The sequence below is a fragment of the Podarcis vaucheri genome (assembly GCF_965113315.1).
Source record: "Podarcis vaucheri genome assembly, chromosome: 16".
In the NCBI taxonomy this organism is placed as follows: domain Eukaryota; kingdom Metazoa; phylum Chordata; class Lepidosauria; order Squamata; family Lacertidae; genus Podarcis; species Podarcis vaucheri.
In genome coordinates, this window is record NC_138754.1 from 14,876,670 (window position 1) to 15,143,537 (window position 266,868).

At 47.7% G+C, this 266,868-nt stretch overlaps 10 protein-coding genes across 17 annotated transcripts; 7 read left to right on the forward strand and 3 right to left on the reverse strand.

The window, feature by feature from the left end:
- Positions 1-21,819: 21,819 nt before the first annotated feature.
- LOC309521277 (serum amyloid P-component-like) lies at positions 21,820-76,347 on the forward strand. 2 transcript variants are annotated; one of them, XR_014214603.1, is made up of 3 exons: positions 21,820-22,007; positions 23,369-24,325; positions 76,248-76,347. XR_014214603.1 is itself a non-coding variant. In XM_082203607.1 (2 exons), the coding sequence occupies exons 1-2, from the start codon at positions 21,941-21,943 to the stop codon at positions 23,986-23,988; spliced, it is 687 nt and encodes a 228-aa protein (XP_082059733.1). In that variant the 5' UTR covers positions 21,820-21,940; the 3' UTR covers positions 23,989-24,666. The 2 variants fall into 2 exon arrangements, 1 of the variants encoding a protein (XP_082059733.1); XM_082203607.1 differs by lacking the exon at positions 76,248-76,347 and having other exon boundaries at positions 23,369-24,666.
- AP5B1 (adaptor related protein complex 5 subunit beta 1) lies at positions 29,849-56,420 on the reverse strand. Of its 2 annotated transcripts, none has more exons than XM_082203560.1 (3): positions 56,222-56,420; positions 33,760-33,922; positions 29,849-32,542 (listed from the first exon to the last, which is right to left on the reverse strand). In XM_082203560.1, exons 1-3 carry the CDS (start codon positions 56,323-56,325, stop codon positions 29,960-29,962), a joined length of 2,850 nt encoding a protein of 949 aa, XP_082059686.1. In that variant the 5' UTR covers positions 56,326-56,420; the 3' UTR covers positions 29,849-29,959. The 2 variants fall into 2 exon arrangements, with proteins under 2 accessions (XP_082059686.1, XP_082059687.1); XM_082203561.1 differs by lacking the exon at positions 56,222-56,420 and adding an exon at positions 35,588-37,435.
- On the forward strand, positions 61,481-74,148 carry OVOL1 (ovo like transcriptional repressor 1). Its single transcript, XM_082203877.1, has 4 exons — positions 61,481-62,147; positions 70,936-71,126; positions 71,479-71,665; positions 73,377-74,148. Exons 1-4 carry the CDS (start codon positions 62,048-62,050, stop codon positions 73,685-73,687), a joined length of 789 nt encoding a protein of 262 aa, XP_082060003.1. The 5' UTR covers positions 61,481-62,047; the 3' UTR covers positions 73,688-74,148.
- Positions 76,348-83,862: 7,515 nt separating the features above from the next.
- LOC309521262 (solute carrier family 22 member 6-A-like) lies at positions 83,863-103,163 on the forward strand. Its single transcript, XM_082203575.1, has 10 exons — positions 83,863-84,515; positions 87,909-88,012; positions 89,577-89,731; positions 92,148-92,316; positions 93,391-93,514; positions 94,620-94,735; positions 96,741-96,955; positions 97,725-97,833; positions 98,805-99,008; positions 102,910-103,163. The coding sequence occupies exons 1-10, from the start codon at positions 84,114-84,116 to the stop codon at positions 102,995-102,997; spliced, it is 1,686 nt and encodes a 561-aa protein (XP_082059701.1). The 5' UTR covers positions 83,863-84,113; the 3' UTR covers positions 102,998-103,163.
- A 6,423-nt stretch (positions 103,164-109,586) lies between these two features.
- On the forward strand, positions 109,587-125,376 carry LOC309521264 (solute carrier family 22 member 6-A-like). The gene is made up of 10 exons (XM_082203580.1): positions 109,587-110,023; positions 113,480-113,583; positions 116,348-116,502; positions 117,543-117,711; positions 118,429-118,552; positions 119,260-119,375; positions 120,274-120,488; positions 122,057-122,165; positions 123,320-123,523; positions 124,477-125,376. Exons 1-10 carry the CDS (start codon positions 109,640-109,642, stop codon positions 124,565-124,567), a joined length of 1,671 nt encoding a protein of 556 aa, XP_082059706.1. The 5' UTR covers positions 109,587-109,639; the 3' UTR covers positions 124,568-125,376.
- Positions 125,377-132,674: 7,298 nt separating this feature from the next.
- On the forward strand, positions 132,675-166,289 carry LOC309521678 (uncharacterized protein; the record flags this gene model as incomplete). The annotated part of the gene is made up of 20 exons (XM_082204388.1): positions 132,675-133,079; positions 135,266-135,369; positions 137,040-137,194; positions 138,435-138,603; positions 139,713-139,836; positions 140,696-140,814; positions 142,513-142,727; positions 143,078-143,186; positions 143,676-143,879; positions 144,819-144,895; positions 149,234-149,751; positions 151,415-151,518; positions 152,954-153,108; positions 156,571-156,739; positions 157,918-158,041; positions 158,665-158,780; positions 159,655-159,869; positions 161,578-161,686; positions 162,547-162,750; positions 166,035-166,289. 20 exons carry the CDS (start codon positions 132,675-132,677, stop codon positions 166,189-166,191), a joined length of 3,552 nt encoding a protein of 1,183 aa, XP_082060514.1. The 3' UTR covers positions 166,192-166,289.
- Positions 166,290-171,179: 4,890 nt separating this feature from the next.
- Positions 171,180-191,147, forward strand: LOC309521261 (solute carrier family 22 member 6-A-like). 2 transcript variants are annotated; one of them, XM_082203573.1, is made up of 10 exons: positions 171,182-171,922; positions 175,408-175,511; positions 175,970-176,124; positions 180,978-181,146; positions 182,645-182,768; positions 184,287-184,402; positions 185,925-186,139; positions 187,368-187,476; positions 188,799-189,002; positions 190,604-191,147. In XM_082203573.1, the coding sequence occupies exons 1-10, from the start codon at positions 171,506-171,508 to the stop codon at positions 190,698-190,700; spliced, it is 1,710 nt and encodes a 569-aa protein (XP_082059699.1). In that variant the 5' UTR covers positions 171,182-171,505; the 3' UTR covers positions 190,701-191,147. The 2 variants fall into 2 exon arrangements, with proteins under 2 accessions (XP_082059700.1, XP_082059699.1); XM_082203574.1 differs by lacking the exon at positions 190,604-191,147 and having other exon boundaries at positions 171,180-171,922; positions 188,779-188,948.
- A 5,673-nt stretch (positions 191,148-196,820) lies between these two features.
- Positions 196,821-212,637, forward strand: CHRM1 (cholinergic receptor muscarinic 1). 2 transcript variants are annotated; one of them, XM_082203586.1, is made up of 2 exons: positions 196,821-196,873; positions 209,300-212,637. In XM_082203586.1, exon 2 carries the CDS (start codon positions 209,396-209,398, stop codon positions 210,977-210,979), a length of 1,584 nt encoding a protein of 527 aa, XP_082059712.1. In that variant the 5' UTR covers positions 196,821-196,873; positions 209,300-209,395; the 3' UTR covers positions 210,980-212,637. The 2 variants fall into 2 exon arrangements, with proteins under 2 accessions (XP_082059712.1, XP_082059711.1); XM_082203585.1 differs by lacking the exon at positions 196,821-196,873 and adding an exon at positions 207,249-207,381.
- A 2,043-nt stretch (positions 212,638-214,680) lies between these two features.
- On the reverse strand, positions 214,681-242,205 carry DPF2 (double PHD fingers 2). Of its 3 annotated transcripts, none has more exons than XM_082203675.1 (12): positions 242,037-242,205; positions 237,724-237,884; positions 236,821-236,928; positions 234,511-234,674; positions 231,994-232,086; positions 229,776-229,854; positions 228,676-228,717; positions 223,004-223,141; positions 222,054-222,182; positions 220,615-220,727; positions 219,779-219,860; positions 214,681-217,961 (listed from the first exon to the last, which is right to left on the reverse strand). In XM_082203675.1, exons 1-12 carry the CDS (start codon positions 242,066-242,068, stop codon positions 217,885-217,887), a joined length of 1,218 nt encoding a protein of 405 aa, XP_082059801.1. In that variant the 5' UTR covers positions 242,069-242,205; the 3' UTR covers positions 214,681-217,884. The 3 variants fall into 3 exon arrangements, with proteins under 3 accessions (XP_082059801.1, XP_082059803.1, XP_082059802.1); XM_082203677.1 differs by lacking the exon at positions 242,037-242,205 and adding an exon at positions 239,685-239,848; XM_082203676.1 differs by lacking the exon at positions 228,676-228,717.
- A 9,017-nt stretch (positions 242,206-251,222) lies between these two features.
- Positions 251,223-264,622, reverse strand: CDC42EP2 (CDC42 effector protein 2). Of its 2 annotated transcripts, XM_082203682.1 has the most exons (3): positions 264,521-264,622; positions 252,490-252,692; positions 251,223-252,317 (listed from the first exon to the last, which is right to left on the reverse strand). In XM_082203682.1, the coding sequence occupies exon 3, from the start codon at positions 252,303-252,305 to the stop codon at positions 251,583-251,585; it is 723 nt and encodes a 240-aa protein (XP_082059808.1). In that variant the 5' UTR covers positions 252,306-252,317; positions 252,490-252,692; positions 264,521-264,622; the 3' UTR covers positions 251,223-251,582. The 2 variants fall into 2 exon arrangements, with proteins under 2 accessions (XP_082059808.1, XP_082059809.1); XM_082203683.1 differs by having other exon boundaries at positions 251,223-252,695; positions 264,521-264,578.
- Positions 264,623-266,868: the final 2,246 nt, after the last annotated feature.

Below are 266,868 nucleotides of genomic sequence, written 5' to 3' on the forward strand. Positions count from 1 at the left end.
AACCCAGAAATAGTACCTCGGGTTAAGAACTTTGCTTCAGGATGAGAACAGAAATCGTGCTCCAGCGGTGTGGCAGCGGCGGGAGGCCCCATTAGCTAAAGTGGTACCTCAGGTTAAGAACAGTTTCAGGTTAAGAACGGAACTCCGGAACGAATTAAGTTCTTAACCCGAGGTAGCACTGTACATCTTCTTCCAGTGAGCTATTATTCCTCCCCTGGGAGCACATATACCAGTAGCAAGTGCAACATAGCTATGCTTTCTGATGCACAGGGCTGCTGCCAGCACCCGCCTCCTTGGGGCAGGTGGCAGGGCCCAAACATCCTACCAGCACCCACCATCAGCTCCAGCATTTATCCTTCCCACCTGTACCTGTTCTCAGCAGCTGGATATCAGAAACCACACACCATTTTAGCGATGCTGCCCCAGGGCATTGTGGGTCATTGAAATGGCAGATGTCCCACAGTAAGCCAACTCTGGGACTTCTCTCGCCTGTTGCCCACAGCCAGAGATTTGTTGTCCCAGGGTATTGTCCACTTGGAAGGGTACTAGTTTAATTCTTTGGCTGAGGGCCTTGCCATGCCCACCTCTTATCATTCGCCAGCCAGCCTGTGTTTGGTGAGAGCCTGGGTACATCTGCTAATTTTACTGAAAGGTGTGTTTCCCAGGCCAGTTTAGCACCAGTTTAGTTGAGCCTTTAAAAAAACAACAACACCACAAGCTCTTGCTCCAGTGAGTCCCAGGTTTACCGAAATTTAACCAGCTCTGCTGTCCTCTTTTCAATACCAAGCCCTCAAATAGCAAGAAATTAATGAATGACTGGTTTTTGTGGAGGAAGCACGTGGAGAGAGCAAAGCACTGTCCTGCAAGTTTCTGAAAGAATGCGGATGGCTGGCTGTTTTCTACCTGACACTGGCGGTCTGGGGTTCAAATTCTGTCCATTCCCTTCCCCTTCCAAGTTATTGGTTGCCAAAAAGGCTAGAACAGTGTGAATAAATGAGAGGTTCATAAGGACATAAGGAGAGCCCGGTGGCTTGGGCCAGTGGCCCCACTCGTCCAGAATCCTGGTGGCCAGAGTAAAAGAGTGCCTCTGGGCATGTGCAGAGGTCTGCCAACCCCAGCGACCTCCCCTGAGAGGAAGACAAAGAAGGCTGCAGAGGCTCAATCCCACGTGTTTATTTATTCTGAAACTTCAGCTGAACCGTCCTTTGGTCTCCTCCAACCCCCTGCCCCAAATTTGGGGAGGGGAATCCATCGCTCAGGGAAACACAACACCCTCCCCCCCCCCCAATTTCCTGCAACGGGAGAGTGTGCGTTGAAGACCCTGGGCGGGCGTCCTTGTTAACGGGCTTTGCGCTCGAGCAGCGCTTGGGTGGGAAAATCAGCCATCCGGCCCACACACAGACACTTGCCGAGGGACGGAGCCAGGAAATGGGGTGGGTGGGCGAGGCCTGGGAACTAGGACGCCAGGGTTCCCTTTTAGGGTCTCCGAGCAGCAGCAGCGCCTTGTGGTTAGAGACGAAGGTAGGTCAAAAGAGGTGACGCTATACAAGATGCTGCACACGAGATGCGGGAAAGGGATAAGGAGGGCGCTAGCTGGTTTGTGGGATTGCCATATCCCTCCCTCCATCTTCCCATAGTTGGGGCATCTTTCGTGGCTTTAACATTGGCAGAAATTCAACAGGTGCAGCTCCCATCCCATATTGGAAGTGAAGTAGAATCAGCACACTTGATGAATTTCTAAATAAATATAGACGTTCCAAATATGACACCCCCTGTAATTATTGCATGGTAGGGATGTGCTGAAAGTCTGAGTCTGCCCCCCCCCCACTTTATTATATTTATAGTCCCAATTTTTTTGCAGGGAGCTGGAGGTGATGTATGCGATTTCCTCTCTCTCCCGCCTCCCTATTTTACTCTCCCAACAACCCTATGAGGAAGACTAGGCTGAGAGAGTGCCTGGCACACTGATCACCCAAGGAAGCTTTTTGGAGAAGTATGGATTTGACCCCATGCCTCCGACAGCCCCAGTCCAACACGGTAACCAATTACAGTGGTACCTTGGGATAAGTACTTAATTCGTTCCAGAGGTCCGTTCTTAACCTGAAACTGTTCTTAACCTGTAGCACCACTTTAGCTAATGGGGCCTCCTGCTGCCGCTGTGCCGCTGAAGCACGATTTCTGTTCTCATCCTGAACCCGAGGTAATATTTCTGGGTTAGCAGAGTCTGTAACCTGAAGCGTATGTAACCCATGGCCACCTGACCAGCTTTGGGCCCGCTCCTCTGCCTTTAGCCGAGGCTCTCGTTGGAGAAGTTAGCTGGGGACTTTCTACTGCTTGTTGTGCCCAATCAAAACAGCAGAGGAGCGGGGGCTAGATGGGCAGTTGGCAACCCTGTTTCTCAGCCACTGCTGCATGCACATGTGTGGGGGGGAGGTGCATAGTGGTTAGAGCGCTGTGTGGCAAAGCTATTCCTCCATCTCTAGGTAGGCAGCTCAGAGGCGGAGAATCTGCTTGGCAAGCAAGCAGAACGCCAGGGATCAGCGAGGGACTCCTGTCTGAAACAACGGAGAGTCACTGCTGCCGGTCAGTGCAGACAGTATTGAGCCAGATGGACCCAAGAGGCTGACTCAGTATAAGGCATCTTACTCCAGCCCTCCGTTTCCAGGCAGGGTGGAGGCCACCGGCCGCCCTTGCTGCTCGCTGGCTGTTCCTCCTGGCCAGGGTTGCTGTGAGGTCAGGAGGAACGCTCAGTCCTTTCTGCTGCAGACGGCCGTGTTGCTGTTAGTGACCGCGGTGGCCCCCACCCAAATGGTGAGCCGGGGCGGGGTGGGGGGTGCTGAATCCAGCCCACAAGATGGTCTGCTTTGTCTCACGTATTTCTCCGAAACCTCTCCCCCACAGTTCAGCTTCTTCTTCAAACTTTTTTTAAAAAATAAATCCCAGTTTTGTCATTCCAGCCTTCCTGAGAATAAATGGAGGCTGGAAGCACTGGGTTAGGAAGGAGCAACTCCCACCACTAGGCACCGCTCCCTCCTGCAATGCCCAAGTTCTGTCGAATGTCAACCAGAAGCTTAATCTCTCGCATTTATATATGCCCCATTTCTCCAAGTTGCTTGGGGGGGGGCACTTCTTATCCTCACAACTACCCTACATGACAGGTTAGGCTGAAGGATGGCAAACTTAAGGTTCGTAGAGCTGAAGGCAAGCCATGTTGGCTGTGTGTGGATTTGAACCCGATACCCCTTGGTCCTAATCTAAACGCTGTGGGGCTTGTAAGCCTGAACCCTTCAGACTTCAAGCATATGTGTGGAACTGGTTCTGGTGAGACTGTGATGGTGGGCACAGAAGGCACTCTGTACATTCTCAAAGACTCTACTTCCTATTTAACAGGGCTTCACTTTATATTGAACCTGTCATGAACAGCTGATTTGGAGCATGGAAAGCTTGCCTCAGTACCTCCATCATGCTTTACTTACCAGTAGGTGGAATCCCCGGTGCCCCTGTAGTCCCTGAGTACCAGAACCAAACTTTTCCAATGGAGACTACCAGAGGACAGTGAGATGCCAAAGGCAGGCTCTCACCAGACCAAGAGTAGGCTGGCAGCTCTTGCCTCGTTCAGTGTGGGGCTTGCATGGGAGTAGAGAGCTTTCCAGTGGCTCAGACCTATACGCTTTCCATTCTGCTGCTCTTAACAGCACCCCAAAACTGCCCCTGATGAGGACTCCTCACCTCACTCCAGAGCTGGCTCTATGGCTCTATGGCTATACCCCCCCACAAGCCTCCTTTTCCCTGGGAAACATGGCGCCAGGCCTGGGAAAGGTGGTTGTGTTTCGCCTGGAGGTTCCCCATCAGTGCGCTGAACAATAATTTAGGAAGGGGTCTGCCAATTCATACACGCCCCCCCCTAAGATATCTCAATGAGGAGGAAAATGGGAAGGACCACTGAAGTTAGTCTTATCCCTCCCCCACAAACTTCTATGCCTCTCACTGCTGCAGGACAGGTATAAATTCAACAGGTGAAGGTGGCACGCCCATCTCTGTGTGCGACAGCTCAGGGCTGGGGGCAGTTGCATGTCTGCCTGTCTTGACAGGAGCCAGGATGAGTCCCTTAGCTGCCCCCCCACCCCACATCCCAAAGGGAGTAGGGTACAGCAGTTAGAGTGAAAATGCTTCAAGCCAGGGCATTTCATGGTTAAAAGCGGGGGCTGTGGGCCTTTCTCCCTGAGAACTCCTGGGTCCCAACAGACGATGACTTGAGATATCAAACACATGGAAAGGGCTCATCATTCAGTTCCCCGTTTTCTGGCAGAGATGGTGGCACTTAATTGTTTTAGAGCAGAGGGAGGTGGAAGATGATCTTTTTCTTTTCTTTTGCTGCCCCCTATTTTAAAGAGTGAAGTGTGGGGCTTTGCGCGGGAGGGGGGGGGGCTGGCAGTCAGGACTCCTGGGTTCTTTCCAGCCTTTGTCCTGCAAAAGCCATTTCCCCACTTGGCTCTGCCCCAGGCTGAGAGGGTGGGAGAGACATCATCGTGCGCCACAGGGGTTGGGGTTGGGTGTGGGACACTGAGTTCCTTCTCTCTTTCCTTCTCTGGGGGTGGAAGCCCCCCCCCCAATCCAGACAGCTATCTCAGCCCCTGCTGCTGCATATGGAACCCTAGACCAGCCCCATAAGAATGGGGAGGGGGTGATTGCAGGGGGAAAGGAGGTGTCTGTGTGTGTGTGTGTGTGTGTGTGTGTGTATGTCTTGGACTGGAGGGTATTTTTTCAGAGGGGAGTGAATCTTTACTTTTCAAGGGTGGGGACTGTGTGCCAAGGAATCTCCCCCCCCCACCACCTCCTTTGCTTAGTTTGCAAGAGGTGTTGGGGCTCAAATTTCAGAAGCCCTCTGTCTGGCCTGGCTGTGATGATGACCCAGCTGCAAAGGAAGAACACCCTCTGTTCATGCTTGTCTTCCCCAAGCAATTTGCAAAGAAAATGCCCATGTCTTCCTGGTATTGCATGCAGGTTCAAGAGCTGAGCTCTGGGAACTCGGGGAAGGCTATCGGACCTCACTCACCCAACCTGGCAAGATGCTACCATATTTAATAGCGGCACAAAGCAGCAGAAAAGAAATATACAGTGCTACCTCTGGTTATGTACTTAATTCGTTCCGGAGGTCCGTTCTTAACCTGAAACTGTTCTTAACCTGAAGCAGCACTTTAGCTAATGGGGCCTCCAGCTGCCGCCGCACCGCCGGAGCACGATTTCTGTTCTCATCCTGAAACAAATTTCTTAACCCAAGGTAATATTTCCGAGTTAGCAAAGTCTGTAACCTGAAGCGTCTGTAACCCAAGGTACCACTGTAACAGGTTTTACTTTCCCCAAAGTGTGGAGCTGAATTGACTGGAGCTGGAGGGCAGCTTCTCCTCTTGAATTTCTGCCTGCTGTGACTCTTATTTCAGCCTGGCAGACTCTTATTTCAGGAATATCCTAACCCAGATGCAAAGTAAATAGAGCCAAAAGGGTTCGCTCCATGTTAGGGTTAAGCCCCCAAATGCATGGGTGCCTCTTTCTGCCTCCATCCCACCCTGGTTCTCATCACTGAATTTCTCCACCTCTTGCCTTTTGAGTCTTGGATTGATTCTCTGCCAGAGATGTCCACAGACCCAGATTGCATCCCTCCCAACATGACCACCAGCCCAGAGAAGCTCCAGCCCTTTCAAGCACCAGCAAGGCAGCCCCCACCCCATGTGAAAAGGGTGGGGTACCTGATGCCTCATCATTCCCAGCATCATAGACTCTACCGAGCCAAAAGCTGGGGTCAGGGCGACAGACTGGGAAGGGAGGGCTATCAGCAGAACAGGAGACTGGACTCAGCTACAATTGGCAAAGAAAGAGCGCTTTATACGCCTTGTTTATGCATTCTAACACTGCAACAAGAGATGGCGCTGTGGAGTTCTGTTTTTTGCTAACCTGATTTCCCATACAAAGTTTGCAACGCGTTAATCTGAAACGCTTCTAGATCCAGCCTGAGTGTCTTCCCCACCCCCACCCCCACCAAAACAACATCAACAACACAACCCAGTCAAAGAGCAAAACAGTGCTGCTCTAAAATGATTGACATGATGTTTCTCCAGTGGAAATGTCCTTCAGAAAGTACTTAGCCACAGATTGCACTGCAGAATTGACCTTTGGAACCTCTTGCTTCAGGATGTTGGGGTCACCGCTGGCAGGATTAGGAGAGGAGCTGTACCTTTGTGATCAAGCATGCTCCTCCTCTTGCAGAGTCCATCTCTAGCTCAGTATTGTCTACAAGGGCTGGAAGTTGCTCTCCAGGACTCCTCAGGGGCCCTTTAGCACCTCGAGTGTTTATGGCCGGCTGGGATTTGTCCCAGAACTCTGGTCATGCCTCTTGGGTCAGTCACAATCTCTTAACCTGACCCACCTCACAGGGAAGTTGTGGGGGTGAAATGGAGAGCGAGGAAGAAGCATGTGCAGCTCCTTGAGTTCCTTGGAAGGAGGGTGGGATAAAAATGAAATAAACAAATCAATAAATCATGGCAGCTTGACACAGTGAAGTTGCAATCACAGGGTTTGCAGCTGCGTCTCACTTAAACCACACACACACACACACACACACGGAGGCTGCATATGCACCATACATTGAAAGAACATTTAAAGCATATACACAACCAAGAATCTTGGGAATGATAGTTTGGTAAGGGTGCTGGGAACTGTAGCAATGTGAGTGGTAATTCTGCATATGCAGCATACATTTAAAGCACACACAAACTTGGTTTTGTGTGTGTGTGCATGCGTGTGTGTGCTTTAAATGTTTTTTAAATGTATGCTGTGCACACATGCACACACACACACACAAGGAAGGGTGGGAAACCTGGGCAAAATGTGCATTATTTTGTCAGCTCTAAAGGGGTGGAGATCCGCAGGCTTTTGCAATCAGGGCTGGACCTCAAATGGATGCAAAGTGGAATTGGATGGGGACTGTATGATCTCATCCCATACACTTAGCAGATACGAGCAAGGAACAAACAGGAAAATACACAAGGCCTAAAGATGTGAAATGTGAATGAGGAACCTCAGTTCTGTTCTCGCTGGCTCTCTGTGCAGAGAAAGAGGGGTGCATGTGGGGGGAGGCAGAGTGTCACGCAACCTGAGGTCCCAACAAGAGTGGGAAGGTACACTGCTAAGCCCCGATCCACGCAGCCAAAGATTTCGTGACTCTTCTGGAAGGGCCCTGCGGGTATTCTCTAAGGGCTGGTCCACAGTAGAAGAATTTCTTGAAACTCAGAGCTGAGTTGCAGCTAATTTAACCGGCAGATGACTGGAAAGAGCCTGAGTAACATCTGGGAAGCAGAGTAGGCATTGTCAAAAAATGTGCTGTCTGTGCACTCTGTTCAGGTTCTGCTGCTTCGAAGGAGAGGGAGCAATGTCACCAACTCCGGAAACTGGTTTCAAAGCTGGGAATCATATGGTGCAACCGTCAAGGGCGGCTCGATCTCTGAGCAAGCACAAATTCATAACAAAGAAGAGAGTGACTTCAAACATGTGCAGAGCTTTTATTCTTCACCATGGCGCAAACACAACTATGTTTCAGGAACTGAAGAGTAAAGGGGTGCTGGTCTGAGCCCCAAGCCCATCTCGTTAGCCGCTGAGCCAAATATCCATAATTAACCGCCAAATATCCATGCTGAAACTTTAGGTAGAAAACTGAGCTGGAAACAGACAGTGGCATTAAGTAGGCCTTGGTTTGTGAACCTGTCAGGCTAACAACATTAGGCTCTTACACAAGAGCAGAGGGTTTCCTGAGCGTGGGCAGAGTAGCTTTCCATCACTGACCCTTACACCTGTGGAATCAGAGGGAACAGTTTTCAGGATAGGGGAAATAGCATCTGGGTGTAATGATCTTTTCTTTCTTTCCTCACTTCCTTCAAACCCCTTTACAATCAAGGACCTTTCCTCCTATATCAAGGATAGGGAGCCAGTGACCCTTAAGATGTCGTCTTCATCCACTTTGACCAGCAGCACCAATGGTCAGGGATTATGGTCAGAGTAATTAATTCAGTAACACCTGGGGGGCCACAGATTCCCCTTTCCTGTTCTATAATCACCACGGCACTGTTTACCACGGGCACATTCATATGTGTGGAGCAGAGCTCAAGAGTGGCAATTCAACATCTCTGTACTGAATTGTCATGGGTCAAAGTGGCAGGTGGGGGCTCTTGCATAGAATCATAACATTGCAGAGTTGGAAGAGACCCCAAGGCTCAACCCCCCTGCAATGTGTTGACTGTGAGTCTTCGGCCTGGTACCTTCCTGGGACGAAGGATTCCAGCAACATCTGGAAGGCCACAGGTACACTGGCTGTCAGCAGGGCTCCTAGGTTCCACCAAACACGCTGGAGATGCCAGGGTTTGAGGCCAGGACTATTAGCATATAAATAGTTGGGCTTTAGCTACGGCCCTCCCACAGTTCTTGGACAGGAATCCCGGGATGGCTTTATAGCTTAGATAAATTCACAACAGCTAATTTTCTCAATGGCCACTAGCCGTTACTGCCTTCCAGGTGTTTTGGGGCTACAACTCCCATCATGCTGTTTGTGGCTGATGGGACCTGGAGTCCAATGATGGGCCACAATTTCTCCATCCCTTCGTGATGACAGGAGCAAGCCCAGCAGTAAATCAGACCATGCAAATTGGAGTTAACTCTTTATTAGCAAAACAGGGGAGTCATGCCTAACGAGCGCAGCAACCTGTTTCCACTAAGTCTTGCCCCCCAGGAAGCAGTTGCTGCGACTGAAGGTCGCTGCCTAAGTCCCCTCCTCTCTAGGGTTTTCCCCAAAGCAATCTGAGACTGTGCCTGCATGAAGCCAACTTCTCCTCCTCCATGCCTTTCCTGGTTCTGAGAGACCAGGGACAAGGGGAGCTTGTCATAGCAGGAGGGGAAGACACCCTCCTGACGTATCTCTGCCTCTTGGCCTCCCTCCTCTCCTGCTTCAGCTTCCGCCTCTGATTCTAGTCTTCTCTCTGCCACAGACTCTCCCTGCTCACTAAAACCGGGTGCCTCTTCAGCTTCCGACCCCTCCCCCCCTTCTCCCTCTGACCACTCATTGCCACCCCCCCGGGCTCTGAGCCTCCTTCCCTTGGAGGTTCCTCAGCTGATTCCTCCTGCCATTCCTCTGCATCCAACCGGTCCATGACAATACACAACATCCAGGACTGTTGCTTTGCTGTCCTGCTAGTTGGCTTTCCAAGGGCACCCGACTAGGGATGGTGGTCTATATTGGCCTTTGGCCTCTCCTTAGGTTCTTACAAGGGGAGACTGCTGGGAGGGCCTCTGCTTTTGCGGGTCACCTTGCGAGTGCAGCAGATCCCGGTCAAGGAGGTGCTGCCTGCGTGGGCCCATGCAGCCAGGGGCCCTGCATTCTGCACCGTGGGTGTGTGGGAAAGCCATTCGGTGCTTGTGATTAGAGCCAGGTGGATGTGGGTGAAGGGCAGGGCTTGCGCTTTCCCCCCACCGCCCCGCCCCCTGGGAGGTGAGTCAGCCCGGGAAGAATCTGATGAGTTCATCCCTTCTGTCCCCGCAGCAGGAGCCCCACCCTGGGCCAGCTCTTTGTTCCAGAGGCCATGAGCCAAGATGACCCAGAGGAACAGCTGGGCCTGCTCTCTTTCCGCGGTGCTCGGGTCCAGCCTGCCTGGAGAACTTTCGGCGTGGCCAGGGTTACGAGCTGTCATTGACCCGAGTCTCTGAGTGCGCTGAGGACTCCCATGCACCTTCCCACCTCTGGCTCAGGAGCGTTGCCCTGGCTGGCTCTAACCACTAGGGGCCCACTGCCTTTCCGGAACTGCACACAAGCTCACTTCCTGTGGAGCACTTGGAGAGGGCAGAAGCAGCAATGGGAAATGGAGTTAGAAGGCTCCGGGGAGAGGCAGTGGGTCCCCTCCTGAAGATGGGGCTTTGGCGACGAGGAATTAGACCACCAGTTCCTCTAGCTCCATATCATCCTGGCAAAGGGGCGTAGCTCAGTGACAGGGCCTCTGCTTTGCAAGCAGAACGTCTTGGGTTCAATCCTCAGCATCTCCAATAAGGATGAGAGAGACCAGTGCCTGAAACCCTGGAGATTCTCTGCCGGTCTGTGTTGGCAATACTAAGCTAACCAATGATCTGATTAAGTCAGGCAAACTAAGGCCCGGGGGCCAGATCCGGCCCAATCGCCTTCTAAATCTGACCTGCGAACGGTCCAGGAATCAGTGTGTTTTTACATGAGTAGAATGTCTCCTTTTATTTAAAATGCATTTCTGGGTTATTTGTGGGGCATAGGAATTTTTTCTTTCCCCCCCTTCAAAATATAGTTTGGCCCCCCCAGAAGGTTTGAGGGACAGTGGACCGGCTGACCTCTGGATTAAATATACGACATCGTTTCTCCGTTCCCAGGTCTACACTAACTGGCAGAAGCTCCCTATAGATTTGGGATGGGGACATTCCCAGGCATGCCATGGTTTGAACTGAAGTCCACTTGCATTGTAAAGCAGGTGCTCAGACATTGGGCTATGGCTCTTGTTTGAAACAGAGGGACCTGAAGACAGCAAAATGATGCTCGTTCTAGGAGAGTCTAGAAGGATAGAGTTGGAAGGGACCACAAACATCATCTCGTACAACCGCCTGCAATGCAGAAACCCTTGACCCTGAAATTCGAAGTCTCCTGCTCTGCTGACTGAGCAGCAACGGCTGGGATCGGAATGGGGCAGGCAGACTGATTCATCCTCTTCTCTCACTGCTACCCCAGAAAGTCAGACCTCCAGACCAGCCTGTCCCCACTCCTGGCCGTGCCACCTGAGGCCGATGGGAGATCCAGGGGGACACAGGTCCCTCTCCCTGTTCCTTGGCAAAGGCTGTCTCTTTCTCTCCCATGGCTGGTGCTGGAAGCCCAGCTGAGCTGCTCCCCAGTTCCCAGCCTCTTCCATCCCTGTCTCACTTCCTGTTCTCCCAGGGATAAGATGTGCGGAAGGCTAAGGGAGGGCAGGCCAGGCCGGATCCTGCCTCCCTTGGGACCTCGTCCCCACGGCAGCTGTGGGGCACGGGGGCAGGGTGGTCAAAGGATGCCGCGGAAGTGAGGGCAGGGGGCGCAGCTGGGCCTCTGTGGCTGGAGCAGGGCCAGGGAGAGAAGGAAGAGGTCCTCTCAGTTCTTGGTCTCCCACCCCCATGCTCAGCAGGGACCAAAGGAGACTTTTCTTTAAAGGGGGGGGGGGTGTCAAATGGAAAAACGATCCCTTGTCCTTTGTACTCACATGCTCTGCCTGCTTCCCTCCTCAGAGACCCAGCGTCTGAGCAGAATGTTCGTTCCGCAGCGCACCTCTGGGTCACAGGCAGCGCCATGAAAGGGGGCTGCTTTGGTGCAAATCTCTGGCAGCGCAAAACATTGGGAGAGAGCCTGGCCACAAGCTCCTGTGTTGCAAAGGAGCTGCTGTGCTCTTCCTAGACCAGATGTGGCTTCGCTGGGACCCAAAGACAGGCTGTGTACACACCCTTCATTTGAGGCACATGGCGACCTTCCCTTTAAAACCCCCCCCACGATTTTCCTGGGAACTGTAGTTTATCCCCATTCCCAGCACCCTTAAACTACGGTTCCCAGGATTCTTTGGCGACAGACATGTGCATTAAATGTACAGCATGCCTGCACCCAGTGGTGCACGGCAGAGGAAGGTGCGCTCTGCAGAAGTGTGGGGAGAGGGGGAGAAGTGTGGGTGGGCAGGTGCCCCCTCCCAATATTTTGTTCAAGTTGGTTGCTTAAGAAGGTCCCAACATCTTCCACACTGTGGCGAGATGTATTGCATTTCTACTTAAACTTACACAATTATTTCTAAATCTGCAGCTATAAACCGACACGTGCAAGTCATGCGCAAATTAACCCCTGTGCATTTTAGGCAAGTTTGCATCTTCTTTCGTCTTTTTCGGGGTCAGGAGTTCCTGGCAACGGCTCAGCAACTGAAATCCAGTACGTGTAGGCTCAAACTGGGCAGTCGTTATCTCCCATAAAACCTGGGATTTGACCACACAATCTGTTCTGGGCCTCCTGGCCTCGGATTTCTGTGTGTGTTAGATCCCTGTGCAATTGCGACACCCACACAGAGAGATGATTGAGGGGCCCAGAGGCAGGGCAGGCCCTTGCAGTGGGTGGGTGGGTGACCGGCCGTGTTTGGGTCACCTGCAACATGCAGCTGCTCTCTTAGTCCGAACGAACCGGCTTTGCAATGCTAGACTTCTCTGGGATACAGGACTGGGATGTGAGCATTTTCCTTCCCTTTCTTTGCATGGGCCCAGGGAAGTTTCCCGTGACCATGCTGGAGAGGACAGGGAAGAAAACCTGGAGGTGTTCCCAAATGATCTTGGCCAGGGATTCTTCCACTGTCTGTCCCTGGCCTGTCTGGCAGAGTCAGCATCTCCAAGGCCTCTTGGCTAATTCTCCCATATGCTCTTTCGATTTTCAGTTACCAGCCAAGAAAGGAAAGACCTGAGCAGGGAGCGAAAAAGTTCTGGTCGCCTCCCCTCAAAACAGATACTGTAGAGCTGGGAAAGCTTCAGAAAAGGGGATCCAAAATTAACCGGGGGGGGGGGGATGGGGATTGGAGGGATTCCCCTGTGAAGGAAGGCTGCAGCATTGGGGACATTCTAGTTTCGAGAGAAAGGCGAGTGAGAGGAGACATGATAGAGGTTTATAAAATTGTGCATGGCAGGGAGAAAGCAGATAAAGAAAATATTTACGTAGTCCCTCTCTAGTACCGTAACTCTAGAAACAGGGACGTGGGTGGCGCTGGGCTCTAAACCGCAGAGCCTAGGGCAGGGGTCAGCAGCCTTTTTAAGCTGTGGGCTGGTCCACTGTCCCTCAGACCTTGTGTGGGGGGGTGGACTATATTTTGAAAAAATAATAATGAACAAAATCTTATGCCCCACAAATAACCCAGAAATGCATTTTAAGTAAGGTAGAAGGACACATTCTACTCATGTGAAAACATGCTAATTCTCGGACTGTCTGCGGGCCAGATTTAGAAGGTGATTGGGCCACATCCGGCCCCGGGCCTTAGTTTGCCTACCCCTGAGCCTAGGACTTGCTGATCAGAAGGTTGGTGGTTCGAATCCTTGTGACAGGGTGAGCTCCCATTGCTCGGTCCCTGCTCCTGCCAACCTAGCAGTTCGAAAGCACGTCAAAGTGCAGGTAGATAAATAGGTACCACTTTGGCGGGAAGGTAAACGGCGTTTCCGTGCGCTGCTCTGGTTCGCCAGAAGCGGCTTAGTCATGCTGGCCACATGACCCGGAAGCTGTCTGTGGACAAACGCCGGCTCCTTTGGCCTGTAAAGCGAGATGAGTGCCGCAACCCCAGAGTCATCCACGACTGGACTTAACGGTCAGGGGTCCCTTTACCTTTTAGTAACTCTAGAACTGCAGGACGGCCATTGAAGCTGAATGTTGGAAGATTTGGGACAGACGGGGGGGTAGTCCTTATTCACTCAACGCATAATTAAGCTGCGGAACTCACTCCCACTGGAAGCAGTGACAGACCCTCCAAGTGCTCCTATTTCCCAGGGACAGTCCTGGATTTATAGAAACCATCAAGAGACAATTTCTGCGACGTTATTAATGCTGTAAGATCTGTGAAGGAAAGGAGGACGATACAGACTAGACCACCCGCAAGAAAGAAGGAAAAGGAAAAATCACGGCACCTGCCACCAATTATATTGGAACACATGAGCAGAGAACACATGGTTCATTTGGAAAAAGTAAGTTTTTACATTATTATTATTATTATTAAACTTATTAACATTGTTAAATTTGAATTAAATTTAATTTTTTATTATTATATTAGTAGTATTATAATTAAATTATTAATTAAATTTCTATGCCGCCCTTCATCCAAGAATCACAGGATGGTTTACAATATAAAAATGCAAAAATACATGCCATAGTAACAAACAGAAAGAATACCCCCACCCTCTGCCGCCCCAGTTTAAAAGGCCACAGATGACTGAATCAGGCAAAGGGCTGGGAGAAAAGGAATGTTTTTGCCCGGTATCTAAAGATATTTAACAAGGGCACCAGGCGAGCCTCCCAGGGGAGAACATTCTACAAATGGGGAGCCACCAGATAATAATCCCTTTCTCGTGTTGCCAGCCTCTGGACCTCTTGCAAAGGTGGCACATGAAGAAAGGCCTCAGGAGATGGTCACAGTATTTAAATACCGATTTCATTGATGCTTTGCAAAACATAAATGCACTTCACACTTCACATCTGGAATTCCCCGATTCTTAATTGGATTGCTTGACATTGGCATGCGCAGCTGATGAAGCTGACATGGAGCGCTGAAAAGCTCAGGGTTGACCACATGTGCTTCTCTAATTCTTTTTTACAGGTCAAGGTGGGATGAAGGGAGGTAGCCAACACTCTAGACCACTGAAGGAGAAGCATCATCTTCCCAGTCATTGTCTGTGGGTGAATGAGAATCGAAGTTTAACAGGTGTGCTCAAATTTAAAACCTGGCTACCTTTAATGGTTGCTTTGTGCATGGTGGCAATTGATTTGTCCAGGACATTTCATTCTCTCTCTCTCATATATTTGTTGTTGTTTTTAGTCATGTCCGACTCTTCGTGACCCCATGGACCAGAGCACGCCAGGCACTCCTGTCTTCCACTGCCTCCCGCAGTTTGGTCAAACTCATATTAGTAGCTTCGAGAGCACTGTCCGTCCAACCATCTCCTCCTCTGTCGTCCCCTTCTCCTTGTGCCCTCTATCTTTCCCATCTTTTCTCTTCTCTTCTCATGAGGTGGCCAATGTATTGGAGCCTCAGCTTCAGGATCTGTCCTTCCAGTGAGCACTCAGGGCTGATTTCCTTCAGAATGGAGAGGTTTGATCTTCTTGCAGGCCATGGGACTCTCAAGAGTCTCCTTCAGCACCAGAATTCGGCAGCACCTCTGCTTCAAGGGAAAAGCATTTGCTGGTGGCAGCAAGTTTTTTGCAGAGATTGGCCCCCTCCCATCTCTGGCACTCGTACCAAAGTTCACTGATGTCCTTGTATGTTTTATGGAGATTACTGTAGCCCTTTGGGAGCTTACGTTGTAATCCTTACATGCAGCGTTGCCCATATAAACAATTGGCAGAAATATCATTCAAAACGCCTGGCTCTGAGCCAGAGAGCATACTCAGTGATAGGATAGGGGAAGAAAACTATGTTACCAAGGGAATATTCTTAGAGGAAGGGTCTGGATTGCAGAATATACATTAGGCACAGCGTAACCCAAGTACGCTGCAGTTGATCCCCCAAATCCCTCCAAGTCTCACAAAGGAAGGAAAGTGCAGACATAGCTGCTTCTCTCAAGCACAACCCTGACTTTTCTTTGCCAATGGCTATAAAGGCTTTTTGTAAATCCTCAGACCCAGTACTGCACTCAGCTCTGTTGAGGAATCCCAAACAAACAGTGCCCAAATCTTTTTGGAAGTAAAATCCTCTCATTGTAAGGAAACCTGGAATGTGTCTGTGTCACACATACAGCCAGCCAAAGAATGGGGAGCAGTTGATGGATGATGTACAGTAGGTGTGTTGATGATTATCCATTCTGAAGATTTGCTCGTGCCTTCAGACCACCAGACCCCAGGCAGGTTGGCAGAGGCTCTTTTCTCCTCCCTCATACCTTCCTTTCTGGCTCATGGAATCGCACTTTGCGATCACGTACAAGTTTTTTTTTGAGTTGCAGGAGTTTCAGTCTAGATGAAACTCAGGGTCCCCTTCCAAACCTGCCATCCTGTAATTGCGAGAGTGGAATGTGCAAGGTAAGGGACGGCTTTGGCTGGCTGGCTTAAGTACCACAATTCAGCATACCCAAAGAACTTGCCCTGTGCCATAAAACAAAAATGGGTGGGCCTTTCCCCCCAGCCTCTCACTTGGCTTATAGGGAGAATAACAATAGACTGAATTGTGTGCGAGAGTTAGAAGGTGGGGCACACAGAGACATGTCACCCCTGGAAAACCTAAGGACAAAGCAAGGTCTGTCTGATTCTTAGGTTGTATATATGTGTAAATAAAATCGTATATTCTAAAGACACCACAGTCTCTGTTGACCTTCATTCCAAGGAAGCCAAACCTGGGTAAATACAGGAGTCCCCGAAGTCCCTCACCTATCAGGGATTGGGGTGGCAAGTAACATTATTTTCTGCAGATTCACGGTAAATGTGTGTGTGTGTGTGTGTGTTGCAGAAATCCCACCCCCACTAAACAAAAAGGCAAATGGAAACTCAGCACGTTGTAGACAGACTTCAGAATGTCTCCTGCTTTACAGGACCAAGAGTCCAGACACTTACCGTATTTTTCACTCTATAAGATGCCCTTTTCCCCTCCTAAAATTAAGGGGAAATGTGTGTGCATCTTATGGAGTGAATGCAGGCTGCGCAGCTATCGCTGGAGCCAGAACAGCAAGAGGGATCGCTGCGCAGCACTCCCTCTCGCTGTTCTGGCTTAGCCACGTGAAGCCTCTTCAACATTTGATTCAGAATATTTTTTTTCTTGTTTTCCTCCTCTAAAAACTAGGTGTGTCTTATGGCTGGGTGTGTCTTATAGAGTGAAAAATACGGTAAATAAGAATTTAATGTGCAATTAACATACGTGACAATAGTCCACATGTCTGTTCAGAGGTCTTTTGTGTTTAATTGAGCTTACTCCCATTAGCCTGTTATGTGCAGATGACATGCCATGTGATTTCAACATTGCCAAGTGATGCAAGACCCCCCCCCTTCATGGATAAATACCCCCCCTTGAGTTTCAGCAAAGCTTTTGAGGTTCCATGTATGACTGTGGCAGCATGGCACCAATCTAGAGATTAGATGGAGAAGTGCTGCCCCCTGCTGGTGGATATATAGAGGACTTTAACATGACAACCTGGGTTGCTATCTAACAGCAGGGATTTAAGAAGCAGGGATAGGGATTTGAACATCTCTAAATATATGCTTCGTTAGACACACTCTTTATTATCTCCCCCCACTCCATTGCTGCCAACAATCTTGGCTGAGCCTTTGCTGCATCACATAACGTACAGCAGGGGTCGGAAACCAGGGCTGTGGGCCAAATGCGACCAGGTCTCCTCCTCTCTCTCTCTCTCTCTCTCTCTCTCTCTGGCCCTTGGAATGCTCTCCAGCCCCCCCCCCTCACTGGTCCTCCTGGAGCATTTTTGCTGCTGAATCCTTGAACTCTTGATAATGATTCTTGCCTGACCTGCATGGAGGAGAGAGGCTTGCGCGTGTCTGCAGAAATGAGAGGTTTCCTAAGAGGGTTTTTTGGGGGGATTTCTCCAAATTTTGGGGCTCTGTAAGCCTGCTGATCAGTGCCGGATTTATGTATAAGCTAAACAAGCTATAGCTTAGGGTCCCACTCTTTTGGGCCCCCCAAAAAAATTTAAAGGAAAAAACAACCCTGTACATTTCCAAAATATAAGATAAAAAACAAATAAAATAAAACCTACATACAGCAACAGTGTTTTGTGTTGTGTAAGCTCCTATGATGTAAGTAATGAGCCCCACCTGCTAGCCTGCTCCCTAAGATATCACTGGTTTGCTCATCTCTATACATGGGGTGCCTACATTCTGCATGGACTGGTTGCATGGCAACATGTGCAAATGGCTTTAGATACCTATTAGGTCCATAAATTACCATATAGCATATATTCAACACAAAAGACAGTGACAATTTGTTGTTGACAAAGGACAGCTGGACACATTACCTTCAGTAGCTTAGGGCCTCATCAATCCTAAATCTGGCCCTGCTGCTGATATTTCCCCCTTGGGTGTAAATGGTACCATTTTGGTGATAGAAGGGACTAAGTGTATACAAAGACTGGGGAACCTTTGGGATTTGACTGCAGATCCCATCAGCTTGGACTACCAACCATGCTAGCTGGGGGGAGATGTAGCTCAGCAATATCTGGAGGGCCCTGATGTAAGATGGCGCCCATTCAGTTTTATTTTTTATTACAAGTACAGTAAGGTGAAGGTAAAGGGACCCCTGGCAGTTAGGTCCAGTTGTGGCCGACTCTGGGGTTGCGGCACTCATCTCGCTTTACTGGCCGAGGGAGCCGGCGTACAGCTTCTGGGTCATGTGGCCAGCATGACTAAGCCGCTTCTGGCAAACCAGCGCAGCGCACGGAAACGCCGTTTACCTTCCCGCCGCAGCGATACCTATTTATCTACTTGCACTTTGATGTGCTTTCAAACTGCTAGGTTGACAGGAGCAGGGAGCTCATCCTGTTGTGGGGATTCGAACTGTCGATCTTCTGATCGGCAAGCCCTAGGCTCTGTGGTTTAACCCACAGCGCCACCCGCATCCTGCATCCCAAGTAAGGAGTGGGTATTATTTCTTGGCATTCCATTCTGTACACATTTGTTACTCATTCCAGAGTACATTCCTTCCTCTGTTACAGGAGAGGTGATCACAGCCACCCTTCTATTCCCCCAGAATGAATAACTAAACTAAGTCAGGAACCTTTTTCAGCCTGAGCACCACATTCCCTTTTGGGCAAACTTCCTAGCTCAGGGGTGTCAAACTCAAATTCATTGGGGGGCCGCATCATCAGTTTGGTCACCCTCAAAGGGCCGGTTCGAGTTTGAGTGTCTTCAAAGCCCATGACACCTTTAACAGCTGGATTAAGTAATGCAGAGCTTCTGGCTGATGGAACACTACAACTTGATTTCATTTGAATACATATATGAATATAAAAATTGTTTCCAGTTTGGCTTGGTGTTTAAGTTACACAAAATGTGCAGGTTTTAATTTTTCTCATTCCCCAAATTTTAATCGAGCATTTGTTTGGATTTTCCCCCCTTTGCTACCTACCCTAAACCTTTGAGGAGGGTGGGAACTGATGGCCGGACCCTGTAATAACATTGAGGAAAAAATTGCATGATGTGTAAATAACCTAAAAAATAAACCAATTCCTTATCAGCTCTTTTTCCATATATAAATTTTTGCAATGCGCACCCTGCGGAAGCCGCGCCTGACGTTATTTACATAACATGCACTTGCGTATCGAATTTGCTTTTGAATCGCGAATCCCCAGAGGCAGAGGATGCTGTTCATTGGGCAGCGCGAAAACGCGCCTAAAGAATTAAATAAAGAAAAGCAAAGCAAAAGCACGCCGCCCCGAGTATTCACAGGGCGCGCTCCCGAAACACAAGCGCGTTCTCGGTCTCCCTCTCTCCAACGCGCGCGAAGCCGGCTCTGCCCTTCTCTGCGTTCCACCTCGCGCAGGCGCACTGGGCTCCCGCCGGGACTTATTTCACCCCGGCGAGCCCGAAAAGAAGTTGAGAGCAGCAGCAGTGGCCTCCCATATCCAACCCTGCCCTCGCCGTGTCAAATAAGTCTCGGCTAGGTAGCTGGAGGAGGGGGAGGCCTGCGCCTGCGCAGAAGGGATCCGAGGCACCCTGTGTGCGTGCCGTAGCCCAAGCTTCCCTCACAGATATATATAGACCAGACTACAAGGGCCACATGATGAGGTCTGGCGGGCCGGATTCGGCCCGCGGGCCTTGTGTTTGACACCCGTGTCCTAGCTGGTGGGCAGAACCAGAGGTTTTAAAAGTGGGCAGAGTGATAGATGGGCATTTTACATTTTCTACTGCAGTTTCCACACAGGGTCACAAAGCTTCCCCACCTCTGAACTAAACAAATGTGATATAAACAAAGAAAGGAAAGGAAAGGAAAGGAAAGAAGATTTTAATAACCGAAACAGATGGAACAGAGATGCAGAGGGAGAGGAGGGGATCATTCCAGTAAGAGGGAAAGAAAGCAAAGAAAGAGGGAAGGAAGAAGGAAAGAAACAGAGAGAGAGAGAGAGAGAGAGAGAGAGAGAGAGAGAGAGAGATCCTTCCACACTTCTAGCCAGACCTGGAATAGTGCAAAGCCAAGTTATCTGACTGAAAGGCCAGCAAAACCCAGACTGGAAGGCGAAGTTTCTTACAAACTCTTGTAGTGGATCCAGACTTGAAAGCTGACCAGGCAGCAGTAGGAAGAAAACACAAGCAAATGCTATTAAAAGCTTGCTGGGCCAGAAAGCTCCTGGGCAGGAGTTCATTGTTCCAGGTTGTTGTGAGGAGCTGGGGGTGGCTACTGCAGCTTCAGAGCATAGAAGACCCCCCAGCACTGGTCCCCATCCACACAGCGCTGAGGGACAAGTTATAGATATCTTTCCCAGTTCTTTCTGCCAAAGTTGCATTCCTTTATGTTCTCTTCATTTGGACAAGTCTTCTTGCCTCTAATAGCTTCTTTGACTCTGCTTCTTAACCATGCCACTGTCCTTTTGGCCCTCATGGTACCTTTCCTAATCTGCAGTATACAGTTGAACTTCTGACACCATGTTGTGTTTTGAAGCAACACCCAATCATTTTGGAGTGATACGACCCTTTGCCTTTCTAGTTCCTTTTCACCAATCATTTTGTTCAGGGGGGGCGTTCCTCTTTTGAAATCAAATGTGACCGTGATATATTTTATCGACAATTGCCCAATTGCTTCTTTGGAGAAGAATCAAGTTCACAGTGAGTTCATCTATCTCAGGGTAAGCACTTCATCCTTATGATATAGAGCAGGGCTGAGCAATATCTGGTTTTCAACATCGTGATATGTGAGGAGGTATAAAGGTAAAGGGACCCCTGACCATTAGGTCCAGTCGTGGACAACTCTGCAGTTGTGGCGCTCATCTCGCTTTACTGGCCGAGGGAGCTGGCGTATAGCTTCTGGGTCATGTGGCCAGCATGACAAAGCCACTTCTGGCGAACAAGAACAGCGCACGGAAACGCCGTTTACCTTCCCGCTGGAGCGGTACCTATTTATCTACTTGCACTTTTTAGCGAGCTTTCGAACTGCTAGGTTGGCAGGAGCAAGGACCGAGCATAGTAAAAATCAATAAAATATATATGCTTATTTTTTTTAAAATGCTGCCCATGCTTCTCCTTATTCACGACCCTTCCCCCCCCTTTCAGCTTTTGACTTCATATGTCACTGTATCGTTTCCATCTAATATCAAACTCATGCAGTGAGGTTTGACAGAAAATGGGGGCAAAATCGCCCAGCTGTGAGGCGTGAAGGTCGCTTCCTGCAAGGCCCTTTCCACCTGGCCTAGGGGGCAGGACCCAAACTCACCAGCCCTACAAAAAAGGCTCCTTAATTGTTTTAATATGCTGTAAACCGCTTTGAGATTTCTATTAAAAATATAAAGCAGTAAAGTAATTTTAAAAAAATAATAATCTGAGAAACAGGAGGAGAACCCCAGGGATTGCAGAAGATTCAACAACCTTCACATAGACTGTGTTTCAGCAATGTACCATATTTTTTGCTCTATAAGACACACTTTCCCCCTTTCTAAAAAGTAAGGGGAAATGTGTGTGCGTCTTATGGAACGAATGCAGGCTGCGCAGCTGTCCCAGAAGCCAGAACAGCAAGAGGGATCGCTGCGCAGCAAAAGCAGAGATCCCTCTTGCTGTTCTGGCTTCGGGGATTCAGAATATTTTTTTTTCTTGTTTTCCTCCTCCAAAAACTAGGTGCGTCTTATGGTCTGGTGCCTCTCATAGAGCGAAAAATACGCTAAGTGTGCAAGTGTGGCCATTTCTACTATCTCCAGAAAGGGCCCCACCTGCTACAGGCTCAGTTACTTTATATCTTATGTGCATTTCGCTTTATAACCTCTTTTTCTGAAGAATTTTAAAGGAGGAAGTATCAGATGCAACTATTAGGCAATCTTTCCTGGGAAAGGAGTTTCCTAAACATGCTTCCACACCCCTCGCAGCTCGAGGGTATATTTTGCGTGGAGCCTGAAGCTCTCAAGCAAGATTCTTCCTCTTCCAGAGCGAGAGACCATTCTAAGTCCATTTCTTGACACCTGTTCTGCCTTGCCTTGGTTCATTCTGCAGACGGCCAAGATGAAGATGCTTCTCTTCTTCTTCTTTCTCCTCCTCCTCAATGCCTGCCAGTCTTTTGGCCAGCAAGGTAGGTGACCAGGGAGGTGGGTGTCAAGCTTTGGGGAATTGACTTCCTCCCCCCCATGGCAGCAGATAAGAAGATCAAACGAAAGGAACGTCTTACCAGTTAGAATCTTTAATAATCACAGCGAGAGAACAAAGAACACGTCTCCTAGAAATGGCGGTGCTCCCAATTAAGGGTTACCCCCCTGGTCCCTATTAATCTATGTAATTCCTACATCTTGTAATCTGAGTTTGTACCCTCTGCCCTTTCTGTTCGGACACTTTCTGGGGGGTGGGGGATGAATGCTGTTCAGAGACTGAATCTGTTAACTGTCTCTCTTCCAGTGTTTATTCTGCTAGCTGTTTCCTATCCAGTATTTACCAGCTTCTGCCTTCTGAACTGTGCCCCTCTGCACACCGCTGTTCCAAACCTATACTGTCCTCCTGCTCCTGGGAAGATTCAGGATCAGGGGGAGGGGGTGGCTCCCACTTTCCTTCCTCAGTGCAGCCCTCCTCAGCACAGTCCCTGACACTGGGGTGGGAAGGAGCAGGGCACGGACCATTTTACTTGGAAAACACACATAAACCACATAAGCACTGGGTGGAGGGGGGTTTGACCTGAGGAGTGCTGGGGCACTGGCTCAGAACCTTTTTACATGTCATTGCCCTGGTGCATGCCAAGTCCCCTCCCATCTGGGTCTGCAAGAGCAAGGAGGGTCGCAGCGGCAACTACCGGAGAAGAAAACCCACTGGCAGCACTGCAGGGCTGTTGTGTTGCAGCTGAGCAACGAAGGAGAAGTGAGAGGCTCTCTTGAGCATCTCCCCTTTGTCGCACCTGCTCAGCTGAAAAGTTTTGAAGAAAGCTATAAAGAATTTATTTATGTATGCGACAACAGTGGCAAGAGTCTTGATTGCACAAGGATGGAAGAATGAGGAAACCCCGACAAAAGAACAGTGGCAAGAGAAACTGATGAACTATGCAGAACTGACAAAATTGACATGCAAACTGCGAGACAAAGACAACTGTGACTTTAAGGAAGAACGGGAGCCTTTTATAAATTATCTAAAAAGACAACAAAATGAACTGGACTCTTTGGCAGGTTTTGAATAAACATACACAAATTTACTGAGGGATAATATATTAGATATATAATATAAGGATGTATACAATTTTACAATATGCAGAGGTTAACATAGGTTGAGAAATCAGAGAGAGGAGCTGAGGGAAGGAGGTTTTGCTGGGGAGGTGGGAGGGGAAAAAGAGGGGAATAATGAAGATGATTTGTTTTGATAATTTGTTATGTTGAAATTGTTAATAAAAAACTTTTTAAAATAAGTTTTGAAGAAAGCTGCGACATTCTCTCTTCCTCCTTCCTCTTCCTTCAGGTTCAGGCCTCTCTGGGAAGCAAGTCGTTTTCGCGCAAGCATCGAATACTGCCCATGTGGTTTTGAAGGCCTCCCCGAAGCAGCCGTTGACCGCCTTCACTGTGTGCCTGAAACATTACACGGACCTGACCCGTGCTTACAGCATTTTCTCTTATGCCACCCGGAACAGCCACAACGATATCATCATCTACAAGAACAAACCCAACCAATACAGCTTCTACGTGGGAGGTGAAGCAGTGACCTTCTTGACCCCAGAAAAACAGTCGCTTGAAAGAGAGACTTTGTGTGCATCTTGGGATTCTGCCACAGGGCTGGCGAGGTTGTGGGTGAACGGAAAACGTCTACCGCCCAGGAGCCTGAAGAAAGGATACTCCATCAGCGCAGACTCATCGATTGTGCTCGGTCAAGATCAAGACAACATGGGGGGCGGCTTTGACATCAACGACTCCTATGTCGGAGAGCTGCTGGACGTGAGGATGTGGGAGAGGGTGCTGTCCCAGGAGGAAATGAAGCGCACCCTGCTTGACGACAATATTCCTGGAAACGCCATATTTGATTGGGAAACAGTCAATTATGAAGCAAAGGGTGGTGTTATTATTGAGCGCGCATGGTCACCTTAAACACAAGAGCATGTTCTAGAAAGTGGGCGTGCGATTATTCTTTAAAATGTCTTGGTTGTTCATGTTTGTACGCAACTCGTTGATGTGCAGTGAGTTTGTACGTATCTTCAATCCAATCGTTGAAGGGAGCTCCATTTTTATTCTTCCAGTTCATCAATAACCTGTCTTTTTGCCATAGTAAAGGCACGGAGATTCCACTCATATTGTCCCTTTGTTAGGTTCCATGTATAATCCAAAAGCATATTTCCCTCTGCAAATTTGAGATCATTCTGTACAGTCATTTTGATCGTCCCTACTACCGTCTGCCCAAAACTTATCAATATTGTAGAAAACGTATGTTTTAGAGAAGCGTTATCCTTGTTACATATCCAGCAGCTACATGGCTTAGGTCATCCTAAACATAGACTTGCCATAGACAAATTCAATGATATTTGGAATTCATTTTTATAAATACTGTATTAGGTTAAGGTCTGGTTAACCACAACTTTGTTTGTTTTCTAGATGGGTCCTATCTTTTCTTCTTCTTTTGTGTCTTATCTAACACTGTGCACTTGCAATTATGTACTTTTTAATCTTTCAGTAAAGAATATAAAAAGGGAAATGTCTTGGTTGTTCAGTAGATATGGCCTCTGGGCTGATTCCTGCCGTTTCCTCCAAATAAAATATTGCATTTTACAAGCCTCTACAAAAATGTGTTCTGTCCATGGCGAAGCAGCACAGAGTTACCAAGAGAGCACTTCTTCCTCATGGTTATATGCTAACAAATCCCGTGAGAGGGACAGGGGAACAAGAAAGTACTTGGTTATGACCTTTGGTTCATCTAGCTCAGTGTTACTCACACTGACTGGCAGTTGCTGTCCAGGGTTTCAGAAAGGGTACCAGGGAATGAACCAGACAGCTCTGCCTACAAAGCAGGCACTCCACCACTGAACTATGGCCTGTCTCCAAATATTAGTGTATGAAAGTTGCCATCATTTGTCTATCCAGCTCCGTTTCACTTACTGGTTGTTGTTTTTTTAAAAAAATCAATACTCTACAACATGCAAAGCAGCATAGAATTATAGAATTGTAGTTGGAAGGTTTCCCCCTTGGGTCATCTAGTTCATGGGTAGGCAAACTAAGGCCCGGGGGCTGGATCCGGCCCAATCACCTTCTAAATCCAGCCCATGGATGGTCCGGGAATCAGTGTGTTTTTCATGAGTAGAATGTGTCCTTTTATTTAAAATGCGTCTCTGGGTTATTTGTGGGGCACAGGAATTCGTTCATTGTTTTTTCCCCAAAATATAGTCCGGCCCCCCACAAGGTCTGAGGGACAGTGGACTGGCCCCCTGCTGAAAAAGTTTGCTGACCCCTGATCTAGTTCAACCCCCTGCAATACAAGAATCTCAACTACAGCAGCCATCCCAGACCCTCCAAGTATCCTTATTTTCCAGGGACGCCCGTGATTTAGAGAAGCCGTTTCGGTTTCTGATTTGAACCCAGAATGTCCTGCTTTTCCTTAGGACAGGGGTCTGCAACCCGCGGCTCCGGAGCCGCATGTGGCTCTTTTACACCTTTGCTGCGGCTCCAGGGCGGATACTAGCGAGGGGAGGAGTCGCAATGTGCGCCCCAACACTCCCCACTGTGGCGGGCGCTGTACTGGCTGTGATGTCGCACGGGGGCGGTGCGTGCATTAGTCACGCACCGTCCCAACGTCACCTTCCCGCCCGCCCACTACATTGTAAGGGGCATGTACGCTGGTCACTGTTTTGAAGGGGAGTGAAGAACATACACACACACAAAAAGGTAGCTTGTTAATTTAACGTTTATTTCTATGAGGAGGAGTAATTCTGAGGGGTCAAACAAAGAAATAATAAAAAAGTGACAAAAAGGTTATTTTTATAATGACAAGTTTTGCAGCTCCCAGTTTTTTTTCTTCAGAAACGGGTCCAAGTGGCTCTTTTTGTCTTAAAGGTTGCAGACCCCTGCCTTAGGATGTCCCTATCTTCATCGGAGAAATGATGGAGGCTACGGCATCCACAGACCCACCCACACCCCAGACCCTTTGAACAGTAAGGTCTAGGATAGAGAGCTCACCCTGTCCCAGCCCACAGTCCTCCGGGTTCAGCCCTCTCCCCAACACGGGGACCCATCAGCTCTCAGACAGTTCAGGCAGGTGGCATGAGCCATGAGTTTCAGAGATGTTCTGACGTTTCCAAAATACTGTATGACTGTGGCACTGATTTATTGATCAGATGGAGAGCTGCTGCCCCCTGCTGGTGGGTTTATAGGACTTCAATGTGACAACCTGGGTTGGTTCTCGTAACAGCATGGTTTTGCAGGGATGGGAGGAAAATGACTTGCTTGCCTGGATAGAGGAGACACAGAGGTTTGAGAGTGTCTGCAGAAATAAGACATTTCCTAAGAGATTTTTTTGGACTTCTCCAAACTTTGAGGCTCTGTAATCCTGCCAATACTTCCCTCTTGGGGGTGGTGACAGGAGAAGGAGTTTTGTCATTGGTGTCAAGGAAATAAACAACTATCTGACTTTTAGAAGACATCTGAAGGCAGCCCTGTTTAGAGAAGTTTTTAATGTTTGAAGTTTTATTCTGTTTTAGTCCTCTGTTGGGAGCCACCCAAAGTGGCTGGGGAAACCCAGCCAGATGGGCGGGGTATAAATAATTAAATTATTATTATTATTATTATTATTATTATTATTAGCTCACGTGGAGAAGCTGTTTTCAACAGAGCCCAGCGATGGAAGCGCTTAGCTGCATTGAGGGAGAACCAGGTGTTGAAATTTTGCGCCCCTAACAATTTTGTGCCCGGGCCAACCACCCCACGCTACGCCACTGCCAGCACTAGAGTCTTAAGTCAGCCCTACTCACTGCAGTAATCTGATGTCTAGGTTAGATGACTGCAAGGTGTTAGACGTGGGGCTGCCTCTGAAGACGGTTCAGCTGGTGCAGAATTCAGTGGCCAGGTTGCTCACTGGGGCAAGGCGGTTTGAGCATATTACACCGATCTCGGCCCAACTGCACTAGCTACCAGTCAGTTTCCAGGCCCAAGTCAAAGTGCTGGTTTTGACCTATAAAACCTTAAATAGACTTCATGGAAGATACAACTATCAGTATCTACTAGCTGGGATGGCTGTGTTCCAGCCTCTGAATACCAGTTGCTGGAAATTGCAGGTGAAGAGAGTTGCAGCGGCACTTCTCCTGTTTGGGGGCTTCCTACAGACATCTGGGGGTCACCGTGAGAACAGGATGCTGGACTAAATGGACTTTGGGCCTGATCCAGCAGACAGGCTTTTCTTATGCTCACAGTCAACCCATGTTTTCTGGGATAAGGGACATGGATGGCATGCATGTCAAAAAGGCCATACAGTCTGATAGAAGATGGAATGGTGGCTGATGATGCAATACTGTGACATCACAAGTTGCACTCTTGCATCATTCCTTCTTGTCCGCTGCTCTGTAAACCTGGGGTGGGGAATCTGTGGCCCTCCAGAAGCTGTGGGGAAGCTAACGTCCATCAGCTCCAGCCAGCCCCTTCCCCCTTGTGTTGGATTCTAGTTGTGTAAGCTCCTTGGGAGTAGAGACCCGTCCTCTTGTACTCTGTGGAAGCACCATGCGACGCTGCCAGGGCCAACCGCCGTCACCATTCTTATTCAAAGGTTTATTTGCACTTGTACCTTAGCCATGTAGAAGTCGCTCCCACCGAGTCCGCAGCCAACATCCAGCACTCGTTGGCCCTGTTTCAAATCCAGCATACGTACCAGCTCCTGTAGAGAGATGGGGAAGGGGTAGGCGGATCTCTGGCAGGAAGGCAAGGGCAGGAGCTGAGTGGGAAAGCACTGGCCTTGTGTGCAGCAGGAGCTCCCAGATTCAATCCCAAGTAGGGGTGGGATAGACCCCTGCCTCAAACCCTGGAGAGCCACCGCTTGCCAGTGTAGACAGTGCTGAGCTGCATTGACCAATGGTCTGACTCTGTATAAGACAGATTCCTATATAAGCCAGTCCTTTATTCAAGACCATGTGGACTAGAAACTTACTTTATTTTGAAGGGAATGTTCAGCATATTTTGAAGGGAATGTCTGATGGGCTGAAGTGAAGAAGTGATTGTATTCTGCTGGGGTTCGATAAAGAGTGGGGTTGAAGGCCCTTGGCTGGTCTCCTGCGGGGAAAAGATGCTAATAGGATTGGGAGCTTGATTCTTGGCAACCAACCAGGGCCGGATTTAGGTTTGATGAGGCCCTAAGCTACTAAAGGGACGCAGGTGGCGTTGTGGGTTAAACCACAGAGCCTAGGACTTGCCAATCAGAAGGTCTGCGGTTTGAATCCCCGTGACGGGGTGAGCTCCCATTGCTCGGTCCCAGCTCCTGCCAACCTAGCAGTTCGAAAGCACATCAAGTGCAAGTAGATAAATAGGTACTGCTCCGGTGGGAAGGTAAATGGCGTTTCCGTGCGCTGCTCTGGTTCGCCAGAAGCGGCTTAGTCATGCTGGCCACATGACCCGGAAGCTGTACGCCGGCTTCCTCAGCCAATAAAGCGAGATGAGCGCTGCAACCCCAGTCGGTCACGACTGGACCTAATGGTCAGGGGTCAATTTACCTTTACCTTTAAGCTACTAAAGGTAATGGGGCCCTTTATATGTCCAGCTGTTCTTGGTCAACAACAATAGAGTTGGAAGAGACCACAAGGGCCATTGAGTCCAACCCCCTGCCAAGCAGGAAACACCATCAGAGCACTCCTGACATATGGTTGTCAAGCCTCTGCTTAAAGACCTCCAAAGGAGGAGACTCCACCACACACCTTGGCAGCAAATTCCACTGTCGAACAGCTCTTACTGTCAGGAAGTTCTTCCTAATGTTTAGGTGGAATCTTCTTTCTTGTAGTTTGGATCCATTGCTCCGTGTCCGCTTCTCTGGAGCAGCAGAAAACAACCTTTCTCCCTCCTCTATGTGACATCCTTCTATATATTTGAACATGGCTATCATATCACCCCTTAACCTCCTCTTCTCCAGGCTAAACATGCCCAGCTCCCTTAGCCGTTCCTCATAAGGCATCGTTTCCAGGCATTTGACCATTTTGGTTGCCCTCCTCTGGACACGTTCCAGTTTGTCAGTGTACTTCTTGAACTGTGGTGCCCAGAACTGGACACAGTACTCCAGGTGAGGTCTGACCAGAGCAGAATACAGTGGCACTATTACTTCCCTTGATCTAGATGCTATACTCCTATTGATGCAGCCCAGAATTGCATTGGCTTTTTTAGCTGCCGCGTCACACTGCTGCGTCAACCAAGACTCCTAGAAGGTCTTTGCATCTCTCCTCTGTTCAGAACAGGCAGGAGGGAGACGGTCCTGTCCTGGCATCCAGTGAAATGTGGGCGTGCTTAAGCCGACACATTCCCTGTCCAGAGAGGCTGAGCCAGCGCAGAGAGGAACTGAGCAGGAAGAGGACACGGTCTCACCAGCACAGTCCATTATTTGAGGAGATATATACTGAGACTTTTTGCAGGAGGTAGCGCAGGCAGGCAGGAGCTGGGATGGCTATACATACACACATACACATAACGTCCCTTTTTTTTGATCATAGAACTGCAGAGTTGAAAGGAACCGTGAGGGCCATCTGCAATGCAGGAATCTTTCTGCCCAATGTGCAGTCTGAACCCACAACCCTCAGATCGCCTCATGCTCTACCGACTGAGCTATCAGAAATCAAGATACATTACGTCCATAGCATTCCCCTGATCCACCAAGCTTGTAACTCTATCAAAAAAAGAAAAGAAATGAGATTTGTCTGGCATGACTTGTTTTTGAGAAACCCAGGGTGGCTGGGTCTTGGTCATCGCAACACCCTTTCCTATCGGACTTGCAGAATATAGCCATACATATGCATTTATTTTGGGAATGCCAAAATGTTTAACAGATATACAAGCCCAGACCGCGTTACCTCGCGGGCTTCCTCCCCACCCTCCGGAATCCATTCTTTCAATTCGCTTCCACGAGACTTTGCAAGTAGCTGTTCAGCGAGGGCAGCAGTCTCCAGTTGTCTGTGCGAATGCCCACGCAGGCCGCCTCTCCCACACTCTGCACCCGGAGGAGAATGTGGTACTGGGGAGGGAGGGCCATGCCAATTTCGTAGGAGCCCGACTGCTCGGCCAAAACGTACCGGGAAAAGTGATCGCATACCAGGGACGGCAGGGACTGAGGTGCCACAGGCCAGGTGGTGAGGCTTTCGGCGCCTGCTTCATTGCTGTCGGGGTGAAGGCGTTGCCAGAGGGCGCCAAAGAGACGGCGGCGCTTTTCTAAACTCCAGGAAGGCACTGCCAGGGGCATGAAGAGATCGGGAAAGGCTACCTCCAACGGCTCCAGCTGGCTGGAGCGCGTAAGGCCTTCCTGGGTTGTGTAGAGAGCAAAAACATCAAGTTGCGTCGGGTAGGGGCAACGTGGCTGCAACGTGAGCGTCAGCGTCCGGGGAGGGCGCGCTGCTGCGAGACAGGGCACACACAGTTCCGGGACAGGCTCATAATGCCGGTCCAAGCACATGAAGCGAAGGACCACGCAGAGCAGGAGGTCGTAGGGGGGGCTTGAAGGACCCGTGTGGACCAGCTGGTACGTCAAGCTGAGCTGCGATGGGGCGCGGGGCTCCAGCAACCACTGGCAATAGCCCTCCACGTCTTGCTCAGGGCGAGGGGCCTGCTCAGGCCTGTTGCCGCTCGCCCCCACCCGCCGCAGCCTCAGTGGGGCTGGCTGCACCGGGTGCACGGTCAAAGAGGCCACGAAGCTCTGGCTGTCAGCCACGATGGAGGAGGAGAGCGTCCGGGCCTTGACGGCACCTCCCGGAGCCAGTACGGCCCCGAGCTTCTCGCCAGAGAGGTTGGCCAGCAAAGTGTAGTAGAAGCGAGCCCGGTCTCGCACGTCCACATCCAGGTGGCTGAGAGACACAGCTTGCAGGAGGTCGGCTAAGTGGGCTGGGGCAGGCAGCGGGCGCAGCCGCATCAAGTTGCGGCAGACACTCAGGAGGACCTGGCCTGAGCGCCAGCCCCCAAGGTGGCCCGAGGCTACCAGGCGCCTCAGGAACTGCATGGTGCTCCCCTGAGGGACGTCCTTTTCCTTTGCCAGCCGCGCCAAGACCTTGAGGTGCCAGGCCAGGTCCTCCTCTTGCAAGGGAATGCCCACGACGAGCCCTTGCAAGGCCTGGGCCAGCCCGCTAGCCCAGCCGCCCTCTTCTGGAAACTTCCACGCCTCATCCAGAAGATCTATCAGGTTCGGCGCCAGGGTGCAGTTCTGGCGGTACAGGCCCAAGAGGCACTGGGTGAGCTCTGCCATTGGCTGCTCTCGGGAGCCAAAGTAGCGGGCGAATAAGAAGGCTGCCCGGAAGAAAAGCCGGGTGGCCTCCGGTCCTCCTCCCCTGGCCACCAGCCCCGCAAGGGTCAACACGTGCTCCAGGAGGTATCCCACAGCGCGCTCGGCCGTTGGGCCTTCGCTCTCCACGCACACCAGGCACAGCAGGTTCAGCCGGGCCAAAACCGTGCCCTGGTCCTGGAAGAGTCCGGGGAACAGGCCGGACGTGGTGCGAGGGGTGAGCAGGACCGGCAGGCCCTCGTCCTCCGTGGCCGAGCCCAGTGGCCGGTTTTCAGGGAAGTGCAGGAGGCAGTCCAAGTGGAAGAGCTTCACCGGGGCGGGCAAGGCCGGGTGCTGGGCCAGACCCACGAGGCGGCGCAGCAGGAAGGCCTCGTCCTCAGCCGTGAAGAGGCTGTCGGTGAAGAGGCCCTTGAGCTGCAAGACGGCATGCTGGAGCGTCACCCCCGCCGTGCCAAAGAGGCGCACCAGCTGCGCCTTGAAGATGGCGGGAGACTGTGTACGCACGACGCTGACGGCCTGGGCCAGCTGCCACAGGAGGTGGCTCTGGGCCACAGAGGACAGGAGGTAGGAGCTGTCAAGGAGGGAGGACACCACAGCTTTCAGGTCCTTGACGTCGCCCGGCGAGGGGAGCAGGGCCAGCTGCTCGAGGGTCGCCACAGAAAGGTCCCCCAGTTCCCTCGTGGCCTCCCACACCAGTCCCTCTTTGCTCTCCAGGAGCTCTCCCAGAGTCCCGAGGCCTCCCCGTCTGGCCAAGCGCAAGATGGCGTTCCTCAAGGCCAGCCCGTAGAGCAGCGTGTAGCCCTGGTGGGCGGGCGATGTCTCCTGGTGTTGCAGGGAGCGCAGGACGGCCAGGCGCTGAGAGAGGAGCCCCGGGTAGCAGCTCTCAAGCTCCCGCAGGCACTCACAAGCCGCAACTCGCACGGGGCGCTCCGCGGCTCCCCCACGGCAGTCGTTGAGGTCGGACACCAGTTGCAGCAGCAGAGAGAAGTATTCATGGGCAGCCTGGCAGCTCTCGGCGAAGGAGTCTGTGGCCACCAGTACTGTTGCCATGGCATAGAGGAGTTGGCACCGCAGATACGCCTGCTGTTTGGACAAGGGGCCCAACTGGCTGAAGAGGGAGAGGAGGGACGCGGCCACCTCTTGCCCAGCCTTGGCATCTGGGCACAACAGGGTGGGGTACTCCAAAAGGAGGGTCAACATGGAGATCTGTCCAGAAGGGGGAAAAGAAGAAGCTGTCAGGGAAAGCCAGGTGGAAAAAACAAGTCTTTAGACTTAAGCTGACAGAATATGCACAGCTTGCAGACTTAACATATAGAATAAGACAACAAGAAGAAAATACGTTTAGAGAAGATTGGAAAACGTTTATTGAATATATGGGAAAACATTGTGTACACTTGAAAACTTCGGCAGCGCTAAGATAAATTCAACAGTGTAAATAAGTTTTGATGGATTTAATAATGGAATACTGAATGGTTTAGTTTTTGTAAAATATGCAAAATGACCCTAGAAAGAGAAGAAGGGAAGTCATTGATATTTTAAGGATGCTTAAATGAGCATTCTAAATTGTAAAACAGAAAATTTAATTAAAAAGTATATAAAAAGAAAAAAAGTCTTTAGAAGGCCCTACATGAGAGGGCATGTCCGACACTGAGCAGTGTTGAAATCCCCACTCAGTGAGCCTAGGCTAGTCACTGTTCTACCTTGGGGGGTTGTTGTGAGGATAAATGTGGAAAGTAGAGAACTATGTATGCCACCTTCAGCTCCATGGAAGAAAGGTGGGCCATCAATGAGACAAACAAACAAATATTTATAGCTTTTTGAAATGTTTTTTCTCCCCTCCCCCATCCTACTTCTTTAGGTCGTTTGAGTTTTTTATTTGCCTCTTTGTTTTGTTTTTTACCTTGTGTTATAAGTATCTGTTGGTGTTCACATTGCATTTACATGTGCAGATTGGTTTGATTCACAGTTTTGTACACCAGTGGGCACATTCCGAATTCTGAGGAAGCTGATCACAAAATGGCAGCCGTGTGAGGTGCGGCTAAGACAAAATGGCCGCCACAGGCAACGCAGCACCATCCCAAATGGCAGCCGTGTCTGAAAGAGCAGGGAAAGAAACAGGAACACAAAATGGTGTGTTGCTGCCCACCCCAATCTTGTGCATTGTGGATTTTTGAGGGGATGTTTACTTGAAGACCTTTTGTGGGTGCCATACTGGAGGGTTGGTGGACCTGCGAGCGAGACTCTTTGCAGACTTTTCCTCCTCTCCAGACTAGTGGTTTTAGTGGGCTCATTGACAGGGTGGTCTTCCCAAACGAGCGACAAGGCCAGTCTCACAACTTACCGTTTTGTGGGCGCTGGGGGAAAGTTAGAGGCATGTTCTCACCCCACCCACAAACACCCTCTAAGCCGTGGGTCTCACGTACCTTGATCTGCTCCCCCAGCCTCTCGCCTCGGAGCTCCTGCAACAGCTCGGCCACAAAGGTGTCGCCAGCCCCATGGGAGAGGAAGGCTGTGGGGCACGAGCGGAAAGAAGCAACTGCGCTGGCCCAGCCTTCCCCGCTCCTGGACCCCATGGCCGACAGAAGACTAGGGGGAAAGAAAGAGAATGTTAGTCATGCTCATGGATGATGGGCCTTCACACATCCCACTTAGCAGCAACCCTAGTCTTAAGGATGTGGAGGGCCACCTCCTCCTTGTCCTGCTTTGGTCACCCCAGAGGGCATCATTTAGGGCATTACAGAGGCCTTAAATTGGTAGCAATTCATCAATGCGGGATTCCACATAAATAGCAACCGTCCTGCTAGGGGTGGATAGGCCCATGTGGCTCAGTGGCAGAACGCTTGCTTTGAATGTAGAATGTCCTGGGTTCAATTCCTGGTGTCTCTAGGTGAGGCTGCGAGAGTCTCCCTGCCAGAAACCCTGGAGAGCCGCTGCCAGTCAGTGCAGACGATGCTGAGGTGGATGGACCGTTGGCCTGCCTTGCTATAAGGCAGCTTCCTGTGGCAGCAGTCCTGTTAAAGCAAATCTCTGCCCAGGAAGAACAAGTCTATGAGTGGAACTGCCAGCCTCAGGGGCAGTCAACCTCTAAAATACCAGCTGCTTGGAGAAACAGCAGAGGACTTTTGTGTCCCATGCAGAATGAAAGGGAAGAGGGAGGAGGGGTTGCATTTTTATGTTGTGAAGCAACCTGAGATCTGCAGATTAAGGGCAGTATACAAATTTAATTATCTTTATTAATAATACAAAGCCCTCCCCCCCTCTTCTTCCTAATTGTTTAAGCCAATTCATGAACCAAGAACGTATGCATTGACCACTAATAGTGAAACATAAGTTGTAGATATTTTTCCACATTTGTTATGCTATTTTTGTGATACGGTATACAAATGACATGAGAAAACTTGGTATACTTATTTGTATAACATTATTCTTGTTTATAACCCCCCCAAAAAAAAACCCTATAAAAGAAAGAAAGAAAGAAAGAAAGAAAGAAAGAAAGAAAGAAAGAAAGAAAGATGCTTGGCTATTGCAATGGCTGCCCCATAGAGTTCTGGGCCATAGGCAGACAGGGAGTGAGAGTAGTTCAGTTAGTAGAGCATGAGACTGTGAATCTCAGGGCCGTAGGTTCACGTCCGATGTTGGACAAAAGTTTCCTGCATTTCAGGGGGCTGGACTAGATGACCCACATGGTCCCAACTCTACAATTCTACGAAATGTAATAATAATATGTCAAGCAAACCTGTGGCCTCTTGATGTTGCTGGACTACAACTCCCATCATGCATTTCTACCCCACCTCCAAGCAGCTCCAGCTGGTTGTGCACGGTTCCCTTCTTCCCCATTTTAGCCTCACAACAACTACCGGTATGTGTGATAGACCAGGCCGAGGGAGCAGGATTCGCCCAAGATCCTCCAGGGAGCTAGGGGGTCACATACTCCCCCGCTACAGGAAATGGGGCCCGCATTGTGTGGGGCTGGGAGAAAACCCCTTTGCACAGGGGAGGAGAGAAAGTGACTTCCATAGGGTGCTGTAGGAAGGATGGTGCGCAGCCCCACCCCACGGAAGGGGGGTGGCCAGGTCTGGATCCACAGAAAGTTTGTGCGCCTGGAGGGAGACCTACAAACAACATGGACTCGTGGAGGTGCAGAGCGGTGGGGCTTCTGTGGGGCCAGGGAAAGTGTGGGACAACGCACCCCACCCCCACGAACCGTTTGCACGCATATGCAACACCTTCCCCGTCGCGACCCACACGTACCTGCGGGGCTCGCTCGCTCCTCTACCTCCGCTTTTGCAATTGCAGCCGCTCAGCTGATCTCCGGTCCCGGGCAAAGCGGCGCTTCCGACTTCCCTTCCCGACGATCCCGCCGGCCGCCGCTAGAGGGAAGCGGAGCAGCGGCGGAGCAGAGCAGGAGAGGAGCAATTGGAAGAAGCGGCGGTGGGTTCATTCTTTTAAAAGGCTCCTCCGAAAGCCATTGCTGCCTGTCCTGGGAGGTCTCTCCTCTAATCCCGCCCCTATGAAGCCCGCCGAGGACGAGTGCTGGCGAAAGACACTCTACACATGCTCTGAGACCAATTCCAAAATTATTATTATTATTAGTTATTTAATTATGTTTGAAGCAGGACCAGGAAAGAACACGCACAGAAGGGCGGTAGCTCAAAAGCACAGCCCCTTCCTTGCACACAGAAGGTCCCTGGTTCAATCCTCAGCATCTCCAGGTAGGACTAGGAAAACTCCAGAGAGCTGCTGCCAGCCAGTGTCTACAGCATAGAGCTAGATGGACCAGCTGTTCCCTATGTCCCTGGGAGAGCATGTTCCATCACTCCCGGAGCCACCAAAGAAAAGGACCTGCAAGGTAAGTCACAGCTGCAGCCCACAAGAGGCTAGAACTTGGCTCAGGACCTCAACAGGTGAGCTTAAAACCCGAGGCTGTACTGGAGAAGGCAGTCCCTGAGACATTCATTGTGGCCAGCGGTCAGGGAGGGTGGGAATTATAAATCATTTGGAGGGCCACAGGTCCCCTTATCCCTAGTGCAAGCCTTTAAAAGGGGGAAAGGGAACCCTTAGCAGCCCGAGGGCCACATTCCGTCATAGGAAAGCTCCCAGGGGCCACATACTTGGGGGGTGCAGTGCCAGAGGCAAATGTTGGCTGAGTAACAAGACTACAACAGACTACATCTCAGCCATGCAGATGCTATAGCTTTCCATACAGACACACGCTGAGATCTAGCAGGGCTTCATTTGGCCCCAGGTTCTCCATTCTTGCTTTAAAAACGCAGCCATCTTGAGCCGGGCCCAGGAAAAACATGGTCCTTTTCTTTTCCTAGGCCAGAGCACAGGTCTCTCCTGCAATCCGGAACTGCACAATCGAGAAAAAATAAAGGGGAGGAGGCCTTTCTTCAGCTTCTCAGCTGTCAGGGAAGGGAACAGTGCCAACAGCTCCAGGGAGCATCTCTCGGGCGCACGGCTCACGGTGCCCAAGCAGCCTGTTGGAAGAAAACAGTTTTTGCTGGAAACTGTTGGCTCACCTTTTGGGAGGGGGCAAAGTGAGCGGTTACATGAACTGTTACTCAGGCCTTACTCAACGAAACTCCTGCAAGCCTGCTCTTGCCTTCAGCCTCCCTTCGCACCCATGGCCGGGCGTAGCTGCCACGGCAGCGCCTCCGTTAGTTGCTCTGGAGATCTTATCAGGAGAAGGAGCCTGTCTCCCCAGGTTAGCTCCCCGGTCCAAAACTGGGGAGGGGAGGGGTTGCCCTTCTTGTATCTGAAACTAGCCTCCAGTTTAGGAAGTTTCTGTTTCTAAAAACCATGGCAAGTTTCTCACAGGAGAAAGGGGTTCGTAGGGTGTTTGCACTTCCTAAACTTAAGCAGGCATTGGACAAGGCTGGGGGGAAACAAGCGTCTAAGCTTGTTCTCTCCTCACCCCCCACGCCCCCCACGCCAAAGTTATTGCTTGAGAAAGCTGCTGGGGCTCATCCTCTCCCCACACAGTACACCCTGTGACCTGGCCCTCTTGCCACCAGGGGTCTCCTGAACTACAGTGGTACCTCAGGTTAAGTACTTAATTCGTTCCGGAGGTCTGTTCTTAACCTGAAACTGTTCTTAACCTGAAGCACCACTTTAGCTAATGGGGCCTCCTGGTGCTGTTCTCATCCTGAAGCAAAGTTCTTAACCCGAGGTACTATTTCTGGGTTAGCGGAGTCTGTAATCTGAAGCGTATGTAACCCGAGGTACCATTGTAAGGGCACAAAAAGGACTGCTTTTGACCAGATGCAGAGTGCTGAACATTTGAGAAAGTGCACCCTCAACCAAGGAATTGCACAGATTCTAGTTGATTTAATCAGCTACATCCTGTTGCCACCCCTAGACTGCGGCGTGGATTAGCTAACGAATTGCAGATACCCCAATAGTAAGTGGCACTCTGTAGCTGCTTAGAGGCTCACAGCAACCAAATCTGTGGCTCAAAATTAATCTGTGTGTGAGATTGGAGGGGGCAGTGGTTTCTACAAAGCAGTGCTCAACTGCAAGTCCCCAGCCAGTTTAGCCAATGGTCAGGGACGATGGAAGGTGCAATCCAACAGCTGGGGACCCAAGGTTGAAGTATGTTGGTTTAAAGGTATTTTTTTTTACTTCGCACCAAGTATTTGAAGCACAAAGCTTCCTCTTAGGAATCCTGGGAACTGCAGTTTGTTAAGGGTGGTGGGAATTGTAGTTTTGAGGGGTAAACTACAGTTCCCAGAGAAGCTATGTGGCTTTTAATGTATGATGTGGCTGCGATGTTAAGCCAGCCCTGCTGTGTTTGGAGGAGTCCCCCATATTCCGTCTGGTGAGGTGTTTGTGGGAGGAAGCTCTGGGCCCCTGCCTCCAAATTCTGCTCTGACAGCATCCACCGTGCAAAAATTAAAAAATGAGAGAGCTGTTGCTTTTGCAAAATGGGAAAGGCTGCCTGAAGTTGACGGCTGGGGATCAGAACTCCCTGGGTGTCCGCTCCACCTGCCCCCACTCGGCTTCCACATTCCTGTTTCAGCTAACACGCCTTCCAGCTTGCACCGGGACCTGTTCCCCAAGCGGTACCCGCCCATCCTGCCTCCAGGATTCAGCCCCAGGCAAGGGCAAGATCAACACCTCCAACAGCAGGCGACAGTTCTGAAGCATCAAAACAAATCCAGTCTTGGGATCAGCTAGGAAGGGCCATGGGTATAGCTTGCAGAGCATGTACTCCACTCCCGAAAGGTCCCAGGTTCAGTTCCCTGTACCGTCCTTACTTGAAACCTCAGAGAGCACCTCCCTGCCAGTGCAGACTTTTAAAGCTGAGATTAATTTGCCAAAGGTGCGCACAGAAAAGGTGAATTGAATCTGAACAACCTGTTTGCGATACTAGGTTTCCATCTGAAAGCACTAGGTAAAGGTAAAGGACCCCTGGATGGTTAAGTCCAGTCAAAGGCGACTATGGGGTTGCGGTGCTCATCTTGCTTTCAGGCCGAGGGAGCCAGCGTTTGTCCACAGACAGCTTTCCAGGTCATGAGGCCAGCATGACTAAACTGCTTCTGGAGCAATGGAACACCATGACGGAAACCAGAGCGCACAGAAACGCCGTTTACCTTCCCATCACAGCGGTCCCTATTTATCTACCTGCGCTGCTGTGCTTTCCAACTGCTAGGTTGGCAGGAGCTGAGAAAGAGCAATGGGAGCTCACCCCATCATGGGGATTCGAACCACCGACCTTCTGATTGGCAAGCCCAAGAGGCCCAGTGGTTTAGGCCACAGCACCACCTGTGTCCCATACTGAAAGCACTATCCCAGTCTTGTCTGCTGTGACGGACTCTACAATGTGGTGTCCTGTGGGTGTTGCCAAACTACAGCTTCCATCATCCCTGACCATCGGGCTATGCTGACTAGGGCTGGTGGGATTTGCAGTCCAACAGCAGCTGGACCCAATCGGCAGGCAGTTGGACACTTCCAGGCAGACACCCGGGAAGGGACTGCCAGGGACTGAAGCAATTTGCATGCGTAAATTGTATCCTCTACCCAGTGATTTAGCAGGAGGTTGCACCAGCTGCTAACTATCGGAATCGGAATGCCACACTTGACAGGCAGCACTTGCAAAAAGCCTGACCTACTTACCAGCTCCAGGTAGTTGGGCAAGAGGCCTTCTAAGTCCCTTCTCCCCCTAGGCAGGTGAAGAAGAAAGAGAAGAATGTACGTGGGTTTTGGCTCCATACTATAACTGTAAACACGGCCAGTCTCAAAACACCTGAGGTAAAAAGAAGGTGTTTAAAACTTAGTCCCGCATTCTGACAGCGGCCAAACCGATGCCTCTGGGAATCCCGCAAGCAGGAGTTGAGGGCAACAGCAAGCTTATAATTAACAGCAACTGATATTTGAAGGCACATTTCCTCTGACAGTGTAGGAAGAACATAGCTGTTGTGGCTAGTACCCATTCTCCATGAATTCGTTGGAGGATCCTGGTCATCAAGCCTCCAAAAAGTTCTCCAATGAAAAGAGGGTCGTCCTGTTCCATCATCACCTTTGTTCTTGTTATTTATACCCTGTTCATCTGACTGGGTTGCCCAAGCCACTCTGGGTGGCTTCCTACACATATAAAACATGAAACATTTTTTAAAAAAACTTTCCTATGTGGGGCAGCCTTCAGATGTCTTCTAAAGGTTGTCTAAATTACAGTGGTACCTCGGGTTACATACGCTTCAGGTTACATATGCTTCAGGTTACAGACTCCGCTAACCCAGAAATATTACCTCGGGTTAAGAACTTTGCTTCAGGATGAGAACAGAAATTGTGCAGCGGCGCAGCAGCAGCAGGAGGCCCCATTAGCTAAAGTGGTGCTTCAGGTTAAGAACAGTTTCAGGTTAAGAACAGACCTCCGGAACGAATTAAGTACTCAACCTGAGGTGCCACTGTAGTTATCTCCTGGGCTTGGTGGTCACAGCTCCATGCCCTCCAATGTTTCTCCAATGAAAATAGGGACATCTTTAAGGAAAAGCGGGACATTCCGGGATCAAATCATAAACTAGGACGGCTTCTGAAAATCAAGGACTGTTCCTGGGAATTAGGGACACTTGGAGGGTCTGTATCTTGTGGGTACAAATCCCCCAGTTTCGGGATGTGCTGGGTGGATTCCTTTTGTCTGTCCTTCATTGGCTCATCCAAAGTTCTGGCGACATGAGGGCAGGAGCAAACCTTCCTGCTATCCATTTACTCCACAGGGTGCCTATTTTTAGACACCTCTGTGGTTTCCAAGGCAAGAGAGATCATGATTGCCGGGCAGCACCTCCCTTTTTATATATTTATAGAACTTAGGCCTGGCAATTGCACCCAAGTTCTGGAGGGGAGATCATACCCCAGTTTCGGATGGGGATTACAGCAGCAGGGATCAACACGGTGCATGCGTAGACGTGCTCAACAACACCTGACAAAAGCTTGGCTCTGCCCACTGTAGATGCTGGCCAGGGGTGACAGAAAAGCAGCCAGCACATGCTCAGAGATGCTCTCTTCACAACAAACAGCAGAGAGCCTTACATGCCACACTTTGTCGTATTTTAAAGGATTTCATGGGACATGGGTGGCGCTGTGGGTTAAACCACAGAGCCTAGGACTTGCCGATCAGAAGGTCAGCAGTTCGAATCCCCGCGACAGGGTGAGCTCCTGTTGCTCGGTCCCTGCTCCTGCCAACCTAGCAGTTCGAAAGCATGTCAAAGTGCAAGTAGATAAATAGGTACTGCTCCGGCGAGAAGGTAAACGGTGTTTCCATGTGCTGCTCTGGTTCGCCAGAAGCAGCTTAGTCATGCTGGCCACATGACCCGGAAGCTGTACACCGGCTTCCTCGGCCAATAAATCAAGATGAGTGCTGCAACCCCAGAGTCTGTCACGACTGGACCTAATGGTCAGGGGTCCCTTTACCTTTACCTAAGGGATTTCATACCTGCACCGTAAAGGCCCATGAATCACCCCCAGCCCCTGGATTCCACTTCATGACAATCATGGCTTTCTCTCTTGAGTTTCTAGTCCTTAAGATGCATATTGCTAAGAGAGGATTTTAGGACTGTCACTTTGGGTGCCTTCCATAGCGTCCTGTTCCTCAGCATATCTGGCAAGGGCCAATTACATTTATTTGTGCAAAAACAATGCAAAATCCAGCAGATTTGCCTCACTAGCTATTTTAATAACAAGTCTGAGAATCTTTTTTTTTTTTGTTCTCTCTCTTATTCCCCCCCCCCCATATTTTGATTTTATTGTCTAAATTATGCAAAGAAAGAAAGCCTGACAATCGTGACATTCTTGACTCCTTCCCTCTGACCCCGTTTTGCAAACGGCAATCCTCCTCCTGCCTCAGTTTCCCTTCTGCGGGATGAAGCTAATGATACTCCTCCTGTCCCCAAGGAGGGGGCGGGTGGTTTCACTAGTGAATGCAGGTGAGGCAATGCCTGCACGGTGGAGATGAAAGCAGCAGCAGAGCCAACATTTTAAGAAGCACGGCGGGCTGTTATTAAATTAATATTAACTGGGACGTGATAACTGTGGGACACGTGCTCTTTGTGGCCTCTGCAGCTTAAGCCCCACAGCCCTTTGAGCGCTGGGCTGGAAGACAGTTCAAAGAAAGCACTCCCAGTTAGCTAATGGGCAGGTTGGCAAACACACACCCCATTCAGAAGTTGCGCTGGCTAGGCTGGGGCACCCAAAGCTTGCCTCCCTCTGGAGATCAGACTTGTGGGCAAGGCAGCGTCCCAGAAATCCTAGCTCCAACTCTCTCCCCCTGCCCCCACCAGCCCCACTGCCTTCAAACGGGGCCCTCTCTGAATACCTCAGATGACCATGAGATCTGGGGTTGTGTAGCGTTGCCACATTTGGTCGGGCAAAATACAGGGCAGGGCAGGGGAGGGTGGGAATTAGGGGGCTCACATATGAAACCGGATCCTCAAACCCACCTCTTTGTGGAGGGGGATTAACTGCCTACCCCACTCTTCAAAATAAGCTGCTGATTTTGAAGGCAGCTCCCCTAAGTTGGGATGTTTAGAAGTCCCATTTTCTCTCTCTCTCTCTCTCTCTCTCTCTCTCTCTCTCTCTCACACACACACACACACACACACACACACACACACCTGCTTCAACTTTAGCAGACTAAAGAGGTTACTCTGTCATTGGTGCCCATTTTAGATGGTAAGCGGATTCTGGAAAACACCATCAATACTGATGGCATGTATGAAAAGCCCTATTGAATCAGGCACATCTAGTCTGGCATCCTGTTCTCAGTGGCCAACCAGGTGTCCGTGGTGGGAAGCCGTGAAGCAGGACCTGAGCACAGCCGCAACGCTCTTCACTTGCGATTGCCCACAACTCACTAGAGCAGGGGTCCAGAAACTAAGGCCCGCGGGGTGGATAAGGCCCGAGGGACTCGTTTATCCGGCCCGCGGTGACAACCCGCCACCTGCTGCCACTGCCCGCTGTTACCAAGCGCTGTACTGTGCGGCTGCCCACTTCTGGGTCGGAGGAGCACCGGAAATAGATAGCGCGCATGCGCAAGCTTTTTTTCCAGTGCACATCCGGGTTGGAGGAGGCCCGTGCACATGCGCACAAGCTATTTCTGGAGCTCCTCCGACCCAGAATGACGCCGGAAATAGCGTGTGCGCACGCATATGGGCACATGCTCCCCCGCCCTCCGGCCTGCCGCACAATCGGCGCTGGAGACACCAGCCTGAGGCACGGTAAGTTTACTGACCCCTGATTTAGAGGCATACGGTGGAGGCGGAACAAAGCCATCATTGCTAGTAGCCATTGACAGCCTCCTCCTCCTCCATGAATTTGTCCAATCCTCTTTTAAAGCCATCCAAGTTGGTGGCCATCACTGTCCCCTGTGGCAGGGAGTTCCATAGCTTAACAGTGTGCTGTCTGAAAGCCTTTCTCTTGTCTGTCCTGAATCTTCATTGGATGTCCATAGGTTCTAGTGTTATGAGAGAGAAAAGCTTTCACTATCTGCTTTCTCTCTCTTTTTTCTATCATGTCCTCTTTCTATCATGTCTCTTGTTACTCACCTTTCCGCTAAACTGAAAAGTCCCAAATGCTGCACCCTTTCCTCATAGGGGAGTCACTCTGTGCCCTTGATCATTTGGGTTTGCCCTTTTACAAACTTTTCCCAACTCTACAATATCCGGGTGAAGCGACCAGAACCGCTCACAGTGTTACCAAAAGCAGTAACATCATATAGATTTGTATAACGGCAATATGATGTTGCCAGTTTTATTTTCAGTTCTTTTCCTAATGATCCCTAGTACGGAGTTTGCCTTTTTTCACAGCTTGCCTGTCCTCTGAAATAAAAAGCCCTGAATATTGTAACTTTTAAAATCGTAACATATAGAGTGGTACCTTGGGTTACAGACGCTTCAGGTTACAGACGCTTCAGGTTACAGACTCCGCCAACCCAGAAATAGTACCTCAGGTTAAGAACTTTGCTTCAGGATAAGAACAGAAATTGTGCAGTGGCAGCAGGAGGCCCCATTAGCTAAAGTGGTACCTCAGGTTAAGAACAGTTTCAGGTTAAGAACGGACCTCCGGAATGAATTAAGTTCTTAACCCGAAGTACCACTGTACTAGCAGGGTGCATTAAGAACTACCCTGGTTATGTTTACAATATGTTGAAAACCAACAAAACTTCCATGAAATGAAAGAATAAATCCCGTTCTTAGAGATTACAAATCTGAAACCCTGCCCATGCCGCCCCCTCAAAGGCATTATTTTCCTCTCTCTTCTAACCATTAGTCACTACTTCCTCTCCACAACAACAACAAAACTTGGAACAAAACTCTGGACTCAGGAGCCTTGCTTCAAAAGAAGAAGGAATACCCTCCTTCCCTCATGTTCTCTCAGCATTTAAGTGGATTCTCCCGCAAGGTGGACAAGGAAAGGAAAACTAGCTTTTGTTTTATCCGCTCCCTGCAAGCAAAACATTAGCAACCCAGGAATCTCTCTGCCTTCCAGGATGCCCACTATGTAACACTTTGCCTGATCGTCATTCCTGTTAGTTTCTCCTTCCCTCCCTCCTCCCGGTATTTGGAGGAACCTGTTACACTGGCGCCACAGCCGGTCCCTTTGGGCGTGATCAGCGTCTTTCGGAAGCCTCGCATCCTGCTGACAGGCTATGTTATTGGGGGGGTGGTGGTGCGGGGGCAGATGGGCAAACTGGAAATCTGAGCGTCCCTTTAGGCTGCAAGGCCAGTTTCCACAACCGGATCTAAGAGATGTGGCTCCCCAGGAATTTTATAGCTGCTCCTTCCTCAGTACCTCCCTACTTCTGTGAGCGTACTAACCTGTGCCAAGACAGTGTGCCTCCGTATAACAACAGTGCCAAATTTAGGATGGTGTGGGTCATTCCCTGCAACAGGGTGCCGAGCTGAGGGGACACAAAATAATAAGCATCATCATCATCCCAGTCATACCTCATCTTACGTTTGCTTCATGTTACATTCTTTCAGATTACGTCCTGAGGCAACCCAGAAGTACTGGAAAGGGTTACTTCCGGGTTTCGCCGCTCACACATGCGCAGAAGTGCTAAAACGTGCTTCGTGCATGCGCACAAATGCCAAATTGCACCACACACCTGCGCAGATACGGTGCTTCAGGTAGTGCTCTTTTCATGTTGCGAACGGGCCTCTGGAACGAATCCCATTCGCAACCAGAGGTACCACTGTATTTACGTACCCTCCAACATTTCTCCAGTGAAAATGGGAGCATCCTAAGGAAATGTGGGACATTCTGGGATCAGATCAGAAAACTGGACGGCTTCTGTAAATCTGGGACTGTCTGTGGAAAATAGGGACACCTGGAGGGTCTGTTTTTATATGTGTACCTTCTCAAAGGTAGGCCCTGGTGTGCTTCAGAGCATGCGCAGAACGGAATGTGAGTGGGAAGAGGGCATGAAAATAAGAATTTCGGGGGGGGGGGGGTTGCGCACCAAATTTTGTCCTGGCTCAGGGCGCCATATTACCAAAGTCCGCCTTAATACCAGTTTCTGGGAATCGCAGATGGAGAGAGTTTTAGCTAATGCAGCAATCGCATGCCCACCCCCCTCCAGCTCCAAACCTGGCTCTCCTACTTATTTTATCTGAATTTTCAAAAGGATGGCAATATAATGACTTCTAATTATAAATTATATTTTCAAGCTTGATAATAAAGATGAACCAAAATACTTAAAATGTGTTTTTTATCAAAAAATTTCAAAAAAAAATCCACAGGAAATTGGAAACTACACCGAATGACTGATGCCTCATGCTTGTTGCCTCATTTGGATTCTGGGCACCATGGAAGACAGAGCACATCTTAGGTCAATTTCAATGTACAGCCTGTTGCGCTGCTTTGTTTTAGAGGCCATCAGGGCAGAAGTACCAGCTTTGCAAAGCCATATGGGTGAAAACAGCATAATGATGCACAGGGACTGCTCTCCTGTTTTGCGGTATACAGGGAGCCATTTCAACCCAAACTTTCCCAAAGCGAACTGTTTGGAATCATCTTTGGCAGACGAATGACACTTGCCGTTCAAAAGCTCCTCCTGGGAGATACCCTGGCAAGGACTGGATGTCAGTGGCAAAAAACGTTCCTCACAGAGTGCTCCTAAACGGTCTGCTCCGTTTCCTGTGCCAGAGGATTGTGTGCCATCTGCAGAATCAAGTTTGCTAACTAATGAAACTTTTTCCCCCAAAGGGTCTCTAGATGGTCCACGTCAAGGCTTATCAACACTTCATCTTGTTCCGCTGATTTTCCCTGGGGGAAACCGCTCTTTAGCACTCAGTCGGAGCAAATGGCAATTCAAGTTTTCCCCAGATTGCCGTTGTTATTATTATTATTATTATTATTATTATTATTATTATTATTATTAAATTTGTATACCACCCTTCATCCGGAAATCTCAGGACTATTCACAGCATAAAAATACAAGACACATAATACAAACAAAATACACAATAAGAACAAGAACAAACCGAACCAATAACCTCTCCACTCCCTCCCACAAACACAATAGGATGTTAGTCAGCCCAAGGCCTGGTTGAAGAGGAACACTTTCACCTGGCACCTAAATCTGTATAATGAAGGCACCAGGTGACCCTCCCTGAGGATGTTGCCACCCTCTGGACCTCTTGTGGAGGAGGTGCACAAAGAAGGGTCTCAGAGGATGATCTCAGGGCCCATTTGTTCCAATCTATCACAAAACGGAAGGGTTTCCCTTGGAAAGGAGTGGGGCAAGGTGGAAACCGCTCAAACCCACGCTTTCTAGGCAAAGCAGAGACCCCCTGACTCAGTCCAGGCCTATGGTTGGTCTGGTCCAGGCATAGGCAAACTCGGCCCTCCAGATGTTTTGGGACTACAACTCCCATCGTCCCTGACCACTGGTCCTGTTAGCTTGTAGTCCTAAAACATCTGGAGGGCTGAGATTGCCTATGCCTGGTCTGGTCCATCTGAAAGGCCTGACTAGGAGATGGATGAGTTTAGTGAGCAAAGCCCAAGGGATAAATAAATTAGTAGTCATTTTCTGGATTGGTTCACTAACTTAGATCTCCTCTGCCTCTCACACCCAGTCGAAGATCTCCCTCCGTCTCTTGTTTTTGTCTTGGGGGGGGGGGATAAAAGGGAAATTGTGAGTGCAGCACACCTCCAAGGAAGCAAACATGGGTATTTGGTTTCACTGATGGGTCGTCATTGTGCTTGAAAAGAAACACATGGCCCCCCCATCTATGGAAACAGAAGACGTTTTACCTATTTTCATCCATTAAAATATGGCACCATGGACTGAGCAGGATCCCAGAGCAACTGTTTTGCATCGGCTTCAGAAGAAGACATGCAGAGCGTGAGACAAGCCTATGGAGTAAAAACAATGAGGAATTGGAGGTGACAAAGTGTTACCTACCCAAAGAGTAACCTGAAGCAGAGAAAGTTCTGGCCAAAAAGAAGGAGGTGTCTTAATATGGCTAGGTAAACGCTTAAGTATGGATATTGAGTTCTGTGTACTGTACATATGGTTCCTGACATTGCCTGTCATTTAAGCACTGATTAAACACCTACACTCTGCATATCCAGTCTTCTCCCCGCTTTCCCCAAACATTTTGGGTGGAGGTCTATGATGCAATATGACGACTGGGGTGTATGCGATGTTTGGGGAGGGGGACACACACCATGCTCCTTCTGAGGTAGCTTATCTACCGTTGGACCTGATCCTGCACTCAGCTCTCGTTCGTAGCTCCTAGAAACTGACAGTATGCAACAGTGGCAACACCCTGGGAACGGCTTCAACTGGCCTGCTAAACCGGGTGAGGATAGCCAGTGGTTCTCAAGCACCCAGCAAGTTAGGGGCTTCCTCTGCCTGCGAAGACAGGATCCGGCAGATTGAGCAGATGGAACCAAAAGTGGGTCCAAGGGTCAAGAAGGTGGTTTGCTAAAAAGTGGGGAAAAGAAACTGTGCCAACAAAAAAGGAATGGCAAGACAAACTGTTATGAGTATATTGAACTGTCTAGATTAACAGAGGCAATTAGAGATCACACTGACAAGAGAGAAGTACTGTTTTTGAGGGACAGGAGGCGGGCAGGTGTGGAGGATTCCCTGGTCCTGAATGGGGTAACTGTGCCCCTGAAGGACCAGGTGCGCAGCCTGGGAGTCATTTTGGACTCACAGCTGTCCATGGAGGCACAGGCCAAATCTGTATCCAGGGCAGCTGTTTACCAGCTCCATCTGGTACGCAGGCTGAGACCCTATCTACCTGCAGACTGCCTCGCCAGAGTGGTGCATGCTCTGGTTATCTCCCGCTTGGATTACTGCAATGCGCTCTACATGGGGCTACCTTTGAAGGTGACCCGGAAACTACAACTAATCCAGAACGCGGCAGCTAGACTGGTGACTGGGAGCGGCCGCAGAGACCACATAACACTGGTCTTGAAAGACCTACATTGGCTCCCAGTACATTTCCGAGCACAATTCAAAGTGTTGGTGCTGACCTTTAAAGCCCTAAACGGCCTTAGTCCAGTGTATCTGAAGGAGCGTCTCCACCCCCATCGTTCTACCCGGACACTGAGGTCCAGCACCGAGGGCCTTCTGGCAGTTCCCTCACTGCGAGAAGCCAAGTTACAGGGAACCAGGCAGAGGGCCTTCTCGGTAGTGGCGCCTTCCCTGTGGAACACCCTCCCACCAGATGTCAAAGAGAACAACAACTACCAGGCTTTTAGAAGACATCTGAAGGCAGCCCTGTTTCGGGAAGCTTTTAATGTTTGATGTATTATAGTATTTTAATATTCTTTTGGAAGCCGCCCAGAGTGGCTAGGGAAGCCCAGCCAGATGGGCGGGGTATTAATAATAATAATAATAATAATAATAATAATAATAATAATAATTACTAGACAAGAGTTTCAAAAAGCATGGGGGAAACGCAGAGAATACTTCACAAAACAGTGCCTAAAAATACATACCTGGACTTGTTTCGATTAATGTCTGTAGGAGACTTTGTGGATATTTAAGTTATAATTAGAAAAATCTTAATAATTATTCATAAAGGAAACAGCTTATAAGAAGTAAATAAGGAGGCCAGATACAGGATAAAGGAAGCCTTTTATTTGGTTGTTTGTATTGTTGTATGTTATGCTTGTTGTATGTTATGTTCACGTTTAATGAGGGTGGATTTCTGTATTGGGGTGGGGTTTATGTTATGTTGTAAATAAAATTTTCAATAAAAAATTATTTAAAAAGAAGAAGAAGAAGGTGGTTTGTGCATGTGCTGTAGAAGGAAGTGAGGGGCAGATGGGAAGGTAGCCCATCTAAGAGAAAGAAAACTCTAATCCTAAACTTCTGCTGCCTTGAAGGATATCTTCAGAAGAAAAGGCTAAAGAGTAAACACTACACAAATCCAGAGCGGAGTCCCTAAGACAGTTGGATGGCACCATGTATGCCTCCTTCCGGCAACTCCTGATGTCAAGCTGGCGCCAAACATCTTGCTCTGCTTTCCTTTGAACCACATCAGCAAGGCCAAGAGGGGGTCTTGTCGTCTGGGCAGCCCAGAACCTCCATACACCCTTGCCCAGGCTTGCACCCCGAAGAAGTCCCTTTAGTGTTGCTAATGCAGCAATCTGATTTCAGCCCAGTGGGGCCCTCTAGTCAACAACAAATGTGATGACCGTTCCATCTCCACAAGGACGGCAGCTTTGTAGATGGAATGAATCAATGAATCATAGAATCATAGAGTTGGAAGAGACCACAAGGGCCATCGAGTCCACCCCCCTGCCAAGCAGGAAACACCATCAGAGCACTCCTGACATATGGTTGTCAAGCCTCTGCTTAAAGACCTCCAAAGTAGGAGACTCCACCACACTCCTTGGCAGCAAAGTCCACTGTCGAAGAGCTCTTACTGTCAGGAAGTTCTTCCTAATGTTTAGGTGGAATCTTCTTTCTTGTAGTTTGGATCCATTGCTCCGTGTCCGCTTCTCTGGAGCAGCAGAAAACAGCCTTTCTCCCTCCTCTATGTGACATCCTTTTATATATTTTAACATGGCTATCATATCACCCCTTAACATCCTCTTCTCCAGGATGACCCCCCTCTCCTCCCTTGTGCTCTGTTCTGGGAATTATCGCTCCCCCCACCAAGCGTCAAATATGACTGAGGGCTGCCAAAAAAGGTCTTGAGGACCACATGTGGCCCTTGGGCTGCGTGTTGGACCACTCTGCGTTAAAAACATGAATAGAGAACTTGTGGCTCTTGTTTCTTCTTCTTTGACTACTGGCCATACTTCCTGGAATCTGGAGTCCAACAACTTCTGGAGGGACACGGGTCCCCCGTCCCCAGGCTAGGGACTGCGTACACACCACACAGCACCCCCCCCCAAAGAAAACCTGGGAACGGTAGCTTAGAGGGAGACCGTTCCAATGTTGAACGGCTTTTACCGTCAGAAAGTTCTTCCTGATCTTGAGTCAGAAGCTCCTTTCTTGTAACTTGAATACATTGGTTTGAGTCCTACCCTCCAGAGCAGGAGAAAACAAGCTTGCTCCATCCTCCTTGCAACAGCCCTTCAGATATTTGAAGATGGCTATCTTATCTCCTCTCTAGAGAACTGCACGCATTGATTGTGGAGATGGAACAGTCACCACAGTGGTTCTTGGCAACCAGCCAGATGGGCAGAGTAAAAATAAAACAACAACAACAACAATCCATTGGGTCCTAGAATGGGTGTAACCAGGATTTATGTTGGGGGAGCAAGGCACCCACCTGCCATTATCCTCTTGTCTCCTTTAGTTAAGTATTTTTATTTGTTTACTTGATGGGTGGGACAGCAGCCCCCCTCCTCCCCCTGCCTACACGCGGGTGGCGCTGTGGTCTAAACCACTGAGCCTCTTGGGCTTGCCGATCAGAAGGTTGGCAGTTTGAATCCCCGCGACAGGGTGAGCTCCCGTTGCTCTGTCCCAGCTCCTGCCAACCTAGCAGTTCAAAAGCACACCAGCACACGTAGATAAATAGGTACGCCGCGGCGGGAAGGTAAACAGCGTTTCCATGCACTCTGGTTTCCGTCACAGTGTTCCGTTGCGCTAGAAGTGGTTCAGTCATGCTGGCCACATGACCCAGAAAGTTGTCTGTGGACAAACACTGGCTCTCTCGGCCTGTAAAGCAGGATGAGCGCCACAACCCATAGTCACCTTTGACTGGACCTAACCGTCCAGGGGTCCTTCCCCCCTTTTTTTTAACCTAGTGTCTGGAGCAGGGGAAAAACAAGCTGGCTCCATCCTCAATGTGAAGATGCCCTTTATGCAGGTTCATATGGCTGCTGGGAATTATAGCTCTGTTGGAGGGCGGTAAGCTAGGTGCCATGAATTGGGGGGGGGAGGGAGAGAGGTAAATGTGCTTTACCATAGGGGATGTAAACAGCCACTGTCCAAAGATGGCTGCTCCCTGGTGTGCCCCCCCCCAGTCCCTGGCTGCTTCCCGTCACCCCAAAACACCCTTTCTTGTTTGCGAGAGCCTTGGCACTCCAAGTGCCGTTTGGAGTGCCAGAGGGCGGAACACAGCGAGCAGCTGCCTGCTGAGCCAGCCCCAATTAAGCACCCGGGACCTGGCTCGGGAGCTCCTGTGGCTTTGCCCGTGGGGCATCAGCAGGGCCCCAAGCAGGAGAGCCTGCCAAGGGACTTGACGACGCAGCAGCAGTAGCAGCAGCCACCCTGCGTGGCAGGTGAATCACGTACGGTCCAGTCCTCGCCCAAGCAGAGGAACCTGAGGAACCGCACGACGCCGACGCCACTGGGGAGGCTCCCAGCCGGCACCGCAATGAAGTCGCGAGCTGCTTCTGAGCACCCGCTCCCTTCCCCGAGGGGGAAAACGCAAGATTGGATTCCAGAGCGGATTCCAGGAGCGTTGCCGCATCCACACCTGTCGCAGGCAGCCACTACAAAGAGCTTTCTCCTGGCACCTGGAAGGATAACGCATTTGCTGAGGAAGGGCCTTCACAGAACCGTAGAGCCCAACCCCCTGAAATGCAGGAATCCTTTTGCCCAACGTGGGGCTCAAACCCACCACCCTGAGATTAAGAGTCTCATGTTCTGCCGACTAAGCTATTCTTCCGGAAGTGACAGGACAAAGCCAGCTTTTCAGGGATACAACCCCAAGCTTCGTACCTGATTACTACTACTACTACTGTTGTTGTTGTTTTGTTGTTTTTACCGTGCCCATCTGACTCTGGGCAGCTTCCAACAGCTATAAAAATATAATAAAACATCAGACATTAAAAACCACCCTAGACAAGGCTGCCTTCAGATGTCTTCTAAAAGTTGTGCATTTATTTATCTTCTTGACATCTGATGGGAGGGCGTTCCACAGGGTGGGTGCCACTACCGAAAAGGCAGAGGCTTGTAGCTTCACTTCTCGCAGTGAGAGAACCGAACAGAAGGCCCTCGGAGCTGGGAGCTCAGTGTCCAGGCTGAACGCTGATCGTTCGCCAAGATCCCAGCTCAAGCCTAAAACCGCTCAAGGGGGATGCAGTGTCCCCTTCCCTCCTCCATCAACAGCCACAAGACGCAGTGGCTCCCATTTGCCCTTGCTGATGGAGGCAGTGAGCACGTCCAGATGACCCGTTCACTGAGCATTCACCTGGATCCATTTGTGGGGAAGTCAAAAGATGCTGCGTCAAAGCAAGTCTTATCCCTTTACTGTTCATTTTTCCATTCCTTTCTTTTTTGCAAACAACAACAAAAAAGGTTGGCTCTTTTGGAGAAGTGGGTTTCTTGCCCAAGATCTCGTAATGGACTATAAATCTGCAACCTGAATTTTCTGGGGTGTGATTGAATCTGACCCCAAAACAATGACAAGTGGGAAAAGCGTGTTACCTGCAGGCACCTGTAGATTGGCACTAGGACCCTGGACTAGATGGGCCACTGGCCTGATCCAGCAAAGCTCCTCTCATGTTCCCCCACTCCTGTCCTTGTGCCACAAAGAGGTGCACTTGGCTCTAGCCATTAGGCCTCACAGCCTCTTGACATCCAGGGCCTCGTGGTACTAGGGCACCAGGTTGCCCTCCCCCACAGCTCATGGGAGAGTTGCTTCTAGGACCAAGGTGAAAGCTCCCTTGTTATTTTTGCTCTTCGTGTTTGGATGTTGCTAATGTAATCATATTCTATTTACAGTGCTGAAATGTTTTTTTGGTGCCTCGTTGTATTTGCTGTTGTGTTGTTTTTATTATGAAACTGTTTTTTGCATGGCTAAATTTTCCGATGCGTTCCTGAGATCTTTGTTGTAACACGCTTTGAGCATGACTGGTGTTTTTGTGTGTGGAAAAGTGGCGTACAGATAGCATTACGAATGAACGATTGGAGACCCTCCCCCAGCTTTGCTGTCCCCCCCCTCAAAGAACTGGGAACTTGAACCCTGGAAAACGCACTCCCCTCATTCAACCACCACTGTCACTGAGCACCACAACTACAAGCTCTCCACCTGCTCTGCCAGAAGTACAAACAGGACCCAGGAGTCCTGGTGCCTGGCTACCATCCTTTTGAGTGAAATGAAAGGGTTTGCTTTGAGAAGGGGCTCCTCTGGAAGAGGGTCACAGCTTGTCCCCCGATCACTCGCTGCTTCTTTAAACAGGTTACCTTTTGCTTCTGAGCTGGCAACTGGGGGCTGATGGTACGTTTGAAGACAGATGTGGCCCTCGAGCCACCTGCTGTTGAACCCTGCTGCTACCAGAAATATATGCAGCTGCGTTCTTTTTGTGGAGTGTATGGGGTCGTTTGTCCACCGTTGGTCCTCACCCTGCACTCAGCTCTCCCCTGTGGCTCCTAGAAGATGTCAGCAAGCGATGGCAGCCACACCCCGGGAAATTGCTTCGACTGGCTGGCTAAACCAGGTAGCCTATTGGTCTCAAAACACTTGGTGAGTTAGAAATTCTGCCAGTGAGCGAGGACGGGCTCTGGCGGATTGAGCAGACGAGACCAACGGCAGCGGGTCTAATGGTCAAAAAGGCGGTTTCTGCACATGCTGCGGAGGAAAGTGAAGGGCAGATGGGGCCCATCCACCTGGGAACGTAGCCCATCTCGGAGAAGGAAAACTCTGCTCCTAAACTTCTGCTGCCTTGAGGGATATATGCAGCCGAAGAGAAGGCCAATAATAATAATAATAATAATAATAATAATAATAATAATAATAATAATAATTTATTATTTATACCCCACCCATCTGGCTGGGCTTTCCCAGCCACTCTAGGCGGCTTCCAACCAAATATTAAAATACAATAATACATCAAACATTAAAAGCTTCCCTAAACTGGGCTGCCTTCAGATGTCTTCTGTTTGGTAGTTGTTCTCTTTGACATCTGGTGGGAGGGCGTTCCACAGGGTGGGTGCCACTACCGAGAAGGCCCTCTGCCTGGTTCCCTGTAGCTTGGCTTCTCGCAGCGAGGGAACCACCAGAAGGCCCTCGGTGCTGGACCTCAGTGTCCGGGCAGAACGATGGGGGCTAAGGAGTAAACCCTACACAAATCCAGAGTGGAGTCCCTGAGACGTTGGGGAGTGCATTGTATGCCTCCTTTCGGCAGCTCCTGCAGTCAAGCCAGAGCCAACTGTATTGCTCTGCTTTCCTTTGGACCATAGCAGTGAGGCAGGTGGAAGTGGTTTGTTCCCTGGGAGGGCACTTTGGCGCTGCTAATGTAGTAGTTTGACTTCACCCCCAGAGGCACACTCCATTGTCTCTCGAGACAGATGGATGCCAACAACTTAGGTATTTTCATCCACTCCAGGTCTGCAATGTCCACTTCTTCACTGCTCATACTATCCATGCCCAGATTTGCACTAACTGCCCCTTGCACCACTGCTGTTCAGCCGAGCATGGAGACAACACCTCACCCATCTCATTATTAAGCCTTCACCCTTTTCACAAATGAAAACCAAATTATCTGAAACTCAGGCCCCAGAAATGCCCAGTTCCACCCCCCCTTCATCCATACGATACTAACTGAATCCTTCCATTCCTTTTTCCGTTTGCAAAATGGTTCACAGCCTTCATTGTGTTTGCCACTTCAACAATCCCAGACCCGCCAAGTGTCCCTATTTTCCCAGATTTAGAAAAGCCATCCCTGTTTCTGATTTGATCCCAGAATGTCCAGCTTTTCCTTAGGACATTCCTCTTTTCATTGGAGAAATGTTGGAGGGTATGGAGTTTTGCGACCCCTCCCCCCAGCCAACGTGATAAGTAAATCTACCCAGTGGCGTAGCGTGGGGGTGCAGGGGGGCCCGGCCGCACTGGGCGCAACATCTGGGGGGGGCGCGCTCGCACTCGCAGCTCTCTGCCCCTACCTGGCTCACTCACTCTCACTGCAGTGCTGGCTGTGCGAATCCGAGCCGAGCCGCTGGGTCGCCGCCCACTGTGGAGGGGGTGGGTGCCAGGCGTGCGGTGCGGAGAGAGAGCGAGGGACTATCTGGGAGAGGGACAGTGCAGCGGCTGCCCAGTGCAGCGCTGAGCGTGGGAGAGAACCACACCAGACCAGGCAGAAGCAAGAAGCTGGCAGCGGCGGCAGGTTAGGGGTTAGGGGGCGCAAATTACTTGCCTTGCCCCGGGTGCTGACAACCCACGCTACGCCACTGAATCTACCACCTTTAGAAGACACCTGAAGGCAGGCCTGTATAGGGATATGGTTGTTTTTAATGGACAGTGTATAAATAATAAAATTATTATTATCGTTATGGAATTGTTGTTTTTTAGTCGTTAAGTCGTGTCTGACTCTTTGTGACCACATGGACCAGAGCACACCAGACACTCCTGTCTTCCATTATGGAATAGGACGTCCGTATTTTCATCGGAGAAATGTTGGAGGGCATGCAATTCTTGGAAACAAAACACATCCATACCCCCCCCCACTCTAATTCACAAAACACACAGAACTCATTATACACCTTTAGGCACCAGGCAAAAACATTCCTTTTTCAACCAGGCCTTTGGCTAATCCAATTTACATCTTATACCCTTTTAAAATGTGGGGTTTTTTTGGATGGGGGCTATTGGGCTGTTGTTTTATTTTTATTAGGTATATTGTGGTTTTATATCTTGATTGTATTCTGTGAACTGCCCTGAGACCCCTGGGTATAGCGCGGTATATAAATTCAACAACAACCACTGTAGAGGAAAGTGACAGTGATTTGACGAAGGTTGCACACCAAGGTCTGTAGCAGAGGTGGGGAATTAAAACCAGCTCGCTCTCCTTAAAAGCCACAACGATCTCCATAACCCTCGGGGAGATTCTCCTCTTCTGGGGCCCCGCAGTCCACACCCAGGGCTCTTCAGGAGACAGCAAACACGATTTGAAAAGGCACCAGGACTTGCAAACCCACGCAGGAAGGGCCTGATTTTCCACCTCACGCCACCCGCCCAGCTGACTTACCGCTGGAATATGCTCCGCCGCCCGCCTCCAGCAGGATCCTCCGTGCCGCAACCTGGAGAGGAACAACAGCGCAGCTTCTCCTCCGCCGCCGCACCCCGCCCCATTCCCCGGGGCGCTGCGAGGCAGTTGTTTGCAAAAGCGCCCTGTCATTTCTTCCGAGGCCAGCGAGGCACACCTGGACCTGACCTTGCCCAAACGCTCACCTCAAAGAATCCAGGCACGCACCCCGGGAGCAGGTGGGGACATGGGCGTGGCCAAGGGGGGCAGTTGCCTTCCCCCCCTCAAGTAAAACAATAGAAATACTTAAGTAACTGACCAGTCACGTCGGTTCTAACCCCCCTAGCAAAAGCCTTCCCCCCCCCACCTAAAATCCTGGCTACGCCCATGGGTGGGGAGGCTGGGAGTGAAGGGGGGGAGAGGGAGAGAGAAGGGAAAAAACCACACAGGTTGCCCAGTGCATCAGCTGGGGGGGGGGGAGGAAAGGGTCTAGCTGAGTTTTTTGCCATGGGTTTTTTGCCCATTGAGGCTCCCAGCCTGTGTATGTGTGTAGGAAAGTGTGCATTGGGTGTCTCTCTGTGTGTGTGTCCTTTGACCCGGGTGGAATAAAGCCTAGTTTTGACCCTGGGTCCCCCCACCCTTCCAGAAAAATCAGTGGCCTCCTCTCTCTCTCGCTCGCTCTCTTTCAGAGGGATGGATAACAAAAGACTTCAGCAAACAGCAACACAAGCAGTAGCGCTCAGAGCAGGCTGCAGGAACAGCCAGTCACCTTCTCTTGCGAAATCGCAACAGCTGGAAGGAACATCAAGAGTGGCTGGACGAGACTAAAACGGACGTGTAGTCCAATGTTTATCGTCCCTGGTGGGGCTCTGCCAGAAGCTTCTGGGAAGCTCACGTGTGAGCTGAACACCATCCAAAATCGCACCAAAAAACCACCCCTACCTGAAAGACAGAGCGAAGCAGCCACTGCGCTCCCCACCCCTTGCATGTTGCTGTCCTACGGAGGGAATAATGCACTTAGTAAGCAGAGGTGCTGTCGCAGAGAGGACTTTGGGGTGGGTATGGGCGGGAAGCAACCTGGAGAAGAACAGCCTCCCACACACTGAAGTGAAGTGTGTTGCAGTGGGTTGGACTAGATGACCCTTGGGCTCCCTTCCAGCTCTGCAATTCTGTGATTCTATGAATAAATGCACACAAATGTCTAAAGTTGCAGCGGGGTGGGGAGACATCATTTGAAGTATGACCATCTAAAGCAGTGTTTCCCAAACTTGGGTCTCCAACTGTTTTTTGGACTACAACTCCCATCGTCCCTAGCCAGCAGGACTAAATGGTCAGGGATGATGGGAACTGTAGTCCAAAAACAGCTGCATTAGGCACTGGAACCAGAGCATGGAACATCCAGGGAGCTGTCTCAAGGGATGTTTTAATTCCACCCACCATGGCTGGTGGAAGAGACTGGACAAGCAATTCTCCTCAGGCTGCACCCTGCATTTTAATCTGTTTTAGCATTTTAACTTTCATATGTCTTATAAAGCTAAGGCTGTCAATTTCCCTCGATTTTATTGTTTTATCTTTTTGCAAAAAGCTTTTGAGGTTTCCCCTCCCCCCCTTTACAATCAGGCAGTGTATAAATTTCATGAAAAATATAGATAAAGCTGCCTTGGAGGAAAGGTGGAGGACATAGATGCAATCTATAAATAAGGTCGTCTCGTGAAAGTTGCGGCTGTGGCAAGATTTGAACTCAGGACTTCCCAGCTCAGAGCTGGGTTTGCATCACTGGCACAACCTCCCAAACCCTGTCTTCTGGGCTTATGTGCTGAAGCATGCAGAATACTAATAAAGAATAACATGCCCCAGATCATGGGCAGAGTGCTTTCCTGTCACCATCACAAAGAGTCACAGAATCAGAGTTGGAAGGGACCCGAGGGTCATCTAGTCCAACCCCTTGCAATGCAGGAATAGGCAGCTGCCCCTTGTGGGGAATCGAATCTGAAAGTAAGGGGCTGGGAAATCAACACAGAACCACATCTGTAGGTGCCTGCATGCAGCTGGATCAAGGGGAGACAGTGTGGGGGATCTGTCAAGGTGTTACAACTGCAGGATCCCACTTAGGGCAGCCTCAACTGCTATCAAGCAACTCCCCTATGGGGAAAGGTTACAATCTTCAGCACGGGTAGGCAAACGAAGGCCGGATCCAGGCCAATCACCTTCTAAATCCGGCCCACGGACAGTCCGGGAATCAGCGTGTTTTTATATGAGTAGAATGTGCCCTTTTATTTAAAATGCACCTCTGGGTTATTTGTGGGGCATAGGAATTCATTTATTCCCCTCCCCTCCAATATAGTCTGGCCACCCACAAGGTCAGAGGGACAGTGGACCGGCCCCCTGCTGAAAAAGTCTGCTGACCCCTGATCTTCACCTAGGGATACAGAGGCAAACAGCCTCCAACAGTGGAAGGCAAACAGCCACTGTGGCTGGTAGCCACTGACAGTTTTATCGCCCACCAATTTGTCCAATCTTCTTTTAATGCCACCCAAGTCAGTGGCCATCACTGTGTGATCAAATGCCACCAGCAGATCCACACCGCACATTTAAAGCACATTCAATGCACATGACTCCCCCCCCCAAAAAAAAGAATTGTGGGAACTGTAGTTCCCACCTACCATACTATAATTCCCAGCACCCTTAACAAGTTCCCAGGATTCCTTGGGAGAAGTCATGTGCTTTGAATGAATATATGGGGTGGATCTGACTGCAATTCACCTGTCTCCCATGTGAAAAAGTCATTTTTCTCTGTCCCAAATCTCCCAACAGTCCACTCCATTGGATGCCCTGAGTTCTAGTTTTACGTAAGGAAGCAAAACAGCACTCTAGCCACTTTCCCTCAAACCATGATACATTCTGCACCCCACTTGCTTTGCCCACTCAAAACGTCATAACTTTTTCTCGCAGGGGGAGTTGCTCTCCACCGCCTCCTTGATGTTGCCCTTTTCCAAAGCTTTTCCAGGGCCTTTTGGAGGTGAGGCACCCAGAACTGTCCATGGCACAGTATTCCAAGTGTGAAGAGAAGCCTTGTTTCAATGTCACAGGACTTTTATTACTTCCAAGTAAGGCTGCAGCATATTTGGGGTCCAACAATTAACAACAGCAACGACAAAAGCCTCAAGGAATACAGAGTTACCTCCTACAATTGCATACAATGTAATCAGTTTCCTGTGAAAAAACACAAAAAACCCAACACCCTGGGGCAATGCACCCATTTTGGAAAGCCTTGCATCCTGATTCCATGGATGCTTAGAAGGAAGATTCCTAGGCATTTTGGTCACCTCCACCCTGCATATTTAGAGCAGTCTTATACCACTTTAATAGCCAGATTCCCCCCAAAATATATATATTCTAGGAAGTGTAGGGGGTCAGCTATTAGCAATGTTAACAGTTCCCAGGATTCGGGGGGGGGGGGGAGTTGTGACTGTTAACAAGGTATAGGAATACTTTGAATGTATGGTGTCAATGTGACTAAATAGGACCGACATCCAAGTAGACAGTGTGTTAGGCTCGCACCGTTACTTCCTAACGTGGCACAAACAGGACTGTGACGGAAGATTTTCTTTTTGAGATTGCCGAACTGGGCTTGGGAAAGTTTAGTCTCAGAGGAAGCAGTAGCCAAAACAAAAAACCCCAAGAATAAGAAACTCATCAAATGTACTGGACTTCAGTGATTTTTCAGGCCCTGTGTTTGCCACTGATGCTATTGTTTCAGCCTTCTCCAGTCTCACACCCTCCGGATTCTCTGAATTACGTCTCCCACAGCTGGGCTGGGCTGATTGGATTTGGTCCTGAATGCCTGGAGGGCACTAGATTGCCTAACTCAGAGGTTTTCAGCCTTTTTGAGTCCAGGGCTCCCCACCCCCTGCCCAGCCCCAGAGGCACCATTCACCTGGGGAACTCGCAACAAACAGCTGTACAAGCCTTTGGGAAGCAGAGACGTGAGAGGGCATCAGAGGAGGGAGGGAAGGAAAGAGGAGCAGAGGCCAGTGTTGCCCAAGGCACCCCTGAAAGGAACCCCAGGGGGCCCTGGCACACTGGTTGAAAATCACTGGCCTAACTATTTGGTGCCCAGCCAAGGAGGTGGGGGCACAAAGAGGATGGGGAGGGGGGTGATCCAGACACTGACAGTGCCACTTAATCCATGGGGGGGGCATAACATAATGGGAAAGCACTGACTCAACCCTTGATTATTTCAAAAGTCTCATTTGATTCCCCCTTGAAACAGACCCTACCGATCCCAAATTCCACCCCTCCCATGGCCTTTGCTTGGGATCAGTGCATCTGAACTCTCTCCCTCCCTCCCACCCACCCCCTTCAATTGTTTGACTGAGCTTTGTTCTCCGTGTTTACTGAAGTTTCCCATTCCAGGTAGGGAGGAAAGGGGGCTGGGGAGAATGCAGCCCTGCCCCACTCCCAGCCTTTTTCTCCATCAAGGCCCCTTATCCAAATCCCCTTGGTTGGTTCCTCTTTTCTTTGGGTGGGGCTGGAGGGGAGAATATTGATAAGACAGCACAGCCTGGTCATATGCATGATTTCCCGCTTCCGCACAAGCAAACCTCACCTTTTGTTTTCGTTTATTCATAAATGAACAGAGATTTTTTTCCTGGTGGTCGTTATTCCAACCCAACAGTGTAGCCTGGTTTTCCAGCAAATTAGGGGATTAGTGCTTGCACATTTTATCTCACATCTCAGGTTCCACAAATGCCGCCCCCCCCCAAAAGGCAGGCACATGGCTTCCCCCAAAGAACCCTGGGAACTGTAGTATACCCTCTCACAGAGCTACAGTTCCCAGCGCCCTTAAGAAACTACAATTAAAACAAGAACATTTATACTAATGTACAATACAAAATATCTGGATTATAGGATATGGGTTCATGGGAGGGGCAGGGGCAGGGGGGACAATTGCTCCCCCCAATTTAGGAAGAAAAGTCCGAGGGGGAGCATAAAAAACCGAATTGCCCCACCCTCCAAAAAAAGAAAAAGAAATGTGTGCGTGGGGGAACAACAGCCAAACCCAGGCGCCATCCTGGAAAATCGTGGGTGCTTTAAGCACCCGCCCCCTCCTTCCCCCTCTCAAACCGGTTTGGCAGCCAGGTAACAAAAGGTAAGGACACCGTTATTTCCAAACGCATGCGCCATCCCCACCACACCCCCAAACATCTGATCTAATTAGAGGCAAGGAGAGGGACGAGTTTTGCTGGAGTCTCTCATTCTCCTGGCGCAAACAGCCGAACTCGCGTCTCGTTGGGGTGGAGGAAAAAGCATCTCCCCCCCCACCACCACCACCACAACAGCGAATTCCACCGCGAGCGCGCAACTAGCCGCTGCCCAGACGAGGTGGAGGTGGAAAAGAGACGGCGAAGTGCGAGGGACTTAACCTGCCCGCCTCGCCGGCTCCCTCCCACCTTGCTCGCTGTACCTTGACCCTCCGAGTTCAGCCCGGCGCGCCAAAGACGAACCGGCTCGCGGGGACGGGCGAAACCGAGCGGCTTTGGAACGTTCGGCGCGCGGGCGTTCCATCCGTAGAACGCCGGGAAACTTTTTTTGTCTTTCTGAACGTTCTATCCGCAGAACGTCGGGAAACTTTTTTGTCTGAACGTTCCATGGGCGCCCGTTAATAACGAAAACTAATAGGGCTTTTTTTTTTTTGCTTTGTTTTGTCTTGAAGTAGCGGGGGAAGAGGAAGTGGGCCAGGAGTAAGGAAAAGAGGCCATTTTTGGGGGAGTAGCGGGGGTTTATTTATTTTTTTAATTTTTTAAGCGCTCACCAAAACAACTTAAGATGCCCAGAGCTTTCCTCGTGAAGAAAACTTGCGTTTCTACCGGCAAGAGGAATTGGAGCGAACTTCCCGATGAAGAAAGAGGCGAGATTTATGTCCCAGGTGAGTCTTGGAGGAGAGGGATCTGGAGTGCGGCGAAACAACGGCCGCCGCGGCTTTAGAATTAAAAAAACCTTTGCTTTCGAGCGAGTTTTAAATTTTATTTATTATTTGATTTTTTTTTAAAAAAAATGGTTTAGAGATGAAAATACCTCCGGGGTGGGGGAGGAAAGGAGAGGAAGCAACCAGGTGGCGCATAACGGCCACCATCGTTGGAGGGCAAACTTACGGGCTCCTTCGGGGCTCCGGCGCATTCCGGAGAGGCTCCGATCCCCACCCACTTCGTTTCCTGGAGGAAGGAGGGGGGTGTCTGAGGGGAAACTGGGAGGAAGGGGGAGCGCGGTGGGTGAGGGGGAGGAGGAGCAGGAGGAGATCATAACTCGGTTCCCCATGAATCACCTCCAGGCAAAACAAGGGAATCGCTGCCTTACTCATGGCAACTCCCACACAGACCTTTTCTCGGAGGCTCGGAGCGGATCGCACCTGCGCGGCGCGCCGGGCCATCCAGACCTGCCGCTCGCCTGAGAATGCTGGGAAAGGGCAGTTATGCGCGACAAGGCTCCGCTCGATCAGAGCGTGCGGCGTTTAAACACGCCGGCGAAGGGGCTGGTTGGTTGGCAGGGAAGATCGAGGCGCAAAGGGTGGTGGCGGCGGCGCCTTTTCTAAGATGGGATTGGGCGCTGCGGACGCCGCTCTTGCTGCTCCCACGCTAATTAAACAAATGCAAACAAGCAAATTTAGAAGTCTCGCTACGTGCTACGGACTGAGGTGTCAGTGTTTCTGCCGTCCGGCGGAGTTTGTGCTGATTTGGGGTTAAACGGTCTGAATTTTTTAAAAGGCATAAACATTTGAGTTTCTGCAATATTTTCACCAGTAATAATAATAGTAATAATAATAAAACATAGACGACTACTTTGGCAGCCTAGGGCTGTATCTAACTGAGTCAAGTGCCGGATTTACGTATAAGGTCAACAAGCTATAGATTAGGGACCCACTCAATTGGGGGGGGCAAAAAAAATTAAAGAAAAAAAACCCTGGATGTACATTTCCAAAATATAAGATAAAAAAGACAAATAAAATAAAACCTACATACAGCAACAGTGTTTTGTGTTGTGTAGGCTCCTATGTTGTAAGTAATGGGCCCCCAATCATTTTATGTTAGAGCTTAATAATTATTTCACTGTTAATATACTTCTTCTTGTTTTTCAGTTCAACAATTACTTTGATAAAATACATATTTTGTTATCTGCAAATGGCTTTAGATACGTAGTAGGTCCATAAATTACCATACTGTATAGCATATATTCAACACAAGAACAGCGACAATTTGTTGTTGACAAAGGACAGCTGAACATATAAAGGGCCCCATTACCTTCAGTAGCTTAGGGCCTCATCAAACCTAAATCCGGCCCTGAACTGAGTCCTGCTTGGAGTAAACCCACTGAAACCAATGGACTTTAAGGTAGTGTAGTCATGGCCATTGATTTCTATGGGCCTATTCCGAATAGAACTTATTTGAATACAGCCCTTGCTTTCAAGAGAGAGAGAGAGACTGCAGGAATTTGAAGTGGTATGCAACAGTCAGAAACTGAGCTGGTGCACAGCAGGATTCCCAATGAGTGTGTGTGATTGGCCTGATGAATTTCTGCCTGCCCTACAGCTGTGAAACACGCAGAAAAGCAAAGTATAACATATTTTAATAAATCAGTGTAGCTAGGATTTATGGCTTTATGTTGGGGGAAGGCAGAACCGAGCTGTTAAGTACATTTTTATTTGCTGGATTTGGGGGGTGGGCAGCTAACCCCCCCATCACCCATGATAATCCTCCCACTAACATACACCAGAAACCTTTGCCTAATTCTTGCTTCATAGCATCTCCACCGCTCACCATTCTGCAACAGAATAAAACCCTGCAAGTGAGATCTGGATTACAGACTCTTGCCCTAACTGCTAGGCCCTACTCCTTTCCTTAATACAGGGTCCAGAACGATAGTTAGTGCAGTAACTACTGGGTGTCACTTCCCTTCAGGGAGCAAGCAACAGAGAGGAAGAAACTGCATCTTGACTTTCCCCTCTAATTACTCTGCCCTTGCGCCCTAGTCCAGTGTTTTTCGGCCTTGGTCCCCCAGTTTCTGTTGGACTACAACTCCCATCAACCACAGCCAGCTTAGCCAACGGTTAGGGATGGTGGGAGTTGTAGTCCGGCAACATCCAGGTTGCACCCAAGGTTAAAGAACGCTGCTACATGTTTGTCACTTCATTTTACTTCCAATAATTATAGGCCGCTTTTCATCATAGTGTGTCACCACCAATAAAACAATTGATCAGGTAATGCTGTGTTGAAAACGAAAACTACAGACAAGATTGTGGGGGCGGGGGGAATCATAAAGAGGCGTAGTACAACTTGCTTGAAATGGTCTTTGAAGCAGAAAGGTCTTAGTCAAGCACATCTTGGGAGGAAGTTCTGCAGAACTGAATGCTCTGTTCCTGGTGGATACGATGAGCTTCTCATCTGAGACCACAAACAGAGATGCCACAAGAAGATCTCATTGATTGGGCAGGAGGCTAAGGGATCAGGTGGTCCTGAGGTTATCCTGGACCCAAGTTTGTAAGTTAATAGAAGAACCCTGAACTTGACGCAACCACATTACTGTATGAGATCATTTCCGTAAGGGTAGCTCTGCCAGACTGTGTACACACCATATATTTAAAGCATATCCTGGGAACGCTAGCTTGTTAAGGCTGCCGGGAACTGTAGTTTTGTGGGGGGTAAACTACAGTTCCCAGGAGTCTCTGCAGTACGTGTGCTTTAAACATATGGTGTGTGCACAGCTTTAGTCTGTGGTAACAGCAGTCTTGTGACACCTTCAAAAACAAGCACATTTATTACAGCAATACGGTGGTGTGGTTAAGTAATTTTACAGTCTGGTTACATGGGGGGGTGCCCCATCTTAAGACAGTAATGTGTGTTCCTTGACTGACTTTGGAATGTGGAAGCCAGCCCTTCTGTGTGGGGTTTTTTTTTGGGGGGGGCATTCCTGGTCATTCTACCGAGTGGGGACCTGGGCTTCTCTCCCTAATGGCACTACTTGTGGCGTAGGTTTTGCAACTCACACTTCGCTTTGATGAGATGCATGCTGCATAATCCTCTGTTGGCAGGTGCATATACAGTGGTACCTCGGGTTAAGTACATAATTCATTCTGGAGGTCTGTTCTTAACCTGAAACTGTTCTTAACCTGAAGCACCACTTTAGCTAATGGGGCCTTCTGCTGCCGCTGCGCCGCTGGAGCACGATTTCTGTTCTCATCCTGAACCAAAGTTCTTAACCTGAAGCACTATTTCTGGGAGTCTGTAACCTGAAGTGTATGTAATCTGAAACGTATGCAACCCGAGGTACCACTGTACACTGTATGGGGTAGTGGGAGAATCTTGAGGTGTGTAAGAGACAGAATCATAGCATTGGCAGGGATGACGAGGGTCATCTTGTCCAACCCCTGCAATGCAGGAATCTTTCGAACCCACAACCTTGAGATTAAGAATCTCGTGCTCTACCAACGGAACATAAGAAGAGCTTGACTGCTGCCAGATCAAGCCAAAAGCCCATCTGGTCTAGCCTCCAGTGGCCAGCTCCTGGTGACTGGTATTCAGTGGTAGACTGCCCCTGACTTTGGAGGTTCCATTTGGCGATCGGGGCTATGAGGCCACAGAGAGCAGCAAGGTGGCCATGAAGAGAGCGGGGTGGTGGTGGCACCTGGCTTGGTGATGGAGGGGGAGCCCAAAGGAATTAGGCGGACGCCTGGCGCTCTGCTCGTAAACCTCCCTGTCTGTCTTGGCAAGCATCACAAGGCCTGACTTGAGAGTCTGTAATTAGCTTTTAATTAATCACGCTGGAAGCCTGCTCCTGGTTTCCTCAATAGATTCCAATGTGCTGACACGGGGAAAAGAATTCCACTGGTTCCTGCTGGTCCTCTGCTGAGGACCAAAAGGAAAACAGCCTGCCTTTCATCTGTCTACGACCTGTATTAGTTCACTAGCAAAGTGTTTCCGCGGGGAGTCTGGGTTAAAGATAACAGGAGGGAAATTGAGGCTGTGTGTGTGAGACACACACACAATTACTTTGCTATATCCTGCATATCCTGCCTTCTCTACAAGGAGCTCAAACCAGTGCACATGATGTAGTATGGGGGTGATTAGAGTGTTGGCCTAGGACCTGAGAGACCAGGGTTCGAATCCCCACTCAGCCATGACGCTTGCTGAGGTGACCTTGGGCCAGTTGCTGTCTTTCAGCCTAACCTACATCACAGGGGTGTTGTGTGAATAAACTGGCGGACAGCCATGCACACCACCTTGAAACCTCCACCATGAAAATGAAATATCTGCCTCTCCCTGTGAGGTTGAGAGGAAGTTGTGTGCTTCATGGCTAAGTAGGCACTGGAACTCAATCTTTGGGGTCCTAGTCTGACACTCTAACCACTAGGCCATGCTGCCTCTCCCCCCACTACCTCTTTTGAGGTAGCTTGGGTGGGGTCACTCCCTCTCTTGAGGGTGGTCTGTAGCCTTCCTTCAGAGGTTGTTGGAGAACAACCGCCATCAGCCGTTGCGGAGTTCGAATCTCACCACAGCCGCAGGTTGTTCAGTTTCCTCCTTCCTGATCTTGATTGCAAGCTCTCTGGGGCAGAGGACTGTGTTTGTGCCTCTGCTTCTCTACAAACAGCCACACCGTGCCTTCTCTAAGTCCCACATTCTGACGCTCCATCCCACTCTCCTGTAATTGTGTCACATACTAGTGTGACCAAGAAAGTGAACCTGGGGCGGAGCTATGCAGATTAAGGTCTAGGGCTGGGGAAAGTTACTGGGACACCAGTGATGAGGATATTTGATCTAGCCCCCTCCCCAATTACAGCTAATAATAATAATTTAGTATTTATACCCCACCCATCTGACTGGGTTACCCCAACCACTCTGGGCGGCTTTCAACATATATAAAAACATAATCAAACCATACCCTCCAACATTTCTCCAATGAAAATAGGGGCATCCTGAGGAAAAGTGGAACATTTCTAGATCAAATAAGAAACCGGGACGTGTTCTTTAAATCAGGGAAATAGGGGCACTGGAAAATAGGGGCACTTGGTGGGTCTGTAAAACATTACACATTAAAAAGCTTTTCTATACAGGGCTGCCTTCAGATGTCTTCTTAAGGTTATATAGTTACTCATCTCCCTGACATCTGATGGGAGGGCATTCCACGGGGTGGGTGCCACTACCAAGAAGGCCCTGTGCCATTTTCCCCCCCTACAGTGCCAGGCTGGAGAGCCTCTGGCCTGCCAGATGTGGCTGGACTCCAACTCCCATCAGCCCCAGCTAGCATAGCCAGTGGTCAGGAATGATGGGAGTTGTAGTCCTGGCAGGATCTGGTGGGCCACTGAATAGAGCAGGCATTCTGCATGGGGGAGAGGGTGATGAGTGTAAGGAGCCCCAAACACCGGGAGGGGCACCAAGTTGGGGAAAGGGTGCTAAACTAATGAGCTGTCAGGGCGGATGCTGTGACGATGAGGTTAAAAACTACCTTCCACCGCTGGCATTGGGTGCCTTGGCCCTTCCTGCTGGTGTTCTCACAGGGGAGACCAACGTGTCCCAGTCACACAGTCCCCTTTTCATAACGCTGGGTACTCTGCTAGTCACAGCAGCGAGATGCTATAACTAATTGTTCTAGTTGTGCATATTGGGGGGTTCTGTGAAAAAAGCACTCTGTACCTGCTCAGAGACACTAAGGAATTACTTTTTTAAAAAAGGAAAGAAAGCGGAGGATCTGGAGAGGATGGTTATTTTATTTTACTATTCTTATTATACCCCACCTTTTCTCCAAAGAGCTCAATGTGGCGTTGAGCTGAGGTCCCTTTGCGCCCCCCCGAAAAATATTTGAGGAGGCTGCCCCCCCCAAGTTGATGGGCATTGTCATTCAAATGGTGTGTGTGCGCTGCATCTTCTGATCGGTGCAGGGTGGGGCTTACCTGCCCCCCCAAATATTTTATTCAAGTTGGCACCCCTGGATGATATACACAGTTCTCCCCCTGTTTGCTTTATCCTCACAACAAGGGAGGTTAGGCTGAGAGACAGTGGCTCAAGGTCGCCCAATGAGTTTTATGGCTGAGCAGGGATTTGAACCCTGGTCTCAGGTCCCAGTCTAACCCTCTGGCCTCTGTGCCTTGCTTCATTCCCCCCCCCCCCCAATTGATGACCACACTTCTCTCCTTTTTGTGGAACTTTGAAAAATAGCAGCTTTGATTGCGGCTCAGTTGGAACCTTGCTTCAGCTCTGGAACGTGCCAGGTGGTACAATGCCTCTGAGCACGTGCAGAGGTGCTGAGTACCTGCAGCCAGCCCTGACACATATATCTGCAATTAATATAGGGGGTGGGTGGGAAGGAAGGAAGGAAGAGATGTGACTTTCCAGGGAGATTTAAGTTCCAGACCCTCCTTTCAAATTGCAACTGCTTTGGAACAAAACAGTTTCATCAAACTCTTTTTAATTAAAGAAGGGGGGGGAGAGGAGGAACACCCTGACAAATTTGACAGGCTTCAAATAGCTTGCCAGTTCACTCCGGGCTCCTTGACGGATAAATCAAAATGAAACTTAATACTGTTTCCGTGCGAAGAAAGTGGCTCAAAGAAAATGTGCGGAGATTTTTCTTTTTTAAAAAGTTTGATACAAATGGGTTCTCCAGTCTGCAAGGTGTATCTGAAACTTTGCTTTTACTTAGGTTTCCCCCCCTTTTAATATAATTATTGATCAGCCCCATTTTGGCTACTAGTCAGTCTTTGGCTGGCCATTGATCAGCCCTTTTCTGCAGACCCGGTTAGGAGAGCTTGGGCATCCTTTGTCTCCACGTTGCCTTTTGAGCCTGGCTTGTTGTGTCCTGAGCCTTTTGTGACTCTCACTTGGCCGCTGCCTAGTGCTGAGGTGTTCTTTCTCTTTCCAACGGATCCGAGAAGAACGGGAAGGCCGGGAAGATGTGCTTCCAGTTGGTTGGAGGGCGATTGCGACATGTGCCCTCCCACCCCGCTTCCCTCCCAGGCAGGTGACAGGAGATGGAATTGTGGCGCCGGCCCGGAAACGCTTAATTAACTACTGGGCTGGGTTGGACTTTCCAATAACATCCCGGTTAACCGGTTCTGAGCTGTTTACTTGCTGTTACAGCTGACCCTGGGTGGTGAGGATGATAGTGGAAGGGAAGGGGGTCAGTTGCGGTGGTGGGATGGAGAAGGGAACCCCGTGACATTTTCAGTTGTGTTCCTGTAATGAGGACTAGCGCCTTGGGGGGGGATGGGTGTTACGTGTTATTCTACGCTTCCTGTCTCCGTGTGTTTTCAGTATTGCATCCACTTACTCCACTCCTTAATTAGCCACTTAATTAAAAGTTAGGCTATGTACACCTTTAAAGCACATTCAGAGCACATTCATTCCCCCTCAAAGAACACTGGCCACTGTAGTTTGTTAAGGAAGGCTGGGAATTGTAACTCTGTTTGTGTGTGTGGCAGGGGGAACTACAGTACCCAGAATTCTTTGAGGGAAAGGATGTACTTCAAATGTATTTTAAAGATATAGTGTGTACACGGCCTTAGTTTTAGGGCAGGGTTCAGGAAGCCTTTTGCATGTTCTCGGAGTCCAGCTCACAATGGCCCCAGCCAGCATGGCCAATGTCCATTATTTATTATTTTTATTTTTATTAGATTTATATATACCACCCTTCATCAAAAGATCTCAGGACGGTTCACAAGATAAAAACACAGGAAAAAAGCACAAATAAATAGTCAAAACAGAAGCAACAAAACAGTAACCCTCCTTCCCACAAACACATTTAAAATACTTTAGAATATTAATTGGGGATAATGGGAGTTGTTGCTGTGGTGGCATGGGCCACAGGTTCCCCATCTCTGATTTAAGGATTAAGTGAACACATATTGTAATCCTGTACCCCCTTACCGGGGAGTAATCCCCATTGAATTCAATGGAGCTAAGGAGTGGGGAACCTGCAGCCCTTTCAGGTGTTTGGATCCAGGTGTCTGTCTCCGACCAGTCCCAGCCAGCCTGGCCAATGGTCCAGCAACATGCCATGGATGCTCTAGTTGAGATCCCTGCATTGCAGGAGGTTGGACTTGATGCCCCTCGGGCCGTGATAGAAATTAGCCAGGCGCCAGGCGCATTTTGCTACTGGTGTGGGTCCAATTTTGCTACTGCTGTGGGTCCAACTGCGACTAGCTGGAGATTTCTGGGCACCAGGTTGGTGACCACAGTTTAAAAACCTTAATTCATGGAGACCCAAGTTTGGGAAACCTTGACCAGGGGGTACAACATGGCACTTCCCAGATCCTTGAAGGCCTATTGCAGCAGTGAGGAATGTCTTCCCTTCCAAAGATCTTGGACCACAACAACTTCCACCATCCCCACTCCTTAGCCCTACTTGCTGGGGTGAGTTGTGGTCCAGCAACACTTGGAGTGCAACAGGTTCCCCACTGCTGGTGTGTCACATCTGTGGAGTCAAAGACTTGCTCCCTGCTGTTGTCCCAGAGGGCAGGTGTGACTTAACAGGATCGAGTTGCAGGACAGGAGATTTCAGCTGAAGGCCAGCAGCTGGGAAGGGCAAGCAGAGAGAGGGGCTGTTGCCCCCAGGTCCTGCCCGCAGGCTTCCTATTGGGGCATCTGCTGTGAATGCTGGGCTGGATGCAGCGTGACTGTTTCTATGTTCTTGTACCAGCGGAAGTGACCACTCCCTTTCCCACCCCACAGTCTCCTTGGGCGGCTATGCCTTGTGGAAGGATCTGGAGCCTTCGGTGGCCGAGCCGCCGTCATACCCGATGCCTTTGGACATGACGATACGGAGCTCCACCTACACGGCCGCCCAGCCCCATTGCACAGCCCAGGTCCCCAGTGGGGTGCATCAGGATGAAGAGCCAGGGTTCTTGCACCCCAAGATCAAGGTATGACCTGATAAGAGGGGGAGATGTCCTACGTTTGAAGGGATTTCAGGTAGCTGCTAGTGGGAAGGGTCTGTTAGAAAGTAGCCAGGCGCCAGGCGCATTTTGCACCTGGCTTCCGGCCATTTGCGACCAAGTGAAGATTCCTGGGCTCCAGGAAGGCGCCTGACATCTCCACCATCTGGAGGAGTATGCGTGGGGATCCTTGGATCTTGACTGTTTTCACACACTAATACCCCATCCTGTAGAATTCTATTTTATCTGCACAATCTGCAGGCAGCTGCCCATGCCTCCCTCTGGCTCCATGTGTGCAAGTGAGTCTCACGAAGCCTCTTCCATCATCTTTTCTCTGCAGGTGACGCAAGGTGACGGCCCGGGGGAGCAGTTCTCCTGCCCCTACTGCAAGAAGGGCTTCTCCTACCAGCGCATGCTGAACCGCCACTTGAAATGCCACAGTCAGGTGAAGCGCCACCTCTGCCCCTACTGCAACAAGGGCTTCAACGACACCTTTGACCTCAAGCGCCATGTCCGGACGCACACAGGTGAGCTGCAGTCCTCTCTTACTTGAGAGCAGAGTTGAGGCAGGCCGGTGAAGAAGCACGGGTGTCTCCCCCTCCTGCTGCGACAAGCTCCTCTCCCCACTGGTCTCCCAGGACCAGGAGAGGCGTGAAACGGGAGGAGCAAAGTCTTTTTTTTTTAATACATTTTTATTAAAATTTCACAAATTTTAAACAAACACAAAAACACAAACAAACACAACACAAATAACAAGTATAGTTTCAGATCCTTATTTTCTTAACATCTTTCCCTGACTTCCCCACACCTCCCCTTCTTGTATTCCAATTCCAATAGTTAGCTCAGCAAGTTCTTATCCCCAGCTTTAACCTTATTATTATTATACTTAATTCATCTTAATTAACCAATTTTAACTTATAGACCTCAATTTAAACAACAATACTCATTCTTTACACTCTTTTCTAAGGTCGACCCAAATTCCCTTCCACGAATTTCCCAATTTTTATATTAATTACAAAACAAAATAACAGAAAGACAACATATAATTATACACCCTTTGGATTCCAAAACTCTCACCCCCCCTTTCCCGGTTTCGATCCCCAAAAAATGTCCATCAGTCCATCAACTATCAGCCTGGAGATCTCACGTCCGAGGCCCTCAAATCTCTCTCAGTCCCTCTCTGCCGGTTTTTTTGGTAGTCCTTTATATTAGACATCAAGCCTCGGAGAAGCTCTGTCCCAATAGGGTCTTTGTTTCTTCCAACCAGACCTCCATGTTCAAGAGTGGAGCCCAAATCTTGTTTCTTGTTGCTTTTAAGTCCAAATGTCCCAAATGTCCCAAAAGCTCCAACTTTCGCCTTGATCAGATTTGTAATCCATAGGTCTTCAGATCTCCCCATAGGGAGATCCCTCCATTCTTCATTCTCCAATTCAAACCAAACTCTCATCATCCAGGTCTTGTTTTTCGCATCTATCATAGCAGGGAGGAGCAAAGTCAAGCATGCTGGCGTAGTCTCAGATTGCTTGGGGAAAACTCTGGAGAGGCGTAGACTTAGGCAGCTGCAGGACGGAGGGGACCTTTAGTCTCAGCAACTGCCTCATAGGGGCAAGACCTACCTGGAGAGAGCTGCTCCGCTAGGTCTTGCCCCCATGGAGTCGCTTACTCTTCTCTGCTATGCAGCAGTGATTCATTTATGGATCTGCCCCAGTTCAGTAGCAGCTGCAAAAGTACCACACCCTTCTGAGTACACGTAAAAGTGCTCTGCTTTTTGCAGCAGTTACTGATCTGCCTGCCCAAAGACGAATGAGAGGGGGTGCCAGCCCAAGAAGAAGGTGCTTTAATACCATTTGGAAAGTTGAAATGGAGCACATTCTGCTGTTGTAAGAAACAGGTCTTTCAGTGTTCCAGCACCTGTACTTTGGAACTCCCCGCCTATTGATATCAGGCAGGTGCCTTCCCTGTGCCCTTTTCAGCACCTGCTAAAATTGTTTTTGTATATGCAAGCCTGTCCGGACATGTATGAGCTGTCATGTGCTTCCATCTGGTTTTTAGCTTGTCATTGATTTTAATTAACTTTTTTTTAATAAAAAAAGCATTTAACTCTTTTTCTGATAATCTCATTGTTTCAAACAACACATTCAAGCTTTCCGATTGCACTGTTTCTCCCGCCCAAATGCCTCTGTGTTTTGTGCCCACCGGTGCACTAAAAAAAAGACTTTTGTTTCCCACTCCTTGCAGGCGTCCGCCCTTACAAATGTGACCTCTGCGACAAGGCTTTCACCCAGCGCTGCTCGCTGGAGTCTCACCTGAAGAAGATCCACGGGGTGCAGCAGAGCTACGCCTATAAAGAGCGCCGCGCCAAGCTGTACGTCTGCGAGGAGTGCGGCTCCACGGCCGACAGCCAGGAAAGCCACTTGCGCCACCTCCAGGAACGTCACCCTGACAGCCCACTGCTGCGCAAGGCCACACGCAAGACGGCTGCTGCTGTTCACGCCGGCGCGGCACCCACTCTGCTGCAGGGGGGCCTTGCCTCTGAAATGTGTGCCTGAGTGTTCTCACGCGGGTGGGAAGGAAGTGCCTGTCCCTGTCCCGCAATCTTCTGGCACCCCTCTTCTGCCCTCCGTGCCCCCACCCCCTCTCGCAAGCACAACCCTCTTCCTAGCTCAGCGATTCTCAAAACTTCTTATGCTCCAAGTGGGAGACAGGGCTGACATTTTAATTTTGAATCACGGCACAGAGCAAGAGGGAAAAGGAGAAGAGACTATGTTGGAAGTATGAAGTCAAATGTCCTTTTTTTCCTCTGGGAGGAAGGAGCCGGAAAGCGAAACCTGGAGCATGAACTCAAAGTGGTTTTCAGGCCCAGGAACGAGACTTTTCCAGTTGCTGCCTTCAATTCCTCCAAGGACCTGCCCTCCAAGAACCCAGTTATTTGGAGGGAATGGAAGGGGGAGGTTGGCTGTGTGGACAGTGGTGTAGCGTGGGTTGCTAGCACCCGGGACCATGTGGAGGGAGTGGGTGGGTGGGAGGGAAATAGATGGAGTAGGCATGCACATTCAACTACCTAATGGTGTCCACGTCACCCAGGAAATTGCAGCTGCAGAGATTTTTTAAAAGAGTTGTTGTCCAGAGAGGTCACTTCCTGGTTTGCATGGAGAAGTTGTTTTCAACGGAGCCCAACAACGGAAGTGCAAAGCTGTATTGAGGCAGCACTGGGTGTTGAAATTTTGTGCCCCTAACAATTTTGCACCCGGGGCAACCGCCCCAGTGGTACACACACACACACACACACACACACACACACACACACACACTGCCAATGTGTATGTCTCAGCCCTAGGACTTTGCATTGTTCTTCAGAGTGATGCTAAGAGTGCCTTAAGAAAACCCCTCTTAAGACAGGGGTGGGGAAGCTGGGGGGGGGGGCGTCCTTGAGATGTTGTTGGACCCCAACTCCCATCAGCCCCAGGTCACCGAGTTCAGAAGTCAGGGAGTCCAGCAATTTTTTGGGTGCCACAGATTCCTCATCCCTGTGATCTCATGGGTTTTGTAAAAATGAAAAAGCATACCCTTAGTAGAGTAGTAGATAGTGCAGGAAAGGGCTTCTTTCTTTGCACAATGGTCATATAATCATGGAAGGGACCTCAGAGGCCTTCTAGCTCAGCCCCCCGCCCATGCAGAAAAAGTGCTGCTACAGCATTCCTGACAGGAGGTGGTCCAGCCTCTGTCCCTCCTACAGACATGTAGCTGTTGAATCCAGAGGTTTGGGTGGCTGCACATTTTCCTGATTCTGTGAACCAGATGCAGCCTCCAGGACATGGATTTCTCTCTTTGTGTACTGTAAGAAATAAATGTTAAACATGAGGCTGCCTCTGTACGAGTCCCCGTTCTGGCCTGCCAACCAGCCTCTACCGGAGCCGCAAATCCTGTTTTGCCTTTGTGCCATGGCTGTGATTGCATCCCATAGCTCCTTTCCTTTGGAAAGCAGCGGTGGAGTTAACTGTCCTGTCACATCTCTGTGCTAAGCTGCTATAGGGCCGGCCCTATCGTTGGGGAGGCTGGCTGATTTGGGGCGTCATGAAACGGCAGCAAATTGTGAAAGTTATTTAAGTTAATAATGTAAATTGTATTTTTTTTATATTGCGAGGGGGAGAGAAAGGCACTTGTGGGATATTCTGCCTTAGGTGCCAAAAGTAACTGGACTAGCCTGGTGCGTTGTTGCCACGCAGGTGTGATGGAACAGTGGGAACGTCAGCATCTTAATGGGACCGGGGCATAAAGTAAATTATATGAGGGTGTGAGTTTTGTTTACATATTGGTCTTCTTTCTCGGATCTGCTGGAAAAGGAGCCAGGCCTGTGAATTTTTAATGTTATTATTATTATTATATTATTATTATTATTCATAATCAAGGATTCTCCCTCTCATGAATGAAAATAAAGGAACTGAATATTTTGCGAGTCTGTAGGGTGTGTGGTGTTTTTGGATTCCAACAAAGCAGCCTTCAGCATCCTGGTACCTCCAATAGATGGGAGTTGTAGACCAACAACATCTGAAGGGCATCAGATTGATGCAGGCTGCAAAACTCTAGGGCTGAACGCTGCAACTACATTTGCTGGGCCCAAAGGGTCTTGCTCTGGATCCAAACTGAGGCCCACAAACTGGATTTGGCCTCCAAAGAATAAGAAGGTTTCTGCCCAGTTTGGTTTGTAGGGAAGAGGGGGAAAATGTTGCTGATGCAGGAAGTTTTCTGCAATCCCTTTCAGCTATAGGCATCTCACAAAAACCTCAACTGTCTACATAAGAAGAGGGACCCTGCTGGACCAAAGACCAGTGGCTCACCGAGTCCAGTGGCCAATCAGATGCCCAGTCTGGGAAGCTTGGATGCGAGGCCTGAGTAGTCCCTTGGGGTTACTGGAAGGAGGGCTCACATGGGATCATATTCAGAGGCAGAAAAGGCTTTTATGTGCGGGTGTGACTAAGTGTGTGTGTGTGTGTGTGTCATCTCAGCTCATCTCAGCTATCTGCAAGTCTCCCATTCCCACCACCCTTCTGAGTAATACCCCTCCCCACCTTCTCACTATATAGAAGGATCTGGCAACTTCTGTTTCAGTGTATCTGAAGAAGTGTGCATGCACACGAAAGCTCATACCAAGAACTAACTTAGTTGGTCTTTAAGGTGCTACTGGAAGGAATTTTTTTATTTTGACTATGGCAGACCAACACGGCTACCTATCTGTAACTGTGTGTGTGTGTGTGTGTGTGTGTGTGAGAGAGAGAGAGAGAGAGAGAGAGAGAGAGAGAGAGAGTTGGGGTTTGGTCTTTCCCCTTTGATTTACAGTTATTGAAAGAGGGTGAGCAGGAAAGCCCTCCTCAAGGCCATCCCAATACATTTTGGCACCCGAGGAAACCACAAAATGGCGCCCTCCCACCAGGGAAGAAGCTGGGAGTGAAGATCTACCTCAGAAACAAGGGGTGGGGGGAAGCGGCAGCAGGTGATGCGTTCCTTGGAGGCCGGATCCTGCCATCCCTGTGGATCCTAAGGTGGTTGCCTCACCTTGCCCCATGAGTGGGCCCGGCCTGGCCCTCCTTCACACATTTCTGCCTGTTTTGTTACTCTTATTTAGTTATTGGATGAATTGACACCTTTAAGGCATGGGTGGGTGGCAGCTTTCTTCACAAGAAAGTTTATCAATAGTGAAGCTTACAAATCAGTGTGAGCCCAATGAGATTTACTCTAAAACAAGCCCTGTGGAGTCTAGTCCTGGTGCTGCTTGTTTCTTGGCTGAATAAAAATTCTTGTTGAGGTGGTTTTTTTTAGCTAGGGGAGCAGTGAGAGGGAAGACCAGAACATAATTACAGTGGTACTTTGGGTTACAGACGCTTTAGGTTACAGACTCCGCTAACCCAGAAATAGTACCTCGGGTTAAGAACTTTGCTTCAGGATGAGAACAGAAATTGTGCTCTGGTGGCGCTGCAGCAGCAGGAGGCCCCATTAGCTAAAGTGGCGTTTCAGGTTAAGAACAGTTTCAGGTTAAGAACGGACCTCCGGAACGAATTAAGTTCTTAACCCGAGGTACCACTGTATGTTATGTTATGCAAAGTTAAGCAACCTCCTTTTGACAGGGTTAGGGTGCTGGGGAGACAGATGCCTTGTGAGGAGTGGGGGAGAATAAAAATAAATTGGAGGACAGAGAAACAATGAAGGAGAGCAGATTTTGGGGTTATCGGCGGTGAGAATGAGATTGGCTTTGCCAGGAAAATGGAGGAGGAGGAGACGGCTTGCCCACGAGGCACATGTTCTTTTCTTTAAAATGAGGACGCATTATACTGTAAACTGGGTTTGCATCCTCTTTTGTCTGGACAAATACCTGCAAAGAACAATCCAAGTTGTAAATGCACACACAGCCAGTCAGAAACTGTTCCTTACACTTAGCTAAACATCCCCTTCTGGTTAAACAGTTTAGGGAGCAGAGGAAAGAAGGACAGTGTGGATATATATATATATATATATATATATATATATATATATATATATATATATATATATATAATTTTGTCTGAGGATCTGAAATGATTGACATTGACAGGCGGAAACCTCTTCTAATCCTTGCTTTTTAAAAGCGGCCCGGAGAACATGATTTTGTTGGAGAGCTTCACCACAAAATTTGGAGAAGTGTGAATTTTTGAAGGCCATTTGAGTTTTGGTTGGCATGTTGCTTTTAACCCTTCCCAAGACCAATTCTATTTGCCAAGAAACAGACTGGTGATTTTTTTATTTTTTTTTAGTAGGTAGCTTTGTATTCCTCAACTATTTTGGCATTAAAACCTGCACGTGGAATACTTGCTGTGGCCAGCAGAGGGTGCACAGATATTACACATACGCAGTGGATTTTGAAGCTTATAAGACAAGCACCTAGAATAACTACAAATGCCACACACCAACTGCAAATTTTCTCTCTCACGCCAATTGCAATGGTATGTTCTAAGATGACACTTGCGGCAGCAGATATCTGGAGCATCTGAAAACAAAGAAAATAGCACTTCAGGCTTCAGAAATATTGCTTTTAGTTAAAGGGACCCCTGACCATTAGGTCCAGTCTTGACCGACTCTTGGGTTGCGGCGCTCATCTCGCTTTATTGGCCAAGGGAGCCGGCGTACAGCTTCCGGGTCATGTGGCCAGCATGACTAAGCTGCTTTTGGTGAACCAGAGCACAGCACAGAAACACCGTTTACCCTCCCGCTGGAGTGGTACCTATTTATCTACTTGCACTTTGACATGTTTTCGAACTGCTAGGTTGGCAGGAGCAGGGACCGAGCAATGGGAGCTCACCCCGTCACGGGGATTCGAACCACTGACCTTCTGATTGGCAAGTCCTAGGCTCTGTGGTTTAACCGACAGTGCCACCCGCGTCCCTACCCCAGTGCAAATTCAACCCATAGATCAGGCATGGGGAATGTCAGGGATGGGGAACCTCAGCTTCAGGGCTGAATGTGGCCCTCCAGACCTCTCTGCCTGGCCCCTGGAACTCTCCCGATGCCACTCCCCATAGCAGGCCACACCCCTCAGCAGCACTGCTCCCCAAGTGTGTTTGCCAGACAGGAATGTGTCCTCAAAGTGGATGGAGGCATGCGTGTAGAAAGCATTGACTGTTGGGTGGCTGGAAGACACCATTGAATCATAGAATCATAGAATCATAGAGTTGGAAGAGACCACAAGGGCCATCGAGTCCAACCCCCTGCCAAGCAGGAAACACCATCAGAGCACTCCTGACATATGGTTGTCAAGCCTCTGCTTAAAGACCTCCAAAGTAGGAGACTCCACCACACTCCTTGGCAGCAAATTCCACTGTCGAACAGCTCTTACTGTCAGGAAGTTCTTCCTAATGTTTAGGTGGAATCTTCTTTCTTGTAGTTTGGATCCATTGCTCCGTGTCCGCTTCTCTGGAGCAGCAGAAAACAACCTTTCTCCCTCCTCTATGTGACATCCTTTTATATATTTGAACATGGCTATCATATCACCCCTTAACCTCCTCTTCTCCAGGCTAAACATGCCCAGCTCCCTTAGCCGTTCCTCATAAGGCATCGTTTCCAGGCCTTTGACCATTTTGGTTGCCCTCCTCTGGACACGTTCCAGTTTGTCAGTGTCCTTCTTGAATTGTGGTGCCCAGAACTGGACACAGTACTCCAGGTGAGGTCTGACCAGAGTGGAATACAGTGGCACTATTACTTCCCTTGATCTAGATGCTATACTCCTATTGATGCAGCCCAGAATTGCATTGGCTTTTTTGGCTGCCGCGTCACACTGTTGGCTCATGTCAAGTTTGTGGTCAACCAAGACTCCTAGATCCTTTTCACATGTACTGCTCTCAAGCCAGGTGTCACCCATCTTGTATTTGTGCCTCTCATTTTTTTTTGCCCAAGTGCAATACTTTACATTTCTCCCTGTTAAAATTCATCTTGTTTGTTTTGGCCCAGTTCTCTAATCTGTCAAGGTCGTTTTGAAGTGTGATCCTGTCCTCTGGGGTGTTAGCCACCCCTCCCAGTTTGGTGTCATCTGCAAATTTGATCAGGATGCCCTTGAGTCCATCATCCAAGTCGTTGATAAAGATGTTGAATAAGACCGGGCCCAAGACATCTACTTGTTGTCTTTGGCCGCCTGTCCACCTCTGGCATGATGTCAGTGCAAAGAGGCAACACAGCCCTTGTGGGAGGGCAGTGGCTCATTGGCAGAGCAGGCAGAAGCCCTGGGTTCTGTCCCTAGTGGCATCGCCAAGTAGGGTTTGGAGAAATCCCACTGATATCTCACACCAGCTCCTGGGCGCCACTCAATATGAAGTCCAGGGTTGCCTTCCCTCTGGTTGGTTTCTGAACCAGCTGTTCAAAAGCACAGTCATTTGGGGAATCTAGAAATGTTGTCTCTTCATTGTGAGCGGAACACTCATGTAGCCTTGAGAGTTGCTGCCAGTCCGTGTAGACCAGTGTTTCCCAACCTTGGGCCTCCAGCTGTTTTTGGACTACAACTCCCATCATCCCTAGCTAGCAAGACCAGTGGTCAGGGATGATGGGAATTGTAGTTCAAAAACAGCTGGAGGCCCAAGGTTGGGAAACACTGGTGTAGACAATACAACAGTAGACAATACAACAGTTTCCAGTGCTCCTTTGGGCTGAAAGTGCTCCCCATCTTTCCTCTCAACTTTGACCCTGGGCATCGAGGAACTAGTGACCCGATTTAAAGTCCAGGATTTGGGTAAAGGTTTCCCCCCTGCCTGCGTGGTTTCCCCGAACTTGATGTCTGTCCCTTCATTGGGTACTTAAATTCTTATTCCACTGACGTTGAAGAGCAGAGTCCAAACGCTGGTCAGCGATGCAGACAACTAAGTCATATGTCCCTTGTAATGGGAGCATGCACAAGTAATGAGGATGTAGTTGCAACATTTGGGCACTTAATTGAAATCGGAACATTTTATGTCTGGCTCTGGAGATGCCTTTGGTGGAACCACTGAGTGCTGCTGCTGACCTGAGGATTTCTTGTTTGAGCTGTGCAGACACCAGAACTCTGGAGATGTTGCACACAAGCCAGCACAAGCACTCGGACTCTTGCTTTTAGATCACAAAAGTGTTGAATAATAATAAATAATAAATTATTATTATTATTATTATTATTATTATTATTATTATTATTATTAATTGAAACCCTTGAAAGAAGCTCAGAAGGGGATGCTTGTCTCTCATCAGGCATAGACTTAAAGCAGGGGTTGGGAAAACCTTGTAACCCAAGGGCCACATTCACTTCTACGCAACTTTCCAGGGGGCCACACACCAGTGGGGGCGTGGCCAGAGGCAAAAGAGGGTGGAGCTACTGATACAAATCTCTACACAATGATGTCTACACAATCGCCACACACCTGCCTATCATCCACCTGTACCAGGGTTCCCCAAACTTGGTTCTCCAGTTGCTGTTGTACTACAACTCCCATCATTCTTAGCTAGCAGGACCAGTGCTCAGGCATCATGGGAGTTGTAGTCCAAAAACAGCTGGAGACCCAAGTTTGGGAAACCCTGATCTAGACAAGTGAGAGACATGATCAGAGTTCAGCCAGGCAAGAACATTTGGGATGCATAGCAAAGCCAGCGAGGGGCGTGGCCTGCAGAGGGGGTGTGGCCTGAGGGATAATTGTGAAGGTCAGATAGAGAGCCCTAGGAGGCCACATTTGATCCCTGGGCTTAAGGTTTCCCACCTGGGTCAACGGCTCTCCAAGGTTTAAGACAAGAGCTTTTCCCAGCCAAATCGGGAGTCCTCATGGATCGGCCACGAGGCCTTCTGCATGCACTATGGGCCTTTCACAGCAGATGGAGCTGTTGGCTCTGCTTGTGCCTTTCTTGCCTTCTGCCAGGAGTCACCTGGCCAAATTTATGGCGGAGGGTCTTATATTTGAAAGGGGATCAGTTCCTCTGTTTGTTTGGGATGCCTGCTCCAAATCTGTTTTAAATAGCAAAAGAACCTTAAGGAAGGATAACAGGGATGGGGAGCAGGTATTGAGCAGGCAGACTCCAACATCCCACCGATCAAAATCGGGATGCTCGTTTTTGGTCCTGTGCTCTTGCGGGAACCTGACTCGTGAGAGAGGCCCAAAAAACGAGCGTCCTTTGGTCTGGTGCTCTAGTGGGAGTCTGCTAACTCGTGCCAAAATACCAGACCAAAAGATGGATCCGATCAGAAGCCAAGATGGCTTCTGTAATTCCAGGATGTCCCATTCAAATCAGGATGGTTGAGGGGTATGAGGTTACCTGGTCAATGTCTTGTTTCCGCTATGATGAAATCGGGGAGGGACCTTTCTCAGCTCCACTTCCAGGGGCCACATGCCCTTGGGGGGGTGCAAGTAGAAGCAACAAATGTCAGTGTACTCACACACCTTTCTCTACCTTCCATCCAGCAGTGGGCGGAGTCAAAGTGGGTGGAGCAACGGGGTTGGCTTCTACATGCACGGACCCCTTGTACATTTCTCCATCCTCCAATCGGGTAAGCAATTACAAAAAAGCAAGAAGAAGCAGGGCTTTTGAGAGGCCTAGTCTGAGGATGGAGACATGTCCTGGAAAGAACACAGAGGCATATGGAGAAGCCATAGAGCACAGCCTCCAATATTTCTCTGATGGGAAAAGGGACATCCTATTCCGCAATAATAATAATAATGTTATTGCTTTTATATCCCGCCCATCCGACTGGGTTGCCCCAGCCACTCTGGGCAGCTTCCAACATATGTAAAGCATTACAGTCATACCTCGGGTTGAATACGCTTCAGGTTGAGCCTTTTCGGGTTGCGCTCCGCGGCGACCCGGAAGTAACGGGACGCGTTACTTCCGGGTTTCGCCACTCGTGCATGTGCAGATGCTCAAAATGACGTCACGCACATGTGCAGAAGCAGCGAATCGCGACCCGCGCACGCGCAGAAGCAGGTTGCATTCACTTCAGGATGCGGACGGGGCTCTGGAACGGATCCCATTCGCATCCAGAGGTACCACTGTAAATGTTAAAAAACTTCCCTAGGCAGGGCTGCTTTCAGGTGTCTTCTAAAGGTTGCATAGTTACTTATCTCTGTGTTTGCGCAACTCCATGCCCTCCAATATTTCTCCAATGAAAATAGGGATGTCCTAAGGAAAAGCAGGACATTCCAGGATCAAATCAGAAATGGGAACAGCTTCTGTAAATCTGGGACTGTCCCTGGAAAATAGGGACACTTGGAGGGTCTGATAGAGGGCCATATCAAGAGGCCTGGGGAGGGGGGCTGCACCCTCCCCCTGGCCTGAGGTTCCTCACCCTTCATTTAAATCCATGCATATCTATGAGCATATGGAGAAGTTATGCATACTTGGGCCCTCTCTTGCTCTTTCTTTTCTGCTGACTCACTTCTCCAGAAACTTGCATGCACCCCGACCCCTTCTATGTATCGTCATACCACATAAGCAATGGGACGGCACTTACAACTTTGAACTTTTGTGCCACACAACCACCAGATCCACTGCACTGCGGAGCATCAACTGTTCCGCTAAAGAAGACCCTGGTTAGGCAAATCTTCAATCTGCACTGTTTGGGTGACCAGTGACCAGCAAGCTTTGGGGGGCGGGCGGGGCGGAGAATGAGGGGTGGTCGTGGCACATGATTGACACATTCCTAACCCTAAATGAGAACAGTTACAAATCTCTGCCGGCTGTTGCTGCACTTTCTTCCACATCTCTCTGGCTCTCCACTTGCTTTCTAAAACTTTTAGTTAATCCCTTAAAACAAGAGTAAAACTTTAACGGAGTGAGCTGCTTACTGTTTTACATAAATAATCCACTCAAAGACCTGGTAAAGGGGAGAGCCAGTAAGATTCCCTGGCAAAAGTGAGGAGAGGACATTATTTGACCTGTGGCTGCTTCTGAAGTTTTCCTGCTTCACCAAAGAGTGGATTCCTCTTGCAGGATTGAAGAATAAACACCAGGCAGATTATATATATATATCCTCCAAAAGAAGCCTGAGTAGCACATGGTGAGTGTGGAAGAGAAGACACACAGACTTCTAGCAAGTGTGTGGCTCCATTCCCAGACTGGCAGAAGATCCACAGCTTCCCAGAGAGATAATTTGAGCCATTTTTTATCCAAAACGATCCTGCCGTCCTGTTGAAAGCTGTTTGTTAGGTAAATTAAGACACTCCCTTTAGCGAGACGGTTTTGTTTGTCTCCTCCACAAGCGAGAGAGCCATCGCCTCCAAAGGTCCTGCGGTCACAACCAGGCTCATATTAAACCAAATCTTTCCAGCTGCGGTGGATTTGCTAAGCTGATCTGCCTTAATTTTCCCACAACGGGGTTTTGAATCTTACCTTAACGCTGAGAGAATTTGCTTTTTGGGCTCGCAAGGTCTATCTGCCTGTCCATCGCTCCATCGAACTACACAAGCCGCCTGCAACTCTCCAAAGCAAGGAATCTCTCAGAACACCATGACTTTTGCAGAGTTCCTGGACCAAGTCGGAGGCATGGGCCGCTTTCAGTTTATCCACACCATGCTTCTGACCATCCCTATTGTGCTGATGGCAGGTCACAACCTTCTCCAGAACTTCACCGCTGCCATCCCAGGACATCACTGCCAGATCCACATCTCCACCAACAGCAGTGGGTACCCCAACACCACTTGGCCTCTGGAAGCCAGCGACCTGCTCAGAGTTGGTATCCCCATGAACAGCAAAGAGGAGCCAGAAAAGTGTTGGCGTTTTGTCCATCCCCAGTGGCATCTCCTTGACTCCAATTCCACCAAGGCAAACCAGACTGAGGCGGAAACCGAGCTGTGTGCTGATGGATGGGTGTATGATATGACCACATACACTTCCACCATTGTCAGCAAGGTGAGAGGGGAAGAGGGGAAAGGCTAGCTTGGAGGAATGGAAAAGTCTGAAAGGAAGCAGGTACGTAAGGGAGCATATTATATGCCAAATGAATGCATATTGATGGAGGGCAATGTTGCTCAAACTTGGGTTCCTCAGCTGTTGTTGGACTACAACTCCCATCATCCTTAGCTAGCAGAACCAGTGGTCAGGAATGATGGGAGCTGTAGTCCAACAACAGCTACAGACCTAAGTTTGAGAAACACAGATGCAGGGTTTTAGTCTGAACAGTTCTGGGAGTGGTTTCCAGTGTTGCATCTGAGGATTTCAGATAACTGCACCAGAAATGGGAACGGGAGCAGAAATCACCACCCTTCGCATGTGCGCTCGAGGTCAGGAAGGGAAATCATGCAAGCAAATTGCTACTGTTGGGTTTATTCGGTCCACAAATGTTACATAAATAATTACATTGTTTTCTGCATTGTTTCTGACATCCCCCTTCCGCTGAAATGCATGGAAGTTCGTTATATAGCCATTTACGCAATTAATTATGTTGGTTTCTGCCACAGCAGATAGTGAGACAAATAACACTGGTTTCAGCAGAAGCCGAGCTGCAGCAGGACAGAAACGCTGCTGATTGCGAGGAACATGGAATGGGACGGAAATGTCTGCCTCCTTACATCCTTAGTTGGAGTTTGGAAAGCAATAATAACAGCATAGCAATGCAGGTGTCTTATGCACAGTTGGGCCACACTGATTGGCTGTGGCTCTCCAGGGTTTCAGGCAGGGAACTTCCCAAGCTTTCCCCAGAGATGTTATTTGAACCCAGGACTTTTTGCATGAAAAGCAGATGCTTTACCACTGAGCTACAGCACTTCTCTCCTCCCCCCTTTTATTTAAAGAAAAGGGTAAGGTCTTCCTGGTTCTTCAGAATGGCCAATGGTCAGGAATGATGGGTGTTGTAGTCTAGAGGAGTAGTCTGGAGGCCCACCTCTGCGTCAATTGCTGAGCTCCTTTGGAGAGGCCTTCCAGGTTTGAGACTGTCCATAAAGTACATCACATTGTTTTTAAATGCCTTTTGAAAGCCTCACTGTTTCCTCACTTGTCGCTGTGTAGCTTTGCTTTAACCATTGTCCAACTCCTCCCAAGGTCATATCTTTGCTATTCCCCTCCTCTCCTCTTGATGTAAACTTTTCGGGTGGTCCTGTCTCATCTCGTTTAAGGGCTAAACAGGAGCCAGTGTGGGATTGGGGCTGGAGTGGTCTTTTCCAGCTATGTTGGCGATTGAATTTGGGGCAGTCTGCACATGCTCCGACCCTTCTCTCAGTCAGCGCCAATGTTCACCGGATGGCCTTGGGCCAGTCGCCGTCTGTCAGCCCGACTTACCTCACAAGGTTGTTGCAAGGTTAAAATGGGCTGCCTTGAGCTCCTTGGAGAAATGATGGGATGTAAATATAATTAAGAAAGAAGTTGTTCTCATTTTACAAATAGGAAACTGAGGTGGGGAAGAAAGATGGGGTGAGGTGGGAATAGATAGGTAGACAGATTTGTGCAACAGAAATGAGAATGGTGGGATTTAAATCTGGAGCCAAGCCCAATATAATCTGTCTAGAGAACCAAATGTTACTTTCTTTATTACTCCATTTATATCCCATCTTCCAAGGTGGTGTTCCTGGTTCTTCCCCCCCTCCCCATTTTTATCCGCACATCAACCCTGTGAGGACGGCTGGGCTGAAAGCCATGCACCTGGCCCAAAGTTATTCATGTCTGAGTGAGGATTCGAACCCTGGTCTCCCTAGCCCCAGCCCATATCGCTCACTACTGCACCACTCCGGAGCAGGCGATAGCCGAGAGCCTCCACTGCTGGATCTGATGAAATCTAGTCCATCAACCTGTGTTCTCGATCGTTTGGAAAGCCCTCAAGCAGGGCAGGCAGTACTCAGTGGTACACTGTCCCTCTGCATGGAGGCTCTGTTCTATCTTGAATAACAATAATCAGTAACTGGCCATCTCCATGCATTTCTGTAAGTGGATGAGAAATCTGTGTGTGTGCCTTACAGGGTTTTGTGGGCTTCAGCTTCCTTCAGCCCAGAGCGTAGAAGAACAACTGTTGCAGAGCCCTCCAGGTGTGGTGGGGGGACTTGTATCCCTTCAATTGGACTACAAATCCCATAAGCCCCAGCCGGCATGGCCAATGATCAGGGACGATGGGAGCTTAGCCACATCTGGAGGGCCACTGATACCCCACTTCTGCCCCGCAAGGAAGAGGGAGAAGGTGGGAGAGAGAGGGAAAGTGAGCCTTTGGGACTTTCCAGCAAACAAGGGGTTCAGCAACAGGATCCGCATGGGGTGTTTGCGTCCGGTGGATAAACAGGGTGGTAATTGACAGCCCTGCTGGGAAGAGAATAATTCAAAGCCAGCAGGCACTGCTGCTGGCAGTGATCTTGAGCCAAGGGAGCAGCTGGTTTTTCCAGGAGACAGCAAAATTTTTTGTCCTACATTCTAGTCCTTCAGCTCCCCCTTCATCCTTGTCGTGTTATAACAAGCCACAGGGGTGGGAAGGTGGGTGCTGGAGGCGATTCTGTGCTCTGCCAGGCCTTCTTATAAAAACAGATAGATGTGCAGGCAGTCGAACCAGACTCAGCATTCATTCAGCCTTGTATCTGGGTAGCTTTGCACACCAAAGTTTGTTCTGTACAGAAATCACTGCTGTCATTTGGTAACTAGGGAAAGGCCCTCTGCACATGCTCAGAAACACACGTGCAAAAGGCTAGCTTCTCAGGTTTGAGAGCTGAGCACTAGGTGTGGGCAGGAGCAAAGGGTCCCTTTATCACATACACAGCCCAACAAGACAACGACAAAAATCCACCAGCATACAAATCAATATGGCTAACCTGACCCAAAACACACACACACCACTCACACATGAAAACAAAGACCACCACAGCCAACCACAAATGAATAACCACACCCTCGGCCAACCCCAACCTCTCTCACCACCAAAGGAACACAAGCGAACAGCAAAGAACCTGCACAAGCAACGCTGACACCAAACCCTACATATAGTAAGTAAAATAGAAACATCGCCACCTGACCCCACCCCGACCCATCTTCCCCCTCTCCACCTCTTTCTCCCTTTTCTTCTTAATGTCTCAACAAATGAAACTGATTTGTAAAAATGTTACATGGAAAAAAAATATGAGAGACATTGCAAACACTTTCGTAAATCGAGAAAATCTTTAATAAAAAAAGAGAAAAAGAAGCAGCAAAGGGTCCCATTGCCTGTCGAGGGTGCAACTGCAACAATCCTGGGTGCAATTGCAACCTTAGCCCCTCCCAAAGCCATGGCTCTGTGGCCCAGGATGCTCCCCTCAAGCTTCTGTCCCCTAACCTAGTCTCCTTCTCCTACAACAGTGGGATCTAGTCTGTGAGCGACGGAAGCTTCGGGATATGGCCCAATCGATCTACATGGCTGGTGTGCTGGTTGGAGCAGTGGTCCTTGGGGGGTTATCCGATAGGTAAGCTGAATTCGCTTTTTGTGATAAAACAGACACCTTAAACAAGACTTGAAGGTAAAGAAATCTTGGCAATGGTTGGAGATAAAGAAATCTTGGCAACGGTTGAACTACCCTTGAGCCCAAGAGAGGGTTTAGTCCTTTTCTTTCAAAACCTATGTTCATTTATAATTGGTTTACAAAGAGCTGCTATCTACTAGCCGCACCATGGCAACCAATAGTTCTGAACAGAGTTGATCAATTCACTACCCTTCTGCCTCATACAAAATGTTGCTTTTCTGCTATCTGCTACATGAAGACTTGTCCAGGTCAGGAGAATTTATTGTCCTCTTGACTTGGAAGTTTCTGCTTTGGAAGGTCGACAGCTTCTTGCCAGGTAATCAGTGAAAGGGCGCTGCTTTGCATAGCAGAAATGCGTCTTCTGCTCACTAACTGGGGGTGCAGGGACACAAGAAAACGGATTTTTCAATTCTTAAAATGAACACTCGTTGCATTAAGTGTGGAAAACAGATATATAAACGTTTCCCAACTAACTAACACACCTGCACCTGGTTTTAGTTTCAAGGTTTTAATTAGCAAGCGGACAGTTAAATGAGGGAAGAGAGACAGAGGATATAAGCATAGGTTTGCGTGTGCTGTGGGTTCTGGCATACTTCCTGGGCCACAACATTCACCTGGGTCCCAGGTCACAACACCTAGGTGTCAGCTTGAAGTCACCACATTCCCATAGTCTTAGTCAAAGAATAACTAGCCAACTGCCAACTGCCACCTCATTACCCCGATACCACTTATTCTTTGTGAAATATAATATAAGACAAATACAATACAATATAAATACTAACAAGTTGGATGGTACGGCCTGCTTGTGGGTTGGCACTGTTGGGAGAGGAAGCTGCAGGCAAGATGGAGTTCTGGGGAATCCAAATGATATCGTCCACGTTATAAATTAGCTATAGGACTGTCCCAAGGAATGTTAGTCAATTAATCCACATATCTTATGAGGAGCAATTTTTACCCGCTCTTTAACTGAGAAAAGGCTCATGGAGCTGCTTAAATGACTGGTAATAAAGCAGTCCTTGCCCTCAAGCAGTTTACAGTTTTTTAAATATATATATATCATTTTATTTATTTAGTGAATCTGGTAGTGGCTTTATCTTCCCCAAGGCAACCCAAAGTGACTTACAACCAGCCAGCCAGCCAGCCAGCCAGCCACACACACACACACACACACACACAAAACCCCACATGGATACATTAAAACCAAGGGGGGGGGGAGGAAAAAAATACATTAAAAACATATTGCCCATTTCTAAAAGGCCAAAGATAGTTAAATGCCAAAGGCCTGGGAGAAGAGAAATGTTTTCACCTGGTGCCTAAAGATATATAATGAAGGTGCCAGGCGAGCCTCCATGGGGAGAGCATTCCACAAATGGGGGCCACCACAGAAAAGGCCTGTTCTCGTGTTGCTACTCTCAGGACCTCTTGCAGAGGAGGCACAAGACGAAGGCCACCCCAACATCACCAATGCCTTGGTATTCCAGCTGTTTTCGCTTCTCTGTGCCTGCAGGTACGGCCGCAAGCCTCTCCTCATTTGGTCCTTTATGCAAATGGCAGTGATGGGGACCTGTGCGGCCTTTTCGCCCAACTTTATCTCCTACTGCATCTTCCGGTTCCTGAGCGGCATGGCACTCTCTGGATTTGGCCTCAGCATCGCCTGTTTGGGTAAGAGCAGAGCTAGTGGTGCTTGCTGGGAACTTTTGCGCAATGTAGGGATTTATCTGAACATTCTATATTTGATTCATCAATGGAGGATATGTCTGTCAATAATTAGTAGCAAAGCAGCCTAGACCAAGGCCAGCCAGTTGTGTGGACACTTCTCAAAGTACAGTGGTACCTCAGGTTACATACGCTTTAGGTTACAGACTCTGTTAACCCAGAAATAGTGCTTCAGGTTAAGAACTTTGCTTCAGGACGAGAACAGAAATCGTGCTCTGGTGGCGCAGTGGCAGCGGGAGGCCCCATTAGCTAAAGTGGTGCTTCAGGTTAAGAACAGTTTCAGGTTAAGTACGGACCTCCAGAACGAATTAAGTACTTAACCTGAGGTACCACTGTAAACAGAGGAGTTTGGCCACAGGACACTCTTCATTTGGCCTAAATCAGGCTTCCTCAAACTCGGCCCTCCAGATGTCTTTGGCCTACAACTCCCATGATCCCTAGCTAGCAGGACCAGTGGTCAGGGATGATGGGAATTGCAGTCTCAATACATCTGGAGGGCTGAGTTTGAGGATGCCTGGCCTAGATATCTTGTTGGACTAGGGAGTTGGTGGAACTGAGACAATAGCTGAAGCTCTAGCCCTAATACACAATATGAAAACGGACAAATTGCTAGGTTTGGATGGCATCCACCCAACAGTTCTCAAAGAACTCAAATGTGAGATTGCTGATTTTTTAACAGAAATATGTAACTGGTGCCTCAGATCCACCAGAGGATTTGAGAAGTAGCTAAGGCAACACCAATTTTTATAAAGGGATTCAGAAGGGAACCTGGAAATGATGGGCCTGTTCACTTAATGTTGGTCCTAGGATAACTGGTGGAAATTTTGGTTAAAGGTAAAATAGCCAAACATACAGAGGAACAAGCCTTGCTGAAGCAGAGTCAGCATGGCTTCTGCAAGGGCAAGTCCTGTCTCACTGGCACTCTTTGACAGTGTCAACAAGCATATAGATAGATGTGATCCGGCTGACACAGTGTTCTTTGACTTTCAAAAAGCTTTTGACAAGGTACCACACCAAAAACTCCTGAGAAAGCATAGAAGCATGGAATAAAAGGAGAGGCCCTTTTGTGGATCAGGAAGAGGTTAAGTACCAGGAAGCTGAAAGTAGGAATAAGTGGAAAGTTCCCCAAATAGACGGAGAGATACAGAAAGTGGGGTCTCCCAAGGCTCATTATTGGAACCTGTGCTTTTTTGTTGTTGTTGTTTAGTCATTTAGTCGTGTCCGACTCTTCGTGACCCCATGGACCAGAGCACGCGCTTTTTTTACTTGTCCATAAATGATCTATAGTTAGGGGGGAACAGTGAGGTGGTCTGGCTTGCTGGTGATACTATATTGTTCAGGGTCATAAAAAGAAAGAGAGATTGTGAAGAGTTCCAAAAGAACCTCCCCAAGTTGAGTGAATGGGCAATAAAATGGCAAATGCAATTCAGTGTATACAAGTGTAAAGTGTTGCATGTCAAGGTAAAATAAAAATAAAAATTCACCTATATTCTTATGGGGTCTGAACTGGCAGTGACTGACCAGGACTGGAACCATGGGGGTCCTAGTGGATAGCTCAATGAAGTTGTTGACCCAGTGTGTGGCCGCTGTGATAAAGGCAAATCCCATGCTAGGGATCATTAGGGAAGGAACTGAAAACCAACCTGTGACTATCATAATACTGTTAGACAAATACATGGTGCAACTGTGTTTGAAATTAAACATTAGGGAGAACTTCCTGACGGCAAGAGCTGTTCAACACTAGAACAGACTACCTCGGAAGCCCGTGGACTCTCCTCTCTTCCTATGCCCTTATGGCAATGTTGAACTAGATGAGCCAATCTTCTGATGCAGTAGTGGGAAAAGTTCAGTACAAAATGGGTGGCAAGTATTACAGGGGTAATAATTGTTGTATTTTAATCTTGTTTTTAAGTTGTATTCATTCAACTTGTTTTTATTATTGCTTGTTAGCCGCCCTGAGCCCGGCCTTGGCTGGGGAGGGCAGGGTATTAATAAAAATTATTATTATTATTATTATTATTATTATTATTATTATTATTATTATTATTACCTCCTATCTTGCCCATGAAATATCTCAATTAATATCCTTTTTAAAACCTGCAGTTTGCAGAGACTGCTTTCTCTTCCTGCTGTTTCTCAGTTTGCACTGACTTGGTTTGTTCTCCATGCCTGGCCTCATGGCAGCTATTTTGTCAAAGGCACCCATGACACTTTCTCAGAATTCCAAATCTACCACTTGCCCGAGAAAGGTCGGCAACTCCCGGTGCAGGGTCTAAATTCCATACCGGAAGGCCCAGGCAGATGATCTGTCGGGTGTGAGTGGCAAGGCAAAAACCTGAAAGTGTTTTCCTTTCCCTTCCAGTTGTGGAGTGGATTCCCACCAAGTACCGCACCATCACCATTGCGACCACTGGCTTCGTGTACACGCTGGGCCAGATCCTGCTGGCTGGCTTGGCCTACGGCATCCCAGACTGGCAATGGCTGCAGCTGACTTTCTCGGTGCCCTTCTTTGTTTTTCTCCTCTACTCTTGGTATGTTGTGCTGCCAGTGTAGTGTAGTGGTTAAGAGTGATAGACTCGTAATCTGGGGAACTGGGTTCACTTCCCCGCTCCTCCATGTGCAGCTGCTGGGTGGCCTTGGGCTAGTCACACTTCTCTGAAGTCTCTCAGCCTCACTCACCTCACAGAGTGTTTGTTGTGGGGGAAGAAGAAAAAGGAGAATGTTAGCTGCTTTGAGACTCCTTCGGGTAGTGATAAAGCGGGATATCAAATCCAAACTCTTCTTCTTCTTCTTCTGCTCAGATCGGACCCCTCCTCCTCCTCGGGGTGCTGTGTTGGGGTACAAAGAGATGCTGGAATGCTGTTTTCAAATAAACAAGCTTGATATATATAACAAAACAATTGAAATGTATCCTGCGCTTGGCCTTATGCTCTCACCTGCTCAAGATTACCCCAATGATGACCTCTTGGTCTTTCTATTGACAGCCGCCCATATGGAGATAGCCAGATGCTGGAAAAACTGGCACTGGGCTTAATATCGATTTGTGGTACACCAGTGTATGGTCAATAGAACTGGCTGAGAAATTGACATGTCAAGTCAGAGCGGCAAAGGGCAAGCAGGATCCCTATTCCTTTTATAACATATGGCAAATGTTTACTGAATACATAAATTGTTTGGACTGTGGCAGGAATACACCCAGTGCTCATGGAGAAAATGTGGCGTGATCTTTTAGAGCGATCAAACGAAATTTTATTACGTAGCATGACAAAAGTCTGTAATTTTATCAGGACAAGTCATTTGTGGTTTACTTTTGTAACAATTGTTTCCGCAAAAGGTGTTTTCTGTACCATGAAAAATGAATAAAAACATTTTTTTAAAAAAGACCACAGACAGAGAACTGGATTAGAATGAGAAAACAGGGTCAATTCAAATGTTTGCAAGCATATTCAAGTCAGGATTCTTTTCTCTTCTTCATTTTCTTTAATCGAATTCTCCCTCGTTGAGAAAACAACAACAAAAGGATTCAGTTCCGTTTTACCACCTGAAGGTTTGTGGATGGATTTTACTGTTGGCCGAGATGACGAGTCTTGGCTTCTTTGGCACAGGTGGTTTGCAGAGTCAGCTCGCTGGCTGCTCCTTTCGGGAAAGGCGAGCACAGCTGTCAAGGTCCTCCAGAGGGTTGCCCGGGTCAATGGCAAGGAGGAAGCTGGAGCCAGCATCACCACAGAGGTATGAAGCCGGTGGAGGGAGGTGGCTCTCCGTATCCAGGTGGCTGTAAATCCAGATGAATCTATGTAGAAAATAGAAGTCTTGGGAGCCTCTGGAGAGCAAAGCCTGCTAGAATCAGGGCACCTCCTGGTGAAGCTGATATGCAGCATTTACACTGATTTGCTTGCACAAAGCTTACACAGAAGTTAGATTGTGGGCTCCTCTAGACATCCTTTTTATTGTGCATTCATGATGATTTGGTCCTGTTGGTAGAATTGCAGCAGTTATGTGCAGTCCCGTGTTTATTTGCTCCTGCAAAACTTTTGGGGCAAGTCATACTGACCTGCAAGTCACTGCTGAAATCCTGTAACTCACTTCCCTCCCAAATTTGGACTTTATTTGAGATATGAGGAATACAGTGAGGAAATGCACAATGGAAGGTGTGGGATCACATTTGCTTGACACAATAGCAACCAAGTTCCCTGCAGGCAAATCAGTGTAAATTCTCAATAAACAGCCAAACTTTGTGGGTGGGGGGAATTGGGGTAAATCCTCAATAAACAGGACATCTGGGAATTCCTGCTTTCACTGAAGGGAAGCTGCCTGTGTAAAACAGGCCCTAGAATTTCCTGTTTGCAAATGTTAACCCAAATTTCCCTAGGGTAAATCACACGATCAATTCTCACCAAAATCTAGTTTTGTGCTGTGCATTGATTGTGCTTTTTAGGAGGAAGAGCAGCGGCTGATGCTGAAGGTCAGCCTTCCCCAGCCTTGTGCCCTCCTCATGTTGTTGGACTACAACTCCCATCATCCCTGACTGGCAGAGGCTCATTGGAGTTGTAGTCCAATGATGTCTCAAGGTCTCAGGCTCAGAAAGGCTGCTTAAGGACATGGGTGTAGCTGGGGGACAGAGGGGCAACTGCTGTCCCCCCTAAATCAAGCAAATAATTAAAAATACTTAACTAACTGACCAATTACATCACCATTTATGTCTGTTCTGCTCTCCCAACCTAATGCCTGCCCCCCCCTCTAAAATAAATCCTGGCTACGCCCGTGCTTAAGGACATCACTGGAGCTCACCCACCTGTTTTTACACACCCACCTCCTGCCTCTCCTCTCCCCACAGGTTCTGCTTTCCAACATGGAGAAAGAACTGTCCACAGCCAAGGCCTCTTACACCATCTCTGACCTGGTGCGCACACCAGCCATCCGGCGCATTTTCTGCTGCCTCTCCATAGTGTGGTGAGAGAACTTGTTCCATCTGAGCAGACTCAGGAAGGAGGGAGTTCCATTCCAACTTCGGGAACCTGAGGAGAGGGAGGTTTAGGCACTGCCTGACAATGTGACCCATTATCAAAGCATAGGCACCAATATTTATTGCTGTAAAATTGAGATGGGGGACATCAAGCCCCAGGGTCAAATGTGACCCTACAAATCTTTCTATCTGGCCCTTAAGAGTCTCCCTCCTGAACCACACCTCTTACCAGCCTGGTTTTCCACCCTCTTAAGAGTTGTTTGGCCTGGCTTGGAAACATGCCCTTGCTTCTTGGTTGCCTGGATGGAGGATGCAGCAGTATGATTGAGCATGTGCAGTGAAATATACTCGGAATCCTGCAGTGATTTCATGCTCTTTATTGCAGCTTGTAAAACAGTGATGAATCCAACCCCCCAAAAAATAAACAACCTCAGGCTTTTATATACATTCCTTACACAACGAGTCCCATCTGATTGGCTGATTCTGCTTCTCTCCTGCAGCCTGATTGGGCTGCTACTGCAGGCCAATCAGTTGTTGCATTCTAGGATCCTACTTGCCTATTGTTCTAGGATCCAAGCTTAGTTCATAACGTGCAGAAACTAGTCTACTACACAAAGGCAACATTTACCTTCATTTCTCTGCCCACCTTTGCCTATGACCTCATGCATCACTGGTACATGGGCCCCAGAAAGTTGTCTGGAAAGCTATTATTATTATTAAAATTTGTATACTGTCCTTTATATACTTCCCTATGTATACCACAGGTCTCAGGGCAGTTCACAGTCCTTGGCTGGAAAAAACATTCTCTACTCCTGCTTTAAAACTATCAAACTGCAGCTTTCATACAGCATGCTTTGGGACATCCTAACAGAAAACTATATTGTTTGGTTCAACTCTTGTTCATAAAGCTCTGAACTATTACATCTCCAGCAAAATCCACTTGCAGTACCTTAGATCTGAGCTGTGTAATAGCTCTGACTGAGCAATCTTTATGTGCATTAAAACTGCTCAGGACAAGCCTTATAAAGATTCCTCCTTTGAACTAGCAGCTCAGGTCTTGAAAGGCCAGCTGAAGGTCTAAGATTTGCAAAACAAGGAGCTACTTTGGAGTATAGTCACTGAAGCTAGTTGGTTCATTGGTTCACTGAAGCTAGTCCCCACTGGTTGGGGAAAAGGAGCACAGACCCCTTTCTCCTCCGTGGAAGGAAAACGTGAAGGTTCATGGAAATGTCAAAGGTTACGGAATTTGTCTGATTATTTAAGAGACAGAAAATCAAGATTTTCTGGACTAAATGCTCCCCTTTCATTTAATTTATTATTAGTAGTGTTAATATTAGTATTATTAATTTATTACTTAAACCCCACCCATCCAACTGGGTTGCCCTGGCCATTCTGGGTGGCTACCAACAGAATATAAAAACACCATGAGACATAAAACATTAAAAACTTCCCGATACAGGGCTGCCTTCAGATGTCTTCAGAAAGTTATGTAATTGCTTGTTCCACAGGGCAGGCACCATAAATGGGAAGCTACAGTTTAGAGATTGATTTGTCAAAGACTCGTTAATGTTGTCTGTTAGGAAGACTTTTCCAAAAGCATCCCATAAATTATAAATTTATTTATTTATTTATTCAGCCAAGGAGGTCCCAAGAGTGGCTTACGTACGCTCAGTAAAAATAAGGCCTTTGTTGCCTGTAGCCTTACAGTCTGAGAGACATGACAAAAGCAAAAAAGTGACGAGGAGGGAAAGGGAAGGCAAGTAAGTTTGGGCTCCAGTTCCTAAAGTTGCATAACGTAATGACCGACACGAATGAAACAGTCCAGGGAGAGGAACTCAGTGGAGCTGGTCACTCAAGAGTTGATGAAGTAGCCCTGCTTTGCATCTCCCCTTCTGCTGCAGCCTGAGGAAATGGCTGCTGTCAGATGACAGAGCAGGATGAGCCTCTTCTCACACCTTCTTGAATCTTGCCTTGTCTCTATCTTCATGTCAGGTTCTCAGTCAGCTTCTCCTACTATGGGCTGGCCATGGACCTCCAGAATTTTGGTGTCAGCATCTACCTCATCCAGGTCATTTTCGGGGCCGTTGACTTCCCAGCCAAGGTGATCGTGACCATTACCATGAGCTACATTGGGAGGAGAATCAGCCTCGCGTCCTTCCTCATCCTGGCTGGCATCATCATCATCATCAACATCTTTGTGCCCCCAGGTGAGTGTTGGCTCACTTTCCGCCAGGCCTCACCTTTCACTTTTAGATACACTGCAAGATGTCCAGCTGGAGACATTTTGGCACAGGCTGAAGGCCCAAAGAGCACCACCTCCCACAGATATGCTGAGCCTCTGATCTCCTTCATTTCTGAGATCTCCACAAAGCTAAATGTTTTCGTCACTCTCACAAAGCACAAGATAACTCTTGTGGTCCCTTCCAACTCTATAATTCTGTGATTCCAATTTATTATCAGCACTGCAGCCATTGAGTGGCGGTGCCTCTGCCTCAATATTACAGCCACAGCAAGTTTATAAACCCAAAGCACAACCTTTCCAGCAGGTATAAGGAACCTCAGGCCAAGGAGCTGAATGCGGCCCTCAAGACCTCCCTATCTGGCCCTCTGGAACTCTTTCTGGGCTACAGTTCCTCCCCAGCCATATCTTCCTGAGTGTTTTGGCTGGAAATGTGTCCTTGAACTCTGATAATGCTTCTTACTTGCATGTGTGGAGGACACGGGTGGGCGGGCCAATTCATTAGGAGAAATCAGCACTAAAATGTGAGAATAGAAATTAAAATCGCAAATTGCTGCAGAAATGTGGAGAGCCAAGTTTAAGTGGGGGAAAACGAGAAACCAATGTGTTAGTCTGTTAATTATTCTTGACAAATCTGCACATCAACCCTATAGAAAGCGGGAGGGGGAGGGAGTCCCTCAGCTGCGCACTTTGTTCATGCCACACTCTCTCTGACCCATCCCACCTTTCCCCCAAAGATTTGCAGACGATCCGGACAACGCTGGCCGTCATTGGCAAGGGGTGCTTGGCAGCGGCCTTCAACTGCACCTTCCTTTTCACGACGGAACTCTACCCCACGCCTGTCAGGTGAGGAGCTGCTTTTCAACACCATTTCTCCCTTGTTTACCCGCTTCTGGGGCTCCTGTGAAAATGGAGGTAGCTTTAAAGCAGGGGTCTCCAACCTGGGACCTGTGGGCACTAAGGTGAGCCCCTCGCTACCTCCTAGGGTGCCCTTGAGCAATCTCAATAAATACCTGTCATTGAAATTCTACTCAGTATTGATCCAGTGCAGATTGCAATGTATAGTTAGCAGAGTAAAAACGTTGTAGGATTCCAAAAAAAATAGACCAGAGGCATTTCATCCAGCAGAGCTTTACTGATACTGAAGGCAAACGAGCATAATAGTCACAAATCCAATACATTCAGGATTGGCCCTGTCCATAAGAAATCCAGTTGCAGCAGACTTAACTTAAACTTACAATAAGACTAAAACGGTAACACTATATACAGAACATCACACCAGCAAGAAAGAGAGACAGAAAGAGAGAGAAGGAAACCCAGACTCCTCCCGGCCTCACTATTATAGTCAGCATGACCTTGACAGAAAAGATAACAGAACCAGTTTGAGCCAGCTGTACTCAGCTTCTCAGAAGGAATAACCCAAACATCAGTAACCTTCTGCTTTTTTCTTTCACACAGAGAAGCTTCCAGAACCCTCTTGAATTAAGTAGAATAGGAAACATCTCTACATATCAGCTCAATGCTTTCTGCACTAAGAAATGCAAACTGACAAAAAGCCTGAATGCACAAGAGGCTGGGTTTTCTCTTCCTAGAAGGAACATGCCCCCTCAGCAGAGCTGGCCTGTCCATGGGGCATGGGTAGGTGGTTGCCACAGGATGGCAGACTCTGGACGGCTTGGAGGTGTGTTGCTGCTGTTGTGCATCCGTTGGCGGCGATCGCGTGGCAGGTGCCCTTTTCTTGAGGTTTGCCAGAGATCCCTTGACCCAGCCGTATCTCTTGCCTGCTTTTCTTACCCTGCCCCCCACCCCCATCCTAGGCAGACGGGGCTCGGTTTTGGCAGCACTATGGCCAGGGTGGGAGGCATCATCGCCCCGTTGGCCAAGATGACGGAGGACTACTCTGTCGCCCTGCCGCCAATCATGTACGGAGCAGCTCCCATCCTTTCTGGCATCATCGCTTGCTTTCTGCCCGAAACCCTTAATGTCCCCCTTCCAGATACCATTGAAGAAGTAGAGAACAGGTAAGTGACTCTGTTATTTGTGGCAAATACACTTTTATTTATTTCATTGTACTATATTCACACAGATATTATTTGTTGCAAAGTATTTATTTTTAATTACATTTATATACTGCCCTTTGTCTGAATGTTGTGGGTGGTTTACAACATAAAAATACAAAATATGTACAAAAAACCCCAAGAGCAATAACCTCCCCTCCCACACACTTTTAAAAGGCTGTATATTCTTTAATCAGCCAAATACCTGGTTATATAGAAACATTTTGGCCTGGCACCTAAAGATATGCAATGAAGGTGCCAGGCAGGACTCCCTGGGTAGAGTATTCCATAAATGGGGAGCCACCACAGAAATGGCCCGTTCTCGTGTTGCCACCCTCCCGATTTCTTGTGAAGGGGGCACATGAAGAAAGGCCTTGGATGGTGATTGCAGGGTCCGGGTTGGTTAATAGGGAAAACATGGTCCTTGAAGTGTTTAAGGCTTTAAAGGTCAAAACTAGCACTCTGAATTGAGTCTGGAAACCAATTGGCAGCCAGTGCAGTTGGGCCAGGATCAGTGTAATATGTTCAAACTGTCTTGCCTCAGTGAGCAACCTAGACACTGAATTCTGCACCAGCTGAATTTTCTACATGATCTCCAGAGGCAGCTCCACGTATAACATATTGTAGTACTGTAACCTAGAGGTTATCAGGGCATAAAGGTAAAGGTAAAGGTAAAGAGACCCCTGACCATTGGGTCTAGTTGTGGCCGACTCTGGGGTTGCGGCGCTCATCTCGCTTTACTGGCCAAGAGAGCAGGCGTACAGCTTCTGGGTCATGTGGCCAGCATGACTAAGCCGCTTCTGGCGAACCAGAGCAGCGCACTGAAATGCCGTTTACCTTCCCGCTGGAGCGGTACCTGTTTATCTACTTGCACTTTGACATGCTTTCAAACTGCTAGGTTGGCAGGAGCAGGGACTGAGCAACGGGAGCTCACCCTGTTGCGGGGATTCGAACCGGCGACCTTCTGATCGGCAAGCCCTAGGCTCTGTGGTTTAACCCACAGCGCCACCTGCATCCCTTATCAGAGCATAGACAACAGAAATTAGGCTGTCCCTGTCCAGATATGGGCACAGCTGGGTGACCAGCCCAAGATGGTGGAATGCCTCCACGCCACCTGAGCCTCAAGCAACAGCAAAGGATTCAGGAGTACCCCCAAGCTGCTCACCTGCTTCTTCAGAGGGGGTGTAATCCCATCAAGAGTAGGCAGCATCCCATCCATCCGGTCTAGAGAACTGCCCACTAATAGTCCCTCAGTCTTATCTGGATTAAGCTTCAGTTTGTTGGCTCTCATCCATTATAAGACAATATATCAGTCCAGCACATCCACTGCCTCACCTGCAGATGTAAAAGAGAAGTAGAGCTGTGTGCCATTAGCATACCAGTTGCCTCAGTTGGTTAGAGCATGGTGCTGATAATGCCAAGGTTGTGGCTTTGATCCCTGTATGAACCACTTACACATTCCTGCATTGCAGAGAGTTGGATTAAATCACCCTCAGAATCCCTCCCAGCTCTAGGATTGCTGACAACATACTCCAAAACTCTGGATGACCCCATTCAGTGGTTCCAAAGTAATCCATAAACCTCAAACAGCTCAACTGAACAAGACAAGAACATTTTATATCATATACGCCTTGATACAACGAAGTGTTCTACCTCATACATCCTGATGGATCATATTGTTTCATATTCTTTTATAACTTTACCATAATGGTTCCACAAATCATCTGAATGTGTCAAAGCACTGTCAGTCCATAGCCTGTATCAGGCAACTATCTCTTCCTTTTATAATAAGAAATAACATTTACCCATCTATCTACTTCTCAAACAGTGCGTTAACTTAGCATTTTTGCGGCCAATTCCCACTGTTCATCATTCCAGTCTTGGACAGACTGTATAGTAGATTACATCCACTTTTCCACATAAGGAACCCTTAGCTGCTGCTAACAGCTTGTATACTTTTGAATAGGATAATTCAGAGCAAAATATTTGTGTATCCCATCCTTGGAATTTTCATGATGAAGGGCGGCAGATTAAATATGTGTTAGTCAAATGCCCATCAGTCCTGCTGCATCCCTTGCAAAATGGATTTGGTGGAGCATGTGAAACAGAGGGAAGAAAAAGCATGGCATTTTGTGGTTTAGGGAGAAGTGTTGAGTCATCAACTTTTGATTTCAAAACACTGGCCCTTCTGGGAGAAGGTGGAGCTGAACTCCAGAGCTCAGTTTTCATGCTTGGGCTTGAAATCATAGGAGCAGAGGGTTTGAAGCTAGGGAGAACTCAGATTTGGTTCACATTTAAAGGTGAACTTACCTAATTCACACATTCCAGAAGACGTAAGAATTGAAGCACAGCTGTCCTTTGGAATTCACACTTCCTTGGCTCTTGCTGTGCAGGTCTCCAGCCAAGCAATGTCAGCAAAAATGCACATAGCATCATAGAATTTTAGAGTTGGAAGGGATCCTGAGGGTCATCTAGTCCAACCCCCATGTTAGGGTAAAGTGTGCATAAGAATGCATATATCAGTGCAAAATGCACTAATGCATTAAAAAAAATGCTTTGCAGAAAGGTGTATAATTGCATACAAAAGTGAGAATATTAGGAGAAATTTGCATGGAAATGCTGAGGAATTGTCACGAGGGCAACAAAAACCACCCACCCACTGGTGTGGAAATGTGGAGGACTGAAAGTAAGATTAGAAAAATGATAAATGGAGAGAAAGTGAAATTCTCATCCCACACTTTCTGCTTTCTGCTTTACGGCCCCGTCATTTCCCTTCTTGCAAAAAGTCTGATCTTAGGGGCAGCAAGGCTTCCTTCTGAAGAGCTCCAAATCGATTATAATTGTACAACCTGAATTTGCAGATTATGTGACTGAATTTCACAGTGTTACGGAAAAATCTAGGTGCGAGGCTGCTCAGTCACCCAGCTCGTTGGGCAGAGCCCGCGGGTCCCTGCAGAATAAGGGAAGGAGTCCAGCCACCAACCAGAGCAAATAGCTGTAGACCAAAGTTTATTGCGCAACAGGTTCAAAAAAGAAAGTTTGAACTCCGAGGATGGGGTGACAAGGACTTTTAAATGTTTCCCACCATATCCCAGAATACAGTTCGTACAGCATCATTGCTACATCACTGACATGTCACAAAAGGGGAGGGGTAGACAGGGGCTACACTAGTTCAACCTTGGCAAACATGTCCAGACAAGTCCTTGGTACAAGGTTAGCATAGGCAAAACATGTCCATGCACCTCTCAAGTACCCATCATTAAAGGACAATAGAGTTCTCTTTGCACATCCATAACCTGGGGCAAGTCCCATGATGGGCTTTTGGAAACTATCTGCTCAGCAACTGTTACCCCTGAGCACTTCCCTGGGTGGGGTATGTGTAGCGTGTCCTCACGCTTGAGGGATTATGGCAGGGAAAAGAGTCGTTTTTCCAAAGGCAAAATAGTGTTGAAATGGAGGAAACTGGCAAAGGAGTTGATTTTATATGATTGTTAAACTTCCCTGAGCTGTCAAGTCAAAAGCATACATTTATGCATAATATTTGTAACATATAAGAACTTTAAAGATGTCCCCCCCCCCCGGTAATTTCCGTAACAACACCGATAACAGTGACTGCCTGGAAGCAAATCAAGTGACTGCTCAAACAAATCAAGATTAATTCTGAATGTACAGGAGGTCTGGAGCACCCAGAGGCCACCAATATCTGGGGATTCTCCAGACCTGCCTTATAGCAATGTTTACGTATATTTGAACATAGAGGGGAACCTTCCAAATTTATTTCTGTGCTCTAAACATGATTGGGTGTCCCAGATACTGAGCCTTTTTCAGCCCCATTGCTGATCTTTCTTTCTTTCCCCCCTGAAAGGTCCAGAAAGAAGACAGTGGAAGAAATAGCCCAGGAGAAGATTTTGCTCCAGAGCCCAGACAAGGCCCTGTTCAAAGAGGCTTGCTGATCCAGAGGCCTCCGACCTTTCATGTTTCCCTGATGCTTGATTCTGGGAAAAGAAGTCTTCACAATACTTTGCTGATTGCTTGTTTTGAGCTAATCCCGGGGAATGCTTTATGAAGGGGGAAACTGTGAAGGTGTGGGAAGATTCTGGGCATTTTTGAAGGCACTTTAAAAAAAAAAAAAGAGAGAGAGAGAGAGAGAGAGAGAGAGAGAGAGAGCTAGCGTCTTATAATTTGATCTTTACTTTTTCCTTTTATACCCCAGGGGGGAAAAGGGAATAGGACTCTCCCATTTTCAGTTGCTGGGAGGACTCAGTGCAATAACAATAAAGATGAAGGTGCCTCTGAACACGTGCAGAGTGCATTTCCTCATTCTAAGGGGCCCACTTATCATTTTAGAAAGCAGTCCCAACCTACACCTATCTCATACCTAGAAACGAAACAAACTACCATTGCTCCTTCTAGGGCCACATTCATACCATAGATTAAAGGCACTATGATGCCATGGCTTTCCCCAAAGAATTCCAGTATTTTTAAGGGTGTTGAAAGTTGTAGGAGATCCCTATTTCCCCTCACAGAGCTACAATTCCCAGAGTTCCCTGTGAAGAGGGGTTGACTGGACTCCGTTGGTTTCCAGGTGGGAGTTGATCACGGTGTGGATTTGCCAAGCATGCCTTTCTTTTAGCACGTTTCTCCCTGAGTTTGAGTGTCTTCAAAACCCATGACACCTTTGGTAAAGGCTGTTCTCCAACTGGAGCGCTCACAGGCCTGTGTTTCCCAGTTGTCAGTGTTTATACTACATATTTTTAGATTTGCCTTGAGACAGTCTTTAAACCTCTTTTGTTGACCCACCAGCATTCCGCTTTCCATTTTTAAGTTCGGAATAGAGTAGTTGCTTTGGAAGATGATCAGCCATCCATACAACATGACTAGTCCAACAAAATTGATGCTGAAGAATCATTGCTTCAACACTGGTGATCTTTGCTTCTTCCAGTACACTGATATTAGTTCGCCTGTCTTCCAAAGTGATGTGTAAAAATTTTCGGAGACACCATTGATGGAATCTTTCGAGAAGTTGGAGAATTCTGTGGTGACCTATGTAACATTTGTAAGCTCCTTTATATCATATTTTGTGTTTTAGCTTATATTATTTAATTCCAATTAACATTAAACTCTTAACTATCTTCACCTTCCCTACAGTAATACTCAAGAAACATGCCACAGGTAGTTTCAATGCTTTCTTTTTATTATGTTTTGAAAGATGTGACCCATGCAAAACTTTTGCATCCTTGAGAATCTTATCTGTAACTTGGATAAGTGTTTTCCCAAAAAGTATAATCAGAGCTTTCCATACTTTTCATGCTGGTGGCACACTTTTTAGACATGCATTGTTTCCCAACACAGTATTTCAGTTTTACTAGCAAACCGGAGGTTAAACTAACCCCTTTCCATTCCCAGGAGGAACATGGGGAGCCTTCGCGTGACACAACTGCACACTGCAGCCAACACGCTAACATGTCTCAACACACAGTTTAGAAAGCTCTGGTATAAATCAACTTTTTTCCACCTGTGGAAATATACATAATGAGCTAATGTTTCATGGGCAAGTGTCAAACTTATGGTAATATTGGAAATTGGGAAATGTGTGTGGGGGGGGAGCTTTTCTGGCAAATAACTTGTGACCAATGTAACGTGACCAATATAACATGTGAAAATTCATTGACAGACACCCACAAATAAATGCCTCCAAAGCAAGACCCTGTGCATGTGACATTTTACTATGCATTCAACAAGTTGCAGATCAACATCAAGATCATGTGGGAAGTTTCAATGCCTGTGGCAATTTACACTTAGCTATGGCAATACCCATGTGATTTGTCTGTTTTCCACCCAATTTTTATCATTTGCAGGGAAGACAAATGTCACAGAAGTCCCCATCTTTAAAAAGATTTCATACTAATGAATATCATATTGGCTAACTGCTTTCTTTCCAATTTCCTAGTCTCACATTCAACAATAACAAAGCTGCCAACTGACACAAGTACTTCTGCAACTGTTCCTGCTTCTGCATTTTATTTCAGCACAATTACATTTCCCATCAGGACATTATTCTTTGTGTTAGTGGTGTTTGTTGAAATATTATGTTAAAACTCATTCACACTTTGTGTTCAGACCTGCCTTTAACCTTTACTGAAGTTGTATTGTTGCCTGAGGCAAGGCAAGAGGCCTTCAGCTCATGAGGTGAATTTTTGTATCCCTAGATCAGGAGTGGGGAACCTCCAACCCATGGGCCAGCCTTGGCCCACCAGGCTTCCCCATTTGGCCCATGAGGAAATTTGGGGCAAGCCATAAGTAACAGCAGAGCTTGACCGAAAGGGTGGGGCTAGCCCAATGCTGCTTTGTGTAGCTCCCAAAGAGCCTGACCAACAGCACCGCACAAAGCGAGGACCTAGCGCTAAGCAGGATCGATCCCCCTTCACACAAGCTGACACAAAGAAAGAGGGATCCTGTTGAGTTTGGGTGAACATCCAAAACTCAGCCCGAAGCAGGATCACACCCTGCCATCAGAAGAGCAGGTGGGCATAACACCACAAAATACATTGTTTGACTGCCAGAAGTTTAATGTCATCTGTTGAGCTAGGGTTGCCATATTTCAATAAGTAAAAACCAGGACACCCCAAAATTGTTGAGCTTTTTTTAAAAGATCCAGGACAAAGCACTGCCTAGTAGAAAGAGAGATGTGTGATGGAATCCAAAGCTGAGACTAAGGGAGAAGGAATATTTGCGGGGATACTGTGAGCCCCTCCATCTAATGCTCAGGTTATGTTCAAATGAAACCATATAGCCTAAAGACACCACAGTCTCTGCTCACCTTCATTCCAAGAAAATGTGTTACTGCTATCCGGATGGGCACTTCTGCACGATAGCTCAGCAAAAGTGGAGAACATCCTACCAGCGGCCTAGGCATTTATGTTATACAACGTTTCAGGATTTCATCAGGAAGGTACAGGACATGCACTGATTGGAGATGAAGCTGTTTGTCTACCTCAAAACTATTGGACGTGTCTAACTGCCCTGATATACCATCATGAGCACAAATGATCATGAATGCAGAATAAAAAGGATGTCTGAAGGGGCCCTTGGACTGGTCTTTAGTGAGCATTTGTTCTGACTTGTTTGCAGGGCAGTAATACAACAATAAGCATTTGTCCTGTGTTCACCCTAACTTGCTTGCAGGGTGTTTACATGTCTTCCTGTTAACCATTCGTTCATCCCGTACTTTGCAATGTGCTTCCCAGACCAAAACCTTTATCCAGTGCTAGAGATCTTTTGGAAGTTTTTGCGAGAGACCAGGCTTTAGAAACAATTATAACTCAGGAGAAATAGCATCCTGGCCAGTAGGTGGCAATAATCAGGCCCCTTCTGTGGCCTTGCAGCACCATAGAAATAAATCCTGAGTTAAGATAAGAGTTTTTGTTTTCTTTTTTACAAGCACATCCCTGTTTTAATCTGAGAAATGTTGGTGGGTAAGAAATACTGCCTGGCCAAGATCTTTGCTTCTGTTAATACTGGCAGAAAGCAGGAATCTTTTTCCTTAAAGGAAGCGCTGTTGTTTTTTAAAAAGCACACACTGTCCAGCTGGTTTCTCCTTTCTGACATAAAACACTGTAAAGGCCGGCTCTGAAGGCCTGTGTCCAACGCCACCTGTGTGGCTAAAGGAAGGATGGAAGGAAGGAAGGATAACAGGACTGCTGGGTTGGATTGCAATAGTAATAATAATAATAAACCCACACAAACGCTTGTTTCTCTTTTCCAAAATTTGGATCCAGTTCTCGAGTCTCCTTCCCAACTGCAACCTCCTTTCCCTGAGGGCCATTACATCTCCCATCTCCATAGCAATGGATAAGGCGGCCATTTTATGTCTGTCAGGGGAGGGGAGGGGTGGGCCTGCCTTAGTTTCCTCTCACGTTGTCTATGAAGTGCAAGGAAAGAGAAGAGGGAGAGGGGAGCATATGAGAAGGGAGCCAGTGGTCATTTGTCAAGAATCACAAGGCGGCGGTCAACTTGCCCCACCTGCATTTCCCCACATCTTTTCCCTCCAGCCCCAACTCGGTCAGTTTTTTCTGATTGAGGTCTAGCAATTTGCCTCTCTGCAAAAGGAGAGAGGGACAAGAGCAATAAAACAATAGCCCCTCAGGAAAGCTGAGGAAGCAAGATGAGGGGGAGAGTACGTAGATGGGGAAAGTGGAGTCATGAAGAAGAAGAAGAAGAAGAGTTTGGATTTGATATCCCGCCTTTCACTCCCCTTCAGGAGTCTCAAAGTGGCTAACAATCTCCTTTCCCTTCCTCCCCCACAACAAACACTCTGTGAGGTGAGTGGGGCTGAGAGACTTCAAAGAAGTGTGACTGGCCCAAGGTCACCCAGCAGCTGCATGTGGAGGAGCGGAGACACGAACCCGGTTTCCCAGATTACGTGACTACCGCTCTTAACCACTACACCACACTGGCCCCTCCATCTCCCTGGCAGGGCTCCTGTGCCCTCCACAGATGCTTGACAGGCAGAAACCCAACAGGTGAAGAAGAAACCAGAGGCCTTTCTCCTGGGCATTGTCGGCCAATTGGTGTCAAAGAAAGATAGAACTTTCTTTATGTACACTACTACAGCAGCAAGAATACTTATCGCAAAGTATTGGAAGACACAAGATCTACCCACCCTGGAAGAATGGCAGATGAAAGTGATGGACTACATGACATTGGCTGAGATGACTGGCAGAATCCGTGACCAGGGAAAGGAGGCGGCGGAAGAAGAATGGAAGAAGTTTAAAATCTACCTTAAGGACTATTATAAACTTGATGAATGTTAGAATGTCGAGGTTTAAAGAAAGAAAGGGTTACAGTGTTATAAGATTGGACTGAAGGAAAGACTAAGAGGATAGAGGTTTGAGAGAAACAATTGGAAATTGCTAAAAATTTTGGACATCGGGATGCAGAAAGGGGAGGTATGGGGGTGTCTGAGAAACAAGGTTTTAGGGAAAAAAGGTTATGAAACTATACATGTTTGTATGTCTCTATATATGTTTGTATTGTCTTAAAAAACTTGTAAAACCAATAAAAAAATTTATTAAAAAAAAAAGAAACCCAACAGGTGAAGTGCTCCACTTAATCCCCATGCCAGGGGGAAATCAGAGGGATTTGTAGTGTGTATGAAGAGAAAATAGATATGTACGAAGCGGCACAAGTTGAAAGAGGGAGCTTCTGAAGCCCCTTTGTGTCATTGCGGTGAGCCAGTAATTAAAAAATGATGCAGACAAGCATCTGCTAAAAGTGAAATTTATATGCAGTTTTGCTGGTTTCTTAGGCAGCTTTATACAGTATTTAAATCTGAACTGAACTGAAAATTAATGGACTTAAATCCTCCATGTCTGTTGATGCCAGTGGGTCTACTCTGAGTAGGAGTTGAAAAGATGCAGCCTAGTGGCACAATACCTATGCTTGTAATACATGGAAGATGAAGAAAGCTTGTTTTTTGCTGCTCTGGAGGGTAGGACTCAAACCATTGGATTCAAATTATAGAAAACTTAATAAAAAGCATTAAAAAAAAAAGATTCAAGTTACAAGAAAGGAGAGTCCGACTAAATGTTAGGAAGAACTTTCTGATGATAAGTGGCAGTGGAATGGACTCCCTTGGAAGGTGCTAGACTCTCCTTCCTTGGATGTTTTAAAGAAGAGGCTGGACGGCCATCTGTCATGGATGCTTTAGCTGAGATCCCTGCACTGCAGGGGGTTGGACTAGATGACCCTCGGGAACATTTCCAACTCTACAATTCTGTGATTCTATGACTCATTAAAAGCCTGGAATGTCTGTCAAAACGAGAGAGTTGTGTAATGAGTCATGTAATGAGGGAGCCTTGGTGGGGAGGGTATTGAAGATACGGTATGACTTCCAGAGCAGCCACCTAATCGCTACAGGGCTGCAAAGTCTGTGGGTCACTTCAGCCCACACCCCGGAATGGCAAGTTGAGGGGTGGCTCTCAGGACAGCCTGGATCGGTCCCAGTTAAAGTTAATCCCTAACACTGACGTGTGAATCATACACTCAGCCTCGTGAAATCAGGGTCAGAAAGAGCCCCAGGCGCACTTTGTGCTAGAATACAACCCAGATGTTTCCTCTCAACTCTCCCCCTTTTGGCACTCTCTGACCCCCTCCACCACCACCAAACCACTGTCATCCTTTAACCAGGGCATTGATGATGGACTTTAAATATCGCCCCCAAGTGATGCTTCCTCCCCAGCCGGTTTGTTGGAGGTTGAGACTCACGGGGCAGAAATAAAGCCCAGCCCCTTTGAGAGGCTCCCAGCAAAGGTTGCCACCATCAAGAAGGCTTCTCCCATGGGATGTACCACACTGCCCTGAGTCGGAAAGATGTTTATCTCGTGATCCAAGGAGATAAATTCCAACGCACCTCCGAAGGTCTTGGCAAGGTTTTATGGCAACCTCCAAAACCCATCTTAGTGGCCAACGGGTGTCTAGTCCCATTGTTGTGTTGATTGCCAGGCATCTGGTTTTGGTTGCCGGTGATTGGTAGACTTGTCATAAACTGATAACTGCAACTTAAACCAGAGCATCGTGCTCTCCAGCCAGGCGCAATGGGTTTTGCCGAGCTCCTGGAACACGTTGGCAGCATGGGACGCTTCCAGATCATCCATGTGGTCTTGTTGTCCCTCCCCATTTTCATGATGGCCAGTCACATGATCCTGCAGAACTTCACCGCAGGTACCCCAGGCCACCACTGCTTGGTCCACCACCACAATGGCACTTCCGGGAACCAAAGTCTGGAAGCAGAGGATCTCCTCAAGGTCTCCATCCCCATGGATGAGAAAGGGCAGCCCGAGCAATGTCGCCGCTTCATCCACCACCAGGGGCAGCTCCTGAATGCCACCATAGCGAACTGGACCGAGATGGACACGGAGACATGCAAGGATGGGTGGGTGTACGACAAGACGGTCTTCCCAAGCACCATCGTCACCGAGGTGAGGACCAGCGTTGCTCAGGGCCAGGCTGCTGAGTTGGTGGGTGTTGTTCTAAGTCAGGGGTGAGCAGCCTTTTCTCCATCCAAGGGCCACGCTTCCTTTGAGGCGATCCCTTTGGGGCCGCATGGTGGTAATGGGCAAGGCCACCGAAAGAGGTGGGGCCAGATTCAGAAGTGGGAGGGGCTACCAGGCTACAGCTCATTTGGTAGAGCATGAGATTCTTAATCTCAAGGTTGTGGGTTCGATTCCCACCTTGGGCAAAAGATTCCTGCATTGCAGGAGATTGGACTAGATAACTCTTGTGGTTAGGGCTGGGAGATATATTGCTATATCATCCAAAACCAATGTGAAGTGATATCGGCTTCATAATTTTTGACCCAGCAGTTTATCGCATATCATGATATGTGTGTGTGTGCCCTGCAAAAATCACAATGTGGGGGAAACTGTGAAGTCAGCCAATGCTTTTCTCGATTCCTGCAGCCCCTGTTATCTCTGCCGGCTCAGCTCTCCCCTGCCTCCTGCCAGGGGGCAGAGAGTCACAAGGGCAGGCGCTGGCAAAAGCACGATTCAGGAAAAAACATGAATCCAGCCAATGCCTCTCCATAGCTCCATGCTTACTTCAGACATTGTGATCTATCGGTATATCACGATATTTAGCTGGTGATATGACACTGTTGAAAACCAGATATCGCCCAGCCTTGCTTGTGGTCCCTTCCAACTCTACAGTTCTAGGATTCTATCCCCTCTTCTCTTTTCCTACCATCCTGCTCTTTCTGTGGCCCCCTCTTCTGACTTTCCCTTTCTGAAGTCCTCTTCTCTTTGTATCTTCCTCCCATCCAGCAGGATGCCCTGAGAGGGACAGATTGTGCTTGCCATCTTTCCAATCAGCCACAGAGAGGGCTTTTGGCACTTAAGATTCAGGACTGACAAAAGAAAGTCCTTCTTCGCACAGTGCATAGTTGGAACTATGGAATCAGCCCCGCCCCCCACAAGAATTGGTGATGGCCACCAACTTGGATGGATTGAAAAGAGGTTTAGACAAATTCATGGAGGTAACGGCTGTCAGGGGCTAGCAACTATGATGGCTATGCTCTGCCTCCATACTCAGAGGCGGTATGCTTCTCCTGGATAGCTCAGCTGGTAGAGCGTTGGGCTCATAATCTCAGGGTCATGGGTTTGAGCCCCACGTTGGGCAAAAGACTCCTGCATTGCAGGGCTTTGGACAAGATGACACTTGTGGTTCCTTCCAACTCTACAATTCTACCAGTTGCCAGAAATTGCAAGAGCAGAGGGTGTTGCTGTTGCTCTCAGGGCTTCCCAGAGGCAGCTAGTTAGCCACTGTGAGAACTGGATTAGATAGGACCCCTTTGGCCTGATCCAGCAGCTCAAGCTCCTATTGTGCTCTTACGTTCTTAGATCAAGGGCTGCAGGAATTTAGGCAGGTTGCCTGTTCCTTTACTAAGCACACCAAGAGGCATTTTGAGGTCAGGGCTTGCGTGTATCGTGGACTGCTGAAGTTTGCATCACACACCAGCACAGAGTAGGGTCCCAGGTAGGTGCAGAATTTAGTTTTCTTGAGATCTCAATTGGCAGGCATATGTCTACCCACCATGCCTGTGGTAGGCAAGCTAGAAGCACCTCATGTTGTATAGTCACAAGTCTAAGGAGATCCCTACTGGATCGGAGCAGGCTTCAGAAGGAAATAATAATAATAATAATAATAATAATAAATTTATACCCCACCATTTGGCTGGGTTTCCCCAGCCATTCTGGGAGGCTTCCAGCACAGCATGAGGACAAAAGCCCTTCCCTTTTTGAATGAATGAATTTATTATTTCGGTCACAGACCAGTTCCAGTCCACATACAATATCAAGGAAGTCATAAAAAACGATAGGGATACATTTGAATTTGCAATTAGGTATAACAGGGACAATACAGATATAGCAACAGTTTAAAAATATATAAATTAAAACTTGGTCATTAACATATAACCTAAAATTATCATTTAAAACCTTAATCATTATGATAGTACAGCTTGTTCCCTAAGTTTTATGGCAATCACACAGAATTTGGCTACCCTTAATGTAATCTCAGGATCCATGTCCTCTACCAGGGATTTTAGACATTGAAGTTCAGATTCATTTGGGTATTTTTGCATAGCAGGGGTAATAAATACTGAGTGTATATCCCCATAGAAATGGCAGCGTAACAAGGCATGAGAGACAGTTTCTACCTATATCAAGTCACAGGGGCAGACTCGTTCCACGTATGATTTACCCTCAAATCTGCCCTGCAATAAGGCAGATGGCAGCACGTTGAATCTAGCGAGGGGAAATGACCGTCTGCATTTAGGTATTTGTAATTTTGACAAATAATTTGCTGGGGTAAATACCTGATCCCTCCCTGCACATTTGGTAATTAATGGTAGACACCTCTTGTTCATGGGGACTCCATTTAGCTGCCCTATAATCATAGAACCAGAGAGTTGGAAGGGACCCTGAGAGCCATCTAGTCCAACCCCCTGCAGTGCAGGAATTGCAGCTAAAGAATCTCTGAGAGATGGCCACCCAACCTCTGCTTAAAAACCTTGCAAGGAAGGAGAGCCCACCACCCCCTGAGGGTGTCTGTTCTGCTGTCAAACTGCTCTTATGGTCAGAAAGCTCCTCCTGATGTTGAGTCAGAACCTCCTTTCTTATAACTTGAATCCATTGGTTCAGATCCTTACCCTCCAGAGCAGGAGAAAATGAGCTTGCTCCATCTTCCCTAGTTCAGTGTTGTTGATAGACGCCACAACATCAGAGCGTCAAAGGAGCGCACTAGATCATCTAGTCCGGCATCTTTCTTCTCACGGTGGCCAATCAGACTCCTGGAGGAAACCCAGAAGCAGGGCTTGAAGTCACTAGCCTTTGTGGTCTATTGTTTTTAAAAAAGATATTTATTAAAGTTTTTAAAGTATAACAGTAAAAATGAAAAATAAAAAGAAACATACAAAATAAAAACAGTTAAAAAAACACACATTGATTTTCCATAACATATCTTCCTTACACTTATTTCCCCGGACCTCCTCGTACCTCCCTTTTTTGTATTCCACTTCAGTTTGTTAGTTCAGCAAATCCTTACCATTAAGCTTTTACCCTTTTGTAAACCTTTTTTCCTATCTCTTAAAGCATAACAGCTGGAAACCACTTAGTTTCTATCCAACATCCTTCTAGCATTCGTTAATTTTACAATATTTCTGTAAATAGTCTTTAAATTTCTTCCAGTCTTCTGGAAGATGAAGGTGATTGATTACATGGAACTGGCAGAAATGACTGGCAGAATTCGAGACCAGGGAGAAGAGTCGGTGAAAGTAGCCTTTGTGGTCTAACTAAGGAGGGAAGAGATTCAGCACCACCCAGGGCTTTATGAATCGTTTTGTTTTCTCTTCTCTGCCGCCCCCTCCCGCCCTGTTGCAGTGGGACCTGGTGTGCTCTGCGCGAGCTTTGAAGCAGATGGCTCAGTCCATCTACATGGCTGGCGTGCTGGTGGGAGGAATTGTCTATGGAGGCCTCTCAGACAGGTGAGGAGAGCCAGCAAATTGTTTGTTTTCATTCATTTATGTTATTTCAATGGTTCTCCCACCTTCCTTCCAACATGGAAGCCAAGGCGATGTGTTTAAGTTTCCCAGGTGTTCGTCCAAGCAAACACACCAGATCCAGACCAGCTCAGCTTCAGCAGAGTGATGACTTGATGTGCCATTAGGCCATATTCTGGGCCTACTGGAATTCTCTAGAGATTCTGAGATGCTGAGAAATGTCTATGGAGCATGTACAAAGTGCTGTTCTGCAATTGACAGAGCAGCCTTAGCTTGCTTGTTAACAACATACTTTAGAGGCGACTGCAGTAGTATGCAGAGAGAGTATATAAATTGTTTAAATGGCTATAAATAAATGCCTTCAAAGAGCTACACTAGTATTGCATTGAAGATATGCCTGCTATTTGTTTTATTTTGTTTTTATGGTGTTTTATTGGCTTTATATTATGCATTTCTCTCTTTTTTTGCACTTCTAGGGTATCCTAAGGTTGTATCCAATCTTAGTGCCGCCCAGAGTAGACTCACAGAAATTAAAGGGCATGACTAATGTAGGGCTGTTGCTTTGAATGGGCCTACTCTGAGTAGGTACAGCCTTTGATGTTTAGTGGTCTCAACATTTTGTAAAATCATCATCATTATCATCACATAATTAAATTTTGCACACATCTGAAATGTGGCAGCATTTTCAAAGCCAACTTTTAGAATTTCAGCCACTGTTGGTGATGGTTTTCGAAACTCACCTGTGAAGGATGCTTAAATTGCAGGATTCCATACTGCTTTTGATGCCTCCTAGAAATTGTTTTTGCTTAGACAAGCCTATCCAGATAGCACAAAGTTGACATGTATTTTAACATGTATCAAATTAATTATTGTGTTTTTAAACTTTTTTTAAAAGTTATCTTGTTTTAAACTCCGAATTTTATTGATAATGTATATTTTATTTAATGCACACAAATCCCATTTTACACACACACAATTTAAGGGCTCTGTGGAAGGACACATGCATTCCATTGCTGAAGCTTCCAGGTTCAATGCTGGGCACCCACAGTTCAAGGAAAATATAGGAAGCCATTGATCCATCTTGCTCAGTACTGTATACACTGACAGGCAGCAACTGTCCTCAAATAGTAGGCAGTGGGAAAGACCCTTTCCTGCCTGAGTTCCCAGAGAACCAGGATAGCTACTGCCAACCAGAGCAGATAACACCAGGCCAGACAGAGAAGCAGCCTGTCCTGCTGTGAGGGAGGTCAGAGGTGGAGCATTTGCTCTACGTGTGCCCAGTTCTGGGGGAGCTTGAGGCCCACAGGCGAAATCAAGGCAAAGGCAGGACCTTGGACAGCACCAGGCACAAGGTCCTCCAGCTGCAGATGCAGAAGATTGTTGAGTTTTCTTTGGAGGGTGTGCTCTGTGAGATGTAATTGACCCAATAGCAACACATTAGCGGTGACTGTCCACTCATCAGCTAAAAAATTTTTTTGCTGATTAATTTATAACACATCAAAACCAAAACCAATTTAATATTAATTTAATACATCCCCCCAAAAAAACTGGTTTCCCACTCTCTCAGATATATTCCAATTCATCCACTTTTACACGCTGCACAGATTTGTCTCTAACTAATATCAATTTCTCTTTTTCTGCAAATTCCTCATCCTCATCCTTCGTCTGTCCCTCTACCACCTTCCCCAATAGTCGCCACACTGTTGCTGTCTGGAGGCGAACTTTTACGCTATAGCACAAAAAAGCGGGGCAAATAAAATAAATAAATAAAATGGAGTGTTTGTGGTATGAGAAGAAGAAGTAGAAGAAGAGTTTGGATTTGATATCCTGCTTTATCACTACCCGAAGGAGTCTCAAAGCAGCTAACATTCTCCTTTCCCTTCCTCCCCCACAACAAACACTCTGTGAGGTGAGTGGGGCTGAGAGACTTCAGAGAAGTGTGACTGGCCCAAGGTCACCCAGCAGCTGCATGTGGAGGAGTGGAGACGCAAACCTGGTTCCCCAGATTACGAGACTACCGCTCTTAACCACTACACCACACTGGCTCTCAGTGAGATGGCTCGCATGTGTGCCTGAACTCTGATAACGACTCTTTGCTTGCCTAGACAGAGTCTAGAGAAACATGTGTGTGCATGTGAGCCTACAAGTACCAAGGTCAACTGTGCATCCATTATTGCTCCCGGTTTTGCCTCTGGTCACACACACCAAATGACAAGTTGCCCCTGGATGGTTGCCTTGGGGAAAATGTGGCCCTCTAGCCAAAAAAGGGCTAGACAGATATAGCCTTTGATGCTGTCTAAGGGACCTTCCAGGGACACGGGTGGTGCTGTGGGTTAAACCACAGAGCCTAGGGCTTGCCGATCAGAAGGTTGGCGGTTCAAATTCCCCGCGACGGGGTGAGCTCCCGTTGCTCAGTCCCAGCTCCTGTCAACCTAGCAGTTCAAAAGCACACAGTGCAAGTAGATAAATAGGTACTGCTTTGGTGGAGAGGTAAACGGCGTTTCCGGGCACTGCTCTGGTTCGCCAGAAGCGGCTTAGTCATGCTGGCCACATGACCCGGAAGCTGTACGCCGGCTCCCTCAGCCAATAAAGTGAGATGAGCATCACAACCCCAGAGTCATCTGTGACTGGGCCAAACGGTCAGGGGGCCCTTTACCTTTAAGGGACCTTCCAATGTCCCTGCCAGGAGTTGCTTCTCAAAAGTCTCTCTCTTTCTTCCTCTCTTCTCCCTTCCTCTGCTTCCTCGCAGGTTTGGACGGCGGCTGATTCTCATCTGGTCCTGCCTGCAACTGGCTGTCACAGGGACGGCCTCCGCCTTCTCCCCCACCTTCAGTGCCTACTGCACCCTTCGCTTCCTGACAGGGATGGCCTACTCTGGCACTGTCCTCAATATCTTCTCTCTGTGTGAGTTGGATTCCCCTCCCCTTCCCGTTTACACCCACTCCTCACTTTAAGCCAGAAATGTGGCCCTTCAGTTCTCTTTGCCTGGCCCGCAGGACTCTCCCCAGCCTATGTTCCTCACTGATCCTGCCTGCCCCCCACCCCCTGTAAATGTTTTGGCCTGTCTGGAATATGTCCTTGAACTCTGATAAGGCTTCTTGCTTGCCTGGATAGAGAGGGGTGTGAGTGAGCAAATCATGTGTGTAGAAACTAGGCTGCTGTAGAAAGGTAAGATTTGCCTTTTTCTGGCTGTGTCTGCTTTTGCTTCTGGCCCCACTCACCACTGGCATGTGGGCCGCAGGAGGTTATTATTTATCATTTTCAATTTATTAAATTTATATACCGCCCTTTGTCAAAATATCTCAGGATGGTTCACAGAATAGGAAAGGTTGCCCAGAAGGAAATGCGTACCTGTCAACTGCCCTGGAAAAACTGGGACATCCTGGGGTTTTTTCCTGTGAGAGCATGGCAGCTATTTTATTATGTGAGCTGCCCTGAGACCTCCAGGTATAGGGTGGTATATAAATTCAAATAAAATGAAGAAGAAGAAGAAGAAGAAGAAGAAGAAGAAGAAGAAGAAGAAGAAGAAGCAGCAGCAGCAGCAGCAGCAGCAGCAGCAGCAGAAGCAGCAGCAGCTTGCTCTCTTGTGAGCCAAGATCTCACCCCGAAAAAAGCATTTCCCCCCCATCACATGACCCAGAAGATGGTGTCTAGATTTTGGCCACGTCATATTGGAGGGTATGGAAACATGACCCTCATGCCAAAAAGTGGGGTGGGGGACTGACTCAGGATAAATGAGTGTGGCTGCAGAGGTAATAGTCTGAGGTGAGTCCCAAAGGCTAGGTAGAGGGGCCTGGAGGGCCACATTTGGCCCCTGGGGACTGAGATTCTCTTTCCTTGAGGTACATGAAGTGAATAGCAACACCACAGTCCAGTAAGGTGTCACCTGGAGGGGGCAGACTGCCTCCCACAGCTTCCGTTTCTCTCCCTGCTCCCCCCGCCAGGTGTGGAATGGACGCCCACGAGGACCCGGCCCTTGCTGTCGACCTACAACGGCTTGGCCTACACGGTTGGACAGATGATCCTGGCAGGGTTGGCCTACCTCATCCCAGAGTGGCGCTGGCTGCAGCTGGCTGTCTCCTTGCCCTATTTCCTCTTCTTCATCTACTCCTGGTAATGTCTTTGCGTAGCTGTGGTTTTAGGGTGGAGAAGGGAAGGAGCAAACCTGTCAAGTTGGGTTCCTCTCAGTTTCTCATTGTCCTCCTTCCCCCCCCCAGTCTTTGGTTCACATCCGTCTGCAATCTCTACAATAAAGATTCCGCAGCATTTTAGTATGAATTTCTCCTGACATAGGCAAAATTATGTACAAATATGCCTATCTTGATTAAAAAAACAAACAACCATGCACAGATTCGTCTTAGCTCTTTATTTGGGTACCTGAGAAAGAGAAGTCTCTGACCTTATGAGAGCCACAGAGTCCTCTGCCGACACGCAGAATTCAAAAGATTTTTAATGCATAGTCCCATCATATGAAATATAATGCTCACTTCCTCAAAATGAAGCAGAAGGTACAAGGAAAAGTTCTCAAAAATAAACCGTCTATATGGCAGCACTTTCCTGTTCTGGCAGTTTGTGGTCACAGCATTAAAGCAGAAATTTCACACTTTTTTTATAGCTAGCTGTCAGCTTCACCCTCCTTCTCATTTTTGAACTAGGACAGAGTCCATATCTCCAATCTAACTGATTTCTCTGATACCTAAAAGGCACATTTTCCCATAGCCATGACGCCTCGCCTAAATGTCCCTCAGTCTGGAGGGGCCCTTGTTGACTCTGGGATGTGTACCTCATCTTTATATTCCTTACTTCACTGTCTTGCACCCAACCCAACAGGTGGTTTTCTGAATCAGCCCGCTGGCTAGTGTTGGCCGGGAAGCCAGAGCAGGCTGTGAAGGAACTGAAGAGGGCAGCCAGGATGAACGGGAAGCCTGAAGCCAGTGACAAGCTAAATGTAGAGGTGAAATTGGGAGGACGGACACACACACACACACACCAACTAACTTGTTCATGTATTACATTTGTAGCTGACCTTTCCTCTAAGGAAACCAAGGCTGTGTACACAATTCTCTCCAAAATTCTATCCCCACAATAACCTTGAGTGGTAGACCAGTCTGAGATAAGGATGGGGAAGAAATTTGGCTGGGTTTGCATTTTGATTGGAACTGACCTGGTTTGCACTGTTTGCAAATAAATTTCCCATTAAATAATGTTGTTTTGTATGCTATTTTACTAATATGTGCATTTCTATGGACACCTTATGCATTTTTTGTACAAATTACTCGTCCAGAGAAGCAAATTGCAATATTTGGAGGTGTGAAATTCAAAGGAAGGCAATGTTTTTGCTCACATATTGTTTCAGAAAATGTGAATCAGGTAGATTTGCCTTTAAATGAGAATGGAATCAAATGTAAGTGTTCTTATCTGCAAAATAGATTTGGCTAACAGTACTCTTAGTGCAGGCAAAGAGAGGAAATGGCCAACTATTTGATTCTGGCAAAGATTCAAGAGCCCATAGTGGTTTCTATCTTCTTGCTATACCTTCAAACCTTCCAGCTTTGATACTTATAAAAACTGGGAGTGGGGAGAAGCAAAACCTCAGTTCCCCTTCCAGATATTTCCTGCTTGTGCCCAGTAGCCAGAGAATTCTTTTTTCCTCCCTGCCAGCTCTTGAGATCCAACATGAAGGAAGAAATGGCATCCCTGAAATCCAGCTATACCATTGTGGACTTGGTGCGGACTCCAACCATGCGCAGGATCTCTTGCTGCCTCTGCTTTGTGTGGTGAGTTCTGACAGGAGAGATGTCCATGGGCCGTGCAATTCCACAATTAGTGGAGTCTCCCTTTGCTGTGCAGTTTCTAGTAGTGTAAAACCACAGGCTCCAGCCCTCAAATCATGAAATTACATTGAATGGCAGTGGCAGGGGTAGAATTCTCAAAACCTGCACCCACCCACTGTCAGTACCATGAAATGTGGTTGTTAGTTAACAGTTGCAGATATAGGCAAAGTGGGACTTGAAAGAAAATGCTGGAGGGTGGAGCATTCTTGGCTCATCATTCCAGCTAGCCATGTCCTTCTGTACGTTACCAGAGTGGTAGCCAAAATTTCACCCTCCAAGTGTTGTTAGACTCCAGCTTCCACCAGGCTTCTAGCTAGCATAGCCAACGACAACAAGGATCATTAGGATGAGAATGGTGATTATGAATTCTTAAATTTGTATACCACCCTATAACCACAGGTCTCAGGGCGGTTACAACATAAAATCGCAATATAAAAACACAAAATACATAACAAAAACAACCAAATAACACCCACACACACACACACCACACACATTTTAAAAGAGCATTGGATGTCAATCAGCTAAAGGCCTGGTTAAAGAGGAACGTTTTCGCCAGGCACCTAATGGTGTATAATGAAGGTGCCAGCTGAACCTCCCTGGGGGAGCATTTCACAAAGGGGGAGCCACTGCAAAAAAGGCCTGTTCTTGTGTTGCCGCTCCCAGACCTCTCGTGGAGGAGGCACACAAAAAAGGGCCTCAGAAGATGATCTCAGGTTCCGGGCAGGTTCATATGGAGAGAGGCAGCCCTTGAGATATTGCAGTCCTGAGCCATTTGATGTGGGGTTGGACTAAATGACCCTTGAGTTCCCTTCCAGCTCTCTCATTCTTCCACCCCCAGGTTCTCCACCAGTTTTGCCTATTATGGGCTGGTCATGGACCTCCAGCACTTCGGCATCAACATCTACTTGATCCAGCTGGTTTTTGGGGCGGTTGACTTCCCAGCCAAGTTTATCTCGGTCCTCACCATCAGTTACATTGGGCGCCGGTTCACCCAAGCTGCCACACTCGTCCTTGCAGGGCTGACCATCCTGGCTAACATCTTTGTTCCACAAGGTCAGAGAGGAGGTTCTTCTTCTGCCTAGAGGTGTGGGTGGTGCTAAGAATTATCTGAGCACACCACATCAAGCCAATTGGCAATGGATGGTGTGGAATGGAGAAGTGCTGTGTTATCCTGGAGATGGAACAACGGGGGTCTCTTCTGGGCTTGAAGTTGCACATTGTGCTCATCTTCAGGACCTCAGACAGTTCCCCGTGGAGAAGGGTAGATTTAGAACGGATACAGAAAAGGAATCGAGGCAACCCAGCATGTAGCTCCAGGAGGCTCTGGAGCCAATTGAGGGCTGATGTTAGGGGTTAGGGAGCCTATTCACCCCGAAGGCCACATTGTTATCTGGGCAGCATTCCAGGGGCCACATTTGCAGAGCCAGAGACAAAAGTGGGTCAGAAGCAACAGGAAGCGAAGAGTTGGTGGAAGAAGATTGGAAAAAATTCAAAGTATATTTACAGAAATATTGCAAAATTAATGAATGTTAGAAGGATGTTGGAATGAAGCTATGTGGCTTTAGCAGAAATGCTATAAAGAATTAAGTAAAAATAGATTGTTAATGGGCCAAAGTGGAAAATTCAAGGTTAGATTGTGTTAAGATAAATTATAGAACAAAAATGGAGAAAGATGGAAAGGATTTGCTGAAATAGCTAATTGAACTAGAATACAAAAAAGGGAGGTGTGAGGAGGTCGATGAAACAAGTAAATGAAAGGTAAAGGTACGGAATATTGGATGTGTTTTTAAATGTTTTTGTTTTTTATGTTGTTTAGCTGTATTGTTTTTTGTTTTTATTTTTATTTTTGATGTATTGTAAGGTATTGTTTTGTTCTGTTTAACTTTTTATTGTTTTTTCTTCTTTTTTCTGTAATTATTAAATCCCTAATAAATATTATTTATTAAAAAAAAAAAACAGAAGCAACAGGAAGCTACCTTACACCAAGTCAGATCATTGCTCCATCTATGTCAACACTGACTACACTGAGCAGCAGTGGCTCTTCAAGGTTTCAACCTTTCCCAGTCCTACCTGGGGATGCCATTAGGGATTGAACCTGGGACCTTCTATATGCAAGGCAGATGCTCTACCACTGAGCTGCAGCCCCAAAGTGGAGGCAGAGCAACAGATCTGACCCTTACCATTTCACAATAGGTGGCATTCCAGCCACACAGAAGCTGGGAGTTTCCACACATACACATGTCTAACAACCAGGTAAACAGGAGACATTAGGTGGTAGGCAACTCATTCTTCACCCAGAGTAGGCCCATGAATTTCACTGAGTCTGCTCTGCATAAAAATTAGTTGACGACCACCCATGATCCCAGTTCCAGAGCACAGAGAGGACTGGAAGGCCTCATTCAGCCTGCACGATGGAGGCCTGTAGCTCCATGCCAGAGTGCAGACAGTCGCAGGTTCAATCCCTCCACCTCCACATAGGTCCAGGGAAGACTGCACGAAGAGCTGCTGCCTCCCAGCGTAGCTTCTGTCAGTCACAGAGAAGAGTGCAAGGCTTCATTCCAGGAAATGGGCCAGTGGAGAACCCTTAATGTATCACCAAGCTTTTCCTTCCTTTCCCCCAGATATGCCCACCACACGGGCTGCCTTGGCTGTCTTTGGGAAGGGGTGTTTGGCTGCCGCATTCAACTGCATCTATTTGTACACTGGAGAACTTTATCCAACGGTGCTCCGGTAAGTGAGGAGAATAGGTGTGTGAGAGAGACACGTCTTCTAGGGGGCTGCTGAAGAATAGATTGGCCTCAAAAAGCAGGGGACACCTGTGGCCTGGGGGGTGTGGCCCTTTCACATCGCTTGCTCACCTCCTCCTCTTCAGTGCTACCCTTTTCCTTTAGGGGTGAGGAAGCTTTTTCAGACCAGGGGCCACATTCCCTTCTGGAAAATCTTCTGGGGGCCACATGCCAGTGGTGGGTGGAGCCAGAGGTAAAAGTGGGCAGAGCAATGAATGTGATCCCCCCCCCTTTGCATGGTAGGTGAACTTCTACACACACAACTTTCTCTGCCAGGCAAGCCAGGGGCATTAGCAGAGTCCAAGGACACATTCCAGCCAGGCAAAGGCACTCAGGATGTGAAGCCAGGCCAGTGAGGGGGGTGGTCTGGGGAGATGGTCACAATTAGCCTCTGGGGCAGAAGCCCCCCACCCTTGCACTAAACTAGAATGGGAGGTTTTGAGGTGCAAGAGCTCACTGTAGCCAAACACTTCACAAGAGTCCAAAAATTCCCTCTGTTATTATTATGCACACACCCAACAGCAGCAGTTACCCAATTTGTTAGGATCAGTGATGGCCGCAATCCTATGCCTAGTTTTGCAGGTGCAAGCTCCACTAACCTCAATAGTACTTTCTTCTGACTGCATGCTTTGAAATACAAGGAGCTTTCACCAAAGATCGACAACCAGCGGAAGTGCAGCCTTTAGCTTTTAAGTAGAAATGCAAGTAATCTTGCAGAGAAGCACCACCATTTCAACTGCTAGCATGAAGCAGGAACCCCATCAAAGAAAAGGGCAGGCAGCCTCTGTTTGGTTCCTTGCTTCATTTGCTGACTTCCTCTATGGCTAAACTGTAATAGGCAAAGTTGAAGGCCTCATTATCACTGCGTTCAGATAGATGACAACATCACACCTGCTCTGAAGGTTAAAAAAAGGCTGATAACTACCCCCTGTAGAGGGGGAGGGAGGACTGAGCCTTTATTCTGCTGTGTACCTTGAAGGGTGTGGGTTTTCCAGTTCCTGTTACAGGGAGTGGGGCTGCATTTACTGTGCCTCCTTTGCGGACGCCGGATGGGTCCACTAAGCTGTGTGGATAATACTTTTGCTTCTTGACTTGCAGGCAGACTGGCATGGGTCTAGGCAACACCTTGTCTCGCTTGGGTGGCATATCAGCCCCCCTGGTGAAGATATCCGGTGAGTACTTCCCTTACCTGCCGCACCTGATCTACGGTACTGCCCCTGTGGTGTCTGGGATCGCTGCCATCTTCCTGCCAGAAACCCGCAATGCCTCGCTGCCAGAAACAATCGAGCAGGTTGAGAACAGGTGAGCGTTGAAGCTGTCAGGACACTTCCCAACATTCCTCATAGGAGGAAGGGAAGCTGCCTTATCTTCTTCTTTGGCGATCACTCATAGCTGAGTGAAATTGTCTTCCATGAACATGGTCTTAATGGTGTGTCCATAGGTGACTTTGGAGGCCAATTCTGGACCCACACGTCCTTCCACAGTGGGGACATAGGTTTCTGGGTGGGAGTTGATCACAGTGAAGGTTTGCCAAACATGCCTTCCTCTTAGCACATTTCTCCCTTTTGTGCTGAGTTCAAGCATCTTCCAAGTCCACGGCACCTTTGGTAAAGGCTGTTCTCCAGCTGGAGCGCTCACAGGCCAGTGTTTCCCAATTGTCTGTGTTTATACGTACTACATTTTTTTAGATTTGCCTTGAGACAGTCTTTAAATCTCTTTTGTTGACCCACCAGCATTATGCTTTCCATTTTTAAGTTCAGAATAGAGTAGTTGCTTTGGAAGACAATAATCAGGCATCTGAACTTGACCAGTCCAACAAAGTTGATGTTGAAGAATTGCTTTGATACTGGTGATGTTTGCTTCTTCCAGTACATTGGTATTAGTTTGCCTGTCTTTCCAAGTGATATGTAATTTTTTTTGGAGACACTGTTGATGAAATATTTCAAGTTGGAGATGGTGTTTATAAGTGGTCCATGTTTCACAAGCATACAGTAAGGTTGGTAGCGCAAGCATTTTGGTTTACGAAAGGGGTGCATGGGTTGCCAGTTGTGAAATACATTGGCATTATTTTCAGCTCTTACTCCACTAGATGCTCTACCACTGAGCTGTGGACCTTACACACACACACACAGCACCCCCTACTTATTGGTTTGCCCCATTTGATCTACAAAGTGCCGTCAGCTGCACAGGCATACATTATATCATTATTGGGGGGAGTAGCAAACTGTATTTCATGGACCTTCTGTCTTGTTCAGATCTCAGGGCCAGAAGGACCCAAAGCAGCAACAGCAAATGGAGGCACTTCTCAACGCCACCAAGCCTGAAACCACAAAGGATGCTGTTTAAGGAGAGGAGAGAATAGCTTGTGGACTGACTTTGGGGGGTGTTCAGTTCTTGCTGCTTGAGGTTAATCTTACCCTTTGGAAAAAGGCTGACGTGCTCCGTGCTCTGTGTTCAGAAAGACAGACTGGATGGCATCACTCAAGGGGACAAAAAATCTGGACTTCCTGTAATGGGTGGACTTGATGGTATTTGGACTCTGATGCTGTTTGGCTTGCATTCTTGATCTGCTTTCCTCCAGGCTGATGAAACTTCATTTCTAAAATGTGAGGTGGAATACAGGAAGCTGCTTCTTACCAAGCCAGATCCTACTAGGTCAGTATTGTCTACACCAGCCTTTGCCAACTGGACACCTCCAGATGTTTGGGACTCCAACTCCCATCAGCACAGCTAATGACCAGGGGCAATGGGTGATTCAGAGTCCAAAACATTGGGGGGGGGGTGACCCAGGCTGGTGCAGGCTGACCTACGCTGAAGAACAGTAGAGCTACGGGGCTTCCTCCCACCCTCAGCCTTAACAGGAGATGCTGAAGAGAGCTAGCAGAGGAAATGAATATCGTTTGCATTTTAATGAGATGGTGGCTGTAGTGTATTCAGTGGCCAGGGAAATGCAAAGTGTGGGACGAAGAGATGATTTACTGGAAGACATATAACTGCCATGCGAGCAAATTGGGATGAATGCAGGACCTTGTATAACCTCCCTGCGGACAAATAATAACGAATGTGCAATAAAGATCTGCAATAATCTAAGCTCTGCTTAAGCTTTGTGCAGGCAAGTTGGGATAAATCCTGAATAAACATATTGTCTGAAGGAACCCCATTGTCCAGTCTTTTTTTAAAAAGCAACAACAACAACAAAACCCAACACAATTTTTATTGGTTTTTAAACAAATACAAACACAATAACCACAAAACATTTACCCAGCAGTACATCTAAGGGTGCTTATTTTTTCCTATTGTCTTACTTCATTGAACATTCATCCTGTTTTGATTTGCATTCATACGTCTTCCTGTTCATCATTAAGTCCATCCCACATGTTCCAGCACATTTCCCCATTGCTTTCCTCACTGTAAAAAGTCTCATTGTTTTCTTCTTGTTGCTGTCAATGGATTTGTTGTGCTTCAGCTGTGCAAACCTGGACTCGTCCAGTATGCACTTGAATCCGTCCTCCAAAACACTGAGCCCAATCCTGCCTTCCACCTCTTTCCACCTGGGCCATTCCTCTGCCCCCACCTGAAAGTTGCTTCCTAGGCAGCCACCTCCACATTCATTTTCTTCCCTCCCAGGATCTGCTTGTCCTTCATGAAGCCCTGGAACAAATAAGAACACAGTTCAGCTTAGTCTCTGGCCCTGTTGCTCTTGGCCGGTGGTTTGGAGACTACAGAGACGGAAATGCAATGCAAGGGGAAAAAAGGTTCAGTGGGGTTTTTTTCTAAAGGCTCCAAGGCACTTCACACAGATCGGTTAACACCCTTCCTTCCTCCCCCCTCTGCCTTCCCTTTGTTTTCTTGCGCTCTTGCGTTATGGAACAGCAGGGCTCTCTTACACAGCCATGTGACTGAGGCTGCGAGTGTCTCAGTGGGGACTCCATTGCTTGCTTACCGACCAACTTTAAGAGATCCAAAAGTGAGATGCTCCGGCTCCCCCATCTCTTATCTGAAGCCCGTGTTGCCCAGTCACTGATCATGAGAAGGGGCGGAGGCAGTGGCATCTTTGCATGGTGGGAATGCCATGCAGGGGCAAATGAGATCAGTGGGGTGGAAAATTCCATCTGCCAATTTCAATTTCTCCCAGTTTCTCCTCCCCCCCCCCACTCTTAAGCTCGGTTCTCAACATTTCTAAACAGTCTGTGAATTATTTTTTTAAAGTCCTCCTAAACAGTTCATCAACATTGCAGTGCAATCTTTTCCTCATATACAAATCTTTGCCAAGCAATTTCCCCTAATACAATGCCTTTTGGTATGTTGCTTTCACTAATGTATACAGTGGTGCCTCGGGTTACAGGCGCTTCAGGTTACAGACTCCGGTAACTCAGAAATAGTACCTTGGATTAAGAACTTTGCTTCAGGATGAGAACAGAAATCGTGTGGTGGCAGTGCGGCGGCAGCAGGAGGCCCCATTAGCTAAAGTGGTGCTTCAGGTTAAGAACAGTTTCAGGTTAAGTACGGACCTCCAGAATGAATTAAGTTCTTAATCCCAGGTACCACTGTATGCACTACATATGCATAATTCTTTTTGTACACATTACTTGGCAAGAGAGCGTCATTGCCAAATTCAGATAAGTGCACGTTTCAAGGGATGCCGGCTGTGAGTCAGTTTGCATGTTTCTTTGGGAAGTGCAAAGAAATGGAATCACCTTTCTCTCTCTCCCCCCCCCCCCCACCGACACTGGGATCCCCGATTAGGAGCCTATGGGGGCCAGTGGCTTCTCCCAGCCTTTGCCATGAGGGGCCCAGGTCCCCAGGCTGAAAAGGAACAGGCTTGCAGCCTTGAATCAGGCGAGAGAGGTCTGCTCGGAGGTTCGGCACACTCTTGGAAAAGGCCTCTAAGCACTTTCAGATCCCAGATTTTCCTTACCACTGCAGCAGGCTAGGAAAGGATTAAATTCTCCCTCCCCTTCTGCCGGATCCGGATCATTATCAGCCCCTCCAGCTGCTGAAAAAAACCTGCATGTGAAATATGAAGATACATTTACTGTCGCATCTACTTTGGTTCTCAGATATCTCCAACTGGCAGAAGTAGCTTCTAAGCATAGGAGCCAATTCCTAGGGGCTGAGGTCCCTTCGGCCCTCTCCAATAAAATATTGGAGGGGGCTGGACGCCTCCCAAAGTTGATAGACATTGCCATTCAAATGGTGCACATGTGCCGCATTTTGCGACTGATCATGTGGGGCAGGGCTTACCTGGCCTCCCCAATATGCACCATCAGCACCAGTCAGCATAGCCGTTGTGCAGGATGATGCACCAACTAGATCTAATTTCTCCCCCCATGCTTACTCTGGGTTGGCATTGGGAGCCCCACAGGTGTGTATGCCCATGTGGGGCTGCTGCCACCCCACAACTTCCCACTCCATCCTTCTTATGATGAGCATAGTGTTGTCGCCAAGAGGCTGCCACTGCCTTTGGCCTCCACCCCATGGGCCACCGCTGTTGCCTCCTCTGCTTGGGTCATAAGAAAAGGAAGCACAGGATTCTCCCGGCGAATCATTCACATCAGATCCCAGCCTTGCAAAACAGCACAGGGCTGGCAGGGTGATGTGAGGAGCCAAATGTGCAGTGTCGCTCAGAAAAATGCTCCCAAGACCATCAGCAAGCCCTGCCCTATACCCCTAGCTACAGTTGCATTCTCCATTGCAGATTCTGCACGGAGTAGAGCAGCAGTTCTCAACATGTGTGTCCCAGATGTTGTTGGACTACAACTCCCATCATCCCTGAGCTCTGGCCTTGCTAGCTAGGGGTGATGGGAGTTGTAGTCCAACAACATCTGGGGACCCACAGGTTGAGAAAGGCTGGAGTAGATGGTTAGACTAGCTGGAGGTCCCTTCGTGAAATTCTATGATTCCATTCTGAGAATGATTTTGCCTTACCCTGCATCGGTAATCACAACCAGCCTGTGAGCTGAGAGGTGATGGCTGGCCTTCCAAACAGATTGAGTACCCTGCTGTACAAGGATGGGGAATCTTTGGCCCCTGAGATGCTTTTGGACAGCAACTACCACCATCCCAGACGTCTGGCCATGAGGCTGAAAGGAATGGGAGTCCACCAGAACTCAAAGGACCACTGGTCCCCCATCATTGCTGTTGTAGGAACTAAGCAGTGGGTGCTCATCCCATCTGCTCCTTCCATGCACTGAGTGCCACATTGCACCCAAACTTGGTGGAAGAAATGGCTGATTCCTGATTTTCCATTCCATGCCCAAACCACTGATCCGCAGAGCACAAGCACAGCTCGCTGCGCATGAACAGATGAGTGCAGATGAACTGCTCCTTGAACCCGTGCCATGCATTCCAGTAAACATTCCTGGCTAAAGGCCGCCATCTTGTTGAGCTCGATGATTGGGTAACTGAACTTTGCCCACAGTCTCCAGGAGGGAAATGATCAACCCAACTTCCTTTCTTAGGGACTGTAGCCAAGTTATAAAAGTTGGACTCCAGGTATTTAACAGATTTTATTTGCCACTGACTTCGCTTATGGGTCAGGTCCACTAGCTTGGTTTCCTGATAGATTATTGATTTAGGTCAGGGGTAGGAAACGTCAGGTGCACGGGATGAATGCAGCTCTGATGCCTGATCTTTATTTGGCCCCCAGGACTCTTCAAGGGCCACACACCTTCCTAGAATTCACCCCTCACTGGCCCTGCCCCATGTTCTCCTGCAGAAGCACTTTTTACAATCCTACAGCAAAGTCCTCCAAGGCCCTAGAACAGTGTTTCCCAGACGGGTTTCCAGGTTTTGTTTTGTTTTTGGACTACAACTCCCATCATCCCTAGCTAGCAAGACCAGTGGTCAGGGGGACAATGGGAATTGTAGTCCAAAATCAGCTGGAGACCCAAGTTTGGGAAACACTGGGTTGTGGATAGATTCTAAAGATAGCTCAGTTGGTAGAGCATGAAGAAGAAGAAGAAGAAGAAGAGTTTGGATTTGATATCCCGTCTTTCACTCCCTTTAAGGAGTCTCAAAGCGGCTAACAATCTCCTTTCCCTTCCTCCCCCACAACAAACACTCTGTGAGGTGAGTGGGGCTGAGAGAATTCAAAGAAGTGTGACTGGCCCAAGGTCACCCAGCAGCTGCATGTGGAGGAGCGGGGAAGCGAACCCGGTTCCCCATATTACAAGACTACCGCTCTTAACCACTACACCACGCTGGCTCTCAAATCTCAGGGTTGTGGGTTCAAGCCCCACATTGGGCAAAAAGATTCCTGCACCGCACAGTGTTGGTTTAGGTCAGTGATGGCCATACTTGGCCCTCCAGCTGTTTTAGGACTACAATTCCCATCATCCCTGACCACTGGTCCTGTTAGCTAGGGATGATGGAAGTTGTAGTCCCAAAACAGCTCGAGGGCCAAGTTTGGCCATCACTGGTTTAGGTGATCCTCATGGTCCCTTCCAACTCTATGCTTCTAATGAAAGCTGGCTCTGTGCTGCTGTCACCGTGAAATGTGGGTAGCCTCGTTCATATCAAACGAGGACTCCAGGCAGTTACAAGTGCTGGTGCAACAAGTGCCATTTAAGGTTTTACAGTTGGGCCAATGAAGAGTTTGGCAGTGCGTGTTGAGGGCAGGGCAATTTTATCCACCTAGAGAGCATGTTACTATAGTGGTACCTCTGGTTACGAACTTAATTCACTCTGAAGGTCCGTTCTTAACCTGAGGTACCACTTTAGCTAATGGGGCCTCCTGCTGCCGCCGCATCACTGCCGCGCAATTTCTGTTCTCATCCTGAGGTAAAGTTCTTTACCTGAGGTACGGCTTCTGGGTTAGCGGAGCCTGTAATAATAATAATAATAATAATAATAATAATTTATTATTTATACCCCGCCCATCTGGCTGGGCCTCCCCAGCCACTCTGGGCGGCTTCCATAAAAACCAAAAATACAGTAAAATATCACACGTTAAAAACTTCCCTGAACAGGGCTGCCTTAAGATGTCTTCTGAATGTCAGGTAGTTGTTTATCGCTTTGACATCTGTTGGAAGGGCGTTCCACAGGGTGGGCGCCACTACCGAGAAGGCCCTCAGCCTGGTTCCCTGTAGCTTTGCTTCTCGCAATGAGGGAACCGCCAGAAGGCCCTCGGCGCTGGACCTCAGCGTCCGGGCAGAATGATGGGGGTGGAGACGCTCCTTCAGGTATACTGGACCGAGGCCGTTTAGGGCTTTAAAGGTCAGCACCAACACTTTGAATTGTGCTCGGAAATGTACCTGAAGTGTTTGTAACCAGAGGTGTTTGTAACCCGAGGTATCACTGTAGTGTCTGCAAGTGACACTGAAGGCACCAATGAAGTCAAAGTTGCACCTCATGAGAGGTGTGTTTATGTCTGTGAAAGAAAGACTTCTGATGAATGTAACATCTCAAGACTTCTTACTAGTAAGATATAGTACATTCCTTGAGGAACGGTGGTAATAAAGACCACTTTCTATGGTGGGCTACGTACTGGTGACCTCTGGCCCCATTGTAGGCATTGATTTTGGTGCTCTGATTTTCCCTTTGATATGTATGTTAATTTTATTCTTATACCTATTCCTGTTTTTAAGAAAGGGAGGTGTGTGGTATGACATCCCTGTAAGATTAATGAACAGCTTGCCAGCACAGGTGAAAAGCATTTCAACAGACAAGCTCATTTCCTAATGGTGTGTTATGTTTGCACCTGCTTATCTCTGGATATGTGAATAAACTTGCATGCCGTATTTATGATGCATTTATTAAATGTGTATAACTGCCCTTCATCCAAAGATCTCAGGGAGGTTCATAGAATAAAAATACAAAATAAAAATACAAAATACATAATAAAAACAAGAATATGAACAAAACAAGAACCCTCCGTCCCACAAACACATCTAAAAGGACACAACCAAAGGCCTGGTTGAAGAGGAACGTTTTCGCCTGGTGCCTAAAAGTGTACAATGAAGGCTTCCCTGGAGAGCATGGCACAATCGGGGAGCCACCACAGAAAAGGTCTGTTCTCCTGTTGCCGCCCTCCAAACCTCTCATGGAGGAGGAGGAACAGGAAGAAGGACCTCAGGTGATGGTGGTAGGGTCCAGGCTGGTTCATATGGGGAGAGGCAGTCTTTGTGGTATTGCCATTTGGGAAGCCTGGGCATTATTGAGTTGGTTCCACAGAACCTTTGAGAACCAGATCTTGAACTCTGACAATGCCTCTTGCTGGAGGATGGAGAGGTGAGTGTGGCCTGTGTACATTGAATCCTCTGGCATCTAGAATGAGGAATCTTATGGCTAACCTAGTGTGCTACCTGGCACACGATGTGTTCACCTTCTGGAGCTCTGCTCAAGCATGCAAGGGAATATGGGCAACACCAGATCCTGTGATTGGCTGGCAGCATGAAGCCTTAGCATTGGCAGGCATGTTATAAATACTGGAAGCCTGGCCAAGAGAGCAGTGTTCTTCTTCCTGAATTTCAGGTGCAAAATTTTGCAAAGCATCTCAGCTGAAACTGATGCCCCCAGTTTCAGTTCCTGACCTCAGAGACTCAAGGCTGAAAGGAGACACATTCCAGGTCAGGAGTGGTGAACCTCAGGGTTCAGTGGTGAGGAGAGTCAGGAGAGAGGGAAGAATGCCACAAAGGGTCTCTCCTCCACCCTAAGTGCCCAATATCCTCCTCCATTTTGACAGCGCCAGATCACTCTGGGTGAATCTGACTCAATGGGGTGATCAGAGGCTGTTTTGACCCATCCATGGATCAGCCCCTGGTAGCTTCAGGATCCAGACTGGAGGCAAAGCCCTAGATCTAATCCCTAGCTCCATCTCTCAGCTTTGTAGCCACCACTAGTCGTCCTCAAAGCAAACCCACTGAGATTAATGGGAATAACTGAATCCCATTCATCTCTGTAGGTCTTCTCTGAGAATGACTTAGCGCGATAGCTCTTGTTATGTCACCCGTGTGATGTAACATGCCAAGGTCCACTGCTCCGGTCCACTTCCCCCTTTCCCAATAGATGGAGCATCTTCCATTTAAGCTGCCACCGCCCCCTTGGAAACTGCTCTCAGAGGTAAAAAATTAACCGGCCCGAAGCTTTTATACAAAGTGCTGGCTTCTCAAAGCATGTGGATTGGCCAGGAGGTTCCTATATACTGAAGGCATCTTCTCAGCATCAACACGTAGAGGCCCTGTTCTTAAATTCTCTTGGGAATAAAGGAGAGCTGGAGAGAAGAGCAATATTATTGATAGGTGAAGAGAAAAGCAAGGGGCAACAGCGGGCTTTTGGTGATTTCAGGCCACGCCATCTGGGAACTGTGGATTGCCACGTTTCTGCCTTCTGAAACACAAGAAGCCAGTTCTCTGTAAACTCCAACCAGTGTGCAGAGGCTTGAATCCCATCAGGGTCTCCTGGGAGCCCCTCTCCTCCAGGGAACTCTACTCGGCTGACCACCAACACCACCATGACTTTTGCAGATATCCTGGACAACCTGGGAGGCATGGGCCGCTTTCAAAGGATGTCCGTCGCCTTCCTGGCCATCCCTCTGATGTTTCTGGCCAACCACAACCTCCTGCAGAATTTCACGGCAGGGATCCCCGAGCACCACTGCCGGCCCCGCATCACGGCCAACCACACCCGCCATGCCAGCAACCTCACCCAGCAGCTGGGAGCCGAGAGCTCCCTCCGGATTTCCATCCCGATGGATGAGAACAAGCGGGTAGAGAAGTGCCGCCGCTTCGTCACCACCCAGTGGCGGCTCCTGGATCCAAATGCTACCCTCCCCAGCAACGCCGTGGTGGACACTGAGCCATGTGTTGATGGGTGGATCTACGACAGGAGCATGTTCACCAACACCATCATCAGCGAGGTGAGAGAGAGCAGCCCTCTATCTGGACCATCCTTGAGAGAGTGGGGTTGAGGATAAGTGGCTGGGAGGTCCATCGTGCAGTGGTAGAGCACCTGCTTGGAGTGCAGAAGGAGTGTCCCCCTGCCTGAAACCCTGGAGAGCCACTGCAAGTCCACTACATGGACCAGTGGTCTGATTCAGTAGAAGGCAGCTTCGCAAGCTCCTTTGTTAAGAACCATGAGGTCTAGAATCTTAACTTTTTAAAAAAGGAAAAGGAGCATATATTATTTACATACAGAAGGTCCCTGCTTCAATTCCCAATGGCACCTGGGAGACCACTGCCAGTCAGTGCAGCCAGAGTTCCCCAAACCTGGGTCTCCAGCTGTTGTTGGACTACAACTCCCATCATCCCTAGCTAGCAGGACCAATGGTCAGGGAGAGCCAAGTTTGGGAAACCCTTGTGTAGACTATATACTGAGCCAAATAGACCAATGGTGTAACTTGATGTAAGTAAGGCAGGTTCCTGTCCTGCCATGGACAAATGAGGCAACAGTTTTTCATAGAGATGAAAAGAGTCATAGGGCTGGAGGATAGGTTTGCGTTCACCCAAAGGTCCCTAATTTGCACTTCCCGAAACAATATGCAAACCCCTAAGCAGCTGTCCTTCAAAATTCGCACTTCTCCAGAGATTTGGATGCTGTTCGCTTGCCAAATAAAGTGATCAAAAATATTTGACTCGCGAGAAGCTGCACATAAAAATCCACCCGTTAGCTGAAAGAGCATGCAATATTGCATTATATGAGGAAATTGCTTGCAAAAATGTGTACATTAGGCAAAATTACACATACGTATATTAGAAGAGAGAGTCACACCAAAATGCTAATGAATTCTAAAGAGCAGCTTTAAAAGACAAAAGAAATCAGAACAGATGCTCATTCAAGACTGAACATTTTATATTTTTGGCATAAAACTTGTGTAAGCAAATCAGTTTTTGTACACCTCATTAAATTTTGTAGACCCAAAACACCTTATAGCAACAGATCTGTCAGGGGTGTCAGCTATAACAGCCAGAGGTTCAGAGTGTGTGGAGTCAAAATGTAACAGCGAAAGGGAGGGATTTCTTCACATCTGGCACATAATGCTATGGTGTTTTTCAAGCCTAAGAATCTGTATTTCAGTCTCTACAAGTGGGATCTGTAGCAAAATGTCCAAGCTTCCTGCCAGCCATGCCTTTCCTCAGAGATCCCATCCATTCTGCATTGGCTCCCAGTGCATTTCCGAGCACAATTCAAAGTGTTGCTGCTGACCTTTAAAGCCCTAAACGGCCTCAGTCCAGTATACCTGAAGGAGCATCTCCACCCCCATTGTTCAGCCTGGACATTGGGGTCCAGCTCTAAGGGCCTTCTGGTGGTTCCCTCACTGCGAGAAGTGAGGTTACAGGGAACCAGGCAGAGGACCTTCTTGGTAGTGGCGCCAACCTTGTAGAACGCCCTCCCTTCAGATGTCAAAGAAATAAATAACTATCTGACTTTTAGAAGACATCTGAAGGCAGCCCTGTTTAGGGAAGTTTTTAATGTTTAATGCTGGGGAAACCCAGCCAGATGGACAGGGTATAAATAATTTTTTTATTTTTATTTTTATTTTTATTTTTATTTCCCCCCAATCTACCAGCAAGCATGCTAAGTGCAAATTGGACTATGAGGGGGGGGGGTCCTCTGAGCCAGATTCCTCCCTCCTTGTGCATGGATTTTGGATGCGTGAGAGAGCGAGGTTACTATTAGTAGGTAGGATGAATCGGTAGCATCAGAAACATGGACATAAAACGTTTGCACCTATTTGTAAATGTACAAACAAATAAGCAGCTTCTTTAAATGATGACTTCCCTAAGTTACTCCTTATCCTCTTTCAGCACTCTACTTTGTTCACAGTTATATTATCTAAAGGGGGATATTTAGGTATGATAAGGATTGTAATGAGTCACTGTTTTCAGCACCTTTGTAATGAGTCATTGTTTTCATTGCCTTCACCTAGAGCCCAAAGTTCACCAGTCACAGAATTTTTCCTCTGGGACACTGGAAACAGATTCCGCGAGGCACTGAAAATAGGTTTCCAGGCTCAGAAATTAAGCCCCGCTGTGAGGCTGCCTCAAATGTTATGTCCACCTTTGTTATCACAGTCTCTGCTTCCCACCCCCTCTCGATTTTTAGTGGGATTTGGTGTGTGATTCCCGGACCCTGAGGCAGATGGCCCAGTCCATCTACATGGCCGGAGTGCTGATCGGATCGGTGCTGTTTGGCAACCTCTCGGACAGGTGAGTTCCAAGGCCGGTTGCCATGGCTACGAACAACAAAGCTGGATGAATCTCCCCCATTCCCCAGTTCAATCTGTGGGGGTTGGTTGTCCCCTTCCTCTGGGGTATAATAACAGCTCTTGAAATCAATGTGGTTGGGGTTGTGGGTGAGAGATGTGGGCGTGGCCTGTTGCGTGGCCACCTGGGTCAAGGGGTGGAGCCTAAAGCAGGTCTTATGGTGAAGCCAGTGGGCCTCTCAGGCTCCAGCAATGCTGAAAGTTTAAACTCTCTGCAAGTCCAAATACTTCTAGGAATCCTAAAGAGCTACTGTGGGCAGGGACGATGGTAGCCCCAAAACTGTCATAGAATTCTACTCAGTATTGGTCCAGAGCAGATTCCAACATATAGCTAGCAGAGTAAAAACTTAACCATGTTGCAGGATTGCCAAAAATAAATAAATAAATAGACTAGAGGTGATTAATATTTCATCCAGCAGAGCTTTGCTGCTACTGAAGGCAAATGAGCATAATGGTCACAAATCCAATACATTCAGGATTGGCCCTGTCCATAAGAAATCCAGTTGCAACAGACTTAACTTAAACTTGCAATAATTTATAATAAGACTAAACCTTAACACTATACAGTGGTACCTTGGTTCTCAAACTTAATCCATTCCGGAAGTCCGTTCCAAAACCAAAGCTTTCCAAAACCAAGGCAGGCTTTCCCACAGAAAGTAATGCAAAATGGATTAATCTGTTCTAGACTTTTTTTAAAAAAACCTAAAACAGCAATTTCAAATGAATTTTACTATCTAACGAGACCATTGATCCATAAAATGAAAGCAACAAACAATGTACTGCAGTCACACAATCAATCAATCAGTAGCTGAATTGGGTTCCATACACTCACAAAAACAAAATAAAAAGAGCCGCAAAAACAAAAACGCAAAATAAATTTCAAAAACAGACAGACCTCAGCATAACACTCAAAACAAAAGTGTGGCACTCAAAACGGAAGTGTAGCACTCCAAAGAGAGCACGTTCGGCTTCCGAAAAAGTTCACAAACTGGAACACTTACTTCTGGGTTTGGAGTGTTTGGGTTCCAAGTTGTTTGAGCACCAAGGCGTTTGAGAACCGAGGTACCACTGTATACAGAACACCACACCAGAGATAGAAAGAGAAAGTGAATCCCAGGCTCCTTCTGACCTTTCTTTTATAGTCAGCATGACCTTGACAGAAGAGATAAGAGAACCCATTTAAACCAGCTGTACTCAGCTTCTCTGAAGGAATAACCCAAACATCATGAACCTTCTGCTTGCTTCTTTCACACAGAGAAGCTTCCAGAACCCTCTTGAATTAATTAGACTAAGAAAGATCTCTAGACATCAGGTCAATACTTTCTGCACTAAGAAATGCAAACTGGCAACATCAGGAGGGTCCCATCTCTGCAGTGAAGACGGGCCGTAGCCAAATGGGAGAGTATCTGCTTTGCACACCTGAGTTCCCAGTTTCATTCCAGGTGTGTTCAGGTGGGGTTGGGAAGCTCCCCTGCCTGAAACCCTGGAGAGTCAAAGCCAGTCCATGGAGACAACAGTGAGCTAGATAGACCAATGGCCAGATGGGGTATATAAGGGAGTTTTTTTAGGCTCCTCTTAGCTTCACATTAATACATGTTCAACTCCATCATTTAGGTTTGGCCGGAAAGCCCTCATCGTCTGGAGCTACCTGCTGATGGGGGTGGCGGGCACCTCCACTGCCTTCTCGCCAAACTACACGGCTTACTGCGTTTTCCGCTTCCTGTGTGGAATGGCCATGTCAGGGATAGCGATTAACTCCGTCTCCCTGTGTGAGTACTTCGACGCTCCTCTCTCGCTGGCCAAGTCCTCAAGCAGCCCTTCACAAGCCACCTGAGAAGAACAGGCCCACTTCCATTTCATCCTACAAACCGGGGATGGGGAACCTCAGGTCCCAGGGCCAAGGGTAGCCCCCAAGGCCTGTCTAACTGGCCGTCGTGACTCTCCTCAGACCCCCCCCCCCTTTCCCTAGGCAATACCTTTTGCTGGCCCTGAGGGGTTTTTGTCTGGAGGGAACGTGCCCTTGCACTTTGACAATGCCTCTTACTTGTGGATATTTGGTGGAGCATGAGACTCTTCATTTCAGGGTTGTGGGTTTGAGCCCCACATGGGGCAAAAAGGGGGTTGGGCTAGATGACCCTTGTGGTGCCTTCCAACTCTCTAAATTATATATATATATATATATATATATATATATATATATATATATATATATATATGTTTTTTAACATCATTTTCAACAGTTATTAAACATACTTTTATATCTTATACAATTTTTTTGACTTCCATCAATCACATCTGAAAATTTTCCAATCTTTTCCAGTTAATTTACATTTCTTACTTTCACTATTACATTTAAGTATCATAAGTAATGTCTCTCCTCTTTATCTTCTTTGCAACATTTCATATATTCCTCCTTACAAAACTTCTTGTAGTCCTACTAGCATAATTTGCTCTTCAAATAGTTCGTATATTTCTTCCAATCTTCTGTGAATCTCTTGTGGTCCCTTCCAACTCTATAATTCTATGACTGTCTGGATGGAAAATGGAGAGGGTGTGTGTGTATTTAGAAACAAGCCTACTTTACAAGGGTAAAAGTTTATATTTTAACTGTACTAAGCCAGCACTTCTACACACTTTACTTTTGTATTTTGAAACATTTCTCCCAATTTGAAAAGAACTACCTACCCCTTTTTAATCTACGTGACTATAACAGCTCTGTGTTTCGGTGCCCTGTCCACTCAATCAACTCCCATGGCACTTAATCAACTTGAATTTGAGTCAACAGCTCAGGTTCAAAGGTGCATCATGGGGAAAAGAAAACGATATCCTAGCTAGGCAACTAATGTACGACTCCTACCCTGAACAGCAAGAATTGCGGCAAGAAAGTGGTACCCATAATTGTTACCTGCACACTTTTATCGTTTTTACTCACCCTGCTCCTCTGACATCGGTTGCCAACCTGAAAAAAGCAGCTTTTTTTAAAAAATGTATCCTTTTCTCCTTCCCCAGGCATGGAGTGGATTCCGACCAAGTACCGTGCCATTGTTGGCACCATCAACGGTTACGGCTACACCTCTGGGCAGTTCATCCTGGCTGGACTGGCGTACGCCATCCCTGGCTGGCGCTGGCTGCAGCTGACAGTCTCCCTGCCTTTCTTTGTATTCTTCCTCTACTCCTGGTAGGTCAATGTGGTCTGCTGGCAGTGGCACCACCAGGGCAGGACTTCGGGGCAGAGAAGCCCAAAGCTCAGGAGCAGGAGGGCTCAGGCCGCCCCGTACATCAGGGCTGGCTTGACACATTTTGCAGCAAGTGAAGTAATACACATGGCTGGGTCCTGCTCGCCACAGGTCCCAATCCCAAACACTGAGAATGGAAGGTGCTCCAAGCTCACTGTGGGTTACTCTGCATTTTTAAATCGGTCCCTCCCAGTATATCCTTCCAGCAAGGGTGGGAAAACATTTCGGTCCAAGGGCCACATTCCTTGTGAATGACTTCCCTGGGGCCACATGACAGTGGTGGGCGGGGCCAAAGGGAAAAGAGGGCGCCGCAGCAGGTGTGAATCTTACCTTTCTCCAGGAGGCTATATTTCAGCCACGCCAAAATCAGACTTCTCCATCCAGGCAAGCAACAGACAAATACTAGAAGGCAGAAGCAGTCAAGGAGTGGTGGGTTGCAGAGGAATGGTGGGAGACACAAGCTGGGGAATCCCCAAGGGAACCCCCAGGGGAAGAAGGCTCAGAGTTCGAGGTGGTGGGATGATAAGAACTGGACAGAGGGAGCAGACAGGGAGGAGGGGGAGGAGGAGGAAGCAGAAGAGGTAACAGGGTTTAGTGAGCAGGGAGATTCGGTGGCAGAGAGAAGTCCAGAATTGGAAGCAGCAGTGGAGGGAGCCCAAAAGGCAGAGATGAGTCAGGCTGGTGAGGAACTCAGGGTGTCTCTCTCTCTCTCTCTCTCCTGCTGCACCAAGCTCCCCTCCCCCACGGTCTCCCAGAAGAGGTATGAAGAGGGAAGAGCAGAGAGAGGCACATTGGTGTAGTCTCAGATTGTCTGGGAAGGATCTGGGAAAGGAGGGGACTTAGGCAGCTGTGGGAAGGCAGAGACATTCAGCCTCCACAACTGCCTCATAAAGGCAAGACCAATAGAAAAGAGTTGCTGTGCTCATTAGGCCTGGCTCCCCATAGCAGGCATTTCTTCAGATAAAGAGTTAACTGCTCCCTGCTCTAGCCATTCCTTCCTTCCTTCAGAGAGCTACTGAAAGAATCCCCTTTCCTTGTGTTTGGTCTGCAGGCTGTATGTGGAGTCGGCACGATGGCTGGCAATTTCAGGAAAACACGAGCAGGCAGTGAAAGGCCTCAAGAGAGCCGCCCAAATAAACGGGAAGAAGAACGAAGGAGACAAACTTAGTGTGGAGGTACATCACGCTGGGGATGCAGGACAAGGAAGAAATGCAACTTTTTGCACAGGCACAAAATTAGGAAGCAGCCGTGTGTGCAACAGCACTAGCAAACTAATCAGTAGAGTTCAAATTCAGGCTTCCCATCCTGAGACACCTGAGGACTGGCTTCAGTTGGCTGTGATGGAAAGGTACTCTGAGCATGCTCAGAAGTATTATTTCATAGATCCCTAGGGCTCAGCCATTTCATTTCACTTCACTTAGTTATTCATTTTTCATTCATGAATGTTGCCAAATAAACTCATATTTAGCTAACCATGAGATCGTTTGGCCATTATGAATCTAGCTTGGGCGAGTCCCTCATTTGCCAACATATTTTGATGCCTTTCAACTATTTCATTTTACTTTTAATTTGTATACCCCCTTTCTATATATGATACGCACGAGCTTGCTAGATTAAAATTTGATTTCAAAAGCAAAACGCTTTGCTGCACAGCTCAGGTTCATTGTCAGCCAACTTGTGTCGGGAGCTGTAAAGCATTTCATGACCCTGTTTTCTCATTCTGCAACAAGTCTTGGGAGACAAAGTGTCGGCGGATTAGGCTATCTGTGGCTATAGGCCAAGATGGCTATGGTCTGCTTACACAGTTAGGGGCAGCATGTCTCTGAATGTCAGTTGGTGGGAACCACAGGTGAAGAGAGTTGTGGCTGTGCTCAGGTTCTGTTCAGGGGCTTTCCAGAAGAGGTGTATGATTGGCCACTGGGAGAACAGAATGCTGGCTTGGATGGGCCTTGGGCCTGATCCAGTTGCAGGACTGCGTTGGTGACCTTACGTCCCCTACTTGGTTTATCTCAACTTTGCTCTCTTCCTGCTCAGGTTTTGAAATCCAGCATGCAAAAGGAGCTCTCCTCCGCCACCAAAGCCAGCCACGGCATGGCCGACCTGGTGTGGACACCTGCCATTCGCAGAATCTCCTGCGGGATCTCCCTTGTCTGGCAAGTGCCTTCTTTTCTTCTTCTTGCTGGGGCAAAAAAAAAAAGGAACACAAACTTTGCCCCCCCCCCCAATGCAATGTCAGGGACTGGCTGGATAAAGAGAAGCGCTAGGAGGTTCCAACCGAAGAACTCCCCCAGGAAAACAGCAGAGGAGGAAGGCTCACAGCCAAGATTGTGGTGGTGGGACTCTGGAGACAGGTCAGAGATGGAGGGAGGCTGGGAGGCACAAGGAGCAACAGGCTCGAGGGAAAGAGAAGAGCCTGAGGCAGAAAGCCCTTCGAGAGCAAGACAGAGTAATAATAATAATAATTTATTATTTATTACCCACCCATCTGGCTGGGCTTCCCCAGCCACTCTGGGCAGCTTCCAACAAAATATTAAAATATCGTAATACATCAAACATTAAAAGCTTCCCTAAACAGAGCTGCCTTCAGATGTCTTCTAAAAGTCTGGTAGTTGTTGTTCTCTTTGACATCTGGTGGGAGGGCGTTCCACAGGGCGGGCGCCACTACCGAGAAGGCCCTCTGCCTGGTTCCCTGTAACTTGGCTTCTCGCATTGAGGGAACTGCCAAAAGGCCCTCGGGGCTGGACCTCAGTGTCCGGGTAGAACGATGGGGGTGGAGACGCTTCTTCAGGTATACTGGTACAGATATATGGGTACAGAGAGAGAGAAAAATCAGGCCCTGGACCTGAAAGAGAGAAGGTGGAAAGGACAAAAGCTGCACCAGCTTTGCAGCAGCTGCCCGGTCCCTCTGTGTTGAGCGTCCCTCCCGTTTTGACTCCAAGGCCATGCAGGGCTTTACATATAGCCAAACAGAAAGCTCAGAAAGGTCAAGGACCTGCCAGAGTTTGAACCAGTTTGGGAGACATCCAGAGGAGGAGATTTAGGTGGAAGGAGGAGGAGCCAAGAGCTAGTCTTGGCAACGTTGCCACTGAGAGCAGCCATGCCTGCGTGCTCCCTGCTTGTATGCTATTTTCTTGAATCAAAAGCCAACTTTACTTTGAGTCTCTGTTCTAACTGGCCAATGACCCAGCCCTGACATGCAAGCAAACAAACATGGGGTGCAAAAGGGGGGGGTGTTGGAATAAGGAGAATGCAGAGGGGCTGAATGAATTATTTGCATCTGTCTTCACAGTGGCAGGTGGAGGGTGGATGCGTATACCTGAACTATCTTTCTCAAGAAGGAAGTCTGAGGAATGGGCCTTTTCAGTGTTGGCTCCCTGTTTGAGCAATGCTTTCCCTAGGGATGGTGCCAGGCACCATCATTCACGCATCTCTGAATTTTGAAAGGCAGTTCTCCAGCCGGGTAATGTGTACACACATGCATATACTAAAGCAAAGTGTGCACTAAAATGCCTATATTAGTGAAAATCACATACAACACTGTATTTTCCAGGGGGAAATTGCTTTACAAAGATGTGCAAAATCACATACAAATGTGACTCTTTGGAGAAATCCACACTAAATGGCTGGTGAACTTTCGCAAGATTGCTTAAAAATAAAATAAAAACTGCAAACTGATATGGAAATGTGGAGAACGGAATGTAAGATTGGAAAGAAAGAACTGTCAGAAACTGAAACCAACAGATTATTGGAATCCATTTCAGACAAGACAAGAAGAGCTTTTGCATTGTTGGCAAGCAAGGAAGTTGGGGGCGTGTTGGTTGAGCATCCTAACTTGTGATCTGTCACCCCAGGTTCTCCACCGCCTTTGCCTATTATGGGCTGGCCATGGACCTGCAGAACTTTGGCTTCAACATCTACCTCACCCAGCTGGTCTTTGGCGCTGTTGACTTCCCAGCCAAGCTGGCCTCAGTGTTGACCATCACTTTTGTGGGCCGCCGATTCTCCCAGGCTTCGTCACTTATCCTGGCAGGGCTTTGCATCCTGGCCAACATCTTTGTGCCTTCAGGTGAGGATCTTGTTATGAGTGCGGCACAGAAATTGGTTAGTGCAAAGATATAGTGTCTCCCCTCCCCACTGGCCTCAATCCCAGGCATAAGAAGAGTCCTGGTGGAACAGGTCAATAGTTCACCCAGTCCAGCACCCTGTTCTCACAGCAGCCAGACAGATGTTCCAATGGGAAGCCCAAAAGCAAGACCCGAGCAACTCTCCCTACCTCCAGTTTCCAGCTATTGGTGTTCAGATGCATATTTCCTCCAACAGAAGAGCTTCAGCATAGCCATCATGGCTAGAAGCCATTGGTAGCCTTATCCTCTGTGAACTTTTGCTTCCAACTGACAATTCTCTCTTACTTCTTAGATCTGAGCAATCTGCGAATGATTTTTGCTGTGATCGGCAAAGGCTCCCTTGCAGCCTCCTTCAACTGTGCCTACATCTTCTCCGGAGAGCTTTTCCCAACTGTGGTCAGGTGGGTCAAAGGGAGTCCTGGAAACCTACAATGCAAAATTCAGATAACTGTGAAGGTTAGCTGTGTTTCGGTTTGTGTATTGTTTTGAAAAGTGTGTTTAAGGTAGATTTGCCTTTAAATGAAAACGGAACTTCTCCTTCATCCCCATTGAAAAGTGTGGAATTAATTAATCATTAAAAGGAAGACGTACAAACGCCTCACAAGCAAGTCATGGCGAATGCATTGCTGTATAGTCTCCCTGCCAAGAAATCAGAATGAAAAGTTCAGTAAAGCTGTCTAGCTGCCCCTTAAGCTTTGTGTGAGCCAATCAAGATGACTGCTCAACAAACAGGTCATCTGGAAGAGCCCTGCATTTTTATTTTGTATCTTGTGATGCTGCCCTAGAAAACTCTAAGCAAACTGACGGTCATGCAATCCACATTCGAACCAGAAGCTCTAGAAAGAGCTGGAAACTGCAGATCTTCACGTCAGTTTCTTCTCCTGCCACAGGCAATCGGGGATGGGCCTAGGGGGTACCATGGCCCGTGTGGGTAGCATGATAGCCCCTCTGGTGAAGATGACTGGGGAAATATTCGCACCGTTGCCGCTGATAATCTATGGAACGGCCCCCATTATCTCTGGCATTGCTGCCTGTTTTCTACCAGAGACCCGGAATGTCCCACTTGCAGAGACAATTGAGGAAGTGGAGAGACGGTGAGTTTCAAGATATATCTAACGCTTTGGGGAGGTTTCTGCCCTGGTGGCCCTGCCCTCAAATTGGGCTGGCTAAGGACGAAAACAGGGATGCGGGAGCTCCTGTTGCTCAGTCCCAGCTCCTGCCAACCTAGCAGTTCGAAAGCACGTCAAAGTGCAAGTAGATAAATAGGTACCGCTCCAGCAGGAAGGTAAATGGTATTTCCGTGGGCTGCTCTGGTTTCGCCAGAAGCAGCTTAGTCATGCTAGCCACATGACCCGGAAAAACTGTCTGTGGACAAATGCTGGCTCCCTCACCCAGTAAAGCAAGATGAGTGTCGCAACCCCAGAGTCGGCCACGACTGGACTTAACTGTCAGGGGTCCTTTACCTTTACCTTTAAGAAAGAAAACAGAATTCTATATACTACTCAGAGACACTTAAAAAAAAAAAGCACCCCCTCCCTTCTTTAACTGATGAATTTATAAGACTTTTAGGCTGGAATCCTATACACATTTAAAGATAAAGGGACCCCTGACCATTAGGTCCAGTTGTGGCCGACTCTGGGGTTGCAACGCTCATCTTGCTTTCTTGGCCGAGGGAGCCAGCGTAGAGCTTCCGGGTCATGTGGCCAGCATGACTAAGCCACTTCTGGCAAACCAGAGCAGCGCACGGAAACACCGTTTACCTTCCTGCTGTAGCGGTACCTACTTATCTACTTGCACTTGATGTGCTTTCGAACTGCTAGGTTGGCAGAAGCCTATACACATTTAGTGAACAGTAAATGCCTTGTGGGATATCTTTGGGAGAAGAAAAGGCAAAGGAGTAAACCCTACACAAATCCAGAGTGGAGTCTCTAAGACGGTTAGATAAACATGCCCATTTCCTTCCGCCATTTCCGCATAGGGCATGATCCTTGCCCTGTATTGCTTATTTCTGTTCAATCGCTTTTACTTTTAAGGTCAAGACCCCTCCAAGAGGATGAACAACAAATGAAGGTTCTTCTTGCCTCCACCAAGTCTGATCCCATCAAAGATGGTAGCTAAGAAGACAAAAGACACAGGGGCTTTTTCACTCCACCCTCACCTGCCCACCCCAGTCTTCAGTCTTCAGACCCCTCCCCAGGTCCTCTCAAAGTTAAATCTCAGTGGGGAGGGAATTGATGGAAGCAGTGGGATATGCATACGCCTACGGTACAGGCATGTAAATTTCATGTGCTCGCGTGGACGCAAAATGTCAGCGCACTCTTTCCAGTCTTAAATTCAGTTCTCCACATTTCTGCATCAGCGTGCAATTTATTTATTTTTCAAACGCCTGCTTGAAAACCCATCAGCATTTTATTGTGAATTTATCCTGATATACACATTTTTTTATTCAGTTTTGGCAAAATAGATAGTTTTTGCAAAGCAATTTTCTCCAGTATAATGTGTTTTTGTACACTACTTTCACTAATATATGCATTTTTATGCACGCTTTGTCCAAGTATATGTATTTTTGTACACATCACTTCGCTGGAGAACTGCACGGCAAAATTTGGAGAAGTGTGAATTTCAAAAGGTGGCTGTGTTATGATTCATGTACTGTTTTGAAAAGTGTGAATTAGAGTTTGTCTTTAAATACAAACTGATTCAGTTTCCTTCCCCATCCCTTATCAGAGATGATGGGAGTTGTAGTTCAGTAACATCTGGAGGACCGCAGGCTTCTCTCCTGCCAAAGCTGTTCAGGGATACACTCTGCAACTTGACTTGACTCCACACTAGGCAGCCTCTGACTGAACTAGAATTCCTGTGGCAAGTTTGATTCTGTGTGTCTGGGGCTCAATTGGAACCAGGGTTTCCTCTCATACCTGGTGCGTAATTAATGGAACAAAGTTTGGAAGATTGCCAGTTGCTACTGATGAAAATGGTTACTGTGCTTATTGTATTGTATACACCTGAGATTTGCGAAGAAATGTCAGACTGTACTTTCTGCATCCTGTGGCCTTTAGGCCCCACTGTTTACAGTTTTCTCTATACCTATATATATATGTGTGTGTGTCAGCCATGAGAGGCTTTTTCATGCATATGATGCCATAATAAATGTGTTAGCCTTTAAAGTGCCACAAGGCTCTTTATTTCATTTTGCATTGCTTTGCTTCAACAGAACAGCGAACAAACCTATGATCACGTAAAGCATGCTCAATAAACACACAAGACGTAATCGGCTGTGTTCTTAGATAAATAAGGTATACTATTCATTGTACCAAATTATAAATTTCAACAGAAGTAACTCATAAAGTTCAACAAACAAACGAAGCAGAAGACCCAGTGGATCAGATCATTCTCTGGTCAGTTCATGCATAAGGTCCATCCGTGTAATGGTGTCTATTCCACCTGTCTGTTCATAAAGTCCAAACCATCCACATGAAAGGTTGTTACAGTTCCACAAAATCCTCTCACAAAGACAAGGATTTCCGGAATATTGGCCTTGTTTCGCTGTCCTGGGCTTCATCAAAAGTTAAAGCTCATATGTGATATTACAGAACAGCGGATCTTATGCCATAGTAGTAGCTGCAGTCAGCAGACAGCATTTTCGATTTGTACGGCTACTCCTCTGGAAACTGTGATAATAAATCCGTTAAGATATCACTGGACTCTTGACTCAATCCATGGCAGCAGCCCTTGGTGCTTTGGATAAAGGGCTGATCTAGACAGAAACACAGAAAGGTACTTGATATGGAGGGCTGCCGCCAAACTGGTGGACTGTTGTTTTGGTTGGAAATCACTGGGGAATACCAGTTAATCCTAAAGTCCCATGTGTGTGGGGAACTACAAAGAAAAAATGGCTGGGGAAAAGGGGTGCGAGGCTTGACTCACTCTTTAGGAAAAACAGTCCCTAGCAGAGTTGAAAACACAGATCATTTGCAAAGCATAGGAAATATACGTTGTTAGAGCTTTAACATTTTAACATTTGCAAAGCATAGGAAATATACGTTGTTAGAGCTTTAAATATGCCACTATTTTTTTAAAAATAATAATACTGTTTTTATTTATTTTCATGGTTCAGAAGATAAATTTTGAGAAAACAATTGTTACAACAGTAAGCAACAAGTAACTTGTCCTTATAAAATTATAGAATTTTATCATGCCATGTGTTAAAGTTTCATTTGATTACTCCAAGAGATCACGCCACATTTCCCCAAGAGTGCTGGGTGGATTCCTGCCACGGTCTGAACAATTTATGTATTCAATAAACATTTGTCATGTTATAAAATGTGCCAGTATTAAGCAATTAAAATTCTCCTCCACCCCTTTTGGAGTGAATAGACCATAAACGTTAGCAAGTTTAAATACTTTGCTCACATGCATTCTCCAATGCTACAGCAGAAACAACACAAGTAACATCATCTTCAGCAGTACAAGCAGTCTCCCCCCACCCCTGATTATGTGGGGGTTATGTTCCAAGGCACCGTGCGCATCAGTGAAATTGCATATAATTGAAACCTACAGCAGAAATCCTGTCTGCCAGGATACCTGATAATGGTCACTGGTTGCATTACCTGGGCAGTCTGGCCATTCTTTTTTGATGGCTAATACTTTAGTTCCTGAACTGAGGTCACAGGCTCACCCTATTCATACACAAATACACCCTTAAGGCAGGATTTGTAAGCAAAAGACAATGGGGAGGCTTTTCCATTTCCTTCCTTCTTGCAGAGAAATATTTGAGGTCAATTTGGGAGAATCAAAATGGCTTCAGGATTGCTCTCCTGTACTATTTCAGACATGTGGTTTATATACTTATGCATATGTTTGCCTTGTACATTTATGAACATTTAATTTATATATGAGACCTGTTCCTTGCAGTTGTGATCACTTTTGCAGAGCTGTGTAATTAATGCCCATCAGCGCCTCCCATCAAGCACTGGAAATTATTGGTTGCGCTGTAAATTGAGGGCATGCACCACCCAGAAAGGATAAATTCATAACCTTTTCCTCTGAAGTAATAGGTTTTTTTATGAATGGAAAACCTTGCTTATGAATGAAACTCATGTCAAATGATATAGTAAACCCAAAAGTGAGCAGTGTTTGGCCCACAGCTCACCCCAGCAGCCACCTCTGAAGTCACACAGCCAGGAAACTAGGAAACCCCTCAATTAGCTGCGAATGTCTTACCAGTTGGAGAGGGTTGCTTGTCCACAGAAGAGGGAACTGTCATTTGCTTATCAAAGAGGGGAATGTGGGCAAGAGCAAGAAGAATAGATCTGGGAGGGAGAAGGAGAGTGGGTGTTTAGATGCCTGGAGAGGGGAATAAAATGTGTCTGAATTTGAATGGCGGTTCAAGACAGGCAATTCACAAAGTATTGTGATTGACAAGTTCCGAAACTATGTACTCATGTGTGCTCCAGTGTCACTAAACACCTCCTCTTTCTTTGTGATGTTTTCATTACATTTTGGGTGGTCTTTCTGACAGGGCTGGGCAGGTTCCTTTCATTTTAGCTGGCTGTCGACTCTGTTTCCTTCCACTGACCAATAGCAGACCTTGCAGGGTCTCCCTTGAGAGAGCCCCATTTTTTGTAACATGTGGATGTGTCAAAGGCAGAAGGGTTCACCGTGCAGACTGAGCGTTGGGGATTCATGACGCGACCTCAGCGGGAAGCATCCCAGACCAAGGGAAGGGTGGAAAAAGTCTTACCAAACACTCAGAGCAGCAAATGATCCCCCCCCCATCTGCAAAGCCCCCATAAATAAAGCTTATCGTTGTGATGTTTTCTTTGATACCAGGAATGCAAATGACTTCAAGGGGAAAAGTTCATATTCCAGGCCTGACTCAGCTCATTCCTCTGCCTGTTACCACCATCTCGCCCAAGTTCGCTGGAAGTGAATGTGCACCCCTCCCTTTTCACTAATACCTCCATTCTTAGGAGATGTGGGTCTAATGGAACTGACTAAGCCGTCTGAAACTCAGCAGGAGCTTAATCAGAAGCACAGAAAAACAAGCCCCTCTCCAGAGCCTTTTTGTAGAGCTCTGGCCTTTTCAGCCTTATTCTACCTTTCACTCCTGCAGGCAGAGGGGGGAGAGGGAAAGGTACCCTACTGGTTCCTTCGTAGGAACTGCACATAAGCGGCGGCGCATTTCTGGGTGACCTTGGAGCAGGCTCAAATATGAAATGCACACGCAGGAGGGCAGAGGTCCCGTCTGTTTGCCCATCAGCAGGAGGCATGGGAAGTGTCCTTCTTAACTGTTTCATTCCTTCAGTACAGCTCCGACCACTGCAAAGGAAATCAGCCGTGGAATCATTTTGACAGCCTCCACCGGGCCGGTTCTTGGAGCTTTCCATCTCTACATTTTAGCAAGTCCATTTGTGATTTGCACCTCCAGATCGCCAAGCAAACACCTAACGTTTGCAAGTATATATACCGGTATATATTTTCTCCTTCCCCTGCTGCCATTGCATCTACATCGGCCAACGTGCCTTGTCCGATTCAGCCGGGCCCGTCCTGCGTCTCTGGGCCGCGATGACTTTTGCCCAACTTTTGGATCAGGTTGGCGGCATGGGCCGTTTCCAGGTCCTCAACGTGCTGCTGCTTTGCTTCCCGATGGTCCTCATGGCAGCCCACAACCTCTTGCAGAATTTTACAGCAGCCGTCCCCGGGCACCGCTGCCGCACTGGCATTAACAGCACATGCAGCGGCGGCAACGTCACCGAAGGCGCAGACTGTCGGGATCCTCTGAGAGCCTTCATCCCGACAGACGGCAACCAGGTGCTGCAGAAGTGCCGTCGCTTCGTCACCACCCAGTGGCACTTCCTCCAGCCCAATTCCACGGAGCTGGAGAGAACAGAGGCAGAGCTGGAGCCTTGCCTTGACGGATGGACCTACGATGGCCAAGTCTTCACGTCGACCATTGTGACAGAGGTAGGAAGGCCTTAGGTGAGAATCAGCAATGCCTCACCACATTTTCTGGGATTGGATTGGGACTGAAGTGGGATTCTGGATGACATGGCTGGATTTGTGTAGATCGGGGGGAACTTGCTGCTAGACTACAGTCCCTGGTCTGGGTATAGCTGTCAACTTACAGATTTGAAAATAAGAGACCAGCAGCCTCGAAAATAAGGGGTCAGCAGCCAAAATAAGGGATTTTCCGGGCACAGGTATGTTCAACTTCTGAGCCACTCCGAGCCAAAGGCAGAAAGCCCAGCCAGCAGCCAAATGAAGCCTCATCAGTAAGGGACAGCAGCGGGACATGGCGCTGGGATAAGGGACTGTCCCGCCAAATAAGGGACGCTTGACAGCTATGGGTCTGGGGTGATGGGAATCGGAGTCAGTGCAGATGTTAAGTGTGTGGGAAGAGGACCTGGGAAACCAGGGTAGAAATCCCCACACAGCTGGGTGACCTTCAGCCAGTCACTCTCTCTTAGACTGGCCTACCTCCAAAGGTTGTTGTGTGGAGAAAGCAGGGGGGGGGATACACATGTTTGGCCCCTTGAGCTCCTTGGTGGAAAGGCGGGATACAAATAATAATTAAATAATCTGGAGGGTCCCCAACAATGATGCAGATGACTTCCTGTAACAAAATTTTTCACAAATAAAGGGGGGGGGGAGAGAGGCCACATGTCCACATTCAATATGAAATATGACTATGCCCAAGATTGATTTTAAGGGAGCAATGTTGAGTAGCTAAATTGTGATTATCTGTTTGCAAAAGTTTAGTGATTTAAATAATCCTCCCCCCTCCTGCAAAAAACCCCCCACCCTCTCCTAATCCATCATTCACAAAAGCTCTCTGTGAAGTCTCCATATAAATATGGGGGGGTTGGGGGGCGTCTATTCTTAAGAAGTGGAGGACCAGCTTTGCAGGAGGAAAATCCCAGGTTCTGTATCTGGGGTCTCCTGCACAGTGGCGTAGCGTGGGTTGTCAGCACCCGGGGCAAGGCAAGTAATTTGCGCCACCTAACCCGTGGATTTGCGCCCCCTAACCCTACCCCCCAGATATTGCGCCCGGTGCGGCCGGCCCCCCCTGCACCCCCCACGCTATGTCACTGCTCCTGCATTTGTCTAAATTCAGCAATTTCCTACTCAACACAATTGCCACAATACAGTTGTACCTTGGGTTAAGAATTTAATTCGTTCTGGAGGTCTGTTCTTAACCTGAAACTGTTTTTAACCTGATGTACCGCTTTAGCTAATGGGGCCTCCCACTGCCGCCGCGCCGCCACCACGCAATTTCTGTTCTCATCCTGAAGCAAAGTTCTTAACATGAGGTACTATTTCTGGGTTAGCGGAAGCATCTGTAACCTGAAGTGTCTGTAACCCGAGGTACCACTGTTCTTGCCAACGGGATTTAAGGATTAAAGTTTTTGCAGTAAAAACTGCCTCGGCCACCTATGGTTCTAGGAATGGCTTTTGGAGCTGCGGAGCTTCAGCGCACACCATCTTCTGTGCGAGATGGAAAGTTGGAAAAGGAAATGGAGCTTTATAGATACCTATCCCAAAGTCAACTTTTCTGCTTCGCGTTTCGGAAAAGCCAGGCGATGGTGACGCTTCTGTGTTAACCGCCCTCCCCCCCTCCCTCCCGCAGTGGGACCTGGTGTGTGACTTTCGGACGCTGCAGCAGATGGCCCAGTCAATCTACATGGCGGGGGTGCTGGTGGGTGCGGTCGCATTCGGCGGCCTCTCAGACAAGTAAGGCATTTCGCGCTTTGAAAGCACGTCGCGAATGCACGTCAGAGCGGTTGGTTCTAGCTGGGCCAAGGAATCCTTTGTTGTTGTTGTTTTTATAAAAAATACATTCATACTAGATTAATAAGTAGAAGCAAAATGGCAAATGGCAGGTTGTGGGGACAGGGGCGCCATCAAAGGAGGGACTGGGGGGCCAGGGCACCCCCATATTTTCAAGGAATATTTTCAAGGAAATTCCATGGCAATCCTCAAAAGGATGAGCCAGGATGAAGAGTCTTTGCCTTGGTGCATCCCTTTCATGAAGGTAATGTGGCTGTTCAGGGTGGGGGGGGGCATGATGGGCCAGTCGGCCTGGCTGGGTTGGGAGGGCAGCACATGTGTGATGTCATGCCACGCCCACGCCCCCATGTTGGGGTCAACTCGGTGTGTGTGTGCGCAGGGAAGAGGACCACTTTTTTCCTAGCCAGAAACTGACTTTCCCCCAGTCCCAGAGTCTTATCCGGATTACAGTGGTGCCTTGGGTTAAGAACTTAATTCGTTCCGAAGGTCCATTCTTAACCTGAAACTGTTCTTAACCTGAGGTACCACTTTAGCTAATGGGGCCTCCCGCTGATGCCACTGCGCGACTTCTGTTCTCATCCTGAGGTAAAGTTCTTAACCCGAGGTACTACTTCTGAGTTAGCGGAGTCTGTAACCTGAAGCGTCTGTAACCTGAGGTACAGACTGTGGGCTCAGGGCCAGTGAAAGTATCTGACTCTGGGCTCATCTACATTTTCATTTGCCCCGTAATTTCTTCAATTCGTCCAATGATCCTCAAAGGTTTTAGTTTTATCCTGCCACTTTCCTTGGGGAAACCCAAGGCGATGGGTGGCAGCGACGTGTAAGGGGCGGCAGGCGGCAAGATGCAGGGGGAGGTCATGTCCTGATTTGCCCTCCCAGGATGCTGGCAGCTACGGTGTGTTCTCTTTCCATTCTCCAGCCATTACGCCTTGGTGCTTCTAGAGTAGCTCTAGGGTGGGAAGCCTCAGGCCCGGGGGACAAATTCTGCCCTCCATTTCTCTCTTTCTGGCCCTCAGGAGCCTCCCCAGGCCACCCCAGCCAGACCATCCTTGAGTGTTTATGCCTGGCTGGAGTGCACCCTCAAATTCTGATACCGTCTTTTGCTTGTCTGGGTTGAGGAGAGAGAGGCGTGTGCAGAAACTGGCCCATCGTACAAATATAATATTTACATTCCTTGCTCCTCCCACTTTTGCCTCTGGTCCTGCCCACCACAGGCATGTGGCCCCTGGTAGGTTGCGCAGAAGGAAATGTGGCCCTCAGGCTGTAAAAGCTCCCCACTCCTTTTCCAGATCATTCTTCCATTCCCGCCGCTTCCAGATTTCACCCACACAGAGACCACCACCCTGTCTATAACAAGACTCGTTCCTCCCTGGTTTAGGTTTGGCCGGAAAGCTTTGTTGATCTGGTCCTGTCTCCAAATGGCTGTTTCGGGGTCCTGCGCTGCTTTCGCCCCCAGCTTCACAGCTTACTGCATCTTCCGCTTCCTGTCAGGAATGGCTCTCTCAGGCATTGGGCTGAACTGCGTGTCGCTGTGTAAGTAAGTTTCCTCTGGTGACTGGTTCCAAGGCTTAAAACATTAGCCAAGCGTGCTGCAAATCTGCCCTGAGGCCTCTGGGCATGTGCAAAGAGCACTGTTCTCCCATTAATCACAGGCAGTCATAGCCACCAAAGACAATGGCCGCCTACGCACACTGGCGAATTTTCATGAGGGGATATATATATATATATATGTGTGTGTGTGTATATATATATATATATATTTGCTTTCGTAGATTTTCACGGGTACAGGAATGCAGGTTTTGGTGTCTTCGGGTGTCTTCCCGTGTAAGAGTCGGGGTGTCTGGGCGACGTTTCGACGAGGTCTCACTCGTCATCTTCAGGCTGGTGCTTTCGGCTTCTTGTTACTGGAACAGAGCAGAATCTGGTGTTTGAGTTTCTATAAATACTGTTGAGGGGTGTGGTGTATAGCCTCCAACGTTCTGGGCAGAGAGGAAGTTCCTAGATTAGTGTGCCTTTTCTTCTTTTGTTCCTTAATTACTTGAGGGATATCTTGAGTGATTTCATGAGTGATATTCTGAATACCACTGGGTGGGTCATTAAGTGTAGATTAGTTGCTAAAGCTTTCGTGTCTTGACCTCTTGAGCTTGTGAAGAGTTTTTCTGAGAAGATGGCTGTGCTGCATTTAGTTGTGCTCTGGCTTGGCTTCGTGTATAGGGGCGAGCTGTGATTTTGTGCCTTGTGCCAGCCAGATCTGTGTAGGGATTGCAGGGGGGTGCAGCATCCGGAGGTGCCACTATAGTTTGGCTACTGGATGGAGTCTGTAATATGTCTGTGGAGAGGGTCTGGGTTTGGGTCTGGTGTGGTTGATTGGTGACGGCGTTCTGTGTGCCTCTGGTTCTGGTGTCGGTTTTAACTTCATTAAAGTACCCATTAATGAAGCCTTGACAGCCATCCAAAACAAATACAATCCCCCCAAATACATCCTGGACCTGACCAACCACTGCCTAACCAACACGTACTTCATCCACAATGGACAAAGATACAAACAGATAGAAGGAGCACCTATGGGATCACCCCTCTCACCGGTCATCGCAAATTTGTACATGGAACACTTTGAAACCAATGCTTTAGACAAGTCAGAACACAAACCCAAACTTTGGCTCAGATATGTTGACGACACCTTTGTAATTTGGCCACACGGGAAAGAAAAACTAGATAGCTTCCTCACACATCTCAACAGCCTACACCCCAAAATACAATTCACTATGGAAATAGAAGACAACAACCAACTCCCCTTTCTTGACGTCCTAATCTACAAAAAACCTGATGGCTCCCTAGGACACACTATCTACCGGAAAAAAACACACACCAACCGCTACTTACATGCACAATCACACCACCACCCTGCACAAATAAACTCCGTAGCCAAGACTCTCATCTCCAGAACCAAACGCCTGGCTGACAAAGACCACTTGACAACTGAGTTACAGAATCTCTCAAATGTGTTAATCGCCAATGGATACCAGAAAAACAGGGTTACGAAGCTAATCCAAAAAGAAACACCCCCCAAAAACCAAGACACAGAAGAAAACAATGGCATGGCCCTCCTTCCTTATATCAAGGGCACTACAGACAAAATTAGCAAAATCCTCCATAAACACAATATCAAAACAGCCTTCTGCACCAACCAAAAAATAGCCAATATCCTCAGAAACCCAAAAGACAAAATCCAGCTGGAAAACCAAGGGGTCTATGAAATACCCTGCAAAGTCTGCCCAGCCACGTACATTGGACAAACAAACAGACGAATAAATGCACGTATCGCAGAACACAAGAACGCCGTCAAAAAAGAAGAAAAAACTTCCTCTCTTTTCCAACACATGAAAGAAACAGGACACGAAATTAATTTTGCAGATTCCAAATTACTCTTTAACATGGAACATCACCACAAGAGAATAATCATGGAAGCCATCGAGATAGAGAAACACCCTCACAACATGAACAAGCGTGACGACACGTCCCGCCTGCCAGACATCTGGAAATTAGCCCTCCCCACAAAAACCGACACCAGAACCAGAGGCACACAGAACGCCGTCACCAATCAACCACACCAGACCCAAACCCAGACCCTCTCCACAGACATATTACAGACTCCATCCAGTAGCCAAACTATAGTGGCACCTCCGGATGCTGCACCCCCCTGCAATCCCTACACAGATCTGGCTGGCACAAGGCACAAAATCACAGCTCGCCCCTATACACGAAGCCAAGCCAGAGCACAACTAAATGCAGCACAGCCATCTTCTCAGAAAAACTCTTCACAAGCTCAAGAGGTCAAGACACGAAAGCTTTAGCAACTAATCTACACTTAATGACCCACCCAGTGGTATTCAGAATATCACTCATGAAATCACTCAAGATATCCCTCAAGTAATTAAGGAACAAAAGAAGAAAAGGCACACTAATCTAGGAACTTCCTCTCTGCCCAGAACGTTGGAGGCTATACACCACACCCCTCAACAGTATTTATAGAAACTCAAACACCAGATTCTGCTCTGTTCCAGTAACAAGAAGCCGAAAGCACCAGCCTGAAGATGACGAGTGAGACCTCGTCGAAACGTCGCCCAGACACCCCGACTCTTACACGGGAAGACACCCGAAGACACCAAAACCTACATTCCTGTACCCGTGAAAATCTACGAAAGCATATATATATATATATATATATGAGAAACTTGCAAACTGATGTGGAAACAAGGAGGACTAAGATTGGTAAAATGAGAACCCGAGAGAAACGCCAATCATCATTGACAGATACACTCATCCATCATTACCAATGGGGTAAAATGAGTGATGACTACTTCCCAGCCTTGTGATCTGGGTTCAGGTCTGATTTGTGCACACAAACCCTGAGCCACTATGTTGTGTTGTAGTGAGTGTTGCACAGAATAAGGGATATCTGGGTTTAAATCTCCACTCATTTAGAGCATACGATATCGGACTAACAAAACCTGTTCTTCATTATTTACATGTGTGAATTCAAATCATGGGATTAAACTGCCAAAATATTTAGAAGTGATAAATCTACCTAAATATAGCAGTGCCTTACCGTTAGCTAGGTTTGTGTTTTAACTTCTCCACTGCTCAAATAAGGTTTTTGGGTGTTCCTTTTGATGTACATTTATGTCCCAGAGGAACTGGAGAAGTTCAATCTGTCCCATATGTTTTATACGGTTTTTTTTATATAGAAAGGGGAGGGAGGTACTCACCATGAAATTGTTACAGTAAGTACCACACTTTTAACATGGGGAGGGGGGCAGAAGGTGCCAGTACTGTGTAACCTTGAGTACTTCCAGGAAGAAAGTACTGATTTTATATTTTCTGTTTGACGCAGAGTTTAGGTCAAAGTTCTTGTTAGAAACCCCAGAATCAGTTAGGTGGGTGTTCACTCCTTTGAACATTGCTAGACGGCAACATGGGGTTTTCCTCTTCCAGCGGTAGAGTGGACCCCAATGCATTCCCGGGCCACCATCAGCATGGTGACTGGATACAGCTACAGCGTCGGGCAGTTCATCCTCGCAGGCATAGCTTATGCCATCCGCGACTGGCGCTGGCTCCAGCTGGCCGTCTCCTTCCCTTACTTCGCCTTCTTCCTGTACGGCTGGTAGGTGGCGCTGTGGCCCTGCTCTCTTGTCTGCTGTGAGTGGCAGTGGTGGGAGTTTCTGGCCCAAAACGTTGACATTAATTGTGTGGGGAGGCTGGGAACTGGTGGGTGAAGGCGAGGAAAGCTGAGGTTGTGGGAAAGGAGCTGGGGAGGAAGGAGGGAGCTGCGAAGGAGGACACCGGTCATTTGAGGAATGGGAGGAGTGTCACAAGGAAGCTTCTGGAAGGGCAGACTAGACAAGCAAGGAGGAGAAAAAGGGATGTCTCTTCTTCTCTCTCACAATCCCCATTTAAGCATGCCACTTTAAAGATAAAGATATAGGGCTTATCCACGCTTTCCAGGAACAACCCACACTTTAAAGCTCTGTGTCCAGCACCCTCTTTCTTTCTCTCCAAAGCTTCTCCCACAAAAAAACAACTCTTTAAAGCTGAATCGGAGCAAAGAGCAATCTGCAGAAAACCTGGACTGCCATTTGCTCCCATTCAGCTTTAAAGAGCAGGTCCTGTGTTTGCATCATTGACAAACAGCAGTTCAACAATAAAAGCTTCCCCAGCACATTATCAGAGGGAAGCTTCAGCTGTTGGTTTCCTGCCTTTCCTACAGCCAAGCGTGCTGACTCGGGAGGGTGATTGACGCAGCTGACATCGCGTGTGATGCCGTGATGTCACGAGTCGCACCCGGGCATCATGCGCAATGTTGTGATACTGCACGTGACGCCCAGACATCGGACACGACACCAAGACACAACGCCATCGTGCACAATGTCTGGGTGTCTGGGCGGCTCCAATGCCATGAGCCGGGGGCTGCTCCCCTCCATGGAGGGGGGAGGGGGGAGGAGCCGCCATATCCCGGACAAACATTGTGGAAACTGTCCCCCACTAACAAATATTGGGGTGGGGGTTCAAAGGGGTTCAGCCTCTAGGAGTCAGCACCCCTGCTTACAGCCATTGGAGGCAGAGAAGTATAAGCCCTAAGAGGGGGGGAAAGCTAGCTGAACCTAGGGAGGGGCTTGTTGGAGAAGGAGATGTTGGGGTGCAGGGCAGAGCTGTTAAACAAATACCCAAGGGCTCCTTCTGTAGAGCAGGATGGGCATTACCTAGGGGTTGTATATACCTGCTTTCACCTCACCGTGTCCCTGTTCCCCCACCTTGCTGCCTCTCTGTTTTTCTCTTGCCCAGGTGGTTTACAGAGTCTGCCCGGTGGTATGCCACAGCTGGCAAACTGGACCAGGCACTCAAGGAGCTGCAAAAAGTGGCACGGATAAATGGGCAGAAGGAGCAAGGGCAGAAGCTCAGCCTCGAGGTAGCGAGAGAAAGAAACGTTCCTTCCTTTTCTTCCTGGTTTACGCTTCTAAACCTTTAGCATCTGCACAACAGGTAGTGATTCAGCAGTGCCAGCTCCCCCAAAAAAACATACACACACAAAAATGCATCTCTCTGCTGTTAAAAAAACCAAAAAACAGCACCATTTGAATATCTGCCTGCCAAACATCTACAGGGAACAGGAGCCTGCCTGGGAGTGCAGGTGGGGAATGGTAGCAACCTTAGGAAGAAGACGAGGTGGACCAGCCATCCAAAAAATGGCTGTGCATATTTTGCGACAGTCTTGATTCCGCAGTCAGGATACACTAATTCTGCAATCGGGGTGCAAGTTGTGGATTCGCCTGTTTGGCCTCCAACCTCACTAGCCTGCTGGTCTGTAAGGTTTCCAATGGGGCTTTCCCCCTACCTCTACCGAAAAAGGTTGAGGATTGAATGTGGAACCTTCTTTATCCAAAGCATGCACTTGAACGTGGAACTCTGGTCCTTCCCCTTAAACATTAAGTAAGTTTCCAGGCGTCTCGTCATTCCATCCCTAAATGTGCAGAATTTGGCCGGAGACCACAGCAGGCGGCGGGCAACCCCTTGCTTGTCTTTTTCTTGCAGGTCTTGAAAGCCAGCCTGCAGAAAGAGGTACCCTCCGCCAAGTCCAACTTCACGGCAGCTGACTTGGTGCGGTCGCCTGTTGTGCGACGGGTAACGTGCTGCCTTTGCTTCGTCTGGTAAGTTTGAGGTGGAAGCAGCTGGTGGGGAAGGCAAGAGACGGAATGAAAGAAGCGGAAGAAGAAAAGCCAGATCGCTTTAAAGATCGTTTTCTTGGCTCAGTATTGGGGGGGGATAGCTCAGTTGGTTAGAGCAGGGGTGTAGTGTGGGGGGCTGGGGGGCTGTGCTTTTTTGAGAGGGGGCACGACCAGCCCCCCCCCCAGGCTCCTTCTCAGACTAACTTACCTCACAGGGTTGTTGTGAGGGACTAAATGAGGGCAGAAGCCACAGGTGCCACCTTGAGCTCTGTGGAGAAAACGTTGGGATATACAGTGGTACCTTGGTTTTCAAATGTAATCCCTTCCAGAAGACCGTTCAGCTTCCGAAACATTCAAAAACTGAGGCGCAAAGGGAGAATTCCAATTTCAACGGAGAAAATTGAAAAACATGCAGCGGAAGCCATTTGACTTCCGAGGTGCATTCAAAAACGGAAGGATTTACTTCTGGGTTTTCGGCGTTCGAAAACCGAAACGTTCGGCTTCTGAGACACTCAAAAATGGAGGTACCACTGTAAATGGAACGATCGGTGGTTGGTTGTAAGTCACTTTGGGTTGGAGGCGACTAACAAATTTAATAAATAATGGTGCATAAAGAATAATGATGGACAACAGAGTCCAAAAACATCTGGAGGGTCAAAGGTTGAAGAGCATTGAGCTAGCTCAGTATCTACGCTGACAGGAAGCGGATTCACCTGGTTTCTGACGGGGATGTCCCTCCGTTCTACCTGGAAACGCTGGAGACTGAACCTGGGACTTTCTTTACGCAGAGCAAATGTTCTGCTCCTGAGCCACAACCCTCGGCTTATTTGTGTGTTTTCCCTGTATCCGCCACCAGGTTCTCCACCAGCTTCGCCTACTATGGGTTGGCTATGGACCTGCAGAACTTTGGGGTCAGCGTCTACCTCATCCAGGTGATCTTTGGGGCTGTCGATATCCCAGCGAAACTCATTGCCTTTGTTGTGATTTGCTACTTTGGCCGCAGGATCACCCAGGCATTGACTCTCATCCTAGCAGGCCTGTCCATTGCCGGAAACATCTTTGTCCCCCAAGGTGAGACTCCAGATAAACCGCAGTTTAGGGGCTCCTCCAGACCATTGAGCATTCGTTCTGATTTGCTTGCACAAAGCTTATGCGGAAGTTGGATTTATTGAGCACTTGCTCCAATTTGTTTCCTGGGAGGTTATACATTGACAACAAATGTTCATCTTGATTTGTTTGCAAGGTGTTCATGCATCTTCCTGTTAGTCACTATTCCACCCCATACTTTTCAATGTATGGTACGTCCCCATCACTTTCCAAACTGCAAACAGTTTGTTTCTTATTTATTTGCTTTATGCATTAAATTTATATCCCATGGCTCTTCCTCCAAGAAAATCCCAGGGCATCTTATTTTTTCAAGTGGGTAATAACAACAACAACAACAACAACAACAACAACAATAATAATATTTGTACCCCACCCATCTGACTGGGCTGACCCAGCCACTCTAGGCAGCTTCCAACATATATAAAGACATAGGTATGCTGTACTAGGGATACAGAATGATTTCATCCACTTTATTTATTTATCCACCTATTGATTTATTCAACGTTCACTCTGCCCTTCTTCTTCCTAAAGGAGCCCAGGGTGGCAAACCACCAAGCAGCAAAACAATACAATTCAAAATAAAACAAAACATGCTTCTGCAAACCTATGTTTCCTGGTATGTGCTAGAGTTCCTCCCACAAAATAGAGAACAGTCTGTTTTTCTACTGCTTGAGGTGTTTGGGTGCCCTCCAAAGACCTCTTGGGAACTGTAGTCTGGTGAGGGTACTGAAAGCAGATTCCTAGGGTTATAGGCTCCCAATAGGGTTTCCTGTGGAGGAGGAAAGGCTGCTTGTTTTCAGTGTGAAATGGGATTAAGTCCTAGAACTGTGTGGCATAAGACCTTGTGACTGAGACTACAGGTTCATGCTTCTGGCTCAAAAGCACGTGGAAGAATAGGTGAAAGAGCTCCTGAGCATATGCGGGGTGCATTTTTCTTACTAACAGCTTCCTTCCTCCAGGCAAATTTTAATTCATTAATTCATTTGCTTATTGCTTATTTTACATTTGTGCATAATACCCAACAGCTAAAGTTTTCTGAGTGATTTGCAGGTAAAAGTTGAAAACCATAAAACAGAAAACAAGAAGGTGAGGGAGGAACTTTTTGTTGAAATCACAGCATAGTGGGAGAGGATTAAACCACAGCGCCAGCCCTGATCAGCTCCCAGCCCCATCCCAACAGCTTCTTATTTAACATAATGTGTCGTTTCACGCAAGGAAAGTGCCTTGACTTCACTCCTGCTGGTGATGGGAGCATCAGCATTCACAGTGTCAATGCCAGTGTTCACCAAAGGTTGCCGGAAACTTACAGTATATAATAAGGCTTAAAATGTGGCTGTTGCCTGCCACCTTCAGGCTGCCACCCTTGTTATTGGCTGAGCTGCAAGTGAGACACAGAATGTTCACAAATGCTCTAATAGTTCTGAGACGAAGACTGCTGGTGACACAACACTGACAAACTGAGAAAGGTCATTTGGCTGGTGACAGAGGGAGAAAACCTTATCTTAAGACTGAGGTGGTGGGGGTAGGAAATGTATGCCAAATGCAAAGTGAAACAGGAAGTCAAATAATGGCAAGAAACCAAAGGTCAAAACGGTAACAGAATTTGTTGGGGGGCTGAAGGGCTCTGAACAATAGTTGTTTGCAAAATCATTTGAGTTGATCTTCTCCCCAGATATGCAGATCCTGCGCACTGTCTTTGCTGTCTTTGGGAAAGGGTGCTTGGCAGCCTCTTTCAACTGTGTCTTCTTATACACGGGAGAGCTTTACCCCACGGTGATCAGGTACCTCAGACTTAGTGGAAGCTCTTAACTGTGGGCCATTTTATATGGGCGGTTATCCTGGAATACCATCAGAACCGTCTTGCGTACCCGGAAATAAATGCTGTTTTCGGCGCAAGATATCAGCCCGAAGTCATGTGAGGCACCCAAAATGGCCGCCGCACTCTTCTGGGATGTGGGGAAATGAGATGTCCCAGCTTTTCCAGGGCAGTTGATGGGTATACAATGCTGCCCACTGCTATTCCTTTTACTTTCTAAAGTGGCCTCTGTGGCCTGAGCGCACACAGCTGCGGAAGCCCCCTAGACCCAAGCTATTTAAGGCAGGCCCATCTTTTAAAACAGGCAGGTGGAGCCATCCTTCAAATAACCTGGCTGCTCTGGAGGCTGGCCCATTTGGATGAATGGGGCGCTGCCCCACCTGTCTCAGTCTGCCATATGCCAGCCACCTTCCACCAGTCTTCATATTCCCAGCCACCCTAGGGATTGGCACTGCCTGGCAGCTTCCTCCTCCTCCTCAATCTCAGTGTTGCTCCATGTAGAACTCAGCAGGGAGGAAGAGGAGAGCAAAACCAGAATGAGTCGTCTCTGCCTGTCGTTGGCTCTGGCTCCCCCTAGTGTTGGGCTCCCTGCCTTTTGCCCTACCAGTCCCAATGAGCACCAGGCACCAATCTATTTAGGCCAGCAATAGGGAGCCTGTGGCCCTACAGACATTGCTAGACTACAGCTCCCATCATCCTGGGTCATTGGCCATGCTGGCTGGGTCTGATGGGAGTTGAAGTCTGGGGTCATCTGTTGGGGCAGCCACAGGTTTCCCAGGCTTAAGGCTTTCCCCCTTTGTCAACTTTCTGTCCATTGCATGGCAGGCAGACCGGGATGGGGTTTGGGAACACCATGGCTCGTGTCGGCGGGATCGTGGCTCCCTTGGTGAGGATGACTGGCGAGTATTCCCCATCTCTCCCCCTTCTGATCTATGGGGCAGCTCCCATCATCTCTGGCATTGCCGCCTGCTTCCTTCCAGAGACCCTGAACATGCCACTACCTGATACCATCGAAGATGTGGAGAACCAGTAAGTAGATCTGCCTTTTCCCCTCCTCATTCCTTAGCCACATTTGTTTGCTTATCAGCATCAACCCTTGGTACCTGGCATTGTTTGGGAATTCTGAGAGACCAAAAAAACCCCACAACAGTGCAGTTTTAAAATCAGTGGCTAAAATTGGCACAGTTTCGAAAGGTTCAGTTTGCCTCAGCTCAGAAAGGGTATTGGAGAGTTGGAAAAGGTTCAGAAAAAGTGATGGGAATTGGTAAGGGGACATGTTCATTCTGTATAATCAACAAAGAAAAAATGGCTGTGAGCCTGTTTTCCAAAGTGCAGGGCTTGCACACAGAAAGCCCCAGGAGTTGAGTTCGAATTCTTATCCTCTGGGGGGGCATCTGGTTAGCCACTGTGAGAACAGGTTGCTGGACTAGATGAATCTAGATGAATGCAAAAGGTTCTTCTTAGGCTCTTATTCCATGTATCCAAACATAGACAGAAACCTGGTCATTGCTCATGATAATCTTAAGGTGTTCAAATATGTAGCCAACATAAAGTAGATGTATTCATCGCATGTATCCAAGAGCTTTTATCCAAGGACCTCAAGTTGGCATAACTGGTCCCCCACAATTTTATTCACACAACACCCCTATCAGATAGGCTAGGCTAAGAGTGATTGGCACAAGGTCACCCAATGAGCTTCCTGGCCCTGGTCTCCCAGGTCTTAGTTGGACACTCTAACCACTGCACCACACTGCCTTCCTTCCATTTAGTAAGCCATCAGTGGCGGAGAAGTGACTTGCATCAAGGAAAACACAACATTCCAGCATTTTACCTAAAATAGTCAAAGGACACATGAAGGTACTTATGCTAGCAATGCTTATAGAGCTATTATAATACAAACAGAAGAGATTGTGCCTTTTCATGTCATGATTCATACACAGGAATTGTCATCCTTTCGGCTACCCCCTCTCTTAATTCAAAACATGGAATGGGCATCATTTGGCTTGTCAATGTATGCCAATCGTAACCGCATAAATTATCTGCCTATATCATGCAGATCACCCACAAAGTGTGCAGATAATCAATTTACACAGATGAGACTGGCTTATGACGCAAAGAAGCTGAATTTGCTGTTGCCATTGTCACATGGTAGACATGATATTCAACTCCCACAAAAAGGCCCAGGGATAGGTTCCCACAGTTTAGGGACCAAGAGCTGCTGCCCTTAGCACCAGATTTGGCAATCAGATAAATCGGGTTTGTTTGCTCTAAAACATCTTTTTACCATGCAGTTTTGCATGTTATTTCCATTAAGATACAAATTTATATGCATGCTGTACAGAAGTACTGGTATATGCATTTCGGTACGCATTGCTTAGCAGAGGAACAACATTGCAAAATTCAGAAAAGCGTGCATTTCGAAAGATGGCTGTGGGTTGATTTGCATCTTGTTTTTCGAAAGGTAAATTCCCCTTTAAGTGCAAACGGAATCGAATTTCTGCCCAACGCTACGGGGAGGTCATCTAATCCAACCCCACCGTGACTCTTATCTTCTGTTTAAAATTGCTTTGAGCAATTTGGCGTGAAGGTAAAGTCTGCATTCAGGCCCTGGATTACCTCCGTTAATTTGCAGAGACAAATGATTAACTCAAGGTGCCTAAAAACGAAATAACCTTGGACCCCACGGAAATTTCCTCCTGCAAATTTGGGGGAATGGCTGCATATTCCTGAGAGAGAAGTGATACTTGATTTTTCTTTGCTGATCAGTATCTTGACATTCGAATCCAAGAGTGCGGCAGAGCTCCTCTGCTAGCTGAAAGACCAGCTTGTGAGGAGAAGCAGTCCAGTTGCCGGCTGCACATACCCCTTAATCAAAAAAATACCCCAGATCAGTACAGAACTCAAGGAAAGCTTTTCTTTTTCTTTTTTATTAATTTATTTAACATAATTATTACAAAATCTTGCAAATACATACATACATACATATATATTTCAGAGAAGCACACATATATAAAAAAGAACAAAAGAAGAAAAAGAGAAGAAAAAATAGAGAGAGAAAAGAAGAAAAGAATTTCTTCCAAATTTATTCTACAAATATCTCAATATGAAAATATTAATAAAATTTCATTGACTGATTTGTGTGAGATTGTATGGGAATAATATGGAATAACAGATACAATCTGCCTTAAAATGTATATAGGAAGTGCAGTGTAAGCGATGGAAGTCAATCAAGGAAAGCTTTTCAACACATCACCTGGCACGTTCATGGAAATCACATGGGGGGGGGGAGTGCTGCTGTACTGCTTGGGGGCTTTCCACGGGGGCATCTGAGTGACCACTGTGAGACTAATGGGCCTTTGGCCTGATACTGCAGGAATCTTCTTACATTCTTACGGCAGAACAACCTCCCTTGAGCAAACAGCAACTCCAGCTGAAGTCAGCTAGGATTACACGGACAAGAGGGTCCTGTGTGCCTCTTAAAACATCCCCTGCCTTCCGAAATACTTTCCTTTAAAAACGGAAACGCAAGCCTGAAGTTCAGAGGCCTTTTGTATCAAATCCAGTAGGACTATGTGGGGAAACGAAGGTTAAACCAGCTAAGGCACACCTGCTCTAAAGACCTATCCGGGCCTTCTAATCCAGGGGGAGGGCCAGGGGGGTCGTAGCCCCAGGCGCATGGTTTTGAAGGGGTACGAGGCAGGCGCCCCCATGCAGGGATCCCCACCCTGCCTGCCGCCAGAGGACTCGGGATCCTGGAGCCTAGCCTCCCTGCCGTGTCCCAAGTCTCCTTGCCAAGGGCCAGCCAGCCAGGCTCCCCTCTGCAGAGGCAGACAACAACAACAACAACAACAACAACAACAACAACAACAACAACAACAACAACATAATAATAATAATAATAATAATAATAATAATAATAATAATAATAATTTATTTATACCCCGCCCATCTGACTGGGTTTCCCCAGCCACTCTGGGCGGCTTCCAACTGAATATTATAAATAATAGTGTGTCAGACATTAAAAACTTCCCTAAACAGGACCACCCTCAGTTGTGGTACAGGTGGTACAGCTAAGCCCCATGAACCTTCGGTGTCCTGAGCAGCAGCAGTGAAACATTAGCTGGCTTGGCGAGTTTTCTTCACCCTCCATCCCCAGCCCCTCATTTTCTTATTGAGCTGAGCTGGGGAGGAGTCAGTTTGTAAGACTACCTGGACCTAAGCAGAAGGATTTGCAGGAACCCATAATATTCCCCCAATCGTCTCTCTCTCTCTCTCCCCACCCCCATCCAGCTTCATTATTTGTCTTCTTCTAGGAACTTGGAGCAGCAGAAAGGCGACGAGGGCTGCAAAGGAACCCCTTCCCATCAGGACGACATTTTCCTGGACATGAGAATGTTTAAAGATCCCAGGCCGCTTGAAAACACAGGGAAAGGAGATGGGGCAGTGGCCGACCCAGCCAAAAGTAGCTGAGCCTCAAAGGTGTGGCCCCAGGCGCAGCAGGGCCCCCACTGCCTGCAATGTACCACCTTCAACAATAAAAAAAAACCCTAAGTGCCTTCTTCCACCAGCATAGCAAAGTCGAGACATTCTGTTAATCGTAATAGGCTAGGACACCATTCTAGCCTGGCTGACATGTCCAAGTGTGAAAAATTCACAGCTGGGGACCTGCAAAAAAGGGGGGGGCAATCCTCATCTCCTTAAAGGGCTTCTTGTGTTTGAGGATCTGACCAGCCAAGCCCTCCACCTTGCAAGGACACTTTAAGGTGGAAGGGGCTTAGGCTAGTCTCTGCTGCAGGGACCCACCAAATCTCGTTTTTCCAGTTTACCAGTTCAGTTCCTAGCATGTCTACAACATTTTGGTGTTTTCTTTTAAATCCTCCTGAAAATTCAACAGCATTTTTGTGTGTGTGTGCACTCCTAAATAAAGATGGAAAGAGCTGTCAATCTTGGTTCTACATATGCTTTTTTTACCATTGTTTACTTGGAAAACTGCAAGGCAAATTTTGTATGAGGTTGAATTTTAACAGATAGCTGTGCTTTGTTCACGCATGGGTTTCGGACAGTGCAGATTTGATAGATTCAGCTTCAGATGAGAACTGAATCTAATTTCTCCCCAATCCTAATGCAATATCCCCTAATAGAACGCACTGTTGATGTTATACTAGGGACACAAATACATGCATTTTAAGGCATGATTTTCCTAGTTATATGCATTTTGGGGGAGGGGAGGTACCCTGTGCTTTGGGTTGCATATTGTTTCAGAATGTACAGATGAGGTTGGTTCAAATTAAGATGCAAGTGGAGGTTGCAGGTGCCATCAGATCAACATTTTCAAAGCAATGAGCTCTCCCTACTTGGGCAGAGGAAGCCAGCAGGAGAGGAGGAGGAAGGGAAAGAGGGAAGCAAATAAGGCCAGAGGGGAAAACCAGCCATGGCCAGATCCAGTGGGCCATTCACCATCCCTGCCTTATCATGTGGGTTTTCTTGGGAGGTGAGGCTCAGCAAAACAACAGGACTTGTTTGGAAGCCATCAAAGAAATGCAACAGCACACAGCGCGCCAACTCTCAATTATTGTCAGGTTAGGATGGAATAGTGTCCAGTTTTTACTTTGGGGTCAAACAAGGACTTTCAGCAGGGTGCTCATTTCTGCCGGGAAATACTTGAACTATACAAACATATTCACAGTCTTGTGGAGGGCCATTGGTTCCCCATGCCTGCTCCCAGTGGCAGCTGGTGCCCGTTGGGTGGAGCAGAAAGCAGGGAGGGCAAAGTAGGCAGAGCCAGAGTCAATGACAGCTGGAGCCACAGCCAATGGCAGGCAGAGCTAAGGAGCTCTTGTTTCTGCTCCATTAGGGACAGAGGAAGAATTCAATTCAGTATGCATTCAAAGCCAAATCTATCCAACTTACCCTTTCTGAAACCACGTGTGAACCGAAACAGAGCTATCCTTCAAAATTCACACTTTTCCCAATTTCGGGTTACAGTTTTCCAACCATTTTTAAAAATGCACATTTTAAGGGAAAGCATGCATTAAAAAAAAATTGTAAAAAAAGGCACAAAAATGCATTGCATTAGGGGAAATTGCTTGCGAAAATGTGTACATTCATCAAAACTGCATATGAAAATGTGTTTATTAGGAGAAATTCGTACTAAAAATGCTGGTGAATTTTCACGGGGAATTTTCTTTAATCAATAAATTTCAAATTGTTGCAGAATGTGGGGAACTGGATTTAAGAATGAGAAACTGGGAGAACTGGAATCCTTCCATCCCTCGTCCCCATCCTCCTCCTGTGCCTGCCTTCTGAGCTCTGGCTGCTTGTAAGTAAAAAAGGCAGGCAGGTGGGGGCTGGCAGAGGGCAGACTCGGAGCAGTGCCCCATTTGCCCCAATGGACCAGCCTCCAGTGCCAGCTCCAACTGAAGCACCTCACCCCTTCAAGGTCCCCTTACTGGTGTACTGCTTAGATAGGGTTGCCATACACCTGGAATTTCCCAGACATGCCCGTAATACTGCGGTCAGAAGCAGCGTCCAGGTAGAATTCGGCAAGAAAATGTCCCGGAAAATCAGGAGATATGGCAGCCCATATTGGCAGTGTCATTTTTGCCAATTTCCCAGAAAATATATCAAAAAGCACATGCCATTTTTCCGCCCCACCACTACTCTCACCCTACTGTGGCCTCAGCTTCCTCATGGGGCTTCTCTTGCCCATAATGCAGCTATTGGCTCTGCTGAGGTTTGGTCGGCCGTGGAGGCAGCTCCCGGTTCCAGCCTAACAATCGCCTCCTCCATTTCTCCGGACACATTTGGCGGAAAGCTTCAGAGAGAGGCTTCAGCGGTGGGCGTGAAGGGCGTGAGGGAAGAAGGGAAAGGAGGGGCATGGGGAAAGGGGCATGCAGAGCTCCTCGTGATGGCTTCAACAACTTTTGTGTCCGTATTTACACTTTTTGAAATATGGCAACCCTAGCTTAGAATGGCATCGCCACTCTGTGCAGCCTGTCAAATCTGACTTGATAATGACATCACTGAGAGCGAGTGAGGGCAATGGCAAGCAAAGACAGTGACAACAACAAAAAACACAACCCAGTTCCCCCCAAATGTTAATAAATTGTCAAAAAGGAGACGCACCCACCGCACCCGGCAAGATGGCTTAAAAAGATGGCTTAAAAGATTGACAAACTTTCAGACTTGGCCCACATCCTGATTGCTCAGTTGGTAGAGCATCAGACTCTTAATCTCAGGGTTGTGAGTTTGAGCCCCACACTGGGCAAAAGATTCCTGCATTGCAGGGGGTCAGACTAGATGAACCATGGTGGCCCCCTCCAACTCTATGATTCAACTCTCCTCCAAGGAGCTCGAGGTGAAATAAATGGGGGGGGTTCCTTTTTATAATCGCAACAGGCATATAAGGGAGGCAAAAATAATCTGTTACAATGGGCAACTTCCCCAGCCTGGCAGAAACCAGGAGGTTGTGCAGACCCCTCTCCTTTCCCCATCCAGGCAAGCAGACACACAGTCAGACTTGAAGGACACATCCTGGCAAGCAAAAGCCCTGAAGGAGGGCCAGCGAGAGGGTGTGGCCTGGGAGGAGTCCCAAGGGCTGGGCAGAGAACTCCTGGGGGCCACATTTGACCTCTGGCCTCAGCCCACAGCCCTGCTCAGGGTTGGAGGAAGGGGGGTGCGGTGGGGGCAGGCTGCAGCACGTGTCACCACTGAGGGAGGTGACAAAATGCACTCACCGTGGGGCCTGCAGTGCGCCTGAGCCACGCGTCTCTCCTGGGAGTGACGCGGTGGCTTGGGTGCCCACCGGCTCCCCGCTGCCCCAGACGGTCTGCCCACTGCTTCCCCCTCAGCTGTAGGGGGGAGATTCCTGCCCCAGCTTGCCCCGCCCATGGGTGCAGGGCATGCGCGCTGCCCCAGGTGCCCGATCGGATTGCTCCACCACTGGCCCTGCTCTAGACGATGACTGGAAATGGTGAACAAGGTTCATTGGACAGGTCAGTCTTGCCCTGCAGCACACATTGCAAGGCAGCATTAAATCTACTGGGGGGATTTGTTCTTCACTCACTTGAGTCAGCAGGTAACTTCAACCGGCCTGGGCAAGGTACCCTTTGTGTTGAGTGCACACCCCAGAACACGTCCCAGAATCCTTTGCCACACACAGTGGAACACCACGCTTCAACACTTGGGGTGAAGTCAAAGCGGCTGGCGCTCCCCGAAGGCAGAAATTATGAAGCACACTGCCCTGCTGCATAATTTTACTACACTATTTGGCTGCTTTGACTTGCGTCTGTCAAGAACACGGCAGTCACATTTTTCACACATTAGCATCTCGGCCACAAAAGCTAGAAACCGTTTTTCCCCCTTCAAAAAAGCAGACAGGTTGTTAATAATCACAACTCTGTTCTTTGTACAGTGTCTTCAGCCAGCAAATAAAAAGATAGGGAATAAATCAAGGTTGAAGGAGCGTTTTTAGCCTGGGGGCTACATTACCCCCTGGGCTAGTTTCTGGCTGATATCTACACATACACACACTCCCCTTAAATTGATAAGGCCACACCAAATTTGAAGGCCTCACATGCTCATAAACTTCCCTTATTTGTGCAGCTCCCGTTTATTTCACTGAGTCACATGTGATAAGAATTTGGCACTGTTCCCCACGTGGGCCCTTTGTGACACTGGTGCAAGCAGCTGCCTCACCTGGGCTGCCTCTTGGCAGCTTTCCATCCTCACACAGCTCTTTCCCAGGCAGAAAGGGGCAAAATCATAAAGCGCTCTGTGTAGCTCAAAAGCTTGCACACACACCAATCAGAGCCTGATGGGGGAATATAGGAAATGTCCTTCTGCTGAGTCAGAGCCAATGGTCCATGGAGCTCCCTAGTGTCCATACTGACTGGCATCAGCCCTCCGGGTTTGTGGACAGGGAATCTCCCCCAGTGCTACCCAGAGGTGCTGGGGATCGAACTCCGGACCTTCTGCCTGCTGCAACAGAGATGCTCTACCACAGAGCCACTTCCCACTGCCTGATGAGAACAATCAGTCTCTCCAGTGCTGTGCCATCTCCTGCCTTTGTCATTCCAGGGCAGGCGATCTCCAGCGGTCCGCTTTTTAAGATTATGAGCACGGAACAAGAAACAAAAAACGATGCTTCCTGTAGCCAAGAGAACACAGCCAGCTCCCCCTCTTTCCTTTCTCCACACGCCTCCCCCCCCCAAAAAAACCTAATACTTGTTCCATGCAACACCCTGCCCCACATTTACTGAATGCCTTCATTTTCTCCTCCTTCCTATCCCTTTTGGACTAATCCTTCAAAGCCTCATTAGAACTTTGACCCAAGTAAAGTGATTAGGGCTTGCATAATCCCATGGAGAAGAGAACAACCCCCCTTTTCTGAAACCTAGCCCCATTGGTTCCCCCCTCAAGGCTATGGCACACACACACAAGGAAAAAAAGGGACTCATAAACACCCCATGCAGTTTACAGCCTGTGTGAGGAACAGTCTTGCAGGGATGACTTGAGTTCACAAAACAGGTTGCTGGAAATGTGTTTTTTATTTCCCCCGCCAGGCCGGCCTGCGATGTTTTCAGCTGCGGCCAAGATGGGGGCCGTCACAGCTTTGCCTTGAGAAAGATCCTGACCCTGAATTAGCGAGAGGAAACTTCTTCCAGCGAGGGTGGGAAGGGTTTGCCTGGGGCTGGCATGCGTTCCGGAGATCCCGGCCACAAAAGATCGCTCCTGAGCCCAGCCACTCAGTCGTCCCCCTCCAAACGTTCCTCCCTCTTCCACCATGGCGTTTGCCGACCTACTTGAGAAGATCGGGGGCATGGGCCGCTTCCAGGTCCTGCAAGTGGCCTTGCTGGTCACTCCTGTCTTGCTGGTTGCCAGCCACAACCTGCTGCAGAACTTCTCCGCCGCCATCCCGGACCACCACTGCCGGATCCGGCTGACCGGCAACGCCACCAACCCTGGCCATGCAAACAGAACTGCTCAAAAGCCAGGGGTGGAGGAGGACCTCCTGTGGATCTACATCCCCAAAGACGTGGCCGGGAAACCGGAGAAGTGTCGCCGGTTTGTTACACCCCGCTGGCACCTCCTCAACTCCAGCGCCGATGACAGCCACAATGTGACACAGGTGGACACGGAACCGTGCTATGATGGGTGGATCTATGACAACAGCGTTTTTGTCAACACTATCATCATGGAGGTGAGAGGGCCTGGGCGGCAGGTCGGATGGGGGTCAGGCTGCCACGGCATTCCACGTGGGTTCCATGTGCAGTGATGTTTCATAGGGATTGCTTTTCAAGGCAAGCATTTAATAAATGACTTGCACCACATCCTCCTGCAGCCCCATGGTGTCTGGGACTGGTGGGGATTGTAGTCCAGAGGGCCACAGGCCCCCCCCCAGCTCAGTCTCTGCTAATTGGAGACATCCGAGGGCCAAGGCGGACATGGCGTTGAATGTGTCTTTGCATTTAATGGGCAGGTCTTTTCTCCCACTAGAACTAGCTGCTAATTATCAGGATCCGTGGCAGGGAGAATTTAACTATCTCCTAGCCCAGGGGTCAGCAAACTTTTTCAGCAGGGGGCCGGTCCACTGTCCCTCAGACCTTGTGGGGGGCTGACTATACAGTATTTTGAAAAGAAAAAGGGGGGTGAATGAGTTCCTATGCCCCAAAAATAACCCAGAGATGCATTTTAAATAAAAGGGCACATTCTACTCATGTAAAAACACCAGGCAGGCCCCACAAATAACCCAGAGATGCATTTTAAATAAAAGGACACATTCTACTAATGTAAAAACAGACCATCCGTGGGCCAGATTTAGAAGGTGAAGGGGCCGGATCTGGCCCCTGGGCCTTAGTTTGCATACCCATGTCCTAGCCCATTGTGCTGGCAAGGAAAATTTGGGCACTGAAAGTGGCTAGTGGCCTTTTGGGGGAGTGTGCCAAACCTCAGAACAGACCTCTCTTCTTTCTTGCCTGGTTCAAGGCTGCAAGCCTGTTCCTCATCAGCCTGGGCCCAAGCAGACAGGGCGTGGCAAGGCTTGGAGGAGCAGCTGGCCCTCACAGGCTCCTAATCAGGGACCCCAGTGAAGGCACGGGGGAGAAAGCCGATTCTGTTCGTATTTATAATTGAGCCTGCCAACTTTGCACGTCCCAGAGCAACGTGCAAACTGAATCACAGCCACCATCCTTTGAACGGCGCGCTTCTCTGAATTTTACAGCAAAATTCTCCAGACATGCAACCTGCACACAAATACATATATACTGGAGTAAGTTGCATATAAAATTATATATACTTGTGAAGATTGTATGCAAAAATGTAGGGAACGTTGTTTTGCAAAAACGTGTATACTAGGCAAAACTTCACAGAAAGATTTGTATATGTGAATCAATAATACAGTGGTACTTCAGGTTAAAAACTTAATTCGTCCTGGAGGTCCATTCTTAACCTGAAACTGTTCTTAACCTGAAGCACCACTTTAGCTAATGGGGCCTCCCGCTGCCGCCGTGCCGCTGCTGCACAATTTCTGTTCTCATCCTGAAGCAAAGTTCTTAACCCAAGGTATTATTTCTGGGTTAGCGGAGTCTGTAACCTAAAGCATCTGTAACCTGAAGTGTCTGTAACCAAAGGTATCACTGTATTGGGAGAAATTCGCACCAAATTGCTGATGAATATTCAGGAGGACTATTTTTTAAAAAATTGCAACCTGGCATGGAAATACGGAGAACTGTACTTAAGATTGGAGGGCTGGGGGCTAGGCTGCTTTTAAAAGGGGGAGGGGCGTATTCAGTATAGGTAGCAAATACAATCACCATCATGCTTTATATCTTATTTTGCTTGGCTACTGAAATCCTGCCACCATCAGTTGCTAACTACAAGAGCAAAGTGAAACTGCCACAGCCAGCAGCAGTCTACCTCTGATCACCAGAGGCCAGGGAATAACAGTGGAAGAGGGCTATTGCGTGCATCTTTGGCTTGTGGACTTTCCATAGGCACTTTGGCTGTCCAGCGTTGGAAGTAGGTTACTAGGCCAGATGTATATTACTGCTGTCTTTCAGCAGGATACTTGCTTTCATGCTGCAGGGAACAGCCACATTGACTGCCAAAGCGTAGGAAGGTTAATGTTTCAAATGATTTGATGCACACTGATGTTTTCTGTGCATGCCATCTGCCTGTTTTTCATGTAGTAATTCTTTTTATATGTATATATAAAAGTTTAATGTGGCAAAAAGGTAAAATGTACTAAAGCAGCAGCAACCCTGTGTTTCAGTTAACCATTTTTCTCACAGCTTAATTCAACGAGCAAGAGGAAGGGGGTGTGATATCAGCTAACAGCATGCAGAAAATTCGACTGAGGAGGGGGAAGCATGGGAGGTCAGAGGTTGACAACCTTTTTAGGCCTTTGGGCACATTTGGATTTTTGAGCAAGTGCCACGGGCATCGGTTGCTCTCATCACTGCTTCCCCCCCCCACTCCACCAAATCACCACCTGTCTACTTTGCTTTTCCAAAGGATCAGGGCAAAAGTCCCATCCAGCAGAATTGACCAGAGCTTTGAAAAACACATAGAGCTGAAAGCGGAAGTGAGAAAGAGCGTCACTCTTTCAACTTCCTCCTTTAGCTCTCTGTGCTTTTCGACAGAGAAATGGGTAGTGGTCCTCACCACCTCATAACCGCAGAAGCGGGGTGGTGTCTTCTCCAGAGAGAAGACCTCAGAGGTGCTATAGTGCCCACAAGTGCCAAGTTGGCACCCCCTGCTGCAGACCCAGAGATCATCAACTACAGTGGTACCTCGGGTTACATACGCTTCAGGTTACAGACTCCGCTAACCCAGAAATAGTACCTCGGGTTAAGAACTTTGCTTCCGGATGAGAACAGAAACTGTGCTCCGGCGGACGCAGCAGCAGCAGGAGGCCCCATTAGCTAAAGTGGTGCTTCAGGTTAAGAACAGTTTCAGGTTAAGAACGGACCTCCAGAACAAATTAAGTTCTTAACCCGTGGTACCACTGTACAGCAGAATCCTGCAAGCACACAACTCTGTGTGAGGCTCTCTCCTTTCAAACAGAATCTCAGCACTATGAGGTCTGACCAGCTGCTGGGAGGGGGGCCTCAGCATCAGCCCCACCTGCCCCCCCAGATGATTGGCACTGTCACTGCTAGCTCTCCATTTGACAATATTCACATCACATTCTTTTGTGCTCACACAGACCACATCCAGATGGGCAGCGGGGTGTGTGCTGAGGCATGCCTCCACACTCTGGGCGGCTTCCAACACATAAAAACATATCACCAAACATTAAAAACCTCCAGTTACAGGGCTGCCATCAGATGTCTTCTAAAAGTCGTGTAGTAGCTTAGATCAGGTGTGGGAAGCTTGTCAGGCCCTCTGGGTATTGTTGGACTACAGTTCCCATAATCCCTGACCACTGACCATGCTGGCTGGGGCTGATGGGAGTTGGGAATTCAACAATATCAGAGATGGCATCAGATCCCCCAGACCTGCTTTAGACCTCCCACCACCCAGTTCTCCCCTAGGGGGCGACACACTGAACCACACCTCCCCCTAGTGGTGGGATGTTATACCTACTGCATTTAACCGACTGACACAGGTGGATTGTGATTCCTCTTCTTGTGCGAAAGGGTTGCTTTGCCTACATTTTAAACCTCTTCCATTCTATCCATGCAGTGGGATTTGGTGTGTAACCTGCGGACCCGGAGACAGATGGCACAGTCCATTTACATGGGGGGAGTTCTGGTGGGCGCTCTCGTGTTTGGGAGCTTAGCTGACAGGTGGGTATCTGTGGTTGTTCAATATATCTGCCCAGGGGTGGAGAAACTCAGTCCTGGTGGGTGAAGCAACTCAGGTGGAGGAGGGGAACAGATGAAGACGTGAACTGCTGCCTCAACTAGGCTTGACGAAACACTGGCCTCAGCAGCACTGTTCCCGCAAAGGGGCATTGTGGGAAATCAAACTGGCAGGCCATTTCCCATTCAAGTACTAACCAGGCCTGACCCTGCTTAGCTTCCAAGATCAGACAAGATCGGGTGTGTTCAGGGTAGTATGGCCGTAGACAGGCCATTTCCAAAATCAGTTGCTAGCATCCAGGAAACCTGCAGCTTGAGAGGCACCTTGCTAGACTCTGCCCCCCCCCCCATAAAAAAGAATCTGGGACTAGTTCTGCTGTTAGTATTCAGATTGTTGGTACTGTAGCAATGGCAATATATTCATGCAGTGTCCTGTGTTGCAGATTTGGGCGCAAGCCAGTTTTAAGCTGGTCCTACCTGCAGATGGCCGTTGCAGGACTGTGCACCGCTTTCTCCCCGAATCTCACAGCCTACTGCGTCTTCCGCTTCCTGGTCGGCATGTCGTACTCTGGGATTATCCTGAACTGCATGTCCTTAGGTAAGCGTCGCAAGGCCCAGTCCGATGAGGCCAGTTGAGCACCATTAGCTCAGAGTCCCAGCGATGGCGGAGAAACTGGTTCGGCCTGCATTTTGAAGCAAGCCATCCCAATTCTTGGGTGCCTGGATTAGAAAGCATCTATCAATTCGATGATGCACCTTTCCAAATTTTGCAAAGGAATTTTTGGTTCTAAAAAATGCGCATTTTACAGGAAATGCGCCAAAAAGAAAAGAAAAGGTAAATGCATTTATTAAAACACGCACACAAACCTAGAGTGGAAGTGATTGCATGTATGCAAACTCACACAGAATGGAAACAGCCAAATTCATCCATTCCCTAGCTGGGACAAGGTAGATGGAATGGTACAAATTAGAAATTTCATAAGATTTCAGAATTTGATTGTGGACCTTGCGAATTTTGTTCAAATTTGTGGGTTGATGCCAATTAAGCTTTATTCAGAGTAGACACGTTACTATTAATGGTCCTAAGTTAGTCATGTCTATTCATTTCAGTGGGTGAACTCTGAGAAGGACTTCCATTAAATGCAACCCTCCATTTTTAAATGCAACTTTAAGGCCACTTTGGATGGAATTCAACTTTGTGCTAGTTCCATCAAGGAAGCATTTCTGTTTGCCAGGTGGAACAATCTCGACCCTCTTCTGCCAATGTGCTGATCTTGGGGTTCTCCTGATCCTCCCGAGCAGATTTGGGGAGGGGAGGCCAGTTGCAGAGGTTTCCACTAGTGCAGCAACATCGTTGGATCGGCCCTTTCAATCTTGTTTCATGATTTTAAGGCTATGATGTTCAGCATCAGCTAGGTAAATTCAATTCCTCCACACCAGAGGCAGGGAACCTTATTCTGCCCGAGGGTCTCGTTCTTCCATGAGCCACCTACCAGGGGCTGTCTGCCAGTGTGGGATAGGGACCAGAGGACCAGTGAAGCAACAGGTGAGTCTCTTACCTTTGCACAACAGACTGCATTCCAGCATTCCAGCCACACAAAAACCAGAGGTTTCTACACACAAACATCCCTCTCCCTATCCTTCACCCAGGCAAGCAAAGAGGCATTATCAGAGTTCAAGGGCACAATTCAGCCAGGCAAAAGCATTCAAGCAGGGTGCAAAGCAGGAACAGTGAGGGGTGTGGCCTGGAGAGGGGGTGTGGCCTAGAGGACTGAGGGTAAGATAGAGAGGCCTGGAGGGCCACATTTGGCCCCAGGCTTAAAATTCCCCAGCCCACTATGCTATTAGCTTTAATCACTGAATCATAGACTCACTGAGGGTCACTATGGGTCACAATTACAGAAGGGGAGAAATTCAATTTTGTTTCTAATTATTATATAATTATGAAAAAAGCTACCAAATCCTCATTTTAAAAAATCTAATACATGAACCAAAGTATCCTTCTAAACAAGCACTCTTCCGAATTTTGTGGTCCAGTTCTCCAACCAACGTGCACAACAATGGACCCTAAAAGCTATGTGTATCAGTCAAAAGTGTGTACAAAACCGTGTATGTTAAGAGAAATTCATACTGAAACGCTGCTGAATATTTATGAGGGCTTAAAATGCAAACACTCACACAAACTGATGTGGAAATGTGGAGAACCGAGCATGAACCGTGGAAACATGAGGAACTGAGAGAAACTGCCATCATCCTCAGCCACTGGCCACACTTGCAGGGGCTGATGGGAGTTGTAGTTCAGCAGCTCTGGAGGGCCAAAGGTTTCCCACACCTGCTTAGACCCTCACCCAAGCCACTAGGAAGGAGAATCAGGGAACTCTGCAAACTTCCTTAGAATCACCTGGCTGTGTTTGGGAAGAACCTTGAATCTGGAACAAACTAGCTGTTATTGCAGCTAGTGTTATATGTCTCTAAGGGCTAGTAATCAAGCTTCTGCATTTTGCAAAATCTGGGTGTCTTCAAGGGTGGGTCCACACAGAATGCATTACAGTAGTCTATCTTGGAGATTATCACTGTGGCCAGACTGTTCAGGAACAGCCGTAGATGGCAAATCCAGCAAAGCTCATGAATGGTTGTCCTAGCCATCAAAGCCACTGGTCCTCCAGTGACAATGTTGAAACCAGGAGCACACCCCACCCCCAGACTATGAGGCTGCACCTTCAAGGGTAGCTCAATGCCATCCAGAACAGGCCTCTTATCTAATTCCTGGTCTTGGGCACTACTCACCCACAGGGCCTCCATCTTGTAAGCATTCAGTCTCAGCTCATTGGCCCTCACCCATCCCACCACTAAAATCCAGCCACTGGGCCAATGGCTTCACTTGATTCAGACACCAATGAGAAATAATAATAATAATAAATAATGATTTTTTTTTTATACCCCGCCCTTCCCGGTTTAGAAAACCTGGCTCAGGGCGGCTAACAACAAATTTAAAACACTTAATTGTGATACAACAAAAAACTGTATAAAAGTGTGAATAACAATAAATTCAAAGTTCTAAAACCAATTTAGGGGGAAATCTATCCAATAAACATTAGATGATCACCAGGGCTAGCTGGCTAAATTAGTCCTATTTGGGCCAGCAAGGAGGCCAGGGGAGAATTAGCTGTGGGATCCCAGAGCAGGTTATCTTCATAAAAAGGGGAGGGGGAGGGAAGGAAGGGGAATAAAAGATCAGGCTAAATTAAAATTGAAAGCCAGGCGGAATAGCTCTGTCTTACAGGCCCTGCGGAAGGAGGTTTAATCCTGCAGGGCACTGGTCTCATGGGACAGAGCATTCCACCAGGTTGGAGCCATCACTGAGAAGGCCCTGGTAGAGGATAATCTGACCTCTAAACTATGATTATTCATGGACCTTAAGGTCCTCTGTGGGGCATACCAGGAGAGCCGGTCCCATAAATAGAGCTTTGGTGTCCATCACCTTGGCTCTTTCTTCACCTCAGCACTGCCCCTGCCCGCCTTTCCTCTGAGGTGCTCAAGTAGGTGCACAATTCAGGGATGGGCAGAAGATAGATTGGGATCGATTAATAGGCCTCTGGGTGGTTTGCAGTGGGTGGACCAGCAGTTCTGATTCCCAGCAGTTCGAACAAAGAGCAGCAGATGTTTTTCTCCAGAATTAGTTTGCTGAAAGAGTATGCTTGGAGGAAAACCAGGAGTGGATTTTTATGTAAAACGACTTGGAAGCTTGGTTCTGAACTTAGCCTGTGTTCAAAAAAACACCCTGTTCCTTTATTCTGCATGACTGAGATACTGCTTTGTACCTGGCTCCTGGCTTGGGGTTGTAGCTAAACAATGAACAAAGTCGGTTCCACAATTCTGAGCCTTCCCCGTATTGGTGTACATGGTTTTCCCCCATTTTATCCTCACAACAACCCTGTGAACAAGTCTAAGAGATGGTGACTAACTGGGTGTCAGCTTCAGTGGTGAGTGGGGATTTGAACCCAGAACTCCCTGGTCCTGTTTCTACACTTGTCTAACCACTGCTGGCTCTCTTGTAAGAGAATTAACCATTTGAAAAGTTGTCAAAGAATTTCAGCAATGACTATCCTGGAAAACATTGTTCCATTTCTACCCTAAGCCCAAATGTGAAGATCCTTCTCCCTGTTTCCCCCACCCCCACAAAAACCCGGGGGGGGTAGGTTAGAGAGAGGGGAGACTGAATCAGGCTCACCCATTGAGCCTCATGGTTGTCTCTACCCACTGAATCACACTGCCCCTTGCTCTGTAATTCCAAACATTTCCGCTCACAGACTTAGAGGCTGGTGCTTTTAACACCTGCAAGACAGGTCGCTATGTAACGGGTGCAGCTTTTACTCCAGTGTGGAAATGGAGCAGTGGCTGAAGCTAGATCTGCTGGATTTCTGCCTGCCAAACAGCTGCGGGAGGTGCAGGGGAAAGCTTGCTTTTGCATGGTGGCATGTGGAAGAGTGTTTTCGTGTTTGCATTTTCTTGCATTCCTGACTCCATTAGCTGTGTTTTGCCCTCAGCATGTTGCTGAGCTGTACAAATATTTATCCCCCTGGTTTGGCATACCTGGCTCTCATTTGCTTTATCACACGCAGAGCGGAGAGGCGCAAAGGGTGGGTGGGTCACATGATGTGGAAACATTGGAGACGGATTGTGGGGGGAGAGAAATGCCAGGCTTGTTTGGTCATATGGGAATAATTAATGCAAAACAATATCTCATTTGATCTGCCCTGTGCTAGATTTGCCAACTGACCAGAAAAACACACAACCTGGCCTGCTCTTCTGCTCCTTAAAATCAGCTTGACAAGGTGCAGAAGGGAGCAGAGAAGGTTTTTTATGGGATGAAGAAAAAGCAGCATTCTCAGCTTGTAATATCTGCAGAACCAGTCACTGTTAAAAGCAGAGGAGCAGAGGGCAGGAAGAGAGTTGGCAACCCTTGCTGCACCCCTACTTTAATAAACATGCACTTCTGCAAAGAATAATCATATAATTATATGATTCCTATCTTCCTAGTTAGATCAGCCCTTTATCCAGAAACACAAAGACTAGAATCTTACTTTATTTTTATGAAAAGGACCATAGCTCCGTAGCAGAGCATCTCTGCAGAAGGCCCCCAGGTTCATTCGCCGATGGCATCTCCAGATAGAGGTGGGAGAGGCTCCTTGTCTGAAACCCTGGGCAGACTCTGCCACTCAGTGTAGACAGCGCTGAGATGTATGAATCCCAGTGGAATATATATGTGTGTTGTAACACTGTGACACCAGAGGGCGCTGTAGAGCTGAAATTAGAACTGAATGAATTTTTACATTGTGAGCTGTAAAACGTTTTTTCCAGATCATTTGCAGAGCGTTTTTTATAGCTGTGTAGATGCAGCCCCTGTTGCTATATAATGATTGATCTTCGCTCTCTCTGTGTTTCCTTTAGTCCTCGAGTGGGTACCAACCAAAGTGCGCACGATTGCTGGGACTGTGGTGGGATATTCTGCAACCACCGGGCAAATCATCCTTCCTGGACTGGCCTACGCCCTCCCAGACTGGCGTTGGCTCCAGTTCGCTGTTTCAGTGCCCTTTCTTGCCTTCTTTGTCTACTCCTGGTGAGCACACATCATCCCTTTGCAGAAAACACCCTTAAACCCTAGAGAGCAGCCAGGGTCTCACCCAACAGCTCCTGTGACTTTTGCCATGAATTGCTGCTATGCGAGCATTTGGCCAAATGGCTCATTTGCCCGGCAGTCCTGCTACAAGCAGGGCTGGTCCACCCAGGGGCATCTTGCCCACAGACGTTAGTGGCGCAGGGCACCAGGGCGCCAGATTTTGGAGGGCACCACAGGCTGAGTGTCCAGGAAGGAGAATCATAGAATCATAGAATCATAGAGTTGGAAGAGACCACAAGGGCCATCGAGTCCAACCCCCTGCCAAGCAGGAAACACCATCAGAGCACTCCTGACATATGGTTGTCAAGCCTCTGCTTAAAGACCTCCAAAGTAGGAGACTCCACCACACTCCTTGGCAGCAAATTCCACTGTCGAACAGCTCTTACTGTCAGGAAGTTCTTCCTAATGTTTAGGTGGAATCTTCTTTCTTGTAGTTTGGATCCATTGCTCCGTGTCCGCTTCTCTGGAGCAGCAGAAAACAACCTTTCTCCCTCCTCTATATGACATCCTTTTATATATTTGAACATGGCTATCATATCACCCCTTAACCTCCTCTTCTCCAGGCTAAACATGCCCAGCTCCCTTAGCCGTTCCTCATAAGGCATCGTTTCCAGGCCTTTGACCATTTTGGTTGCCCTCCTCTGGACATGTTCCAGTTTGTCAGTGTCCTTCTTGAACTGTGGTGCCCAGAACTGGACACAGTACTCCAGGTGAGGTCTGACCAGAGCAGAATACAGTGGCACTATCACTTCCCTTGATCTAGATGCTATACTCCTATTGATGCAGCCCAGAATTGCATTGAGAGTCAGGGTTTGCTCCCTTCCCAGCTCTGGGACAGCCCACTCCTCTCAGAACACACTGCTTCCGACTCAGGGAAGCCTCTTTGCGTCCCCTCCCGCCGGGGCTGCCTAGGTGCCTGGCAGGTGCAATCGGGGGTGGGTGCAGGGCAGGCATGTCTCTCCCACCCCTCTCTGGCCTCGTCACTGCCTGCGCGCCTCCCTGGGGAGTCTGTGAGCAGAGTAGGGAAGCGCCCTGTGCAATCCTGGCACCAAGAGAGAATGGGGCAGCCGGCAAGCCACCTGACCTGCTTGCCGGCCCTCCTGTTGCGCGGACTTCCCCAGATGGGGGCAGGTAAGGGGCACTGGGCGCTTAGAGGGAGGCAGCGCGGGAGGCCATCTGGGCTGCGATCCGGGTATCTCTTATCTACATGCAGCGCCGAGCACGCATTGGACCACACAATGTAAACGAGCCAGACCGAAGCCCCCCCCCTTAAGAAAAGTCAACAACTCTGGGAAACGGGGGGACGGGACCAGAGAGATATTTGCACCACGGCGCTGGATATGCTTAAGGCAGAAAGCAGAAGTTGCCCGGGGCACTGGTCCTACTGTGATTGTGTCTCCAACAGTTTGAGATTTGACTTTTTTTTAACCCTGCCTAGGTGGTTTGCAGAATCCGCACGGTGGTTAATACTCTCGAACCAACTGGAACAGGCTGTGAAAGTTCTTAAGAGGGTAGCGCAGATCAACAGGAAAATGGAAGAGGGAGAGAAACTCAGCACAGAGGTACAAAGATGAATTGAGGGTGTTGATGCAACCAAATTCACAAGCAAGGAGTGCGCACATTCTGTGAATCCGTGTCTGTTATGTTGGCTGGATTTGTTGCTGTTTTTTAATGTGAATCTTTGAATTTTGAAATATTCGAATGTGACTCAATTTGGAGGGCACCTTTAAGAAAAACACAATACATTCGTACCTTGGATCTCAAACGCCTTGGCTCCAGAACAAATCAGCCCCCGAACAATCGAAACCCGGAAGTGAGTGTTCAGGTTTTCGAATGTTCTTTTGGAAGCCAAAAGTCTGACAGGGCTTCTGCGGCTTCCGATTCGCTGCAGGAGCTTTGGTTTCCAAATGTTTTGGAAGTCGAACGGACTTCCGGAACGGATTCCATTTCACTTCCAAGGTACGAATGTATTAACATATTGGGGTGGGGACACACGCACCATATGAAAACACTTCCTTGCCAACATTAGTATCAGCATTATTTATATATTACATCTATCTGTCACTTTATACAAGAGATAAAGTCTCAAAGTGACCTGACAAAATGAAATAAAACAAATAAAAGCAAGTTAGAACCAGAAAGAAATTAAACAAACAATAGAAAACGCTCAGTGGTCTAGCTAGGCCAATATTGTCTACACTGACTGGCAGCCTCCCTCCAGGGTTTCAAAGACGAGGTTTCTCACAGTCCTTTCTGGAAATGCCAGGGAAGGAACCTGGGACATTTTGCATGCAGGGCATCTGCCACTGAGCTTACAAACTCACCTGTCCATCACCTGGCATTGCATGATGACACGCACAGGACAGGTAAAGCAACAGTTTCAAATAGCACCAAATGCATGCTGCAAAGGCAATGGAGCATTCCTTTGCAGCTGCAGCTTAAATTCAGCAAGGAAAGGTGCCAATTTAAAAAGGGAAGGAGCGTTCCTTTGCAGTTCAAGGTGGGAACCTGATATCATATGATGCCAGGTGACAGATGGGTGCACAGCTTGGCCCACTGCTCAAAGTGGTCCACCCATTCCTGCCTGCCCCCCACCCGAAGCTTTGCAACAACCCTAACAGATAGGCAACATTCTACTTAAACGCCTCCAGCACAGGATTTCTGGGCATGTTCTAAACTCTATCTTTCTCTCCTTTTCAGCTGAGTACATGTGTATTTACTGGAGTGCACATATTTTAAAAACTGTGAACCCAACATTATCCATCTTTGCAAGTGGGAGTCATTCCCTGTACTCCTAGAGTTTGGCGGTTACGTGCCGCTTCTTAGGGAGTATTGCACTATGTGACACACGGACAATCCCAAGCAGGTTTGGTGACTCTTCAGAAACTCAAGAGATAGGACTGGTGAAGGTTGTCAGTCACCCAAGGCCAATGGCAGACTTCCTGAGGTCCTTTAGGCTCTGCTGCCAGTGCCTCTGCCAGCCTTTGCCTTCATTCTTTCCTTAAATCGGGGCAGTCCAGGAAAGCTTCTGCATCAGTGATGAGTAAGATCAACCATTTGTTCTCCTTTTCTTCCTGTAGGTCTTAAAAGCTAGCATGCAGAAAGAATTGTCTCTGACACGATCATCCTACACAGCCGTCAGCTTAGTTCGTACACCCACCGTGCGCCGGATCTCCTGTTGTATTTCCAGTGTCTGGTACGCTTTGACCGTTACTTTTCATCCCTCCGCTCCTAAAATTAAAATACTCTCACCAGGGCTAGAAACTTGGTTTTAAGATTCTTTTCAAAATGCAACACTAAAATCATCAAGAGGCTGAATTCCTAATTACTAAATTTTAGGACTCCAATGCTTTAAAGGTAAAGGGACCCCTGACCGACTCTGGGGTTGCAGCGCTCATCTTGTTTACTGGCCGTGGGAGCCGGCGTTTGTCCACAGACAGCTTCCAAGTCATGTGGCCAGCATGACTAAGCTGTTTATGGCGAACCAGAGCAGCACACAGAAGCACTGTTTACCTTCCCGCCGGAGCGGTACCTATTTATCTACTTACACATTGACATGCTTTCGAACTTCTAGGTTGGCAGGAGCAGGGACCGAGCAACGGGAGCTCACCCCATCACGGGGATTCAAACCGCCGACCTTCTGATCGGCAAGTCCTAGGCTCTGTGGTTTAACCCACAGCGCCACCCGTGTCCCCATAGTAGTAGTAGTACATTATTTTTAACCTAACTGCTTACAAAGCTATGGCTGTCACACACTTTCTCTCCAGTTTCCTTTTTCCAATATAATTTTTAAATTTAATTTCAAATCCCCCCAAAAAAAGTTTTCAAATTGAATAGTTACATTGTTTCATGTATTGACTTCCCACCCCCACCTCCAGAGTGTTTTTGTTCAACCCCTTTTTTCTACTGCATTATATATCCAAACTTTCTCTCCAGTTTCATATCCACTGTGAGATAAGTGTACATTGTCTAAAACCAAAACAAATGATCTCCTCCTCCCCCCACCCCCGCTCCAGAACAGTTGCTTTAGTCCTATGAAAAATTATGTAGATTAAATGGATTAAATGTTACGGCTCATAGAGTTACACCAATACTTCGATCCTTTAGAAGACAAGTTTATCCCCAAATCAGATGATATATTTGTGCCACATATATAAAAAAGAAGAGTTTAGAAAGAAGGTACGGTCATACCTTGGCTGTCAAATGCCTTGGTACTCGGACGTTTTGGCTCCTGAACGGTGCAAATCCAGAAGTGAGTGTTAAGGTTTGCAAATGTTTTTCAGAAGCCAAACATCCGTCGCGGCTTCCGCTGCTTCTGATTGAGTGCAGGAAGCTCCTACAGCCAATCGGAAGCCGTGCTTTGGTTTTCGAACCGTTTTGGGAGTCAAATGGGCTCCTGGAACGAATTAAGTTCAACAACCAAGGTTGTATTTGGTGTTTGTAGCATCTTTTCCAGGGCAGGTTGTATCTTAGGGCTATGGAGTGATAAACAGTGTGAGTGATGCAAGATTACGTCCTGCTGGAATCTCGTTGCATTCTGTCAAATTGGTAACAAGCAAAATCCACACATCTCTCAGCTCCAAAAGCCATTACTTTGTGTCAGAAGTAATGGCTTTTGGAGCTGAGAGATGTGTGGATTTTGCTACCCACCACAACCAGAACCTGCACATCCCTTGCCTTTCTTTCTGTGCCATCTCCTTTTTACACCCCATTTCCAGGTTTGCCACTAGTTTCGCTTACTACGGCCTCGTCATGGACCTCCAGAACTTTGGCTTCAGCATCTACCTGATCCAGGTGGCATTTGGCTGCATCGACATCCCGGCCAAGCTGGGGGCCGCCATCGGGATGAGCTACATCGGACGGAGAACCACACAGGCCTCTTCTGTCATCCTGGCTGGCTTAGCCATCCTGGCCAATATATTTGTGCCCCAAGGTAAGCTGATGTCAGGCAGAAGTGGTGAAAGTCATCGCTGCTTGGCTCTGTGCATAGCCACCACTTGCACCCGTTGCTCTGAAAATCATTCCCATGAGGTGGTTTGGCGGCCGATGGCACTTAGTTGGTAAATCCCCTCTTCTCTTTTATATTGCTACAGTCACCGGCTAGCTTTCCTTTGTTAGGGTTGCTTGTTGGTTAATCCATCAGACTGACTCTGGTAGATGCTTCCTTGATGGGAACAATTGGATGGGAGAGCTTTCTGGAATACTTAAAATGTGAAGTTTACTCACATTGAAGTCTTGCCAGGATTCAAGACATGCCATGATAAAAAATAGGCAGGCAATAATCCTTAAATGTTAAAAATGTCAATAGTCCAGTTCAAAATGGAGATTGCTCTCTGGAGGACAGCAAAGAAATGTCTTCCCACATTGAAGGTAGGAAAAATAATAAATAATAAATAAATCTGTATTTGTACCCCGCCCACCCTGGCCGGAGCCGGGCTCAGGGCGGCTAACATCATAAAACTAACACAGTATACAGTGGTACCTTGGGTTAAGTACTTAATTCATTCCGGAGGTCCGTTCTTAACCTGAAACTGTTCTTAACCTGAAGCACTACTTTAGCTAATGGGGCCTCCTGCTGCTGCCGCGCCGCTGGAGCCCGATTTCTGTTCTTATCCTGAAGCAAAGTTCTTAACCTGAAGCACTATTTCTGGGTTAGCGGAGTGTGTAACCTGAACCGTATGTAACCCGAGGTACCACTGTACAATGAAAGAATGGGTGTTAATCTAGAGAGTTTCAGCAACTCAGAAATAATTTCAAATCAGCAGAATTCACAGCGCAGTCCTATGCATGTTTACTCAAAATTGCCACTATATTCAATGGGACTTATTCCCAGATAAGTGAGCCCGGGATCTCAGCCTAAGGCTGCAAACCAATATAGAATTATCTGAGAGTAGAAAAAGAATGTGTAGTGACAGGAAGAAGTATAAATTGCATTTTCTGTTGTTCTTCTTCCCGCAACAAATGTCTAGAGGCTATGACATTGTAGAGTCCCCTGTTGGTGACTATCTAGCCACCATGCTTTCTGTGATTTAGCTGCAGATCCCCCTGCAGTTCCCTGGACTTGTTGGTAGCTAGGAAAAATAAAATAACCATCAAGGTGTAAGGGATGGAAAACTCACCATAACCCCATATGTGTCTCCTGACTCTCTTTTCTACACAAGATCTATACACCTTGAGGACCTCCCTGGCAGTGCTTGGAAAAGGATGCTTGGCTTCATCCTTTAATTGCCTCTATCTCTACACAGGCGAGCTCTACCCAACCGTGATCAGGTAAGTCTGCACATCGGACTATCACCTCCCCTTTAGATTATATGGAACAACTGGCAACATTTGAGAAAAATTGGAGGCGGTGGGCTTCTTATCGCTAGAGTATGATATCTCTTTTACCCAACATGTCACAGAAATAATTGCCTGGTCAGTAGCAAAGCTCATTAAGAATATGCTTGTTACTTGGATGCCCCATGAGCAAGGTGCCTATTTGCATGTGAGAAAGAGAGATCAGAGATATCAAAGACCACAAACATTCACTTAATGCTGTCTCATATAACTTAGGAGCACAGGAGGCTGTGTTACAGTGAGTTAGTCCCATAGGGACTAAATGTCCAACCACAAAAATCATAGCAGATTTGACTTCTTCACACCCAAAAACATATTTCTAAGGCCCCCCACTGAAGAAATTTGCAAAAATGAAGCTTCACACCCCCTAAAATGGCACAACCTATTGGCAGTGGTGTAGCGTGGGTTGCCAGCGATCAGGGCCACACCAAAGGGGTGGATGGAAGGGAGGGAAACAGACGAACTATGCTTGCGATCCACATCACCCAGGGGATCATAGCTGCCAAGATAAGAAAAGAAGAGTTGCCCCATTGTCTGGAGAGGTCACTTCCTGATTTGCATAGAGAAGCTGTTTTCAACAAAGCCCAGCAACGGAAGTGCAAAGCTGTATTGAGGCAGCACCGGGTGTTGACATTTCACACCCCTAACAATTTTGTGCCTGGGGCAACCGCCCCTGTGCCCCCCATGCTACACCGCTGCCTATTGGTCCAGCTAGCTCAGTATCGCCTTATGCTAACCAGAAATATCTCTCTAGGGCAGCGGTTCTCGACCTGTGAGTCCCCAGAAGTTGTTGGACTACAACTCCCATCATTCCTGAACTCTGGCCTTGCTAGCTAGGGATGATGGGAGCTGTAGTTCAACAACATCTGGGGACTCGCAGGTTGATAAAGGCTGCTCTAGGGTTTCTGGCAGGGGTCTCTCTCTCTTTCCTAACCCTCCTTGGAGATGTCAAGGATTGAACCTGAGACCTTTGGCATACAAAGCAGATGTTCTGCTGCTAAATTACAGCCTTTAATGCTCATTGGTGCCTGTTCAGACATTCAGCCCAAAGAAGCAACTTGTGGCTCAGCCCCCAAAGCAGCATCTCTGAATAATCAAGTCCCACAAAAAATATTCCCCCCCCCAAAAAAAAGACACCCAGATCTTGGTTCCCTTTTTCTGATTTGTTTACTTGTTTAAAGAACCAAGATAAACCAACCTTTTGTTTTTTACCATTTTATGGTTTCTCCTTTAAAGGTTGTTTTCTACACTTGCAGACAGACCGGGATGGGGCTAGGAAGCACCCTGGCTCGTGTGGGGGGCATAGTGGCGCCGATGGTAAAAATGACCGGGGAATATTTTCCATACCTCCCACCTCTCATATATGGGACGGCCCCAATTCTGTCTGGGATTGCCGCTTTCCTCCTGCCAGAGACACGCAACAGGCCGCTCTCAGATACCATCGAAGAAGTTGAGAGTGGGTGAGTCCCTGTTTGTGGCCTCCTGGAAAGGCATGGCCAGGGGGAAACTTTCGCAAGTCTCCATTCATGAGTCCACAGCACATCCCATCTTCGCATTTCTCCGCCATTATAAAAAAATAATTAACAAAAAGCACAATTTGTATTTATAAATGCATGTTTTTGAGCCTGTTTCCTCACAAAATTTTATGCATTTCTAAGTATATACTTTATTCCAAAGTGGACATCTCCTAATACATTTGGATTTTGTTAAAGAAATTTCTTTATACGCCTCCAAGCGACTTACAGAAGGAAGTAAACCATGCCATGCACAGGCTTTCATACGTGTGGAGGAAAACCTTCACATGTTGCAGAGATTCCAAAAAATAGACCAGAGGCAATTGTATTTCTTCCAGCAGAGCTTTACTGCTACTGAAGGCAATGTAATGGTCACTAATCCAGTACATTCAGGATTGGCACTGTCCACAAGAAACTCAGTTGCAGCACTTACAAAAACTTATGACACGACTGAAACTTAACTCTAAGCATAATATGTACAGAACACCACACCAGAAGGAAGAGAGAAAGATCAAGTAAAACCCAGGCTCCTTTTGGCCTGTATTTATAGTCAGCATGACCTTAATTGAAAGACATAAGAGAACCAGTTCAAACCAGCTTCCCAGAAGGTATAACCCAAACAATCATGACCCTTCTGCCTGTTTCTCTCACACAGAGAAGCTTCGAGTAGCTTCTAGAATCCTCTTGTATTAATCAGAATAGGAAAGATCTCCACGCATTAGATCGATACTTTCTGCACTAAGAAATGCAACTGACACAGGCAACTCCCCATTTATGCACGGTCAAGGCATGCGTGACCATGACAGCATGCATTGCCACATACCCGGAAGCAGCATGAAAAGGGGCAAAAACGGCCCGTTTGATTCTGGCTGCAGACCCATTTGACTCAACTTTGCAGAAAATTCACATTTGCTCATTTATGTGGAGTGATGCAAATTAAAGCTGACTTTCAGAGGGAAAGCTGCCATATAAGGAAAGTAAAATAAAAATAAAACTGAGTTGAAAGGGAGGGGGTAGGGAGGAGCAGGAGATCCTGGTCCAAATCTATGGCCCCTGCAGTCCAGTGGCGTAGCGTGGCTTGTCAGCACCTGGGGCAAGGCAAGTAATTTGCACCCCCTAACCCGGGGCAAGGCAAGTAATTTGTGCCCCCTAACCCCTAACCTGCCGCCGCTGCCAGCTTCTTCTTGCTGCTGCCTGGGCTGGTCTGGTGTGGTTCTCTCCCGCGCTCAGCGCTGCGCTGGGCGGCCGCTGCACTGTCCCTCCCCCAGATAGTCCCTCGCTCTCTCTCCGCACCGCACGCCTGGCACCCACCCCCTCCACAGTGGGCGGCGACCCAGCGGCTCGGATCGGATTCGCACAGCCAGCACTGCAGTGAGAGAGAGTGAGTGAGCCAGGTAGGGGCAGAGAGCTGAGAGTGCGAGCGCCCCCCCCCAGATGTTGCGCCCAGTGCGGCCGGGCACCCCTGCACCCCCCACGCTACGCCACTGCTGCAGTCTGCAGCTGCCTTGAGATGCCCTGACAATGTCTTGCCTTTTCCCCCCCAACAGACAGGTGCCAGAGCAACATCTCCCTACTAAGGACCATGAGCAGGTTTTGCTGCAGAAGGTGGGCCAGGAGATGCCCCAGGAACCTGGACTGTGCTAAGATGGGGGCAGAGGAAGCCGCTGGCCATCTGCTGGGAATCGCCATGCCTTGAGCATCCTCTGGAGGGAGGGAGGCGGGACGAGGGAGCGTCAGAAATTGACATGAATGGACCAAATAAAACAAAGAATCAATTGCAGCACATCTCTCTCTGGGCACAGGCAGAAGATCAGGCCGAGCCTTTTCGCTTGTGGCAAAACAATGCAGAAACCGGCATTTGGTGTGCAAAATTCCAGATGTTCTTGCATGGGCATAGCCAGCATTTATGTGAGGGGGGCAGGAACACCCACCTGTCATCACCCTCTCTGGCTCTGTCTAGCAGATTCGGAATGAAACATCTCAACAACAGTTGTTTTAAATTACTTTATTTTCACCCCAAGTGCTCAGAAAAAAATCTGTAAAAATATTCAGTCATTTGAAAACTGGGAAGCTAAATAAAAAAAATTAACATCAGGGAGTAGCTTCCATGTCATTGTCAAGTATATTTTGGAAAATTACAAAGAACATGCCTTTTTTCATCTTTTTTGTTTGTTTGTTTACGGTAATTAAACTAAAACAAGTTTTCTTGGATTTGCTGAAAACCTTTTCAGCACTTCCTTCTCAAATTCTTTTTTTCCAATGCAGTTTTTCTGTGCACACTCAGAAAGCACATCTCCCCTGCCATCAATGACCTTAGCTGGGTCTTTACTCTCCGCAAGGTACTGAATGACCGCTCTATAGTACAAGTTGTGCATGGCTGAGCAAGACCTTTTTTGTAGTAGGTTCAAAGACGTCCATGGGTTCTTGGCTTTTGTTTTAAACAGAAAAGCAGCAAGTTCCTAGCCCCACTATGAAGGCAGGGAGTTCAAGTACCTGGGGCCAATGGGGAAACAGAGATGTTATTTGGTGTCCTTTTTTGTCATTTCTCTGTGAAGGCATGCCACCTCCATGCACAGTTTGAGGGATCAGGGCTTCCACCTGCTCTGGGGCTGGTCAAACAGGTGATGGTCATGACAACATCACAAATTTTGCTGACTTGTAGTCCTGCAAAGGTGGTCAAGGTCAGTGAACAGAAAAATCTAAGCTGTCTCAACAAACCTGCAAGCTTGAAGGGGGAAGGCAAGGGATTGAAGCTTGCAGTGTAGGGGCAAGACCTTAATTTCCAGAGCTGTAAATTTGAGTCAATTAATCAGCAGAACCAAAGGAAACCTGTTCAGAGATTAAAAGGGCACGCAGTTTAACTGGGCAGCCACTTTAAAACATTTTTTTTTTAAATCTCAAAGCTGGCACCAGCAGTGGGCAGGGTTGGGCATATCTCAGGACCCAGAGGGGGTTGGGCAGTGCCACTCGGGACCTCTGCCACTATCCACCCTACTAGGGAACACAGATGCATAAAAACTGCCAGGCCGTCAGCATCCAGCTCCCCACGGTGGACATTCGTTCCTAATTCCTAAGTTGCAATGAACAGAAACAGTTGTGGGCTATGCTTACGTTCTTAACCTATGACCTCCACTTGTTGTTGGACTACAACCACCAGTTTCCTCACATCCTGATAATACTAAACCACAGCTGGGTCATTTGGTACCACTGAATGTTGGGAGATTCAGGGCTAGCAGTGATTTCTGCATTGCAGGGGGTTGAACCAGCTGATCCTTTGGGTCTCTCCCAAATCTACAATTCTAAGACTCTACAACTCCCATCACCCCTGAACATTGGCAGGAAGAAGAAGAGGAGGAGGAGGAGTTTGGATTTGATATCCCGCCTTTCACTCCCCTTAAGGAGTCTCAAAGCGGCTAACAATCTCCTTTCCCTTTGTCCCCCACAACAAACACTCTGTGAGGTGAGTGAGGCTGAGAGACTTCAGAGAAGTGTGACTAGCCCAAGGTCACCCAGCAGCTGCATGTGGAGGAGCGGGGAAGCAAACCCGGTTCACCAGATTACGAGTCCACCGCTCTAAACCACTACACCACACTGGCAATGCTGGGGCTGGAGGAAGCTGAAGACTACTATTGGACTTCTGGGCTAGTCCAATCTAGTAGCCCAATAATCAGGCTGGTTTGCTGAAAAATGAAGATCAAGCTACATTCTCGAACGTCTCCACCAACCATTGGCTAAATCTCTCATCCACAGAGGAGACTGGAAGTGCTGCAACATTCAGATATTTTACTCTGGACCATGAGTAGGGAACGGATGGCTCAATCAATTTCAGTTTTTCTCAGTATCTCATTCCCCGTCCCCCCATCTCACATTCTGTTCTTCACATTGCTGCAGTGATTTGCAATTTTTGTTTTTAATGCTCATGAAGATTCATCAGCATTTTAGTGCAAATTTCTCCCAATAATGTTTCTGTGTGCAGTTTTGACTAATATGCACTTTTATACCAAGCAATCTTCTCCTAACGTAATACCTTTTTGGGTGTGATTTTTTACCCATGCGTGCATTTTTTAATGCACACAGTCCCCCTAATATGTGCATTTTTGCACACATGGTTGAGTTGGAGAAGTGTGTTGCAAAATTCAGAGACGTGTGGAATTTGAAGTATAGTTGTGCTTTCAGGTCAGAAATGTGTGCATTGCATAGTTCCTCATTAAAATGCAAGCAAAATCAAGCCGCTGCTCCCCCCCCCCCCGAATTCCTAACCATGAGAAATCAAACCTTAAAACTCCCTTCTCTCTTCCACCAATAACTTTCAACAAAGGCAGAAAGGCCAGGAAAAATTGCTTTGGTGAAAATAAAAGAAAGTGGAGCTTTTCTGCCTGCCAAATTGGGGGTTCCATCCAGCCAGGCTCCTGGATATGAATAGAGCACACAGGCTCTGCCAATGGGAAATGAGCAAAGAAACGTAGGAGAAAATAAAACACTCTCATCTCCGCTGTTTTCTGCAGCCCTTCTCTACGGCTAAGACCTTTTTCTCCCCATGAAAGGCCCAGCTGTGTTCTATGGCAAGCTCACCCCATTAATCTAGGCCCGTGTTCCAGCGAGTTCCCACATACAGCACTACTCTGTACAAAGGAGAGGTGTTTTAAATCTCACAGCTGTTTCCTGTCTGCTCTGCTTTGTACAGTGACTATGGAAATGGGCTTCTGGCCTCACCTAACTTTTTATTGTTGTTTCTCTGTCTCAGTGTCACCGATGCTACACCTCACCGTACGCTTAAGCTAACCATGGTTTGGAAGATCGGAAATGCACAGGGCACCGTGGTTTGCTTTGCCAAGCTAAGGTCTTCCCCAAAGAAGCTGAAGCCAGATCCATTTGTCCTCAGGAATGGACGGATATGTCCATTTCAGTTTCACTCGGTTTCTTATTTTCCCAGTTTTTAGTTCAGTTTGGCACATGACTGATAAGTCTGCCGATTTTGGTTTCTCTCAGTTTCCCATTGTTCCAGCCTTACCTGTATTTGTTTCTTTAAAAGCATTTCTTTGAAAACAAAACTAAATATTTTTGTACACAGTCTTTGGATGGAGAACTGCATCATGAAGCCTGCAGAAGTCCAAGTTTTGGTTTGTGTACTGTTTTAGGAAGTGCAACGAACGTGGGCTGAAATTTACACTGACACAACTGTTAAAGACCAGACAAGGCACATATTCTGTCGCACCTGTTCAGCATATCCTGGCTTGTGCTGACCTGGTGCTTTCCAGATATTTTGAACTACAAGTCCCATCAGCCCCAGTACAGCTGGAGGGTATGACATAGGGGAAGACTAGCCTAGACCAACCAGTAGTGATGTATGAAAGTGAGAGCTGGACCATAAAGAAGGCTGATCGCTGAAGAATGGATGCTTTTGAATTCTGGTGCTAGAGGAGACTCTTGAGAGTCCCATGGACTGCAAGAGGATCAAACCTATCCATTCTGAAGGAAATCAGCCCTGAGTGCTCACTGGAAGGACAGATCCTGAAGCTGAGACTCCAATACTTTGGCCACCTCATGAGAAAAGAAGACTCCCTGGAAAAGACCCTGATGTTGGGAAAGATTGAGGGCACAAGGAGAAGGGGACGACAGAGGACAAGATGGTTGGACGGTGTTCTCGAAGCTACTAACATGAGTCTGACCAAACTGCGGGAGGCAGTGGAAGACAGGAGTGCCTGGCATGCTCTGGTCCATGGGGTCACAAAGAGTCGGACATGACTAAATGACTAAACAACAACAACAACAAACAAGCCTAGACCAAGGCAAGCATATTAGTTTACAAGGAATTCACCAGAAGCATTATTTTAATTGAATGCTGCTTCTCCATGGCAAGCTATGCTCAAAGCAGCTCACAACATCAGATAAATTCTGCACCATAAAATGTTAGGCAGCAACATTCCAGGATAACACACCACCAGTTACAAAACGTAACAAAAGGTAAATAGCCAGACAAATATCACTAGACCGAACAAACGCCTCCTATTAATAAGATGAAGCAATCTGATACCTCGGTTCCCAAACACCTCCATTATCATGTGTTTTAGTTCCCGAACACGGAAAACCCAGAAGTAAATGCTCCAGATTTTTAGCGTTTTTCAGAAGCTGAACATCTGACACGGCTTCCGCTTGAATGCAAGAAGCTTTTGCAACCAATCGGAAGCCGTGCCTTGGTTGTCGAACATTTCGGAGGTCGAAAGGTCTTCCAGAACGGATTGCATTTGACAACCGAGGTTTGACTGTAATGATTCCTACTAAGGCCTAACCATGTTTATTTAATTTATTTAAATCAATAGCCCCTTTAGCCAAAGGCTCTCAGAGAGGCTGGGGGGAGTGAGGAATAGCATTAAAGACTATTCACAACTAAAAATAAACATGGCACTTGAGGGGAAAGGAATGGGCTGGTTAGAGTGTGGTGCGCATGACACCAGGGTTGCAGGTTCGATCGCAGTATGGGACAGCTGCATATCCGTGCATTGCTCAGGCTTGGACTAGATTGTATTTTAGTGTTCTGTTGGAAACCGACCAGAGTGGCTGGGGCAGGGTATAAATAATAAATTGTTATTGTTATTGTTATTATTATTATTATTGATGATTGTCAAGGTCCCTTCCAACTCTACAATTCTATGATTCTAAGAAAAGCAAGCTCAAGCACTATTTCTTCAAGGTCTAGTTCTTCAAGTTAGCATCAGTGTCAGTTCCGACTGATAAAGGTAAAGGGACCCCTGACCATTAGATCCAGTCGTGACCGACTCTGGGGTTGCGACGCTCATCTCGCTTTATTGGCCGAGGGAGCCAGTGTACAGCTTCTGGGTCACGTGGCCAGCATGACTAAGCCGCTTCTAGTGAACCAGAGCAGCACACGGAAACGCCGTTTACCTTCCCGCCGGAGCGGTACCTATTTATCTACTTGCACTTTCATGTGTTTTTGAACTGCCAGGTTGGCAGGAGCAGGGACCAAGCAATGGGAGCTCAGCGCGTCACGGGGATTCAAACCTCCGACCTTCTGATCGGCAAGCCCTGGGCTCTGTGGTTTAACCCACAGCGCCACCCATGTCCCAGTTCCGACTGATGCTCAACCGCAAAGCTGCAACCATGGGTGTAGCCAGGGGCAGGGGGCAGCTGCCCCCCAAATAAAGTAAATAAATAAAAATACACTAAGCCCATGGCTAGACCCCTTCTCACACCCAGCCTTCTAAACAAAAGTCAGCATTTCTGCTTCTAGTTACCAAAGCAGAGAGGTATATTTGTGGCTTTCTTTTTTTTACAGTAAGGATTTTTTTTTTAAAAAAAAAGCTGCCATAGGCCAGCTGTGGAGCTTAAATGCTGGATGCCCCAGGCTCAACCCCAGCATCTCCAGATAGGGTTAGGATCGGATTCTCTGCCTGAAACCCTGACAAGATCTGCTGCCAGTCAGTGCAGACAATATGGAGCTAGATGGGCCAGTGGTCTGACTCAGCTGAAGGCAACTTCCTATGCTACTGATCCGTTTCGTATTTGTCAATTCCATAACAACCTTCTTAAATCCTCCCACAAAGCCAGGAGTCTCACTCTTGGTCTCGTATCCAGCAGAGGGAGCGAAGGAGAGGAGGATGGTTTATTGGAGTGCTGGGTGGGTGTTTTTTCCCTTCTTCTTCCAGTCTGCTGTTTGCTCCCACTACCAGACTTCCCAGAAAGAGCAAAAGCCCTCGGCTAGAGACCAGGCAAGTGCTTCAGTGAGTCTTAAAGGAACCAGAGAGGCCAGCAGGCATCTCACCTGGATGGGCTATGATCCGAAAATCTGAGTCAAGAAGGTAAGTGAGGCATTCATGTCAACTGCCTTGTAGACTTTAGAGATCGACACGATCTAAGGCACGGCTGAGGCCATTTCCAGACAATCTGTTTTCATGAGCATTTATCCTGCCTTGTTTGCACAAAGTTTGCGGGGAGGCTAAAACAACCACGGCCATTTATCTAGCACTTGTTCTGATTTGTTTGTGGGCATGTTAGATGGCGTAGCATCAAAGCAACGGCTATCCCACAATTTATTGTGCATTGCCTATCGTTTTCCTTATAAAAAGAAGTCTGGGGGGGTGCAGGGGGGCATGTTTGTTGTGCAAATGCTCCAAATCAGCCTGAATTGCGCAACCTGAACTTGCCAGCATGTGGCTGAATCCTACCAAAACTGTTGACTGCCTGGAAAATGCTTTTGTACAATGTAAGGGGACAAATCCTGGTGAATTGACCCAGGACAGTGACTCTCAGGCCTAAAAACCAGCCTCATTACCCACTGAGCTCTTTTGATATTATCTGTCTGTGTCAAATCACTGATGGTCGGTGGATTGTAGACCTAAACATCCACAGTTATTCTGTGGCATAAAGCTTTCGGCTACAATAAAAAGTCTAGTTTTATAGTGCCACAAGGCTCTTTCTGTGTTTGTTTGCCTGAATAGGCTAGCACAGCTGCCTCTCTGGAACATAGCTTTAGATTTAATATAGACTAGATGCTCATCAGAAATAAACACATTTCAGCTAGGAATGAAAGACAAATTTGATTCTGTTCGCATTTGAAGGCAAGCATACCTCATTCACACTTTCACGAACCCAAACCCAGCGAACCTTGACGGTTCTCAGAATATGGCAAAGATGTTCTCGGGCCAACTGACATGTACCAAAATAGAGGCACTGGGGTAAAATGTGTGTCTATGCATGTAAAGCCAAAAATTAGCATGCAGAAAAATTGCACTATATTAGAGGAAATTGCTTTGCGAAAAATGTGTATGATGGGCAAAATTGCATACAAAAAAAAAAAATGTGCATATCAGGAGAAATTCATCCTAAATTGAATTCCCACAAGCCCTTTAAAAACAGCATTCACAAACCACCGTGGAAATGTGGAGGGAAACCAAAACTGAGACATTCACCCATCAAATGAAAAATTGTGGGGGGAAATTTTGCTTGCCGTTTAACAACAGAATTTCCTCAACAGACACACAGAAATGCTTTCTGCCCATCCTGTGCCCTTGGAGGTTGCAAGGGGATGGTTTGCATCGCAAGCGTAGGTCAGATGGCAGAAGAGAAACAGTTGTGGGCTACAGTGGGGAACCACGGGCAAGAGAAAGCCTGCTTGTTAACCGTGCTCACTCAGAAGCATTTCCAATTCTTTTCAGAAGGATTTTACCGGTACTTCCAAGCAAATTGGTTTTGCTTGGAATGAGAAAGCACTGCTGTTCTCATTTGAACAGAGAACCCAGAATTAGTACCGAGAGACTGTTTTATGTGTGCCTCACCTTTTCCAGGTTAAGGGGAACCATTGCCCCCTGCTCAAGAAGGGTTGGGGGACATCGTACGTGTGGTGTCATGCATGCGCAACGGGCCCCTCCAATGTTGGGCGCAACTCAGCATCCCTGGCCGGAGACCTGGGAGACCACTGGGGACCTTGAACCTGCCAGTATCTCTCAGCCTAAGACTACCTCTCAGGGTTGTTGTGAGGATAAAATTGGGAGAGGGGAAGAGAACCATGTGCGCCCCCTTGCGGTCCAAGAGGGAAAAGTGGGGTGCAACTGTCATTATAATGTAAAGGATTCTCAGAACAGAGAAGCATGGGATCTCCCCTCTCCCCAAAGCAAGGTGACTATATGCTCAGAGGCACTGTCACCATTACTTTCTGTAACAATGTGATGCTGCTTGCGAGGGAGCGTTGAGTTTTCGTTTTCTGAAAATGTATATAACAATTTGTCCCCATATACCACCCCAAGAAACATTCCATGTTAACTGAATCACTTTAAAAGGTAAAGGTAAAGGACCCCTGACAGTTAAGTCCAGTCGCAAACGACTCTGAGGTTGCGGCGCTCATCTCGCTTTACTGGCCGAGGGAGCCGACCTTTGTCCGCAGACAGTTTTTCTAGGTCATGTGGCCAGCATGAGCAAGCCGCTTCTGGTGAAACCAGAGCAGTGCACGGAAATGCCGTTTACCTTCCCACTGGAGTGGTACCTATTTATATACTTGCGCTGGCGTGCTTTTGAACTGCTAGGTTGGCAGGAGCAGGGACAGAGCAACGGGAGCTCACCCTGTCACGGGAATTCGAACCACCAACCTTCCAATCGGCAAGCCCAAGAGGCTCAGTGGTTTAGACCACAGCGACACCCACATTGCTTTAAATCTGTGCTATTGTGCTCAGTATGGTTACCCTGATAGAAAGGTTGCTTGCTAATTTTCAGTGCTTTGTAATTATCTGGAGCTGCATTGAGCGTGGTGTTGTTGTTGGGGGAACAGTGTACAGATAATAAGTCAAATCAAATGTCTTTCTGGGCCAAGCCATGGCACTGGAAAGAGGTTCAGGGGCTCAATCCTGCGCGCTCGAATGAAAAGTTCTAAACACTTCAGTGTTTAGAAGCTCTCGCAAGTTCTGTGGAATTGCAAGCACGTGGCTTAAGCAGACGGGGAGAGCTTATATGGGGAAGATATGAGACAAATGTTCCACTTCTCTGGAGAGAGCTGAGTGGGGGCTCACTTCCCCAGTCCGCCCCCCGCCCCCAACAGTAACATTAACCACCTGCCAGTGAAGGCAGCCTCAAAGGTTTCCTGCACATGTGCTACGTCTTATTCTCTTCACATAGCTTTTGGAAGATCTGGTTTCTCTTTCCCACAGCAAAAAAAAGTGGGAAAAGTCAAGACACCCCACCCCACACAAGAGACAGGTGAATCTGTCCGACTTGATTTTCCTGGTTCTCAATTTTTCAGCCTTAATTTCACTTCTTCACTTTCTTTACATCAGTTTCTGATCTTTTGTTTTTAAGTCTTCATGAAATTCCATCAGCATTTTAGTGTGATTTTTCATTCCCCCCCAAAAAAGCTTAACAACTTTTGTGTCCTGAATTTTCCTTCTAGAAACATGGCACCCCTACCCTACCCTTGACCACTGGCTTTGCTTCCCAGCTTCCCGTTGGAGCGTCTGCTTGGCCACACAGTGAGGAAAGGATGCTGAACTAGACGGGTCTTTGGCGTAGTCCAGCAGAAGCAGCCAGGCTCTCCTTATGTCCTTGTGTTAGATTCCCTTCAGGGGCCTTGCTGGACCCCAGGCAAGGTTGTAAACAACTGCCTTCTGTTTCAAATTAAGGCTTTTAGAAGGAGAGAAATTAAATAAGGGTAAGCAGGCAGACGGTCCCCGACTCTGGGCATCAATTGAGAATGGATGCGTCTGCAGATATAAAAGACACCATTATGTAATGCATCAGATCCTAGATCTATCTGCACCGCCACTCATTTCTAACGGCAGCCAGGCTGGTGCTTTTGGAAAGTCAGAGGCAGGCTATGAAACTGGACATTTCTACTTGATAAGCCCACCTTTCCTCCAAGGTGGCAGACATGGTTCTCCCCCTTCACATCCTACCCTCACAACGACCCTGCAAGGTAGCAGTGGCGTAGCGTGGGGGGTGCAGGGGGGGCCGGCCGCACCGGGCGCAACATCTGGGGGTTAGGGTTAGGGGGCGCAAATCCACGGGTTAGGGGGCGCAAATTACTTGCCTTGCCCCGGGTGCTGACAACCCACGCTACGCCACTGCAAGGTAGGTCAGGCTGAGATGGCAACAACCTTTGAACATCAATGCGCACAGAACAGATCATGTTTATTAATATTATAGTCAAAATTACAAAATGCAAACAAACCATTCAAGTTCATCCATCCACTGCAAGAACAGAACGGGAGTTAAGGTCACGCTAAGGGATGCGGGTGACGCTGTGGTCTAAACCACTGAGCCTCTTGGGCTTGCCGATCAGAAGGTTGGTGGTTTGAATCCCCACAACAGGGTGAGCTCCTGTTGCTCGGTCCCAGCGCCTGCCAACTTAGCAGTTCGAAAGCACACCAAAAAGTGCAAGTAGATAAATAGGTACTGCTCCGGTGGGAAGGTAAACGGTGTATCCGTGCACTGCTCTGGTTTCAGTGTTCCGTTGCGCCAGAAGCGGCTTAGTCATGCTGACCACATGACCCGGAAAAACTGTCTGCGGAGCGGACAAACGCCGGCTCCTTCGGCCTGTAAAGCGAGATGAGCGCCGCAACCCCAGAGTCGTCTGTAACTGGACTTAACTGTCAGGGGTCCTTTACCTTTACCTTTTTAAGGGTTTATTTGCAGCCCACCAATCCCCCAAGGAGCTCAATATGGCAGAGATTATTCTTCCCCCCCCCTCCCCATTTATCCTTACAACTATGGTGAAGCTGAGAGACAGGTGCTTGACCTAGTGAGCTTCAGGGCAGAGGAGGTGTTTGAATCTGAGTCTCCCAGGTCATAGTCCAGCCCTCTAACCACTACACCACACTGTGTCTCGACATGGAGGTTTTTGTTACTTGGTGCTGGAGGGAGCAATTTATGTCATCCACCTGCAAAAATAAAAACAGACAAAGTTTCTCCACTCCTCTTTTACGGCAAAGCCTCTCTGCTCGTGCTCAGACGTAGGCCACGTCAGGTGACCTGTTTATTGAGCATTCCTCCAAATTTGTTTGCAGGCAACGCCTGTGGGGTGGCTAGACGTCATCGGCTATTTACTGAGCATTTTTGCAGAGAGGCCAGGTGAGGCTGCATCAAGCCATCGTTTATCCCACACTTTCCCGTGTGTATTCCTGACACTTTGATGTACTTTAATTGTACAAACCTTAAATTCCTCCCGCATTACAATATCTAAGAATAAAACCAGTGAGAAGCATCCACAAAAGCATTGTTAAATGCCAATGAATGAAAATTCATATTGCAAAGGAGGCCTAAGTTGAAAACAGTGCCATTCCAGACCTTCCAAGTGTCCCGGTTTCTGAGTTGATCCTGGAATGTCCTTAGGGCAATCCTATTTTCATCAGATAAATGTTGGAGGGTATGGAGTTATGCAACAACCCCTGAGCCAAGGAGATAAGTAACTATACAAGCTATATAAGACATCTGAGGGTAGTCCTATATAGGGAATTTAAAAAAAAAAAAAAGTTTACTGTTTTATTATGTTTTTATATATGTTGGAAGCTACCCAGAGTGGCTGTGTGGAGCATCATCATCATTGAATAGGACATCCCTATTTTCATCAGAGAAATGTTGGAGGGTATACATTCCCCTTATCACAAAATGTCCAATGGGAGGTAGCTCAGACCCTCCCTATTTTCCAGCAAGAGTCCCGAATTTACAGAAGGTTTCTGATTTGATTCCAGAATGTTTTCCTTAGGACGTCCCGATTTTCACCAGAGAAATGTTGGAGGGTATGCTGGTTTGTTGCGCAAGCCCTCCAAACCAACTTGAATCATTGCACAACCTGCGCTAACTGGAATTTGTGACTGAATCGCACCTGAAAATAGCAACTGTTAGAACTGTACTGGAGCAATACTTCACACAGCTTCGATGTACATTACGAACCTTTGTGACGCTGAAAGTAATGATTAGTGCCCTGCCCGTGGAGCTGTGGAATGCCACCACCTCTGGCCGCAGCCAATCGGGTGCCACATTCCCCGCTCTCCCATGAGCATCCATGCAACGCACCGCCCTTTCCATGCACCAAACCCCAAAATAGAACAGCACGCTGACTTACAGCAGCGGCAGAGAAAGAGAGGAAGGCAGGCAGCGCGGAGGTGTCACTCTGCAATTTTATTCCATAAACACAGTGTGAGTAAGAACACGCTTTGGCAGATTCCAGAGGGTTCAAGAAAGTGAGACGCAAAACGTTCCCACAAATGCACGCCGATATTGTGAGTCACACACCAGTTGAGGCTGTTGTATTAGGGCGAAAGGGGCGCTCGCTGCCCAACAAACCTCCTTCTACCCTTAGCCAGCCCCCACCCAGCCACCTACCTGCCTGCTTTTGAACTTACAACCCATCCCGGGGGGTAGCACTCCCTCTCAGCTTCTTGTTCTCTACAGTGGCGGAGGAAGGTGGGTGCGGTAGGCGCGGGCTGCCCTGGGTGTCATCACTGAGGGGTGTGTGACAAAATGACAAAAATGTGAGTTTTAAAAAATAATTAAATAATAAAAATAAAAAATTGGGCTCACGAAACTTTTTAGTTCAGTCCAGTGGCGTAGCGTGGGTTGTCAGCACCCGGGGCAAGGCAAGTAATTTGCACCCCCTAACCCGTGGATTTGCGCCCCCTAACCCTAACCCCCAGATGTTGCGCCCGGTGCGGCCGGCCCCCCCTGCACCCCCCACGCTACGCCACTGGTTCAGTCAAGAAACGCAACGAAACGCGGCTGGCACTGGGCGCCACACCGTGATTGCTGGCACTTACCGCGGGGCCTGCAGCGTGCCCGAGCCACACGTCTCTCCTGGGCGTGACGTGATGGCTTGGGCACCCGCAGGCTCATGGAGCTTGCGTCTGCCCACCGCCTCTCCCTCATCTGCCCTACAGCTGAGGGGGAGGCGGCAAAGAGGCTCCACACAGCGCACCCCACCCCCGGCTGCAGGATGCGTGCGCCGCACTGGTCACAAGGCTCATCCATGATTCCATGATTCCTAGGCATGGGTCTGAGAGGTTTTTGCTTTTGTCCCACTGCTTTCCCCAGGAAAGCCCATTGTTTACCTCTGAATCCATAACAAATCAGGTTTGTTACGGATTGGCGTCGTTCCGATTCAGCGGTAATAATGATGAGAATAACTTTTTTATTTGTACCCTGCCCACCTGACTGGGTTTCCCCAGCCACTCTGGGTGGTAGACACCAAAACCCTGCACAAACACTATGCAATAGAATGAAAATGTCATCAACACCCCCCACAACCCCCTCCCTCTCCCTCCACCTCTCCCCCCCCCAAAAGTCTATGACAATAGTAGCAGAATCTAGACACATATTAAAATTGTTGTGAAAATGTTTTTTTTTTTAAGTTTTGAAATATATATTGAATTTGCCATAGCTCACCATCGCCATCTAGTGTTATATTTGTATAATGCACTTTACAACAAACTTAAAACGTTTTATTTGCAGCTGTATAGCTGAGTCCAGTGTCTCATACTGAATGTAAATGAACTGTGAGAAAAGATGCTATGAACTGAAAGTAGAGACACTACATGTGCTTTTCCTTGTTTATTTGTTTGTTTTGTATCACAAAAAAGTCTTTAATAAAAACTAAATTAAAAACAAACAAACAAACAAAAACAGTGGCTTTCCCAGAGGGAGAGCCATGGGGCAAAAGAAAAACGTCTCGTACCCATGCCTAGAAACTGTGGGACTAGTGTGGATGAGTCCATCATGTAGAACCGGAAGATGGGGACAAAAATATTCCAGGCTCTGTGTTTCTCTGCATTATCTCTACTCCCAGGCTGGGGCCAGTTTGCAAGGAGAGACTCCCTTAATTAGACAATGGCTTGCAAGGGGACTTACTGCTGCCCAATTCATCACAAGGGCACAACACTTGCCCTGCCCTGGGCACCGGCAACCCACGCTATGCCCCTGGCTGGGCAAGTCACAGGAAAGGCCCCCTGATTCTCCTTTCAACTCTGTCTTCCCTTCTCCAGCCTTTCTGTTTCCTTTTCCCAATTGCAACAGCAGTCGCAGTTTAGGGCAGGTTTCCGCTGCCTGTGTCGTACTACAATTCCCAAACTTCCTGGAGCTTCGATCCTGTTTGTTGGGGTTAATTTTGTCCTTCTAATGTCCCAGAGAACTAATGTTTGGGCGGGAGAACACGCTGATGTTTTACCCCCTCTCCCTGGGTCAAATTCCTCCGTCTCCCAATTCTGGCGCCCGAGAGATTGCCTCTTGTTGACAAATAGAAGGCAGGCCTCCTCTGGCTTGGAGCACCTACAGAGGCACAGGATATTCCAGATGGCTTAGCACTCTTGAGCCTCGCCGCTCAAAGATGTACAGACCGAGGAGGAGGGTGGCAAGAGCAGCTCTTTCCCCATCAGCACCTCCATGATGACATCCAGAGCTCCATTCATCAAAAGCTAATGTAAATATTTTCCGCCAACGGACGGATGCCTAAGAGAGGCAGCGTTCTCGACCACGCTCCGCTCTTGGCCTGATCCACAAGACACGCGCACCTGGCCTCCTCACTTGGCAAGCCCCTCTCCTCCCTGCCTTGGTAGAGGTTTAGAAACCATTTGGAGCAGGCAAGAAAAATCACGGCCCAAAAATACGAGGGTGGAGCAGGCTGGTGCCGTAAGCCTGGCACCTGTGTCTAGAGAATTGGGGGCAAGGGGAGGGTGGATTTCAGTCTGGTTCACGTTGAAAAGGAAGCCTCCCTGCTTTGCCCTTCCCAAAACAAGGCATGCCCCAAGGGCAGCCATCCTTCGAAGACAGCACTGCTTCAAATTTGGTGATGCAGTTCTGCAAGCAAAAAATGTGTACCAAAAATGCATGTACAGTGGTACCTCGGGTTAAGTACTTAATTCGTTCCAGAGGTCCGTTCTTAACCTGAAACTGTTCTTAACCTGAAGCACCACTTTAGCTATTGGGGCCTCCTGCTGCTGCCGTGCCGCCGGAGCACGATTCCTGTTCTCATCCTGAAGCAAAGTTCGTAACCTGAAGCAATATTTCTGGGTTAGCTGAGTCTGTAACCTGAAGCGTATGTAACCCGAGGTACCACTGTAGTGGAGAGCAATGGGCACAGAAATGCATGCATTGGTGAAGGTAACATAGAACGGTGTGTTATATTAGAGGAAATGGCAAAAGTGTGGATGTCTCGCGGACTGCTTGGGTGCAGAGGAATGGTGGGAGGGGAACCCCCGAAGGAAGAAGGCTCAGGCCCTGGGGAGTGGTGGTGGGATGGCAAGGGGAGATCAGAGGGAGAAGAGGGAGGTGCCTGAAGCTGGAGAAGAAACAGAAGCAGAAACTGAAGCAGGCGAGAGCAAGGAGGGAGGTCAAGAGGCAGGGATGAGTCAGGCTGGGGAAGTCACGGGTGTCTCTCCCTCCTCCTGCGACAAGCTCCCATCCCTGCTGGTCTCCCAGAACCAGGAAAGGTATGAAGAGAGCAGAGGAGAAATTAGCTTCGCACAGGCACTGTCTCAGATTGCATGGGGGGAACCCTGGAGAGGAAGGGACAAACCCTGAGTGAGCCCCTGGGATTTCACACCGCTTGGAGATTGGGGTGGCATGTAGCCCTGCTGCCTGGGTGACTGTGGGCCAGTCACTGCCTCTCTCTCCGCCTAACTTTCCTCACAGGGTTGTTTTGAGGATAACATGTACACCACCTTGAGCTCCTTGGAGGAAAAATGGAATAAAAATGTAACAACAACAGCAACACTTTCCACTGCATGCTTGGGGTAATCCAGATTAGGACCACAGCAGGGTGGGTGCAGGGTGTCAAAGCAAAACTGAGTGGAGCAGTACATCTCCATTTTACCTCTGTGCAGTAAACTAGTTTCCACACACTTGCACCCCTCTCTCCATCTTCCATCCATGCAAGAAAGAGCATTACCAGACTTTAAGGGCACATTCCAGCCAGGCACAAACACTGGGGGTTCAAAGCAAGACCAGTGAGACTGCAGCCTGGGGAGAATCCTTAGGACCAGATGGAGAGGCTTGGAGGGCTACCCCACATTCTTGAGGGTTTCCTGTTCCTGTTCTATTGCATGGCAGCAGCTCCACCAAGATCTCAATGGCAGAAGAGTCCGTTCTATCACTTAAAAAGGTAAAGGGACCCCTGACCATGAGGTCCAGTCGTGGCCGACTCTGAGATTGTGGTGCTCATCTCGCTTTATTGGCCGAGGGAGCCGGCGTACAGCTTCCGGGTCATGTGGCCAGCATGACTGAGCCGCTTCTGGCGAACCAGAGCAGCACACGGAAACGCCATTTATCTTCCTGCTGGAGTGGTACCTATTTATCTACTTGCACTTTGATGTGCCTTTGAACTGCTAGGTGGCAGGAGCAGGGACCGAGCAACCGGAGCTCACCCCGTCGCGGGGATTCAAACCACCGACCTTCTGATTGGCAAGCCCTAGGCTCTGTGGTTCCACCCGCGTCCCCTGTTCTATCACTTACCTGACTTCTTTTTGAACTTGAACTTGGAACCTCCTGCACACCCAGCAGGTCCTGCCCCTGAGCCACAAGCCTCCCTATTTTTAATCAGGCCTCGGCTTCCTTCTCTCCCAAGGTGCCTCTGTGGTGCCAGGAGGTTCTGTTTGAGCTCGTGACTATGGAATATTGACACAAGGGGAAGACAGAGGAGAAGTGGGGGAAGCCCCACAAGGAGCAGTTTTGAAAAGAACAACGGCCGGCTCTTTCTGCTTGAGAAACCCCCCCACTGCCACCGTCTCCCTCAGCTGCCCCTTGGTGGGCAGGAGGGAGAGAAAGAGAAAGGAGAAAGGAAGGAGAAGAAAGACCAAAGGAGACCTTCCAAGCTGCCCAGGGAGGGACAGGAGGTGAGGTGAGGACACTGTAGACCAAAGCAGCTGTTTCCCCCATATGGCAGGCCTTCAGTTATGCTAGATTTATTTTCTTAGATTACCTGCAGACGGTCGCCATTTGCTACTGGGTCAAGGTACTTGGGTTAATTCACAAAGCCTAAACAACTGGGGCTCAAAAGACCTTAAAAATCCTTCCTGATTCCTTATGCTCCACCACAAGCCTTGAGATCCACAGTTGGGGCATTTCTAGGGGTTTCCCCATACCCCTGAGGTTCGGCTCACCTTTGCATGGGTCCAGAGCCTGAGGGTGGTAAGCCTTGCCCTGTGGAACTCACTGCCAGTAGATGATTTGGCAGAAACCATCCCTTTCTTTCTTCAGATGCCTTCTGAGAATGGCACACCCTCCAACATTTCTCTGATGAAAATAGGGACATCCTATTCAACAACAACAATTTTATTATTTATACCCCACCCATCTGACTGGGTTGCTTCAGATGTCTTCTAAAGGTTGGGGGGGTGCTTCAGATGTATAGTTACTTATCTTCCTTGGTTCGGGAGTCCAGTAATGCCATACTCTCCAACATTTACCTGATGAAAATAGGAATGCCCTAAGGAAAAGCGGGACATTCCAGGATCAAATCAGAAACCAGGACAGCTTCTGTAAATCCGGGACTGTTCCTGGAAAATAGGGACACTTGGAGGGTCTGGAATGGCACCCTTTTCAATGCAGGCCTCCTTTGCAATATGAATTTTCTCCTTTTTAGCTCATCAGCATTTAACAGTGGATGCTTCTTGCTGGTTTTATTCTTAGATATTGTAATGCTGCCTTTTTACTGTTATGAAAGTAAAAAATAATAAATGTTTTGAAGGAGGAATTTAAGGTTTGCACAATTAAAGTACATTTAAGTACACTTAAAACACACACACACACACCAGACTTTTTGCAATTGGAAGTGTGATGGGGAGATGGATGGATGGATGAGCGAATGCTTGGTAAGATGTGTAAACGCCTTGCAAGCAAATCAAGATGAATGATCCATGTCCTATAATCTTCCCACAAGCCAAACAGAATGAATGGCTATTAGCCACAATGGCTATACACTGTTATTGGAGGCAGTGTGCCAATTGGTCGTAATCGCAAGTGTAGATTTCTCTGCTATGCTCAGCTCCTGCTTGCGAGCTTCCCAGAGGCATCTGGTTGGAAACTGAGAACAGGATGCTGGACAAGATGGGGCTTTGGCCTGATCCAGCAGCCAGGCTCTTCTTATGTTCTTACAAATGTTCAGTAAAGACAGGGCATTGCCTAACCTCCACTTAAGCACTGTGCAGGCAAATGGAGATAAATGCATGCCCCACAAGTGTCCCGGAAAAAACGGGACATCCTTTTTTAATCACGAGAGAATAGTGGCCATTTTGGATGCCACGATCTCACGCAATTTTGTGGTGTGATTTCCCCCTGAAAAATGTGCTCCCCACCTCCCCAGGTCAAGAGCCTCATGCTCTACTGATTGAGCTACCACGGTGAAGCTTTCCCCATAATTGTATGAGAATAGCTTAACCTGTTGAGTTTCCACTTAGAAAATAAGACAGAAGCCAGAAAAGTGCATTGAAGGGGGAGGTTGAAACAGGAGCTCTTTAGGAGATCGGGGATTTATATTGCCTGGTGTCCAAATAGAAAGTGCATCAAGCATAGCTCTGACTTCACTCATTGGCTAAAATGTCTGACAAGTGGAACAGGCAGGTTGTCTCATTTCACAGATTTCACTTATGAGGATACCTGCACATTTTGCTTCACAACTGTTTTTCTAAGAGGACTAGAGACTTAATTTTTTTTTAAAGGCTCAGAGCTGGAGCGGGGATCTATCTGGGACCACCAATGTAGGCTTTGCAGGCATCAGGCTATGTAACTTACTTCTGTCTCCATTCCTCTCCTTCCAGGTGAAATCCTTGGGCTGAAGGACAGTCTGCAACTGCCACTTCCTTTTAATCGGAGGTGGCCGTCAGAAGTAAAAAAGGACCTTGTCCGACATACCCATGTGGCTGTCTTCCTGGAACCCTTTCCTAGATGGTGGCCAGGAGAGACTTCACGGTGACACCATGAACATCTCAAGCAACCCACTAGCTCCAAACGACACCCTGGAACCCACCAAGCCTTCGTCAGAAGGTGGGCACTCTCTTTGGGAGGTGGTCTTGATTATTTTGACGACGGGGATCATCTCCTTTGTCACTGTAGTGGGGAACCTTCTGGTGATGATCTCTTTCAAGGTCAACCGGGAGCTGAAGACCGTCAACAATTACTTCTTGCTCAGCTTAGCTGGCGCCGACCTCATCATTGGAGTCATCTCCATGAACTTGTACACCACCTACATTGTCATGGGGCGGTGGGCGATGGGCAGTGTGGCCTGCGATTTGTGGCTGGCCCTGGACTACGTTGCCAGCAACGCATCTGTCATGAACCTGTTGGTCATCAGCTTCGACCGCTACTTCTCCATCACCCGCCCGCTCACCTACAGAGCCAAGCGGACACCCAAGAGGGCTGCTGTTATGATAGGCTTGGCTTGGCTGATCTCCATTATCCTGTGGGCACCCGCCATCTTGTTCTGGCAGAACTTTGTCGGCAAGCGGACGGTCCCCGAGGACGACTGCTACATCCAGTTCTTCTCTGTGCCGATCATCACCTTCGGAACGGCCATTGCGGCCTTCTACCTTCCCGTCATCATAATGGTGGCTCTCTACTGGAAGATCTTCCAGGAGATCCAGAAGAGAGCCAAGGAACTGTCTGGACTACAGGGCTCAGAGTTTGGGAGCAAACCCCAAGCTGCCTCCAGAATACCCCCAAACAGTGGCAGTGGGGGCAGCAGCAGTAGCAGCTCAGAGCCATCCCACGCTGTCGCAGCTTCCTCTGCCGTAGTTGTCCTTCCTCTGCAGACATGCTGCTTTCCTGCTGGGCAGAGGGCCGAGGGCCTGTTCGTAGACCAAAGCAGCAATGGCAGCTGGAACAACACGGAGGACGAGGAAGTGGAGGAGGCCTCTGCCGACTCCTTGACATCATCCGAGGGCGAGGAACAGCCCTTCGAAGTCCACACCATCTGCTCAGCAGTCATCCGCCTGCCCATGATCAACACCGTCCTGCAGCCACCGCAGCCAGGTCAGTGCCGAGATCCCAAGGCAACGTCCGGTAGGAACTGGGCAGGCGGAAAGGTCCTCGTCGGGATCCCAAGGCAACCTCCGGTCATGGAGAACAAGCTCAAGAAAGCAGCAATGCCACCCCTGATGGAGAAGACTCCAGCAGCGGCCAAGAGCCAAGCCTTCAGGAGGAAGAGGAGGAAGAATCGTGTCTCCAAAAGGAAAACGCTCTCTCTGATGAAGGAGAAGAAAGCAGCCCGGACGCTCAGCGCCATCCTTTTGGCCTTCATCATCACCTGGACTCCCTACAACATCATGGTGCTGGTGTCGACTTTCTGTCAGGGATGCATCCCCAAAGGCCTTTGGAAACTGGGGTACTGGCTTTGCTATGTCAACAGCACCATCAACCCCATGTGCTACGCCCTCTGCAATAGGTCATTCCGGACCACCTTCCGGATGCTGCTGCAGTGTCGTGGGGTTCGGCGGCGCTAGAGGGAGAAGGGTGCACTCCCAGGTGGCACCGGTCCATTCAGCAAGGGGCAAGAAGACCCCAAGGTGGTGCATAAAATAAGGAAGGGCAAACAGAGAGTGGGATGGAACAGAGATCCTTCCCAGTTTTAGGGCTAGGTATTTATATTTTGGAAGGATAACTATGATATGCCTGGGTATGTTTACAGAATTCAGCACTGCAGAGGCACAGAGGTGGTCTCCCCCTTAATGGATGCTTAAATATATATATACTTTTAAGCTCAGAAGACATTTTGCTCCTAAGAACATAAGAACCACTGGGACACTCCATCCTCGACCAGGACATAAAGGCTTCAACCACCTAGACCCCCAGAATCTGGTATTCAGAAGTAGACTGCCTGTGAAAAAAATCGTTCCAGAAAATAAAGTGTTCCTCTGCCAACTTCTAGGCCACCACAAATTCTTTGCAAAAGGAATAAAGGAAGCAGAATAAGTTGTAGGGAAAGTGCAGATTGAATCAGTATCCCTTCGTTATTCAGATTTCAGAATTTATAGGCTTATTAGCAGAGACTTTATGAGACAGAGAGAGAAAACCATAGGTGTATCCAACTAAGTTCTCAGATCAGACCCATTGGAGTTAATGGATCTAAGCTACACTTAACACTAGCTACAACCCTATGCACATGATTCATGTTTGCCTTGCTCACGATTTCTGTTGTTACAAGGACAATAAAAACGAGTACTTTACAAATCCTGTGCAGAACGGTGGAAGTTGTTGGGTGTATTTAGCCTGGAAAAGAGAAGGGGAGACACAATAGTCTTCAGCAAGTCCATGTTGTGCAGAAGATGGAACAGACTTACCGTTGTTTGCCTCTCCAGAAGGCAGAACTGGGAGCAATGGGTGGAAATTGCAGGGAAGCTGTTTTGGACTAAAGATTAGGAGAAACTTGGTAATGGAAAGAGGTACAGAGCAGCCTGCCCAGGAAGATGGCATGTTCTGCTTTGCTGAGGACATCTGAGCAGAGCCTGGAGAGTTATATTTCAGGGGGTGTTTTAGCTGCATCCATCAACAGTGTGGTATAGTGGTTAGGGTGCTGGACTAAGACCTGAGAGACCAGGGTGCAAATCCCCACTCATTCATTTCAGTGGACTGGTTGATCTTGGACCAGGTACTCACTTTCAGCCTAATCTACCTCACAGGGTTGTTGTGAGGATTAAAATGGGGGGTGGGGTGGGGGGTGGGATCGTGTTTGTCGCTTTGAGCTCCGTAAAGGAAAGGTGGGGTATAAATGCAATGTAATGAAATAAGTAAGTTATAGATCCTGCTCAGAGCAGGCAGTTGGGCTGGATAAACGTCTAACGCCATTTCCAGCTTTTAACGATTCTATGAACTTACTTCACCTTTTCAAAACGAAACCAAAAAAGCATGCAATCTTAATGTCGCCCATGATTACAAATAAGGCTGTGACCCAATGAAAGAAGTGTGAGTTACTTAATCCACTGAGCATCCATTAAACCTGCATAAATGTACAATTTTTAAGGGAACGCGAGCTTCTTGGGCTTCAGAGAACGCAGGGATTTCCAACGTGGCACCCGTGGGTGCAAGGGTAACTTTGAGGTCTTCCCCTGATGCTTGGGGTGCCTCTGCCCTCTCCCCCTCCCAGCACCCCCTTAGTCAAGAGGTGGGGAAGCTCCCATGGAAAGTACATAGAGCTGAAGGAGGAAGTTGGAAAAGCGACATTCGTTCCCACTTCCTCTTTCAGCTCTATGTACTTTTCAAGGCTCAGATTAATTCTGTTGTGTCTAACCTTCACCCAGATGACTGGGAAATATAAGGTGTGTGGCGCACTCTTTCCTTCTGTGTCTCAGGAATGGGCTGATCAAGGAAGCAGGGAGAGAATGGACCATTAGAGGTGGCACCCATGGCACTCCCTGAAAAATCCAGATGTGCCCATGGGCCTAAAAGTGTTGGCAAGCTTGGAGATTATGCATGTACATTTTGTAACACACACTGTCCTAGAAAATGCCTTCCCTCCTGTGCCAGCATGATGGGGAAGGCCTGCTTTATTATGGTGTCTGCCTTCTGCGCTGTATTTAGGCTGTGGGTTAAACCACTGTGCCGCTTGGGCTTGCCAATAGAAAGGTCGGCGGTTCGAATCCCCACAACGGGGTGAGCTCCTGTTGCTCTGTCCCAGCTCCTGCCAACCTAGCAGTACGAAAGCACGCAGTGCAAGTAGATAGATACCGCTCCAGCAGGAAGGTAAACAGAGTTTCCATGCACTGCTCTGGTTTCGCCAGAAGTGGCTTAGTCATGCTGGCCACATGACCTGGGAAAACTGTCTGCGGAAGCAGATAAACGGCTGTTCCCTCAGCCTGTAAAGCGAGATGAGCGCTGCAACCCCAGAGTCGTTCGCGATTGGACTTAATTGTAAGGGGTCCCCTTTACCCCGTTTAATATTAAAAATAAAACTTATTTTTTGTTAAAGATGGTCCTGCCAAATTAATCCGGAATGCCTTTTTTAGTTGATGGTCCAACTCTGGCAAAGCTGGAGAAGGGCAGTTTAGCTACTCCTGGATTAAGGAGAGACAGCATTTGAACAGTGGGGGGGGGGGAAAGGCTTACACTGCCCCTTGGTGGCTGAAGGAAAGCCTTGCAACATTTAGGAAACACAGGATTTTGCAGAGGGGAACCCCAAGCTGTAGGCCCTGCTCATTTTCCCTGCAAGGCATATCAGCACAGGTTCCCCTTCCCTTGAGGTTTCTATTTTTAAAGCTGAAATAGCACAGGCACCCGTGGCAAATGGAAAGGGCTGTAGTGTTGCTGCCTGCAAGCTAAACGTTCCAGGTTCAATTCCTGGACAGATTTTCACCCACATTTGTGGGAACCTCTAGATCAGTGTTTCCCAAACTTGCATCTCCAGCTGCTTTGGAACTACAACTCCCATCATCCCCAGCCAGCAGGACCGGTGGTCAGGGATGGTGGTAACTGCAGTCTTCACAACATAGTTGCTCCATCCCCATGATCATTTTGGTTGCCCTTTTCTGAAACTTTCTCAGCTGGTGAGGCAACCAGAACGGAGCACAGCATTCCAAATGAGGCTGCACCACTGATTCGTATAATGGCATTATGTCAAGAGTTTTATTTTCAGCTCCTTTCCTAAGGATCCCTAGCATGGAATTTGCCTTTTTCATGGCTGCCGAACACTGGGTCAACACCTTCATTGAGGTATTATGCACCTAGGTCTCATTCCTGGTCTGTCACTGCCAGTTCAGACCCCATGGAAGTATATGTGAATTTCAGGAGGGGTGCCCCAAAATTCATCACTTTACCCTTGTTTACACTGAACTGCATTTGTCATTTTACCACTCATTCACTCAGTGTGAGGAAGTCCTTTTCGAGCTCTGAAATCTCTTTAACAACTCTGAACAAGTTAGTGTCATTAGCAAGGTTGACCACCTCACTGCTCACTCCTAACTTTAGATAGTTTATGAACAAGTTTAAAAAAGGACAGGGCCCAATACTAATCCTTGGGGGGACTCCACTTTCTGGTCCTTTTCAACTCTACAATTCCGATTCAATACTTCTCTCCATTTGGAGAACTGCTCATTTATTCCTGCCCTTTTGCTTCCTGAAACTTAACACCTTGCCACTTCCCTAATCGCATCAAAACCCCGAAAAATCCCAGAGCACCAGATGATTGTTGGACAGAGAAACCGGAGAGTGCTTTCTGTGTAAAAATGATTTATTCGCTAATACTTATTACAATACCTTAAAATAAAACAAAAAAGGTAAAACACACTTTAGCTTCAGCTGCAATTTAAAAAAAAAATGTGGGGGGCGGGTGAAGAGCCTCGGCATACCATAACCAATTCCAAGCCTAAAAAATAAAATTATCTGCATAATTTATTGCCTGGGGAGAGGGAGAAACATAGCCACCAATTCATTGTAAAACTGGTAATGGCTGGGCAGAAGGGCGCCCAGGTGCAAGGAGCTGCAGAATCAACTTGTGGCAAAAAGGGGGCGGGGAGATGAGGTATTCAGATCAGCTTCTGAGTGTTCAAGGAATAGAAAGGATGTGGGTTTGAAAACTCAAGGCCCACCCCTCCCCAAGATGAAGAGAGCACTGAAGCAAAGCCCACTTTAAAAAGAAAAAAAGAACATGGCCCATGTTCTTATATACCCTTCCCAATTCCCCTTCCCTCAAACCAACAGATCTAACCTGAGCATAAAATCTCCATAATACAACACTGCTTTAAAAAAAATAATCCCCTGCAAAAAAAGCTATTTTCAACCCACCCCCACAGACAAAAGACTGCAATAAAATAATTAGTCCAAACAAGCCATTTTGGTGTTTATTCGGGTTGTGAGTTTTAAGACACGGGTGTGATGCTTTGAACGAGGACATGCCCCCATCTGGGGTTGGGACAGCAACTCCCCCCAACGCAAGGTTTGCCCACCCCACCCCCCCTTCATCAACAGGCCGCCTCTACCTGTTCCCTCCTACCCAATCCCAACCAGCTATGGGAGAGAAATCAAGTGCAAGGTTAAAGAAACCAAAATGGCTTCCCTGTGTGGGGTTGTGGCCCCCAAGGGGATCCAGGGCTGTAAGTGCACAATGACCCCACCTCTCTTGACATCCCTTATAGACTCAATGGGGAGTCTGTGGACCTTTTTAATCCTGAAAGCCTCTAGTCCACAGGGCATAGCAAATGAGGGCAGGGGTGGGTGGGTGAAAGCTTCCGTTTTGGTTCCCAAAGTGCCTCTTTCCCCTTCCAAATACAGCCCTACTAAGACCCACCTTAGCTAGCAGGGCAGTGAGAACAAAGGCAAGGATGGCACCCTTCCTGCAGTCTGGCTGGAGGTGTGGAGTCTGACTCCCAGCAGCTCCGGCAGCCAGCAAGCCCAATGGGTCAAGAGATGATGATGGGTGCCATAGCCCAACAATATCTGTTGGGGGGGGAGATAATTCCCCACCCCTGCCTTAGGGAAAGGTGAGGCAAGAGGCTGCAGTGCCCACTCACAGAATGGATGTTAACTCGGTGAGGCAAGCTATTCTAAAAAGAACCAGCCCCCTTTGCTTTGCCAGTCCCCCTGAGTCTTCAGGTATTGCCTCTGCAAAGATGCATGCAGAGAAGGGCTGGACGCATTTTGGGGGAGTGCAAGAGGATGTATGACTGGGGCAAGGGGCTTTGGAGGTAGGTATGAAGTCAATTTTTAGAAAAAACAGGCACATCATTAGTATATTACACAGAACCCTATTCCAGAGAAAAACACCTCTCCTCCCCAAATGGGGTGCCATACAAAGGGGGTCAGGGGGAAGACAGGTGGGAATTTCCAATGAAGGTTTTCAAAATGTCACTTCTTATTAAGGACCGGTTCCTCCAGAGAGTGGGGGTGGGGAGGTGAAGAAGGCAACCAAGGGGGAAGGCAGGATGGATGCAGAAGAGAGCTTCCGTTCTTGGAAAGGGAGGAGGCTTCCGCATGCCAGCTTGTTTACTTCTCCTTGGAGAGCAGCCCAAAGGTATAAGGGCTCGCCCTCCACCTGCAGATGCGCACACAGAGAATGTCAGGGAAATCAGGACTCAGCAAATAGGCATCAAGTGAGGCTAGGGAAAGAAAAAAAGAAGTGACCCGCACAGGCAACCCCAGAGATCTGTGGCCAACGTCCCCAGAGAGGCACGCAGCACAGCGGGGAGACCAGGGTCAACTCCTGCCAACAAGCTCTGCTCCAGGGAAGAAAGAGCTGCCGGCCCTCCATTCATCCACTCGCATATTCCTGTAGAGGCCCATATGGTGGGAGGATGATACGAGGGGAAATGTAAAATGGTGCCAGGACTGGAAACATTCCCTCGAGAATTAAAAACATATTAAAACCCACCGTGGAACAGAAATGCTGCTTGGGGGGGGGGTGAAGTCAACACCCCATGTTAAGGGCTTGCTAAAGAGAGGTGGGGGAAAGTGCTGGAACCCTCTCTCTGCTCCCCCAATCCCCCACCCCAACACAACCCCCCGATAAAAGTATATATATAGCCTTGTGCGTGTGAAAACAAGGAAGGAGGCAATGGTGCTTTGTGTTAACAACGGCAGGGTTCTTTGGGTCAGGATCCAGCCTCCATCAGGACAAGGGGAAGCCTCAAAAGATCTTCCCTGACTGAGGTAAACGAAGTCACTTTGTTTTCACACCTGCCTAAGCCAAGTCCTGGTCCACACTGTTGAAGGCCAAAGGTAGGTTTTCCACTGGACAATGCCTTCCCAGAGTTCTCTCGGGTCTAGGAGGCTGCTCCAGACCAGAACCAGATCCATTTGTAATTATATAAGGGACAAAACCACTTTCTTATGGAGAGGGAGGAACAGGTGGTCAAGGGCTGGAAGGGAGCCTATAAGCCCTGTGGGTAGTATCAAGAGTGCTCGTGGTGATTTTGTGTTTTAAAAAAAGTTTTTAAAATTGCTGGCTCTGCTTTTGGAGACATAGAAGCCTGCAGATCAGCTGTTGATTCAATAGCACAATGTTAGTGAGATGAGAAGGAGTCGCCTCCTCCCAGCAAGCCCAGTTCGGTCGGAATATATTTCTATATATATATATATATATATTTGTCCTTGAGTATTAAGGCCGTAGATATGATGATCTGTTTGGTGCTTCTCAGCCAGCCTGGAGGCAAGTGAGGAAAGGGCATGGAGAATCCTCCCTCCCAGGAGGAGCAGGGAGAGAGAGAAAGAAGAAGTTCTAAACCCAAAAACCGCTGCGCAGAGGACAACGGAGAGAGCTGGCAGGGGCTGGATCCTACTGGTGAAGGAGACACTGACCAAGAGTGGGAGGCAGCATAGGAAAAAGACTAAACCAAGAAAGGGAAAAAGAGCCCTGCAAGGTAGTGGACAACTGGAGGTTCCTCTTTCAAGCTCCCTTTCTTCTCTGCTGCCCCAGCGCCCATCAGGAGGAGTTCTGGTTCTGATAGATGGAGGCTTTCTCCTTCAGCAAATCCAGACACAGGTGACAGCTCCAGCTTCCTGCAACAGAAAAGAGGGCAGGGGGAGGGATAAGACCCCTATTGCAGCAGTGGGAGAACCAGTGGCTCTCATGAACTCCCAACAACCACAACCAGCATGGCCAATAATTATGATGAACTGCAGTTGTAGCCCAGAAACATCTGGGAGGTGCCAGGTTACCCATCTTTGAGCTGCTGTTAAATTTGGGTGAGGGATGCTGCACAAGCAAGTCCTGTTCAGTCCAAAAGTGATACTCTTTCTTCAAAGGTTAACTCAGTGATACTCTGAGAAGGGCTCCTCTCCCTGATCATAAACTACAAGACGGGACATACTGAGAAAGGGTCTCCATTAAGTACTTGGTTATTTTAGCGTAATATCAAATTTATTCTATGCTTATTGAATTGCTGATTTTGCCCTTTTTAAACCCCAGAGCCTAGGACTTGCTGATCAGAAGGTCGGCGGTTCAAATCCCCGCGACGGGGTGACCTCCCATTGCTCGGTCCCAGCTCCTGCCAACCTAGCAGTTTGAAAGCACGTCAAAGTGCAAGTAGATAAATAGGTACCACTCTGGCGGGAAGGTAAACAGCGTTTTCGTGTGCTGCTCTGGTTTGCCAGAAGCGGCTTAGTCATGCTGGCCACATGACCCGGAAACTGTATGCCGGCTCCCGTGGCCAATAAAGCAAGATGAGCGCCGCAACCCCAGAGTCGGTCACAACTGGACCTAATGGTCAGGGGTCCCTTTACCTTTACCTTTGAAACACAAAGTTGTTTCAAATGTTGTATGTTCTGATAATAAGTTAATGTTTATTGTGAGCCACCAACGTCGAAGTGGAAAAGCGACTTATAAGCAAACTAAATTTAAGCACAGCAGACAGCGGTGCACACAGAGTGTCATTTTGTCCACCTCCTTGTTTACAGATATGTGACTTGTCCTCTCTGGAGTGTGTGGGATGCATTATAGCTACACTAGACACACACTGTACACCAGCAGAACTTGACGCCACAGCAGGGGTGTCAAGGATGAGAACCAAAATCTACCATGTATGAAATGTTTGCTCCGTCCCAAAACTACAGCCCCTTCTACTGGTCTTACAGTAGACAGGCAGTCTGTGGGCCTTGACTGGAAGCCCTTTCCAACTAGGCCTCGGAAAAGCCTGAGCTGTGACCTGCGACTCAAAAAAGTGATGTAAAGATTAAACAGGCGATTTAAGATTAACACAGGCTACCTTTGGCTGTGGGCCTGTTGCTGGAAGCATCTTTTCAAAATCCCAAGTCAGCACCTGCTCAGGAAATGAGTCAGCAAGCTGCCTGCTACAAGTCACCAGTGTTTTGCCATGTCATGCTACATGCAAACTTTCTTCTTTTATATAATTGGCAGGCTAAGGCAGGTTTAAAATCCCAAAGATGTTTTTTTAAAAAAGATCCTATTTGATTTGTTAAGCAGAATGAGGCCCAGAAGGAACTTTTCTTCTTCTTCTTTTACTCAATTTAAATTGCAGACCAGTTAATTACAAAACAGGTGAGCAAGCTGTGAAGAACAGCCTTTTATTCTATGCCCCCAAATAGGATGCTGCCTTATACAGAGTCAGAACCTTGGTCCACCGAGCTCAGCAATGGCTACACTGATCGGCAGCAGCTTTCCAGGGTTTCAGGGAGGGGTCTCTCTCTCCCAGCCCTACCCAGAGACACCTGAAATTGAACCAGGGCTTCTAGTCTCCAAAGCAGTCACTCTTTATCACTGAACTATGGCTTCCGGAATTCCCTAGGCAAAAACCAGGAGAAACTCAAAATCGCACAAAGGTGGGAAGATGCAAACAGGGAAGCAGAGAAGTACTCACCTTCCGGTGGTTCTGACATGGGTGGAGTGAGGCAGTACATATGGTAGCCACGGTCACAATCGTCACAGAAGAGCAGCTGGTCCTAAGTAGGATGGGGAGGGAGGAAAAGCCAGAACAAAGGAGAATGCAAATTATTCCACTTCTTTTCAGAAAGGGAGAAAATCTGTCCTGCACCCCTAAAATTCAAGGTGTTACAGTTTAATCTATCCAATTTATATCCCACCTTTGCTTCAAGGAGCTTAGAGAGGAATGCAAGCTGCTGCCACCCTTCAGCCTCACGACAACCATGGGGAACTAGAGATGGGGAACTATAGGCCTGGGGAATGGATGTGGCCCTCCAGATCGTACTATCTGGCCCTCAGAACTCTCCCCCAGGCCAAGCCCCTAATTGACTTTGCTTTGCACTATCCTTGTGATCTTTTTCCTGGCTGGGAGGTAGCCTTGACCTCTGATAAACACTTGTCACTTGCCTAGGAGGATGGAACGAGGGGTGCGTGTAGAAAGCGGTCTACTGTAAAAAAAAAAAAAGGTTAAAATTTACATTGTTTGCTCAAACCACTTTGGCCTATGACCCCACCTGCCACCAGGCATTTAATGAGTTGATTTTGTTCTGCTGGAAGTGTGCTTCCTGAGGCTGTAACTGGGGGCGGGGGGGAGTGTCTATGAGAATGTTACAGTTTTACATGAATTGGTGTAATGCATTTAAATTTCCAGATGCAAATTGTTGAGACCTTTTAGGCATATAATATAAAGAGGGTCATTCAGGATGAAAGGACAGAGGGAGAAGGGATTCAGTCATGCAAAGGGCAGTGGCAGGGGACAGAAAGGGTACTCACATCGTTCTCAGAGGTGCCACAGATGTTACAGCACTTGCATTCAATACACTGCCAGCGGTAGGTCTTCACCGCCGCCATCATAACTGGTGTGAACTGCAGGCATGAAGGGTGTCCTGGTGGGGAGAGACAGTGGGGCAGGCATTAAGACAGGAAGGTTGTGTGGGCACCTCAGCAAGCGGATAAGCAAACAAAGATGTTGCACCTCTTCATCACATTTGCTGCTCATCTTTTCTCCAAGGAAAACCAGGTTGGCAAGCATTTTGACAGGAAGAGGGAAAGCGCTACTGAATTTTATTCTCACAATGTTCACATAAGACCAAACAACAGAATATTGTAATTACTTTTGGAATGGCATACAAAGGATGAAGAGGTTAAGGCAGTTATTATGATACACTGAGCTAGAGATTTTGGATATAATATTCAAATGTCATATTGGGGGAAAATATGGAAGGAAGAAATTAAATATACTGCATGCTACTTGTTGAAAGAAATTATTATGAAAATGATGTATTGCTGGTATTTGACGCCGAGTAAAATTGCAAAAATGTATAAAATGAGCTCAAATTTATGCTGGAAATGTAAGGGAATAGAGGGTACTTTTTACCATATGTGGTGGTTATGTGATAAAGACTTTTAGAAGATGATTTACAATGAGTTAAAGAAAATGTTTAAGGAATTATTTTTTTAAAAAAACCCAGAAACCTTTTTATTAGGTATTATGGGTAAAGAGATACTGAGAGAAGATAAGTGATTATTTCTGTATGCAACAACAGCAGCAAGAGTACTACTAGCCCAAAAATCGAAGCAAAAAGAAGTGCCATTGAAAGAGGAATGGCAGGCAAAACTAATGGAGGATGGCAAAATTGACAGGAAAGATCCAAAACCAGGAAGATCAAGTATTCTTACTTTATTTAAAAGATCACTGTAAAATTTTAAAGTCACTGACAGGAATGTGAAGATACTTTAATGTGAAATTCTACTGCATTTTATTTGTGATTTATATAATTATTTGGAAAACATAAAAGATGCAATTAATTATAAGACAAAAAGAGAACCCATGGAGGGAAGTCCGAGAGGTCAAAAGAACCTGATAAATAAGAGATGAAAAATGATTATTGTGAAGATGTTTAAAATGTGGGAAATTAGTAAAAAAAAAATTATAAACAAAAACAAAAACCAACAGAACTGTTTTGTTTTTTTAAAAAAAAATATATCGCAGCTTCAGGAGGCAGCTGTAAGAACATGCCTCCTGAGCCTACTTCATTTTTCTTGTTTAGATTCTTTTTGAAAAGGTTGTTCTTGGAACCAAAACCAACAAGCATGGGAAGGTGCAGATGGGAAGGATCAGAAGTGGAATGCCAAGCAAGCCCATAAAACTTACGCAGGACACCCAAGCTCTTGGCAGGATCTGGCCCCACTGCTCCCCACAGTTCATATACCTGATCGTCCACAGTCAGAACATGAAACCAGCTCTTCAGGTTGCCCTGTTTTCTTATTGATCTTGGAGTCTCCAAGGCAGAAGTCGCAGTAATTGTTGGGCAAGGCCAAGCCATCCGGACCTTTCTTGGCTATTGGAAAAAGGGGTTTTAATCAATGACAAGACAGAGTCAAAACAGAGCCCTACACACACACACTCCACCCAGACCTAGGGGGAGTTTATTATTTTTAAACTGCAGCCCAGCTTCTCTCAAAGGGAAGGGGTGACCACAAGAGAAAAGCTTCTTGTGTGCATTCTCAGCAGCACTGTCCCATTGCCACTACAGGATACAGGCTATAGCATCTCATCCTGCTGATCGTTTTATGCTAACCCTGTATTCACAGCCTACTTAAAGAGAGCAGCTGGCTCTTACCTATGGCTCGGACATACGTAGGTCCAGCCCAGGGCTAGGCAACCTAAGGCCCATGGGCCACATGCAGCCCAATCGCCTTCTCAATCTGGCCCGCGGACGGTCCAGGAATCAGCATGTTTTTACATGAGTAGAATGTGTGCTTTTATTTAAGATGCATCTCTGGGTTATTTGTGGGGCATAGGAATTTCTTCATTTTTTTATTCAAAATATAGTCCGGCCCACCACATGGTCTGAGAGATGGTGGACCGGCCCACGGCTGAAAAAGGTCCTGGTTGTGATACAGCTGCTCAAAGCACGACAGGCTTGGTCACTTGCTAGCAAATGCCACCATTCTGTCTGAAATTGACTCCCTTAGTCCTTCAATTGGCTCATATAAATCCTGACATCACAACACGACAGTTAAGTGTGGGACTCGCACTTGGTCTATCCCTTTTTCCAGGGCAAATCTTGACATCCAATTTAAACTGGGCTAGAGGAGAATTTACATAAAGAGATCTTAAAGTTTAGAAAAGCCCCAGAAGGAGGAGGAAGACACTTACATTTCTGCTCCTCAGATCTCTGTGATACAGGCGTGGGGGGCTGCGAGTCTTCCTTGTCCTCCCCCTCCTCCTCAGCCAGGTGGGAGTGCGCATAGTGGTAACTCAGCCCAGGACGGTTCTTGTAACGCTTCCCACAGACTGAACAGGAAGAAAATTTTAAGGCAGACAAGACACAGGTTTGAGCTTCCCGTCACCAGAGAGGCTGCCTTCCTTCCCCTTCCCTTCGCAATGAAATTATCCCATTCTCAGCCAATTTTTATCCCCTTCTCCCCCCACCCACTCCAAAAAGCACACACTGCCCACCCCCTCAATGTGCTACTGCATCAACCTGTTACAGAAACAGAAACTGCACAAATCTCAAAACAAGGGTGGGGAAAATATTTGCTGTTGCTCAGCACCAGAACCAGATTTCTAAACACAGTGGTAAGTTCATGTCGTAGCACCCTTTGCGACCTGCACTCAGAATGCTCTCAAAGCATCTCCACACACCCCCAACCAAACAGCAATGAACAAAGGGGATAGTACACAATTGTGTATGTCTGGCACTCCAAGTAATCGAAGACTCTTAACACGCACAGCACATGTTTCTGGCCCTCATGAAAAACGACCTGAAACCCTGTTTGTCTGGTTTCAGAAAGGGAAAAGCTAAGAGCAGATTTCTAATGGCCAGCTTTTAGTTGCCCTGCACAGCTCTTCAGCCTTGCTGCGTCCACTCTTCCCCAATTGCCACCCCACCATTCCTCCACCTTCCACCCTCAAGCCCTTGGCAAAAAGAAAAGAGCAATTTGTTTGAAGATCTGGCTCTGATTCAGAATTGCATTATGGATATCTAAAAGAGAGCAGGTAATACCCGCAGCTCAACAGCCTAGGCTGAACCACCAAAACAGCGTGCTCCGGATTTGGAAGTAGCTAAGGCACAGAAACAAGGAAGTGAGCCATATCTAGCAAGGAACACTGCTTGGAAAAAACCCCGCTGGGGCTGGAGAACATACACAAACACACAATCTCCCATAAACACTCCAGGTCTAATCAAGTTCTGATTTCAGAGAGGGAGACAAATGTTTTCTAAAGCACATTAAGTCCAGCAAGTCTTTTGCACAGCGACTGGAAAGCCAATTTGCAGGGAAAAAGTAATGGCTCTCTTAAGGGCTGTGTAAACACAGCTGATTAAGTAGGGAGCCTATGCTGGCAGGCTCCCTCCGCAGAGGCAGTGGTTGCTACATGCTGCTTCCAAGGAGGCTCAACATAGCTTACAAAAAAAAAAAAAAGCTCACTTTGGCGTAGCTGCAGGAGGAGAAAAAACAACCTCCGTCCTCTTTCCTTGGGCTATGGTTCCAAAGTAGCTCTTCTCTCTCTCTCTCTCTCTCTCTCTCTCTCTCACACACACACACACACACGCACACACACACAGTGCAATGGGACCTTGTTCATGAAATACTGAGTTGTATCCAGTATCAGTCATGCTCAACAGTAGCTGAGCCATTAATTTCCAATTGTGTCTACTCCAAGGAGAACTTAGATGGATACAATCCATTGCGTGCTTCTGGGCAGAAGCAGAGTGCTTTTCTCTCACCAACAGTGCAGAGCCACGTATCTGGGATTAAGGTTAGGGATACTTGAGACAGCCAACAATTCTCAGTTAAAAATAAATAAGTCCTATGTTCATTCCTGCAGCCCACTTGCTCATGGCACCAGAAAATGGAGGCAAGGCTGAATATACTCTGCAAAGTTGCTTCATTCCGATGTTTTCCTTTGCAGAACCGACTCCCGGTTTTCTTTAAAAAAATAATAAAATTAAAATAAATTAGTTCTTCAGACTTGCATAGATGTAAGAAGGTAAGAACCTGGCAACAGGCCAAAGGCCCATTCGGGCCAACAGGGACCAGCCAGATCCCTAGGGGAAGCCTTTAAGTAGCGCCTGACTCTGTTCTCCTCGCGATTCCCAGCAAATGGGATTTAGAGGCATACACTGCCTCCAACAGAGGAGGGAGAACATATTCATATTGAGAATTTCCATTCCACCTTAAGGAGCAGACATGGGATTGTTACGTGTCACATGTATGTTTACATTCCAGCACAGTATGCTGGGAACTTCCATTTGTGTATAGCTTTTGCTTTTCACTGTCTTTCTGAGGAGAAGAAAGGGAGACGACATGTTTTCTTTGTCCTGATTTATGCTTCATAAATCTTTAGCTGTTAGTATGTTTCCACAAGCCTCACGCCTGTTCTGTTTGCGCAGTATGTTCTGCTAATATAGCGTGCTCAGGCTTTTGAAGTCTTGAGTCGCTGATTTACGTCGCACCAGAGATCAGGAGATCGTCACGGCTGGAAGGGCATGATCCAGCTAGGGGCTAGCCAGCTTGCATCTTGACTCCCGAAGGATGCTGACAATTCATTGTGGCTAATAGCCACTAGTAGTCTGACCTTCCATGAATTTCTCTAATCCTCTTATAAAGTCACCTAAGTTGGTGGCCATCGCTGCCTCTTGTGGGAGCAAATTTTGTAGTTCAACTATGTGTGTGAAGGACTTCCTTTGTCTGGCCTTAAACTTCAAATATTCGGCTTCATTGGATGCTCCTGAGTTTCAGCACTTTAAGAAAAAGAAATGTCTCTCTATAGGCTTCAAATGAAGGGCTGGGCAGGATTGCCAGGGGACAGGGCTTATACCCCTGTGGGTCTCTTTTCTGCTCAGAGTTGTAAGCAAACATTCCCAGAATAGCACAATCCTGCTGTTCCACAACTTCTTCAGCAAGCTCGGAAGGCTCTGCCACATGAGGGCTGTGCCTGAGATTAGCAGTTTGAGCTGCCGCCCTGCCTTTGCTCAGCTCCCTTTCCTCCTCTGGTTGGCTAATTCCAAGGGAAGGGAGGGGTAAAATCAGGCTGCTCTGCTTGACAAATCAAAGTCTAGCAAATGTAAGAGCCTTCCCATCAGCCCCAGCAAGGATGACCAATGACCATGGATGATTGGGGGGGCGGGGTTTAGTTCAGGAACATCAAACCAACGGATTTAAATTACAAGGAGATTCTGACTAAACATTAGGAAGAACTTTCTGGCAATAAAAGCTGTTTGAGAGGGGAACAGACTCCCTTGGAAGGTGGTAAAAACCCTTTGGGGGTCCCTTCCCACTCTACAATTCTATGAGAACAGTTACAGGTCCCAGTATTGTTGTTGTTGTTGTTGTTTCTATACTGCCCTTAATCTAAGGATCACAGGGATGGAAGAAGTAATAGTCGAACAACACCTAGAGACCCAAAGCTGAAGAAGAATGACATAGTAGATCATGAAAGTTTTTGTGTATATGCACTGTGTCAAAATACAACTAGAGGAAAAATGATGCTATAAAACTCATTATTGGGTACAGGATTCTTTAATACCACAAAAATCACTCTAGATTTATTTTGGGAGTCTAAAAAAAACAATAAATCAAGGCAAAATATAAATATAAATTCATTCTCAGAAGCCTGCAATAATACTTGAGGTACCTTTTCCCATGATGCTTAAATGTTTCTAAAAGAATGAAACATTAAACTGAAACATAACTGATTGAGGTTGTGGCCAAAGATGGCCTTGGCCCTTGGTTCAAGTGGCTATAAGAAGGAGCAAGAGTCCAAAGGGCAGAGAAAACTGAAGACTCAGGGCTTAGCCTATCATTAACAGAGCTTATAAAATTCCAAGGCCTTTTGGACCCTGGGACTGTGTTAATACATTATCTAGCTCTGGAAGGAATAACTTGGCTGCCTAGCACATCTAGCTAGGTAGGGTGGAGGATGATATTCAACAGCTATCCAGGATAAGAAGAACTCAGCCTATGTGCCAGGGATAGGGGACCTCCAGATGTTGCTGGACTCCAACTCCCATCACCACTGACCATGCTGGCTGGGACGGATGGGAGTTGGAGCCCAGCACATATTGAGGACCAGAGGTTCCTCATCCCTGCTATACACCAAAGCCCTTGCAGATCAACCACAGAGTGCTGCAAGCAAAGACCACAAAAAGCTGGTCTGCAGTTCCAAAACTGCCGAGTGACTCATGCAAGCGAGTCAAACTAGAAGTCACAGGAGAAAGCAAAAATACACAACAGTTTCACTAGCCAATATCCATTCCCCCAAGCAAAATCCAGCATCTTCTCAAGGAAACTAGATATTAGACAGAACTCTGCAGCACTCACCCTCCTGCAGTGCAAAGTTGTAAATAGCCTGATCACCCAGGCCAAATCAGAACATGCCAAGTTTACAAAAAAGGCTCTTATTTCTACCCACCTACCCTTTCAAGCCAGAAATAAGAGCCATGGGCATGTGTGGGCATGTGGGAGTATTTGTGGGCATGTGGGAGTATTTGTGAGCTACTAATTTTTGTGGCCTTTAAGGCTATACTCCTGGTGTGGCAGATCCGGTTGCCCTGGGAGCAACAGGAAGCAAGAACTCAAAGTCACATACTGAGAGTAAAAAAACAAAACAAAAAAAAACCATCTCTCTTTCCGACCTCTGGGTCAGAACCAAAGGACAAATTTCTGCAACTGCAGGAGTGAAGAGAAGGCCACTCTAGCCTCTGACACTAGCCAGAGATCAAGGCCATGTGGAAGTCTCCCCCCACTTTTCCTAGGGGATCAGACAAAGAGAAGATCCACCAGAGAAGAAGCAGTTTCAAGACACTTGCTTCCCTCCTCCAAACATCTGCAATGACTACAAGGGCAAAGACGAAGGACATCCTAGCCCATCATCAGCCTAAGGGCTACTAGATAACTGCATCACTTCCTTTTCAGTAAAAATATAAGGCAGTCCCACAAGAATTTAAATACTAGTAGCAACTCACCACTTCATTCTAGGTCAGGCAAATCTATCTCCCTTCTAGCCATTTCCCCTGGTGTCTCTTGTCCTTTCAGGCACAATCCTAACCCTACTTCTCTAAGAGGAAGTCGTAATGAATTCAACTGGTCTTGCTTCTAAGTGGACATAGATAGGATTGTGCTATTAAATAAGCCTGAGTGCAAAGACAGATTTATTTTTGTTCATGTATGCCAGGGGTGAGCAGACAGGCTTGAGGAATATACTTTGTGATGGTGGTGGTGGTTTTACAGTAGCTGGGCAGAACACTCTCAAGTTTTAAAGAACAGGGTGCCGCTTATGAGCACATGATGAGTCCAGGAATGTGTGGTCAGTAGCACAGCGAAGCTCACAAGTCCATTGTTATAAAAATCTGCTGCCCGTTTCTTTTTCAGCAACCTAATTTGGGGCTGGAAGGGAGGGGAAAGCGTTTTCATTTGTTACTGCTAGACAATAGGAAGACAGAATTCCTTGCCAATCTACTGCAAAACATCCTTATGTACTTTCTTCCCAACTCAATGCACAGCACCTTACAATAACAATGCTTATTGAATTTTAATTGCTAGGAGCCACTGAGGGAGATACGTATTTATCCAAATTTCCAGACAAAAATTTATCACCTTTCCCACAGCAACTTGGAGAGAATTGGGCCAAAAAGCTGGGTGCTAACCCTATTAGGCCACACACACTAAATAAAAACCTGAACTGCATTATCATATGAGGGAAGGGGTTTTTTTGTGCCCTGCATCAAAAGACCTGCTTTTCAAAAAAGAAGAGTTTTTAAAACTAACATTTCAGAAGAACAAAGTCAGGAGGAAATAAATAGCAAGACAGAGAGAATGGACTACCTCGGTCAGGAGGTTTCGAGGTATGCTTTTGTTTGTAACTATCTGAAATACAGAAAGAGAATAATGAGAGAAAAGGTGAAAACACTCTATAGGCCACACACATAACATGCACACAGTAAAGCTATATACAACGATTAAAAGGGAGAAAAGAAAAATGCTTACTGGTGTTATTTTAAAGTAAAAAGGGGGAGTATAAAATTCTTACAGGACAGTAAAAGGAGAAGAGAAAGAAAAGTAATTTCAAAAACTCATTGTTTGCAATTTTGAAAATTCTGGCCAATTACCCCCCACCTTTTACGTTAATAACCAGGTTTGCATGGGCGTTCATTTCCAGATTGGCACACAGGGAGCAGCTCTAAAGAACAGAAAAGTCATGCAATATGGAACTGGCAAAGGCAGCCACACGCAGCTTGGGTGTCTGCACACAAACACAGCCCCCCAATGGACTGGTAAAGAGATACCAAGGTCTATACACGTCTTGGGATCTGCCAGAGGAAGGCAGGGCTGGAGCACTGTGGCTGAGCACCTGCTTTGCATCCATGAAGCCCTGGCTCAGTCCCCAATGTCTCCATTTTAGAGGACCAATGGTGGCAGGGCTAAGACCCTGCATGGACAAGACTGGGTTAGTCTGCCAAGTCTGTCCCAAAGGAGATGAGAACATTGGTAAAGTTATCTCCTATTGGGCCGACTTGAGCTGGTGCAGAGGTATGTAATTTTGTGCACTTTCACAGAACTCTTCACCAGCCAGAATAAAGCGCTCTGTGAAACAGGAAAATTTGCACACCGGGCAAATAAAAGGCATCATTTTATCAGCCTAAGATCTCATCGAAGCAACTGCCCATACCCAGGAGACTCCAGATAGTGCCAGACCTCCAATGCTCCCAAACTAGACAAGTAATGTTATAGCCTCCAAGAAGCTCAATTAAAAAGCAAGGGACCAAGGACAAGTAGCTCACACAGCCCCTCTTTCAAAGAAGTTTTGACCTCTGCATCCTCCGTTCCCCCACCCTCCCCACCACACCGTCCTCCTATCTAGGAAAAGCAAAGGTGTTCTGCTCACGGCAGCTGCGTCCCACAGCACGGCTCGCCTTCTTACTCACTGTCACAGGCATACGGTTTGTCTCGGTCTTCCAAAATGGCTGCATCCAGTTTTTTCCGGGCGCTCCCAACTCCTTTGCCCTAGGAAGCCAGAGAGGAGGATGTCATGAGCAAGGGGGAAAATGCCTCACCCAACAACCCCTCACCGAAAGAACCTTGAGGTGACATAAAGTGGGAGCTGAAACAAATAAAGTAGCTGTTAAGGAGGCCTGCAGGAAAGTTAAGCAGATTCAGTGCCACAGGGTGAGGCAAGGGGAATAAACAAATTCATGGCAAATGAGCTGTTATTCATAAAAGGATCTGAGTAATGCCAGTTGCTGGGGGTTGGAGGAGAGAGGGAGAGAGGGGAGAGAGAGAGAGAGAGAGAGAGAGAGAGAGAGAGAGAGAGAGAGATGCCTGGCCACACTGGGAGACATGATACAGGCTAGGTAGTCTATGCCAGACTTTCCCAACCTAGCACCCTTCAGACCACATATCCTGGACTGAAACTCCCAATGGGTGTTGGGAGTTGTAGTCTACAACATCTAGAGAGTGTACGTTGGGGGAATGCTGGGTGTGATAGAAAATATAGTCCAGAATATCTGGAGGGCACCCCTCTGCAGGAAGACCAATGAACATATAATCTAGCAAGGAATAATAACAACTACTAATATACTCCTGCTGGACAGTTCTTGTGGGTCCAAGGAATTCAAAAACACTTTCAAGCCCTTTATGAGACTATTAAATTAGCTGATTTATCCATGGGTAAGAACAGTATTATAGTATGATCTGAAGACAGTGACCCCACCATTATTTAGATCTATGAGACAGGAGATAATGACAGGTGCCACACTGAACTCTTCCCCCACCCCCAACAGCGCAACTGTTAGATCCGACATGAAGAAAAACATATGTGGTTCCCACCACGATGGCTAAATGTTTTCTCTAGCCATGATGTGCACCATGCATTTATGTGATGCACCATTATTTACATATAATGACCTTCAGAGGAGAAAAAAATCACACGCATTCTCTTTCTCAAGTAACATAGCCATCACCAAGATGTTTTAAGGGAACAGTTGCAATTGTCATTTTCAGGGCTGAAGTCTTAACTTTTAAAACTGTTTTGTTTGTCTTTCAGTATGTTTTCACCACTAGAATAGGGTAGGACAGTTACTTCAGTAAATCAAAAAGCCAAGCAGAGGGAGTCATACTAATGAAGTGCTGCAGAGTCGATGAGCTCAGCTGGCAATATTTTAAAAGACAATCCACTACTGCCCCACAGTGGCACATGCTTTGAATGATTTTTTTCAAATTTCTTCTTCTATTTCATTATTATTCATATGACAACCAATATTGTGCCAAGCAATTATAGCCCCAGAATCCCCCCTTCCCCCGCAAGGATAAATCATCCCTTTCCTTTAGTATTTACAATTACCTTGTGTTTATGGTGTTATATCAATTTCAACCTTTTAGCCTTGGGGTATGGAGGCAGGAGAGTGCATCCATGCATCTTTTTCCCAGGGACAACAAGGTTTATAAAACTACAGAAAGGCAGACTGAGAAATACTTGGACAGGGATGGAGAAGCTGTGGCCTTCCAGATGATGCTGGACTTCAGTTCCCATCAGCCACAGAAAGGATGGGATGATGGATACTGTAGTACAGTGGTGCCTCGCAAGACGAAATTAATCTGTTCCGCGAGTCTCTTCGTCTAGCGTTTTTTTCATCTTGCGAAGCAACCCTATTAGCGGCTTAGCGGATTAGCGCTATTAGCGGTTTAGTGGCTATTAAAGGCTTAGCGGATTAGCGGCTAAAAGGCTATTAGCGGCTTAGCGGCTTAGAAAAAGGGGGGGAAAGCGGGGGGAAATCAGAACACTCGCAAGACGTTTTCGTCTTGCAAAGCAAGCCCATAGGGAAAATCGTCTTGCGAAGCAGCTCAAAAACAGAAAACCCTTTCGTCTAGCGGGTTTTCCGTCTTGCGAGGCATTCGTCTTGCGGGGCACCAATGTACAAAGACGTCTGGAAGACCACATGTTTTCCCCATCCCATTGTCACTAGTCTCTACGAACAATGGTGTTCATTCCTTTCCAGCACCCAACATATTTTGGGACAGCCATAGAATTATCTTGCCTGCCACTGCCATAGAGCCCCAGTGCTCCTTTCCACTCCATGCAGACTCAAAGCGCACACTGACTCAAGACTGAGCAAGTATTACTGAGCCCCAATATGTGAGGTGTACCTTGGCCTTGCCTTTGCCTCGGCGTTTTGGCGTGTCTTCTTCATAGTCCTCATCATCTAGATCATCCAAGAAATCGTCAGGTTCCAGAATCCGCTAGAACAGAGAAGCAAGACTACTGTAGAGAAAACAAACAGATTCAAAAAGACAAGGGGGAGGACAGAAGACTTGGAAGTCTGGCTAAGAAGCACCCCCTCAAATGCATTCTAGTTAAACCAATGGCAATGACCACCTAATAGTTTCATTTTCACTGCAGAGCTTTCAGGTAACATTAAAAACTGTCTTAAGGACATAAGAAAAGCCCTGTTGGATCAGAGCAAAAGCCTATTCCCAGATGTGGGGATCCTCTGGCCCTCCAGATGCTGCTGAACTACAGCTCTCATCATCCCCGCGATTTCAGCAACATCTGGAGGGCCAAAGGTTCACCTGTGCCCTATGTAGTCCAGCACATTGTTTCAACCAGATACCTATGGGGAACTGAGAAGCTGGGCATGGACTCTTACTGTTCTTCCCCAGCACACGATACTCAAGAGGCATGGTACCTCTGAGCCTAACCAGGGACTGAAAACCTGTGGTCCTTCAAATGTCACTGGACTCCAACTCAGATGAGTCTCAAACAAGAAGGATTATGGGAGCTGTAGTCCAACAACAGCTGTAGGGCCACAGGTTCTCCCTTCATCATCTAGACATACCGTATTTTTCGCTCTATAAGACGCACCAGACCACAAGACGCACCTGGTTTTTGGAGGAGGAAAACAAGAAAAAAAATATTCTGAATCTCAGAAGCCAGAACAGCAAGAGGGATCACTGCGCAGCGAAAGCAGCAATCCCTCTTGCTGTTCTGGCTTCTGGGATAGCCACACAGCCTGCATTCGCTCCATAAGACGCACACACATTTCCCCTTACTTTTTAGGAGGGAAAAAGTGAGTCTTATAGAGCAAAAAATACGGTACATCTAGACATAATTTGTTGAATCGCCTAAACTATCCATTTAGGGCCACCTACACATCTTGCAGAGGCAGATTTCATAGGCTTTCTGTAAAGAAATACTTCCTGCTCTCTGTCCTGAATCTTCCAGTTGGTTAGAGCATGGAGCTGATAACACCAAGGTTGCAGGTTCGATCCCCGTATGCAGCTGCTGTATACTCCTGCACTGCAGGGGGTTGGACTAGATGATCCATCAGGGTCCCTTCCAACTCTACAATTCTACCTTTAAGCTTTATCAGATGACCCTGGGTCATGGTATTAACAAGAGAAAGTCTTCTATATCTTCACATCATATATAATTTCATGCTTTCTTCTCGTCATATATAATTTTATTCGTCGCTACATTTATATTCTACCTCTCTATCAGAGATTCTTTAGCTGTGATTCCTGCACTGCATGGGGTTGGACTAGATGATCCTTGGGGGTCCCTTCCAATTCTACAGTTCTTTGATTCTATGAAAACGCATGGGCTCAAAAAAGTGCATTTCATGCCCACATTTCAAAATCAGCAAGTGCTCTTTCTCTCTTTTCTCTATTGCTCTCTCTCACACACACATCCTGTCTTCCTGGATGCTGGAAGACAAGCTACAGCATTCCGTCGTCGGCTGCCTTACTAGGCTATTAGAGTTGATCCTGGGAAGCAGCCAGTGTGTATTATGACATTCAGTATCTCACCAAGCCAAAAAACTTGATGAAAACCAGAAAGTGTCATTGCACCACCACCTCCTCCCTGTTCGCTTCACCCCCACCCCCATCCCAGCATGGCTTTTGCAAAATAGACTGGCTTTCATTTCACACTAAATTCTACTCTGGTTCAATTTTTTTTTAATTTTTCAAGAAAGCTCTTGCAATCCAAACCAATAGTTTGTAGTAAAAGGGTGGAATTGGGAACAAATAAAGCTGAAGAAACTGGAGCAGGGGAACAACAGAAGAGACCTTGGGCTGGGCTGAGAGAAGCATGCCTAGCACCACAGTGGAACAAAACACTGGTCCGTGAAATGATTTTTCTGGCAATGAGGATCTTTGAGACAGAAGCAGTCTGACAAGCTGAAAGGACACTAGCAGCAGGGGTACGGCTGTGCACTCCTTGCGTCTGTGCACACAGACGCAAAAAAGAGGCTCTCAGCTCTCTCCCTCTTCTGCATTTGAAGCAGGTTTTGAGCCCTTATGTCTGAGGGGAGAAGCTGTTGAAACAGCAAGGGGTGGTGGGATCAGCAGTACTTCCAGAAGTCATGGGCTAGGAGCCTAAAGCTCCACACAGCTCCTTATTCTGATGTAAACTGGATTTAAGTGCTCAAACTTCAGCAACTGTTTGTGCACTTGTTAAAAATCTGAACAATTTATTCACGCAGCAAACTTCTGTTTTTGTGGGTACAAAAACTAGGTCTCCGTGGTGCAAGATTTCTATCCATTCTGTAGTTAAAGGCAAGAACAGCAGAAGAGAGGTAGGAAGAAGCTGCGAGGAGCCATTCATATGTTACCATGGAGCCCCCTTTCGAAACAGAGTCAATGCTACCCTCTGCCTGCCATTACCTTCCGCGCGCGACTATTGGCAACAGGAAACTCGCCGAGGCTGTCTTCGTCAGTACGAGGATCGGGCAGACTGCGCTTCTCAAGAGAGTCCGTCCTCAAAAGGGCCTCCAGGCTGCTGCCATCCTGAGAGATCAAACCCTCTTTCTTTAGGGTCTGCTCAGTGTCTACAGAAGTAACATCCAGAGGGTTGGCTGTGTAATTTTTTGGCTATGTACTTAAATTTGTATCCTGCCCCTCCTCCCAGAAAAGCCCAGGGTGATAAACACCAAATGTTTAAACTATACTATTTAAAATAAAAGAACATGTTTAAAACAATTTTAAAACATCTAAAAACATTTTAAAGCAATCACATATGCTCACAGTCACTAATTTCAAGGTTGCCATGGTCAGTATCTGTCAGCCATCAAATGTTTGGGTAAACAGGAATGACTTAAATTTCTCCGGGAAGTCAGTAAGGAGCAAGACACTCTCAATCTCACCAGGTAGGGAATTCTCCAAACCAAGAGCCAAGAGCCAACCAAGGGCCTCTGCTGGCCGTTGCTAAAACTGCCACCCACATCACCAAAGGAGAAGGACTGGAGGCTCCAATACATGGTGGAAGGAAAGAACGCACTGGAGGAGGGATTGTGAACCTCAGTTAAGGAAGCAGAGCCCATTGAGGAACAAAGCCTTTGAAACACCTCCCCTGTGAGGAAAGGTTGCAACATTTCCGGCTCTTTAGTTGACCAACAAGGTAAGAGGCAACATGGTAGAAAAATATAAAATTATGCATGGCAGTGAGAAAGTGGATACAGAGGGGTTTTTTAAGGCATCTAAGAGAAAGAATAACAAGCAAAAGGCAGAGAGATGAAAGAACACATTTGGGTGAAGGCAGGGCCTGAAACTGAAAGAGAAATCAAAAGGGAGGATGCTACAGCGAACAATATAGTCACATGCCGTTGCTACCACCACCCCTTAGGCAAATGAGAGGACACAACTCACTATGTGGATGGCTCACATAGAATCGGGCTTGCTTCAGGTTACGTGATTGGTGTGTCTTTTTCATGAAGAACAAAGGGTATAGTATGAAGGTTGTTACCAAGTGATCCCCTGGTCCGACTAGTCAGACCTGTGCACATATGCATTGGAAAGGATGGGGCAGGGTGTGGAGTATTGGGCTCTGCTGCTCAAAGGCACTCGGTGCACTTTTGGAAAGTGGCTGCCAAATGCTCAGTCTCTCATCCCATCCCCAACAACCTCAGGCCAGCTTTTGGTGGGGTGGGCAGGGGTAGCAGCAACTACAATTTCTGGCTCGGCCAGCAAGGCCAGACGAAAACCATGATTCATGCATGTAAAGGCCCTCCTATTTCATCTATCCCTGGCTACAAGATACTTGGCCCAAGCAGAACCCTTTAACAGCCAATACAAACAACTGTTATCACCTGTGGCCCTCCAGATGCGGAATCTTGGAACCAGCCACAGCAGAAGAAAGGGAAGGGGGGGAATTCCCAAGCTGGAGGGGCTCCATTGCTCTGCCTTCCAGCTTAGGAAAAATTCCTCTTCCCCTGTGTTTTGCCAAAATGTGAGCATTCCAGGAGAAACCTAAAATCCAATGTAAATGTGCTACAAAGTGTGAATCTCATGAAAAGTCAGCATGTCAGGAGTGTAATTGCAATTCTTATTCCTGACCCATTAAAAAAACTTTAAGGTTTGCCTTGATTTGGGATGTGGAACTTGTGGCCCTTCAGGTATTCCTGAACTGTAATTCCCATCACCCCTGACCACTGGCTATGCTGAATGCAGCTGAGAAATGTTGGAGTCCAACAATAGAATGCAAGCCAAAACAGTTCATCAAGTCAGTATATCAAGACTTTAATAAGTTCTCATGTATTAATAGAACAGCGGTGGGTACCCTGTGGTCCTCCAGATGTCACTGAACTACAGCTTCCATCATCTGTGGCCACTGGCCATGCTGACTGGGGCTGATGAAAGGTTTAGTTCCACAAGCTCTGGTGGACCACTCGTTAGCCACCCCTGCATTAGAGATGTGATGGGATAAATAGGGAAAGGGGTAGCCTTTGAATAATATAGGGCTCAAAGACTTCCAAGGGTTACTAAAATCAAAACAGGATTTTACCTGGAAGGTTAGAGATGCTGATAATGATGCTCCTGAAAGCACAGTTGTGTCGGTGATGCAACTCACCCTGGCAGAAGAGGTTCTCTCTAATCAGTTTGCTATGATGTACAAACCCATCCCCAATCCCTAGGAAAAACTAATTTGATCCCAAGTGAAGTCCCAGCAGCAGCTCAGAGAGAAAGGAAAATATGTACCTGGTTTAATGGAAGGGAAGGAAAGCCTTGGATCCTCAGGAGGGTGAGCACGACGTTTTTTCCGCCAGCGCCGAGCCGGGTAGGAATAGAGCTGGCCAGATGCCAAACCTTCCAATAAAAAAAGCAAACCAGGACAGAAAAGGAAGAAAAAGAGTAAGATTATCAGTTCAATGCAGCCTTTCAGAGCTCTAGCCTTGAGCACTTCCCCAACAACCCTCACTTCAGGAATTAACACAGCCACACCTTAAAATCCATCCTAGGTAAAGGTAAAGGGACCCCTGACCATTAGGTCCAGTCGCGGATGACTCTGGGGTTGCGGCGCTCATCTCGCTTTATTGGCTGAGGGAGCTGGGGTACAGCTTCCGGGTCATGTGGCCAGCATGACGAAGCCACTTCTGGCGAACCAGAGCAGCGTATGGAAACGCCGTTTACCTTCCCGCCGGAGCAGTACCTATTTATCTACTTGTACTTTGACGTGCTTTCGAACTGCTAGGTTGGCAGGAGCAGGGACCGAGCAACGGGAGCTCACCCGGGGATTCAAACCGCTGACCTTCTGATCGGCAAGCCCTAGGCTCTGTGGTTTAGACCACAGCACCACCCACGTCCATCCTAGTTTGCCGCTAATCCGCACAGTTGATATGGACCAATAAATAAAGGACTATGCAGTATATGCAGATAGGCTCCCTGAAATAAGTAAAGATATTTCCATGAAGGAAAAAGAAGAGACCTACCTCTCCCCACCCACCCACTTCTCAGGTGAGCTGTCAAAGAACAGGTGCAGTGCCTTATCAAAAACAAGCACATCTGCTGCCGGACCCCAGAGTGTTACAAACTGCAGCCCAAACAAGAAAACCACAGTGCCCCTAAACTTCAAGTTTTCACAACATCCTATGTGTATCCAACCTGGCCCCCTGTGCCGCTTCTCCATCCAGATGTAGCAGTTACTCTGCGCCACTCCAGTCTGCGAGTCCAGAAATGGCAATCGGACACTTCTCTCAGCACACAGTCGAGCATTGTAGTTGTGGCACTGCTCCATCGCGTCCTTATAATATTGTTCGCCAAGGCTGGTAGGAGGCAAAAGCAAGCATGCGTTAGAACATGGGTGTGCCAACTTCAGGCTTGATAGATCCACTTTATTCTTAAAGGACCTTAGGATGCACAAACCAGCCATTTGCAAATAAGGAGCAAGGTGCCTCTTGAACATATGCTCAGCCCATAAATTTGCTGGGCGAATTTAAAAGAGGACAAAACTGATGAGAGGAACATAAGTAAAAACACTGTTTTCCAATGAAGCTGAATGTGGGAAGACGCACAGCACTTAGCTAACCTATGGAATTTGCTCCCACAGCAGCTAGTGACTGCCACTAACATGGATGACTTTACAAAATTAGACCAATTTATGGAATATAAGGCTATCAGCAGTAACTAACCATGATGACTATGTTCTTCTTCCACTGTCAGAGGTGTTCTACCTCTGAATACTCAGCTTGCAGGCTTCCCCTAGGCACCTGGTTTGCTGCTGTAAGAACACGATGCTGGACTAGATGGGTCTTTAGTGTGATCCAGCATCCAAGCTATTTTTATGTTGTTATGGTTTTCACTCAAGCTTTCTTCATGTCCTCAATCTAATTGTGGGGAAACCTTTTTGCATTGCTATTGCTAAATCACTGGGCATCAGAAACACCTTCCTCAAGATCTACCAGTGAAGATCACCTCACGATCTACCAGTGCATCCAACTATACCTTCTACTCCTGTAGAGGAAGTCTTTCCCAACTAGATAGTTCACCAAGAGTCTAGGTTCACAGAACTATAGAATTGGAAGCGACCCCAGGGGTCATCTAGCCCAGCCCCTTGCAATGCAGAAATCTTTTGGCCAAGGTGGGGCTTGGACCCACAACCCTGAGATTAAGAGTCTCATACTCTACCAACTGATTGACTACATCACACAAAAAGAACTCTAGGAAGCTAATAATTGCAACAATGTTGAACTGGGGTGCAGAAAGTACAGTGGTACCTCGGGTTAAGAACTTAATTTGTTCCAGAGGTCCATTCTTAACCTGAAACTGTTCTTAACCTGAAGCACCACTTTAGCTAATGGGGCCTCCCACCGCCGCCGCACAATTTCTGTTCTCATCCTGAAGCAAAGTTCTTAACCCAAGGTACTATTTCTGGGTTAGTGGAGCCTGTAACCTGAAGCATATGTAACCTGAAGCGTATGTAACCTGAGGTACCACTGTACTTTAAATTTTAAGGTGTCAGGATCGAAATTCTGATTACAAAGCTGGTTTTAAGCTTCCCTTCTTGGAACAAAAGAGAGAGGCATCTGTAGAGCTAGCTTTTTATATTACCACATCTCATTTTCAATCTATTACAATCACAGAAGAAGGAAAATGCCCAATTCTATTCAATAATCCCATTAGTGAAGACTCAGATGGAGAGTTCTCAGAGCAAAGCGGAAAGGGAGGGAAAAAATACATTGCTTGCATTTATATTCTTGTTCTTTAAAAATCTGTGGTGTGGCAGCAATGAAGTTTCCTTAATTGAGCAGCCTATAATTACAGTAATTTTACTGTTTCAATCTCGCCACATAAAGTAGCTGAGGGAAGGGAATAGAAACTGGTGGGCATCAGCTTGCTTTGGGGGGAAAGAATTTAATATCTTTGCTGCCGGAGGAAAAAAAGCTTGTTGGGGGGAGTAGAGGGATGAAAGAGAAAATTAGGTAATTAAATTGCAAGTCCACCTTGTTTACAATGTTTTATAATCCTCTTGGCGCTCTATCATCAGTTGTAGCAGCTATGTGAAATTTAGAGGATGCAAATCAGGACAGAAAATTGCCACAACCCGGGAAACAGCTTCGACTGACCAGCTGAACTATGTGAGGGTAGCTGATGGGAACATCCCCTGCATGCGAAGACAGGCTCTGGCAGATTGAGTCAACAAGACCAATAGTGGGCCCAGTGGTCAAGAAGGTGGTTTCTGCAGGAACTGTAGAGGGAAGTGAGGAGCAGTTGGGGCTCATCAACCTGGAAAGGTAGCTCACCTAGGAAAAAGAAAACTCTGATCCAAAACCTCCACTGCCTTGCGGGATATCTTCAGAAGAAAAGGCTAAGGAGTAAACACTACACAAATCCACAGTGGAGTCCCTAAGACTGTTGGAGGGCACTTTCTATGCCTCCTTCCAGCAGCTCCTGCAGCCAAGCTGGGGCCAAACAAATTGCTCTGCTTTACTTTGGACCACCATCAGCGAGGCCAAGGAGGGGCGAGGGTTGTCATCTGGGCAGCCCAGGACTTCCATACATACTGCCCAGGCTAGCGCCGAGAGGTAACTTTGGTGCTGCCAATGCAGCAGTCTGACTTTACTCTCAGAGGCGCACTCCTTTGTCTCTCAAGACAGATGGATGCCAACAACAACATAATTGCAAGAATGTATCATACAGAACCTTCAGGTACCAACATACCATATGCCAGGGGTTGCCAACATGGTGCCCCTCTGGGGACAATTCCTAGCATCCCTGACCATTGGCTATGCTGGCTGGGGCTGATGAGAGCTGGAGTCCAGAGCCACATCGAGGGCACCACACCTGGAACCTGGGTCCATCCTACATCCATTACTTCTTGATTTCCAATACCAGCCGCGTACTGTATAGCCAAAGTTGCCATCTTAAAATTCTACACCAGCTCAGAAGCTTAGCTTTTCTTATGTGGAAAGCAGGCCCATCACTTTTTCTCCATTCGAGAGCAATGGAGCAATGACCCATCGATTTGCACTTCTGCCCACCTCCCATTAGCAGTCCTGACCATTATGGGTCATGGTTCCTCTTTCCATCCTGCCTCTTTGGGGCAGGAATTCAAATCATTCTCTCCCCTACCTGAAAACTTCTTTTAAACTCTTGCAAGAAGGTGGGTCTTTGTGCTCTTCACTCCAGCCTCTCCTCCTACTGGGCAAGCAACTTTCATCTCTTCACTTGTTATTCCAACCCCTGGAACTTGTCCCTGACATTGCAAGGGAGGGAATCTGTTTTTCCCTAGCACAAGGACGAGGTACCTTTTGCCCTCCAGATGTTATTGGACACATCAGCCCCAGCCAAGCATGGTCAGGGATGATGGGAGTCGTAGTCCAGCAGGGTCACAGGTTGCCCATCCCTGCCCTAGCTTCTCTAGCCACCCTACCTCTTTGCTAGCCAAAATCTCTTGCCACCCTTCATCTCCCATATAAAGAAGAGGAAGATAAGGTGGCTGTGTTGTGTTTTAACTGTGCCCCCATCACATTTTATTTCTGGAGATCTGAATTGAGTGGGTGGTAGATCTATATATTATGTTGTCATCTTAAATCCATTTCACTCCCCCGCCCCAATTTTATTCTGGATTCTGATAGAAAGCGGGGAGGAACTCATTCTTACCCCCATGACTGGAATCCTACTTTTTAAGAGTGATTTTTTCCTACTTTCCCCTCACTCCATTTTAAAGACTTTTTTTTAACGGTATAAGATAGTCTCTCTTGACACACACTCCTCTTAAAAGTCCACTCCACCCACACACACTTTTTTGAGGGACCACCAGGTGTATCCCCCGCCCCCCCCCCCGCTCAAGACACAAACTGTATCTGTTTTCCTGAATGGGTATTTCCCCCTTTTCCCCACACCCCATTTTTCTTTCACAATTACTGTTTCAAGGGAAGGAGGCTGTCTTCCTCCCGGCCTCTTTCAGAGCTCCACGGGGGGCATGAGGTAGAAGGACCATTTTCCTCATCATTCCCCATTTTCTTTTGGGACTTTATGGAAAGTGGGGGGGGGGTCCTGCTCTTTTCTCCTCCCCCGTGGGAGCTCTACTTCGCCTCCCTCTCTTTTTTATTTTTTGAGCAGCCTTTTATTTTTCTCATTCCAATCCCCCATCCCAAAATTTGGGATATTTCAAGGTGAGGTGTCCTCTTTTCCATCCACTTTTAAAACTCTGAGACGAAGGCACCCTCCCCTCTCCTCATCCGACCTCCACCCACAGAAAGGGAGTTTAATTTTTTATTTATAAAAACTTCAGCCCTGAACAATAAAAAGAGCCAACAGCTGCCCCCTCGCCTCCTATTCCGCCCCCAAGTCCACCCCGATAACAGAATGGTCTCTCCTACGACCCTCCTGCGAGCATTTCTCGGAGATTCGGGCTGTACCATTAGAACCAAACAGGGGAGGGGAAGGGGGGGAAGAACGAGAGTTGCACTCACAGCTTCACCACATTCTGTACCACCGCCGCCATCTTCCCCTCTGCCGCCTGGGGCCGCGGAGTACTTAAGTGCGCATGCACCACCGGCCGTTCGAGCTCACCAGGGCGACTTCCATAAGCACCTCACTCAGTTCCACGGCATGGCGCATGCGCCCCGCTACCACCATCTTTGGCGCATGCGTAATTTTAAAAAAACCTGAATCCTCCCACGCTCTTCCCGCCGGCCCTGCTGTCAAATATCATGAAGGCGCACGCGTAGAGAAGACAAGAAAGACTTGCTAGTGACGCCACTCACGGTGACTATATCTATATTGCGCAGGCGCAACGGGAAAATCCTCCCTCATAGGGGAAATAAATTTCGCGGTCAAAGAGTCAGCAGCCGAGGACGCATGCGTGAATCTGGAAAGATTTGGCGGGAAAACCGTGTTGGTTGACGAGGGAACTAAAATAAGCAATTCGACTAAAATGCAAGATAGTGGCTGTCTTGGGCCAGATATTAATCTGTACAAGTACATTTAATGTTTTGTTCATATCGTATTTATAAAATTTCTTTACTGCCTTTCATCAGAGGATTACAGTGTGATATATTTAAAATATATAAACTCATAAATACATAACATAGCAACAAACAAAAATAATAAACCCCACCTTGGTATAAGTGTCAATTTGTTAAAATTTTGTGTTGATGCGTTAACGCTTGTTAATAATATTTTAAAAGAGAGAGAGAGAGAGACATGTTGACCAGGATTCCTTTATTAATAAGGTATTTATTTAATAATATTTCAGTCTGCAAAACAGTCCCCTACAACATCATAAACACATAACAGAACAGCAAAAAAAATTGGGTTGGATCAAGCTCAAGTTCACATCCACACAATACAGGGCTTATTACAAAGGATCCAGGGAACCTGAAGCTGCTAAGGGACTGGGAAGTGTAGTTCTATGAGGGGAAAACTATGGTTCCCAAAATTTTTTAGAGGAAACTAGGGGCTTTGAATGTGCCTGCAACATTGCAATATGTGAGGCAATCCTACCACAGCTTGCAGAAGCCTTCTTTGCAGAAACTAGAGGGAAGGGTCTTTTTGGTGATGGCATCCATGCTATGGAATCACCTCACTGAAAACAGGCAAGTGCCAATGGTGATGTGCTTCCTCCGCTTGCTGAAAACTTTTTTAGTCATGAAGGCCTTTGAGGCCTATTAGTACCCATTGTTGCATGTTTAGTTGCATTATTAGTTTACTTCAGGGATAGCCAATATGGTGCCCTCCATATATTTTTGGACTACACCTCCCAGAACCCCAGCAACCATGGATGGTGGTCAGGGATGGTGGGAGCTGTTGTCCATCAATATTTGGGAGCACCATGTCGGCTACCCCCCATTTTACTGCATTGATTTTAATGAATGTATTTTAGATAGCTGTAAGTTGTCTTGATATTTTGGAATGTTTACCCTTTTCCCAGGCTTTGGAATGACTAGGATGAAAACAGACGCTTTTTGCTGCTGTTATTGGGGGTTGCAGTTTTTATGAACGGCATGTGTTTTTGTGTAAATGTGATTTTATTATGATGCATTTTTACGTATACTTCTGCTGTTAAATATGTTCCATGTCTCTGAGAGATCTTGGGTTGTATTCAATGTTAGTCATACTTGGAGTAGATCCACGGCAATCAAGGGATTTCAGTTAGTCATGCCCCTTAATTTCAAAAGGATACAATCCCTTTAGTGTAACAAGCAACTAATAATAATAATAATAATAAATTAATAAATAATATTGTTTATCTGCTAACTAAAGGAAAGGCCTAAGCACTCAGAAAGGAAACAAAGTGCATAATCTAGCACTTAATGTTTCCTGAGACATGTCTGTTGGGTAAAAACAACATTCTTTTGGTACGAGCGGATTCCTCCAGTAGGGATATATTTCGTGCCATGGGCTTTCTGCTGGCCAGCTGCATCTAGACACTTTCTTGGCATATTTCATAGGAAAAGAATGAGAAATCAACATTCCCCCCTCCTCTGACATTCTGCTTTGTTTTTCTTATAAACTTCCTTTAGACATAATCAAGCCGTTGTCACTGCAAATAACTTAAGAGCCCTGCTAGGAAAGCTTCATCTAGTCCAGGGGTCCGCAACCCGCGGCTCCGGAGCCGCATGTGGCTCTTTTACACCTTTGCCGCGGCTCCGGGGCAGATACTAGCGAGGGGAGGAGGCGCATTGTACGCCCCGACACTCCCCACTGTGGCGGGCACTGTACTGGCTGTGACGTCGCGCACTGTCCCGACGTCACCTTCCCGGTTTTGCGGCTCCCAGGTTTTTTTTCTTCGGAAACGGGTCCAAGTGGCTCTTTTTGTCTTAAAGGTTGCAGACCCCTGATCTAGTCCCAGCCCCTTGTCTCCAGTTCAAATTTGGAGGTAGACTGGTTATGAACTGGAGGCTGCATTCAGCTATTAGGATCAATCATTGCTGCCAAATCTACTATTAATTTATCTATATGGGTGGGGAATCTCAGGCCTGGGGGCCAAATGTGACTGTCCAGGTCTCTATATCTGGTTCTCAAAACTCTCCCCAGAGTTGGGCCCTGCCCAACACCCTTATTTATTGTTTTTGATGGCTGGAATAAGCCCTTGGACTCTGATAATGCTTCTTGCTTGACTGGATAGAGGGCAGAGAGGGGTGTGTGGGTGTAGAAACTAGCCTACTGCACTAAGGTGGATGTTAACATTCATTGCTCTGCCCTCTTTTGCCAGCATGTGGCTGCCAGGAAGTTGCCCGGAAAGAAATGCAGCCCTCAAGACTGAAAAATAAAACTTCCCCCATATGCTTCCAATATGCATTTTCAATTAATGCACATGAGCCCAGTTGCCAGCAAGTAAAAGGTCTTGATAGGCACAGTGGTCTGGCACTTTCGTCTTGAGCAGACACATCTGGGATCAAGCTGTAGAAAAACAAACATCTAGAGATGAGTGAAGAAACGAAGGAAGTTGCCAGTGATGAAACAGATGCAGCTGGGACATCTTGGCTGTGGAACTCTCCTTGTAACTGCCCCTTTCCAGCAATAATTCTTGCAAAACTTTAGCGGGCCAAAATGTGAGGGAGAAGATTCAAAAGGGACTAGACCCCAGCTGATGGGAGTTGTAATCCAACAACATCAGGAGGGAGCTGGGCTGGCGAATGCTGCTCTGGAGCTTACTGGATAAAGTCACATCGCTCCCAAGTGATCCCAAGAGAGGCTTGACAGGTCTCACAGCTTAATCTGAAGTTTCGGGATTTTAGCATCAGGGGCTTAAGGAAAAGGAGTGATATCTCAGGATATGGCCTAGAATAGGAATGGGGAACCTGATTTCTGTCCCTCCAGATGTGGTCAGACTCCAACTCCCATCATCCCTGATTGCTACCTATTCTGACCCAGGAGAAAACGTATTAGTTGTTCCAACCCCATGGGCTGTAAAAGTTTCCACGGCCCTGGACTGGATGACCTCCCTTCCAACTTTCTGTCGTCCCCCACAACTCACCCGTTGCTGCTGACCCTTGCTCCACCCCATGAAGCAATGTCTCTCGCCACCACCCCCATTGCGTGTGCATGGACACAGTTCCTTCTTTCGCAACAGCTTGGAGGGTTGGAAATCGTGCTTTTGCATTTTGAGAAAGTTTAAGGACACTGCAGGCAGACACTGCTGATTTTGCAAGGGAATGCAGAGAGAGAGAGAGAGAGGAGTAAGGGCCGGAAGGGAGGGGCTCTGAGACAGGGCCACGGGGTTGCCAAGGAGTCAGAACCAAACAAAGGAAGCCCTAGCAAGCTGCTGGGAGAACATCTGAACCCGGGACAAGGGCCTGGTCCACAACTCTGCCAATGAGTCACTCCTGCCCCTGGACAGTGGGGAAAGAGGAAGGAAGAGGGTGAGAAGATGCAAGGGAAAGAAGAGTCACTTGCAAGCTGGACTTCTTCCAAAGCAGATTCTTCTAGTACTGAAAGGCTCAGGAGGACAGCTTCAACCCAAGTCTTTCCATCTTGGAGCAGAACCCTTTCCCCAAGGACTTTCCCTTTCCCAGATGGGACCATATACGCATATATATGTCTGGGGAGGGGATCACCTTGCATATTGCAAAGCACTCAGGGGCACCCTTGGGCGCAGTGTTGAAGAGCAAGGGTGGGGAACCTCAGGCTTGGGAGCTGGATGTGGTCCCCCAGGCTTGCCTGTATGCATAGGAGAAAACTCCTAGGGGATGAGGTCCCTTTGCACCCCCAAAATAAAGTATTTCAGGGAGCCGGGGGGGGGGCAAAATTAATGGGCATTGCCATTTTTGCAAAGCAATTTTCCCCACGCACAATACATTATGATGTCGTTTTCACTGAGATATGCATTTATGTGCACACTTTAGGATATGCATTTGTGCACACGATACTGGGGCTGGAGAATCACATTGCAAAATTCAGAACTGTGCAAATTTTGAAGGATGGCTTCATTTCTGACCAAGTTAGGTAGATCGACCATCGAAAGCAAAATGAATCAAATTTCTCTGCCATGTTCCTTCATCATCAGTGCTAAAGAGTCCCCTGTCTGTACCCACTCTCCTGCTACTGCAAAAACCCTCAATTTACTGCATTCAGAGACTATACTGAGAAACTGGAGGAGGCAAGGAGAATGGAAGGTCCGGGGTTCACCTCGGGTTCAAATCCATTTGTGCGCTTGACTTTGGTGAGGGGGAAACCCATGGCAACAAAGGCACTGGTCCGTCATGACTGCTTTGCCATCTCCATGGCCACGGAGACCATAGAAGGGTTACGGAAAGGGAGAGAGGGAGAAAGCAACAGATGCTGCCTGGTTGTAACAGGCTGGCTTTTGCACACAAGGCAGTCTTGCTGGTTCCAGAAATTTACCTCCCATTTGTTCTCACGAACAATCGGCTTGCAGGCCGTTGGGGGGGGGGGGGACAAACAAAAAGCTTGCAAAAAGGGAATCGGAAAGCGTGAGAGGCAGTAATTTTGCAAAAAGAAAAAGAGAAAAGGTGGGGGCTTCACTCTGGGAGCTGGAGAGAGGGGTGTGGATATAATGAATAGAATCAAAGCTGCAAAGAGCTTCTGTCTCCAGTCTCCCCCAGTTAGAGAACATTCTGCTTTCAGCGTAAAAAACAAAACACTACACTTGGGTTATATTTGGCAAACAAGCCACGTTTGCAGTGTTTCCATCACCACCAAGGCACACACATTGCTTCACTTCTTCAAAACCCAATTTTTCTGTGAACACCACCCCCTCAACACACACACACACACACACAGAGAGAGAGAGAGAGAGTCAAATAATCCACAATGGGCTTTCGTACTATTTTAAAATAAGTTTAATATCAGTTGCAGGGGAGCCCAAATCTGATCAGGACTGCAGTGCTGGCAGAGGGGGCATTAACTCTCATCCCTGTGGCGATTTTCTCCCACATATGGGTACCTTTTTCATTAAAGCTGCAAAGAGCTACCTCAAGAGAGCCATTTGCAATGGGAAATTGAAGCTCCCCAAACCCCAGAATTGTGCTTCCAAAGGGTTTCTCCCTCCCACTGTAAAACTCAAAAAAACCAACCAACCTGGATCTCCCATAGCACATCCTAAAGCCCATCTAGTCCAGCATCCTGCTCTCACAGTGGCCAACCAAATACTGGTGGGAAGCTGCCAAGCAGGGCCTGAGTGAATGCACTCTCCCTACTTGTGATTCATAGAATCATAGAATTGGAGAGTTGGAAGGGACCACGGGGGTCATCTAGTCCAGTGTTTTTCAACCACTGTTCCGCGGCACACTAGTGTGCCGCGAGATGTTGCCTGGTGTGCCATGGGAAAAATTGAAAAAGTCAAAAGATTTTTTTGAAGAAGAAAAAAGTCAAATTTTCGCCCACTAGGCGGGCGCCAGACTGTGTCCACCCTATTTTCCATCCGTCCTGGGTGGGGATCAGATCGGATGGGATCGGATAGGCGGTCTGCTCTCATCTGATTCCCTATAGAGAGCAGCGGGGCTCTGACATCTCCTTCTCCGCACACAGTGCAGAGACGGAGCTGTCATCCGCCAGCTCAGCGGATGTTTTTGTTTGCCATTGTTTGCCATTAAAGAACAAAATATTAAACCATGCTTGAATGTTAAACCATGCTTCTTTGTGTTTATTTGATTCCTATTCAAGAGAAATACTTTATATATAGTCAATATAGGCACAGAGTTAAATTTTTTAACATTTTCTAATGGTGGTGTGCCTCGTGATTTTTTTCATGAAACAAGTGTGCCTTTGCCCCAAAATGGTTGAAAAACACTGATCTAGTCCAACCCCCTGCTATGCAAGAATCTTTTGCCCAATTCCCAACTAGATATTCAGAAGCACGCTGGAGATATCCAAAAGCACACAGCCATTGTGGCTAGAAGCCATTGATCTCATGATGAATTGGTCCAGTCCTCCTAAGTTACTCGTGATGGTCACCATCACTGTCTCCTGTGGGAGTGAGTTCCATAGTTTAACTATGCACTGCATAAAGAAGTACCATCTTATGTCTGTCCCGAATCCTCCAATATTCATTGGAAAGCAGCCACTAAGCACACATGTACGTATTAGCTTTACCCATCAGCCTTGCCTCTCCCCTGTGGATAGCTCAGTTGTCATGGGTAATCTCAGGTCATCGGTTCAAGCTCCACATTGGGTGAAAGATTCCTGCATTGCAGGGGGTTGGTCTGGATGACCCTTGTGGTCCCTTCCAGCTCTAGTTCTAGGATTCCCTCCTCCTTTCATGCTGTTTGTCTCCCCACCACCAACATCCACCTGCTTCCTTCTTTTTAACAGTTCATACACAGCACAGATGGGGAACCTTATTTCAGCCTGAGGGCCACATTCCCTTCTGGGCAGCCTTCCAGGGGCCACGTGCACGAGGTGTGCAGGGCCAGAAGCAAAAGTGGCCAGAGCAACTAATTGAAACGTTACCTTTGCAGTTTCTACACCACGTTCTCTGGCTAGGCAAGCAGGAAGCATCATCAGTGTTCGAAGACACACTTCAGTCAAGCAAAAACAGAGGAAATGTGTGAAGCAGCACCAGTCCTAGGAAGGCCCTGAGGGCCAGACAGAGAACTCTGAGGGCCACATTTGGCCCCTGGGCCCAAGGCTCCCCACCCCTCCCTGATATAAGTTGCTGGTGCTGTATCATAAATAGCTTGGGGGAGGGACATAAAAATAAAGATTCGCAATATTCGAATTCAGGGCCCCTTTTGAATTTGTCTAAATCCGACATAGCTTTCTAGTGAATTTTGGAGAACCCACAGTGAAACGCCACAGACTGGAGTATCCAATTCTTGGAACAAACCAAGTACACGCATCTGGCGAGGAGTCAGTCCTCAAGGAAGCCATGCTATCAACGAGAGATTTTTAAACTTGGCTTAAGGCCAAAGGTGCTCCAAAGAAGCTGCAGCAGCTGTCTCTGCCCAAAAGTCACTTGGGGCGCTGAAAATGGCTTTCTTGGCGAAGCCTGCCCCTATTCGAGTGTCGCCTTTTGTCATGTGCCATGGGACTGACAGCATCCTAGCATCCTGACGGGGTCCCCTTGCGAAGCGGCCTTTTGCAGCGACAGATGGGCCGGATGAGAAACGGCTGCCAAACAGCCAGTTGCCTGGGGACAATGCCAGGCCACGGTTTGTTAGTTTAACAAGCCTCTATTTATTCTTCCCCTGAAGATGCTGAAATGGGGCTTTGTCTGCTATGCTGGACAGCCGACTACAGATGCGGCCAGGATGGTGCAGGAAAAACCAAGCACAGGAACGGCCAAAAGAGGAGAGCCACAGCCACGAGGCAACCCTCTCTTCTGAACAATATAACCATATACTGTAACAGGAATTCAGGAAGCTGCCTTATACCATTGGTCCATCTCACTATTATCCACATTGACAAGCAGTAACTTTCTTGAAATTCAGGCAATGGTCTCTCTCCTGTGCTACCTGGATTGATTGAACCAAGGATCTTTTGCTTGCAGAGTATGTGCTCTGCCACTGACCTGCAGCCCTTCTGCTAAAAAGAAAGTAAGATTCCAGTCCTCATGATTTTGAATAAAGAAGAAGAAGAAGAAGAAGAAGAAGAAGAAGAAGAAGAGGAGGAGGAGTTTGGATTTGATATCCTGCTTTATCACTACCCTAGGGAGTCTCAAAGTGGCTAACAATCTCCTTTCCCTTCCTCCCCCACAACAAACACTCTGTGAGGTGAGTGAGGCTGAGAGACTTCAAAGAGGGGTGACTGGCCCAAGGTCACCCAGTAGCTGCATGTGGAGGAGCGGAGACGCGAACCCAGTTCCCCAGATTACGAGTCTATCGCTCTTAACCACTACACCACACTGGATTCCAATAGGGACACAGGGAGCTGTCTTCTCCTGAATCAAAACATGGGTTTAACTAGCTCACTGACGGGCAGTGGCTCCCGGCAGTTTCAGAGGTCCTTCCCATGTCTACCTGGAGATGCCAGGTGTTGATCCTGGGATCTCCTGCATGCAAAACAGGTGCTCCACAGCTAAACCACAGTCCTCTCTATGCTGTTGGCTGCTGAGTCACCACCAAGGAGTAGTGCCCTGTAAATAAACCAATTTAACATCCCATCTTTCTTCCATCAGAGAAGGAGAAACGCACACAGGGGAAATGGAAATAGTATTAACTATGGACTAAGGTTCAGATCTTGGCGTTTCTAGTTAAAAGGATCAGGTAGCAAGTGATGGGAAAGGCACCTTCTCTGCTTAGGACCCTGCCATCAGTCAGAGCAGATGATCCTGATCTAGATAAATAAATAGTGTGATGTGTTATAAGGCAGCTCCCTAAACTGCACCAGCCACAGCCAACCTGTATGACTCAGAGTCTTTTCCCATGAAATTCCAGCACAGGAATGCCTCCCTATTCATTAACATGACCATATTACCAGCTTAAGAACTTAAATGAGATATCCTGACTCGTTTACATTCCAAGGCTAGAAACACGGCTTCCTCCTCCCTCCAGCACGGGACAATCTCTGACGACTGCTCAGAGCGCCGTGCCGCCCTTCCCATCAATGAGCAGCGCAACATCGTCCCCGCCACTCCCGCTACAAAGAATGTACAACAACACACACACCTCTTCACTGTTGAGGTTTCCTTCCCCAACCCATCAATTAACCATCAGCTTTTCAGGATCCACACCCATAACATTTGTTCACGAGGGTAACTTAACAGATGCTTATTAATTTATTGCTTTGCTTCCAATACAAGTTTCAGTAGAAGGGTGTGTTTGTGTAGAGCCTGCCAAGAGCACACAAGACAGGGACCCATCTCAGCTTTTGTCGAAACGGAGTGCTGCATAGTAAGGAGTGAAGCCTGCATTCTGCAAGATGCTCTTTGAAAGCTGGGAGGAATTATATTACTAGTGAAGCTGCACCAAAGGATCTCTCACACAGGTGTGCACGCACATCCATGCCTGCACACGCACCCCCAGTCACCCAATTTAACAGCAAAACACTCTCTTATGTACAAAAAGGCTGCGCTTTCAAAGTCACAGGTCCCCCTCCGCCGGCCGCCTTTCTCATTACGTCAGGATTTCCTGTCTGCCGGAATCCTGCAACGGAGCGCCCACATCTGCCGTTTGGTGCTTCTCCATCACCTGCAGGACGTCATCCAAAATCGACGGCCCCAAGTCCACGTGAAGGGAGAGCAGGGAGCCCGCATGGGACATGAAAGCCTTGTCTTTGTTTTCTTCCCCTGAGAACCCATTCACAGAGGCCGGGCACTTGCCGTTGGCGGTGCCAAGGGGTTCCGAAGTCCTAGCAGACACAGCGCAGGGAGGACTCAGAGCAAGGTCATTCGTCTGGGGAGTGGCTTGGGCTTTGTCGTCGAGGTGCAGGCGCGGCGGTTTGGGCGGGGCTTGAGCAGAAGGCAGGGTCAGCGCCTGCAAGCCACCGATGACCGGCAGGGAGATGGCGTTTTTGAGGAGAGGGGAGGGGATGTCCAAAGGCGGCGGATCGTAACCCGAAATGGTAGCGGTCCTCGAGAACTCGAAGGGCACCATGTACTGGCTGGTGCCACCTGGACTCACGTTGCCCTCTGTCCTGGGCAGGAGGTGGAACTTCCCTTGGAGAAATGAGATGTCACCAAACATGTCGTTCTCCCCACCACTGCCGATATGAATTGTGTGCCGGAAGTCCCCTAGCGGTGGGCTGATCATGTCTGAAGAGAGGATGTCTCGCAGTTTCTCCTTCTTGCCCCTCCTGCTTCCTCTTTTCAGGTAGATGGGCACTTTGGTGGTGGACATCTTTGTCGACTGCTGTAAAGGAGGGGAGGGGGGAAGAAGAAGGGCCGTTCAGTGCTGGCGCTTCAGATTCAAAACAATCATCATCAAGTGGCTGGTTAAAAGGTGAAGAGTCCTTGCAAGAATAGGAGGTTATCAGCCACAATGGGATCGGATTTCAGTCGGGCATGAGCCACTAACAAATTACCTAGAGGTAAGTTGATTCTGCTGGTAGGACGTGACCTTACGAAGGATTCCCCGGCAGCTGTGCACCTGAGAAGTTCTCCAACGCAGAGGCCGAGCCACAGGAGATTCCAACAGAACTTCAAGAAGTCAATACAAGAGGGAAACCCCAGAGGCACCTCAGGCTGGATAAATTCCTTCCTTCATAACCAGAATCTGTGTGCAGTTCTGCTAAGGAAGAAGAAAAGAGTGATTGAAATTAAGTTAAGAATTCTGTTTTAACAATCGTCCAGTTGTAATTTAAGCCCAACCATAGAGGGATGGACTACATCTCAAGGGTAGAGCATCTGCATGCAGAAGGTCCCAGGTTCAATCCCTGATGGGGAATCCTATTCACCCAGAGGACCACATTCCCTTCTGAGAACCCTATTTCTGTGGTGGGCGGGGCCAGAAGCAAAAGTGGGCGGAGCAATGAGCACACATTTTACCTTTGTGCAGCAGGCTAGTTTCTACACCAGGTGTTGAGAAACTTTGGCCCTCCAGGTATTGCTGAGCTACTATTCCCATCAGCCATCGCAAGCATGGCCAATGGCCAAGGATGATGGGAGTTGTAGTTTAGGAGTTTCTGTAGGGCTGAAGGTTCCCCCCACATATTCTACACTCAACCCCTCTCTATCCTCCCTCCAGGCAAGCATTATCAAACTACACTCAGCCCAAGCAAAAACACGGCTGGTGAGGAGCATGGCCGGGGGAGAGTCCCGAGGACCACATAGGGAGGCTTGGAGGGCCACATCCATTCTCTAGGTCTGTGGTTCCTCATCCCTGAACTAAGAGCTCTCTTTGCTCACCTCATAAGGGCCAAATCTGAAACCTGTGTTGTTTGGGATTGGAAGCACTTCTTGCTGCCTTGGGCCCGTCAAGGTCATCTCCCTCTCCTCCCCAGAATGCCTTCAGGAAGGGCTGGTGTGCCCAGACAGCAGACACTTCCTATTCATCTGACCCCCTCCCCAGGCATAGAGTGAGGAAAAGGAGCAGCAATGTCCCCATGAAGAGCCTGGCTGCTGGATCAGACCAAAGGCCAACAACAACAACAACAATAATATACACCATTAGGCACCAGGCCTCTGCCTGATTAACACATTATAGATGTTTGTGGAAGGGGGTCCATCATCCCATTCTTACAGTGGCCAGCCAGCTGCCCATTGGGAGCCCCACTACACAGGACCTGAGGGCCAACAGCGCTCTCCCAGTTTTGAATTCCCAGTAACTAATATTCAGAGCAATACTTTTGCTGCTCATTTTAAAACAGATTTTCTCTTCACTGTGTTTGTTCAGCTTTTCGAGAACCACTTAGAGGTAGAGGTGGCAATTAAGCGGCATACAACGGTACCTCGGGTTAATTCGTTCCGGAGGTCCGTTCTTAACCTGAAACTGTTCTTAACCTGAAGCTAATGGGGCCTCCTGCTGCTGCCGTGCCACCAGAGCACGATTTCTGTTCTCATCCTGAAGCAAAGTTCTTAACCTGAAGCACTATTTCTGGGTTAGCGGAGTCTGTAACCTGAAGCGTATGTAACCTGAAGCGTATGTAACCTGAGGTACCACTGTACCTGTTTTTGAAATAAATAACAACTAAAACGGCTGATCCCAGCGCCATTTGGCAGGGGCTCCGCTCCCCAAGGCATTAAAAAGCAAGGACACCCCAGTCCATGTGGCCTGGCCGGGCTTGAACAAGCGAGAGCGTTCTGCGGCCGACTCGAAACAGGTGGCTGCTCTGTCAGGGGTGGGCTGATGGATAAAGCGGCCTTTTGTCTGAGCGCCTGGCAGGGCGCTGGTGCACACCAAAGCCTCAAGAGCATTGGCTCGGCGCACTGCTGACAGAGCAGGTTATCACGAGCAACTGTTTAACGGACGAGCCAGGAAGGGAAGGATTTAAAAGGGGAAACGGGCCTCATTTGCAACAACCGCAGAAAAGCAATCCAGGCGGCTTTCTCTTTCTCTCTTTCTCTCTCTCTCTCTCTGCAAGCGGAGGGTACACAACAGAGAACAATACACCAGCGGCTGAAAGAAGCTGGGCCCACAGCTCCGATGCGCTGCTTTGGACAATCGCCACTTGTTCTCTTGCCCCGCCAAATGCCACACACAAACAGCCATGCCTCTGGGCTCGAAAGCACCACTGCCGAGGTCACCAACTCAGAAAAAGCAGCACAGCTTGAAGCAACAGCAGTGGCAGATTTGAGGTTTTCCTCCAGACTTCCTCCAAAGAGGTTATACGGGTCAGAGTTCATTGGTTTCTCCAGGTAGACCTGACTCAAATCCAGGAGAGCTGCTGGCAGCTGGCGTGGACCAGGCTTCTCCAACCAGATGCCCACCGGGTGCTTTGGACTACAAGGCCTATCAGCCCCAATCACCAACTGTCAAGAATGATGGGAGATATAGACCAACAGCATCTGAGGGGCAGCACGTTAGGAAAGGCAAGTGAAGGGCTTGGTATCAGGCGATTTTCTACATACCTAGGGCTTCATCAAAGGGACACGGGTGGCGCTGTGGGTTAAACCACAGAGCCTAGGACTTGCCGATCAGAAGGTCGGCGGTTCGAATCCCTGCAACAGGGTGAGCTCCCGTTGCTCAGTCCCTGCTCCTGCCAACCTAGCAGTTCGAAAGCACGTCAAAGTGCAAGTAGATAAATAGGTACTGCTCCGGCGGGAAGGTAAACGGCGTTTCCGTGTGCTGCTCTGGTTCACCAGAAGCGGCTTAGTCATGCTGGCCACATGACCCGGAAGCTGTACGCCGGCTCCCTCGGCCAATAAAGCGAGATGAGCGCTGCAACCCCAGAGTCGGCCACGACTGGACCTAATGGTCAGGGGTGCCTTTACCTTTACCTTAGGGCTTCATCTGCATCATAGATTTAAAGCTACCACTTGAAACAGCCATGGCTTCTGCCAAAGAATCTTGGGAACTGTAGTTTGTTGAAGATGCCGAGAGTTGGTAGGAGACTCCCCTCACAGAGCTACAATTCTCAGAGTTCCCTGTGAAGAGGGATTGATTGTTAAACCACTCTGGCAATTGTAGCTCTCTGAGGGGCATAGGGGGCCTCCTAACAACTCGCAGCTCCCTTGAGAACTCCCAGGATTCTTTGAGGGGAATGTCATGACTGGTTTTTTTTTGGGGGGGGGCTTTTTTGGGGGGAAAGCCATGATTCATCTTTAAATGTATAGCGCAGATGGGGCCTAGGTCAGGCAGGGGATGTGAACATCCACCTTTAAAAAGGAAAAATATCCAGGGACTAACAAGGCTTCCCATTTATCCCTCCCCCGCCCGATTAAAATTTTGCAAACCCACAAAAAGAGTGTATGGGGAATTTGCAAGAGATTTCTAAAGGGTCCCCTGCCTGAGCAACCGACCCCACGTTCTTCCAAGATTCCACTAGGTGGCTGTGTAAGTCCAGGTAAGTCACATTTCTCAAAGGAGAAACTCTGGCTTCTCTCAAGACCAACCACAAACCACCAACCAATTCTTTAAACCAGAGAAAAGGGCTTCCAACTTCCTTGATTTTTGCCCATGTCGTCTAGGGCAGATGGGAACTCTCTGTCGGTAGACCATGAGACAAGGAACAAATTCCAGTTCACGTTTGTCCCTTTAGAAAACGGACCATTTCAGGTTTACAGTTCAATTCAAGTTCGTCCCAATCATCCTCGGCAATTTTCTCCCTAGCATTCTTAATGCTACAAGTTGCTGAGCTAAAGTGTAAAACGGACTGAAGACTAAGGAAACGTCCGTGTAGCGCAAGGGTCTGCAACCCGCGGCTCCGGAGCCGCATGTGGCTCTTTTACACCTTTGCCACAGCTCCGGGGCGGATACTAGCGAGGGGAGGAGGCGCACTGTGCGCCCGACACTCCCCACTGTGGCAGGCGCTGTACTGGCTGTGACGTCGCATAGGGGCGGTCACGCACCGTCCCGACGTCACCTTCCTGCCCGCCCACCCGCTACATTGTAAGGGGCATGTACACTGGTCACTGTTTTGAAGGGGAGTGAAGAACACACACACAAAAAAAGGTAACTTGTTAATTTAACATTTAAAGAACGTTAAAGAAATAATAAAAAAGTGACAAAAAAGTTATTTTTATAATGACGAGTTTTGCGGCTCCCAGTTTGTTTTCTTCGGAAACGGGTCCAAGTGGCTCTTTTTGTCTTAAAGGTTGCAGACCCCTGGTGTAGCGGAAATGTGAATCGTTGCACTTATTTTATTGATTTATTTAATGCCAACAGTTATGACCTTTCAGCTTAAAGGCTCAAAGAGACTAAAACCTGAAAAAACACAATAAGAGAATGAACTTGAACTAGAAATTGTCCCAAGTTCTGCTGCAAAAAAAAAGAACTTAATTAATGTTTGGTTCACCTGGCAATTGTGGGAACTTTCAGGTGTAGTTTTTTTGAACAAATTTTTGAACAAATTCGGCAAACTTCGTTAGGCCAAACTAGTTCATCCCAAGCACCGAGTACACCTATATCCCACCCTCGTCTCCAAAGACATCAGGCCAGCGTACTGGCTAACTTATCTGCCTCTTATCTTTGCAACAACCATAGGTGAGGCTGAAAGAGACAGGGCGATTTGAACCTGGATCTTCCAAATCCTATTCAGACACACTCTAACCCCACAGGCCACACTGGTTTGCAATCAGCTTTGCTGGCACTGCTTCCTAAGATTCTCTGTGCAAACTGAATCCCTATGAAGTTGCAGTTCTCTGACCAAAGACTAACTTCTGATTAGACATGCACAAGATTGGGACATTGAACCGTTATTAAGACGGTGGTGCAGTCGTGGCTTCCCATTCCAAGCTACTTGGGCACTGCACTCACCGCGGGTGTTGCTTCCAGGTGGCGTTCAATCGTATACCACCAAATTCAGGTTGCACAAGTCGATTTGGAGCTCTTGTACAACAAGCACACTGTCCATCCCCACGCCACAGAAATCCAAGACTTTACAGAGAAAATGCATCAGAAAGTGTGGGATTAACTCTTGCTTGATGAAACGTCATCTAAACTCCACAAAAATCTGAACGAATGCTCAGGAAACAGGTCGCACGCCATCTAACCTCCCTGCAAACAGATCGGGATGAACGTTCCACACTTTCACCAAAAAGGACATGTACTTTCATCCCTTGTAACCTTTAGCCTCCCCCATCCTTCCCTCCTCTGGTTCTCTCCCCATCAATGAATTTTAGATTGTGATATCAGCCAATCTAAAATTGTCCATGGGGTATCAGCTCCGGCCAAGGCACATCAGATAACAGCAACAATTAGGGGAAAGAAAGACGTAACATCTTGCAAGGACAAGAAGAAATACCAAGGACAGTATAATTGCCACCCACAAGAAGAACAAGGATACAGTTTGAGTTCCTCACTTAAAGTTTTATAAATCATTTAATGTGTCAACATGAATAGAAGTTATTAATATTGCAGCGGTTGAATAAGTGATTATTATTATGACCGGAATGTAATTAAAACTGATGAGATTTCGGAACGCAGAAATAAAGAAAACCATCAAATCTAGCAGAAGAAGAAGAAGAAGAGTTTGGATTTGATATCCCGCCTTTCACTCCCCTTCAGGAGTCTCAAAGCGGCTAACATTCTCCTTTCCCTTCCTCCCCCACAACAAACACTCTGTGAGGTGAGTGGGGCTGAGAGACTTCACAGAAGCACATGGAGCTCCCACTCTAACTAAATTATATAATTCGCTAATTGAATGATTGGTATTAATAATTGTATTATAAATTGGTATTGTTATAATGAGGCTATTATTGGACTGTAATTGAAAACTAATAAAAATTTATTACAAAAAATAATATTGGAACAGGGTGCCAAATTGAATAAAATATGGGGGGGGGGAGGTAAACTGCACGCTACATAATCGATCGCATGACACAGTGCACAGACACCATTTTAATGGCAACTCATCAGCTTATGGGGAGGGAAAAGGGACCTCAACCCCTAGGAGTCGGCTCCTATGGATTGGAAGCAGCTCAGGGCAGGGACCCCGCCTTTGCTGCTTATGTTACTGTGAGCTGTGCACCAATTAATGGTGCTGAATAAATGCAGCACAAAGGAAGCGAGAGCAGGTGGCAACAGCAGCAGCAACAAAGGCCTGCAAGCGATCATGAAAGCACTTTTCGAGCAGTTTGAAGATGCACCTCGAGGTGTCAGAGCAGCTGCACAGAGGGAGAACAAGAATGAGCTGGGCAGACACCTGCTATGGGGTTGTTTTAGCCTGGAGAAATGGCGGCCTGACATTCTTCAAAGGCTCCCATATAAAAAGGAGGCAAAGACGTCTTCCCCAGGGTGCAGCAAGACTAGATTTAAAATGGGCTGAAGTTAGAAAGGAGATTTTGGTTGAACTTTGGGGGCAGGGCTCTCCTTTTTACTGTGCATTAGCGATTGTTTGCGCTCATGCTGGAAGTTACCCGCGATTCCACTTTCAGGACAATTTGCACCCACCAAAGCTGCAGAGCAGCTTTCCAATCGGGAAATGTCCCATAACTTCCTGGTGAAATTCTGTAACTTTTCGTATCGCAAATGTACCAGAGGGGAGGAGGCCCCATTGTCCCGCTTTGGGGCTGGTCCACACTTCCGCTCGGTCTGTGACTAGAAAGCACAAGTCCAAGCTGTTTCATGCTTGACCCACCCTTTCTAGTCATAGGTCTGAGTGGTTTTCCCCTTGCCCCACTCCTTAGGAAAAACCTACTAAACCAGAGCAAACTCAAATTGCTGTTTGCTCTGATTGAGCGCTAAAGAGCAATTTCCCCCAGGATGAAAGCAGCAGGACCAGAGGCAGTGTGGATGAGCCCCTTGTTGCACTATAGCTCAAAGTGTGCCCTTGCAGACAACAGTGGAATGATGTGGCCTATATAAATCCACTATCATTGCATCAATGAAATGTTGCACAATGCACTTCTAAAGGGCGGTCAGAATACTCTTTATTACTGATCCTTTATTACTATGTTATGTTATTGGATTAGCATTTTAGATATTTTTTATTATGCTGTATTTTTAAAAAATTCTGGTTTTAGTTTTTTCATTTGTTGTATCAAGATGTCATCAGATGTCAAGGAGATAAAGAACTACACAGCTTTTAGAAGTCATCTAAAGGCAGCCCTGTATCGGGAAGTTTTTAATGTTTGACACTTTGCTATGTTTTTATATGTGCTGTAAACTGCCTAGAGTGGCTGGGGAAACCCAGCCAGATGGGCAGGGTATAAATAATAAAATTATTATTAGGCTTTTTTGAAGGTAAAAAGCCACTGACAAATACTACTACTACTACTACTAATATGGTAGCTTCCTAGTCCTACCACTAACTGCCTAGAAATCTGCCAGGAAATCCATATCTACTTTCTGCGTGCTGTCAGTGGAAGTCTTCCAGCAGAAGCTTAACCATGCTCTCATGGGGTGACCTTCACCTGGATTTCCTGCCCCAAGCAGCGGAATGGGCTGTATGAGGCCTTCTTCAACTTTAGGGTCCTGTGAATCAGTGTTAGAAACTCAGATACATGGCTCCTTAAACCAGGGTTTAAGGCTACATTCACCAAAACGGAATGTCTAGTTGCCATTTTGGAACCAGACAGCTTGAAAGTCTTATTTTTTAATACAACTTTTTAATTTCTGAAATTCGCTCTGAATGTGCAGATAAAATATCGCAGAATTTTACAGGTTGTGTTGTTAGTGTGTGAAAACAGGCAAGAACAAGGATCCCCAGGCATGATGGTGAAGACATCAGGCGCCATCCTGGAACCCAGGTATATTCACTTGGACACTGCTGTCTGTAAAAAGGAAAATTGGGAGGCTGTGAAACTGCAGCAAAATGTGCTCAACTCCTTCCCTGCAGACTGTTTCTTTCTAATCCAAGCTGCCTTTCCACTTGCTATCACTCATGACAGCTAAATAAACCCCCACATGGTCAGAGGCTTTATACTGCTGACCAACAGAGGACGAGGGACACATGAATGGCAGAAGGCTGCTGTCTCCATGATCTGCTTAGATGGACTTCCTGGAGGCATTTGGCCAACCAGGGGTTAGAAACAGGATACTGGACATCTAAGAGAATTGGGTGACCTATTCCAACAAGAACTATCAAAGAGAACCTCCATCTCCAAGTATCCAGGTGTTAGGGAGGTGAACAACAGGGGGTGACTAAAGCAGTCTGAACACTTGCAAGCACAACACAAATGTTAAAAACCACCATCAAATCACAGCTCACCCCCATTTACACAGGTGTGTCCTCCTGCAATTTGTTTTTCTTCCCCCCATGAAAAAAACCAACCCTGAAGTTCCATGAGGACCAGCACCTTAAACCAACCTGATCTGTGATTTTTACTGTGCAGTAAAAACTGATAGTGGGCTTGTTTTTTTTAGGAAATCCCATGTAAAAATTCTAGAGACTCCGTTTTCATTTTACCACACCTGATGTTTATCCAGGTCCCAAGGGAAAGTGACGGTGGTGGGGGGTGTTTGTCTGTCAGCAGGTAAGGAGATGGGGAGAGCAGGGCGCACTCCCTCCAAATGTGCCCACAGGTCCAAACATGCCAACCACCCATGTTTCCTGCTTTTACCACTGTCCCCATTCGAAGCACAGGAGGACTCCCATGAGTACATAAAGACATATGCACAGGGAGAGAAGCATGGGAACCTATGGGAATTTTCCCCTGACAAGGATGCAGGCAGAGTAACACACTGAATGAAGAGAGCAGGCTAACACCTCACAAAACCAACGAGAATTGTTCCTGTACATTTGCCTAGCGATTGAAAATGCTTACGAAGAGAAGGCATATATCCAGCTTCCTCTGCCCCCTCCCCTGGCACTATGTCATTTATGTGCCGTGCCCAGTTAGCCCACCCACCGACCCCTCTGTATCCATTTCAGACTTCCCACAGCCCAAGTAGCATCCAAAGATAGCTCCAGAAAAGGGGAGCGGGTTTCTAAAGTTACAAAGCAGCTCCCCACCCTCCGCCAAGGTATTGTCCAATCTAAGACCCTGATGCAAGTTTCACGTGTGCTCACCTGTTCTGTGAAATCAATGCCATTCAATTCGGATAGGTCTTTAATAGCTGGGCAGCAATGGAAAGGGCTATATATTGGGGGCAACTTGGGGAGGGGGTGAAAGAAGGGTGGACACTTGCAGAGGGCTTTATATAGCCCAGAAGATGAATCTCTGGGGGGTCTGGTGGTGAGGAGAGAGAGAGAGAGAGAGAGAGAAAGCACTACAATGACGCCAGCTTCTAAACCCGAGAGTTTATAGTTACTCTGCCAGGCCTGGAAGCTCAGAGACGCCCTCCTGACCACCACACCCCTGTTGTAAAAGGTCCAAGATTTATTTCACACACACACACACACAAATGTAGCTGCCAGGTTCCATTCCTTAAATACAGAGAGGTGTGGAAAGCCGGGCCAAGACAGATGGGAACAGACATGTCTGCTTGCCATCTGGCCAGTTTTTAATTTATATTTAAGAGAGAGAGATTGGTTGTTGTTTTTCACTTTTCTTTTTTTTTAAAAAAAGAGATCTGTCTTCTGCCCCTGTATTATTCCAGAATTATCACAGTTAAAACAAAACAAAACAGAAACAGCTGACATTACATGATCAAGTGTTCCTTTCTAAAATGCAAAGTGCCAGGGTTTCCAACGTACCCAGCAAAGCCCAGCCCGGGCTGCTCTTATGATTCTACTTACTTCATTTGCTTCCAAGGCCATCCCAGATAAATAATTACCTGACATTCAGAAGACATCTTAAGGCAGCCCTGTTCAGGGAAGTTTTTAATATGTAACGCTGTACTGTTTTTAACACTGATTGGGAGCCGCCCAGAGTGGCTGGGGAAACTCAGCCAGATGGGCGGGGTATAAATAATAAATTATTATTATTATTAATTATTATTATTATTATTATTATTATCCCAGAATAAATATCCCCTGGGCTACTTGCAAACAAGGCAATGGGCTGCATTCAATGCTATTCCTACTCAGAGGAGACCCACTGAAGTTAATGAGGATGAGTAACTTGGGCCCATTCGATTCTCTGGGAAGAACTTAGCTGAACATAACCCAATATTAAAAACAGTACGCTATCGTAAAAAACAATAAAAGAAAGCAAGGCAGTCAAGGATAGGAAGAAATGAGGAGGGGAAATTGTTCACATGAGCTGGAAGAGCATCTACAGGTGAACGAAATGAATAAAATGGGATCAGCACACTAGGGATACAAGGAACAGCTAAAGCAGCTTTTGCCAGCCTGATGCCACCCAGATGGTTTGGACCAGTAAAAAACACCTGGAGGGCACACAGTTGACAAAGATTGGGCTAAAGCATTTTTGACAGAGGTGGAGAAACTTTTTTTTTCTAATGAGGGCAACGTTCTGGGCAAGGAGAAAACTTGCCAGGAGCACATGAGGGTGGAGTTGGCACCAACAAAAATGGGAAGAATAGCCCTTTCTCTCTTTTTCCACCATCTCCTTTCCTCTCACCCTTTTACCACCCCATCCATCCAATTTTTCCCCACTGCCACCTGCATGAAATTAGACTGATGGCCAAATGTGGCCCTCAGGCTGCCTCCACCCTCAATTTAGTGCTGTGTAGCTTAGAAAGAGACAACAGGAGAGGGGAGAGGGAGAGATATATCTTGGGTCACCTAATAAAGTTTGACAGGCAGCACATTGAGAATGAGACACTTCTTTGCACAGCATGTTTAGCTTAGTAGAAACTCCGGCCACAAGATGTTGCAATGGCAGGGACCACTGCCCAAAATGGCTGGGGTGTGGGGAAGACGCAATAAATTCCGGGTTGGGGGGGTTATCAGAGGCTATGAGTCAGGAATGTTAAATAGAACCTCCCTGTCTGCTAAAAAAGAAATAGCAAAAAATAAATACAGAGGGAAGGGGCTGTTGCATTTGCACCCTGTTATCAGGATTATCAGGGAGATCTGAGCAGCATCTGTCAGGAACAAGACTGGGGTCGTCCTCACGTAAAAATAAGGCCCACAGGACTCAACGGGTCTTCCTTCCGGATAGATATGTACAGGATTGTATCACTGGTGGACCTTTTTGCAAGTTTTCTGCGACCCTCCTTAGATCCAGTTGCTGCTGCTGCTGCTGCTGCTGCTGCTATAGACACAGGAGCAGAGGCTGGTAAAGGTTGTTGGCAAAAAGTTGCCGGATGCAAAGTGAAGTTCTCTGCTTCGCACCCCCCCCCCGGTTGCTCAGGGAGGGGCTAGGAAGTAAGTAAACCCCACCAGCCGCTCTCCGCACTCCTTCCAGTAAACTCTCATTCTTATGGCACACGCTGAATGTTGGATCCCCGGCGGGGAAGCTGGGAGATCCCGGAGCCAAGCTCTGTATCCTCCTTAGACACCCCGCGCCCGCCCCGCCGCGTGGCTCCCTAACCATTGCGCGCAGCGCCCGCCGCAAAACACACACACACACATCCCGTTCTAATTAATCTAGAATGATCTCAAACCCGCCAACTCTTGACATCTCCAAGGGGTAAGAAGCAAGGAAGTGAAGGCACCTCAGGAGCAGCTAACCCAAAACAGCACCCCCACCCCCCAAAAACTTCCCACCCCGCCCAGTATATATCTTTTAAAAAACGATGTTCATTCTGTAGAATGTGGAACGATCAACGCGGAAGAAGGGTCGGGGGTGAACAGAGTCGGGTAGAAGGAAAAGAGAGATCCCCCGGTTAGATTTTTACCAGGTAGGAACTGCAACCCTTGGGCCTCTGAACATGTGCAGAGTGCCTTCCCCAAACACTGCAAATCCTCCTCTCCCTACACCACCAGCAGCATAAGTTGGGCAATCCCTGAACCCCGGCATCTCTTCAGGGCGTTGTCAATGGGATGGATCCCCACCCAAGATCCCACAATGATCTGGATCCCCACATAAATACAGAGCCCCCCTAAAGATCTTGCGGGTCAGGGACGCAGCTTTTAACCAGGTCTCCCTTCCACCCCGGAACACTCCGTATTTTTGAAGGCAGTTTCCTCGTTCTCCGCTCCCAATGCGAAGCCGTTTACTCACCCCGGGCTCGCAGCTGGGCGGCGCCGGCTGCTCCTTTTCCTGCGGCAACTGACGAGCAAAGAAGGAGCGAGCTCCACTAGCCTGCAATTGCCACCCACCACAAAGCCCCGCCTCCCCGAGGCCACCAGCCAATCCAAGGCGGCTGCTCTGAGCCGCAAGTCCCGCCCTTCTCTCAGACTCCTCCCCTCATCGCTTTTCTGCTTTTTTTCTTTTCTAAATTGCATATTGCAACAGTCTTTTAAGGAAGCGAAACCCCTGGGCTTGTTGTGACCCAAGAGCCCCTGAGCGTGTGCAGAGGAACTTTGATTTTCGCTGCAGCCGAAGAAAGGCTACTTACAATCCCAGACTTTCCTCCAGGGGAAAGGACGATAGTTCAGCGCTGACGGCAGGGGCTTTTTGGGTTGCAGAAAAACCCAAATTCAAGCTCAGGAATCTCAAAATAGAAAATTATCAAGCAGCCTGTGATGGGAAAGACCCGTCTCTGTGATCCTGGATAGCTGCAGCCAGAAAGAGTGGAAAATCCTGAGCTATATAGCTTCCTGTGTGTCCTGTAGAAATACCAGCAGCTTGGAAATTCAAGAGGAGGTATTTATTTTCCTGCTTTCCTGGGGTTTTAAGTTGCCTTCTTCAGCTGTAGTCAAAGTTCCTCTGCACATGCTCAGGGGCTGTGATATGTTAAGCAGTAACAACCAAAACCAGATCCTTGAAAAAGCGTGGCACACCTCCAAGTAATCACATCCTGGGTTGTTGGTTTGAGCCCCACGTTGGACAAAAGATTCCTGCCTTGTATGGGGTTGAACCCTCGCGGTCCCTTCCAACTCTACAATTCTATGAACTCCCACAAACATGAAATTTGGAGTCCGATCAGAATGCACTATTCTGGGTAGATGACATCCCTGATACTGCTCTTTCTAATTGTTCCCTTAACACAAGTGCCCTGCACCAGACACCTATTGCCTGTCCAAGAAAGAAAGGGAGCTCTGAAAACCCAAAAGCAGATACAGTGGTACCTCAGGTTACATACGCTTCAGGTTACAGACTCCGCTAACCCAGAAATAGTACCTCAGGTTAAGAACTTTGCTTCAGGATGAGAACAGAAATTGTGCTCTGGTGGCGTGGCGGCAGCAGGAGGCTCCATTAGCTAAAGTGGTGCTTCAGGTTAAGAACAGTTTCAGCTTAAGAACGGACCTCCGGAACGAATTAAGTACTTAACCTGAGGTACCACTGTACAATGAGGCAGCCTCACCCATGTTAAGTCAGGTTCAGACCAGGGGCCCTTCCACACTTCCGCTTCTCCTATGATTTCACGTGATGTCAAGTTACAGATCTGTTCGAGAGGGTTTGGGGTTTTTTTTATTTGTTTTGTCCCACTGCTTTTGCCAGGAAAACCCGTTGTTTACTGCTGAATTGGAACAAATGTCAATCTGCAGAAAACCCGATGGATATTTGTTCCAATTCGGCAGTAAACAGCGGGTTTTCCTGGGGAAAGCGGTGGGACAAAAAAAAAAACCCTCTCGGACCCATGACTTGAAATCACGCTGGGGTAGCTCAGTTGGTAGAGCATGAGAGTCTTAATCTCAGAGTTGTCGGTTTGAGCCCCACGTTGGGCGAAAGATTCCGGCGTTGCAGAGGGTTGGACTAGATGACCCTCAGGGTCCCATCCAACTCTGCAATTCTATGATTCTATGACAAATGGAAGCGTAGATGGGCCCTGAGTCATGCAACCTGTGCTTTAGCCGCTGACCTTGTTTCATCACACGGCGGGTTACTGGAACACCAAGGTGATCTGCATCAATGGCTCATAGCTCACCATTCATTCGACAGCGACACAAGTGCCTCGGCAGGAGTGCCAGCTATGTCTGCCGGAAAATCCCCCAGCGCATTCAGGAATCCATCAGGTTCCATCAGTCAATGGGTCCCCTGTTCTTGCAGAATTGGAGTAGCTACATTCAGCACAACAGGGAACGGCAACAGACTCACAGGAGCCTCCTGATCAGCAGAGTATTACCATTCCACTCAAGGGTTAAGGATATGCCCAGCTAGGTTTGTTGGACCGTTGATGTACTGAGAGAGCCCCATAGTTGACATGGAGGCCAGGAAGTCCCACGCTAGCCTGTTTGAGGCAGCCTTGGAGCACCCATTAACTACGAACCCCTAAATCTGGGATCTGCTCTAAACCTGTGCCAGAGTTTTGCAAGCGTTTTGCAGCAAAAAAACCCCCACATTTTGCAGTGAAAACCCCACAGCTTGGTCACCATAAAGGCACCCAGCCCACCTGCCCAGCTATATCCTCCTTCCATTGTCAGAGGCACAGGTAAAGAAAAACCTTGAACTTTTGCAGAAGGGGA

Coding starts and splice junctions, on each gene's coding strand:
- CDC42EP2 (XM_082203682.1), bottom strand. CDS start 252,305: ATGTCCACCACCAAAGTGCCCATCTACCTGAAAAGAGGAAGCAGGAGG.
- CHRM1 (XM_082203586.1), top strand. CDS start 209,396: ATGTGGCTGTCTTCCTGGAACCCTTTCCTAGATGGTGGCCAGGAGAGA.
- LOC309521261 (XM_082203573.1), top strand. CDS start 171,506: ATGGCGTTTGCCGACCTACTTGAGAAGATCGGGGGCATGGGCCGCTTC. Junction 171,923..175,407: donor TCAACACTATCATCATGGAG/GTGAGAGGGCCT, acceptor CTATCCATGCAG/TGGGATTTGGTGTGTAACCT. Junction 189,003..190,603: donor ATCGAAGAAGTTGAGAGTGG/GTGAGTCCCTGT, acceptor CCCCCCCAACAG/ACAGGTGCCAGAGCAACATC.
- DPF2 (XM_082203675.1), bottom strand. CDS start 242,068: ATGGCGGCGGTGGTACAGAATGTGGTGAAGCT. Junction 223,142..228,675: donor CTCGAAACCTCCTGACCGAG/GTAGTCCATTCT, acceptor CTTCCTGTTCAG/TCTGTGGGAAGCGTTACAAG. Junction 220,728..222,053: donor TTCTGACTGTGGACGATCAG/GTATATGAACTG, acceptor TCTCCCCACCAG/GACACCCTTCATGCCTGCAG.
- LOC309521262 (XM_082203575.1), top strand. CDS start 84,114: ATGACTTTTGCAGAGTTCCTGGACCAAGTCGGAGGCATGGGCCGCTTT. Junction 96,956..97,724: donor CAACATCTTTGTGCCCCCAG/GTGAGTGTTGGC, acceptor TTTCCCCCAAAG/ATTTGCAGACGATCCGGACA. Junction 97,834..98,804: donor CTCTACCCCACGCCTGTCAG/GTGAGGAGCTGC, acceptor CCCCCATCCTAG/GCAGACGGGGCTCGGTTTTG.
- AP5B1 (XM_082203560.1), bottom strand. CDS start 56,325: ATGGGGCGGGGTGCGGCGGCGGAGGAGAAGCTGCGCTGTTGTTCCTCT. Junction 33,923..56,221: donor CGGCGGAGCATATTCCAGCG/GTAAGTCAGCTG, acceptor CTTTCCCCCTAG/TCTTCTGTCGGCCATGGGGT. Junction 32,543..33,759: donor GGCTGGGGGAGCAGATCAAG/GTACGTGAGACC, acceptor CCTTCTGGACAG/ATCTCCATGTTGACCCTCCT.
- LOC309521277 (XM_082203607.1), top strand. CDS start 21,941: ATGAAGATGCTTCTCTTCTTCTTCTTTCTCCTCCTCCTCAATGCCTGC. Junction 22,008..23,368: donor CCAGTCTTTTGGCCAGCAAG/GTAGGTGACCAG, acceptor CTCTTCCTTCAG/GTTCAGGCCTCTCTGGGAAG.
- LOC309521264 (XM_082203580.1), top strand. CDS start 109,640: ATGGGTTTTGCCGAGCTCCTGGAACACGTTGGCAGCATGGGACGCTTC. Junction 118,553..119,259: donor GTGACAAGCTAAATGTAGAG/GTGAAATTGGGA, acceptor CCTCCCTGCCAG/CTCTTGAGATCCAACATGAA. Junction 122,166..123,319: donor CTTTATCCAACGGTGCTCCG/GTAAGTGAGGAG, acceptor CTTGACTTGCAG/GCAGACTGGCATGGGTCTAG.
- OVOL1 (XM_082203877.1), top strand. CDS start 62,048: ATGCCCAGAGCTTTCCTCGTGAAGAAAACTTGCGTTTCTACCGGCAAG. Junction 62,148..70,935: donor AGGCGAGATTTATGTCCCAG/GTGAGTCTTGGA, acceptor CCCACCCCACAG/TCTCCTTGGGCGGCTATGCC. Junction 71,666..73,376: donor CCATGTCCGGACGCACACAG/GTGAGCTGCAGT, acceptor CACTCCTTGCAG/GCGTCCGCCCTTACAAATGT.